The sequence below is a fragment of the Nerophis lumbriciformis genome, linkage group LG13, assembly GCF_033978685.3.
Source record: "Nerophis lumbriciformis linkage group LG13, RoL_Nlum_v2.1, whole genome shotgun sequence".
Lineage (NCBI taxonomy): Eukaryota > Metazoa > Chordata > Actinopteri > Syngnathiformes > Syngnathidae > Nerophis > Nerophis lumbriciformis.
Window position 1 is genome coordinate 25,842,578 of NC_084560.2, and position 260,343 is coordinate 26,102,920.

At 39.9% G+C, this 260,343-nt stretch overlaps 4 protein-coding genes across 7 annotated transcripts; 3 read left to right on the plus strand and 1 right to left on the minus strand.

The window, feature by feature from the left end:
• Positions 1-27,964: 27,964 nt before the first annotated feature.
• On the minus strand, positions 27,965-58,477 carry LOC133613576 (rho GTPase-activating protein 6-like). Of its 2 annotated transcripts, none has more exons than XM_061971215.2 (13): positions 58,303-58,477; positions 41,769-41,928; positions 41,573-41,644; positions 38,662-38,924; positions 37,949-38,147; positions 36,797-36,852; positions 36,533-36,683; positions 36,297-36,445; positions 34,062-34,241; positions 33,548-33,645; positions 33,222-33,454; positions 32,899-32,973; positions 27,965-28,853 (listed from the first exon to the last, which is right to left on the minus strand). In XM_061971215.2, the coding sequence occupies exons 1-13, from the start codon at positions 58,441-58,443 to the stop codon at positions 28,348-28,350; spliced, it is 2,283 nt and encodes a 760-aa protein (XP_061827199.1). In that variant the 5' UTR covers positions 58,444-58,477; the 3' UTR covers positions 27,965-28,347. The 2 variants fall into 2 exon arrangements, with proteins under 2 accessions (XP_061827199.1, XP_061827201.1); XM_061971217.2 differs by lacking the exon at positions 58,303-58,477 and adding an exon at positions 50,203-50,433 and having other exon boundaries at positions 27,966-28,853.
• Positions 58,478-73,651: 15,174 nt separating this feature from the next.
• frmpd4 (FERM and PDZ domain containing 4) lies at positions 73,652-198,019 on the plus strand. 3 transcript variants are annotated; one of them, XM_061971212.2, is made up of 17 exons: positions 73,652-73,727; positions 152,500-152,616; positions 165,562-165,722; positions 168,161-168,263; positions 171,324-171,369; positions 175,572-175,676; positions 181,504-181,611; positions 183,221-183,352; positions 184,579-184,698; positions 184,855-184,991; positions 186,721-186,847; positions 187,020-187,109; positions 187,234-187,416; positions 187,495-187,615; positions 187,691-188,644; positions 189,006-190,172; positions 195,312-198,019. In XM_061971212.2, exons 1-17 carry the CDS (start codon positions 73,660-73,662, stop codon positions 196,442-196,444), a joined length of 4,872 nt encoding a protein of 1,623 aa, XP_061827196.1. In that variant the 5' UTR covers positions 73,652-73,659; the 3' UTR covers positions 196,445-198,019. The 3 variants fall into 3 exon arrangements, with proteins under 3 accessions (XP_061827196.1, XP_061827197.1, XP_061827198.1); XM_061971213.2 differs by lacking the exons at positions 73,652-73,727; positions 152,500-152,616 and adding an exon at positions 109,373-109,726; XM_061971214.2 differs by lacking the exons at positions 73,652-73,727; positions 152,500-152,616 and adding an exon at positions 152,847-152,978.
• A 7,703-nt stretch (positions 198,020-205,722) lies between these two features.
• Positions 205,723-214,807, plus strand: tlr7 (toll-like receptor 7). Its single transcript, XM_061970611.2, has 2 exons — positions 205,723-205,921; positions 211,410-214,807. Exons 1-2 carry the CDS (start codon positions 205,907-205,909, stop codon positions 214,554-214,556), a joined length of 3,162 nt encoding a protein of 1,053 aa, XP_061826595.2. The 5' UTR covers positions 205,723-205,906; the 3' UTR covers positions 214,557-214,807.
• Positions 214,808-215,986: 1,179 nt separating this feature from the next.
• LOC133613981 (toll-like receptor 8) lies at positions 215,987-236,716 on the plus strand. The gene is made up of 5 exons (XM_061971912.1): positions 215,987-216,095; positions 226,040-229,086; positions 234,210-234,238; positions 236,215-236,325; positions 236,403-236,716. Exons 1-5 carry the CDS (start codon positions 216,093-216,095, stop codon positions 236,432-236,434), a joined length of 3,222 nt encoding a protein of 1,073 aa, XP_061827896.1. The 5' UTR covers positions 215,987-216,092; the 3' UTR covers positions 236,435-236,716.
• The last annotated feature ends 23,627 nt before the right edge of the window (positions 236,717-260,343 follow it).

The window sequence follows — 260,343 nt, forward strand, 5'->3', positions numbered from 1 at the left end:
AGCATCCCAGACAAGGTTGTAGAAACTAGACTTACACCGTATTGCCAAAAGTATTTGGCCACCTGCCTTGACTCACATATGAACTTAAAGTGCCATCCCATTCCTAACCCATAAGGTTCAATATGATGTCGGTCCACCTTTTGCAGCTATTACAGCTACAACTCTTCTGGGAAGGCTGTACACAAGGTTGCGGAGTGTGTTGATAGGAATTTTCCACCATTCTTACAAAAGCGCATTGGTGAGGTCACACACTGATGTTGGTCGAGAAGGCCTGGCTGTCAGTCTCCGTCCTAATTAATCCCAAAGGTGTTCTATCGGGTTCAGGTCAGGACTCTGTGCAGGCCAGTCAAGTTCATCCACACCAGACTCTGTCATCCATGTCTTTATGGACCTTGCTTTGTGCACTGGTGCACAGTCATGTTGGAAGAGGAAAGGGCCCGCTCCGAACTGTTCCCACAAGATTGGGAGCATGGAATTGTCCAAAATGTTTTGGTATCCTGGAGCATTCAAAGTTCCTTTCACTGGAACTAAGGGGCCAATCCCAACTCCTGAAAAACAACCCCACACCATAATTCCTCCTCCATCAAATTTCACACTCGGTACAATCATATGTACTGTTCTCCTGGCAACAGTCTCCATGCCTAAGTGCTTGATTGTATACACCTGTGACCGGGCCAAGTGATTAGGACACCTGATTCTGATCATTTGGATGGGTGGCCAAATATTTTTGGCAATATAGTATATTTAGGGCCTGATTTACCAAAGGTTTGTATGTACTAAAACATGTGCTAACCTGATAGCACACGCTATGCTGATCTACTAAATGTGTGCAAAGTGAATTGCGTCTGTTAAGTGAGCAGAATAAAGCGTGCAATCCCATTTTGTATCTCTGTCTTCATTAATATGCAAAGTATATGTTGATCATCAAAACAGCCACAATAATGGGAGGAGAAAATACAGATTTAATTATTTTGCACACGCAATTACCAGCTCAGTGGCCTTGTGGTTAAAGTGTCCACCCTGAGACTGGAAGGTTCAATCCCCGGCCGAGTCATACCAAAGACTATAAAAACGGGACCCATTGCCTCCCTGCTTGGCACTCAAGCATCAAGGGTTGGAATTGGGGGTTAAATCACCAAATGATTCCCAAGAGCGGACATAGCTGCTGCTCACTGCTCCCCTCACCTCCCAGGAGGTGAACATGGGGATGGGTCAAATTCAGGGGACACATTTCACCACACCCAGTGTGTGTGTGACGATCATTGGGACTTTAACTTTAACAATGTGTTTTATCAACACTCATCACCATTTTGCGAGCACGAGTTAGCAATTTATTTAGCACGTGTCAGAAGGACGTGCAAACGGACAGTTTTACGCATGACTGCACGATCAGTGCTCACGCTGCACAGACAGACGATGGACAGAGAATGCGTGCGTGTGTCAATATTTTGGACTGCCAAAAATAAAAATTATTAGACATATGGTCTATTCAGCAACATCATTTTATAGTTTAATAGCTGCTGGTTGTATTACGGGGCTGATTTAAACTAATTCAATTGATGCGTCGTTGTGTCCTTTCGTATTTTTTTACATGACGTTTGCTTTTTTCACATAGAATATTTATTGGTAAAATATTTGTTTAAGAAACACTTCTTTAAGTATGCATCTTATTGCGTCTTGAGCGGTGTAAAGTACAGCCTCTCTCCATTGAGCGGACTTTCAGCTGTAAAAAAAAGAAAAAAAATGTACTTTCATTGTAGATGCACTGCAGGATTGTGTCTAAAGTGCCTATACAAAGTGGTACATGTCTCTTGCATGTTTGAAAACATTTAGCTAAACGCCACATAACATAAATGTGCAGTAAATGAGTGTCTCTGGCTGGAAAAATGCAATGTCTCTCAAAGATTGTCAGCCAGTTAACAAACAGAGGAGTTATGCTGCTAATTTAAAATCTTTATTTTGTGCCTGATTTATCTACCGTATTTTTCGGACTATAAGTCGCAGTTTTTTTTCATAGTTTGGCCGGGCTCCAGTGCGACTTATATATGTTTTTTTCCTTTTTTATTATGCATTTTCGGCAGGTGCGACTTATACTCCGGTGCGACTTATGCTCCGAAAAATACGGCATTTATTTTTTTAAATATGACTTTTGAAAAAGGTGTGACAACACAAACATGTTAAATTCAAATTTGTCTTAAATTTAGGTTAACATGATAGTTAAGGGGACATATTTTCTTCAAGGGGAGAGGGAGGGCCTCTGAAGCAACACAATAAAAGCATGTGTGTGTGTGTGTGTGTGTGTTCTTGTACTTCTACTCTTCTTGAGACATCAACAAGGAAAAGTACATTCCATATGAGGACCGGTGAACAAGTTAGGACCGAAATCATGGTCTCAATATACGGAAAACCATTGCATCTAATAGAGAGCCAAATACTACAGTCCGTGAACATTGCTCCAAAGTCAGGATTTTTGTGTTGACTTAATGTGCATACAAAAATAAACAAAGGCAGCAATATATGATAAAACAAGATGGCAGTTAAAGAAGGACTTCCTTATTCATCCCCGAAAAAACCCGCCAGGTGAACAGCTGATTTTACGACTTCCGGCGCTGACGTAAGACAGCCAGTGTCCCATATGTCAATCAATCAATCATCAATCAATCAATCAATCTTTATTTATATAGCCCTAAATCACAAGTGTCTCAAAGGGCTGCACAAGCCACAACGACATCCTCGGTACAGCCCACATACGGGCAAGGAAAAACTCACCCCAGTGGGACGTCGATGTGAATGACTATGAGAAACCTTGGAGAGGACCGCATATGTGGGTAACCCCCCCCCTCTAGGGGAGACCGAAAGCAATGGATGTCGAGTGGGTCTGACATAATATTGTGAGAGTCCAGTCCATAGTGGATCCAACATAATAGTAAGAGTCCAGTCCATAGTGGGGCCAGCAGGACACCATCCCGAGCGGAGACGGGTCAGCAGCGCAGAGATGTTCCCAGCCGATGCACAGGCGAGCGGTCCACCCCGGGTCCCGACTCTGGACAGCCAGCACTTCATCCATGGCCACCGGACCTGTGCCCCCCCCCGTCAAGGAAAAGGGGAGCAGAGGAGAAAAGAAAAGAAACGGCAGATCAACTGGTCTAACATGGGGGCTATTTAAAGGCTAGAGTATACAAATGAGTTTTAAGATGGGACTTAAATGCTTCTACTGAGGTAGCATCTCTAATTGTTACCGGGAGGGCATTCCATAGTACTGGAGCCCGAATAGAAAACGCTCTATAGCCCGCAGACTTTTTTTGGGCTCTGGGAATCACTAATAAGCCGGAGTTCTTTGAACGCAGATTTCTTGCCGGGACATATGGTACAATGCAATCGACAAGATAGGACGGAGCTAGACCGTGTAGTATTTTATACGTAAGTAGTAAAACCTTAAAGTCACATCTTAAGTGCACAGGAAGCCAGTGCAGGTGAGCCAGTATAGGCGTAATATGATCAAACTTTCTTGTTCTTGTCAAAAGTCTAGCAGCCGCATTTTGTACCAACTGTAATTTTTTAATGCTAGACATAGGGAGACCCGAAAATAATACGTTACAGTAGTCGAGACGAGACGTAACGAACGCATGAATAATGATCTCAGCGTCGCTAGTGGATAAAATAGAACGAATTTTAGCGATATTACAGAGATGAAAGAAGGCCGTTTTAGTAACACTCTTAATGTGTGATTCAAACGAGAGAGTTGGTTCGAAGATAATACCCAGATTCTTTACTGATTCGCCTTGTGTAATTGTTTGGTTGTCAAATGTTAAGGTGGTATTATTAAATAAATGTCGGTGTTTAGCAGGACCGATAATCAGCATTTCCGTTTTCTTGGCGTTGAGTTGCAAGAAGTTAGCGGACATCCATTGTTTAATTTCATTAAGACACGCCTCCAGCTGACTACAATCCGGCGTGTTGGTCAGCTTTAGGGGCATGTAGAGTTGGGTGTCATCAGCATAACAATGAAAGCTAACACCGTATTTGCGTATGATGTCGCCTAGCGGCAACATGTAAATACTAAAGAGTGCAGGGCCAAGAACCGAACCCCGAGGAACTCCGCACGTTACCTTAACATAGTCCGAGGTCACATTATTATGGGAGACGCATTGCATCCTGTCAGTAAGATAAGAGTTAAACCACGACAAAGCTAAGTCTGACATACCAATACGTGTTTTGATACGCTCTAATAAAATATTATGATCGACGGTATCGAAAGCAGCGCTAAGATCAAGAAGCAGCAACATAGATGACGCATCAGAATCCATCGTTAGCAGTAGATCATTAGTCATTTTTGCGAGGGCTGTCTCCGTAGAGTGATTTGCCCTGAAACCGGATTGAAAAGGTTCACAGAGATTGTTCGACACTAAGTGTTCATTTAGCTGCTGTGCGACAATTTTTTCGAGGATTTTCGAAATAAAGGGAAGGTGGGACACCGGTCGGTAGTTTACCATGAGGTCAGGATCAAGGTTAGGTCTTTTGAGCAGAGGATGAATAACCGCTTTCTTGAATGCTAGGGGAACAGTGCCAGAGGAAAGTGATAAGTTTATAATATTTAGCACTGATGGACCTAATAATACAAAAAGCTCCTTGATAAGTTTCCCAGGAAGTGGGTCAAGTAAACATGTTGTTTGTTTTATCCCACTTACACGCTGTAATAGTTCCTCTAATGTTATTTCATCAAAAAGAGAGAGACTATTTTGTATTGCAGTATCCGTCGTAGATACAGTTGTATCTGTGTTCATAGAACCCAGTTGTAGCTGGGATGCGTTATCTTTAATCTCCTTTCTAATGAGTTCAATTTTCTTATTAAAGAAATTCATAAAGTCATCTGCCGAGTGGGTGGAGCTATTGGGAGGAGTCCCTTGTTGGGTTAGCGATGCTACTGTACTAAACAAAAATTTAGGGTCGTTTTTGTTGAGGCGGATGAGATTTGAGTAATATTTAGCTTTAGCTAAGGTAAGCATGCGTTTATACGATATTAAACTATCACTCCATGCTTGATGGAAAACCTCAAGCTTGGTCGCGCGACATTTGCGTTCCAACTTTCTACATGATAATTTATGAGCTCTGGTTTCCTCTGTAAACCATGGGGTGCGCCTTTTAGGGGCCCTTTTTTGTTTTAGCGGTGCTATACTAGCAATGGTTTTGCGCAGGGCATTGTCAAAGTTGTTAGTGAGGTTATCAATAGAGCCGACATAATTTGGGAATGGTGCCATTACCGAAGGCAGTAGGTCAGCAAGAGTCATCGTTGTGGCGGCATTAATGTTGCGGCTGCTATAGCAGTTATTATTATTATTAGTTTGTTGACAATGAGTCAGAACTTCGAATTTTATAAGGTAATGATCGGACATTACTTTAGTATACGGGAGTACCATAACTTTGGAGGTGGTGACACCCCTGACCAGCACTAGATCTATGGTATTGCCGTTGCGATGCGTAGGTTCATTTATTATTTGTGTAAGACCACAGCTATCAATTATAGTCTGGAGCGCCACGCACTGAGGGTCCGATGGGTTATTCATATGGATATTAAAGTCCCCCATTATGATTATATTGTCTGCGTGCGTCACTAGATCAGCAACGAACTCTGAGAATTCATTAATAAAGTCCGAGTAGGGCCCTGGGGGGCGGTAGATAACAGCCATATCGAGAGGCAGCGGTGCGACAGACCTCATAGTAAGCACCTCAAACGATTTGTATTTATTATTTAGGTTGGGGTTAAGGTTAAAGTTTTCATTGTATATTAGTGCGACCCCCCCACCCCTTTTAAGGGGACGGGCAATATGCGCATTCGTATAGTTAGGAGGAGATGCCTCATTTAGCGCAAAAAATTCGTCTGGTTTGAGCCAGGTTTCGCTAAGACCAATGATGTTAAGATTGTTGTCTCTAATGACCTCATTAACTAATAATGTTTTGGGAGACAATGATCTTATGTTTAAAAAGCCCATATTATAAGTATTGGGCTGTTTTGACGAGTTTTTGTTTAAATTATCCGTAGTAGAAATATTAATAATGTTGCGTTTATTATACGTAGTGCACTTTAAATAGTTTCGACCATATCTAGGAATTGATACGACGGGAATTTTCAGATTGTTTACTTGATGCTGCGATCGACTGAACGCATCATGATTTGCCACCTCAGTAGAATGCATATCTACCCCGGACACATTCACAACAGAAAACACATTATGTGAGTTGTGTGTTATTCTAAGAAAATTGCTATGCGTACAGGAATTATCCAGCCTGGTGCTGGCTAGTTCTAGCTTAACTGACTCCTCACCCGGACTAGCAGGCTCTGTAATTGCCTGTGACCGGGCTTGCTCTAGTGTAGTTAGTCAAATGTGACTTAAACAGTAGTCTATATTCTTAGACAGGATGATGGCGCCTTCCTGGTTAGGGTGAAGGCCGTCCCTCATCAGCAAGCCTGGTTTGCCCCAGAAAGAGGGCCAATTATCAATAAACGTTAGTCTCTGTTGTCTACAGAAGCTAGCCAGCCACTTGTTAAGCGAGACTAATCTGCTATATCTCTCATCATTGCCTCTCGCAGGCAGGGGGCCAGAGACAATTACTCGATGCCTGGACATCTTTCTAGCGAGATCACAAGTCCTGGCTATGTTTCTCTTTGTAATCTCTGACTGTCTCATTCTAGTGTCATTGGAGCCAACGTGTACAACTATATTCGCATAACTAGTGGTGCGATTAGCCTGTCGTACTTGTTTACTAGGCCTGTTGCGAGTTAGCTCCCTAAGATTAGCCTCAATGTCAGGTGCTCGGGCCCCCGGGATGCACTTAATTGTGGCTGGTTTGCTAAGCTTTATGTTTCGGGTGATGGAGTCCCCTATGACTAAGGTGTGGTGCCCGGTAGACTGGGGTGTAGGACTAGCTAAAGAGCTAAATCTATTATGCGTCTCAACCGGTACACCGTAGCTTGTAGGCCGCTTAGGACTGCTACAGGCTGGGCTAGTTAGCTCGCTACAGCTAACGCTAGCAGATGTGTCCGCAACATCTAAAGTTACGAGATTACTCTGCTCTAACTGGCGGACACGGCCCTCTAGCAGAGCCAGCCTCTCCGTGAGTAAGGTGCAAGACGCGCAGGAAGCCATACTCACGGTGTTTTCTGTCACCGAGTGAAGTTCCTGCTGTCTTCCGAGAAGTCCTGGTCACGGTGTGCAGGAGTAGACTCCTTCTGACCGGCGCCCATATGTGACCATAGGATGAACAAATACACTACGGTACTAAGACTATAGTGGCCATTAACAGTTAACTTCTACAGCTGGGTTGCCCAAAATGCGGCACAGGGGCCGTCTGTGGTTCATGACTCGTTTGTCATCGGCCTTAAGCACATTGCAAAAAACAAAATATATTTACATAGTATGTATATATTATTAATGTTGTAAATACAAATCTTTATATATAGAAAGGGTGGTCCTACAGAGGTAGGCATTTTGTGGAGGTCTCAAGAAGGTATTAAATACAAGAATGTGTGTGTGTTTTCTTGTATTTCTACCCTTCTTGAGACATCAACAAGGAAAATTGCTTTCCATATGAGGAGCGGTGAACAAGTTAGGACATAAATCATGGTCCCAATGCGGAAAACCATTGCATTTAATAGAGAATGTCTCATTTGCACACCTGGTAGTGAAATCTATCAAAATTAGTGTGGTCCCAAAAAGGAGGGATTTTTCAAATTGACTGTGTGTCGGTTTTAAAAGTGCTCCCCCTCTGGTCAACATATGAAATAACAAGTGTGTGTAAAAATTTGAAGTGCTCCCCCTCTGGCCAACAGATGTAACAAGTGTGTGTAAGAAATTGAAATGCGCCCCCTTTGCCCAAAGTTAATAAAATAAAATAAAAGTAAAAAAATACAAATACAATTATATGGAAACATAATGTAATAACTTAAAGTAAATAATGAAGACAGTCCTTAAGAGGTAGGCCTTTTTTGTAGGTCTCAAGAAGGTAACAAATACAAGACTTTGTGTGTGTGTGTGTGTGTGTGTGTGTGTGTGTGTGTGTGTGTGTGTGTGTGTGTGTGTTTGTGTCCATGTGTATCATCAAATCACTACGACGACAATCTGCTCGACCTGTGGTTTTTGTTACCTATATACATTGTATCGACTAGACATATTTTTTCTCTGATTTTGTCACAAAACCATTTTCAAAAAGACAGGTCATTGTCTCAAAGTAAATCAAGGTCAATATAGTCTGTTGCAGCGTCAAACTATCTCCATCATTAAATATTTATCAAAGTTTTAACATTCTTAATCACAATTGACGTCTTACTTTTGTGTAAAAAGACAAACCTCCTTAAAAAAACGCATTTATAAACCTATAAAATGGTATCCAGTACTAATTTGTTAACTTGTGTGTCCGATACTGAAGGAAATGTCTTAAACACCACAGGAAACGTTCTCAGTGGCGTCAACTAAAACTCCAGCTGGGTCGTCTTCAGTAGCCAACAGGCCGGAAGCTTAAGGGAGCAAATGTTTTTGGTTTTGGTTTTCTCCACCCTTAATGATCATTCATCCTGTGAGATGGCTGAGTCACACACACACACACGCACACACGCGCACACACACACACACACACACACACACACACACACACACACACACACACACACACACACACACACACACACACACACACACACACACACACACACACACACACACACACACACACACACACACACATTAAATTCCACCCTTGCAAAAATGATTTCATACATGAGGAATTTGGTGTGCATACTTCAAGTAGAGAAAGTCAAAAGGCAGAAGAAAGTGTGCCACAAACCATAATATGTAGTCCCAAATTCTGCCAGCCAATCACCAATTGGTAAGTTTGGAAGCCATATTGTTGTTAATTAGTAGGGTTCTGACACTAAAGCAAAACATATGACAAATAAAACTATATTTGTCCACCAGGGTGGGAATTCAAAGTTGCTTTCCCACAGGATCCTGTGAACATAATGTAGTAATCCCTGCTTGACATTCAGCATCAAGGGTTGGAATTGGGGGTTGAATCACCAAAATGATTCCCGGGTGCGGCCACCGCTGCTGCTCACTGCTCCCCTCACCTCCCAGGGGGTGATCAAGGGTGATGGGTCAAATGTAGAGGATAATTTCACCACACCTAGTGTGTGTGTGTGTGTGTGTGACAATCATTGCTACTTTAACTTTTAACTTGAATGTTAAAGTTGGGCTGTTGGTCATTTTTCCCTTTTAAATAGTTGTTTACGACTTGGTGGAGTGGATGTGGGGTAGGTGGGATCTATGGGGCATGCTTAGGGACGGTCGGACTGCTGGGGGTTGGCTTGGGTGCCTGCTGGGTTGCAGGTCATTTCCTCCCTTTCCGGGGCGTTCACTCTTTTGTGGCGATCCCAGGCGCGGTCTGCGGCTGTATGGGGCTGTGACGCTGGGTGTGGTAGTCTGTTTGGTTGGCCAGGGCGGATGTCCGATGGCTAGATTGGCTGGGCTGTGGATGGTGTTGGGGTCAGTGGGTTGGCGGGTGTGTGCGTCGTTGCGGTTTGTGGGATCGGCTACTCTTTTGCTTCGGTTTTGACGCCTGCGGGCATTTGGGCGGTGGAGGTTGCTGTGGAGCTACCGGCGTTTGGTGTTGCAGTGTTGGGTTGGAGTGGTCGGGGGGGGCCGTGGTTGGTGGTCGTACGCTGATGGAATTGTCGTTGGCTTTGGTGCCAACATGTGGGCGGAATACGTTGGCTTCTTTCCCCGTTGAGAGGCGTTGTTCCCTGGTTAGGACTTGCTGTTTGGGCAGCTTGGATGAGGTGTTCACGTTGAGAATGGTGGCTGGGCAGTTTTATTGTGTGGGGTTGTTGGTGTGGAGTCCGCAGAGCGGGCGGGCGCGGGCTCTGTTTGGCAGGATGCGGACTCGCGTGGCGTCGTATCGGCCGCGTGTTGAGCAGCTGCTCGACGGTTTTTATTGTTTGCAGATTTAAGTGGGAAAGGATAGACACTGATGGGGATGATGTGGCTCTTGTGGGACTGGGATGGTGTTTCCTCTGCCGGGACAGTGTGTTGTGTGGCTGTTTGTTTTGGCTATTGGGAGAGGTGCAGCTTGGTTAGGGGATTTTGGTTTGTGTATGTCTGCTTTTTGGTGCATTGAGCGATGCCACGGTGATGGTCATGACTGTTCGGTCACGATGACTTTGTTTGGTCGTTTTGCATTTGTTTTAGTTGTGTTTATATATACACATATATATATATACACACATATATATACACACACACACACACACACACACACACACACGTGTATATAGGTATATATAAATGTATATATATATACACACACACACATATATATATATATATATATATGTATGCATTTATGTGTTAATGTGTGTATTTATGTCTATATGTATGTATGTATGTATGTATATATATATATATATATATATATATATATATATATATATATATATAAATATATGTGTATATGCACATGTGTGTACATATATATATATATATATATATACATAAATACATACATACATATAGACATAAATACACACATTAACACATAAATGCATACATATATATATGTGTGTATATAAATATATACACACACACACACACACACACACACACACACACACACACACACACACACACACATACATACATATATATATATATATATACATATATATGCACACACACATGTGCATATACACATAAATGCATATATATACATATATATATATATATATATATGGCTATGCTAACAGGAGAGTCACATGACTAGTTGTGTTTGGTGGCCATGTTGGCAGGAGAGTCACATGACTAGTTGTGATTATATAATTATTTAACACCTGCAATGTGATTTATCAAGACTCATCCCCTTTTTGGGAGCTCTGTTTTGCATGAACACATTATAGCCTCTACACCCGTGCCATCTAACGTCATGGAATTGCAACCGCATGCAAAGTCTACGATACAATACATGCAAATGAGACACGGAAGTGTAAGAAAACAAGACAACTGAACAGCACAATTTTTTAAATGTAAAATTAAAACAATGTATTTCTTAAAACAATTACCATTTATTTTACACATTTGAACATACACGAAAGTACCAAAATTTAATAACGGTATCGATTCCCAAGTAATAACATTTTTACGATGGTGACAATTTGACACCGGAACACATTATTTGCCTCCGTTCTCTCCGATGGGAAAATTTTTCTGACATTCCAGAAGGGTTGTGGTCTGTCCAATGTGTAAGAGTTGACACAAATATGATCATCTAGTGAGAATATTGTCTTATTATGTGGTTTAGCAGCTCTTTTGGGGGGGAAAAGCCCTCCTAGTGCGCGGCTCTTCTCGGTGAGTCGGCTGGATCCATGTTAGTTTTGGACAAAGACATTATAAAGCAACGGAGCAGGCATGAAAGTGGGTAACCACACGCCATGAAATGTGAAACTGGCAGTTTAGCTTCACATGTCTCAACTGCTGCCACTTGGGGGTGGGGGGGGGGGGGGGGGGGTTATTCTGCAGACATGCAGTTCCAGAAGGGGCATACCAGGGAATATACACTCACTGGATGAGTGTGCATGATCTGATGTTGCATAAACAACAAGAAAATGAAGCTGAGTCACAAGTGAAACTAAAGAGATATTGATTAAAGGTGACAAACTATCATCTGCGTAATCTTTGACAACTTCCAGAGGAAATCACACCGATTCGACAAAATAGCAACAGGGGAATGTTTCACATTTACAAAGCCGTCAAATTGAATATGAATATCTATATCGTGGTACAGAAAAATCGCTATAAAAGAGAGCACCGAGGCACATCCGTCAGGTAATAGCAGTGGTCGCCTGGAGATACGGCGAGTGTGATGAGCGCTTCCTAAACGTGATTACACCTGGCATGACGGCGCTCTCGCCGGCTTGTGCTGACTGCGCCTCTGACACGGCGTGGGCGGGCGAATGGAGACGGTGGGCGGCGTAACCGGAGATGGCCCGGCGCAGTTTGCCGCCGAAGGTGGACGATTATGATTCACGGGGTACATGTTTACACGACCTGCCGGGGTTCTTGTGATGATGAAGTAAATGGATGGAGAACAGGAAACAGTGGCAGGAGAGGCGGTGTGTGTGTGTTGACTTACTTTGAGAGTATATTATACTGCGGAAAATGTGAGTGGTGCACTTACTTTTGTGAAATTCTGTCGTGTGGACTACATGGATGTCTCAAGTTAATTAGTGATTAAAGGGGACTTTTGCAACCTTTTTAGGCGGCTGCTGGTAAGGGAGCTAACTTTCCAAATGTTGCAAGCATTATACACTATATTGCCAAAAGTATTTGGCCACCCATCCAAATGATCAGAATCAGGTGTCCTAATCACTTGGCCTGGCCACAGGTGTATAAAATCAAGCACTTAGGCATGGAGACTGTTTCTACAAACATTTGTGAAAGAATGGGCCGCTCAAAGGCGCTCAGTGATTTCCAGCGTGGAACTGTCATAGGATGCCACCTGTGCAACAGATCCAGTAGTCAAATTTCCTCGCTCAAAAATATTCCAAAGTCAACTGTCGGCTTTATTATAAGAAAATGGAAGAGTTTGGGAACAACAGCAACTCAGCCACAAAGTAGTAGGAGGGTGAAATTTGGTGGAGGAGGAATTATGGTGTGGGGTTGTTTTTCAGGAGTTGGGCTTGGCCCCTTAGTTCCAATGAAAGGAACTTTAAATGCTCCAGGATATCAAAATATTGTGGACATTTGCATGCTCCCAACCTTGTGGGAATAGTTTGGAGCGGGCCCCTTCCTTTTCCAACATGTGCACCAGTGCACAAATCAAGGTCCATAAAGACATGGATGACAGAGTCTGGTGTGGATGAACTTGACTGGCCTGCACAGAGTCCTGACCTGAACCCGATAGAACACCTTTAGGATGAATTAGAACGGAGACTGAGAGCCAGGCCTTCTCGACCAACATCAGTATGTGACCTCACCAACGCACTTTTGAAAGAATGGTCGAAAATTCCTATGAACACACTCCGCAACCTTGTGGACAGCCTTCCCAGAAGAGTTGAAGCTGTAATAGCTGCAAAAGGTGGGCCGACATCATATTGAACCTTATGGAAGGGATTAAGCGGTAGAAAATGGATGGATGGATGGAAGGGTTAGGAATGGGATGGCACTTCAAATTCATATGTGAGTCAAGGTGGCCAAATACTTTTGGCAATATAATGTATCCTGCCATTTTCTGACTTTGAGCACCTAACTACGCTCCATGTAACACACACACAATCAGCTAATGATAGCGATTTAGCAAAATTTAGCTACTAACATTAGCTATTATCGAAAGTATAGCCTATCGCAGGGGTAGGGAACATATGGCTCGCGAGCCAGATGTGGCTCTTTTGATGACTGCATTACTTATACTAGCCAATATGAGGTAGCCCAGGGGTCAGCAACCCGTGGCTCCCTGGAGCATTTTTAAAAAAGGATTGAAAATGGAAAATGATGGGGGAAAAATAATTTTTCTGTTTTAGCATGTTTTTTTGTTTGGGGACAAACATGACACAAACTTTCCCAATTGTTAGAAACCCCACTGTTTCATATGTTGGTGTGTATGCTTCACTGATGAGAGTGTTTGGTTAACATTGTTTTGTCCTACTAATTTCGGCGGTTCTTTTGTTTACTTTTAAAATCTTCCACTCTTTCTTTGTCTCGTTTTGTCCACCAAAGGTTTTATACTGTGCGTGAATGCACAAAAGGTGTGCTTTGTTGATGTTATTGACTTGTTGGAGTGCTAATCAGGCATATTTGGTCAGTGCATGACTGCAAGCTAATCAATGCTAACATGCTATTTAGGCTAACTGTATGTACATATTGCATCATTATGCCTCATGTGTAGGTATATTTGAGCTCAGTTAATATCCTCTACATTTATCCTCTTTGTATATAATTTTGTTTTACATGTCTCATGACACATTATCTGTATGTAAGATTGGCTGCATTTCCGATGTTTCTGTGCCATGTTGTTCCAGACCACAGCAAACATTACCGAGCTTGCCAAAGATTGTTATAAATCTATTAAAAGAAGACAGCCTGCCATTTCCTTCAACTAGGACACACACATCTATACCTTTGGCCATTAAAAGCCAGTAATTTCCAGGAGTTATCTCACCTTCTGAGTAGCCTCTGATTTACGAATGGTTTCTAATATTGTAAAAATGTGTAGAATAAATATTACATTTCAACATTTCTGTCAACGAAGATTTGCTTCAGCCTGCGACACGTAGTCATTTTGATAGCTAACAGACACTTACACCATGTGTTGCCTTCATTAAAAGACGTATATACGGCTTTTAATTTTTTGCGGCTCCAGACAGAGGAAGCCAAACAACAGAATAATACGTGCCAAGTACATTTCAACAAAAGTAACAAAATATTAACATTAAATTACCATGTAGATCAGAGGTCCCCAACCACCGGTCCGGGTACCGGTACCAGTCCGTGACGCATTTGGTACTGGGCCGCAGAGTAACATTAAATAACCTATAAACGACTGCAATTTCCCCAATTTAACTTTCGCCTGTCCCACGAGACACACCAATAAGTTTGTTGTCATAGGAAATTGCCATTTGTTATAAATTTGTGACATGATACAAAGCACATTAATGGACATATAAAATATAAATGTGACAGATTGTAGCCAAAGGCTGATTTCCATCTGCAGTCCCCAGCAGGTTGATGGTAAACTGCTGGGGATCTCATTGCAAAGAAACAGGCCCAGGTCTCCCACTAATTCAGCATTATAGTGAGTTGTATTTGTCATGCACTTATTTTTGCAGTATTTATCTGGCACAAGTGGAAAGCAAGTCCCTGAAAATAATGCCTACATTAAACCGGTGCGTGGTGCTAAAAAGGTTGGGGCCCCCTGATGTAGATTATAAATAATACAACTGGAAATGTCACTAAAGCCATGCAGCTACATTAGAAGCCTTTGTAACCTGTTTTGAAATAGTTATATTATCATTTATAGGAGGGGGCAAAAAGGTTGGGATCAGTGTTTGCTGGGCGGCAGCCGATTGCATGACTCTTGGCAGTCCGATCCTCGGCTACAGAAACTTGATGGTCCCGGGGACCCCATCAAGTCATACAATTGGGGTCACACAGTAAATTTTTGGGGTCCCACTTTTTTTTAAACCTTTTTGAAAACAAATGATAAATGTATGCATTATCATGTTATATCTCACATTCTATATTGTGTCTTGGAAAAGGTTGTCACAAACGTTACATAAAAAAAAAATAAAAAAAAAAAATGTTTATGCATATGTAAATTTATCCAGTTATACACATTCATTCACTTTCTTCTTTCCTTCATGGATCTAAACTTTACCGCTGCCGGTATTTTTTTTCTATATTTTTATTGTAATATTTTCAGAATGGGTTTGTTCTATTTTTTGCCAAAGTAAGACAAATAAAACAATCTGAAGTTGTCTTTATTTTTTATTTTTAATGCCATAACATTTATAGTCCGGCCCACGTGTGCACAAATTTTCCTCCATGCGGTCCCTGAGCTAAAATGAGTTTGACACCCCTGGTCTAGGCACATTATCTTAAAGTAGACATTAATGCAGATGCATCAACATGCGTTGGTTAATTTCCAGTATTTTGTCTCTGTACAAAAGAGTACATATTCTAATTAAACCTCACATTCTCCTGGGTTAAGAAGTGTTCTTTTTAGCCACTGAGAACCTTTTTTGGAGGTCTAAGGGCTAGAAATATGCTTTGTTTGGAAGGACTGATGTGTTCGAACACAATCAGTTAGCATCTCCAGTAACAACAAGCAGTGTTCCAGTAATAACCATCAAGATAGATCGACAAGCTCCCTTTCCAACTCTAACTGAACACTGGATTGTTCTTTTTGCTTTTTGTGGAACAAAAATGAACGTTTTGGGGGAATTGGAGGGACTTCTTCACAGTTCTGTCTTTGTATTCCTCTCAGGGTGAAAGTAGGTTTGGTTTCTTTCAGTGCAGCAGTCTTTGGTGAAATCAACACCATTCCAATGCTCGTATGTTCAGATGATGATGTTCTTACTTCGGTCACTCAGGGGATTTTAATACACGCACACTCGCACACACACAACACATGTTCACTCAATCTGCCTGAACTTGTGCTCACTTTAAAATGTGCAGGTGGTGTTGGCAGGGAATTTATTTTTTGCTGAATCACTAAATTCCTAAATGCCTAGCGGAATAGAAGAGGTGGGAGTATAATTTAGTTCATCCGTCATCTGTCCTAAACAACAACAGGAGCAGCTTTTTACTTTCTAACGGGAACGCAGTCAACTGTAATAATTTCCAAAGGAAGCTCGTTTATCGAATTCAGGAACTTTTGTTTGGAAGTTTCTTCTTCTTATTATTATTATTATTATTCTCGGACCACAAAGCGCACCGGATTATAAGGCGCATTGTCGATGGACAGATCTATTTGGGTCTATTTTCATACAAAAGGCGCACTGAATTATAAGGCACATTAAAAGGGGTCAAATCATGATTTTTTTTTTTACATATATTTAAAAAAACCACTGTGCCGCGGCACACTAGTGTGCCAAGAAATACAATCCGGTGTGCCGTGGGAGATCATCTAATGTCACCTATTTGGGTGAAAAATATTTTTTGCAAACCAGTAATTATAGTCTGCAAATGATGTGTTGTTGTTGAGTGGTCGGTGCTGTCTAGAGCTCGGCAGAGTAACCGTGTAATACTCTTCCATATCAGTAGGTGGCAGCCGGTAGCTAATTGCTTTGTAAATGTCGGAAACAGCGGGAGGCAGTGTGCAGGTAAAAAGGTGTCTAATGCTTAAACCAAAAATAAACAAAAGGTGAGTGCCCCTAAGAAAAGGCATTGAAAGTTAGGGAAGGCTATGCAGAACAAAACTAAAATTGAACTGGCTACAAAGTAAACAAAAACAGAATGCTGGACGACAGCAAAGACTTACTGTGGAGCAAAGACGGCATCCACAATGTACATCCGAACATGACATGACAATCAACAATGTCCCCACAAAGAAGGATAAAAACAACTGAAATATTCTTGATTGCTAAAACAAAGTAAATGCGGGAAATATCGCTCAAAGTAAGACATGAAACTGCTACAGATAAACACCAAAAAAAGAGAAAAAGCCACCAAAATAGGAGCGCAAGACAAAAACTAAAATCTTACACACAAGAAAACAGCAAAAAAACTCAAAATAAGTCAGGGCGTGATGTGACAGGTCGTGACAGTACACCTCCTTTGAGACAAGAGCTATAGTGATGCATGCTTGGTTATGGTTTAAAGTCATATGCAACAATTGCGACGACGACTTTTTACCGTCAACTGAGTTTAGTTTTGTAATGATTTCTGTTGGTGGTGTGCCTCCGGATTTTTTCAATGCAAAAAAAATACGCCTTGGCTCAAAAAAGGTTGAAAAACACTGCACTAGAGATGTACTGCATGAAATTGCATATATTTTAAACCTTAATATGAACTGATCGTGGAATAAATATATTATAATTGTAGCTGAGATAGGCTCCAGTGCCCCCTACGACCCCAAAGGGAATAAGCGGTAGGAAATGGATGGATGGAATTTACTGTATTACAATTTTTTTTGTAAAAATAAAAATCAATACCGTACGTAGATATCTGCTTGTCAACTTGACTTATGATTTCAAAGCAAGTTATCCATCAATTTGTATGTAATAAAAATCTAATAATGAATTGCTTAGGCCAGTGTTTCTTGTACATGTACCACTAGTAGTACGCAGGCTCCATCTAGTCCTACGTCAAATAATCACTTGATTAAAGTACAGTGTTTTATATTCCTATATTCAAACACAGTGTTACTGTTTAAACTGTGTTTTGATTGATTGATTGATTGAGACTTTTATTAGTAGGTTGCACAGTGAAGTACATATTCGGTACAATTGACCAGTAAATGGTAACACCCGAATAAGTTTTTCAACTTGTTTAAGTCGGGGTCCACTTAAATTGATTCATGATACATATATATACTATCAGTGTGTAATGTTACAGTGGCCAAAAATATTAAAAATACTTGTTGAATAAAACTACTGCCTTGTTTTAATGAATATTGAGGCCTACTACGCTACTGTATTTTAATATTTGTCATTACGGTGGTACTTGGAGGGCCAAGTGTTTTATGAGGTGGTGCTTAGTGAAACAAGTTTAGGAATTACTGGCTTAGGCCAATGTGTAATAATATCATGAGGTGATAATACATTTATATTCATATACTGTTACAAGCCGTCCTCTTAAGGCAGCCATAACTGCAATGTGGCCTTCTATGAAAACATGAAACGCCTAGTTCAGTGGTCGGCAACCCAAAATGTTGAAAGAGCCCTATTGGACCAAAAATACAAAAAAATAAATCTGTCTCCAGCCTCACAAAATGAAATGCTGTATATAAGTCTTATAATGAAGGCAACACATGATATACCGGTAAGTGTCTATATTAGCCATAACTGCTTACTATCAAAATGACTATGTGTCGCAGGCTGAAGCAAATCTTTGTTCACAGATATGTTGAAATTGTATATGTATTCTATACATTTTTACAACATTGGAAAACATTAGTAAATCAGAGGCTACTCAGAAGGTGAGATAACTCCTGGAAATTACTGGCTTTTAATGGCCAAAAGTATAGATGTGTGTCCAAGTTAAAGGAAACGGCAGACTGTCTTCTTTTAATAGATTTACTACAATCTTTGGCAAGCTAGGTAATGTTTGCTGTGGTCTGGAACAACATGGCACACAAACAACTATCTGAAATGCAGCCAATATTACATATAGATAATGTGTCATGAGACATGCAAAACTAAATTATATACAAAGAGGATAAAAGTAAAGGATATTAGCATTGATTAGCTTGCAGTCATGCACTGATCAAACAAGTCAATAACATCAACAAAGCGCACCGTTGTGCATTCGCGCACAGTATAAACTTTTGGTGGACAAAATGAGACAAAGAAAAAGTGGAAGATTTTACATGTAAACAAACTGTTGCGTCACAGACCACACTATGGTGCGTTCAAGAACCGCCGAAATTAGTAGGACAAAACGATGTTCACCGAATACTCTCATCAGTGAAGCATACACACAAACATGTTAAACAGTGGGCTGTCTAACAATTGGCAAGGTTTGTGTCATGTTTGTCCTCAAACAAAAAACATACTAAAACCCCAAAAATATTTCCCCCCCATTTTTGTCCCATTTTCAAGCCTTTTTTAAAAATGCTCCAGGGAGCCACTAGGGCGGCACTAAAGAGCCGCATGCGTTTAAGGGGTAATAACAAATGAATACTCCATACTCTAATTCAATTGGTTTGCGTTTCTGCATTCACTGTAAGAATTCATTTAGACTGCGACTGAGTTTATTAATCAAAATGACGCCTGTGAATATGAGTGCATGTATTCAGACAAAATGCTAATTGGCTGCGACAAAATATTGAACCTAATCCGTGAAGCCGCCCCGTAAAGTAATATCTGAATGCTGTGTTACACGAGGACTCTCAAGTCTGACAAGAGAGGAAAAACAACTGTTTGTGACTGTGCTGCTAATATAATTTGAAGCGGTGAATCATTCGATATGCATCCTGCCAAAGAAGTGACATACTGGGATGGAGCCACATTGATCTCCTGCCCCTCCCCCACACGGACTCTTCCCCTCTAAACACACGGCACATCTGCACTGTGTTATATGCGTGTCATGGGAATAAGAAATATATAAAAAAAATGTTTTGAAAAAGAGTCTTGGCACAAAGCAGACAACGCTGCTTGTGTGTTTGGAACAACAAAACCATGTGTGCTTCTCACACTGAAACTCGATAATGATTACGCTCAATGAGGTAAAAGATGACTTCAGAGAGAAGCTTGGGAATTTGTGCTGCTTTTAAGATGATGAATTAATAAATCAGGGTGTCGCGATAATCAAGTGCTGGACTATAAATGACATGTGCTATCAGTGACGCAGTTGCTCAAATGTTTAGTTTTTTTATAACAACTAGAAGGGGTCGCGCTTTAGAGGGTAGGGAACCATATGTGGTACCACACTAGGGCGGGGGTCTGCAACCCGTGGCTCTGGAGCCGCATGTGGCTCTTTAGCGCCGCCCTAATGGCTCCAAGGAGCAATTTTTAAAAAGGATTGAAAATGGAAAAAGATGGGGGAACATTTTTTTTGTTTGTTTTAGTATGTTTTTTGTTTGAGGACAAACATGACACAAACCTTCCCAATTGTTAGAAAGAAAGCCCACTGTTTAACATGTTTGTGTGTATGCTTCACTGATGAGAGTATTTTGTGAACATCGTTTTGTCCTCATTTCGGCGGTTATTTTTTTTAACATGTAAAATCTTCCACTCCTGCTTAGTCTCATTTTGTCCACCAAATGTTTTATACTGTGTGTGAATGCACAAAGGTGCGCTTTGTTGATGTTATTGATTTGTTGGAGTGCTAACCAGGCATATTTGGTCAGTGCATGACTGCAAGCTAATCCATGCTAACATGCTATTTAGGCTAGCTGTATGTGCATATTGCATCATTGTGCCTAATTTGTAGGTATATTTGAACTCATTTAATATCCTTTACTTTTATCCTCTTTGTATAAAAATTAGTTTTGCATGTCTCATGACACATTATCTGTATGTAATATTGGCTGCATTTCTGATAGTTGTTCCAGACCACAGCAAACATTACCTAGCTTGCCAAAGATTGTAATAAATCTATTTTAAAGAACACAGCCTGCCGTATCCTTTAGCTTGGACACACACATCTATACCTTTGGCCCTTAAAAGCCAGTAATTTCCAGGAGTTATCTCACCTTCTGAGTAGCCTCGGATTTACTAATGTTTTCTAATGTTGTAAAAATGTGTAGAACAAATATTACATTTCAACATTTCTGTCAACGAAGATTTGCTTCAGCCTACGACACAGTCATTTTGATAGTAGGCTATTATAGCTAATATAGACACTTATATCACGTGTTGCCTTCATTAAAAGACTTACGTATATACGGCTTTGCAGCTACTGAGAGATTTGTTTGTTGTATTGTTGCTCTTTCAACGTTTTTGGTTGCCGACCCCTGCACTAGGGTAATTTGAGGGCATTTAAAAATATTGTTTAAATACAATTCCATGTGTCATACCATTTGGTCATTGTTATAAAGTAGGGCTGTCAACCTTAAATATGAAAGTCCTGAGTTCAATCCTGGGCTCCGGATCTTTCCATGTGGAGTTTGCATGTTCTCCCCGTGACTGGGTGGGTTCCCTCCGGCTTCCTCTCATCTCCAAAGACATGCACCTGGGGATAGGTTGATTGGCAACACTAAATTGGCCCTAGTGTGTGAATGTGAGTGTGAATGTTGTCTGTCTATCTGTGTTGGCCCTGCGATGAGGTGGGGACTTGTCCAGGGTGTACCCCGCCTTCCGCCCGAATGCAGCTGAGATAGGCTCCAGCACCCCCCCGCGACCCCGAAAGGGACAAGCGGTAAAAAATGGATGGATGGATGAACCTTAAATACGAGTTTAAAACGCTATTCTTCTGGATTTTTGAAGCACTACAATGATTGTTATAAGATAAATAGCTATAAATTAATAAAACCAAATTAGTCACTAGTTAAATTTGAGAAATGTTTGTTTTATAAATGAATCAATTATTAGTTAAGTACAAAAAAGAGAAAGAAAAATATATAAATAAGTGCTGTCAAAGTATTTAAAAAAAAAAATCAGATTAATCACACTTTTCGATTAATCAAGATTAATCACTGGTTATTACTTGAATGCATAATTTAAGTTAACTTAAAAAGACACCATTTGGACACAAATGCAATTTTATTGTCAGAATGTCATTCAGGAATTAAACAAATATTTAAATTGAATGCACATCATGTATTTGCTTAAAACGTGCTAATGGTTTAATCTAAACTCCAGTAAATTGAAGTGAAGTTTGCTAGTCGGAGTCTTATCACTAATTTTTGCACTGACACATTCGAACATAACCCACGACGCCTTTCAGGTAACCATCTGTGGGCAATGTAGAGTAGAATGTCGAAATAAATTGCGTGATTATTCTGCATATATACATTAATAATGCAATTTTTTTTTTAGATTAATCACATGAGTTAACCCTTTTTATTTTTGCAAGCCCTAATACAAATCAGTTAAATAATGCTGTAGTATGCATGCCAGGTCTTTAGAGGGCAGCCATGCATCATGCAGGTCATGAATGTATGCATCAAATGCCACTCCATCTCCTGGCAGCAGCGTCGAAGTGGATGGTCGAAGGGGGGAACCTTGGCTTTTTTTTTTTTTTTTTTTTTTTTTTTTTTTTTTAAATCCGAAGATTTCTCTCTGCCATTTGAATATGTATTTTATGAAAAAATAAGTAATATAAGGGTGAACGTTTTATTTATTTTTTGCTAGAATCAGATAAAAAATGTCGGACTACCTACAACACCCGCTATCAAGAATACAACATGGTTCCTTTTACCTGGATCGCGGCAAACCCAGCATAGAACACTTCACTCATCACAGACGTCATAACTTCATCAAAGGTCACCTTTAAGCATTTACACAAAGCGCCAACATTTTGGAACAGGGATGACGGGATTTGCACTTAACTGCGATGCGTTCAAAGACCCTCGATTCAGGATTCAAACAGACGTGTCACTAGGTTTTAAAGACCGGGGGATATTAACTCCCAGGAGATGCACTAATACTACCATATTTTCCGGACTATAAGGCACACTTAAAATAAAAACATTTTCTCAAAACTCGACAGTGCGCCTTATAACCCGTTGCGCCTAATGTACGGAATCATTTTGGTTTTGCTTACCGACCTCGAAGCAATTGTATTTGGTACATGGTGTAATGATAAATGTGACCAGTCGATGGCAGTCAAACATAAGAGATATGTGAAGGCTGCACTATTATGGCAATATGACTCTAGTAAACAACACCACCATTTTATATGTTCCATTGAAAATATAGAACATTACACACTGCGCTCAAAAATCGCTCAAAATGTTTTAGTACATTTGGTAAGGTATGAAGCCGCACCGCTTGATGTATTATTATGGTGTGTGTAGACAATATATGGCGTTTTGTTTTGCAATATTATGCAAAAGCAACTTTTCTTACTTTCTGGTACCTGCTGATCTGTATTTGGGCTCTGCATAAATCCAGAAAAATTGCACGCCTCCGCCTTTGTAGTCCGTGCAGACACGGTAGTCGATAAGCTTCTTCCTTTTATCTACCTTCTGTCAAGACTAGGACCATGGCTTGGTTTGTTCTCCCGAGGTGCAAGTGAATTGGACCAGATGTGGCGTGAAGGTGAATACATGATTTATTTAAACACTATAACTACAAAAAAAAGTACAAACGAAAAGCGCGCACAGTGGCGGAGAAACAACTTGGCTATGAAAACAAATACTTGCACAAAGGCAGAAACTATGAACAACAAAAAACACTAACTGTGGCAATAATAAACAAAAACTTACTTGGCATGGAACCGGCATGAAAAAAGAGCAGCAAGGGTCATAAGGGTGTGTGGAGAGTGTGCAGAAGCATAAATGCGGGATGTCGTCAGCACGACAAACTGAAAACAATGAACTTAAATACTATAGACATGATTAGTGAAACAGGTGCGTGACGTGACAGGTGAAAACTAATGGTTGCTATGGTGACAAAACAAAACAAAAGTGCACAAAAAGTCCAAAAACAAAACCGAACATGACTAAAACAAAACATGATCACACAGACATGACACCTTCTTGTTATGTGACATTCATCCTCCGCTGTTGCCATTTCTAATATAAAGTAGTGTAAAGTTCTTACTTATATCTGTCAGTAAACTCGCCATGAAAGCGCTAAAACATACCGGTGTAATGAGTATACATTATTCACCCAAAGAACTTTAGTTATTAGAGAGTTCCGGTGGGACGTTTTTTTCACGGGACACATTTCCTGTGTTGTTTTTGGATGAGGAGATGCTGCTCTGTTATTGATTGAAGTAAAGTCTGAATGTCATTAAAACAGTTAGCTCCACCTTTTGACACTTCTTCCACTCCCGTCCTTGCACGCTACACCGCTACAACAAAGATGACGGGGAGAAGACGCTGCCGAAGGTGAGCCACATAAATAAGACCGCTCACAAAACGGCGCATCCGGAAGAGAACCACCACTACATGTTATGTAGACCACAAAGAACGGTTTTCAATTTAGAAAAAAAATAATAATAATATGACTCCTTTAATGCGCCTTATAATGAATCCGGTGCGCCTTATGTATGAAAAAATATCAACAATAGACCATTCACCGGCAGTGCGCCTTATAATTCGGTGTGCCCTATGGTCCGGAAAATACGGTAAAATAATCACAATAATAGAGATAATTATTAGGATTTGTATCATCCACTATGTCTCTCATATAGTTTCTACTTTTCACTCTGAAGTAAAGGAAAACTTAACAGATTAATAATCATATTTAAGTGAATAATTGTAGGTAATTTGATTATTTCATTTGATATTCTGGCCACTTTATATTTAATTTGTTGTTTTTTTTGGTTAAAATCAAACAAATGATTTTGTCAAAACAAAACCACATTTTTTATGGGGGTTTATATATGTGTGTATAGGGAGGTGACGTTGGGTTTACAGTGGGATGGGGGGCCTTTAGGAGACTTGTGCATGGGGGCCAATAATTTGGTGCTACGCCCCTGCCTACTGGTGTGCACATTACAGCATTTTCACAAATTTTGGAGCAAATTTTTGACTAATCAGCAAAATGTACTGAATGTCATCATATTAACAGCTTTAGGCTTTGGGTATGGGTACAAACATGTAACGGGACCCAAAATGTGTAAGGATGTAGCGTCGTGGTCAAAAGTTTACGTACACTTGTAAAGAACATAATGTCATGGCTGTCTTGAGTTTCCAATAATTTCTACAACTCTTACTTTTTTGTGATAGAGTGATTGGAGCACATACTTGTTGGTCACAAAACACATACATGAAGTTTGGTTCTTTTATGAATTTATTATGGGTCTACTGAAAATGTGACCAAATCTGCTGGGTCAAAAGTATAAATACAGCACTGTTAATATTTGGTTACATGTCCCTTGGCAAGTATAAGGCACTTTTGGTAGCCATCCACAAGCTTCTGGTTGAATTTTTGACCACTCCTCTTGACAAAATTGATGCAGTTCATTTGTTGGTTTTCTGACATGCACTTGTTTCTTCAGCATTCTTCACATTTTCTCCTCCAAACATATTGCTGGGTATTGTCACCAAACAGCTAAATTTGTGTTTCATCTGACCACAGAACTTTCCTCCAGAAGGTCTTATCTTTGTCCATGTGATGTCAAATTTATTTTTATTTGCATTTAATCCAAGGAACACCATTCCTACCGTCAAGTATGTTCTGGGCCTGTTTTGCTGCCAATAGAACTGGTGCTTTACAGAGAGTAAATAGGAAAATGAAAAAAGAGGATTACCTCCAAATTCTTCAGGACAACCTAAACCCATTAGGAGGTTGGGTCTTGTGCGCAGTTGGGTGTTCCAACAGGACAATGACCCCAAACACACATCAAAAGTGGTAAAGGAATGGCTAAATCAGGCTAGAATTAAGGTTTTAGACTGGCCTTCTTAAAGTTCTGACTTAAACTTGTGGACAATGCTGAAGAAACAAGTCCATGTCAGAAAACCAACAAATGAACTGCATCAATTTTGTCAAAAGGAGTGGTCAAAAATTCTACCAGAAGCTTGCCAGAAGTTTGTGGATGGCTACCAAAAGCGCCTTATTGCAGTGAAACTTGCCAAGGGACATGTAACTAAATATTAACATTTCTGCATGTATACTTTTCACCCAGCAGATTTGGTCACATTTTCAGTAGACCCATAATAAATTAATAAAAGAACCAAACTTCATGAATGTTTTTTGTGACCAACATGTATGTGCTCCAATCACTCTATCACAAAACAATAAGAGTTGTAGAAATTATTGGAAACTCAAGACAGCCATGACATTATGTTCTTTACTTACTTACTTTTGACCACAACTGTATATCGTAGGATTTTATATCAATAACAGTATATGGCGTGGCTCGGGTGGTACAGCGACCATGCTAGCAACTTGAGGGTTCCAGATTCGATCACAGCTTCCGCCATCCTAGTCACGTCTGTTGAGACCTTGGGCAAGACACTTCACCCTTGCTCCCGATGGCTCGTGGTTAGCGCCTTGCATGGCAGCTCCCGCCATCAGTGTGTGAATGGGTGATTGTGAAAATAGTGCCTAAGTGCTTCGAGTACCTTGAAGGTAGAAAAGCACTATTCAAGTACAATCCATTTACCATTTATGGGTACTCTATGTAATTGTTGTACATAAAGATGTGAGAAAATGCACTGTTATTAGCACATGGGGTTGTACACCGCCAACATCATGTAACACCTCACAGCAGGGAAGTCTTTTATCAACACCTGCTTTTTAAGTCTTGAGTTGATTGGTCATCATCTTGTATGCGTTTTTTTTTATTGACACTTACACTCTCCTGGGAATAATGAGTAAAGTTATATTGCAGATACTCATAATAAAATGTTGTAAGCTATTTTACTTCATTTTCTTGGCAAAGGTCTTTTTGACTCATATTTGTTGCAATAAGTCTGTTTGTTGTGTTCTATTAGCATTATTGTATGCACATTGTTGTGTAAGTTAATGCTATATTGCAGTACATGATGTATTTTGGTACCTCTGGGAGGTGCTGCATATTCAATCTGAGTCTTGAGATGAAAACATTTGGGAAACGATGCTTGGAATGTAAATTTGCACTTAGAATGTGAATAACACTGAGGCAACAAGGGAGTTGATGGTTACAAAACATACCAAAGCTCTGCAGACAGAAGCGATGCACAAGACCTCACTGTCTGTCTTGGCCTTGAGACGGGACTGAAGGACTCCACTCACCCATCGTTTTTAGGCGGTGACCTTGGTCTTCTCCTTCTTGCACCTTCCTGTTGCCAGCCAGACAATGAAGGACCGCCTGCTGGGAACAGTTGCAGCTTTCAGGCCAAGGGATCAGCTCCTTACGATCCATTCTAGGCACTACAATTATAAGCTGAAAAAAAAAAAGAAAGATCAGATGTTTAATGACAGCCTGTTAGATCATTGAATGGCATCAAAGCAAGCTGTGAGAAGGTTGTTAAAAGAGCCCTGAGACTGGGATTATTATCAGTAATAACTCATGTCTCTGCTCACTAGTGATGGTCACATAAAGGCGGAGGAGTCACACATAAGTAAAAGTTTGGCTTTAAAAAATGTATTTAGTGCATTTTTTTTCACAGACATTTTAAAATGTCAAACACAAACCAGGGTGCAAAATATTTATTGGCCTTAAGCAATAACAATGAATATATTTAATGCTCTGAGCTTGAGGTAACAATTTGAAACCAATGTTGTCTTATGCTGCCATCATGTGGTCATCATGGGTATAAGTCTCCTCGGGTGTCATTGTCACGTGCCTGCAATTAAACAAGCAATTGAATTCAATTTCATGCATAATTTCCACTCACAATGAGTTATGAATTAATTCAACATGGACGACGGGGCAACTTCCATTGCCGCGTGATATTTAAAGTCATTATCACAGCATAATTGAGCTAAACTGGTAGCCGATGGCTTATTTGTGAAAAGAGAATTCAAGTAATTTAATTAAAAAAAATTCCATTTAAAAAATTCATAAAGAGTTTACCCAACTCTTCTAGCCAGCCGGAGAGTCGCATATTAACTGGATAAATGGAATTTTGGTATTTTGACAGAATTGGTGCAGGATACTGTTTGATATAAATGAACAGATATGCTGTGAAATATCAATTAAATGAAAAGTGTGTACTCACATGAATTTAGATGTTTTTATTTTGATGAAGACAGTAAAGCACTGCACTTGTTTCACTTTTTAATGCAATGCTAAACGGTATTGTTTGTAAAGCTCTTGTATATATATATATAACAGCATTAAAAAAAAAAGATGTGTATACATGTGCTTACATTCAGCATTCAAACCTCTGCGGCGGCTAATTAAGTTAAACCTTAAAATATAAAATATGTTTACATGTTTTTGTATGGCTGAGCTGCATTCTTTTTCAATGTCTGATATCTCGAAAATAAAATCTGCCATAAATCACAATAATTGCATGAATATAAACACATAGTACAACAGTCTTGACAATATCCTGTAGTGCTACGACTGAGAGCTTCACAGCATCTCATCAGAAAGTTGTGTGTCACACCAGTGTTTCAGGAAGTGTGTCTCCATTGTTTTTTGACAAAATTTGCCATATGTGACACTTGTCTGTCGGACTCTTTGCGTTCCTAGAGGCCTGTTCTGGTCCACATCTCGGGGTTGTGTTCTGTGTTTGTGCGTCAGACTGATCCGTGATGAAAGATGGCGCGGAATGAGAGACGTGTATCTTCCTGACAGGTCGAAACAAACAATCCCCATCAACAGGGCGTCCTGTCCTGCCCGCCACGTTGTCCGAGCTGATGGCTCCCGATTGGCTGATGGGTACCTGATGTAACGATGGTTCTGGTTGCCTCGGTTCCATCTGGTCCCCAGGGCTGTCGTCGCCACCGTGTCTACTGCGAGCCACCGGGAGGTGTGGCCTGCATTCTAATGCATCCAATGAGATCTGTGTTGTAGGCCTGATGGGGAGCTTGTTGTTACCTTGGCGACCGTTCAGCCCCTCCAGTGATCCAAATGACTTCCATTCAGAAGCGTCTTCAAGGCAGCCTGAAAGAGAGCAGCATTGGGCATTTGAAGAATGCACTGGATCTTCTACATTATTTGTACTTTCATTATGAATGCATACAGAGTAGAACCCTGAAGGCCAAACACAATGTCACGTGGCACACCAAAATAGAAATAATCTCTTCCAAGGTCAAACCGCCACCATCATAAAACCTCTAATAAGTTAACATTCTTAACTACAATGTATTACTATGAATACAACATTGTAATTGTTCCCAGAAAAAAAATAGATAAAATGTCTTATATTCAGGGTGTATAGATTTATACATGCAAACAAGCGCTCAGACACAACTCTATTTTTCACCTAAAAATATGTTTTAGCCTGGAAGATGAGGTGTTGTCGTGTGTTCAGGTGAATGCAGGGACTTAGCCAGTGATATCATGAAAAATTTACATTTTTAAATTAGGGATGTTCCGGGCCAACATTTTTGGCCCTTGATCTGATCCGATTTTGAGTCCTGATCGGATACTTTGACAATAGATTATACAAACCCCGTTTCCATATGAGTTGGGAAATTGTGTTAGATGTAAATATAAATGGAATACAATGATTTGCAAATCCTCTTCAACCCATATTCAGTTGAATGCACGACAAAGACAAGATATTTTATGTTCAAACTCAAACTTTATTTTTTTTTGTGCAAATAATAATTAACTTCATGGCTGCAACACGTGCCAAAGTAGTTGGGAAAGGGCATGTTCACCACTGTGTTACATGGCCTTTCCTTTTAACAACACTCAGTAAACGTTTGGGAACTGAGGAGACACATTTTTTAAGCTTCTCAGGTGGAATTCTTTCCCATTCTTGCTTGATGTACAGCTTAAGTTGTTCAACAGTCCGGGGGTCTCCGTTGTGGTATTTTAGGCTTCATAATGCGCCACACATTTTCAATGGGAGACCGGTCTGTACTACAGGCAGGCCAGTCTAGTACCCGCACTCTTTTACTATGAAGCCACGTTGATGTAACACGTGGCTTGGCATTGTCTTGCTGAAATAAGTAGGGGCGTCCATGGTAACGTTGCTTGGATGGCAACATATGTTGCTCCAAAACCTGTATGTACCTTTCAGCAGTAATGGTGTCTTCACAGATGTGTAAGTTACCCATGTCTTGGGCACTAATACACCCCCATACCATCACAGATGCTGGCTTTTCAACTTTGCGCCTATAACAATCCGGATGGTTCTTTTCCTCTTTGGTCCGGACGACACGACGTCCACAGTTTCCAAAAGCAATTTGAAATGTGGACTCGTCAGACCACAGAACACTTTTCCACTTTGTATCAGTCCATCTTAGATGAGCTCAGGCCCAGCGAAGCCGACGGCGTTTCTGGGTGTTGTTGATAAACGGTTTTCGCCTTGCATAGGAGAGTTTTACCTTGCACTTACAGATGTAGTGACCAACTGTAGTTACTGACAGTGGGTTTCTGAAGTGTTCCTGAGCCCCATGTGGTGATATCCTTTACACACTGATGTCGCTTGTTGATGCAGTACAGCCTGAGGGATCGAAGGTCACGGGCTTCGCTGCTTACGTGCAGTGATTTCTCCAGATTCTCTGAACCCTTTGATGATATTACGGACCGTAGATGGTGAAATCCCTAAATTCCTTGCAATAGCTGGTTGAGAAAGGTTTTTCTTAAACTGTTCAACAATTTGCTCACGCATTTGTTGACAAAATGGTGACCCTCGCCCCATCCTTGTTTGTGAATGACTGAGCATTTCATGGAATCTACTTTTATACCCAATCATGGCACCCACCTGTTCCAAATTAGCCTGTTCACCTGTGGGATGTTCCAAATAAGTGTTTGATGAGCATTCCTCAACTTTATCAGTATTTATTGCCACCTTTCCAAAACTTCTTTGTCATGTGTTGCTGGCATCAAATTCTAAAGTTAATGATTATTTGCAAAAAAAAAAAGTTTATCAGTTTGAACATCAAATATGTTGTCTTTGTAGCATATTCAACTGAATATGGTTTGAAAATGATTTGCAAATCATTGTATTCCGTTTATATTTACATCTAACACAATTTCCCAACTCATATGGAAACGGGGTTTGTAAATGGAAAAACTACCGGTATTTTTTAAAGGCAGTATAGTACCGTTTTGAATTCATTAGTACCGTGGTACTTTATTAGCATCGGTATATCGTACAACCCTCGTGTGTAGCATGCTTAGCCATTCCTTTTCCTCTCGTCCTCCAATGACAATACTACTTGGAAGAAACTTGGTTTATTTCCCGCCATGGTGGTAAGGATTAGTATCTTTGAAGCGTCTTGTCACTGTGGATAGACGATGCGTTCGTCGCAGCTTGCCCTTGAATTCGAGTCGGTGTTCTAGCAATTCATGCACACCTTGCATGTGCGTAAAAAGGAATATAGAAATGTAGTTGTGCCTCCCCGAGCATCCATCCCTTTTGAAGGAATCTTTCACGTGATTACAGTTTTTAGTCACTGGTACACAGCTGTGGTAACCAATCACAGATTAGGTAAAAAAGGCAAATATCGGCCCCGATTCGATCCCGTTATCAAAATCGGGACATCTTGATTTTAAAGTTGTAATGACGCGTAACGAAGGGGTTGCACGTATTACTTGTAATTGAAGTGTAAACATTTCAGGTTAATACAACTATGCTGTACACACATGCAAACACTATTCTCATAAATTATACCTGCAGTGAATTATTTGTAGAAGCGTTTCGCCCCGGTGTCTTACCACTATTCCTCCCACAATCATCCGTGTACGACGGTCATGCAAATTAGATCATGAATATGGCGATGAGTTATAGGATGTTGGACTAGCAATGAAATAAGTTGGACTTGGTGACTACAAGAAGCTGATCATGCTTATTTTTGGAGGGCTATGTAACATCATATTTAATAAAAACAAAAACTTAATTGGAATGTCAATATTTGACAGATCATAACGTCAGCTCCCTCGTGACTGAAAACTGTTTCTGAGATGAAGAAAAACATGTTCACCTTTTAGCTTTCTGTTCACCAAGTCGTTGTCCAAATGATGTATTAATTATTCATATACCGGTATATTTATTTTGTCAAGTAATGCAAAGCATACATTCTGTAACATGACTCAAGACTAAGTCGTCGTCATGAGCAATATTTAAACCTTTTGTGGACAATTGGCATACATATGAGATGATTTCAATATATCACTGGCACAATATATGTGTTTTTTGCACAGCTATTTATGTCATAAAAATATTTGAGGTGTGATACGCATCATGAGAATACGTAGTCAATGTGTATATGCGTAAGAGTCAATCATTTGCACCCCAACAGTATTATAAACTCCCAAAATCTAAATTTGTTAAAAAAACCAAAAAACAAATGTAAGCATAACTTAAATTCATAAGATGATTTTATCTAAGGAATTAACATGCTGCAATAAATATTTTTTCGTCTTTAGTCTTAGAAAAATACTTTTTACTCTACCAAAAACAAATTTAAATACACCTCCTGATCGATTTATGCATTGTTATAATGAAATTAAATGAACAAAATAAATGACCAATCACAATTTAAATGCATGCACAATATAACTACATTAATACAGCTTTATATATTTTGATATTCAGTCTCTAACAAATAAATAAACAGTACATCCAGAATTAGACCTAGTGCAATATACTGTATGAGTTGTTGTGTATTTTATAGTGCATACCGGTATGTGTTTTTTCATGTGAGTAGAGGCTTTATTTTGTGGTGCCATGATCGGACGTCGCTGATTCCCCTTGGTCGAAAGAGTGCATTGTACTATTTTTTCTATAAATACCAGCGTTTACGGTGAAAGTTACTTGCACACATTTCACCCGTTTTTTGTGCACAGCAACCTTTATACATAAGGCCGCAGGTGTGTTTGTGTGAGTGCCAGGAAGAAAAGCTGTTTGTTGCCAACAGTTTGTTTGCATGTATAAATCTCCGGATATAAGGGAGACGCTTTCTTGACACACAGTCCTATATTCAAATCAATCTGATAATTTTGGTACATTAAAGCCTAATTCGTACATTACCTTTGAGATCAATGACGTTCTTGCTGAAGAATTGATGCCAGGTGTCCCAGAACTGATCGTCTTCTAAGGCCTCCTCTAACACAGAAAAGAGGAAATGATTGGAAAAAATTAATAATTAAACTGTGCCCTTTAATTACTTTACAAAAGGGTGTCATTACAGTTTACTTCACGGCACGACGGGAGCACAGTAACTCTAAATGAAGCAGGCTTTTGCTGACAACGCCATTAATCTCAGTTACACATGTGTCAGAGCCTAATGAGAGCTGCTGTTTTGCTTTTATGAACATCTATTTCCATTTCAGAGCTTACAATGAAGAATTTACCGATTGTAAAGGTTGGCGGCGTGCCTCTAGATGCGTCTGCTGACCCACTACTGAGCTCGGAAGCAGTTTTGGTGCCGCCGTTTGAGAGCGTCCCATCGTCCTCCAGCAGAGGCCGCTCATACAGGACAGGAGAGCTGTTTTCATAGGGAGACGCCTCTCCGCTGGACATAGACTCGTTGGAGGAGCACCTTTCCATCAACGTGGGCGCACATGGTCCAACTACACCTGGGACGCTAATGGATACAAACCATTAAAGTGTGTAAGATGGTCGATAGGTAACGGTGTGTCAGTGATTAGCTCAAACTAGTACACTTTTCAAAACTCACCAGTACGGAGTCTCTTTCCGCCGCAGTAAGTAATCTACAACATCAGGATCCGTTTCTAACAGACTCAGCAGAACTTCATTCTGGAGCTCGGCAGGAACCTGGAGGTTTATGTTTTGTTATATTTTGTACTATACAAAAAGTGTGTACGTTTTCTGTTAGTCATAGGCATTACAAAGTTCTCCTGTGCTTTGGGCCCCGGTACAACATCCCCACTTATGGTCTTAGTCCAGTAGTTGCATATAGTAGTAGTTATATGAATGATAATGTTTTTCTGAACAAGTAATAGCATGTCTGTGTAGCAGGTTTTCTTATTTGCAATGCAATTCCTGTTTAAAGTTTAAACAGTTCAGGATTAAATTCCTGCCGTAAGGTACTGCTTTGTTTATCCACGACCATAAAAGCGCACTTGCGAAAACTAATAAAGTTAATGTTTACAGTTTATTAGGCTTCTCTGTGCTACAATAAAACATTCCACTCTCATGATAGTAAACAGTTTATAGTGAGGAGGACTTACCAAAAACAGAGATTCACATGCATCAATCATGGTTTGGACCACTCTGATGATGGCGCTGCTCTCCTCGGCGCGGGCTAGACTCTGGACCGCAAACTCTTTGTCTGGGTTTTTTTGCTTGTGCAAGAGGTTGGGCCCAAGGATGGTGGCTAAATTTAATGAGGTCATCTTGTTTCCTGGTTTCTGAACAAAATCAACAACAGTGTTTTACTAAGCTTTATTCCGGTGCATTTAAACATTATGTATTCACTAGTTAATGTTTGTGCTAGCTAAAATGCTCCTTAGTCACTGACTGGTGCAAAAAAAATAAAACAGCCAAGATCCTCTATTCAAACACTTCACTCTGACATCTTACATAGAGAGGTTAATTACAGACATTGTAGGTGCTGTGCACCGCTCTGCCACCTTTAATTTATCACTAATCACTAGGGGGGTTGACAACGACCTTTTTGTAGGGTAATAAGCTGAAGCACACTTTTCGTATGCCCTTTTCATTTTACTTAATAAGGTCACCTAAATATTAGACGCGTGTCCCACCATGACACTGTTGAGCTCTATACCACTGCAATGACTACAATGAATACAAAAAATATAGCATAATGTCCAGTTACTGTAATCCCCATGTAGTGTAACCAAGAGTGTTTGTTTACTCAGCTGCAGACAGTATCAGGATACAATCTGGGGTGACACCTTTTAGGGCAGAGGCCCTTTTTGTACCATGCATTTGAATAATATTTAATAATAAATGTTGATATTCCAATCATTGTGCCCCGTGTCCATATTGCCACACTATCACATGTCACTTTTTCGGACACATACGGAATCAATTTCTTCTATCTCTTGCTAGGGATGTCTCGATCCAATATTGATATTGGTTTAATAGCAGCAAAACAACAAGTATCTAATTATATCGACTTTCACCAAAAATCTCCAATAGAAGCTCCGATACAAACAGTCGTGCAGCGTGTTTCCTTGTGCAAAGCTGGAATGCCAATTAATATCTAAATATTATCCAATAAGCACACAAGGTTGGTCTTTTTTTGTATTTCAGTCAAGTCATTTACACAAGGTAAACATGCTAGGCTTAGGCTACAAGGAGATGGCAAATACACAACAGCTCAGCACACAAGCTAGCCCTAAATGTCCTTCATTCAACAATATTGCAGTCTAAAACACAAATATAAACAAATACACATACGGTACAAAGTCTCCAAGGCAGAAATGTATTAGAAAGTATCCAGTAACAAAACGTACCCGCATCATTTAACTTAGTGTAATTAGCTTCACTTTTTGTGGCCATTATTTGTCTCCAAAGAACAAATTACCACTCCACTTCAACTTAAAGATAGCATACATCTGTAAATGGGTTTGTGTTCTTCATACCTTCCATTATTCACTGGGTAATTTCACTTAATCAAATTAAATTACCCAGATATCACTATCCTTATTCAGTGATATCCTTGGATATCACTGTCTTATCTACAAAATAATAAGTATGTACTAGGATTTGTATTGAATTAATATCAGTATCGGCAAATTATCAACGCTCCAATATCGGTAACGTATGGAAATGAAAACATGATTTTTATTGAATATAAATATACATCCATCCATGTTCTTCACAGGGCCAACACAGATAGACAAACAACATTCACACTCACATTCACACACTAGGGCCAATTTAGTGTTGCCAATCAACCTAACCCCAGATGCATGTCTTTGGAGGTGGAAGGAAGCCGGAGTACCCGGAGGGAACCCACGCAGTCACGGGGAGAACATGCAAACTCCAAATATACATATATTTTTAATTTAATGTATTCCTTTACTTTTAAATAAAAACTAAAATAAATAAAACATTTTAAAAAAGGAAGTGAAAAGTTGTATCGGGACACCCATAGCTCTTACAGTACAAACGTCAGCTTTACAGATGCCCCGTCTGTGCTGCAGGTTGTGTGTGTTGTTGGTCTGACATCCACAGTGAAACATGTTGGTATAAGTCGTAGTAAATGTAATTATAGACACTTCTTTTCCTGAAGGGACCAGGTGTTATAATAATTTGTGCAAATGGGTGGTGCACCCAGTGACTACGTGGGGCAGGCCATCTATTAGAGCTGAGGCTAATACTTGTCAAATCAATTGTCATTATCTTGGATCTCATTACATTGTAATGAAGTTACCGGTGGAGTTAAACGACCATGTATGGCGGAGTCAAATTTAAAGTCAGGTGCGAGTGGTCACCTTGTGTCCTGACTCATCCAGCATGCCGTCAGCATGTGCAGCCACAGAGGACAGCAAACATAGAAGCCGCTGCAGCGTGTCGCAGTTGCACGGAGGAAGCAAGAACACCAAGAGCTGGATGGCCTTCTTTTGCTCCACCTGGTCCAACACTGATCATCATCATCATAGAAAAAGATTTAATGACTTTAACTGGCAGATTTATGGTACATTTGTTGATGTTTGCAGTAGGGCCTCACATGTTGTGTTAATGAATGCAGTATAGAGCTCTCTTGTCAACAGTGGGTCGGGCATGTCTCTGAGAAATCCTTTCAGCAAAGCCGCCACATCGTGAACGCTGTGCTGCTCGTCCAAATGGAGCTCCCATCCCTGATCGAGCTCTTCGCGCAGCTGGAGCAAGGGGCGGGCGGGGAGGGGCATAATACAGAAATTGCTGTAAGAGTGGTGATGTAATCCATCCCCCAACTCGCATTGAAAAAGTTCAAAGATAGCCGTTATCATACCTGCCTCAGCCTCTTCTTGGAACTTCCCACACGGAAAATTCCAACAGTCTGCAAACCTATACAGAAAGGACAAAAAGTCACTATTTGATGTCCAAAGTGTACATATATGGACTATACCAGGAGTGTCCATAGCAGCTCAAGTTTTGTAGGCCCAACCGTAAAAATGTAAGAAAATAACAGCAAAAAGACGTAATAAAATGACAAATGTATACAATACACAGTACAGGCCAAAAGTTTGGACACACCTTCTCATTCAATGTGTTTTCTTTATTTTCATGACTATTGTTCTTCAAAAGTTGCTCCAATTACTTTTTCGCACACTCTTGGCATTCTCTCGATGAGCTTCAAGAGGTAGCCGCCTGAAATGGTTTTCACTTCACAGGTGTGCTTGAAGCTCATCGAGAGAATGCCAAGAGTGTGCAAAGCAATAATCCGAGCAAAGGGTGGCTATTTTGAAGAAACTAGAATATAAAACATGTTTTCAGTTATTTCATCATTTTTTGTTAAGTAAAAAACTCCACATGTGTTCATTCATAGTTTTGATGCCTTCAGTGACAATCTACAATGTAAATAGTCATGAAAATAAAGAAAACACATTGAATGAGCAGAAGGTGTGTCCAAAGCTTTTGGCCTGCACTGCATATACAAAATAAAAAACTTAATACGAATTATACAAAATAATCCAAAGTCTGTAGGGAACATTTAAATTTTTTTTGATTTAGTAAAAAGAAGGCTTCAAACAGACATTATATATTAAAACTTAGTGCCAGCTGTGTGTTATAAGTGACAAATTGTATTATTAAGAGTTATTAGTATCCATATTGAATTTTTTTGTCATTACATTATGTCTCTTCAGCTTTGGTCCGCAGATGGCCCCTTTGCTACACTTTGGACACCCATGTAATAACTAATGACAATAAATGTTGTCACCTACAAAACAAAGTTGTGTCTTTAAATTTATGCAATCTGTCTGTATGTGATATATGTCTGTTTAAGCATTTTTGTTTACAAAGTAAAAAAACCCCACAAAAAACGTACACTTTGACATTTCGTTATGCGGCCCTTGGTGTGAAAAGTTTGGACACCCCTGGACTATACCATGCTGTGTTGCAGCAGATAGAGGGTGCAGAAAACATTTTTCAGTATGAGTACCATGACTTTCCATGTGCTGGCAGCAGAGCTCCACTACCCGGGGCACCTGAGGGTACATGGGGTTGAGACTCAGCTTTTTGTTGTGTCGCTTCTTCCTGCTGTCCACCGCATTTTCCACTGGCAGAGACAGCTGGAGGGCCTCCAAGAGCTGAGACTGGTTGTCGTCTAAGTCAGTGATGCAGTCCACGGACACGCCACCCTTTATTGAGGATGGATGACAACCAGAGTGTTTGGTGCATGAAAAGTATGGCATTTATCAGAGACACCTTTATGTGTTTGGTATGGTATATATTTGTGTCATAAAATAACTGAATTTGCAAAAAGGTGTTTTTATATATAAAGTCGCATTTGTTTCAAATAACATATTTTCAAAGTAGCGTACAATTCTAATAGTATAATAAAATAACTGCTTTTATATTTAACATTGAATATATTTTACGAATCTTTTTTGAAAACATAACATCACAACATTCTTCACTATAATACAATTAGTTATTTTAGATAGAATTACAAATGGTATAATAATTACATACATACACTATTACTTAGAAGTACTTTATTTCAGAGGGATTTATTTGAGCTAAGGCATTTATTTATTCCAGTGAATGCATCAGGCAATAAAGTGCAATGTGGCATCATTAGAGTGGGCGACATTATTTGAGGTATAAAGCTGTGGTAAATAAAGTACGTACTAGTAACAACTGTATTTTTACCCTTCTGCGTGTCCGTGGGGCTGTGTCGGCCGCATGCACAAAAGGTGACTTATGAGAACTTTCTGAATTGGAGCTCAGGGACGAGTTGCTACTGGACAGCTCCTTGTTGGCTTTCTTAAAGGTGGAGGTGAAGTGAAGAAAGGACAGCACCAGTTCAGTTGGGTCACAGTGCTGCTCCTGTGGAGCATCATTTCGCTGCTTGTGTGTGCGGTCGTTGGAGATGACCTGTGCCAGCGGGATGCTAAACACCTGAGGTGGCACCTCTGTGGAAGAATCAACAGCCAAAGTTTAATAAGTGCTGATACCCTCACCATGTTATGAATCATCACCATTTGTTTGTTAGCAGCAACGCAATAAATTGTAATGGTATCCATGAACCTTCATGTAGAGGTGAGCAATCCAGATGCTTAACAGAGCAGCATACGCAAATACATTGTATCTTTACCTTACATTCTATATTTTCCATACAAAATCAAGCGGAACTCTTAAGAAGTTGGGGAGTCACAGCGAGGTGGACATACTTATTTGGACTATAAGTCAAGCTATCAGCCAGAAAGGTATAATTTTCATCTAATCTTGGCATACGCATAATCATTTATGTCACGACATGCGGTGACATAAATGCTGCTAAAATCAGCTTTAATTTTTTTCCCCGATTGGTGAGTGTGCAGGTGTACCTAATGTTGTGACAGGGTGATTCTATATAATGTTAATCCGTTTTTTTTTCAGCCGTGTCTTGAAAAAAAATTGTGGCGACAACTTCAAGGTATATATTTAAACAGTGTACATTTTTAAAATATGAAGAATACTTTTGGAGAGAATAGGGCGTGGTTTCATTTGCAATCTGGGAACGCCCCCAGAAATGGACATTTTGCAGACAAACTGTTTGCAAAATTTACACCAGAGCATATCCAATAGTGGTTCTCAACCTTTTTTCAGTGATGTACCCCTGTGAATTTTTTTTAAATTCAAGTACCCCCTAATCAGAGCAAAGCATTTCTGGGTGAAAAAAAAGAGATAAAGAAGTAAAATACAGCACTATGTCATCAGTTTCTGATTTATTAAATTGTATAACAGTGCAAAATATTGCTCATTTGTAGTGGTCTTTCTTGAACTATTTGGAAAAAAAGATAAGTTTTTATTTATATTTATAAAGGATTTTTGAATTGTTGCTATTTTTAGAATATTTAAAAAAAATCTCACGTACCCCTTGGCATACCTTCAAGTACCCCCATTTGAGAACCACTGATCTAGACAACAAGAAAGTGCTTTAAATGTAGATTAAAATCATGATATGTCCCCTTTAGATAAATGAACAATTAACATGTTAGCATGTTAACTGTTAGCATGTTAGTAAATTTTGTTTGTGTAAAACTAAGTCATGGATATTGTTACTTAGCACGATATTGCTAGCAAGCTAAGTGTTAGGTAACAAGTAAGCATGCTATCATTTTAGCCAATTATGTCATAAATAGTTATATAAAATTTAGCAAATTTGTGGTTAATTTTAGTGTTTGTAAAGCATTTAGGCCAAAACTTTTGGTAAACGTGATAAATTATTCCTATACCTATAAAAAGTTTGCAATTAATTCAATTCCACTTCCTGTAATTCCAATTTAACATTCTGTTGACTGTTTTCGCCAGCTACCACCTCAGAAACACAAATACCACCATAATGATTAGAATACAGTAGGCTAGTAGGACAAAGTATTCATTAAAAACAAAGCAAAGGTTTTATTCAACAATTATATTTAATATTTTGGACTATTTTGGATAGTATTTCATGTTTTTATTTTTGTGTAATTGTACTTATATTGTAAGGGACTGGATGCTATGTTATGTTTCAATATAGTTTACTCAATGATTAATAGATGTTGTGGTTTTCCCATGGCCTTGAAGGCATCATTGTTACATGCAGCTTTTTCTGCTAATGTTTGTATGTTTATTCTACATGTTGATTGGCTGGGGAAGCTGTAAAGGGGTGTAAGTAAGTGGAGAATGTGGCAAACATTTGGTTCTCACGTGTGTTGAATAATCATAATGACAGACTAAGATGGGTCTGTTAGTGTCTTAAAGGTTTATTTTGGCGTCTACTACGGCCTATCCCCGAGGGGAAATTGAGATTTTCAGCACAATCCCATTCAAGAAAAGGATAGCTAACGGGTCTGCCAACTTCCGGCGCCCCTTATTATTAACGCCCCTTATTAACCTTTGATAAGGGATTCTTTGGCGTACCACTAGATATAGCCCGCGTACCCTTACTACAGTTTGAGAATCACTGGTATAGAACAAATAAATTCCAATTCCAATTTTTTGAATAAATTGAATTAAATTCAAAATTAAATTTTGCACAAGCCTGCTTTCAATCAGTGGGGATCTGGAGTCTGGACTGTGCGGGATGACAATTGTTACACATGCAACAAAAGCTGACGAAGACTTAACTACTTTCATGTTATCAAATAGACTGATTGCTTTGCAGTGGCGTTATAAACAGAAAGGATAAAAAGGGAATGAGGGTGTGTCTATGTCGCAGGATACACGGAAACCAACAAGCTGCCATTGAAGACTGTTTTTGTTTATCTTCCATAATAACCCTTCTGTTCTTTTATAGATTCTTTTCAAGTGTCAGAGGAAGTGGAAGAGGGAGGAGGAGCTTACAGTAAATACATTCCTTCAGATAGAACATGCTTCAACATCACCGTGACATAAAAAGGCTGAAAACATGGCAATCAGGATACAACTTCTCTATTTCTGACTGTGTGTTTTGGAGCTATAACACTAATACTTTATTAGGCTGGTTATTGATCTCTATTCTTTGTACCTCCAGGAATAAAAGGGTACCAAAGTGCCTATAGCACAAAGCTTTTGGCAAGCCACTGTACCCTTATATTAAGTACTTCACACACATTACCTTTGTCTTTACTCTTCTCCTTAGATAGTGAATCCAGCTTCCGCCTCAGGGACTTTTTATGTTTGTGAACGTCTAAAAAAAGAGGCAGGAATAAACAAAAGATTTTGTAAGGTCTTTAGCACAACACTAACATGTAAACAGGATGAAGAAATACACAATTGTGGGCGTGCGCATGTGTGTGTGCGTGTGTGTGTACATTTAGGGATGGTAATGTGGCAGCCCAAGTTACGATCCCGAAGAAGTCTCCTGAAGGCAACATCCTGGAGACGAACTCTCTCCAGCTCAGAGAGGCTTTGCAGAGGGACAGGCTTCAGACCCACAGAGCGTCCCGACACGCTGTTCCAAGTGAAGCCTCCCTGAGAACACACACACACACACACACACACACACACACACACACACACACACACACACACACACACACACACACACACACACACATTAGAGGATATTAAAATGAACGGAAAATAATTTCCTGAAGACTCAATTATACAATTTGTACGGGGATCATTTTAGCTTAAGGAGATGGAGGCATAGTTCCGTGACATTGCTCGGCTCTTCAAGGGACTCTGCAAACGTACCAGAGGGCTGTGCCTTAACTAATAGACTTAAATGATCCACTGAGCAAAATGGTTAAATATGGACTTAAGTATTTGGACAAAATAAATTACAAAAAAAGGACTTATTCAGTTAGTCATATTTTATAGCTGCCATATTTTATAGCTTTATTTGATGACTCTGCTTCATCAGTCACCTTTATCTCAGAATTAGCATCATAAATCCTCCTCTTTTTATTTGCTAATCTTTAAGATGCCGTTACTGATACTGATACTGTACGCGAAAGTTAGAAATCCTTCAGGCCCTCTGCAAACAGCTCTGCAGGCTGTAGGACAGACGAAGGAGGCTCAATCCCCAAACTTTTCCCTCCGATTAAAATGACTAAATCGACTTTGCCTGTCGTAAAAACACAGACAGCCACGGTGAAGGAAGATTGCACAACGTGCAACAGAAAGAAAAAGGCAACACAATCGAACAGGATAGTGCATGAATAATAACTTACACCAGGGGTGCTCACACTTTTTCTGCAGGCGAGCTACTTTTCAATTGATCAAGTCGTGGGGATCTACCTCATTCATATATATAATTTATATTTACTTATTTATGAAATATATGTTTTTGTTAGCAAGTTAAGGGTGTTTAATGATAATGCAAGGAGGAGAAAAAAAGTCCTCCTTTCTGTCCAATACCACATGCAAGTGGTTGGTTTTTGGCATCTTATTTGTCCAGCTTCTGTACTCCTCTGTATACACTTTACAAAAAATACATTGTCGGCAAACTCCGTAGCTTGCTAGCTTGTTTGCGCTGGCTTTCTGAGACTCTTATTTTGTTAGCACAACTGTGCAACTGTGCAGTCGGTCTTTGGAGTTTTGACGACAGGTACGGCGCCAGAGTCTGTTGAAATAAAGTGTTTCTCGCCTTCTAATCGGTAATTTTAATGATCTGGCAGCAGCCAGCGTCATCTCAGAAGACTCTCGGGTGCCGTGAATGTCAATCAAGTGACGAAAGTGACGTCATAGTGAAAATTTATGATCGCTCATTTTTAGGACTATTTTTTTAATGCCTGGCTGGTGATCGACTGACACACCCTCCGAGATCGACCGGTAGCTCGCGATCGACGTAATGAGCACCCCTGACTTACACAGTTTGTTCAGATTGTTACTGTTGCACTTTCTCTAAAAGGAAACTGCCGGCCATTTTCAGCTCGCTGTGCGATTGTAGCTGAGATAGGCTCCAGCGCCCCCCCGCGACCCCGAAGGGAATAAGCGGTAGAAAATGGATGGATGGATGTTTCACATTTTGCATGTTGTTTCCTGACTGTACCCAAAATGAACCAAACTGTGACATTAAACCGAGGTACGTACCACACTGTGATTATGGCGTATTGTTACACCCTTACCTTCTTATAATTAGAGAGATGGATGACAACCCCCAAAATATAGGGCCCGATCTACTAAAAGAGCAAGAGCAAACTTGATAGCACACACAAAACTGATCGCCTACATTTGTGCGAAGAGGATTGCGTTTCTTAAGTCGGCAAAATATAGCGCACAATCCATTTAGCGTGTCCGTCTTCATGAATATTCAAAATATATGCTGATTGTCAGAATGCCCACAGTACTGGGAGGAGAAAATGCAAATATAATCATTCAGCACTGTTCTGCGGGCGCTATTTTGCATCTTTATTTAGCACGTCTGAAAAGTACGTACAAATAGACAGTTCTGCGCCCTACATGTGTGTCAACATATTTGGACTGCCATAAATAAAAAATTGGCAACTCTATGTTGTAGCCACCCCCCCTCGGATAATATACTTGGTGTTGTGACCTTTGTTTACAATCAGTCACGTCAAAAATATACCTTCTCGCCGGCAACTAATAAATACTCGAGAACTACAACTTGTTCGGACCTAACAGTGTTCGGATTGTAATCATCTGAAAAGGATTAGCAGCTAAGTAAACAGCCGTCCACGTTGTGGCCCAGAGAGCGAACGCAGGCGACAACTAGTAAGTTAGCTAAACAGTTTGCTAACAAACAAGCTTGTTTTGGTACTCTTGATCGTCTCCCTGGCCTGCAACTCAGTGCGGCGTTTAGGCAAGAGGATGTTCAAAAATCTCTGTTTAGATTTAATTGTTATTGATACTTCATTACAAAAAAAACGCTGAAGTGGTATTATGATGCGCAAATTAAAGTTTGAAAATGCAGATTTTTGCGAAAATTTCACATGCCTGATGTCTCACAATAAGAAAGTCCGAGGTTTGATCCCCGGGCTCCGGGTCTTTCTGTGTGGAGTTTGCTTGTTCTCCCCGTGACTGAGTGGGTTCCCTCCGGGTACTGCGGCTTCCTCCTACCTCCAAAGACATGCACCTGGGGATAGGTTGATTGGCAACACTAAATTGGCGCTAAATTGGGAGTGTGAATGTTGTATGCCTATCTATCTGTTTGTCCAGGGTGCCTTCTGCCCGAATGCATCTGGGATAGACTCCAGCGACCAGGAGAGGGACAAGCGGTAGCTAATGAATGGATGGATGGATGGATGGATAAATCTTCTCAATGAAAAAAATCTGTTTTACAGTAGTTCTTTTAGTTGTACATAACTTCCTCATCAAAGCACATATTACATCGGTTTTGCTCTCGTTGCAAATTTGAACTAATCCCTTTTAAATTGGGATTTTTGCACTGCTTATTAGCTTACTTTTTTTTTTTTTATTGTTGTTTTAGTGTCTGTTTTTTTTATCAATCGAGTGAAGTTTAGCAAGATATTTACATATTATACATGGGGCAGGCCACATACACATATACACACATATACATATACATATATATATATACACACACATTGTGTATGTATATACATATATATATATATATACACACATTGTGTATGTATATATATATATATATATATATATATATATATATATATATATATATATATATATATATATATACACACACATATACATACTGTACATACATATATACATACATATATATATATATATATATACATACATACATACATACATACATATACACACATACATATATATATATATATATATGTATGTATACACACACACATACATAAAAATACATACATACATACATACATACCCTTTGTCACCGATTCTGTTCATAACATTTATGGACAGAATTTCTAGGCGCATTGAGGGTATCTGGTTTGGTGGCTGCAGGATTAGGTCTCTGCTTTTTGCAGATGATGTGGTCCTGATGGCTTCATCTGGCCAAGATCTTCAGCTCTCACTGGATCGGTTCGCAGCAGAGTGTGAAGCGACTGGGATGAGAATCAGCACCTCCAGGTCCGAGTCCATGGTTCTCGCCCGGAAAAGGGTGGAGTGCCATCTCCGGGTTGGGGAGGAGATCTTGCCCCAAGTGGAGGAGTTCAAGTACCTCGGAGTCTTGTTCACGAGTGAGGGAAGAGTGGATGGTGAGATCGACAGGCGGATCGGTGCGGCGTCTTCAGTAATGCGGACGCTGTATCGATCCGTTGTGGTGAAGAAGGAACTGAGCCGGAAGGCAAAGCTCTCGATTTACCGGTCGATCTACGTTCCCATCCTCACCTATGGTCATGAGCTTTGGGTCATGACCGAAAGGACAAGATCACGGGTACAAGCGGCCGAAATGAGTTTCCTCCGCCGGGTGGCGGGGCTCTCCCTTAGAGATAGGGTGAGAAGCTCTGTCATCCGGGAGAAGCTCAAAGTAAAGCCGCTGCTCCTCCCCATCGAGAGGAGCCAGATGAGGTGGTTCGGGCATCTGGTCAGGATGCCACCCGAACGCCTCCCTAGGGAGGTGTTTAGGGCACGTCCGACCGGTAGGAGGCCACGGGGAAGACCCAGGACACGTTGGGAAGACTATATATCCCGGCTGGCCTGGGAACGCCTCGGGATCCCCCGGGAGGAGCTGGACGAAGTGGCTGGGGAGAGGGAAGTCTGGGCTTCCCTGTTTAGGCTGCTGCCCCCGCGACCCAACCTCGGATAAGCGGAAGAAGATGGATGGATGGATGGATATATTATCCATCCATTTTCTACCGCTTATTCCCTTTTGGGGTCGCGGGGGGCACTGGAGCCTATCTCAGCTACATATATTTAATTGTCTTTTAACCCTTTTAACCTTTTTCCACAAGGAACGGGAGGAGTCCGCATGATTTAATTTAACATTTGTAGATGACAATAAAGATGACTGATTCTAAAATGTCTTTAAAATAAGCATTTTCCTGTATTTGGATCATTCCAGGTGCTGTTGTGATGATCCACCATCAGTGTGCAAAAAATGGTTTCTGTTGTCTAGAGATTGCGATTCTATATTGCAGAAAAGGTGGCACATAATGACAGTGCGATCTGCACCACTTGTCAATTGTACACGCAGTCATAGTAGATCACATGCAACACGGCCGCTAATATAGTTTGCACATGCTGTTAAGCGTGTGTTATTTATATCTTAGTCAATCATGTCCTTACTATGCAAGCAACTCCATAAATGAGTGGCATGTGAAGGTGAAAGTACTGTAATTCTAAAATTGTAAATTTCATAATTTTGTAAAACCTTTTAAATTCAAGCTAATATCTCCACTTTAAGTTTTAAATTAATAAAAAATGGCGTTGTAACAAGGGGCAGCCATAAAAACGTACTTGTTCTGATCCTTATCACAACATTAACCACCAATTGCCTGAAGCTAACCTTCAACGCATTACAGGAAATTGTCACCCTCTGAAACTAAATCATCTAATCGCACGCTATGAGGACGCTTGTGACGCATCATGCAGGAACATGACCACATCGTTACTCATTTGCCGTTTCCCACAACGGATGAAAATTGACAGCTCACTCCAAAATAGTTCACAGAAGCAGAAATTGTGACTTCAAACATAAACTGTCAATGTAATGAATCACATGATATTGATGACGACTATTAATCTGATGCAAAATCCTCAACCTTGTTGAGCATCGCCGTGCTGCGGATTACTGCTGCCTTGATCCATCCAGTGCAGTAAAGATAATCGTATGAGCCGTGTACAAAAGAGGCTCAGCTGCTCATTATCAGGATTACTCCTACAGTACATTAAAGTGGCTCGCATTAAATGAGCATTATAAGCCCATGCTATACAGTAGGATATTTTCTTTTACGTTCAACTGTACCACAACCTAGTAGAATATCATTATGGGTATGGTACAAGTAGTGTTGAGCTATATCGACGATGGACGATACAAGTTATATGGAGCTTTTAATACTATTGTATCAGGATAATGCATGTTGATGACACATTCTAGCTAGTACTGTGAATCTTTGGGCAAAATTTAATTGATGTATTTGTAGATATTACTTTGTTTTTTTTGTTGTTTCTTTCTTTTTTTGGGGGGGGGGGGGGGGGGTGAGTGGTATGGGTGGGATATAAACAAAAATATTTTGACATTTAGGGCAGACAATAGATATATGATTAAAGTGCATATGATGTAATGGATAGGAATGTCTGATGCTGGATGTCAATAAAAAATAAATAAATAAAATAAAAATACTTTTTTAATGCCGGTTTTATGATTTACTACATTCCTCCATAAAATATATAAACAGCTCTGATAAATGTTTATATAACTTAAACTAAACTGGATTTTGTTTAATAAAATTCTACCCAAACATTTAATAAAGTGTGGCCCCTGTACAGTGTGTGAATGTGAGTGTGAATGTTGTCTGTCTGTACGTGTTGACCCTGCGATGAGGTGGCGACTTGTCCAGGGTGTTCCCCGCCTTCCGCCCGAATGCAGCTGAGGTATAATGATGTAAACAAAAAACCAGCGGTAGAAAATGGATGGATGGATGGATTTCAACTTTTAGTAAATGTGTTATTTGTTCTGTTTTAAAATACAAAAGTAATTTGCTTCATATCAATATTCTAGCACAAATACCATGTGGCTATATTTCATGTACCGTATTTGCAAATTATATACCAAAAACTCTGTAAACGCCAATGAGTCATCTTCAGCTTAGGAACCTTACACAACATTGAAAATAAGTAGCCAGGCATAGGCTAATTGTATAAAATCACAAATAAATATATTTGGCAGCAATGATCTCAGGGCTTATTTTTTTTAACAAATCGTCCAAAAAACATAACTGACATGCTGTCACTCACAACTGCTGCAAGTCAGCACACAGTATAGTATAGTCCAGCTATTCTCAAACTGTGGTGTGCAGGTGTCTTCTAGTGCAGGGTCTAGCAAACCAAAATGTTGAAAGAGCCATATTGGACCAAAAATACAAAAATCTGTCTGGAGCTACAAAAAATGAAAAGCTGTATATAAGGCTTATAATGAAGGCAACACATGACATAAGTGTCTATATTAGCTATAATGGCCTACTATCAAAATGACTATGTGTCACAGGCTGAAGCAAATCTTCGTTGACAAAAATGTTTAATATTTATTCTACACATTTTTACAACATTAGAAACCATTAGAAGCTAAGATAACTCCTGGAAATGACTGGCTTTTAATGGCCAAAAGTATAGATGTGTGTGTCCATGCTAAAGGATACGGCAGACTGTCTTCTTCTAATGGATTTATGACAATATTTGGAAAGCTAGGTAATGTTTGCTGTGGCCTGGAACAACATGGCACACAAACAACTATCACAAATGCAGCCAATGTTACATACAGATAATGTGTCATGAGACATGCACCTATAAATCATATACAAAGAGGATAAAAGCAAAGGATATTAAATGAGCTCAAATATACCTACAAATGAGGCATAATGATGCAATGTGTACATACAGCTAGCCTAAATAGCATGTTAGCATTTATTAACTTGCAGTCATGCACTGACCAAATATGCCTGATTAGCACTCCAACAAGTAAATGACATCAACAAAGCGCACCTTTGTCCATTCACAGTATAAAACAGTTGTTGGACAAAATGAGAAAAAGAAGGAGTGGAAGATTGTAGCTGTAAACAAACTGTTGCGTCACAGTCCACACTATGGTGAGTTCAAGAACTGCCAAAATTAGTAGGACAAACTGATGTTCACCAAATGCTCTCATCAGTGAAGCATACACACAAACATATTAAACAGTGGGCTTTCTAACAATTGGGAATGTTTGTGTCATGTTGGTCCTCAAACAAAAAACAAACCAATTATGTTTCCATTTTTTAAAAATGCTCCAGGGAGCCACTAGGGTGGCACTAAATGGTAAATGGGCTATACTTGTATTGCGCTTTTCTACCTTCAAGGTACTCAAAGCGCTTTGACACTATTTCCACATTCACCCATTCACACACTGACGGCAGGAGCTGCCATGCAAGGCACTAACCACGACCCATCAGGAGCAAGGGTGAAGTGTCTTGCTCAAGGACACAACGGATGTGACAAGGTTGGTAGAAGGTGGAGATTGAACCAGGAACCCTCAGGTTGCTGGCATGGCCACTCTCCCAACCTCGCTGCGCCGTCTACTAAAGAGCCACATGCGGCGCGAGAGCCGCGGGTTGCTGTCCCCGATCTAGTGGTATATCAAATAATCACTTAATTAAATACTTAATAAACACAGTGCTACTATTCAAACTTCAGTTGTGGTTCAGTGGCCAATAATGTTAAATATACTTGTTAAATAAAACACCTGTCTTGTTTTTAATGAACACCTGGGCCTACTACGCTACTGTATTTTGACGTTGGTCATTGTGGAGCCAAAGTTTGAGAACCACTCAGAGTGCATTATTTTTCTATTCCAAGACACACTAACTGCTGCACTTTTCCTTGACTTACAGAACACTTAACCCCAATTAAAAGCTTTGTTGAGAAGCAAAGCCTTTGTTGGCACTTCTGAGGAACACAAAGACAGGAAAGCTTCGAGGTAGTTGAGACAATATGGAGAAGATGGAAACATGAGATAACACTAAAGAAACCACACTTGAAATGGGTGGGGAATGCAATTCAACAGACCGTATCCTAGTTGCATATCCCTGCACTATAAATACATTTTTATTATTTTTCAGAAATTTAGGTAGTAGAGTTTAAAATGACTATTGACGAGCTAGATTACTTACTGTAAGTACTTACACGTGTGATGCTCCGTTTCAAATGAGGGTCCCCCATTGTGATGGCTCTAGTCGCATCTTAAACATCTGTTAATAATAAATACATCACATCCTAACGTTTGATTGTAATTAAAATGCATTTTACAAAAAGGAAAGCAGTCGCTATACTCCTGACTGGACAACTTATGTCCAACTCATCTAAAGAACGGAATAAGTAGAAGATGTGGTGCGTTCAATAACCAATAGAAAAAGTAAACCACAGTAGGACATTTCGGATGACACGCAGGACCAGCAATAAATATACAAGTAACAACTATGTATATTGATCTTTCATTACTCTTAGCTTTTCTTAATATGCGTTTTGATGCGCTGTATTTGGACATGTGCATTTTTCATCTAGCATTTCCAAAAGTTACGCTAGTTTGAACGGACCCCAAACACACCAACACCCATGAGTCTTTGCTACTGTTGCTATGGAGAATATCCGGAAGTCCTTTTGCCCACTAACAAAGAGGCACCAACATGCAGCATTGTTCTTTGTTGCATACAAATTAAACAATTACTTATTTTTATTTTTAAGATTGATGAATTGCAGGATTGTACTTTTGAAAAAAAAAAAAAAAAGTTTTGTAAGCTATGTTTGCATTTCCTATTCATTAGAATACATAAGCACACATGTATAAACAATATTTTATTATACATTACCATTAAAAAATACATTATTATTGTTATTTTTTATTATCATATTTTTTATAATAATTTATTTTACAATATCTTATTTTTATAATATTATTTTTTTACATTATTGTATAATATTTTATTTCATGTTATGTTATGTTTATGGGAGCAGCTCGGACTTCATGAAAAGTATTGATATATCAACTATAGTTGAGAAATATATAATATCAAAAAATTTAAAACGTTTTTTATCAAAAAGAATACATGAAAAGTATTAACTAGATATGTTAATTATTGTGGTTTATAATGGCGTATAAGTGCACTGGGTTATACTAAATGCTATTTGTCAATATTTTGGTATTTCTTTACTGTAAAATCTAGAAAATAGTAAATCAGCAAATAACATGACAAATATTAAAAAATTATCTCAAGATTATTGGCTGTAAAATGTATAGGTAATATAATGGAAATATGTAATATGCAATAATATGTGTAAACAAATTATAGGGTTAATAACTAGGGTTATTGGCTGTAAAATGTCGAATAATCACCTAGAATATAAAGTATTTGTATATTGAAGTATACTGAAAAAATATCTATCAGCAGAGATTTGGCAGCAAAATTTAGAATACATGTTAAAAATTCATCTTTTGAGAGGGTATTGGTTGTTAATTGTGGAACAATAATATCTAAAACGTCTATAGAAAATGTATTTGCTGTCAAAATTTGAATGAACTATATCAAGAAATCCCCATGAAATGAGAGATTCTAATGGGAAGTAACTGGTGCCCTGCAAACCTGGCAAGAACTCTGTTAAATCCTAAAAAATGCAAAAATTGTGCTTTCACTTACATAACTGTATCTTATTATTTGCTGACGACTTTGGAACAAATGTGAGATATGAATAAATTGATCATGACCCCTGTGCTTACATCCACCCATCAGTGTACATGTTACTCTTTTACTCAGTCTAAAAAGTATAGTTGCCATAGTGATACGTTGGCAAGTCAAGGATGGGCTTGATTCCAATGTGATGCAAAAAAGGACAATCCACTGTGGGAAGAAATGCGAGCCCGGAGGAGAGCAAAGCCTGCGCAGATCAAGACGTGCTGCCCCACGATGAGAAGTCAAAGTTGAGGCTTTCCTCATGTAAACCAGATGACTCAAACTCGGGCTATGAAGCCTCAAGCTGGAGCACACTTAAACACGGACAGAAACTTGTGCAGAGCAAATGATTACCCATTACATGCAATTTACTGCAAACCATGTGGTGTTCTATTATAAACAAATAACATGATTTGTTCCGTAACAACCGTCAATAGGATGGCTGCCATATTTTAGAAGTTATTAATATAATTAAAATACAATAGAATAGTCTGTATTGTCATTGATCAGCAGGTGAACAACAAAATTATAACAGATTACTCTCTCCCCAGTTCATAAAACAATAGTGCAATAGTGCAATATTAAATATAAAAAAGAAACCCCCCTCCCATATCTAAATTCAAATACAGTACTTGGATAATGACCAAAAATTCAGGGCATCCACGCTCATAACCCATGAGAATGTAAATGTTTGCAAGTAGTGTTGTCCTGATACCAATATTTTAGTACCGGTACCGGTACCAAAATGTATTTCGATACTTTTCGGTACTTTTATAAATAAGGGGGACCACAAAAAATGCCATTATTGACTTTATTTTAACAAAAAATCTTACGCTATATTAAATATATGTTTCTTATTGTAAACGAAGAACAAGTTTGTCCTTAAATAAAATAGTGAACATACAAGAAAACTTGTCTTTTAGTAGTAAGTAAGCAAACAAAGGCTCCTAATTTAGCTGCTGACATATGCAGTGACATATTGTGTCATTTCTCATTCTATTTTGTCAAAATTATGAGGGACAAGCTGTAAAAATTGATTATTAATCCACTTGTTCATTTACTGTTTATATCTGGTAACTTTCTCTTTTAACATGTTCTATCTTATGTTAAATTAATATTATGTAACACTACTAACATTACCTTGCAGAAATGCAAAACGCTTCATTCTGTTCAACCAACCCAGACGTCATAACGTCTTCAAAGCTCACCTTTAAATTTCACTTTTGCATCTCATTGCACATAACTGTGGTGCATTCAAGGAACAGTGGTTAAAGTTTGAAACAGAGGCATCACTAGTTTTAAAGAGGTTTAACTTGGATGCACTAATAATAATAAACATGGTAATGATGTATTATTATGATTATTATTAGCCACTAATGATAACCTTACATACATTAGATAAGGTCTACCTTACACTGACATCATTTTAATCATATTTAATTGATTAATGACAGGTTGTGTGATTATTAAAATGACCATTGTGGCTACTTTGTATTAAATTTGTCGACACTATTTTGTAAAAAAAATAACACAACCTTGCCTGAATTTTTTTTTTTTTTAAACATAAAATAATTAGGGGGGGTCAAGGAAATTTTAGAGAGCCTTTAGCCCCCTAAAAAGACCTACTGGCTGGTTTGAACACTTGATGAATAACATTATTGATGAAACTAGGGTATAAACATGTAAACATTGTGGGCTTTCTGATCATTGAGTGCGCCATTCACGGTGTTGGGGCCCATCAGGGGTCTAATGATAATAATAAATAAGCAATATTAAAAACCAAAATGGAGCCACAAACTAATCTTGTTTAGGGCCACACAATGTACACTATATTGCCAAAGGTACTTGGCCGACCTGCCTTGACTCACATCCCATTCCTATCCTAGAGCATCCAAAGTTCCTTTCACTGGAACTAAGGGGCCAAGCCCATCTCCTGAAAAACAATCCCACACCATAATTCCTCCTCCACCAAATTTCACACTCGGCACAATGCAGTCCGAAATTTACCGTTCTCCTGGCAACCTCCAAACCCAGACTCGTCCATCAGATTGCCAGATGGAAAAGCGTGATTCATCACTCCAGAGAAGGCGTCTCCGCTGCTCTAGAGTCCAGTGGTGACGTGCTTTACACCACTGCATCCCACGCTTTGCATTGGACTTGGTGATGTATGGCTTAGATACAACTGCTCGGCCATGGAAACCCATTCCATGAAGCTCTCTGCGTACTGTACGTGGGCTAATTGGAAGGTGACATGAAGTTTGGAGCTCTGTAGCAACTGACTGTGCAGAAAGTCGGCGACCTCTTTGCACTATGCGCTTCAGCATCCGCTGACCCCTCTCTGTCAGTTTACGTGGCCTACCACTTGGTGGCTGAGTTGCTGTTGTTCCCAAACTCTTCCATTTTCTTATAATAAAGCCGACAAATGACTTTGGAATATTTAGGAGCGAGGACATTTCACGACTGGGTTTGTTGCACAGGTGGCATCCTATGACAGTTCCACGCTGGAAATCACTGAGAGCGGCCCATTCTTTCACAAATGTTTGTAGAAACAGTCTCCATGCCTAAGTGCTTGATTGTATACACCTGTGGCTGGGCCAAGTGATTAGGACACCTGATTCTGATCATTTGGATGGGTGGTCAAAGAATATTGGCAATATAGTGTGTGTGAAACATGCATGTATAGTCTAAAAGATTTTATGATGGCCATTGCTTCACCCTGGAACGGAGGAATTAAACTTCCATTCCAACTGACTTTTCCATGTCGAATATCACGTGAAAAAGCTCGTTGTTTTCTCCGCTATGAATCCATTTCATGAACATTACATAAGAGCTCTGACTGCAGGATCTGGGCATTCGTTGACGATCATAAGACTCTCCAGATATCTGCTTTTCATTACTAGCCTATTTATAATGTCAAGGTTCCCTTGCACAAAATAAACAGTGTTACCATGAGGACCTGACGGCGCAGAACAAACAGTCTTAAATTAGACATGCGTTACTGCCACAGCAGATTTAGCGCTAATGAAAAAAGACGCCTACGGTATCATAAATCAGGAACATGTTGTTTTTCATTTTCATTCTGGTAAATAAATTACACTGGAGGTGGGGGGGGGGAGTCATGCAGAGATATTTGTCTGACATTCTAATTGACTTTAATGAACTGCACCAACAATTAAAGTTAATTTTGAACTTGCTTGAAAAGGTGTATTGAAGTGCATCACATGTTTACACATGCACAATTATACATGTCTGAAAAAGAGTCGAAAGAAGCAGAACTTATACCGCCTCTTCTCCACGTGTCTCAGCATTTACTGATGAGCACTTCATATGGTTAAAGGTAATAACTAGGTAAAGAAAAGAATAGAAAATGTGTGGCAATAAATAGATCAGTGGTGTCCAACGTTTACGGCCCACAACTCGGGTTTTGTTGGCCTACTGTTGAAATAAAATAAGTGAAGTGAATTATATTTATATAGCGCTTTTCTCTAGTGACTCAAAGCGCCTTACATAGTGAAACCCAATATCTAAGTTACATTTAAACCAGTGTGGGTGGCACTGGGAGCAGGTGGGTAAAGTGTCTTGCCCAAGGACACAACAGCAGTGACTAGGATGGCGGAAGCGGGGATCGAACCTGCAACCCTCAAGTTGCTGGCACGGCCGCTCTACCAACCGAACTATACCGCCCCACATACAACAATAAAAATGTAAAAAAAAAAAAGTTGAAATTGTGATACTTATAACTAATTTGTCATTCAAAAAATGTTTTATTAAAATCTATATCATGTGTGTTTTGTATCAGAATGACAGGTATATTGTTTGACTGGAAAAAATGTGGACACCCTAGGACTAGATTAAGTGAAGAAAGAAAACAGAAAGAAGATTAACAAATTAGTGAATGAATAAATATATTAATTAATCAATTTCATTAAATTAACAAAAATGTTATTAAATGTGGTTTTATTAAAAAGAAAGTAGTATTGACATGTGTTTATTATTGTAGTTTATATCGGTGTATGAATAGGTGCACTGGATTATACTAAATGCTTTTCTTGTAAAATTTAGAAAAAATAAAAAAAATAAATATATATTTTTTAAATCTAAAGAATATTTGCTCTAAAAGGTAGAATATATATTAAGAATAAAATGTCAAAAAACATTCTGCGAGGGTTTTTGACTGTAAAATGTTGAAGAAATGCCTAAAAATATATTCAGAAAGAGTAATTGCTGTAAAATATAGGGCGGTGGTTCTCAAACTTTTTTCACCAAGTGGCAAGTACTACCTCCAAAAAAACTTGGCTCTTCAAGTGCCACCATAATGACCAACATTAAAACACAGTAGCGCAGTATGCCTAAGTATTAATTAAAAACAAGGCAAACATTTTTACAAAAATATTTCATATTTTTGGCCACTGTAACATTAGGCACAGTTTGAACAGGAACATTGTGTTTCAATATAGGAAAATAAAAACAATGTACTTTAATCAAATTATTCTTTGGCGTACCACTAGATGAAGCCCGCGTTCCGCCACAGTTTGAGAATCACTGATGTAGAAGATGATGCTTGAAAAAAAATCTATAAGCAGAGTTTTGGTAGTAAAATTTAAAACAGAAAAAAAGTATTTTGAAAGGGTATTGGCTGTAAAATGTAAAAAAAAATACATCTAAAACTTATTTACAAAATGTACAGTTGTGGTCAAAAGTTTACATACACTTGTAAAGAACATTATGTCATAGCAGTCTTGAGTTTCCAATCATTTCTACAACTCTCTTTTTTTTGTGATAGAGTGATTGGAGCACATACTTGTTGGTCACAAAAACATTCATGAAGTTTGGTTCTTTTATGCATTTATTATGGGTCTACAGAAAATGTGACCAAGTCTGCTGGGTCAAAAGTATACATACATACAAAATGTTAATATTTGGTTACATGTCCCTTGGCAAGTTTCACCGCAATAAGGCGCTTTTGGTAGCCATCCACAAGCTTTTGGCAAGCATCTGGTTGAATTTTTGACCACTCCTCTTGACAAAATTGGTGCAGTTCAGCTAAATGTGTTGGTTTTCTGACATGGACTTGTTTCTTCAGCATTGTCCACACGTTTAAGTCAGGACTTTGCCAGAAGCTTGTGGATGGCTACCAAAAGCGCCTTATTGCAGTGAAACTTGCCAATGGGACATGTAACCAAATATTAACATTGCTGTATGTATACTTTTGACCCAGCAGATTTGGTCACATTTTCAGTAGACCCATAATACATTCATAAAACAACCAAACTTCATGAATGTTATTTGTGACCAACAAGTATGTGCTCCAATCACTGTGCTCGCCCCATCCTTTCTTGTGAAAGACTGAGCTTTTTTTGGGGAAGCTGTTTTTATACCCAATCATGGCACCCACCTGTTCTCAATTAGCCTGCACACCTGTGGGATGTTCCAAATAAGTGTTTGATGAGCATTCCTCAACTTTATCAGTATTTATTGCTACCTTTCCCAACTTCTTTGTCATGTGTTGCTGGCATCAAATTCTAAAGTTAATGATTATTTGCAAAAAAAAAAAAAATGTTTATCAGTTTGAACATCAAATATGTTGTCTTTGTAGCATATTCAACTGAATATGGGTTGAAAATGGTTTGCAAATCATTGTATTCCGTTTATATTTACATCTAACACAATTTCCCAACTCATATGGAAACGGGGTTTGTAAATGGAAAAACTACCGGTATTTTTTATGTGTGTATATATACATATATGTATATATATATATATATATATATATATATATATATATATATATATATATATATATATATATATATATATATATATATATATATATATATATATTCCCCGTGCACTAATTGACTGAAAGAGCTTGCACTTGCCGCGAGATGATGTCAAAAAAAATATATTTTTTTAAAACCCGGGACTTCCCGCCGGCCATAGTTTTGGGACCACTGCTTTAAAAACTTTAATATATTCAATATATAGTACATGGATACATATAAACAAAAGTAAAAACAGACATAAACATTGTATAATGTATAAATGAATGGGTGATAAAGACAATGACAAAGACAATAACTTGTTATCAATATACTAATAAAGAACAGGTTTCTTATCATTTGCGTGTGTAAATACACAAAATACAAACAAGGTTAACTTTCAATGAAACTTTTTCCATGTTTCCCTCATTAAGTATTGCAACAGGAGATGACTTTTTGCAAAGTTGGATGTAAACTAAACAGTTGCTCAGTATGTCAGCGTGTTTGTAGGCGGCCACACCCCTTTTGACCGTCACACATGGTTGACTGCCATGTCTGCTGACGTAAAAGTCCTCTCTATTGTGACATTTAGTCGCAGACTCAGTGATGTTGCAAGGGGAAGATTCCCACGAGGAGAAGATTGCATGGATATTGTGTTGATTTTGCCTCCCACTAAAGAGTTATTGTGCTCCCTAAGGGAGTGTCACACACTTCTGGAATGCTGATATGTCATGTTTTTTATTCATTAGTGGAATAAACCTATCTTGACTTAAAGACAATGCATCAATGAAGCGTCTGACCTGGTAGGACGTGTTCTCCGCTCCGTAGTGCCTCATCAGTACCGGGTCCAAGCTCCTGGTTTGCCTCAGCCCACGCTTGGAGATGGCCCTGGGACTGAGCGAGCAGGAGAAAACGCTGCTCAGCAGTCCCTGAGCGGACATGTTTGTCTTCAAACGCCAGTGGAGAAGATGTGGGCTTCACATCCCGCTGCATAACACAAGTCTGAACGGAGCCGGGGAGAGAGACGATCCCAAACTCATCACCGTGAAGGGGATTATGAAAGAGTTCCCCCCTCCTCCCCAACACATACACACACGAACCTGCAACCCCCAGAGTCTGACTCAGGACCCGAGGCGGAACAGTTCCCCCCCCCCGGAAGATCTGCAGATAGACAAAGCACATCCATCATTTTTTTCATCCCCCACAAACTGCTGTGACAAACTGGAACGGTTGAGACACGTACTGCCATTTTTCACTTTGTGTAAGTGTAGTGGACTTCTACCTACATTTAGTATGTAGTTCATTAACAAGGGCACCGCTAGGGATTTTGGGTCCCATGAAAAGAATCTTTACAGGGCCCCCAACACAGTGTCATAATTTTTTCTGTATTATAATTTCATATTCATTAGGGGCCTCTCTGGGCCCCCCTCCATCATGGGCCCCTAAAATCCGTCTCCTTTACCCCCCCCTTTTCGGCGCCCCTGAGTTCATAGGTCAAATACCCCTAAAGTCGTACATTTAAAAAAACAAAAAAAACAAAGACGGTGCATGAAATTGTTTACACATTACCAGGACCAGCACCTAAACCGGGGGTCCGTAACCCGTGGCTCTCGAGCCGCATGCGGCTCTTTAGTGGCTCCCTGGAGCATTTTAAAAAAGGATTGAAAATGGAAAAAAATGGGGGGGGGAAATAATTGTTTTGTTTTAGTATGTTTTTTGTTTGAGGACAAACATGACACAAACCTTACCAATTCTTAGAAAGCCCACTGTTTAGTATGTTTGTGTATATGCTTCACTGATTTGGTGAACATCGTTTTGTCCGACTAATTTCGGCGGTTCTTGAACTCACCATAGTGTGGACTGTGACGCAACAGTTTGTTGACGTGTAAAATCTTCCACTCCTTCGTTGTCTTATTTTGTCCACCAAAAGGTGTATGCTGTGCATGAATGCACAAATGGTGAGCTTTGTTGATGTTATTGACTTGTTGGAGTGCTCATCAGGCATATTTGGTCAGTGCATGACTGCAAGCTAATCAAATGCGAACATGCTATTTAGGCTATGTACGTATTGCATCATTATGCCTCATTTGTAGGTATATTTGAGCTTGTTTAATATCCTTTACTTTTATCCTCTTTGTATATAAATTAGTTTTGCATGTCTCATGACACATTCATTATCTGTATGTAATATAGGCTCCAAATACAAACAGAATACAATAATTTGAAAATCCTTTTCAACTTATATTCAATTGAATAGACTGCAAAGACAAGATATTTATTGCTCGAACTGAGAAACGTATTTATTTTTTGCAAATAAATATTAACTTAGAATTTAATGGCAGCTACACGTTGCAAAAAAGTTGGCGCAGGGGCATTTTTACCACTGTGTTACATGGCCTTTCCTTTTAACAACACTCAGTAAACGTTTGGGAATGAGGAAACCAATTTTTTGAACTTATCATGTGGAATTATTTCCCATTCTGGCTTGATGTACAGCTTAAGTTGTTCAACAGTCCAGGGTCTCTGTTGTGGTATTTTAGGCTTCATAATGCGCCACACAGTTTCAATGGGAGTCAGGTCTAGACTACAGGCAGGCCAGTCTAGTACCCGCACTCTTTTACTATGACGCCACGCTGTTGTAACACGTGGCTTGGCATTGTCTTGCTGAAATAAGCAGGGGCGTCCATGATAACGTTGCTTGGATGGCAACATATGTTACTCCAAAACCTGTACGTACCTTTTAGCATTAATGATGCCTTCACAGATTGGTAAGTTACCCATGCCTTGGGCGCGAATACACCCCTATGCCATCACAGATGCTGGCTTTTGAACTTTGTGCCTATATCAATCCGGATGGTTCTTTTCCTCTTTGGTCCGGAGGACACGACGTCCACAGTTTCCAAAAACAATTTGAAATGTGGACTCGTCAGACCACAAAACACTTTTCCACTTTGCATCAGTTCATCTTAGATGACCTCTGGCCCAGCGAAGCCGGCTGGCGTTTCTGGGTGTTGTTGATAAATGGCTTTTGATTTGCACAGTAGAGTTTTAACTTGCACTTACAGATGTAGCGACCAACTGTAGATACTGACAGTGGTTTTCTGAAGTGTTCCTGAGCCCATGTGGTGATAACCTTTACACACTAATCTTGTTTTTTGATGCAGTACTGCCTGAGGGATCCAAGGTCACGGGCTTACGTGCAGTGATTTCTCCAGATTCTCTGAACCTTTTGATGATGTTACGGACCGTAGATGGTGAAATCCCTAAATTCCTTGCAAGAGCTCGTTGAGAAATGTTGGTCTTAAACTCTTCGACAATTTGCTCACGCGTTTGTTCACAAAGTGGTGACCCTCGCCCCATTTTTGTTTGTGAATGACTGACCATTTCATGGAAGCTGCTTTTATACCCAATCATGGCACCCACCTGTTCCCAATTAGCCTGTTCACCTGTGGAATGTTCCAAATAAGTGTTTGATGAGCATTCCTCAACTTTTTCAGTCTTTTTTTGCCAGTTGTGCCAGCTTTTTTGAAACATGTCGCAGGCATCAAATTCCAAATGAGCTAGTATTTGCAAAAAAATTACAGTTTTCCAGTTCGAATGTTAAGTATCTTTTCTTTGCAGTCTATTCAACTGAATATAGGTTGAAAAGGATTTGCAAATCATTGTATTCTGTTTTTATTTACGATTTACACGACGTGCCAACTTCACTGGTTTTAAGTGAATCCTAGTTATTGTACGTGTGTTAAAAGTTGGATTGTTAAATTAGTTTGAATCCATTCTTTGTCCTTTTCATTTAGTCCTTGTCTTATAAAAGTACAACATTTCTATTTCCATCATTTCTCTTGGGAAAATAAATCAGAGCTCTGTAAGCATCCTAGAATAGATTGGGTTTGACTGTATTTATTTGTTTTTTTGGTATATTAATAACTATTGTCCATATTCGTAATGCGTATTACTTCTGTCATTCATGAGAACAATAAGTACACATGAGCTCATGGCTCTTTTACAGTGTGCACTTAAGCGGTCTGCCTTTCTCCTAATTAGGCCTGAGTGTTATTAGCCTCTCAACATGGCAGGAATGTTAGACAGACTTCCACTGGTATACATTCCCAGTCCACTTTGGGCTGCACTGCATCAAGCCTCACACCCCATCATCCAACCCCCCTCCTCCTCGTTACAGGGCGCTTGAGATCCTTGGCATGCGGTGCCCAGGGAACCGAGTCTTCCTGTGGGAGCCCCGGGGAAAGGACCTGTGTGATAACGTGACATGTGAACCGGCGCTGTATGGCCACGATAAGACCCCATCAGATAGCCGAGTCTACCAAACAGACAGGGGAAGTGGTGATAAGAGGTCGGTTTTGTGTTTGATCCACTTACTGGGCCACGCTGGTCATGTGGAGGATTCTCACCATGTCATTTATCCATACAGTTTTGACTCTCATACACTCAAAACTTATGTATAAAATTCACTACTCATCCTATATCATGGTTATTTTTAAATTAATGTGCAGCAAAACCACAAGATGGCGCTAATGCACAATCAGAAGGTCTTTAGAGTCAACCTCAAATATACAAGTCCCAATTCGCACTGGAGAAGGCAGGAGTAAGAGTGCACATTTAAAAGGGAACTGCAATTTTTGGGGAATTTTGCCTTCCTTTCACAATCCTTACGTCAGACAAGCACACATATGGTTTTTCTTTTTTTATGCATTCTAGTAAATAAATGTGAGCAAACGTTTGCTTACAATGGAGCCTATGGGAATCGCCTATAGAGCACTTAAAAAAATACATCCAAACACTTCCACCAAGGCTTTATATACACGCTAAAAATATAAAAGTAATGTAACAACAGGCACATTTATAATAAAATGTAATACACTACATTGTCAAAAATATTTGGCCACCTGCCTTGACTCACATATGAACTTAAAGTGCCATCCCATTCCTAACCCATAGGGTTCAATATGATGTCGGTCCACCTTTTGCAGCTATTACAGCTTCAACTCTTCTGGGAAGGCTGTCCACAAGGTTGCGGAGTGTGATTATAGGAATTTTCCACCATTCTTCTGAAAGTGCATTGGTGAGGTCACACACTGATGTTGGTCGAGAAGGCCTGGCTCTCAGTCTCCGTTCTAATTCATCCCAAAGGTGTTCTTTTGGGTTCAGGTCAGGACTCTGTGCAGGCCAGTCAAGTTCATCCACACCAGACTCTGTCATCCATGTCTTAATGGACCTTGCTTTTTGCACTGGTGCACAGTCATGTTGGAAGAGGAAGGGGGCCCGCTCCAAACTGTTCCCACAAGGTTGGAAGCATGGATTTGTCCAAAATATTTTGGTATCCTGGAGCATTCAAAAGTTCCTTTCACTGGAACTAAGGGTTCAGGCCCAACTCCTGAAAAACAACTCCACACCATAATTCCTCCTCCACCAAATTTCACACTTGGCACATTGCAGTCCGAAATGTACTATTCTCCTGGCAACCTCCAAACCCAGACTCGTCCATCAGAAATTTCCCGACTGGATTTGTTGCACAGGTGGCATCCTATGACAGTTCCACACTGGAAATCCCTGAGAGCGGCCCATTCTTTCACAAATGTTTGTAGAAACAGTCTCCATGCCTAAGTGCTTGATTTTATACACCTGTGGCCGGGGCAAGTGATTTATTTATTTACTTACATTTATTGATTAGGACACCTGATTGTGATCATGTGGTTGAGTGACCAAATACTTTTGGCAATATAGTGTATTTACATATTTTGCTAATTGTCCTTCAAACAACATCACTGATTACGTACTCACTGCAAACTTCATGAGCGCCAACACACATAATAAAACATCCTTTACTGTACAATGTCTGCTGTGAATGGGATGTCGACTGATGGGATGTTGATATATACCCGTTTAGATGAGGAATGACTCATAATCCTTGTGAACAAAAAAAGACGGGTGGAACCAAGCAACTTTTTGTGTATTTCTCGCCATTTCGGGTCTAAATTTTGGCATATACACATACAGTACAGGCCAAAAGTTTGGACACACCTTCTCATTCAATGCATTTTCTTTATTTTCATGACTATTTACATTGTAGAAGGCATCAAAACTATGAATGAACACATGTGGAATGTATTTAACAGAAAAAGGTGAATTAACATGTTTTCTATTCTATTCTATTCAAAATAGCCACCCTTTGCTCTGATTACTGCTTTGCACACTCTTGGCATTCCCTCGATGAGCTTCAAGCACACCCGTGAAGTGAAAACCATTTCAGGTGACTATCTCTTGAAGCTCATCGAGAGCATGCCAAGAGTGTGCGAAAAAGTAATCAGAGCAAAGGGTGGCTATTTTGAAGAAACAAGAATATAAAACATGTTTTAAATTATTTCACCTTTTTTTGTTAAGTGCACAATTCCACATGTGTTCATTCATAGTTTTCCTTCAGTGACAATCTACAATGTAAATAGTCATGGAAATAAAGAAAACGCATTAAATGAGGAGAAGGTGTAAACCGACTACGGTGAGTTCAAGGACCACCAAAATTAGTAGGACAAAACGGCGCTGGCCAAATACTGTCATCAGTGAAGCATAAACACAAACATATTATACTGTGGGCTTTCTAACAATAAGGAAGGTTTGTGTTATGTTTGTCCTCCTGGAGAAACTGTTATGGTTAACTGAGGGGAGGTAACGACAACTGACACTAGGGGGCAGTAATGTTTGATAATTTATTATATATATATATATATATATATATATATATATATATATATATATATATAATAATAATAATAACAAACAATACAACTAAACTATATAAATGGAGTGTGTGACCAGAATACAAGAGTGTGTGGTGTAAGACTATGTGTGTAAATATCTGAAGCGTGTGTTACCAAGTGTTGATGAGAAAGCAGATAAGTCCAAAGAGGGCAAGGCAAAAGGGGTCCAAGATCCGCGAGGGGTATGCGGGGCAGAGAGAGACGTCAGAGTCCAGGGGCGAGCGAGGAGTCGGGAAACGAGGAAGGCAGTCCAAAACACCGGGGAAACAACGGGAGATCTCGAAGAGGGAAGACAGGTACACAAAGAGGTAACTAAGTTCCCGCGTCGATCCTTGGGTCCACTGGTCCTTTATACAGCTCGCCCTCATCATTCCCAGGTGTGTAGATTGGAGATTGTGTGCGCGCGCGCCGTAACAGAAACATTATCAAAACATTTCTGAAAAAGCTCCAGGGAGCCACCAGGGCGGTGCTAAAGAGCCGCATTGGCCCGAGAGCCGCGGGTTACTGACCACCGGGCTAGCTTGATGCTAATTTCATTGATTGCATTAGCAATTTTACGTGGCGATTTGGATTCAATTAAACAGACTGAATTAGGATGTACGTTCTACTTCAACGGCTGATAAATTAAAGCATACAATACTTATTTAACACTTATATAACACTTTCTAAGGATCAACAAGAGACACGTTCAACATCTTACCGGCAGTAGACTTCTCAAAACTTAGTTTATTAGTTTATTATTATTCTTCGGTCAATCGTCTACAAAATAAACAAACAGTTGTACATTCATAGATTGAAAATGACAATGTTGCAGACCGAAAGGTTTTAGGCTGAAGTTGAACACTTATTGCGCCTAACCCTATAAACAATGTCAAGTACAAGATGAACTTCCGAAAATTATTAAATGTCCTTTGTACAACATATTATAAATACATATTATACACAACATAAACACAGTTCAATTATATACACATTAAAGGCATGTGAAATATCCTTGTACACGTGTTAAACCTTTGTACCAATTTATATACTATATACAAACAATTATACTTCCACTATTATTTATATCCCACATTTAGTATTTTAATTAACATTGATCATAGTATTAACTACAGTGTTGATTCAAGAGTGATATATGTTTTCAAGACATTGGTCTTAAAGTGTTTCTAAATGTGTGAATGGAACTGAAACATTTTAAGGAATCATCAACTTAGTTGATTTTTTTTCTATGACAGCGGGTTTTAGAACATTGTCGCCACCTTCAGGAGTTTTAAAAGAGCATTAAGCAGTCCCTTCTGATAAGAAGTGCAAAATTATATCCTGTAAATCATAGACCTGCAACCCACTAATCACTAGTATAGAGGATCTTTGACTAGCAATGACTTATTGCTTCACTTTTTATTATGACTTTATGACTCGATTTCGGACTACAGTTTAAACAATATTTAGTTTAGTAACGCTTTTAAAAGGTATGACAGAGACACAAAATAAAAACAATGTAAAAAGAAATCTGGTAAACCCAATCCATATATTTTAAAACATAAGGCCCCAGAACAATTAAGCATAGCAAAGCCTTATTATATAGGGCTTGCCGTGTCACCATTGGCCACTTGGATGCGCTATAAATCCTCCATGCACAGATTTGAGGTAGCCTAGAGCATGTTACTGCTGTGAAGCATCACTAACAAGAATGCCCAATGACCTCATGGAACACCGTCCATGCAGAAGGGAGTAGAAGTGTTGGGAGATGTTGTGTTCAGGATACATGTTTGACCTTTAAAATAATATCTGCTCAACTCAATGAATCATTAGCAGCTCTATGCTTGTTTGGGCCCCTTATTAAGATTTTGTTGGTGGTCCCATTTCAGTCTTTAATGTTAGTATGGCTTGATTGTATACGTTGCTAATCAGATGAAATGGACGTATGGAATTGTCACTGGTTGTTAAAAGATAAAAGTCTGAATCATCTAAATTGATTTGAATGTGTATGGTTAGGTACAAGCTGTAGAAAATGGATGGAAGGGTGGTTAGAGCCTTTCTAGTGGCCCGAAACAACTGTATGGAGCAGGGATGGGCAGTTATGTTGTATCAGGGGCCACATTGGTCAGTAAAAATGTATATATATACATACATTATATATATATACACATATATATATATATAAATGATAAATGATAAATGGGTTGTACTTGTATAGCGCTTTTCTACCTTCAAGGTACTCAAAGCGCTTTGACACTACTTCCACATTTACCCATTCACACACACATTCACACACTGATGGAGGGAGCTGCCATGCAAGGCGCTAACCAGCACCCATCAGGAGCAAGGGTGAAGTGTCTTGCTCAGGACACAACGGACATGAGGAGGTTGGTACTAGGTGGGGATTGAACCAGGGACCCTTGGGTTGCGCACGGCCACTCTCCCACTGCGCCACGCCGTATATATATATATATATATATATATATATATATATATATATATATATATATATATATACATACAGATATGTATATATATATATATATATATATGTATATATATATATATATATATATATATATATATATATATTGTGCTCGTGGCGTGAAAGCAAGACAACTTTAAGTATAGTTGACACACAAAAACGTGTGCGTCGTTTATTCTTCCAAGCACAAGCAAGAATGAATGATATCACAACAAAAAACTCAAATCTCGCGGGAACAACAAACCCCCACCTTTGCGAGAATCTACTGACGGCCACTTAAAGGGGCCACGCCGAATTACTCGCTCTTAACTGCACACAAAGAACAACATTGTCATATGCACAATAGTACAGTACAGTGAATGATGACAAACTCAAATAACAGGTGTGGTGAATTATGTCCTTAAATCAACTGCTACACACGTCCCCCCAGAATTCGCCACCACAAAGAAAACAAACCGTCAATGGACAGGGGCACGGACGGGCCGACCAGACCGGGTGCGCCGGACCGGTACCAACGCCGGGGAGTCAGCAGGGGGGACCGGAAGGGCACCTGCACTGTCCAAGGTCCCGGGGGCCTGCGTAGAAGGATGCATAACATTATCATGAGGCCTAGGTAGAGCGGGCGGACGACCCCGGCGCGGGGGTACGGCCGTGGTAACCGGCTGACTAAGATCCAAGTGGGCCGCTTTCAGCCGGTCCACCGTGATCTTTTCAGACCGACCCCCGATGTCCAACAGAAAATGCTTGTCACCGCTCTCTAGGACGCGAAATGGCCCATCGTAAGGAGGCTGAAGGGGGCCGCGGTGGGCGTCGTGTCAGACAAAAACAAACGCTGCTCCCTTTAAGGAAGCGGAAACATGAGGCGGCGTAAGGCCGTGTTGAGAAGTGGGGATGGGGGCAAAACTCTTGGCGGCATCGAGGAGAGCAGCTCGCTGCTTACCGGCGGACCAAGGTGTCGTCGTGCTAGGAATAAAGTCGCCTGGCACTCGCAGGGGCTGGCCATACACCAACTCTGCCGAGGAAGATTGCAAGTCTTCCTTGGGGGCAGTCCGAAGCCCCACCATCACCCAAGGGAGCTTGTCTACCCAAGCGCTGTCCTTCAGGGACGCCCTAAGTGCTGCCTTCATGGACCTGTGAAATCGCTCACACATACCATTGGCCTGCGGGTGATACGCCGTCGTGTGGTGGAGTTTCACACCCAAGCTCTCGGCCACAGCGGCCCAGAGCTCAGAAGTGAACTGAGAGCCCCGGTCGGATGATAGGTCCGATGGGGTACCGAAACGGGCAACCCACATACCAATGAACGCGCGCGTCAGAGGTACTGCCTCCGGCCAGCGGGTGGTCCTGTCGACCATCGTGAGGAGGTATGTGCAGCCGCGTGAGGATGGGAGAGGTCCGACCAGGTCCACATTGACATGGTCAAAACGGCGCTCCGGAACCGTAAACGGTGCCAGTGGGGCCCGCGTGTGGCAGTGCACTTTTGAGCGCTGGCATACCACACATGTGGAAGCCCAGTCCCTAACGTCTTTTTTCAGTCCACGCCAGACAAATTTTGCAGCAACCAGCCGCTGGGAAGGTTTCCTCCCAGGGTGGGAAAGGCCGTGGATGGAGTCGAACACGCGCCGCCTCCAAATGGCGGGCACGAGGGGCCGTGGCCGACCGGTAGCGACGTCACAAAGGAGTGTAACCCCGGTGTCCTCAAATGGGACCTCAGACAACCGAAGCCCTGTGGCTGCAGCCTTCAGAGCTTGGATGTCTGGGTCGTCGGCCTGGTCAACTGCCATTTGTGCAAAATCGAGTCCCACATGGACAGCGCTCGCGACGGCTCGGGAAAGGCAATCAGCCACGACATTGCTCTTACCAGCAAGGTGCTGGATGTCCGTCGTGAACTCTGAGACGTAGGAGAGGTGCCTCTGTTGCCGAGCCGACCACGGTTCAGCCGTCTTGGCCATCGCGAAAGTGAGGGGTTTGTGGTCCACAAAAGCCGTGAAAGGCCGGCCTTCAAGCAACGAACGGAAATGGCGTATGGCCAGATAGAGGCCAAGGAGCTCACGGTCAAATGTGCTATATTTCCGCTCGCAGGGACGCAACTGCCTGCTAAAGAAAGCCAAAGGCTGCCAAGTGCCACCCGCCCACTGCTCATGCACTGCACCTACAGCATAGTCTGACGCGTCCGTGGTGATTGCAATAGGAGCATCAGGTAATGGGTGTGCCAGCAGGGTAGCGTTAGCGAGAGCAGACTTGACCCCCAAAAAAGCAGTGTGCCGTGCGTCAGACCAGTCCACCATGTGCTTGGGAGCAGCTCCTTTAAGAGCATCATACAGCGGCCGCATGAGGTCAGCTGCTCGGGGAATGAAACGATGGTAAAAATTTACCATGCCAAGGAACTCCTGAAGAGCCTTAACCGTGAGTGGGCGGGGGAAGTTTGCGATGGCAGCAACCTTCGCTGGGAGGGGAACTGCCCCGCACTCAGTGACCCGATGTCCGAGGAAGTCGATTACAGACAACCCGAACTGGCACTTAGCTGGGTTAACAATGAGCCCATGTTGGCTAAGGCGCTGAAAAAGGGACCTGAGGTGGGTCACATGCTCGGCCTGAGAGGTGATTGCGACCAGGATATCATCCAAATAGACAAATAGAAACGGCAAGTCACGTAAAACAGAGTCCATTAACCGCTGGAAAGTCTGTGCGGCACTCTTAAGGCCAAAAGGCATCAGGTAATGGGTGTGCCAGCAGGGTAGCGTTAGCGAGAGCAGACTTGACCCCCAAAAAAGCAGTGTGCCGTGCGTCAGACCAGTCCACCATGTGCTTTGGAGCAGCTCCTTTAAGAGCATCATACAGCGGCCGCATGAGGTCAGCTGCTCGGGGAATGAAACGATGGTAAAAATTTACCATGCCAAGGAACTCCTGAAGAGCCTTAACCGTGAGTGGGCGGGGGAAGTTTGCGATGGCAGCAACCTTCGCTGGGAGGGGAACTGCCCCGCACTCAGTGACACGATGTCCGAGGAAGTCGATTACAGACAACCCGAACTGGCACTTAGCTGGGTTAACAATGAGCCCATGTTGGCTAAGGCGCTGAAAAAGGGACCTGAGGTGGGTCACATGCTCGGCCTGAGAGGTGATTGCGACCAGGATATCATCCAAATAGACAAATAGAAACGGCAAGTCACGTAAAACAGACTCCATTAACCGCTGGAAAGTCTGTGCGGCACTCTTAAGGCCAAAAGGCATACGTAAAAATTCAAACAGTCCAAATGGGGTGATGACCGCTGTCTTCGGGATATCAGAGGGGTGGACCGGCACCTGATGATAGCCCCGGACGAGATCCACCTTAGAAAACACAGATTTTCCAGCGAGGTTGGCGGAAAAATCTTGTATGTGGGGTACCGGATAACGGTCCGGGGTAGTCGCCTCGTTGAGTCTGCGGTAATCACCGCATGGCCGCCAACCACCCCCGGGCTTCTCCACCATGTGGAGGGGTGACGACCACGGGCAGTCTGAGCGGCGAATGATCCCGAGGCGTTCCATGGTCTCGAATTCAGCTCTAGCGATGGAGAGCTTAGCAGGGTCCAAGCGCCGGGCTCGTGCATGCACAGGGGGGCCCGCGGTGGCAATGTGGTGTTCCACACCATGCTTGGCGGTAGATGATGAGAACGTGGGCTGCGCCAGGGTGGGGAACTCGGCGAGGAGGCGCAGAAAAACGTCTGCGATGGGTAGCATGCTGGAAAGCCTGATGGAGTCTGTCGCGCTGAGACTGCACTTGTACGAGCAGAACGTAATCGCATCCACCAAACGCCTGTTTTTAACATCCACAAGGAGGCCGAAAGCACAGAGAAAATCTGCACCGATGAGCGGCACCGTCACTTTAGCAGTCACAAAGTCCCAACTGAAACGCTGTCCACCAAAACACAGTTCCACATACCGTATTCCGTAAGTGCGGATAGGGCTGCCATTGGCCGCTTCCATGGGGGGGCCATGCGACTCAGACAGCATGTCCAACCTTGATGCTGGTAGGACGCTCCTCTGCGCGCCGGTGTCACACAGGAACCGTCGCCCAGAGAGGGAGTCCTGGATGAAGAGCAGCCTGCCCGCACTGCCGACGCTCATGGCCACTGCTGAACGCCGGCCCCGGCGTTTCCCGGCGGCGGTCCACGAAAACTGCACGGGGTACGGCACCGCCTAGCTTTGGTCCCAAACTTTGCGTGGAAAAAACATAGTCCAGAATCCGGTTGCCGCCTGGGGGGCGCAGCAGCAGCAGCGAGAGTGGGAGAATCTGCCATGGGTCTTTCTGTCTCAGCCGGAAGGAAAGCAGCCACAAAGCTAGGTTGGGAAGCTAAAAAGAACTTATCAGCTTCAGCAGCTAGTTCGCGGCAGTCCAAAATGGCGGTGTTGGCTAAAGAAGCCCGCACCTGAGAAGGCAGGAGCCTCAGGAAAAACTGCACGAAGAGGAATCCTGGTCTGTGCTCACCTAAGAGACCCAGCATTTTGTCCATTAGTTCAGAGGGCTTGTAATCGCCAAGCCCCTGCAACGAAAAAAGGCGGCTAGCTCGCTCCGCGTCAGAAAGTTGAAATGTCTGTAAGAGGTGAGCCTTCAATGTGAGGTACTTGTTCCTCTCCGGTGGGTGCGTGAGGATGCCAACCACTCTGTCCGCCGTCGCGCTCCCAAGGGAGGACACGACATAATAAAACTTAGTGTCGTCCTCGGTGATACCACGCAGGGCGAACTGTGCCTCGGCCTGGGCAAACCATGTGGTCGCGGAAGTTTCCCAGAACTCGGGCAGCTTAAGAGAAACCGCATTCGCCGTCATGGTCGCTAATATTCACCGAATCCGTTCAGTGAAGCGTCGGGGTCACCAGTGTTGTGCTCGTGGCGTGAAAGCAAGACAACTTTAAGTATAGTTGACACACAAAAACGTGAGCGTCGTTTATTCCTCCAAGCACAAGCAAGAATGAATGATATCACAACAAAAAACTCAAATCTCGCGGGAACAACAAACCCCCACCTTTGCGAGAATCTACTGACGGCCACTTAAAGGGGCCGCGCCGAATTACTCGCTCTTAACTGCACACAAAGAACAACATTGTCATATGCACAATAGAACAGTACAGTGAATGATGACAAACTCAAATAACAGGTGTGGTGAATTATGTCCTTAAATCAACCGCTACAATATATATATATATATATATATATATATATATATATATATATATATATATATATATATATATATATATATATATATATATATAAAGTTAAAGTTAAAGTTAAAGTACCAATGATTGTCACACACACACTAGGTGTGGCGAGATTATTCTCTGCATTTGACCCATCACCCTTGATCACCCCCTGGGAGGTGAGGGGAGCAGTGGGCAGCAGCGGTGGCCGCGCCCGGGAATCATTTTGGTGATTTAACCCCCAATTCCAACCCTTGATGCTGAGTGCCAAGCAGGGAGGTAATGGGTCCCATTTTTTTTTATAGTCTTTGGTATGACTCGGCCGGGGTTTGAACTCACAACCTACCGATCTCAGGGCGGACACTCTAACCACTAGGCCACTGAGTAGGTATATGTATATATGTATATATATATATGTATATATAGGTATATGTATATATATATATATATATATATATATATATGTGTTGAATCAGGGGCCACATAGGTCTGTAAAAATGCATCTTCTGGGGGCCGTAGTGTGTGTGTTATTATATTTTAAATGAATGTACTGTTTTAATAAATCATAACTGATGGTAATAATTATAACTACAGAAAGAAAAAAACACCAACAACTTAGTTATTGTCCGCTGCCTGTATGCTACTCCAAGTGTTTGCTGCAAAACGATGTGTAGAATTAACAATGTAAATGTTACCAGGGTTTGTTGTAAGTGTGTGTTGGATGATTCTTTCATCTGTCCAGAGGGGCAAGGCAAGGAGGTAGTCCGTGGGCAAGCAAGCGGTCGGGGGCTAGAGAGAAGCTACGAGGTCCGTGTCCAAGCAGGGGTCGAGGATCGAGGGAGGCAGTCCAAAATCCAGAGCGGAGTCGAGGCTCACAGCTCGATCACGGGGAACAGGAAGGACACTGCGGGGGAGCACAAAGGACATGAGACACAGGAACAAGGAAGTAACAAGGAGGGCAAGTTCACGGGATAATTACTACTGAGAGTGAACTATGTTCCGGCATAGGCTCCTCGGGTCCGCTGGCCTCTATACTGCTTATCATGATTAGTCCCAGGTGCTCTGATTGTAGATTGCTTGCAGCTTTGCCGGTGCGTGGGCGTGATGCGCTCAGCGCAAGCAGGGGCGTGTCCTAGCGTGCTGCCAACGGAGGTGCTGGCAGAACTTGCTGCCGATGAAAAGCGGGTTTGAGCCCGCGCCGTGACAGTTTGGTTGAATTTGCGTAAATTGATGCAATCGGTGCATTGCGAAATCTTGGAGGGACTGATAAGTATGCTGTCCATAAGGAGATGAGGTTGAACACCATCATTGGTCTTTAGCGAACTACAACTCATTGGAAGAATGCTGCTATTTCCCCTTGGTGCTTGCTGTATCTCATCTCCTATATTTGTTAGCACATCATCTCTCCTGTAATGGGGGGAATATGTGTGTAATGGAGGAAGGAAAATGCAATCTAGCTGCCAGACAAACACTTGATTAAACCACTTTTTCAGCGCATCGGCGCAAGTCTGCGCCGTCTTGAATTTCACCTCAGCCCCAACGCCTCAAACGAGACCGTCCCACGAGGTATTGATTTCTCATTTTTTTCGCCTCCATATCCCCTTGCTGTTGATAAAATTTACACCGGGCCATGTTTCAAGGAGAGGCCTCCGCCCTCCCCTCCCTTTGCGGCGCTGCTTGGATCAAACACACGGAGAGTGGTCGCCTTGTGCTACAGTAGCTGTGGTGGTGAGGGACCAGACATGGATGATGATCACAGAGAGGCAAATGACAAGAGTGGCAGTTCGGAGGACAACCAGGAGAAGACGAGGTAGGTCTAATTTGCACTCCTGATATAGATTTCTCTTTCAAAATACTGTCATCTTTCCACCTGTTTTTACTCGTATGGAGTGGAATCAAAACTAGGGTGGAACACAACACCACGCTCTGTGTTCCAAGTTCAAAGCCATTTTTACTGTTAAAAATAGGTTCACCACTGAAGGAATACAATGAAAGAAGCCTGACAGACACATCATTGGGAACAGATATGTGGTTTCACCTAGTGGTGTTTTAGAGGTATTAGGGTTGTATGATATACCGGTATTAGTATAGTACCGCGATACTAATGAATCACATTCGGTACTATGCCGCTTCTGAAAAGTACCGGTCTGTGCCCCCGTTGTCGTCACGCCGTGTCATTGCTGGTTTACGAGCAGAGGAGCATGTTCGGCAGCGCACAATCACGGAGTACTTACAAGCAGACACAGTGTTTAGACAGAAAAGGGAGAACGGACGCATTTTGTCTTAAAAACTAACAATAAAGGTGAAGTAATAAGACAGAAACGCCCTCAGGAAGAGGTGCTTTAAGACGTGGCTAGATAGCTAGCGGCTAAAGTCCAGCCGCAGTCGGCAGTGTTTTAGCAACTTCTAAATCACTAATCCTCGCCTCCATGGTGACAAATAAAGTATGTTTCTTACAAGTAGCATTATCACTGCAGGATGAGGAATAGCTAAACATGCTTCACTACACACCGTAGCTCACCCGCGCTCACAATGTAAACAAACGCCATTGGTGGATCTACACCTAACATCCACTATAATGATACCAAGTACAGGAACAATACTACTATGACTATGTCGATATTTTTTGGCATCACAACATCTTATTTAGTTTAAAAAAAATGTATATTATGTTTATAAACTCAGGAATGATGTCCCTGGACACATAAGAACTTTGAATATGACCAATGTATGATCCTGTAACTACTTGGTATCGGATTGATACCCAAATTTGTGGTCTCATCCAAAACTAATGCAAAGCATCCAAACACTAGAAGAATAAGTGATTATTACATTTTAACAGAAGTGTAGATAGAACATGTTAAAAGAGAAAGTAAGCAGATATTAACAGTAAATGAACAAGTAGATTAATAATTCATTTCCTACCACTTGTCCTTAATAATGTTGACAAAATAATAGAATGATAAATGACACAATATGTTACTGCATATGTCAGCAGACTAATTGGGAGCCTTTGTTTGCTTATTTACTAATTAATTAAAAACAAGTTGTCTTGTATGTTCACTATTTTATTTAAGGACAAACTTGCACTAAGAAACATATGTTTAATCTACTCTAAGATTTTTTGTTAAAATAAAGCCAATATTGTATTGTGGTCCCCTTTATTTAGAAAAGTACCGAAAAGTATCGAAAAAATATTGGTATCGGGACAACACTAATAGGTACTGTATTGCTGGACTTATGTTAGTTTTGTGTACATGCAACATACAATACATAAAAAGTACCTTCTTTATAAAGGTAATTTGTATATTAATATTGAATTACTGTATGAACTCAAATATAAGATGGTCCTGTGTTTTGATGGTTAATTACTTAATGGACTGAAAATATTGTGTATTGATATTTAATTACTGTTTGGACCCAAATGTAGGTATTTAATTTAATGTAATATATAAATACAATACAAACTTGTATATTAATATTGAATCACTGTATGGATCTAAATTTAAGACAATCTTGTGTATTGATATTTAATTACTGTATGGACCCAAAAATAAAGTAATCTTCTGTATTGATATAGTCACGAAAACGCATTGCTGCGAATGTTGCGACCTCAGTATGTAGGTGAGAGGTTTTTTTTTTTAAATATTCACCAATAGCAAAAGGACGTGCAGCAGGGAAGTGCACAAAAGCGTACGCAGGCTTGACATAAGCAAAGAAGGCAAATGCAAAGCAGCCTCACAAATGCCTTGCCGGTTGGCAATGACAAACAAAACCGGACAGTAACCTTTGTCTTAGCTCGCATAATATGGCGCTCTGATTAACGATCAGAAACAGGTGTGTCTCCTGATCGCTAATCAGAGGCAGGCGAGGGAATCAGCGCTCAGGGAGCCAGGCATTTAGTAGGAACAGAAAGTAAGAGCGCTGGAAAGGAAACAACAGTATACTAAGGAAGAGAATGCAAAGCTAGGAAACACAAGGCAATGTCAGACCTGCAGTGGCAGGTCATGACAGATATAGACCTAAATATAACACAACCCTATGTATTGATATTTAACTGTATGGACCCTAATATAAGACAATCTCATGCTTTGGTGTATGATTACTGTATAGACCTAAATAAAAGACAAATCCAGCATATTGATATGTAATTACTGAATGGACTCAAAAATAAGACAAGGTTCTGATATAGAATTACTATATGGACTATATGAAACAATCCAGTTTTGATTTTTTATTTACTGCATGATAGTGTTTTTCCTATACCAATATTTTAGTACCGTACCGGTACCAAAATGTATTTCGATACATTTCTGTACTTTTCTAAATAAAGGGGACCACAACAAATTACAATATTGGCTTTTAACAAAAAATCTTACGGTACATGAAACATATGTTTCTTATTGCAATGGAAGAACAATTTTGTCCTTAATTAAAATAGTGAACATACGCGATAACTTGTCTTTAATTAGTAAGTAAACAAACATAGTCTCCTAATTTGTCTGCCGATGTATGCAGCAACATATTGTGTCATTTATCATTAAATTTTGTCAAAATTATGAGGGACAAGCTGTAAAAATGTATTATTAAGCCACTTGTTCATTTACTGTTAATTTCTTTTAACATGTTCTATCTACACTTCTGTTACAATCTAATAATCACTTATTCTTCTGTTGTTGGGCAACTGATTGGCTCAGCCTCAGACAGCTATAACTACATTGGATTTAAAGGGATGAAAATAGTGTAAAAGTGACTATCCATCCATCCATTTATTTTCTACCGCTTGTCCCTTTTGGGGTCACGTGGGGTGCCGTAGCCTATCTCATCTGCATTCGGGCGGAAGGCGGTGTACACCCTTGACAAGTTATTTCATATATAGTGGGGTCATATAATGGTAAAATTGTATTTAGAAGGTCGAAAATAAGTTGTTTTTTGTATACTCTAGCTATGCAAATATTCAATTTATAATTATTTCCTTCTTCGCAGAAATTAATTCACCACGGTCAGGCCCGAAACCAATTCATTAACAATGATAAAAAGAGCTTACTGTATTGCTATTGAATATCTATATGGAATTGAAAATAAATTGACCCTGAAAATAAGACGACCCCACTGTCAATACCTGTTTAAAAACATTTTAGGATAAAATCAAAGGCAAAAATGTATGTTTTCAATATCAGTGATATGACAACCGGTAGATTTGTCTAAGTCAGTGTTTTTCAACCACTGTGCCGCAGCACACTAGTTTACTGTGAGATACAGTCTAGTGTACCGTGGGAGACTATCTAATTTCACCTATGTGGGTTAAAGATATATTTTGCAAACCAGTAATTATAGTCTGCAAATGATGTGTTGTTGTTGAGTGTCGGTGCTGTCTAGAGCTCGGCAGAGTAACCGTGTAATACTCTTCCATATCAGTAGGTGGCAGCCGGTAGAAAATTGCTTTGTGGATGTCGGAAACAGCGGGAGGTAGTGTGCAGGCAAAAAGGTATCTAATGCTTAAACCAAAAATAAACAAAAGGTAAGTGCCCCTAAGAAAAGGCATTGAAGCTTAGGGAAGGCTATGCAGAACAAAACTAAAACTGAACTGGCTACCAAGTAAACAAAAACAGAATGCTGGACGACAGCAAAGACTTACTGTGGAGCAAAGAGGGCGTCCACAAAGTACATTCGAACATGACATGACAATCAACAATGTCCCCACAAAGAAGGATAAAAAAAACCCTGAAATATTCTTGATTGCTAAAACAAAGTAGATGCGGGAAATATCGCTCAAAGGAAGACATGAAACTGCTACATTAAAATACCCCCAAAAAAAGAGAAAAAGCCACCAAAATAGGAGGGCGAGACAAGAAGTAAAACACTACACACAGGAAAACAGCAAAAAAATCAAAATAAGTCACGGCGTGATGTGAATGGTCGTGACACCTACTTTGAGACAAGAGCTATATTGATGCATGCTTGGTTATGGTTTAAAGTCATATCCAACAATTGCGACAACGACTTTTTACTGTCAACTGAGTTTCGTTTTTTTAATGATTTCTGCTAATGGTGTGCCTCCGAATTTTTTCAACGCATATAAATGTGCCTTGGCTCAAAAAAAGTTGAAACTTTTGTTTCCTAACACCCTCAGTTCACATTTGTGTGAGTGACAGGAAGAAAAGCTCAGACTTCATAGGGAGAAGTTGAATCTCTAAAAAAATAAATAAAAATAGTATCTATATGAAAACTATATTGATTATATTGTACAGAATGCATTATGTCACAGTTCTATTTGTAGTTGAATGGATTTCGAGCACAACTGCGAAAAAAGAACGTAGGTTTATACTGACCCATTTCATATTGATTGATTGGCAACCGTTTCCCCCTTCATCATAGTGTAAAATAAACCCAATTATCCTCCACATCGCCAATAATTATCCCTATCTGTGACGTTACAAAACGAAGCTTAACCGACTCGCTGGGAGCTCAGCCTGAAGCTGACGGGCGCGCCAACATTGGCCCGATGACCTTCGTAAACCTTCCACGGACACATCGATTTTTGTTCTCCCACATTACAGCTAATGGCTGGATGCTGTGAATCCTATCCTCCCATGGTCGCACTGGGGGGGGGGGGCTTGTGCAGCATGTTGATTTGAGGAATGTGATATCCTGTGCTCTCATTGACTGAAAATGACCGACTTCTGTGCACTTCCTGTGCACGGAACGAGCTTAGTTAACAGGCATGGTTTTTTTTATGCCTTTCGGGCTTAGTCGTTTCCTGTCTGGCACAAAGAAATATTATGATTGATGCGTTTGCGAGAGTGGCTTTTTTAAAATTAGTGCTCTGTAAGATGTATTAATTGATTTCTGACTAATTCATGTTGATTAATGACCTATTTAGCATTCTTCTTTGGTTGCAAAACCAACAAAAAAAACCAAGAGGATTTCAGTCCGGGAGCTGCAGCCAAACAATGTAAATCACATTACCGGAATGTCTGGAGACAGATTTAAAAAATGCGCCTCCAGCCTTAAGTGGGAGCCAAACAAAAACGCTTACTGCATTAATATGTGTTTTTCCTGCTATGCACGCAGTGACTCTCATCATTTTATGCAAATGAGTGCATCTACTTTTTGTTGCACATCATTAAGTAATAGGGAAAATAAACACTTTTTGTTGCAGAAATATTTGCTGATAGACTTAAAAAATCAATTTGTATGCCTTTTCTCCGCTTGGTCTCCCACATTGGGAATTAATTGCACATTTCGTTTGTTTGCTTTAGCTGCTACGCATTGTTATGCTATAATTCGGCACAGGGAACTTATATAGATACGTTTCCCATAGAAAAGAAATAATCTGTTCCAGTGTCAAACTGTCACCATCATAAAATAAACATTTTAATATCCGGGAATCCTGAAGCTGTACAAGTACAAAAAGAAGCTAAACCATACAAAAATAAAATAAAACCATACAAAACTATAATAGAAGGGGAATTGTTGTGTACAGGGGCGTAGTATTAAGCGCTATTTATTTATTTATATGCTCTATATATACAAATAACAAATAATAATATTAAATAAACTAGAGAATGGCGTGTGACTATATCCGACAGTCTATGGTGTGTGACTATGTGTGGGAATTACTTTACTGAGTGTTACCGTGAGTGTTGAGCGAGAGGCAAGTCCAAAAGGGCAGGGCAGGCTCGTAGATACGAGAGACAGGCAGGAAGTCGGGGGCGATAGAGAGGCGTCAAAAAGGTCCGTGTCCAGGCGGGAGGTCGAGATCCAAGAGGCAGCCAGAGAACCAGAGGGGAACACAGGGGAAGACGAGACACACAGCTCGTCCCGCGGGAACGAAGGGTTGCTGCAAGATACAACAAGGGGGACACGGGACCAATCAAACACGAAGAGGGAGAAACACAGAGAGAGAATATATCATAGAGCTACACAGGTTTGGCTTACTGTACAGGACAGGTAGCTACGCTTATGAAGGCGGTTCTCTGATCAGCCACAAGTGCGCTGATTGCTGGTGATTGCTTTCAGCCACTTGCTGCAGCAGGACTCACACGCGCCTGGCGCGCTCCCGGAAGTGCGCTCTTGGAGGTGCGCTCATCAGAACGCACAAATGAGTAGGCGTTGGCATGCGCCCTGGCCGTGAGAGGAACTCCATTTTTTGGGGATAATGTCTATGGTTCACATTCCTAATGAGGACAAAGACACAAAAGTGTATGTAGTTGTATTAACAAGCATAATGTGTTGCATGTCATAATCAATATTAAAAGGACTCACTCGATGGACAGTTGTCTGTTTGGTCCAGCTGGCCAGGGACATTTTTTTCCGGTTTAGTTTGGGTAAGCACGCCATTTATGTCGGCATAGCTCGGCTCCAAGTTCCACATTTGCAGTGTGACGTCGACCTCACCTTTCAGCGTCTCTTCGGGCTATAAGTAGCAGTTCATCCTCAGTATATTCAGCTTAAAAAAAATAAGGTTGTGAATCTTCATTTGTCCAAAAATAGTCATCTTTGTTTGTCTGTTACCAAGTCTGCCATGATTAGAACACCCTCGCGTTTGTTTCCGAAACTCAGAACACACATTTGTTGCCGGAAATCGGAAGTGCGTTGCTATGGAAATGGAAATAAGGGAGCCTGAGGAAATATGTTCTGGTAATGCATAAAATGACCAAAATATTGGTAATTGTTGCACATACTACATATTGTTTTGAACGTGTTTGTTACCACATATTTACTTGCAGTGTGTATATAAAATGTTGATGGAGGGTTTTGAAGTTGTTTTGGAGGGCTTTGAAGGCTACAATGTATTTTGCAAGCGTTTTTTTGTTATCGTCTTTAGATACGTATAAAAAAAAAAGACATGTTCTTGTCTCTCATAATGATTGTAAACGTGTGTTGTTGATAAATGGCTTTGGCTTTGCATAGTAGAGTTTTAACTTGCACTTACAGATGTAACTGTAGTTACTGACAGTGGTTTTCTGAAGTGTTCCTGAGCCCATGTGGTGATATCCTTTACACAATGATGTCGCTTTTTAATGCAGTACAGCCTGAGGGATCCAAAGTCACAGGCATTCAATGTTACGTGCAGTGATTTCTCCAGATTCTCTAAACCTTTTGATGATATTACGGACCGTAAATGGTGAAATCCCTAAACTCCTTGCAATAGCCAGTCTTTTTTGCCACTTGTGCCAGCTACAAATGAGATAATATTTGCAAAACATAATGTTTACCAGTTTGAGCGTTAAGTATCTTGTCTTTGCAGTCTATTCAATTGAATATAGGTTAAAAATGATTTGCAAATCATTGTATTCTGTTTTTATTTACGATTTACACAACGTGCCAATTTCACTGGTTTTGGGTTTTGTATAATTAGTGCTGTTAAAGGATTGAAATTGTAATCAGATTAATGAAAAAGACGGCGCTTAGATGGCAGCATATGTTATTCCAAAACCTGTATGTACCTTTCAGCATTAATGGTGCCTTCACAGATGTGTAAGTTACCCATGCCTTGGGCACTAATACACCCCCATACCATCACAGATGCTGGCTTTTGAACTTTGCGTCGATAACAGTCTGGATGGTTCGCTTCCCCTTTGGTCCGGATGACACGATGTTGAATATTTCCTAAAACAATTTGAAATGTGGACTCGTCAGACCACAGAACACTTTTCCACTTTGCATGAGTCCATCTTAGATGATCTCGGGCCCAGAGAAGCCGGCGGCGTTTCTGGATGTTGTTGATAAATGGCTTTCGCTTTGCATAGTAGAGCTTTAACTTGCACTTACAGATGTAGCGACAAACTGTATTTTGTGACAGTGGTTTTCTGAAGTGTTACTGAGCCCATGTGGTGATATCCTTTAGAGATTGATGTCGGATTTTGATACAGTGCCGTCTGAGGGATCGAAGGTCACGGTCATTCAATGTTGGCTTCCGGCCATGCCGCTTACGTGGAGTGATTTATCCAGATTCTCTGAACCTTTTGATGATATTATGGACCATAGATGTTGAAATCCCTAAATTTCTTGCAATTGCACTTTGAAAAACGTTGTTCTTAAACTGTTTGACTATTTGCTCACGCAGTTGTGGACAAAGGGGTGTACCTCGCCCCATCCTTTCTTGTGAAAGACTGAGCATTTTTTGGGAAGCTGTTTTTATACCCAATCATAGCACCCACCTGTTCCCAATTAGCCTGCACACCTGTGGGATGTTCCAAATAAGTGTTTGATGAGCATTCCTCAACTTTATCAGTATGTATTGCCACCTTTCCCAACTTCTTTGTCACGTGTTGCTGGCATCAAATTCTAAAGTTAATGATTATTTGCAAAAAAAAAAAAAATGTTTATCAGTTTGAACACCAAATATGTTGTCTTTGTAGCATATTCAACTGAATATGGGTTGAAAATGATTTGCAAATCATTGTATTCCGTTTATATTTACATCTAACACAATTTCCCAACTCATATGGAAACGGGGTTTGTACACAAGAGGTAATCAAGATAAAACGAATTGAATTGAAGAATTGAAATAAACAGACTACTATCCAATAAAAATAATAAGCAATCCTGTACAATATACAAAACACTATACAAAATACAAAATACAGTACAATATACAGAACAAGACAAGAGTACCGGAGTAATAAATAACAATCATACAATATATAGGAATATACATCTAATAACAAGTTATTGGGGTGTTTAGTGGGACAGGCCAAAGTTAAGTTGTCAAAAATGGTAGCAAATGCGTCACGGACCGCTACCGGTCCCCGGACCGGTGGTTGAGGACCACCGATATAGACCACAAGGAAGTGCTTTCAATTTAGAAAAACAATTATAATAATATGACTCCTTTAATGCGCCCTATATATGAAAAAAAGATAAAAAATAGACCATTCATCGGCAGTGTGTCCTATGGTCCGGAAAATACGGTAGTTGAAAAATCCCTGTTCTATGGTTATCATCACACTTTTCCAGCTTGTACATGACTTCACTGAGCTTAAGCAATCAAACTGTGAGGGTCCGATTAAAGTGAACAGCCCGTTAAATCAGATAAGTCTCATAACACACTCTGGCCTATTGACCTTGTCGTAAATACTCGCTGTTATGACTCCGGGAAAAACAAGCTAAATGCAGTTCTTAGTCATGTACTATTGGCACAAGGGTTAGTGCACAGCCGCTGCTTTTACTCCAACTGCTGCGACCCGTGTGTCACACAAAAGCAGGCCACTGATGCAAGTGTGTTGTGGCCAAGGGGCGAGAGCTGCACCGCCGCTATGATTGGATGGATTCATATGCAATGTTTTAGCCCAACGGAAAAGGCTTTACACTCATGACCATGTGCCTCTGCTCGGTTCCTGCATGTGAAAAGCAGTATCATACTCTATTCATGTCATATTATGCTCCTTCCAGCGCTGTTTTTAGGTTAGAGTTTGTATCCAATCAGAATTCAGATAGCTTATGTTGCCATGCTGTACCAAATCTGCCCGGTGCCTTCAGAATCAATAATGAAGGCGTCCGTGCACTGTAAGTGAACGGGCACATACAGTTGATAGACAGTTGCGATAGCCAATCAGATCACAAGTTGTTGTCAGTAAGGCCTTCTAGATGGCCTAAGGTTGAACGTGACATTTACGCGTCCTGTGATTGGACACTCACCGGGACCGTTAGTGGGTCAATTTGAGAACACATACAGTTGATAGACAGTTGCGATAGCCAATTAGATCACAAGTTGTTGACAGTAGCCCATACTTGCCAACCTTGAGACCTCTGAATTCGGGAGATGGGGGGGGGGGATGACATGGCACCCCAAACCATCACTGATGGTGGAAACTTTACACTAGACTTCAGGCAACGTGGATCCTGTGCCTCTCCTGTCTTCCTCCAGACTCTGGGACCTCGATTTTCAAAGGAAATGCAAAATTTGCTTTCGTCAGAAAACATGACTTTGGACCACTCAGCAGCAGTCCAGCTGGTGTCGGTCCACTCTGTTTCCTGAGATCCAGGGTCAACGCAGCCGTCTACCAGCAAGTTTTAGAGCACTTCATGCTTCCTGCTGCTGACCTGCTCTATGGAGATGGAGATTTCAAGTTCCAACAGGACTTGGCGCCTGCACACAGCGCAAAATCTACCCGTGCCTGGTTTACGGACCATGGTATTTCTGTTCTAAATTGGCCCGCCAACTCCCCTGACCTTAGCCCCATAGAAAATCTGTGGAGTATTGTGAAAAGGAAGATGCAGAATGCCAGACCCAAAAACGCAGAAGAGTTGAAGGCCACTATCAGAGCAACCTGGGCTCTCATAACACCTGAGCAGTGCCAGAAACTCATCGACTCCATGCCACGCCGCATTAACGCAGTAATTGAGGCAAAAGGAGCTCCAACCAAGTATTGAGTATTGTACATGCTCATATTTTTCATTTTCATACTTTTCAGTTGGCCAACATTTCTAAAAATCCCTTTTTTGTATTAGCCTTACACAATATTCTAATTTTGTGACACACGGAATTTTGGATTTTCATTTGTTGCCACTTCAAATCATCAAAATTAAATGAAATAAACATTTGAATGCATCAGTCTGTGTGCAATGAATAAATATAATGTACAAGTTACACCTTTTGAATGCAATTACTGAAATAAATCAAGTTTTTCAAAATATTCTAATTTACTGGCTTTTACCTGTATATCCATTCGACCACCGTGTTCAATGGAGAAGTCTGATTTACAAAATGTGCAGGCAGCATACCACTTCCCCTTCGAGCTGTCCTGTATGAACTGAAATTATTTTTTCCAGTCATTTTGGAACTTGCAAGCGTACTTCTTCTTCTTACTCGTCGTCGCCATGTCTCTTCTTCGTTCTTCTGCTTCGTCTCTGTTATGTTTTTAGACATTACTACTTGCCGTAGTTTTGAAGCAATGCATGATGGGAATCCGGATGTTGTGTGTCAGTGTATTAACGTGCCGGCTGGAATAAACACACGCTGAGAAATAGCTCCGTACCTGCCTACTTTATGGGTTATAGATAAACCTATGGATAACGGAGACATATATAATAGTCTCCTTTCAGGTGAGAAAAATGCTAAAGGCAATATTGTTGTCCGGGTGGAAATCGGGACAAATTCGGGAGAATGGTTGCCCCGGGAGATTTTCGGGAGGGGCACTGAAATTCGGGAGTCTCCCGGGAAAACCGGGAGGGTTGGCAAGTATGCAGTAGCCTATCTAAGTAGCCTGATGTTAACGAGACTGTGATTGGATACTCACTTGTCATTCCAAAGTGAGTATCCAATCACAAGTTGCAACTTAGCAGGAAGCAGGAAGTGTTGACCCACAAAGAAGGAGAACGCAACGTTGATTAGGTGGCAGATATACAGTACAGTTTGCGCACACCTTCTCATTTCAATGCGTTTTAATTTTATTTTCATGACTATTTACATTGTAGATTGTCACTGAAGGCATCAAAACTATGACACCTGTGAAGTGAAATCCATTTCAGGTGACTAAATCTTGAAGCTCAACGAGAGAATGCCAAGAGTGTGCAAAACAGTAATCAGAGCAAAGGGTGGCTATTTTGAAGAAACTAGAATATAAAACATGTTTTCAGTTATTTCACCTTTTTTTGTTAAGTACATAACTCCACATGTGTTCGTTCATGGTGTTGAAGCCTTCAGTGACAATCTTCAATGTAAATAGTCATGAAAATAAAAAAAACACATTAAATGAGTAGGTATGTCCAAACTTTTGAGCTAGGTAACATAAGACTTCCATTACCCAGCATGCCACAGGCAGTAGCCCCGTTTCAGGTTGTTGAATGTAGCCATAGCTGGATGTTTTTGATGAGCACACTGTGGAGTAAACTTTAGGAACTCAGCCAACACGCCTCGTCTGCAAGACAACACATGTATTTGCAAGGCCATTTTCAAGAAGGATATTTAAAGAGAAACTACATCTTGTGGTCATGTGGTGACATCAATGATGGTATTTTGAGAGGTAATCATTGAAGTCGGACATCACTGAAGGCCTAGGTGGGAAACGCACGGCCCGCCACTGTCTATTTGTATATATACATGAGGTGACCAGAATAATGTTGGATTGTTGCCAGAATACGCTTATACAGAATTATTACCTATAAAAAAGGAATTGTGGTATGAGAATTAAGTTATTAATTAAATTGTTTCAATTTTATTCTCAAAAAAAGTTTTGTTTTTTTATATGCTGACATAATTCTTGTAATACTACGATTTTACACGAAGAAAATTACAACTTAAATCTTGAAAAATATTTTTATATACTATTTTTTTCATATTATTTCAACTTTACCCACGGAAAGTGATGACGTTTCACTTGTCGTATCTGAACTTGTGGTTTTGTACATGTTATCTTTTTTACAAGTTTTTCCTTGTAAACTTCCAACTTATTATTGTAAAATACTTTTTCTCTTGTAAAATTGAAACAAATAAGACCGTTTTGGTAAAATTACAATTTTGTTCTCCACCAAACACCATTTTTGGCTGGTAACTCGAGCACTTTGTTCCTCATTAAATGAAAATTATCTTCTTAAATATTTTAACATAATTCTAGAATTACAAAAAATATATTTTTTTTCAAACTTTTTTTTTTACAAACATGTTTCTCATAATATTCTGACTTAATTATTTAAATATTACAATTGTATTCCCTTAAACGCTAAAATATTTTTTACTTTAACACTAATAGTTAATTAATTATATTAAATGTATAACTTGTCTTCACAAAAGTATGCCTTTATTCTGGTCAAATTAAAACCCCTTTCTCAAAAAAAATCACAAAAAAAATGTTTTAGTTCTACTACTTCTTGTTTCTAAATAAGAAAACATTGTATTTTTGTAATAAAATCTGACACAGTTCAAGTAATGTTACAATTATATCCTCAGAAAATTACAACCTTTTTTTTCTCCCAAAGCTAGACTATTACTTTTTTCAATATTCCAAACTAGTTCTTAGAAAATAAAAAATTGGGTAGATTTGCAAAATTATGACTATAATTTGAGAAAAGTTTTATTATTTTTACCTTTTTAAAAAATATTTTTTTTCTTGATACACTATACACTTTTTTTTCTAAACTGACCTCTTCTGAATTGTAGTATTCTGATGTAATCATTGTAATCATTTTCTCATTTGTAAAAAAAACAAAAACTTCTGGTGTTCTAAATTATTTCAAAACAGTTTCCCGCAAAAAGTTTTTTTGACTAAATATTTTTTTACTTGTAAAAAAAAATCTGACATATATACAAATATATTCACAGAAAATGACAACATGTTTTCTCCCAAAACTAGAGTACTACTTTTTTCAACATTCCAAACTAGTTCTTAGAAAATAACAATTTTATTATTGTAGATTATAAACTAATTGCAAAATTATGACTATATTTTAAGAAAATTGTAATTACTACGTTTCCTTTGTTCTCGGAAATGTTTTTTTTCTTGATACGCTAAACACTTTTTTCTCAAAATGTATTGTATAAAATGTAATTTATACAATATAAAACTTTTATTTTTTGAAAAATTCTAACTTTTTTCTTGTTGTATTTCAAATTAATTTGGAAACATTTTCTCACAAAAAATGTTCTGAAAAAAAAAATAGTTTCTTCTAAAAAATATATGATATAGTTGAGTTATGTTACAAATAGATACACATTTTTTCCCCCAAAACGAGAGTATTACTTTTTTCAACATTCCAAACTAGTTCTTAGAAATTAACAATTTTATTCTTGTAGATTATACAATTTGCAAAAATATCACCATATTTTGAGAAAATGTACATTTGTCACAACCTTTGTGTCAGGTCTGACATGTTCTTGTGTTTCCCTATTTTCTGTATTTGTTTCCTTTCCGGTGCTTTGATTTCTGTTCACTTCCGGTGTGGTTTCACCACTGTGGCTTGAGTGCTATTTCCCCCATCTGTCCCTGATTGGCAACCTGAGCACACCTGTTCGAGGTTGCCAATCAGGCTGCTTTATAAGCCAGCCTGCCACACAGTAACGCGTGAGCTTGAAACAAATTATCATTTTTAACTTTGTTTTCCAAAAATGTTTTTGTTAATAAGCTGCTTTAAATCTGATGGAATTCTTACAATATTTGTAAAAAAAATGAACTTATTTTCTTGTTAGTGCAAAATAGTTAAAAAAAACTTTGCTCACAAACATTTTTCTTGAGATAACATTTTTTTCTTGTAAAACTAAATCTGACAGTTTGAGTTATGATGATCCAATTAAATCCCCAGAAAATTACAACTTTTTTCTGCCAAAACTACAGTATTACTTTTTTTTTCAACATTCCAAAGTAAGTCCAAAGTTTGCAAAATGATGGCTATATTTTAACTAAATTATTATAATTTTTGTCTCAAATATTTTTGTCCTAATGTGCTTAATTTTTCCTCATAAATAACTGCTTCTGTATCACCATTTTCTGATGTAATTCTTGCAGTATTGCAAAAAAAATTGTAATTTGTGAAAAATATTTCTTTGTTATATTCCAAATAATTTTAAAGACATTTTCTCACAAAAAAAAAATCTCAAAAAAACATAATACTAGAAAATATAAATTTACGACTTTGTTAAAGCAAAATTACTACTTTTTACATTTTTATATTCCGATCTAATTCTCTCAAGATCAAGACATTAATCCTGTTGTATTATCATTTCTTATCTTCGGTGAAGCCCCAATATTATTCCTTAACATACACTATATTGCCAAAAGTATTTGGCCACCTATCCAAATGATCAGAATCAGGTGTCAATTATTACTATCACTTGGCCCAGCCACAGGTGTAAAAAATCAAGCACTTAGGCATGGAAACTGTTTCTACAAACATTTGTGAAAGAATGGGCCGCTCTCAGTGATTTCCAGCGTGGAACTGTCATAGGATGCCACCTGTGCAACAAATCCAGTCGTGAAATTTCCTCGCTCCTAAATATTTCAAAGTCAACTGTCTGCTTTATTTTAAGAAAATGGAAGAGTTTGGGAACAACAGCAACTCAGCCACGAAGTAAACTGACAGAGAGGGGTCAGCGGATGCTGAAGCATAGTGCAAAGAGGTCGCCGGCTTTCTGCACAGTCAGTTGCTACAGATCTCCAAATGTCATGTGGCCTTCCAATTAGCCCACATACAGTAGGCAGAGAGCTTCATGAAATGGGTTTCCATGGCCGAGCAGCTACATCTAAGCCATACATCACCAAGTCCAATGCAAAGCGTGGAATGTAGTGGTGTAAAGCACGTCGCCACTGGACTCTAGAGCAGTGGAGACGTGTTCTCTGGAGTGATGAATCACGCTTTTTCATCTGGCAATCTGATGGATGAGTCTGGGTTTGGAGGTTGCCAGGAGAACGGTACATTCCAGACTGCATTGTGCCGAGTGTGAAATTTGGTGGAGGAGGAATTATGGTGTGGGGTTGTTTTTCAGGAGTTGGGCTTGGCCCCTTAGTTCCAGTGAAAGGATCTTTGAATGCTCCAAGATACCAAAAATATTTTGGACAATTCCATGCTCCCAACCTTGTGGGAACAGTTTGGAGCGGGCCCCTTCCTCTTCCTACATGACTGTGCACCAGTGCACAAAGCAAGATCCGTAAAGACATGGATGACAGAGTCTGGTGTGGATGAACTTGACTGGCCTGCACAGAGTCCTGGCCTGAATCCGATAGAACACCTTTGGGATGAATTAGAATGGAGGCCTTCTCGACCAACATCAGTGTGTGACCTCACCATTGCGCTTTTGGAAGAGTGGTGGAAAATTCCTATAAACACACTCCGCAACCTTGTGGACAGCCTTCCCAGAAGAATTGAAGCTGTAATAGCTGCAAAAGGTGGACCGACATCATATTGAACCCTATGTGTTAGGAATGGGATGGCACTTTCAAGTTCATATGCGAGTCAAGCCAGGTGGCCAAATACTTTTGTCAATATAGTGTATATTGATAATATTTCTTTGGAGCTTATTAAAATGCATGTCTTAGTGATCTTTGCATGGGAACTTTGAGTGCTGAAAGGCTGCTGCGTGCACAAGCACGGGCAGTGTTATGCAAGAGCCTCCATTTGCTTGCAGAGGCAAAGACACGTGCCTTCGCTCATAACTAATGGAAGACTGTGTATGCCATTCATGCATGGGTGACTCGGCATGGCATAACACAGCGTGGAGCGTTACAGGAGAATGCCGTTTAAAATGCATATCTATAAAGCACATCTGATCACATCTTGCATGCTGCAAAAAGTCAGTGTTCAAAAACAAGAAAAAAAAAAATAAAATTAGGGGTATTTTATTTGAACTAAGCAAAATTATCTGCCAATAGAACAAGAAATTAAATTAGCTAACTTCAATTAACCCAAAAATACCTTAAAATAAGTATATTCTCACTAATATCAAATGCACTTTTCTCGGTAGAAAAAAAAGAGACCTTTTTGCTCAATATGTTAAAAAATATTCTTAAATTAACTAAATGCTAGTGCCAATATTTTGACATAATGATATTTCTTGAAACCAGCAAACTTATACTAAAAACTAATTTATTGTTCTTAATGGAAAGGCAACAAGGCAAGCGCTTGTTACTCTCGGGGTCTCCTAGCCGCTCGGGCATACCATAAGGTCTAAAAATGCATTTTTCCATCGATAACATGACATCATCGCGCCAAGTGCGTGCTCTTTCAGTCAATTAGTGCGCATACATACGGCCCGGCCCCCGGCCAAATATTTTTTAATTGTAATTTTGAGGAATTTATCTGAATGTGCATGAACTATTTCTGTTCAAAATTGTTTGAAATGTTAAATGTTAAATGTTTAAATGTTAACTGTCAGTTTACTGTACTGTGCCAACTGTACTACTATATGAGTACGTATTTTCTATTGTTTCATTAAAAATAAAACAGCAACGTCAATTTGGCTGTCATCCGTTTTAATTATGAGACACAATTGTGTCAAAATCATGTTTTTTTTTCATGCTTGAAATAAGAAATTATTACTTTAAAAAAGTAGTTTTATACTTGTGAGTGTTGATGACACAGCTTTGCAACACTTGATATTCAAGCATGTTTTACTCAATAAAGGTCATAAAATCTCAGCAACAAGCTGTAATATCTTACTGAGATCATTTAGGACCAAAACCCTTAAAACAAGTAAAACACCAACATAAAATCTGCTTAGTTAGAAGAATTATCTTATCAGACAGACAATAAGCAAATATCAGCCTTATTTGAGATATTTAATCTTACTTAGATTTCAGTTTTTGCAGTGCAGGGATCAATTATTTCCCATTGCTACATTTAGGTCAAGATCTAGTGCCACGGTTTATAAAGGAATTAGGTTTGGCTCATTTAAGGTTGACAGTTGGCAGGCAAATAAAGATAGAGTTGGATTATGTTGACAGCTTAATGTTAAGCTCTCCTGCCCGAAACACATGCCATCTTTAAAACCCTCATACCGGGGATCAGATTATTATGTCAGCCCGTGCAAATTGGCGTGCCGGAATAATGTAAATACCGCAGTCACTTCGCTGAAACGTGTTGGGCCCCCGGTGGAGCGTAGGTGAGGCGTTCATGGAGGCGGCCTCATTGATCCCTCTGTTTTCTGACGCACTGGCCCGGAATGTGATGTTATTTCATTACTGAGGCAGAAGCGACGAGCTGGTTCTCCACCCCGGAGGGCGCTGCCGGCCAGTCAACTCGGACGGACGGACGGGGGACGGGGGGGTGCGTGCAGTACGTGATCGTGGCTCAGTCTGACGGCTTCACTTGTCGACGGAAAGTCCGAATAAAAGCCAACTTTGCCGAGTCGGGGGCAAGCGGAGTGCATTTCAGTGTAAAAAGGGGGGCTCTAAATGCCTTGACGGGAAACGAAGCGCCGCTCCCGAGAACCCGTCAGCCGCGATGAACCCGGACGACAACGAACTGGGCATCTTCACTGTCATCCAGTGAGTAGCGCTCCGTGGGCTTTGTTGTTGTGCTGTGATGTAACTCAGTCAGAGATGATCACGCTCAGGCGTGACATGCTCGCTGTTGGGGATTCCAACTTTACTGCAGAAGATTTCATTGCAAGTTGATTTTTCTTTAGACAAAGTTCTCTTTGATGCAAACATTGCAGGACTCGCCTCGTTGATGGTAATTATTGGCGTGGGATCAAATATTGATGCACCAGATTTAGATATCAAAACTGTCGCTGTCTGCTGTGCAATGACAAAATCATAGCGTGGCGCAACCGTTATTTTTTGGAATCTCATCATCTTTTCTCGCTGACGGTCCTGATTCGCCTCTTTCAATTTTTGCAATGTTTTTTCCAGCCGATTAATCAACTAATCGCAAGTAGTCGCATTTGGATTGGAGTTGACGAATTAATCAATTTTATTGTCATGTGGACAAGAGAACATTTATGTTTGGTGGGGTAGCTCAGTTCCTGGTTCGATCCCCGCTTCAGCCATCCTAGTCACGGCCGTTGTGTCCTTGGGCAAGACACTTTACCCACCTGCTCCCAGTGCCACCCACACTGGATTAAAGAAATTAAAAAAAATAAAGTAAAAAAAAGTAACTTAGATATTGGGTTTCACAATGTAAATGGTTATACTTGTATAGCACTTTTCTACCTTTTTAAGGAACTCAAAGCGCTTTGACACTATTTCCACATTCACCCATTCACACACACATTCACACACTGATGGCGGGAGCTGCCATACAAGGCGCTAACCAGGACCCATCAGGACATACTTGCCAACCCTCCCGGATTTTCCGGGAGACTCCCGAAATTCAGCGCCTCTCCCGAAAACCTCCCGGGACAAATTTTCTCCCGAAAATCTCCTGAAATTCAGGCGGAGCTGGAAGCCACGCTCCCTCCAGCTCCATGCGGACCTGAGTGACGTGTTGACAGCCTGTTCACACGTCCGCTTTCCCACAATATAAACAGCTAATGATCGAGGGCGAGTTCTTGGTTTCTTATGTGGGTTTATTGTTAGGCAGTTTCATTAACGTCCTCCCAGCGCGGTAACAACACACAACAACAGCAGTCAAGTTTTCGTCTACCGTAAAGCAGTTCGTCTGCCGTAAACAGCAATGTTGTGACACTTTTAAACAGGACAATACTGCCATCCACTGTACATGCATATGTGACCCACCCATAATGTGTCACATTTTTGTGTTGATTTATTTATTTTATTTTGTGGTTTGAATTCGTTTTTGGAGCTGTCATTACATATTTATCACTATTCACATTGGTCAGTAGGGGGCAGGAGGGCGTTTCTTCCCAATTGAATGCTATCACCAGCAGACCGTAAGTGTCTTGTCATTCTGATGAGCGCGACCAGTCTGTGAACAATTGAAACGTCCTGTGTGCTTTTTCCTCCTGTATAACAGGTTAGTTTTGGTGAATCAACTCACTGAATAATATCCATGTGATCTTTTATAAGTTTAATTACACATTCTGATGGTGGAGCCTAACTCTAAAGTGTTTGTGAGTTGTAGTTTATATTTGTGAATGAATCCAGTGCACAGCTGCAGTAATCAATACAAAAAGGCGACGTGAGTGCGCAATGTTTATATAGGAACTTCTGATCCTATTTCAGACGCCCAAATTAGAGCTCCTGTTTTCTTATTGATTTTATAATGTATATTTGTATAATGTGTGTTTTCTGAAATAGTGACAGAGAATAGAACAAGGATGGACAATTCAACCCTTAACTCAACAATGAGTAGATGAGTGTTATGTGTGTGTATATGTGTAAAGAAATGAAGACTGAAATTCAAGTATTTCTTTTATTTATTTATGTATATATATGTATATGTAATAAAAAAAAAAATATATATATATATAGCTAGAATTCACTGAAAGTCAAGTATTTCTTATATATATATATATATATATATATATATATATATGTATATATATATATATATATATATATATATATATCTTAACCACGCCCCCAACGACGCCCCCCGCCCCACCCCCGACTACGCCCCTACCCCCCACCCCCCACCTCCCAAAATCGGAGGTCTCAAGGTTGGCAAGTATGCATCAGGAGCAAGGGTGAAGTGTCTTGCTCAAGGACACAACGAACGTGACTAGGATGGTAGAAGGTGGGGATTGTAAAAGCGCTTTGAGTCCAAGTCACAAGTCACAGTCCAAGGCACAGGTGGCATCCTATGACAGTTCCACGCTGGAAATCACTGAGAGTGGCCCATTCTTTCACAAACGTTTGTAGAAACAGTCGCCATGCCTAAGTGCTTGATTTTATACACCTGTGATTATTACACCTGATTCTCATCATTTGTATGGGTGGCCAAATACTTTTGGCAATATAGTGTATATTAAGGAATAATATTGGGGCTTCACCGAAGATAAGAAATGATAATACAACAGGATTAATGTCTTGATCTTTAGAGAATCAGGTCAGAATATAAAAATGTAAAAAGTAGTAATTTTGCTATAACAAAGTTGTAAATTTATATTTTCTAATATTATGGGATTTTTTTTAGATTTTTTTGGTGAGAAAATGTCTTTAAAATTATTTGGAAACTAAAAATAAAATAATTTTCACAAATTAAAAAAAATGTTTGCAATACTGCAAGAACTACATCAGAAAATTGTGATGTACTGATGCAAAGTGGAAAAGTAAAATACGACAACGGAGACCCCCGGACTGTTGAACGACTTAAGCTGTATATCAAGCAAGAATGGGAAAGAATTCCACCTGAAAAGCTTCAAAAATTGGTCTCCTCAGTTCCCAAATGTTTACTGAATGAAGTGAATTGAAGTGAATTATATTTATGTAGCGCTTTTCTCTAGTGACTCAAAGCGCTTTACATAGTGAAACCCATTATTTAAGTTGAATTTAAACCAGTGTGGATGGCACTGGGAGCAGGTGGGCGAAGTGTCTTGGCCAAGGACACAACGGCAGTGAATCGGATGGTGGGAGCGGGGATCGAACCTAGAACCCTCAAGTTCAATGTTCCCTCTAATTTTTCATGTGTGTGAGCAAACACACAAACTCCCTGAGCATTCAGTGGAGCACATGTGAGCAACATCAGACGTGCACACTGTGACTACACCAGCAGCACACCTGTCCCAAAACTGACATCATAACAATTTAAATGTTTTATTAAAACAATTTTCTGATATAAGGGATTTTGCCCTCTTTCAATGACAATAACAAAAAAACATGTTTTTCATGACCTATGTGCTAGTAATGTATGTCTGGCTGCGGGTCCTGCCTTTAAAAGAAATGTTACCCCTTTCAGAGATTACATTTAGTTCCTGTAACTTTCTGTCTGTAAAATACATCTTTTTATTAGCATTTATGAAATCTAGTGACAATATTTCATGAATAATATCCTTAGATTAACATTCTTAATAAATGGCAGTAAAATAAGCACACATCTGATTGACCTGGCATTTACACATTGTGTGGCATTGGGGTTGTCCGACTTTTGTGCGGCCATAAACGCAGCACTGGCTAAGTGCCATGAGTGCGTGTGTTGGTGCAGGTGAGAGAGCGAGCGGCTTCTGTTGAAACGACGGATGATAACGTTGGTTTAAGCCTGGTTTATATGGCAGAAAATTACCAGTTTTTATAGATACAAGTTTTTTTTACTCATGTTTTTGGTGTGGTTACAAACAGTTTTGCTCAATAAAGTGATTGATGGAATTCCTGTCCGTAAAGTGTCTCGACAGACGATAACTGAACTGTGTTGACAAAGATTGTTTTATTCATTGGGGCCACTCTTGTTGTCACTTGTCACTCACAGAGTTGCATTGCAAAATCATACAGAATAAATTGTAATGTGTTTATTTTGTGTAAAGTTCAGATGGGATTTTTGATTTCCTGCGCGGCATTAATTTGCTGTGCGCAGAGGACGCGTGAGCGGTGCGCAATTGCGCAGGCGCGCACCTTAGAGGGAACGTCAAGTTGCTGGCACGGCCACTCTACCAACCGAGCTATGCCGCCCCGAGTGTTGTTAGAAGGAAAGGCCATGTAACACAGTGGTAAAAATGCCCCTGTGCCAACTTTTTTGCTGCCATTAAATTCTAAGTTAACCTCTTAAGGCCCAAGCTGTTTGCTTACATGCTTTTTTTATTTCTCTTTGCTATTTGGGCTTATTGGACCCTAATTAGAATAAAAACTAAGAATCATCTTTTTATATGATGTACTTAGTCCATGAGTAACAAACATGTACTTCATGTTTAGTGACATGCTAATTCTTATTTTTACACTTTTTTTTTTTTTTTACCAAATTCCATTGTATGTTATAGTCTTCTGACACCACCAGATGGCAGTATAAGTGTCCACATAAGGGCCATAAAACCCCAATTCAGTAGTGTACACCATTTTGGAAATAAGAGCTAAAAGGTGCTGTCCACGTATGTGGCCAACTAAGCCTTTTGATTATTTGCAAAAAAACAACAACACGTTTCTCAGTTCAAACATTAAATATCTTGTCTTTTCAGTCTGTTCAATTGAATATAAGTTGAAAAGGATTTCCAAATCATTGTATTCTGTTTTATTCAGGGGCGTCACTAGCTTTTAAGGACAGGGGGGGCTTAGCCCCCAGGAGAGCGAACATAGCGCACGAGCACAAAACTTCACAAACGGCTAACAAAGACTTAGAAATTATTCATTGTTATTATTATTTAAAAAATGCACGGGACGAAATGAAATGCTCCCCGGGACGATGGCTTTTAACCATTTTTTCGCTTTTTATTTTTATTTATTTATTCATTTTACATTTTATATTAAATGTCTTGGTTTTTCCTCCCTCTGAAAATCCTATGAAATGTTTAACAAGCCATCCTATAATAATACAACAGCTATTAATGTAACAATACAATAAAACAAATCTATTTAATTATGTTTTTTTCATTATTTTAACATTAGGCTAATGTATATTACTTTATATAGATTCTACAAGAGTGATGTGGGCGTTTTCTATATGAACAAGTCCAAGGACCGCAAGCAAGGTCGCAGAGAAAATGCGGACTGGATTTTGAGTGATGTGGGCATTTTCTATATGAACAAGTGGAATGGATTAGATACCGACACACTAAAGGGTCTCTCTACCTTAAAGTACCAATGATTGTCACACACACACACACACACTAGGTGTGGTGAAATGTGTCCTCTGCATTTGACCCATCCCCTTGTTCACCCCCTGGGAGGTGAGGGGAGCAGTGGGCAGCAGCGGTGCCGCGCCCGGGAATAATTTTTGGTGATTTACGCTATGAAGTGAGGGGAAACTGAGTGAATAATGACAGTTATATGATTATTTATTTAAACTCATATTCGGGCCACTTTATAATGAATATGTCGGCATGTATTTGTAAAAAAAAAAAAATATATATATATATATATATATATATATATATATATATATATATATATATATATATATATATATATATATATATATATATATATAAATAACACCAAATTATTTAGGGGGGCTTTAGAATATTTTAGGGGGGCTTGAGCCCCCCTAAATTAGGCCTAACAACGCCAATGGTTTTATTGATGATTTACACAATGTGACAACTTCACTGGTTTTGGGTTTTGTATTATATTTGATTATAGGTGCCTACAACCGACCTTTAATTGGTCACTTTTGGGTCCCGATCCACCGGTTGAGTTTCTCTAGAGTGGCACTAACACACATTTTGTTGAAATTAGTCTAGCGGCAATAAAGTATGAAACATTAAGGAAATGCACGCAGTCCAAGGCCGTGGCTGTTTTCCCAATGCTGCTTTTAAGGCAACATTTATGCCTCTGTTTCGCGTGCTTAGCAATTCAAGCAGAATGGCAGCGCTCTACTTATTTTCTGCTTTCTAGAGGCGAGCAGCCTTCCAATGGCATGGCTTGCAAAATTTAGGCACTGCTGGGTTTTAAGTGACCGTGTGTGCCCAGATGAGTGGATTCAGCTGATTCAAAAGGGACACTGAGGGGAAGGGCAGCATGATTGGGTGGTGTTAAGCTTCGACCATATTCTCCTAAGATCACGCTGCCGTCTGACCTTAATATCTGCTGCCACTCACGTTGGCTTCGGGCCCGCATGCCCGAATGGGCAAACACAACTGTCCAGAATCCGCTGAGTCTCTCAAAAGCTCTCGCCAAAGGACACTGTTGCTATATTTAAAGCAAATCAGTCGGCAACTATTCATCAGTCGGCTTTGTCCTTTTTGTCAAATCTCCTTTCTGCTCTATCAAAGACGGAGCATATTTGCCCTTTTTGTCCCTCGACAATGGTCTGGAACATCAGATGAAAAAAAACGAAAAAAAACAGTGGTCTTCATCTTGCTCATCATCATTGAAAAAAGACCTGCGTGTGCCTGACCCTGAGTCAGAGAGACAACATTTTTATTGCTGAGGCAGGTTGAGTCACAATGGAGGAGCTAACACGTTGTGGCGTTATAAAAGAGGATGGTTGCATCACGACTGTGGCTGGAGCTTGAGAATTGCCCATAATATACACCCCTCACATTTCGCCAAACTATTTTTACGCCAGTATATCTTCTCAAGGGAAATACTATACCTTTAAGTAGTCGGTGTACAGCAGGCGACCATACCATGTGACACCATACCTTGGGAGAACATTTTTTTTGGCAGAAAATTACTAAAAACAATAAAGTGCTGCTAGAGGAACTTGGACCACTGTTAACGCATTAGAAGATTGTTGTATTGGCATTTTAACCTTGCAAGCAAACCTACAACACAGGGGTGCAAACGAGTGATTTACATGAGTAAGATGTTCCTCTAGGCACCCCTTCAAGTCCCCTCCTTTTTGTCAGTTAAAAATGTTTTTTTCATAATATGATTTACAGCAGAGTTTCTTAACTATTGTTGGGCTGCGAGCGCCTCCTATCTCCTATTTAGAGAAAAAAATGTGTCTGGGGGCCGATATTTCGATCTATCATGTGTGTGTATATATATATACATATATATATATATATATATATATATATATATATATATATATATATATATATAGTACAGGCCAAACGTTTGGACACACGTTCTCATTTCAATACGTTTTCTTTATTTTCATGACTATTTACATTGTAGATTGTCACCGAAGGCATCAAAATTATGACACCTGTGAAGTGAAAACCCTTTCAGGTGACTACCTCTTGAAGCTCATCGAGAGAATGCCAAGAGTGTGCAAAACAGTAATCAGAGCAAAGGGTGGCTATTTTGAAGAAACTAGAATATAAAACATATTTTCAGTTATTTCACCTTTTTTTGTTAAGTACAAAACTCCACATGTGTCCGTTCATAGTGTTGATGCCTTCAGTGACAATCTACAATGTAAATACTCATGAAAATAAAGAAAACACATTGAATGAGGAGAAGGTGTGTCCAAACTTTTGGCCTGTACTGTATATACATGCATACATATACACACATATGTATACATATATATATATATATATATACATATATATATATATATGTATGTGTGGGGAAAAAAATCACAAGACTACTTCATCTCAGATGAAGTAGTCTTGTGATTTTTTTTCCCACACATACATATATTGCGCTCTACTACGGTATCGGTATATATATATATATATATATATATTTATATAGATTTGGGGCGGCATGGCGTAGTGGGTAGAGCAACCGTGCCAGAAACCTGAGGGTTGCAGGTTCGCTCCCCACCTCTTACCATCCAAAAATCGCTGCCGTTGTGTCCTTGGGCGGGACACTTCACCCTTTGCCCCCGGTGCCACTCACACCGGTGAATTGAATGATGAATGATAGGTGGTGGTCGGAGGGGCCGTTGGCGCAAATTGCAGCCACGCTTCCGTCAGTCTACCCCAGGGCAGCTGTGGCTATGAAAGTAGCTTACCACCACCAGGTGTGAATGATTGATGGGTTCTACATGTAAAGCGACTTTGGGTACTTAGAAAAGTGCTATATAAATCTCAGTTATTATTATTATTATTATTATATATATATATATATATATATATATATATATTTTTTTTTTTTTTTTCCGCCCGATTGTAGCTGAGATAGGCTCCAGCGCCCCCCGCGACCCCGAAGGGAATAAGCGGTAGAAAATGGATGGATGGATATATACATATATACACACACACACATACATACATATACACATAAATGTGTACACACACACACGCACACACACGCACGCTCACATCAACTACAACTGTAGTCCAAGAACCATTAAAAAGTAGCAATTAAATAAATCAGAAGTTATTATCACAAGTTACTCAACACTTCAATAGTTTTTTTCACGGAAGACTTACTTACTCTTGGTGATGTTCACATGGGTCAAAGGCCAAAAACTAAGCATCAACACTTCAATTGTGCCTTACGGGAATAAAAAAATGTTATGTAAATTAAGTGCAATAACTTGATGCGAAATTCTAATAGTAGCCGACTTTACAGTATTGTATGTAATGAAGCAGATTTAAAAAAAATGTTTTTAATAGCATACTTTTGTTGTTGTAAAGTACTTTAAAAGTACTTGGGGGGAATTTTGGCCATCGTTCACAATCATTAAGAAAAGACAAGAACACACATGAGGTTTTTTTTTAGTAATATTTTAAAGATGATAAAAAACGCTTGGAAAACGTGGCTAATGGAAGTCCCTATTGTAGCCTTCAAAGCCCTCTAAAACCACTTCAAAACCCTCCATCAACATGTTGTATACACCTTGCAAGTGTATATATAATGTAGTACCAGTTCACCATTACTGCACTGAGGGGAATATAGTTGTTGTGATGTTGTGTTTTCAGACCCACAGTATTTGCAAACTGCAATAATTCCACCAAAATGTAACCAAGATTCTGGGTGTAACTAAAAATCACCAAATTATGCATAGTTTATATAGTCGTATCACAGAAGGAATTTTATACAAAATATAGATTGTTATGACTTGTCAGGTTAGACGTTGTTTATTATATGTTTTGCCTCTATTTCTGTTCCTGCGCTTCCTCCTCCATGTTTTCAACTTCTGCCCCTGATTGACAATCAGCAGACACACCTGTCACTGGTTGTCAATCAAGAGACTTCTGAGTCCATTAAAAATTGCTCCTTGTGTATTGCTATTAGGTTTATTTGTTTTACTGCATTTTTTTTTTTACACCCTTGGTGGACTTCCTTATTCCATGCTGGGATTAACTGCTGATGTTGTGGTTAAATCACCTTATACCTGCACATCGCCTCCTCTCTCTGCATTCCGGGGTCACGGCAACAGCCACCATGCAATCTAAATGACGTAGAAAGACGTACTCTCTCTTACCTCACTCCGTAGCGTCCAGTCAAAATATTGTAAAACTGAGTCCAGTTGATGTAAACTGTGTCTGACCTATTTATCATGACAGGATCTACAGTATTAAATTAAATTAATATTAAATTACAGTCTTAAATACCTATGCCCCGAAACTGACAGGTAGTCAGACATTGATTTTGGTCATTTTGGCCTTTTTTACGAATTGTTTAAAAACAAACTCTTCCTCATCAATTGATAGGATTGATACCAAATGATACCAGATGGATAAAGCTAAATTGTGAAGCATTTTATTCTCTTAATTGTTTGTATGAGGAGCATGGCGATAAAGTTTGCATCACAAGGTTTAAATAACTTAGCACCACAAGATCGAATCTTGACCGTACCCCGAAGATATTGATATGCTATTATTAGGCATTGAATACTATAATCCAATTTTGAGTGCTTAACAGAATAACATGTATACATATGATAAATATGTATATTCAGTTAACATGTTGAAAAACTACTAACTAAAACTAAGGGAGGGGATCAGGCTTTGCTTCAGATTGACAGTTGTAATCATATTTTTGCACAAGGAACTGTAGCTCCCTAGATCTGGCAGCACTCATGCAGCCCCAGACCTTGATGCTACTACCGCCATACAGGCAAGACACAATAATTTTGCAACTCATTTGTGTAGCCAGCTATTTAGACAGTAATGGCTGTGTGTTGACTTTAATGGGTAGTAACTATATAATGCTATGCAAGATGTACACCAGAGATAATTAACTAAATAATTTTGGGGGCCACATTTCCAAAAAGCTTAAACAGGAGTGGTTACACAGAGGTGGGTAAACTACCCCAAAATTTTACTCCAGTAAAAATACTGTAACTTTAGAACAGTGCTTCTCAACGATTTTCTGTTGCCCCTGCATAGGAGAAGAACACAGAAGAACCTCCCTGTGACTATATATAGTATAAATTGTCTATAAAATAGTTATAACTATACCTCTGCATAACATTGTAAGCTTATTAACATCGAAGGAAACAACACACCGGTGTTTTCTACTCCTGGCATCACATCGCACCCCTCCAGGGGGGCCCGCCCCACTATTTGAGAAGGACTGCTTAAGAATAATATTACTCTAGAAAAAGTAAAAAGTAGTCATCAATTAACTACCGTATTTTTCGGACTATAAGTCGCAGTTTTTTTCATAGTTTGGCCGGGCTCTAGTGTGACTTATATATGTTTTTTTCCTTCTTTATTATGCATTTTTGCCAAGTGCGACTTATACTCCAGTGCGACTTATACTTCGAAAAATACGGTACTCTAGTAAGAGTAAGTAAGTAGTCCATGAAAAAAACTACTGAAGTATTGAGTCACTTGTGAGTATAACTTCTGATTCATTTAGTTGCTACTTTTTAATGGTTCTTGGACTACAATTGTAGAGTGTGTGTGTGTGTGTGTGTGTGTGTGTGTGTGTGTGTGTGTGTGTGTGTGTGTGTGTGTGTGTGTGTGTGTGTGTGTGTGTGTGTGTGTGTGTGTGTGTAAAACTTAAAAATCATATACAATTTGTTGCAGCACGTTTTCTTCAGTTAAAAGCGGAATTCTTGTTGCCTGAAATGTGAACATTTCCACTGACACAGATGACAGCACATAATATAAGTGTTCTTTTTACCAGTTTGAAAGTAATCGTTGAAGATTTGTCACTTTTTACCGTCAGTACGTTTCTATGCACTAAATGAGTCTTATTTTTTTCAAATAATTCAGTTTCTTCTATTTTTACATCTACATGTGACATTCTAGTTTCCATGCCCGTATCTCTAATGTGACTGATACGCAGTGTGCCTCTCGTGCACTAGGGGGCGATTGTGGTCATTTCAGCTTGTTTAGCTCTGTGGGAATGTAAATACAACAGAAGAGGAGAATGCTACATGCCAATAAGCTAGCGATAGTAACTTTGAAGCTCCGGATCTAACAGATAACTACAAATTCCACTCGGCTATTTAGTGTTTTGGTAATGTTTTAATGTGTTTAAATGGCACTTGTGGTGAGTAGCATCCTCAAAAACATACAAAAAGATCGTCAACTCTTTTTGGAGGTTTCTGTTCACCAATTGTCTCAAACAGCCGGGATGTGCTGGTGTCATGTCACGTAACTAACGTGTCTTCTTTTGGGAACATTCTATAAAGTCACTATTTTAGCCTTTGTACAACAGCTGTTACTTGTCTACATATGGAAAAGTTTCTTTGGTAGAAGATATTAGCAATATTAATTAGCTGCCTTAGATGCACTGATGCTGTGGATTGACGATATTTGATGTTAGCGCTTTTAAGCAAAGTGCTTCTTTTTCATCCCTGTTGCTTTTATCGAGAGAAAAAAAATCACATGAAGAAGAATTATCAGCCCTGCTTGGCTCACAGACAAAGCTAATTGGCTCTCGGTGGGTTTTGACAGAGGTGTCCTCGTCCGTTGGCTTTGATTCATGAGGGCGAGGGTTTTCGTCTTTTAGATAACACAGGCACTGTGATTCTTCATCTGTCATCGAGGTGTAATGTGCTCGTTTGGTGATTGTGTCTAACAAAAAAAGAATAGCATATTTTTGCCTTGAAGAAACCATAGCGTCCAGATGACCACATTTTAACTAACAAGTTCTCTTTATGTATGTTTTGCCCCTGAAAATAAATCTGGCAGTCGTTCCCAAAATATCAATTATTTTTTGAGTAATGGGTAAATAACTAACTGTACCCGATATGCCGCCCCCTTTTGGTGGGACGTCTACAGAACTGGAGCCCATTCCCCCGCATAGATAGTGCGAATAAACGAATGTAAAACGAACATTTTGATCACTTAATTGCATGTTTTTGACACTCTGGTCCATGATTACTTCAAAACTGATGCGGTAACATTATGAACAAAAAATAGATCTAAAAGAATCGGCATTTTCGGACTTCCCTGCTCTTCCGTGGACACCATAGCCTCTGTTTCCTCATGCTCTTTCAGTATTTCTTCATGACAACAGTGACGTGCGGTGAGGTTGATGACTGGTGAGGCACTGACTTCATCACAGTCAGATTTACAAACATAACCCTAAAGAGTATCTTATTCACCATTTGATTGGCAGCAGTTAACAGGTTATGTTTAAAAGCTCATACCAGCATTCTTCCCTGCTTGGCACTCAGCATCAAGGGTTGGAATTGGGGGTTAAATCACCAAAAATGATTCCCAGGCGCGGCGCCGCTGCTGCCCACTGCTCCCCTCACCTCCCAGGGGGTGATCAAGGGGATGGGTCAAATGCAGACGACAAATTTCATTACACCAATGTGTGTGTGACAATCATTGGTACTTTAACTTAACTTTAACTTTACACATACAAACTGTAGCACACAAAAAAGCACATTTAATTAAAAAAAACGTTATTATGGTCTTACCTTTACTTAGAAATTAAGTCCATGCACCGCAACTAAAGCCCTCACTTAAACTTTCCACGTGCAAGATTGAATTTATTTAAAAAAGTGTAACCGAGGGTTTATAAATGTTGCCTATACTGTATGAAACTACAAAATAACAAACACGGAGGCTCCAGTTTACACGAGGACCACTTTATTTACCGTCTTTCAAAAACCTCCGCAACGTGACATCACTTCCGCTCTTAGCGCCTTCAAAATAAGAGCTCAAGGCATATACTGTATAACAGCACATAACAGGAACTTAACATCACAAAGAGGAAAGCCCATGAAAATAGGTTACAAAAGTTATTTAATAAGAAGCCAAAAAGTGCAAAAACAATAATGTTCGTGTTGGAGGAGTTGTGAATTAGATATACCTGCAGTCTGCAGGTGTACCTAATGTTGTGTCCCTGCAGTCATTCACAACTCCTCCAACACGAACATTATTGTTTTTGCACTTTTTGGCTTCTTATGAAATAATTGTTTTAAATAGATTCAATCTTGCACGTGGAAAGTTTAAGTGTGGGCTTTAGTTGATATAACAATTCTACGGCGGGGGTGCAGGAGGCGAGCCTCAGCCAGTGCGTCTTTTGCAGCCGTTTTATGATCGCTCAGCACAAGAAATACGTTACACACATACAGTTGTTGACAAAATACACTGTACATTATATACCTCAGCTAACTAAACTATGGAAATGTATAATATAGTTCATATAGCAATACAGTCCCACTGCACAGCAGGCCAGCAGTTAGCCGAGTCCGGAATCCATGTTGCGGCACTGAGTGACGTGCCTCAACTGGCTGCTGATCACCGCACCGTCTCTTCTCAGTATTTGAACGGCAAATGTGAAAATTCAGCGATTTTGAATAAAAATAATCTAAAACTGGTGAAGTTAAATGGAAAATAACTTTATAGTATAATCACTGGATACATATAACAATTTAATTTAATTTTTTTCTTTTTACATTTTTTTTCTTTCCATGATGGCAGGTGAGGCCCCGCCTCACCTGCCTCTAGTGACTGCACGTCACTGCATGACAATGGTAGGGTTTCCCAAGGCAAACTGGTCCGAGGTGATGGGTCAGACTAAGAGCGGTTCAAAAGACTCTTATGAAGAAAAGACGACCCAGGAACTGCACCTCGCCCAGGCAAGTGATACCGGGGCTCCACTCTGGAGCCAGGCCCAGGGCAGGGGTTTGATTGATTGATTGAAACTTTTATTAGTAGATTGCACAGTACAGTACATATTCCGTACAATTGACCACTAAGTGGTAACACCCGAATAAGTTTTTCAACTTGTTTAAGTCGAGGTCATGGTAAAGGGATCGCCAGCAAGTCGGGATTTCCTTCTTTCATTCGCTATAGATAGCTCAAAAAGTTACAGGCGGATTTTCATCTAACTTTCCGAAAATGTCTAAAATGGAATAAGGAACAAGTCATTACATTTTAGGGTTTATCCCTACCTTACGTTTACGTTACGAGTTTGACCTTCAGTGTGTGTACTGTATCCTTGCGGCCCTGCCTCCACTCACATATTCAAAGGCAGTGGATGACTAACAAGAGGGTTCACTTTATTTCTTTCATTCCGCTATATCCATCCATTTTCTACCGCTTGTTCCTTTCGGGGTCGCGTGGGGTGCAGGAGCCTATCTCAGCTGCATTCGGGCAGAAGGCGGGGTACACCCTGGGCAAGTCGCCACTTCATCACAGGGCCAACACAGATAGACAGACCTATCCCCAGGTGCATGTCTTTGGAGGTGGGAAGAAGCCGGAGTACCCGGAGGGACCCCACGCAGTCTCTGGGAGAACATGCTAACTCCACACAAAAAGACCCCGAGCCCGGGGGATCGAACCCAGGACCTTCGTATTGTGAGGCAAACGCTATAGATAGCTCAAAATGTTATGGGCTCATTTTGATTAAACTTTGAGAACATTTCAGAAATAGAATAAGAAACAAGTAATTATATTTTGGGACCCGGGCCACTGTCTGGATTCAGGACTTGTTTTAATATCGGGAAATAGGGCCTGGCAGCAATCTGCGCTCTCCGCATAGGCGCCGATCTCGTGGGTGCTTCGGGGCCCGAATCCATGTGGGATTGATGGCAAATTATTTCTCACCACCAAGCAAAAAACGCGCATGCTCAGGCCCCTTCTACACTAAGCCGGCCGGCTAAGGTTATCCAGGGTAAATCCCACCTAACCTTATCCTTGTCCACACACACACACAATTGTCATTTAAGACGCCCTCCTCCCCTCCGTCAGCCGGCGCAACGCAACCTAATATGCATAACAATATCCAGTGTTGTGGTATTTCGATTAACTGGAATCCAGTGTGCTGTGGGGCCCTATTGTAGTGAATCACACCTGAGCCATCATACATTAATCAAATCTTAATTGGACACGTGAAAATACACAATCTGATAAAGAACATTTTACAACAATCAATCTCGGGATGTAGATATCTGGTCAGGACACTCCTCACTCTTTTGCCTTCACCTTCATTGTCCATTCCTTTTTGGTGACTTTATATACTCTGGACCTAAACGTTGAGTCCGCGACATACATGGCGGACAATAACTGATACAGTCTGCTTTGCCAGTTCGCCGTTTTCCATAGTCTTCCCTCGACAGCCAGGTAATACAAAGCACACGCTACTTTTTTTATCACATCCACGGGAGCTCGCATTCTCGTTGACTCTCCTTCGACAAATGGACAAAGTTTTTTGGTAAGTAGAATCACAGCTGACCCGGACATTTGAAAGTTCTCTTGCCATCTGAGAAGTGTTGTATCCGAAATAGCTGCAATCGCTTTCTCTTAAGGTATTCATATGTGATTTCCACAAGCGTCTGTACAGACGGAAAGAGAAACACGAGTATGTCGACTGGACTGGACTCTCACAATATTATGCTAGATCCACTAGACGGATCTGAGCCGAGGATGTCATGTGGCTTGTGCAGCCGTTTGAGGCACTCGTGATTTAGGGCTTTATAAGAAAACTTTGATTGATTGATTGACTGATGTCTGGATGGCTCGCCTCCATATTTCCAGTGTTTACCTCCGAGTTATGAAAACATTTTATTATGAAGCTGGCTCCGGCACGTTCTTTCTGACGTCAATTTCTGTGTGGGGCGCGGTCTTTCTGACATCACTTCCTCTCCGAACTCAGTTTGTAAACGACCAATGAGTCCATACAAAGCTAAGAGCCAAAGAATCAAGAAATACACGGCGCACTTACCCGTGTAAAAAAATGTTCGAGGAGGGGGACCTTAAATGATAGTTCAGTGTGGCTGAAACGGGGCTGAGGCTAAATAATTATTCGTTTAAGGGGTTATCTGGCTTAGTGTAGACATAGCCTCAGAAAAGTAGCGTCGGATTTACCGCCCGTCCGAGCACCCACTGGCAGAAATGTAGATCGGCACTGTCGGAGGTAGATATTTACATATATCCGTATTTAAGTGTTACTTCTTTATTTTCATAACCATAATACAAAACAGCTAGTGTTTTTCTTCCAATTGTGGTCTTTTGGTTGTCTGCAAATACTGTGTGCTAACCTTAACTATGGAATGTAAGGAGGAGAGATACTCCTTCTTTTATCTCTTCTTGTGTCCAGCTGCGGAGGACAATGGGCATGTGTTTGGGCTGGAATGACAAGACAGCGAGGGAGGGAGAGAGACTTTATAGAATAGAAGGTTTCCATATTTTAGGGCAGACCATCTTAGCTGCGCGATTGAATGTTATATGCTGGACTGGTCTCATTATATTTACAAAGCTTTGCAAATGTATTACAAAATACCTATTCTGTCTCTGGTGGTTCTTCTACTCAGCTTTAAGTGTCGTAAAGAGCTTGGGAGCGACCAGAAACTTGAATTCCCTGGGAGGAACAACTGGTCCAAACGCAACAGCGCCTATGGCTCTCCGAGTGCTTTTTCGAGTTTTAAGGTGTTTTTTTTATTTTTACAAAGCTGCCATGTGGGCGCATAATGTATACCGGGCGGATTCATCTACATAGGGGCGGTTAGGATGAGAATTTTCCTTCATGGTGTCATGAAAACCCGAAACTTCAAAAGCAAGCGTTTGCCGTCCCTTCTCTCCAAAGTGGAGCAAACAAAGATATCGGTCATAAACACATTTTATTGCTAAAACATCATTAAAAACATCAATTTTGTATAACCCTGGTTTAATTTTAAACTGTTCAATAACTGGGGTAATTGGTTTCTGGTTCAACTCCGCCAGTCCGCGATAGCATCATCTCCTTTAGAAGCCGGCGACAATTGTGTTTGCTTGGGATGTATATTCGGAGGCCTCTCGTAGTGATTGGCATCACGGAGAGGAAGCTTTTAACAGTTTCGAAAAGGTCAAAATCATAAATGCATCATTCACTTCTCAATGCGCAGCTGTGAGCTCGGCTGGGGATGGGGAGTGGTAGTGGCACATCAGGTCCTGCTCCACTCTCCACTCTGTTGCTTCCCCCCCCCCTTCGACAATATCTTGCACAGCACGCTGCAAGCTCTCCACGGCTGCACAACCTGTCCTGCTCTCTGGCAACAACAGCTGATTGATAACACCCAAGGCGTTAGGGACTTCTAGGTACAACCAGCTGCATTCTTTAGGTGCAGTTCTTCACATTCCCACATCCCTTCCTCCCTCCCTTATATCCATCCATCCATCCTCCTTCCGCTCTCTCTCTCTCCCGTTCTCTCTCTCTCTCTTACCCTGCTTCTGTCCAAAGCTGTTGTTCCTGTGCGACTCCCGCACATAATTCCGCCGCGATGGAAATTAAATGAAGGTGGCTTAACGCAGCTGACACAGGCATGCTTTGAAGGGTGGAATCAGGCAAGGGGTGGGAGGAGGCTCTTACACCGCCAGATCCTTTTCCACGGGCTGTAGTGGATTTGCGAGGCGAGGACACAGCAATCACTCAGCCATGCAGAAGCCCAGACAACAGGAATAATCTCTCCCCCTGACTTGTGGGAGCTACACTTTTTTTCCCCCCTGAGTTCATTCCTGAATTATTTATATAGACGGTGTCGGACAATGCAGCCGGAGTGAGACGGCAGGCGAGATTTGTTGCCTTGACTGCGACCTGCAGCGCGCATGGACGTGTTCAGCTTTGTGAAGATGCCAAAGCTGACGGGGTGAGTCCGGCGTCGGTTTTAACACGGAACGACGACAAAAATGGTTGCAAGTTTATGACCTGATGCTCGAGGGTGCGGGAAAAGTGATGTGATGAACTCGGAGATGTGCCGTCAGTGGGGGATGCGGATGCAGGACCCGATGTAGCGCAGGTGTCTCGGCATGCAAGTTTTACAAAAAGACATTCAAGATGACCATGTAGAGTGGGGATCTTACTTCAAACTAGGGTTGTACGGTATACCGGTATTGGTATAGTACCGCGATACTAATGAATCATATTCGTTACTATACCACCTGACATCCACTGTAATGATACCAAGTACAATAGCGTATCTTGTCCATACTACTATGATTACATCGAGAATTTTAAGCATCACAAATTGTTTTTATTTATATTATGTTTATAAACTCAGGAAATATGTCCCTGGACACATGAGGACTTTGAATATGACCAACGACTTGGTATCGGATTGATACCTAAATTTGTGGTGCCATCCAAAACTAATGTAAAGTAGATTAATAATTAATTTTCTACCACATGTCCTTCATAACGTTGACAAAATAATAGAAGGATAAATGACACAATATGTTACTGCATACGTCAGCAGACTAAATTAAGAGCCTTTGTTTGTTTACTTACTATTAAAAGGCAAGTTGTCTTGTATGTTCACTATTTTATTCAAGGACAAACTTGCAATAAAAAACATATGTTTAATGTACCCTAAGATTTTTTTTTTGTTAAAATAAAGCCAATAATGCAATTTTTTGTGGTCCCCTTTATTTAGAAAAGTACCGAAAAGTATGGAAATACATTTTGGTACCGGTGCCGGCCCCAAAATATTGGTATCGGGACAACACTACTCCAAACCAACACACACTTTCAAACTAGAGCAGTGATTTTCAACCTTTTTTGAGCGAAGGCACATTTTTTGTGTTGACAAAATCCGGGGGCACACCACCAGCAGAAATCATTAAACAACGAAACTTAGTTGACAGTAAAAAGTCGTCGCAATTGTTGGATATGAAATTAAACCATAACCAACCATGCATCAATATAGCTCTTGTGTCAAAGTAGGTGTACTGTCACCACCTGTCACATCACGCCGTGACTTATTTGGAGTTTTTTGCTGTTTTCCTGTGTGTAGTGTTTTAGTTCTTGTCTTGCGCTCCAATTTTGGTGGCTTTTTCTCTTTTTTTGGTATTTTCCTGGAGCAGTTTCAAGTCTTCCTTTGAGCGATATTTCCCGCATCTACTTTGTTTTTATCCTTCTTCGTGGGGACATTGTCGATTGCCATGTCATGTTCGGATGTACATTGTGGACGCCATCTTTGCTCCACAGTAAGTCTTTGCTGTCGTCCAGCATTCTGTTTTTGTTTACTTTGTAGCCAGTTCAGATTTAGTTTCGTTCTGCATAGCCTTCCCTAAGCTTCAATGCCTTTTCTTAGGGGCACTCACCTTTTGTTTATTTTTAGTTTAAGCATTAGACACCCTTTTACCTGCACACTGCTGTTTCTGACATCTACAAAGCAATTAGCTACCTGCTGCCACCTACTGATATGGAAGAGTATTACACGTTTACTCTGCCGAGCTCTAGACAGTACCAACACTTAACAACAACACATCATTTACAGACTATAATTAATTACTGGTTTGCAAAAAATATTTTTTGCCCCAAATCGGTGAAATTAGATAATCTCCCACGGCACACCAGACTGTATCTCACGGCACACTAGTGTGCCGCGGCACAGTGGTTGAAAAACACTGAACTAGAGAACTCCAGTCAAATGTCGAAGGAGGACATATAGGACGTTATATGTGGCACATGGGCCTTAGGTTTCCCATCCTCTGGTTTAGTTTGTGATTAGTGGCGATGGGAAGTATACTGTATGCGACTAATCACAAACAATATCATCCTTGTCATGTATAGACGCAGATTAACCACACAATTTAGATGCTGATTTACCTTAACCGCGGATGGTTACCTGAAAGGCGGCGTGGGTTGTTTTACGGTCGGTGATCAGGTCGATGCCTACGCCAGTGTAAAGATGAGTGAGGAGCCTTTTTAGTCAGTTAATCTCGGCCTTTCCTCTTGTTAGGTGTCTTATGTTATTTTCTATATATTATTCATTACTGTTTTTCCCTTATTGCCTATTTACTTCTGTTTCTCAAAATACTCCCTGATGGGACTTTTGTTTGTTTTGTTTCGTCTTTACTTGAAGGGACAATGCACAGCAACATTAAGCTCAAAGACAGATATGTTCTGCACCAGATCATTGCTAAATAGCTCATTTCCATCTGCAGTCCCTGGCTACCTAAATTAAAGGGATACAAAAAACAAGCAATACAATTATACTATAGCATGTACAAACGTAATCAAGTTCAGAAAAGTCATAAAATGCCCTTTCATTGACTCATACTTATACATTACAACCACCTCTCATTTACATCATAACACATAGACAATACATGCTCATGGTCACATCTGTCATAATTTGTAAAAACAACCATAACTTTAACAGACACACCTCACAGTTTTCATGCATAATTATAATACACATTAAGTTGTCATGTCAGACATCGTGCCCACCTCAGTGACCGTGTGAGCAGCTTTGATTGCTCCAAAGCCACTGTAGAGGTTGCCCTCTAGTGGGTTCTCCTGACCACCACACACTGGCACGAGAGCCCGGTATTCTGGATTCAATAATGTTTTATTAAGTATACTCTGCGGCAAGCGCACTCGACTTTTCAGCCTCAGTCTCTCTTGCTGCTCTGTTCTGCTCTCCAGCTTGTGTCTCTCTCTCTCTCTCCAACTCCAACCACGTGTCTCGGACCTGCTGCTGCTAATAAGGGCGACAGGTGATTAGATAGCCAGCCCCAGCTGGGCAATCTACTCACCTGCCGCTGGCTTCGAGGCCGGTCCTTACACACCCCGCTCTGCGGCAGGCCCGCGGCCACTTTTTTAACTTCAATTGTGAATGAAGAATAATCCGTTAGACTTTTCAAGTCTGTTGCGTTCCATTCCTTTAGCGCTTTATATGAAAAGGCTGATTGTGCAAAAGAGGTTTTACATCTGGGTATGCTACACTGCCCCCTGGTAGAGGCTCGTGCGTTTCTAGTTGTCACAGCAGATGTAAACTGGACAAAGTGCTTAAGTGGCGCTGGTGCACGGTTATTTAGGATTCGATTGGGCCATTCGTATTGATGCAAATATTTGAATGTTAGCAAAATTTAACAATCTATATTTTTGGAGAACTAAACAGTGATAGTGGTGTTGTGGTTTTCGGTGAAGGATTATGAGCGATTGTTTGAGCAAGGTTTCCAATGGCCTCAGTGTCATTTTGCCTGCCCGGGACCAACACGTTATACTGTAATAAAAACGAGACATAATCATTGCATTAAAATACGTTTGATCTGCCTCCAGTGTTAATGAATTCCTGATACATTTGAACATTTTTATGTTGTACTCAAGACACCGGCACATCTGTTTGATATGTTTTTTTTAAAACCAAGTGTTGGGTCTAAAATGACACCCAGGTAACTTTAGCTAAAACTGAAAAAAAGTTTTGAACAAATAAATGTAGTGCATTTAAGTAATACGTTTAAAAACCTTTGTGGGTGGTATTCTGACAAAAAAACTAAATTTGTATTAAAATATTGGTGTCGTTTTTAAAGTTATTTTCATTCATACAAGCAAGTCATTTGCTGCGATTAATCAGAATTCGAAGCATTAATCCAAACAAAAGGCAGAGGAATTCACACAGTGAAAGTGTGGATGCACTCTGTTTGCTCTGAGTGGATATTAATCCTCCTATGGGATTTATCTCCATTAGAAACCCCTCTGATGTAATTTGAATGAAGTTACATACTCTGTAATATGCAAATTGAATAACAGTGCAATCTGCTGGTGACTCAATTGTGCTGAAAATGCAGTCCAGATTCTAATATGTCGCTATGTGTTACCGACAGTAGGCACAGAAAAGTACATCCAGTAGCTGCAACCCAGGCCTTTATCCCATTGCGCACGTCTGCAGGAGAGGCAAGTGTGCTGACCACCGAGCTAAGCCCGGGCTGGCTAACCCAGCGGCCAGAGTGAGGTTTACTAACGTGGTCCAGCCACACTGGCTGGCCTCCGTTACATAAAAACACCTCTAATCAGTTAGTCAATAACAATTTTTCATGGAGGACATTAACCAGTTTTGTACCTTGAAACCCCTAAACCAGGCGTGTCAAACTCATTTTAGATCGGGGGCCACATGGAGAAAAATCTACTCCCTAAGTGGGCCGGACTGGTAAAATTACGGCACGATAACTTAAAAATAAAGACAGCTTCAGATTGTTTTCTTTGTTTAAAAATAGAACAAGCACATTGTGAAATTGTACAAATCATAATGTTGTTGTTGTTGTTTTTTTTACACTTACATGTTGTGGTTAATAGTATTTTATCTTTATTTGTCGTTATTTATACTTTCTGCATAAATGATGTGATAATGTTCATCAGTCAACTCATTGGTGTTCATTTTCCATCTATCAAGATAACAACATATCAAAATCAAATTACAGGATGTTATTTATGTAGTTTGCTCATTTTCCTCGACTGGTGCACTAACATGTGGTTTATTTTTTTCATTTTTTTACATATGTAGCATAATCCCAGCTCAGAGGCCTTGTGGTCAGAGTGTCCGCCCTGAGACTGGGCGATTGTTGTCAAATCTTGGTCCTTGGGTTTTGTTTTTCCGGAAGGCAACGGAAAGTTGGCTCGGGCGAGACGGGAATGTAAGTACATGATTTAATATTAACACTCAAAAAAAGGGAACAAACAAAAGGCGCTCACAGTGGAGGTACAAAACTTGGCTATAAACACAAAACTTGCACAAAGGCAGAAACTATGAACAACAAAAAACACTAACTGTGGCATTAATAAACAAAAACTTGCTTGGCATGGACTAAAGGAGCAGCATGAACGATGGACATGAAACCAAGTGTCAGGAATGTGCAGAGCATAAATGTGGTGTTGCCAGAAAGACAAACTGAAAACAATTAACTTAAATACTACAGACATGATTAGTGAAAACAGGTGCTTGACTCAAAACGTGAAACAGGTGCGTGACGTGACAGGTGAAAACTAATGGTTGCTATGGTGACAAAACAAACAAAAGTGCACAAAAAGTCCAAAAACAAAACCGAACATGACTAAAACAAAACATGATCACACAGACATGACAGTTGTGAGTTCAAACCCCGGCCGAGTCATACCAAAGACTACAAAAAATGGGACCCATTGCCTCCCTGCTTGGCACTCAGCATCAAGGATTGGAATTGGAGGTTAAATCGCCAAATGATTCCGAGCGTGGCACACGCTGCTACTCACTGCTCCCCTCACCTCCCTGGGGGTGAACATGGGGATGGGTCAAATGCCGAGGACACATTTCACCACACCCAGTGGGTGTGTGAAAATCGTTGGGACTTTAACTTTAATTTACAAAGATACAAAGAATTGCTATTGCGACATCTAGTGGACACATTTAGAACAGCAGTTTCTTTCATTCCAAAATTACGGCTCATTTTTTATACTTAGCAAACTCATCCCCGCGGGCCGGATAAAACCAAACGTATGTTTGACACCCCTGCCCTAAATATAAATTGTTTTATTGAGGTGACAAGTCACCTTATTAATATTGAATGCATTATAGTTTCAGAATATGCCAATAAAAAAATGCACTTTGGACTTTGGCTAGGTCTCTTTGTTGTCTCTGAACGAAGATTCAATTCTGTAGGAACAGTTCGGAAATTATAGTCCAGCTCCTTGGATGACTGTGATGTAGAAGAATTGAGAGCCCTCATTTTGAGCCTACAATGACCAACTACCTTACAGATGTCCTTCCTCCTTACTCTCATGGCCGGTTGTCCCCATGCTTTTGTCCACCCTGTGCACCAGAAGCTGCAGCGTGCATTGCATGGCGCTTAAGAGGCAGCTCCCACTGGGCCTCTGACATCACTGCATGCTGTCAGCGTTCATAAGAGCCAGGCGGACTCTCTCCCTGCTACACCGGCACATTTGTTTTTGTTTAACCCCCACCCCCTTTTGAGTTGCCAACGTCAATTGAAGTCAGCAGAAAGCGCTTTTGATCAAGTTGATGGAGCATTTTATTGGAGAAACTCTGCATTTACTTCAGACATCTACATCTAAGGAACACAGCGTGTTGTTTGTTTTACATGCAATAAATCGAAATGATTCCAAATCTGTTTGTTTGGTCTTTGAATGGAATAAAATATGCTCGGCTCATACTTTTTCTATGCAGAAGTGGTAAATAATGTCAGTATAACAAGCTGCAGGAGTCATGGATTTATTGCAATGTATTTTTGCAGCATGAATTCACACTAAATGGATGCTAATGTTTCTCAGTGGATGAAGTCGATAAGTCAAACAATGAGCATGTTAAAGAAACAGCTTCAACAACTTTTCTTTATAAAGTATAAGGAAGAAGAAACCTGATACCGTATTTTTCAGACTATAAGTCGCAGTTTTTTTCATAGTTTGGCCGGGGGTGCGACCATACTTGCCAACCCTCCCGGATTTTCCGGTAGACTCCCGAAATTCAGCGCCTCTCCCTAAAACCTCCCGGGACAAATTTTCTCCCGAAAATCTCCCGAAATTCAGGGGGAGCTGGAGGCCACGAGCCCTCCAGCTCCATGCGGACCTGAGTGACGTGTCGACAGCCTGTTTTCACGTCCGCTTTCCCACAATATAAACAGCGTGCCTTCCCAATCACATTATAACTGTAGAATGATCGAGGGCGAGTTCTTGGTTTCTTATGTGGGTTTATTGTTAGGCAGTTTCATTAACGTCCTCCCAGCGCGGCAACAACACACAACAGCAGCAGTCACGTTTTCGTCTACCGTAAAGCAGTTCATCTGCCGTAAACAGCAATGTTGTGACACTCTTAAACAGGACAATACTGCCATCTACTGTACATGCATATGTGACAATAACATCTATGGCTTTTAGAGAGTGCAGTGCACAACTGCGCACACAACAAGGAGACGAAGCAGAATGCATCATCAGAAAGGGTGTTCAGCATGGTTAGAAAAATAGTGACAGAGAATAGAACAAGGATGGACTTAACTCAACAATGAGTAGATGAGTGTTATGTGTGTGTATATGTGTAAATAAATGAACACTGAAATTCAAGTATTTCTCTTATTAATATATATATATATATATATATATATATATATATATATATATATATATATATATATATATATATATATATATATATATATATATAGCTAGAATTCACTGAAAGTCAAGTATTTCTTATATATACTTGGTGAATTCTAGCTGTAAATATACTCCTCCCCTCTTAACCACGCCCCCCCCCCAGACCCCCCCCCCTCCCCCACCCCCCCACCTACTGAAATCGGAGGTCTCAAGGTTGGCAAGTATGGGTGTGACTTATACTCAGGAGCGACTTATGTGTGACATTATTAACACATTACCGTAAAATATCAAATAATATTATTTAGCTCATTCACGTAAGAGACTAGACGTATAAAATTCATGGGATTTAGCGATTAGGAGTGACAGATTGTTTGGTAAACGTATAGCATGTTCTATATGTTATAGTTATTTGAATGGCTCTTACCATAATATGTTATGTTAACATACCAGGCACGTTCTCAGTTGGTTATTTATGCGTCATATAACGTACACTTATTCAGCCTGTTGTTCACTATTCTATATTTATTTTAAATTGCCTTTCAAATGTCTATTCTTGGTGTTGGGTTTTATCAAATACATTTCCCCCAAAAATGAGACTTATACTCCAGTGCGACTTATGTATGTTTTTTTCCTTCTTTATTATGCATTTTCGGCCGGTGCGACTTATACTCCGGAGCGACTAATACTCCGAAAAATATGGTATACTGAACCTTATTAACAAACTAGATGAAGCAATTCTTGAAGGAATTGCGCGTGAATGCTCCAATGCTGAAGTTGAACTGAAATCCTGGAATTTTTTGGGGAATTGTTGAAGTAGAGCACACAATTCCCAAACAGGCTGAATATTTTGAAGTTGGAACAGTTTGAATCAGATGAAAAATGTGGGAGTTGTGGAACTTTGAACAATGTCCCATTGATTTCAATTAGAATTTTCAAAACATTTGGGAATTTCGGGAAAAGCGGGAATTTTTTTGAAAATGGTAAAAAAAAAACTTGAATGAGTTGAAATGGTTGGTGTTGACATTTTTCAAATGTGTCGATAAATGTTGAAGTAGTAACATGTTGAATTGAGAAATGGTATTACGGAATCCCTGGAATTTGGGGAAAACTGGGAATTGTTCCAGTTCAAAAAACTACTTTGTTTGTTGTCCTAATTAAGAGAAATGTTTTTACGGTAAAATGGTTGAAGTGGGTTGAAAAATGTGGGAGGAGTAGTCCCCAGAAAAAAGGGTGGAAATAGGGCTTTGGAAAACCAGGAATTCTGGAAAATCCTGGAATGTTTTTGAACTTGAAAAAAAAGTAGTTTGAATTTCCAGGATGGTGGGATGTGTTAAAGGTAAAATGGTATGAATGGGTTGAAAAATTTTGAAATGGTGAAATTTTGAAAAATAGCCAATTCATTTTAAATGGTAAAAATGTCCCGGAAAACCTGGAACTCTGGGAAATCTGGCAATTTTTAAAATTTGTCAAGGGAAACCCCGCGATTCCCGAATAGGCTGAACAGTTTGAAGTTGGAACGGTTTGAATCGGATGAAAAATGTGGAAGGTAGAGTGTGCCAAAATCTGGAGAAGAAGAATAAGTTGAAGAAGAACTAGATGAAGCAATTCCTGAAGGAAGTGCGTGTGAATGCTCCAATGCTGAAATTGAACTGAAATCCTGGAATTTTGGGGGGAATTGTTGAAGTAAAGCACACAATTCCCAAACAGGCTGAATATTTTGAAGTTAGAACACTTTGAATAGGATGAAAAATGTGGGAGTTGTGGAACTTTGAAGAATGTCCCATTGATTTCAATGGCAATTTCACCCAAAATTTGGGAATTTCGGGGAAAGCGGGAATTTTTTTGAAAATGTTAAAAAACTTGAATGGTCTGAATAAGTTGAAATGTTTTGACGGTGGAACGGTTGAAGTGGTTTGAAAAAGGTTGGAGGAGTATTTGTCAGGATAAAGGGTGGAAATAGGGCTTTGTAAAACCAAGAATTCTGGAAAATCCTGGAATGTTTTTGAACTTGGAAAAAGAGTAGTTTGCATGTGTTGAAGGTAGAATGGTATGAATAGGTTGAAAAATGTGGAAATGGTGAAAGTTTGAAAAATGGCCAATTCATTTTAAATGGGAAAAATGTCCCGGAAAACCGGGAATTCTGGGAAATCTGGGAATTTTGGGGATTTTTCAAGGGAAAGCCTGCGATTCTCGAATAGGCTGAACAGTGTGAAGTTGGAACGATTTGAATCGAATGAAAAGTGTGGAAAGTAGAGCGCGCCAAATTCTGGAGAACAAGAAGAACAAGTTGAAGAAAAATAAATACATTAATTTCGGTGTAGAAAACCATATGTGTGAATGCTTTGGAGCATTCACACAATAAGGCTCATCCTTTGGCTACTGATGTATGCAGTATTGGATATTTCCGTTTTTTGTATTTAGTGTGCACAGCATAGAAATATATATATATATATATATATATATATATATATATATATATATATATATATATATATATATATATATATATATATATATGTATGTATATATATATATATATATATATATATATATATATATATATATATATATATATATATATATATATATATATATATATATATGTGTATATATATATATATGTATATATGTGTGTGTGCATGTATGTATATATATATATATATATATGTTTATATATATATATATATATATATATATATATATATATATATATATATATATATATATATGTTTATATATGTGTTTATATATATGTTTATATATGTATATATATATATATATATATATATATATATATATATATATATATATATATATATATATATATATATATATATATATATGTGTATATACTGTATGTCATATATAAATATATATATATATATATATGTTTATATATATGGAACTATATAATACTAGATAAGTGCTGCCTGTTAAGTAATATAATAATTAAATGTCCCTTCTTGACGAGTAAGCATTCATTGATTTAATTTTTGTGCCTTCCAAAACCACAGAATGTTCAAACACTTTGGCCCCAGTCGCCATAAAATTTTGTGGCTCAAAATTGTGTGTCATCTATCCCATTCATTTCCATTGCTGAGAGACGTTTTGCCCTACTGTATGCATATTATTGTCCCTCCATTATTGCCCTAATTGCATATTTCTTCTTTTTAGCTGGTTACTCTTTGCTGTAAAGCGGTTCCTGTTAGCGTTCTGTTGAAATGTGCAAAGCATTTATTATTTTCTTGTTTCCTTACTCCCCTTTCAAGTTAGGTTAGCGCTGCGGCGAGCGTGTGTTCGCGCTAAATCCAGCTAACACATAATGTTAAAATAATGTTGGCTAACAGTTCTCCCATCTTTAGTTAGAACCAAACCTAGAACTAACTTTTAGAGAACATTAGCATTAAGGCAGCATTTTTGAACTGCCTGTATTACTTTATTTAACATATACTTTATTATACAAATAATCGATGTTAAGGCATTTTCCCTTCAATTCATGAATCATCCAAATTTCTAATCGTGATGCATTCGAGAATCAATAATTTTTCCCACCTCTATCTGATACTATCAATATTGGAGCCTTGAGTTTTGACTGATACCAATATTATTGCGATGCAAAATCGACACAAATTGTAGTCTATACTTTTATTTTGTAGTGTGGAATGCTAGAAAAAAGGCTTGATCAAGTGAAATTACTCAGAACAATCGTAGGTGTGGAAAACACGAACCTTATAAAAGATTTATGTATCAAGTACGGTAGAGTGAAATTCGTTTTTTTGCGACACCTAGCAGTCACAATAATTCATTGAATTAGGCTCATTACACAGTACATTGAGTAATGCGGACACGTTTGTTACTGGGTATGTTCCAATACACTTCTCCCTCGGAGACTTTGCATATGTAAGTATTATGCAACTTTAATTATTTGGCACTTATTTTTATGAACAAAAGTCGTGTTTTAGACTGCAATATTGTTCAGTTATGTACACTTATTACGTATGTCTAGCTAGTGTGCTGTTGTGTGCTTAGCTGTTGTGTATCTGCTAGCTCCTAGCTCGCCTACCATGTTTACCCTTTGTAAATGACTTGACTAAAATACAAGAAAAGACAACCCTTTTGTGTTTATTGGACGCATTTAAATGTTAACTGCCTTTCCAGCTTTGCAAGAATAAACAAGACTGCTTGTACTGGAGCTTATGACGGAGAGTTTACATGCAAGTCGATATCCTTCGATACTTGTTTTTTTGGGGTTTTTTTTTACTAAAAGAGGACCAATATCTGACACATCCATGAATAAAAGTCACCTATGTGAAACGGAGAAGGGTTAGGATTAAATAGGCTTTGGTTCTTCCTATTTCTTTTCGAATACATTGAAGTGTAAAAGTGCAAATATAGGTTGTACCACAATGTATCACTGTTTCAAAATAAAAGTCAAACATTACCAGAGTGCACTCCAACTTGCAATGCATGCATGTGTGTGTCTGCCCTGGTATAGAGGCGCTGGTCATAATAGCATAGGCGCAGATGTGATTCAACGTGGAGGGAGGAAGGGCTGATATTATGCCTTTTATCACACTTGTATCAGTATCATCAGCTTGTCAGTCATCATTCCATATACTGTCTAATTGCTGTTGTATCTGAGCATCATTATTATTGAATCCACTACAAAACACTTTATGTCTGTTAAAGGCAGGGCAGCTGTGGCCACAAATGTAGCTTACCACCATTGAATGTGGAGCAAATTAATGATGGGTTCTCCATGTAATCCATTATTATTATTATTAAAGCTCATCATCAACACAAAAAGGCCCATTCCAACCGTCCAAATCACCAATGGAGGAGTAAAGGTTGCCACAATTACAAATGCGTGCGTGATCCATTTATTTTCAACTGTAAACCGCTGTGGCGTGGACACAAGCTGATTAGCCTAAATGTTCGTCAGAGTAAAAAAGGATTGAACGATCGGCCTGAGCTGTACAAAGTAGAAGTTCGGAGGAAGACGAGGAGATGAGAAATTGGTGCCAGCTGGCTGATGGATGAAGTCTCAGGCAACCGTTTCGCTTGTCCTGTGCGTGTGAAGAGCACAGAGATGCAGCCATGAGGAGTAAATAAATAACAAATATAAATGCAAAGCTGTGTACCAACTTCCTCAGGGAACGGAAATTTAAAAGAAAAAAATAAGCGGGGTTCGCTTTTCAGGGTTGCGATGATGTCGCCTTCTACGAGGCCCTGTTTGTCGTCAGAGGTGTGTCCATACATCGATTCATCCATGCATCGCAGTGTGACACGATCAATATCGACTAAGAAATGTTCAAAAAGAAAGCGACGTAACACAAACACAACCACAACACCTGGACGTTGGCCTTAGCGGAAACAAAACGCCAGACCGTTTTAAGCAGGGATGTCAAAAATGAGTTCAATCCGGCCTGTGAGATGACTTAGACTAAGATTTAGACTTCCTTTTATTGTCATTCAAATTTGAACTTTACAGTACAGATAAGAACACAATTTTGTTGCATTAGCTAGTTGTAGTGCAAGATAAAAGACCAATAAGGTGAAGATATAATTAAATAGATTACTGTACAGATAAATATATTGCACTTTTGCATATGCATCCACGTTTATGGATGTATGTTATATTGTCTTTATATTCCAGCGAGTTAATACGTTTTTGCGGGGGAATTGAGGGGATTATTATGATGCGTTCAAGAGTCTGATGGCCTGAGGGAAGAAGCTGTTACAGAACCTGGAGGTTCCGCTACGGTGGCTGCGGAACCTCTTTTTAGAGTCCAGCAGTGAAAACAGTCCTTGGTGGAGGTGGGAGGAGTCTCTGCAGATTTTCTGAGCCCTGGTCAGGCAGCGGCTTTTTGCGATTTCCTGGATAGGAGGAAGAGGAGTCCTGATGATCTTTTCCGCCGTACTCGCCACTCTTTGCAGAGACTTTCAGTCTGAGGCACTGCAGGCTCCAGTCCAGACAGAGATGCAGTTGGTCAGTTGGCTCTCTATAGTGCCTCTGTAGAATGTGGTGAGAATGGGGAGATGGAGCTGTGCTCTTTTCATCCGACGCAAAAAAGTGCGTGCGCTGTTGAGCTCTTTTTACAAGAGCTCCTGTGTGTAGGGACCAGGTCATACTGTCAGTTATCTGCACCCCCAGGAACTTGGTGCTGCTTACGATCTCCACTGCTGCGCCGTTGACGAAGAGTGGAGTGTGGCTGGACTGGTGCCTCCTGAAGTCGACGATGATCTCCTTGGTTTTGTTGACGTTCAGGACCAGGTTGTTGGTTCTGCACCAGTCAACCAGATGTTTCAGCTCCTCCCTGTAGTCCATGTCGTTGTTGATGATGAGTTTGCTAAGTGTAAAATTGAGCTGCATTTTTTAATTAAAGAAACCGCTGTTCTAAATATGTCCACTGGATGTCGCAATAGCAGTTCTGTTAGGCAAGCAGAGTGTTTATACCGGGCCTGCGACTCCTCCCCCTTTACCCAACCTAAAATAAACAGGAGTAAAATAAACAATTGGTAACCCCACTTAAAATGCTGCATGAGAGACTGCACATTGACATAGTTCTGTGAAAATGATTGTCTTCTGTGCAAAGTTAAAGAAAGAGTAGTTGATACATAGAGTTTTTATTTATGCTTTATTTTGTTTTTTTCATTAATCCTAGATGGGCTGTGACTTCAAGTATATTAGCTTTGTAGATAAACTGAGATTAAGTCTAAGTTCATTGTGTTCTTCATGGTGTTTTTGGAACGGCACCAATTTTTTCCTCAGAATTTTCAACTAACTTGAAGTGTTTTGTCAAAAAGGATTGTTTGTGATATGTAAATTTTCAGAATGTGCTTTTTCTATTTTGGGCCGAAGTAAAACAAAGAAAACAATTTGAAGTTGTCGTAGTTGTATTTTTAAAGTTATCAGGCCGTGATTTTATCCGTCTAGCCAAAATGAGTTCGACACCCCTGGTTTTAAGGGACGGACTGTTTTGTATCGTCTACCATGTAGTTAATGATGACGAGGGCGTGGAAGATCAACAGTTACTTCATTGCAAAACTGGCTATTGTCGGCGGTATTTAACCCAAAGCAACAACAGCAACAAAAACTATTTTTTCTCTGCACACTCAACTCAATCTCGCCAACACACACACAGTGGTGGCTGAGCTACTGTTGTGTTCAAAGCAGCAGAAATAGTCAGACACTTCCAACACTACACATAACTGACCGTATTAACCCTACACAGTGTAAAAAGCCCAAGGAATTTAGGTAAAATACAGTTTTTGCAAAGGATTTTGTTAAGTCTTTACTGTGTATTTGTTTTGTATTGGAGAAGCTTTTTGTCGTGGACAATTGAATAGTGATGATAGGTTTGGACTGTATTTGTCATGATCCATTGCCCGGATCATGTTTTGTTTAGTCTTTGACTCCCTCAGTTCCAGTTTTGAGCACCCCTGGGTCTGTGTTTTGGTTGCCATGGGTGCAGATTGGTTTCACCTGCTTCTGATTAGTGTTCGGCAAGCTCACCAGCTGCCGGCACTAATCAGAGAGCTACTTAAAGGGTTGGAATTGGGGCTTAAATCACCAAAAATGATTCCCGGGTGCGGCCATCACTGCTGCCCACTGCTCCCCTAACCTCCCAGGAGGTAAACAAGGGGGGATGGGTCAAATGCAGAGGACAAATTTCACCACACTTAGTGTGTGTGTGTGACAATCATTGGTACTTTAACTTTAACTTATTACGTTTTTTCGTCACACACTGTCTGGCTTTCTTCTGTCACGCATGGTGATACGTGGATCGTTCTCCCAAGATGCAGACGGAACTCCGGAGGCAAGGTGCAGGTAAGGAAATTATTTGTAGTCCACAAAACGCGCAGGACACAAACAAAAGAGCACCACCGTGCCGATAGCATGGGAAGCTAACGAAATAGAAAACAAGAAAAGCTTAGCATGTAAATAGGCAAAGCTTAGCTTAGGAATCAAATTAGTAGCCGTCATAACTGTTGCGCGGAAGCAAATAAGAACGCCAGACAGTGTGTGGCAAAAAGCAGGAATAAGTAGCTCTATGATTAGTGCCCGGCAGCAGGTGAGCGTGTCGAACACTAATCAGAGGCAGGTGAAACCAATCTGCACCCGTGGCAACCAAAACACAAACCCAGGGGTGCTCAAAACAGGCACTGAGGGAGTCAAAAACTAAACAAAACATGATCCGGGCAACGGATCATGACAGTATTTATGTTCAGTGTTTTGTATGATTTCCTATTCAGCACTCTTAATTTGTTTTCACTTCCTGCCTACATTTGCCACCACTTCTCTAGTCTGATCGCTGGCTCCTCACCTGTCCCCGATTGGCAATCAGGACACACCTGTCCCTAGTTGCCAATCTGGATGCTTCTTAAGGATCATTTAGCTTTGTACCTTTAAGCGTTCCATTGCGTTCCCTGTGCTTCATGTGTCTGTTTTGCCTTGTGTGTCCTTCCTTGCTGCACAATTTGTGTTATGTCTTCCCTAATAAAAGGGCTGTTACCTGCACAACGTTTTCAGTCTCTGCATCTTGGGGTCCAGACCAATATGAAACGTAACAACATGTGTTGGATCGTTCTGTCTGATATTTGTTTACTATATTTAATGGCTGCTGACAAAGACACCTTGTACAACAAAATCCTGTATGGGGAGATGATGATGATGGGAAATACGCATCCATAATCATGATAATCCTTTAAAAATCAATCGTAATGTGAGGCTTCCACGATTGCACTTCCATATTTATCATGGATACCTTTGATGTCTCAACAGTCATTTTCTGTGCCTTTTGTGCCTTCCAAACTGATGTTTACAGCGTGGAGGTGTAAATGATAAATGATAAATGATAAATGGGTTGTACTTGTATAGTGCTTTTCTACCTTCAAGGTACTCAAAGCGCTTTGACACTACTTCCACATTTACCCATTCACACACACATTCACACACTGATGGAGGGAGCTGCCATGCAAGGCGCTAACCAGCACCCATCAGGAGCAAGGGTGAAGTGTCTTGCTCAGGACACAACGGACATGACGAGGTTGGTACGAGGTTGGTACTAGGTGGGGATTGAACCAGGGACCCTCGGGTCGCGCACGGCCACTCTTCCACTGCGCCACGCCGTAGATAGAATTGTTGGTACATTTCAGTGACGGAAAAAAAAATCCCACAATAGTCACTGAAATAACTTAAAACATGACAAAGGGAATGATTATAAAAAATAAAAAAAAATAAAAAAAATACTGGAATTGGCAGAAATGCATATTGACAAGCAAGCTACATCAGCTTGATGAAAAAAGAAAATGGTCGGGTCAGGAAGAAGGTGAAGAAGAGGATGGATGTGCTTGGCCAAAACAGACGAGTGGCTTGAAAATAATGTAGTGCTGCATCCCATTTAAAAAGCGAGTCGCTGCAATATGATATGTAAAACTTTAGCAGATGTGGGTGACTCTGATTACCCAGGTTACTGTTTGCAGACAGATTAGTGAGAAAAAAGCTTCATGTAAAAAAATGTGATATTTGGTTTTCATTCTTTTTACATTTCAACATGCCAACATATCAACAAGTCAGGGCCAGCAAGGTCTTCTCTGCTGGCCTAACATAACCAGAAACCATGATCATAATTAAAGATAACATTATGTTTTAATTGACTTTCCCTAAATATCTAAAAGTATTCATATGCTCTTCATGACATATTATGCTCCTTCCAGTGCTGTTGTTTTTAGTTTTAGTTCGTATCCAATCAGAATTCAGCTAACTTATGTTGCCATGCTGTACCAAATCTGCCCGAGGCCTTCAGAATTAACAATGAAGGCGTCTGTGTACTGTAAGTGAACGGCCACATACAGTTGATGGATAATTGCGATAACCAATCAGATCACGAGTTGTTGTCAGTAAAGCCTTCTAGTTGGCCTCACGTTGAACGTGACATTTACTCGTCCTGTGATTGGATACTCACCAGGACCGTTAACGGATGAATTTGAGAACACATACAGTTGATAGACAGTTGTGATAGCCCATCAGAACAAAAGTTGTTGACAGTAGCCTATTTACTGTATGTAGTCTGATGTTAACGAGACTGTGATAGGATACTCATTTGTCATTCCAAAGAGAGCATCCATTCACAAGTTTCAATTTAGCAGGAAGCGGGAAGTGTAGCCAGACTGGGATAGCAGAGAAGGAGAACAAAACGTTGATTACATTTGCAAGGCCAATTTCAAGAAGGATATTTAAAGACAAACTACATCTTGTGAGACCATGTCGGCCAACCCCGGAAGCTAGCTCAGCTGTTCTGATGATAAAATGGGGAAATGCTAGCCATTTCCACTCGAATAAGCTGACGACGAGGGTTACCACTGGCTTATACGGCGTCGAATAGGTCCTACGAATTGTGAGTTCAATTATGTTATTTTTTCTCTTTTATAATATTTTTTGGGCAATTTTAACTTTGACAGTACCATTTAATATATGTTTTAATTGCTGATGCGTTTTAATTGATTTTTAAATGCACCAGAAAATAAAACAATTTTGTACACCGTTGAGGTGATTCAATGGCCAGAAGGGCGTAAATGTGTTCCTGTATAGTATTTCTCCAGCAATGGTCATGAGGTGACATCAATTATGGTATTTTGAGAGGTAATCATTGAATTCGGACATCACTGAAGGCCTAGGTGGGAAACTGCAAAAAGGATACAAAAGACGTTGACACTTGTTTGATTACTCAATGTATTATTACATCACAGGAGAGCTACAGTATTTGTGGTATAAAGTCACAAAGTCGGCCCTTTCTCCACTGTCTACGGTGCCATTGTGTCGCTACCACAGGCTGCTGCAACTGTCCGACTGGTACTGGAGTCACAGGAACACCTTGTGACATCAATAGATAGCAAAATTAACCCCTAGATAAATTAATGCCTGTTACACATATTAATATGAATATGAAGAATTAAAGGTATTGGCAAAAATTTGAATTTTGTGTCCTTGCCTCGATCTTTTTTACATTGTTGAAATCGAATGTTGGCAAAGCCCCAACGGCCGCCTCTGTGTGTCGCCAAAGTATCCACAGCCTGTGGAAATGTGCGTGCATGAAGCATGAAGTTGGCGTGAGGCACTGCACATTTCCACGTCCGGTACGCTCTTGATAAATCTCACGTTTGCCGTGAAAAGGGGCGTAGGGCAGTTTTTTAATGCATGCGTGCGCAAGTTCGATACAAGGGGCCCCAGTCCTCTCATATTCAGGGTGTCCTATACCAGGGGTCGGCAACCCAAAACGTTGAAAGAGCCATATTGGACCAAAAATACAAAAAAACTCATCTTTCTGGAGCCGCAAAAAAAGAAAAGTTGTATAAAAGTCTATATAATGAAGGCAACACATGATGTAAATGTCTATATTAGCTATAATAGCCTACTATCAAAATGACTATGTGTCGGAGGCTGATGCAAATCTTCGTTGACAGAAATTTTGAAATGTAATATTTATTCTACACATTTGTACAACATTAGAAACCATTAGTAAATCAGAGGCTACACAGAACGTGAGATAACTCCTGGAAATTACTGGCTTTTAATGGCCAAAGGTATAGATGTGTGTGTCCAAGTTAAAGGAAACGGCAGGCTGTCTTCTTCTAATAGATTTATTAAAATTTTTGGCAAGCTAGGTAATGTTTGCTGTGGTCTGGAACAATATAGCACACAAACAACTATCTGAAATGTAGCCAATATTACATACAGATGATGTGTCATGAGACATGCACCTATAAATTATATACAAAGAGGATAAAAATAAAGGATATTAAATTAGCTCAAATATACCTACAAAGCAGGCATAATGATGCAATATGTACATACAGCTAGCCTAAATAGCATGTTCGCATTGATCAGCTTGCAGTCATGCACTGACCAAATATGCCTAATTAGCACTCCAATAAGTCAATAACATCAACAAAACGCACCTTTGTGCATTCACGCACAGCATGAAACTTTTGGTGGACAAAATGAGAAAAAGAAGGAGTGGAAGATTTTACATGTAAACAAACTGTTGCATCACAGTCCACACTATGGTGAGTTCAAGAAGCGCCGAAATTAGCAGGACAAAACATCATCATCGGCGGTCACTCGAACGAGTATGACAATCCTCCTGGTAGGAGTGTATTCCTTTATGGAGGATGCCTGTGCGTGACTTTGTTTTACGTGGGGAGACTGGTGCACAGACAGTCACCACACGATCCTTGACAGAATCGGGTCAGGGTCCAGTGGCATGGAGTCCAAGACGACTGGGGACCCTTTTCTGCTGCAGCCTTCTTCCGCCATCGCAGCCGTTGAGGTCTTCACCGTATCCCTTATACACATACATATATACCTATGTACAATATACGGTACATGCATGTATTATTATATACGTATACATACATATACACACATACACATACATATATACTTATGTACACTGTACATACATACATACATATATATATATATATATACACACATACAAAACAATGTTCACCAAACACTCTCATCAGTGAAGCATACACACAAACATATTAAACAGTGGGCTTTCTAACAATTGGGAAGGTTTGTGTCGTGTTTGTCCTCAAATAAAAAACATACTAAAACAGAAAAATTATTTTTTTCCCCCATCTTTTTCCATTTTCAATCCTTTTTTAAAAAATGCTTCAGGTAGCCACCAGGGTAGCACTAAAGAACCGCATGCGGCTCGAGAACCGTGGGTTGCTGACCCCCGTCCTATACTATTATTTTCTAATAGGAATTTACAAACGTATTTAGTAGGCACACCTAAACCTCATGTGTCATTATTATATGACCGTGCTGTAATTAACGAGGAGTACAATGTGCAATGTTTTATTCATCATCTTGACATCATCATCTTAATTTTGAAAGTCATTTTTCTTGACATCGAATGCGTCGACGTTCATTCTCGATACTTTGAGGCGGGAGGATGTTCTCACAGTTAAACATCGTGGTGCTCATAGTGGGTGGGAGGCTTCCCAAATACAGTTTTATTCCCACACAGAGGAGATTAGCTAACAAAAACAACAAAAAACGACAACCTCAGTCTGTACAGAGAGCTGCTGAGGACATCCTGGTTGCCAATAGCAACAATACGAGCACTATTGAAGACAAACACAGAGAAACACTGACACGACTCGCACAGGCTGGGACTTATTGCGGCATGATAGGTGTTGCTTTTGCTGTAGATAGTCAATACGACGCAGTGATGACTGAAAGAGGTGGTATCGTCACCTGTATCCATGGACTGTATACAAGTGATGCTGTCTGATTCCTGGTTCAAAGATGAACGTTTCGAAGCTTCAACGGTGACATTGTGGTTGCTGCCATCGTGAAATGAGGTGATCATATTACAGGGAAGAGGGCGGCGCGGCATAGGATCACAGAGTGACAGGTTGCCGCCATGAAGCCTTGAAGTCAATAACGTAATGAATCAAGCGAGAAGACAGCTCATTTTCTCTATGGCCAAGAATGCTGGGTTTTTTAAAAGCTGAAGCTACAAGTTTACAATGTCTTTTAGTCCCCTGACTGACTGAGCAGAGAATAAACGCGGTCTGAACAAGCCCTGATCCTGACTGAGGGATTACATCCAAGATGGGTACGATGGAAGAAACAAAAACAAAAAATGTGTGTTTTTTTTTTTTTGCTATTGAAAACCTAAAAGGAGTCTTCGAGGAATAAAGCCTTTAATCGTCAGGGTTCCTCTCTGTCTGAGACACTTCTCCACGGGCCTTTTCACGGGAGGTGCTTTTCTTATCTGCCGTCGTCCCGAAGCTTTCACAAGCAAACGGAATCACATTAGAGTCTATTCTGCACTTACGCATGTCACTCATACATAGGGATGATACTCGAAACCGGTTTTCCCGGTTGTTCGATAAGAAAAGAACCGAGTCCTCGGATTCGAATCCCTTTTTGAGAACCGGTACCCGTTATCGAGACCACTATAGTAAAGAAAAAGAGTTGGTTCTTTATTCGAATCCCTGGGAACAAATCCCATCCCGACCAGAAATGCCCCGTAGGACATCACAAGAAATGGCGTCACGTAGCTCAGTCATTAGGCGCAGATAGCGAAAGCAGAAAAAACAATGGACCGGAAAAAGCGCTCCAAGGTGTAATAAAGTTCAAAACAAAAGGTATAATCCAATGAATAACTTTACTGAGAGATTTGAGCAGGGTACAAACACATGACGAACACTTTTACGACCAACCGGAAACATAGCAACCAGGCTAGCAACGCATCTCCTTTACGGCAGCTGTCGCAACGCTCTTAAAGCAACCGCAGCACATACATATATATACAACATATATCTCCCTTTTTAAACTTTTGTTTTTCTTTCCTTGTAAACAAAACAAAATCACACTGTATATGTGTTGTCTGTCTAATTATAAATAATGCAGACGAGGCGTGTTGGCTGAGTTCTTGACGTTTACTTTCACAGCGTGCTCATAACCTCATTCTTAGCTGCCGGGTGGCGACATGCAACAACACTTTTCGGGGCTACCGCGCATGCTCGTCACTCCCGTTGCATGCTGGGTAGTGTAGTTGTTATATTCCTTAGCTCATAACATCACATATTTCCCCCTATAAAGAAATAATGTTAACTCAATAAAGTGTATTTCTTTTTTTAGCTTTAACTTTTCATTTTTTAGCATTGTAACCACATTTGCAAACAACTTTTCTCTTCATAGAATTTTCTATCAATAAAGAAATAAAGTGCAAAAATGTCAAAGCATCAAAACAAACAGTTATGTCAAATAGCAGCAGAAGTGCACTTTTTGGAGAGCTGTATTATTTTCAGTTTTGTGCCCAAGGGACTGATTTTATTTAACACTACCGGTATATTATTATTTATACACCTATAGTGATCACAGAGACAGGTTGATTTTGTGTTGCTGTATATATTTGTTTTTCTGAAAAATCCCACTTAATATACTTTGGGTAACAACAGTCAATATTTATTTATTTTATTTTATTTTTTTTAGGGGGGTAACAGTCAATATTTATTTATTTATTAGATTTTATTTTTTTCTTATATAATAAAAGTGAGCTTTTGTTAAACCAAATATTGTGTTTTTTTTCCATATACAACAACCTATCTGGACCCGATAAGAGAATCGATAAGGAATCGGTTCGATAAGAGGATTCGATAATAGGCCCGAACTCGATAATTTCTTATCAAACATCATCCCTACTCATACGTACACACTGTATGAAGAGAATGCATACGGAAAACACCTAGAGCCTATCCTATGGCGTCAGAACAGTGGCAACATAATAATAATAATAATAATAATAATAATAATAATAATAATTAGCTTTATTGTCTCCGAGGAGAAATTTGTCTCGGACATCAAGACACAGCGTTTTACATACAGTACATACATACATACATACATACATACATACAGTTCATCCGATAATACGGTGACGACAGTGAACAGTGCGCAGGTACATTAGTTAGTTAGTTATGAGATCACACATTACACTCCCCCCGTATTGCACTATCCTTGTCATTACTGTAGTTTTCTGTTTTTAAGTGCTTTGATTGCCAGTGGGACAAAGGAAAATCTATACCTGTTGAGTTTGTATGTTGCTGTTCTGTACCATTTACCATTTGGTATCAACACAATTTCACTATGAATTATGTGGTGTGGGTCATGGGTGATTTTAGGACCCTGCTTCCTCACGGTCTTGTCGAATATTTCTTGAAGGGAACACGGGGGCTGCATGCCAATTATTTTAACAGCCCTCTTGATAAGGTTTTGAAGTTGGCTTTTGAGTTTGACAGACAGATTTCCAAACTATGTGGAGATGCCATAACGGATGACAGATTCAATGTTTGCCTTATATAACAGCATCATGATATTGCTTGCCACACCGTGGACCCTGAGCCTCCTTAGAAAGTGCAGGCGCTGGTTAATACGGGAGAAAACAGAGTCAACTTGGTTGGCCCAAGTTAAGTGGGAATCAAAAAAAATACCCAAGTACTTATAATAATGGATTATTGTGCATAGTTGATTTATAGCTCTTCCGTGGGGACTCACGTGTGAATTGCAATTTCCTTCCAAACCACTAAGGGGCAGTGTCTCCGGTAGGAGCGACCACAGCTCTCGTTGACTCGATAGTTAGCTTTTTGTGAGGAGTGGTAACAACCGCAATATTGACATCTTTGTAGACCCTGGAACGAATCATTCCGAAACATTGTTTTACTTTTAATGGACGTTTTAGTCATTAACTAGAGAAAAATATATTTGTGAAGATTGACTGTGCAACCCCTGAACGAGTCGCGGCATATGAAGGGCGATTTTGCAACGCAATTCTATCGTTTAAGACATGGGACAAAAGAGAGTTATGTCGTCGAAAAAAAATACAACTGTTAAATAACTATTACAACGGCATTCTGGTGTTCATGTGTATGGTCATGTGTTATTGATGTTCAGAGCTCCCATGTTTGTTTAGCCATATGTATATTTATATATTAGGGTTGTACCGATACCAATGTTTTGGTACCGGTACCAAAATTTATTTTGATACTTTTCGATAGTTTTGTAAATAAAGGGTACCACAAAAAATTGCATTATTGTCTTTATTTTAACAAAAAAATATTACGATACATTAAACATATGTTTCTTACTGCAAGTTTGTCCTTAAATAAAATAGTGAACATACAAGACAACTTGTCTTTTAGTTGTAAGTAAGCAAACAAAGGCTCTTAATTTAGTCTGCTGACATATGCAGTAACATATTGTGAAACTCTGCACTTACCTGAACACTCACCACTTTATTAACTTGCTTAACTCTGAGAGAGATCTGCCTGTGTAATATGTTTTTAAAATTTGTAGTATGTTTTTAAAATGTGTTATTATTGTTTGTTGTCTTAGAGTATTTTATGTAGGTTGTTTTAAAAGCACTGAGCTGGATTGCTGTTCAATTTCGTTTTTTCCATGCAATGACAATTAAGGTATTCTGATTCTGATTCTGATTTATTATTCTATTAGTTTGTCAAAATTATTAAGGACAAGTGGTAGAAAATGAATTATTAATCTACTTGTTCATTTACTGTTAATATCTGCTTACTTTCTGTTTTAACATGTTCTATCTACACTTCTGTTAAAATTTAAAAAAATCACTTATCCTTCTGTTGTTTGGATGCTTTACATTAGTTTTGGATGATACCACAAATTTAGGTATCAATCCGATACCAAGTAGTTACAGGATCATACATTGGTCATATTCAAAGTCCTCATGTGTCCAGGGACATATTTACTGAGATTATAAACATAATATAAATTTAAAAAAAATATATATATATATTTTGTGATGCTAAAAAACATTGATGTAATCATAGTAGTATCGACTAGATACGCTCCTGTACTTGGTATCATTACAGTGGATGTTAGGTGTAGATCCACCAATGGTGTTTGTTTACATTTTGACGCCGGTGAGCTACGGTCATACTTGCCAACCCTCCCGATTTTCCCAGGAGTCTCCCGAACTTCAGTGCCCCTCCCGAAAATCTCCCGGGGGAACCATTCTCCCGAATTTTTCCCGATTTCCACCAGGACAACAATATTGGGGGCGTGCCTTAAAGACACTGCCTTTAACGTCCTCTCTCACCTGAAACCTTCACCCCAACAGCCGCATGCTGTCCAGGCGTCCGCTTCTCCCCCATATAAACAGCGTACCGGCCCAGTCACACAATAATGCAGTGTTGGACGGGTTTAACAATGGTCTTTACTCGAAGATGTCAGGAAATGCTGACACGTTGTATGATCTTTTAACTGGTTTAATGATAACGCAAGGCGTACTTGGTCATCAGCCATACAGGTCACACTGAGGGTGGCCGTATAAACAACTTTAACACTGTTACTAATATGTGCCACACTGTCAACCCACACCAAACAAGAATGACAAACACATTTCCGGAGAAAATCCACACTGTAGCACAACATAAACACAACAGAACAAATACCCAGAATCCCTTGCAGCACTAACTCTTCCGAGACGCTACAATAACATCTACGGCTTTTGGAGCTCAAGAAGGAGACGAAGCAGAAGAACGAAGAAGGAGACAAAGCAGAAGAACGAAGAAGAAACATGGCGACGACGAGTAAGAAGAAGAAATACGCTTGCAAGTTCCAAAATGATTGGAAAAAAGAATTTCATTTCATCCAGAAAAGCTCGAAGGGGAAGGGGTATGCTGCCTGCACCTCAACCCCGCCCCCGCAACTTTTTTGTGTGAATCTGGTTGAATCAGGAATCGATTCTGAATCAATTTCTCGCCCCAAGAATCGGAATTCAATTGAGCCGTGAGCTGTTTGAAGAGTCATATCTTTACTATTTGCCGTATTTAGACAAATATACGATATATACAATGCCTCTTCTTTAACAAAATAAATGTCTTTATTGAAAAAGTGTTTTCAATATCCCCAAAAAAGCTGTTACCCACTCTGGTTTGTATTTATAAGTCTCCAGTTCACCAATTATAAGAATGCCCGATTTTGTTTTCGAAAGTTAAAAAATACCTTAGTCTTACGGGGGAGATTAGATGCATGTTTTGGAGTAATATGAGTGTACGGCCCGGAATTACAAACAGTTAAGATATAATTTGCATTCTCATTCCATTAGCGCAAGTCTAGGTTAGTATCATAACTACATTTGAGTGGAGCACGAGACGCCTCCTTTTTATTTGTCTCACTTGTTTGTGATTCATATTCCCGTGTGGGTGCCAATTCAGTCTTATCTTGCATCTGACCGCTGATTGGTCAGTGGCTGCATGCCGTCGATCATTGCCACGTTAGCAGCCCCAGAAAGACAATCAATGACCTTTGTTGGCGGTCTAAAGGGACAAACTTCAGCTTGAGCGGGCGTTTTCCACTTGGCACTCGTGTTTGACTTGTTTCCATTGAATAGCATACCATTATGTCCGCCCTACACCCCTTAAATTATGTCGATGGGTAGGGCACCATCTGCGTCTAAGAGTATTCAGTTGTTAGAACTGGAGACTCGCTTTCCTTGCTCTGTTTGGTTGAAAGCGAATGTCACATGTCTGACAAGTATTTTATGCATCCCATCACACACTGGAGCGGACTAAGCACTTCATTTTCTGATTGTTTTGCTGTGTGAAAGCACAAAGTTAAGGTTATAAAAGGCAGATTTTGCGGGGTGTCTTTCCGCGTTCTTCTCTCAACACAACCTTGCTGAGAATGGTCCGCATTTGGGAGGATAGCTCTATCATGCAAAACACAAATGTCCACTGCAGAGGACGCCGGTTCCCTGGATGATATGCTGACCACTGGTGTGATGACATACATGACAGTGGTTTGAACTCCATCTTTCTGTGTGACTTTAGGCCTATTTCATATCTTCCATTGCCTATGACTTCTTTTGAAATACTGTAGCACAGGATCAAACACAGACTAGATTAACACAGCTCTGGGGCTGTTTCCCAGCCTTCGTTGCAATGCATGCTGGGGAAGCCACATGAGCCAGAGGTAGAGTTCTGACACAGCACACGAAAATATGACAAAGTGGTTCCGCGCAAAAAGGAGTCACAGGGTTGCACTTTAAAAACGGTTGCAAAAACTAAAATGTACAATTGGGCTGCAGGTGTTTGCTTTGGTTTCATATAACTAATGGACATAATTAGCGTGAATTATTCAAGCCAGCTGGAGAGTGTGTGCATTGGGATGTGCTTGTCATGGCTGTGGCTAGTCCATAATGCATAGTTACCCCACACATTAACAGGATTACCACGTTTCATAACACACTGGCAAGCCTTCATCCCGACTTATTCAAAAGAGATGAAAGGGAAAGTGAACTACAGTGATAAAAGCAAGGATCACGTAGTTCATGTATTTTTGATGAACGACTGAAAAGTGATCCGTCCACGTCTCTCACAAAGTACAATTAAAACGAATTCCCTCCAAATAGTAGTTACTGATAACTTTGGACCGGACTTTGCCGTTTGTCATGCTTATATCATTGTGATCTGAAGTTCACAATTAATCTTACTTAAGTCTTGTCTTTGGAGGACCTGATAGCATTTGTATTTTGTACGAGTCAGCTCTTTTAATAATCGTTTTTGTATGGAAAGCAGTTAGTAAAAGATGACGCACACAGCTTAAACACGTGTTTGAAAGTGCTTATTGATCGCCTTGACGGACCTACTTTTTTTTAATTGTCCACACTGTGACTCTTGGGTAACATGTTCATGAATTGTGCAACAAGGTTTACCCACTTGGCCACTCCATTAGTTAGTCCGATGCGACTGTGCAGCCATCATTTATTGATGCGAGCTGAGGGAAGATCATTTTCACCGTCCACCGGAGGGTGAACCCTTATTTAGCGTCTCTGCAAGCCTCCGGCTCGACGCCATAACGCTCGGTGGAAGCTTGCAGAAACAAGAAATCAAAGATCAACACATCGATGGCGCATGTGATACTACACGGAACGAAATATGATGGAGCTAAAAAGACAGTTTGTCAATTGGGAGTGTAATTTTGAAGGCCGAGCTTCTGAAACTGTAAGTACAGTGTAACGTACTTTCTTACCTCTGAGACCAGGGATTATTTAACCAACCAAAAGTGGTCCACAGACAGACAGCTTGTCAAAATATACAAATATTTCATATACAGTTGGTGTGGGACTTAAAATATATTTGTGGTTGGTATATCTTCTCTTATGGTATTCACTAGTTTTGTCAAATTATTTTTCTTTTTTTTGTTCTGATTAATCACTTTTTAATTTTGATTAATCACGATTAATCACAGTTGTTTGCATTATTTCAATGAAAGAACCTCTGACTTAGACTTAGACTTAGACTTCCTTTTATTGTCATTCAAATTTGAACTTTGCAGTACAGATAAGAACAACATTTAATTACATTAGCTCATGGTAGTGCAGGATAAAAAAAAAGCAATAAGGTGCAGATATAAATAAATAGATTACTGTACAGATAAATATATTGCACTTTTTTCATAAGCATCCACGTTTATGGATGTATGTTATATTGTCTTTATATTCCAGCCAGTTAATCCATTTTTGGGGGGAATTGAGGGGATTATTATGATGCGTTCAAAAGTCTTACGGCCTGAGGGAAGAAGCTGTTACAGAACCTGGAGGTTCTGCTAAGGAGGCTGCGGAACCTCTTTCTAGAGTCCAGCAGTGAAAACAGTCCTTGGTGGGGGTGGGCACATTTTATACTGTACATGTACTTGTGTGCGTAAAAAATATGTTTTCTGTAGGCTAATCATGAATACAAATTACTTTGATTGTTTTCACTCATACTATATGGGAAAAAGTGAGTACGAAGATCAAACAAGTAGAGAACCCCTGTCCTCCTAAAACTTTTTTTGTTTCCAATTCTTGCTACAAACAGTTTTTATTATTTTATATTGATATATATATGTATATAAATATATATATATATATATATATATATATATATATATATATATATATATATATATATATATATACATATATATATATATATATATATATACAGGTAAAAGCCAGTAAATTAGAATATTTTGAAAAACTTGATTTATTTCAGTAATTGCATTCAAAAGGTGTAACTTGTACATTATATTTATTCATTGCACACAGACTGATGCATTCAAATGTTTATTTCATTTAATTTTGATGATTTGAAGTGGCAACAAATGAAAATCCAAAATTCCGTGTGTCACAAAATTAGAATATTACTTAAGGCTAATACAAAAAAGGGATTTTTAGAAATGTTGGCCAACTGAAAAGTATGAAAATGAAAAATATGAGCATGTACAATACTCAATACTTGGTTGGAGCTCCTTTTGCCTCAATTACTGCGTTAATGCGGCGTGGCATGGAGTCGATGAGTTTCTGGCACTGCTCAGGTGTTATGAGAGCCCAGGTTGCTCTGATAGTGGCCTTCAACTCTTCTGCCTTTTTGGGTCTGGCATTCTGCATCTTCCTTTTCACAATACCCCACAGATTTTCTATGGGGCTAAGGTCAGGGGAGTTGGCGGGCCAATTTAGAACAGAAATACCATGGTCCGTAAACCAGGCACGGGTAGATTTTGCGCTGTGTGCAGGCGCCAAGTCCTGTTGGAACTTGAAATCTCCATCTCCATAGAGCAGGTCAGCAGCAGGAAGCATGAAGTGCTCTAAAACTTGCTGGTAGACGGCTGCGTTGACCCTGGATCTCAGGAAACAGAGTGGACCGACACCAGCAGATGACATGGCACCCCAAACCATCACTGATGGTGGAAACTTTACACTAGACTTCAGGCAACGTGGATCCTGTGCCTCTCTTGTCTTCCTCCAGACTCTGGGACCTCGATTTCCAAAGGAAATGCAAAATTTGCATGGTTGGGTGATGGTTTGGGGTGCCATGTCATCTAATTTTTTTGTGATAGAGTGGTTGGAGCACATACTTGTTGGTCACAAAAAAACATTCATGAAGTTTGGTTCTGTTATGAATTTATTATGGGTCTTCTGAAAATGTGACCAAATCTGCTGGGTCAAAAGTATACATACAGCAATGTTAATATTTGGTTACATAACCCTTGGCAAGTTTCACTGCAATAAGGCGCTTTTAGTAGCCATCCACAAGCTTCTGGTTGAATTGTTGACCACTCCTCTTGACAAAATTGGTACAGTTCAGCTAAATTTGATGGTTTTCTGACATGGACTTGTTTCTTCAGCATTGTCTACACGTTTAAGTCAGGACTTTGGGAAGGCCATTCTAAAACCTTAATTCTAGCCTGATTTAGCTATTCCTTTACCACTTTTGACGTGTGTTTGGGGTCATTGTCCTGTTGGAACACCCAACTGCGCCCAAGACCCAACCTCCGGGCTGTTGATTTTAGGTTGTCCTGAAGAATTTGGAGGTAATCCTCCTTTGTCATTGTCACATTTACTCTCTGTAAAGCACCAGTTGCATTGGCAGCAAAACAGACCCGGAGCATAATACTACCACCACCATGCTTGACGGTAGGGATGGTGTTCCTTTTCTTCTCCAAACATATTGCCGGGTATTGTGGCCAAACAGCTAATTTTTTGTTTCATCTGACATCACATGGACAAAGATATGACCTTCTGGAGAAAAGTTATGTGGTCAGATATTAAAATATTAAATATACTTGATAAATAAAACCTCTGCCTTGTTTTTAATGAATATTTGGGCCTACTACGCTACTGTGTGTTAATGTTGGTCATTATGGTGGTACAGAGTTGTTTTCTGAGGTGGTACTTGGTGAAAAACGTTTGAGAACCACTGATAATAATAATGTAAAACTAACTGTATTATAATGACTTTAATGTTTTAGATGCGACAACAATGCAACGATATGACGTCATTTTAAAGGAACAATGTTGTTTTTTTGTATGAACAAAAGATAAATAGGACAAGTTCTGTATATTTTGTTGTGTTTTGTTGTGCAATGGGACGGCGTGGCGCAGTGGGAGAGTGGCCGTGCGCGACCCGAGGGTCCCTGGTTCAATCCCCACCTAGTACCAACCTCGTCATGTCCGTTGTGTCCTGAGCAAGACACTTCACCCTTGCTCCTGATGGGTGCTGGTTAGCGCCTTGCATGGCAGCTCCCTCCATCAGTGTGTGAATGTGTGTGTGAATGGGTAAATGTGGAAGTAGTGTCAAAGCGCTTTGAGTACCTTGAAGGTAGAAAAGCGCTATACAAGTACAACCCATTTATCATTATCATTTAATTAAAAATCACCCTGAAAAGGGACAAGCGGTAAAAAAATGGATGGATGGATGGCTGATTCAAGCATAATTCACAAATAAACCTTTTTATTAGTACTACTAAATTTACTCTCATTAATTCTAATGGAAAATGTCCAACTTTGAATATTCCCTGCAAAACTGTGTAAAATTACAAATATCTTGGCATAGTTTATTCATTTGACCGATGCGCCTCGTTTTTTTGACTCTCCCACAGTGTAAAGGCTGTGTGCTCTCGTGTCAACACACATCATATGAGCTGCAGGAAATGTGTGCTAAATATACACCGCGCAACTTTCTCCTAGCAAATGTGCTGTGTGTCAAGTAAATCCACGCATCGGGAAACTCAGACACACTGTTGTTTTGGGAAAAGAAACACACAACCTCACATGAACTACATCAGTGTGCAGTGACGCAAAAAAAAAAAGCCCTATTTTTAACACGTCATGTATTTTGAGGCCATGCTCTCTTGCTGATGATAGGATGGTGAACTATTATTCACATCTCATGTCGCAGGCACGTGCACACATGAGAGCAGGAGGGCACGCCGGCGGGCGCGGGCCGCGTTAACATACGCAGCCATGCGGACGCAGAGTGCACTGCACACAACTTATTATGGCCGCTGCAATAACCGAGGAAGTATTTAGAGGGAGAGACAGGGAGGCTTTGAATAATGGATGCCAAGAGCTGGGCCTGTTAGACGGGAGACAAGTCCTTGAAGTGACATAACTTACTGCCATTGCTTTCATAGCAGTGCCCGCGTGTGCACACGCAAAGATGTGGGAAAGACGAGGAGAAATCGCTTCTGTCTTAATTTACCGGAAGTGGGTCTTGATTTTAAAGCAACATATATTTCTGCAACTGAATTTTTAGACATTACATTTTTGTAGACTATTTTAACAATTTAAACACACACATTTTTATTCAAATACATTTTCAGCATATTTGGTTTAAAAAAAATTCAGTGAACAAAATTTAAAGGAAAAAATTCAGTGTCAAATCCAAATTCCGTGTCAAAAAAAGCTTTGTATTAAGGACACATATAAAATGGAGAAGATAACTGCTTTTATTAATGGAGAAATTTACTTCATGCTGGGAAAAGTGGGTCAATTATGTCATGCCCCATAAGCTTGATTTTAAATTCTCGAATTAGTGATTGTAAAAAATAAAATAAAAAAAGGATTACTCCCTATATGTCTATATATATATATATATATATATATGTATATATATATATATATATATATATATATATATATATATATATATATATATATATATATACATTTATATGTGTATGTATATATATATATGTGTGTTTATATTATTTTATTTTATTTCTGATTATGATTATTAATAACATATTATTGTTATAATTTGTTTTCTTTATTTAATTGATGTATTTATATATATATATATATATATATATATATATATATATATATATATATATATATATATATATATATATGTTTTTCTTTTTTTCTTTTTTTTTAAAATCAACATAAAAAAACACAAGAAACACTTACAATTAGTGCACCAACCCAAAAAACCTCCTTCCCGCACTCATTCACACAAAATGGTTGTTTGTTTCTGTTGTTAATATTCTGTTTCCTACAATATATCTATATATATCAATACAGTCTGCAAGGGATACAGTCCGTGAAGCACACATGATTGGTCCATTAATAGTACTAACCTTTAACAGTTAATTTGACTCATTTTCATTAATTACTAGTTTCTATGTAACTGTTTTTATATTGTTTTACTTTCTTTTTTATTCAAGAATTGTTTTTATTTTTTTATTTTTTTATTTTAAAAAAAGGACCTTATCTTCACCAGACCAGGTTGTCAATGAAATTAGATTGTTTAAAGGGTTCTTAAAACCAGGTCCAGTCCAGATTATGTCCAGGTCGCACTCTGCAACACACACCTTAATTTATATACACTCAAAATTAGGGAACACAACAACAGTAAATATTGTTTAGTTTTCCTGCTGTTTCTTTTTTTTTTTTGGGGCGGGGGGGGGTCACCGTTGGGATATAAACAAAAAAATATGTTGACATTTAGGGTAGACGACAGATATATGATGTATGTAAATATGATTAAATGGATAGGAATGTCTGATGCTGGATGTCAATAAATTATAAATGAAAAAAAAAAAGTAAAGGACACAATAAAGCCCCCCCACTACCTAAAAAAACATTTATCTCATTACATATACCAACATTTTTCTGCAACTTCGGAAAAACAAGGCCACACTAATCCATCTATTCTAGGTATAGCTTTAGTTTAGAGTAGTCACTGTACGAATTATAGACTATTTATTTCACAGAATCAGTGCCGTTAGCTAAAAAGTTAAAGTTAAAGTACCACTGATAGTCACACACACACTAGGTGTGGTGAAACTACTCTCTGCATTTGACCGATCCCCAGCAGTCGAGTGTTGACTATCTTAAAATGTGTTATGTGGCAATTCCAACTTTGATCATAGCATCAGTTGTTATGTAGAGTGACAATTTCCATCATTTTCAGCAGACTGCATTGCAAAATGATTAACCCACCCACATCCACCTTCCTCTCACGCAAGATCCACCCAGGAATGGAGCCATATATATATATATATATCCATCCATTTTCTACCGCTTGTCCCTTTTGGGGTCGCGGGGGGTCGTTGGAGCCTATCTCAGCTGCATTCGGGCGGAGCCATATATATATATATATATATATATATATATATATATATATATATATATATACATATATATACAAACCCCGTTTCCATATAAGTTGGGAAAATGTGTTGGATGTAAATATAAACGGAATACAATGATTTGCAAATTCTTTTCAACCCATATTCAATTGAATGCACTACAAAGACAAGATATTTGATGTTCAAACTCATAAACTTTATCTTTTATTTTTGCTAATAATAATTAACTTAGAATTTCATGGCTGCAACACGTGCCAAAGTAGTTGGGAAAGGGCATGTTCACCACTGTGTTACATGGCCTTTCCTTTTAACAACACTCAGTAAACGTTTGGGAACTGAGGAGACACATTTTTTAAGCTTCTCAGGTGGAATTCATTCCCATTCTTGCTTGATGTACAGCTTAAGTTGTTCAGCAGTCCGGGGGTCTCCGTTGTGGTATTTTAGGCTTCAAAATGCACCACACATTTTCAATGGGAGACAGGTCTGGACTACAGGCAGGCCAGTCTAGTAATCGCACTCTTTTACTATGAAGCCACGTTGATGTAACACGTGGCTTGGCATTGTCTTGCTGAAATAAGCAGGGGCGTCCATGAAAACTAAATTGCTTGGATGGCAACATATGTTGTTCCAAAACCTGTATGTACCTTTCAGCATTAATGGCGCCTTCACAGATGTGTAAGTTACCCATGTTTTGGGCACTAATACACCCCCATACCATCACACATGCTGCCTTTTCCACTTTGCGCCTATAACAATCCGGATGGTTCTTTTCCTCTTTGGTCCGGAGGACACGACGTCCACAGTTTCCAAAAACAATTTGAATTGGGGACTCGTCAGACCACAGAACACTTTTCCACTTTGTATCAGTCCATCTTAGATGAGCTCAGGCCCAGCGAAGCCGACGGTGTTTCTGGGTGTTGTTGATAAACGGTTTTCGCCTTGCATAGGAGAGTTTTAACTTGCACTTACAGATGTAGGGACCAACTGTAGTTACTGACAGTGGGTTTCTGAAGTGTTCCTGAGCCCATGTGGTGATATCCTTTACACACTGATGTCGCTTGTTGATGCAGTACAGCCTGAGGGATCGAAGGTCACGGGCTTAGCTGCTTACGTGCAGTGATTTCTCCAGATTCTCTGAACCCTTTGATGATATTACGGACCGTAGATGGTGAAATCCCTAAATTCCTTGCAATAACTGGTTGAGAAAGGTTTTTCTTTAACTGTTCAACAATTTGCTCACGCATTTGTTGACAAAAGGGTGACCCTCACCCCATCCTTGTTTGTGAATGACTGAGCATTTTATGGAATCTACTTTTATACCCAATCATGGCACCCACCTGTTCCCAATTTGCCAGTTCACCTGTGGGATGTTCCAAATAAGTGTTTGATGAGCATTCCTCAACTTTATCAGTATTCATTGCCACTTTTCCCAACTTCTTTGTCACGTGTTGCTGGCATCAAATTCTCAAGTTAATGATTATTTGCAAAAAAAAAAAGTTTATCAGTTTGAACATTAAATATGTTGTCTTTGTAGCATATTCAACTGAATATGGCTTGAAAATGATTTGCAAATCATTGTATTCCGTTTATATTTACATCTAACACAATTTCCCAACTCATATGGAAATGGGGTTTGTATATGTATGTGTGTGTATGTGTATATATGTATATATATGTGTATATATATACAGTCCGGCCCCTGGCCAAATTTTTTTAACCCAATGCGGCCCCCTAGCTCTACTGCTCTAAACAATGCACTGGCCCAGTTGCCAAGGACCCCGCCTGAACCCCTAGCGGTGGTCACGGTGCTGCCTGATCAAAAATGGCACATTAACATTACAACATTCAGGCTCACAGCCAACATACTGTATGTCCGTTCCCACGCTTCTGTCTTCACACTGTTTTTGCTGGCAAGAAGTGCTGCGTGTGTTGATGACTAACATGCGCCGCGGCTTGTATGCCAGCACTGTCACCACCGCGCACATCATGTCCATCAAAAAAAATAAAAGTATCGGTATTTTTCAAAAGCAGCATGACACCATTGTTAATTCATTGGTACCGCGGTACTTTATTAGCACCAGTATACCGTACAAACCTACATTGGCCTGATCACTGACCGTAAAGCACCTTTCTACTTTCATGGTAGAGGAGCATGTGCAGTCAAAATAAATTGCGCAATCAATCTGCATTTATATAAGATTATTGCAATGTTTTGTGACTAATTGCATGAGTTATTGGTTGTTAAAATGTGACGGGGGAAGCCAGAAATTCAGCTTATAAGGCCTTGAATATTGCATTATTTACACAGCCAGCATCCTTCATAGACTCTTACAGGGCTTGTTGTTTTGTGGGAGATAAACTCAAGAAAATCCACTTGAGTTTTGCTCAAGTGTGCCATCAGGGGAAGGCCTTCTCTGCTGGCCTAACATAACCAGAAATCATGATCATAATTAAGGATACAATTATTTTTTTATTTACTTTCCCTAAATATCAAAAATTATTCATATTCTCTTCATGTCATATTATGCTCCTTCCAGTGATGTTGTTTTTAGGTTATAGTTTGTATCCAATCAGAATTCGGCTAGCATATGTTGCTATGCTGTACCAAATCTGCCCGGTGCCTTCAGATTTATCATTGCAGGCGTCTATGCACTGTAAGTGAACAGGGACATACAGTTGATAGACAGTTGCGATAGCCAATCAGATCACGAATTGTTGTCAGTAAGGCCTTCTAGCTGGCCTAAGGTTAAACGTGACATTTATGCGGCCTGTGATTGGATACTCACCGGGACCGTTAGCGGATGAATTTGAGAACACATACAGTTGATAGACAGTTGCGATAGCCAATTAGATCACAAGTTGTTGACAGTAGCCTATCTAAGTAGCGTGATGTTAACGAGACTGTGATTGGATACTCACTTGTCATTCCAAAGTGAGTATCCATTCACAAGTTTCAATTTAGCAGGAAGCCGGAAGGGTTGACCCACAAAGAAGGAGAACAAAATGTTGATTGGGTGGCAGATATATATTTGCAAGGCCATTTTCAAGAAGGATATTTAAAGAGAAACTACATCTTGTGAGACTATGTCGCCGATGAAATGGGGAAATGCCCGCCATTTCCACTCAAATCTACGAGGGGCACCACTGGTTTATGCGGCGTCGAATGGGTGCTACAAGTTGTTAGTTCAAATATTAAATTTTTCATGTTTAATGTTTTTGCAATTTTTATTTTGACAGTACCACATAAGATATGTTTTAATTGCTGATGTGGGCTTATTGATTTTAAATGCGCCAGAAAATAACCCGTTTTGTACACTGTTGATGTGTTTCAATACGAGGTAGGGTGTAAATGTGTTCCTGTATAGTATTTCTCCAGCAATGGTCATGTGGTGACATCAATTATGGTATTTTGAGAGGTAATCATTGAAGTCAAGCATCACTGAAGGCCTAGGTGGGAAACACACGGCCCACCACTGCTTTCAGGTGTGTCAAATCGAGGACAGTTTTGTCCCAGGCATCTTTCGTAAGAAATGTGCTAAATTTCTAGAAATAAAACCCAATTTCATGCCTGTCCCAACTAGCGCAGTTGTGAGGCATGTGCGTGTCGCTTATGTAATTAATTGGTGTTCTTGTTCTCAACTGTGTCTGGTTGATTACACTCGAATCTCTTATCATTTGGTCTTCAGCTCCACAGCTCATTTATTTCCATTATGATTCAGATATGCCAATGTGATGTTTTTTTGTTTTTTTTGCATTGCCCCCAACTATTTCCATTATGTTAACTGGCTAGAAGAAATAAAGATAGCACCAGCCCTCCCTTTGAGCTCATTTCAGCTCATATCAACTTCAGGCGGGTAATCGTAATGATGGCCGTTAGGTCCTCCAGGTCTAAAACATATCAAGAGTCCTCCCCCAATGTATTAAAAAAAAACCAAATTGTTTCAATTGAATCATTTTATTATTAGGAAAGATACAAAATGTCCATAACGTGAGATAAAATACATATACCTGATCATAGACCAGGGGTCGGCAACCCAACATGTTGAAAGAGCCATATTGGACTAAAAATCTGTCTGTAGACGCAAAAAAGTTCAAAGTCTTGTATAGGTGTTATAATGAAGACAACACATTAAGTAAGTGTCTCAGAGGGCTAAATAACTCCTGGAAATTACTGATGTAAAACTGCCAAAGGTATAGATGCATGTGCCCAAGTTAAAGGAAAGAACAGGCTGTCTTCTTCTAATGGATTTATTACAATCTTTGCAAGCTGGGTAACATTTGCTGTGGTCTGGAACAACATGGTAATGTTTGCTGTGGTCTGGAACAACATGGCACAGAAATGCAGCCAATATTACACACAGCTAATGTGTCATGAAACATGCAAATATAAATTAAATACACAGAGTACATAAGTAAAGGAAATTAAATGAGCTCAAATATACCGACAAAAGAGGCAATATGATGCAATATGTACACACAGCTAGCCTAAATAGCATGTTAGCATGGATTATTAGCACTCCACGCAAGTCAATAACATCAACAAAGCTCACCTTTGTGCATTCACGCACCGCATAAAATGTTTGGTGGACAAAATGAGACAAATAAGGAGTGGCATAAAATATGTCTTTCTGTGGCAGCGACGGAGAAAGTTGTACATGTAAACAAACTACGGTGAGTTCCAGGACCACCAAAATTAGTAGGACAAAACGGCGCTGGCCAAATACTGTCATCAGTGAAGCATGAGCACAAACATATCAAACGGTGGGATTTCTATCAATTAGGCAGATTTGTGTTATGTTTCTCCTCCTACAGAAACATTATTAAAACAAAAAATATATTTTTCCCCCCATCTTTTTCCATTTTTGAAAAAGCTCCAGGGAGCCACTAGGGCGGTGCTAATGAGCCGCATGCGGGTTGCTGACCCCTGTAAAAGATCTACTAACCAGAGAGTTACAACCCAAAAGTGCTAAAATTACCATGTTGATGGGATATAAGATGGTGTTTTTTTTTACAGGAAAAGACTCTAAAAAACACTACCGGTACTTTTTTTCTGGAGATTTTCATCCAACCATTTTCTATCCTGTATGTCCTAATTTGGGTCAATCTGGATTAAGCTGGGACCTATCCTGGCTAACTTTGTGTCAGCCATTCACACCCACATTCACACTTACGGACAGTGCGGAGTTTCAAACTCACCCAACATGCATTTTTTGGGATGTGGGAGGAAGCTATAGAACAGGGAAAACGTGCAAACACCTGACTGTGAGGCTACCACGCTAGCCACCGTGCACCAGACTGGAGGGTCCAGTGAGTTATTCTGTACATGCAAAAACAGCAGGTGGCACCAAATAACAGACCAGATGAGAGAAAAGTGTCTCAAATGTTGTTAGCAAGTTAGCGAACAACAAAGGAGACATTGTTTGAAAATGTTTAAGATATGTTGTAATATTTTTTTTTTGCCACAGTAGTTATGTGGACTCTAAAATGTTTTTATTTTTATTTATTTTTTATTTTTAATCTAACAGTGTAAAACTAATGCATGGAAATAAGTGTTGCTGCCTTCATTAACAAACCTCAGGGCATAATACATTTAAAAAAAAAGCTAATTTTCTTGAAATGTAATTTATGGAAAATATTTTAAGGTTTTTGTAGTAAAAAATATATGTATAAATGCATAATGACCTATAAAGAAGGTGTTCTTAACCCTTTTGACCTCGGGCCCCAACTTTTCCCACTACAGAGATGCCTGGGGCCCACTCAAAAAATTAACACAGAATTAGTCATCTTACTCTTGATTTTTACTTCTTGCAGTTTACAACCTTTTTAAAATGATATGAAATCATGTGTTTAAATCACAACTATTGTTTATTTAACTTAATCAGGCTTCGGTCAGGCTGATTAAGAAAAACAAGTACTAACTAAATACACTGCATTAGAAGGGACTCATAAATAACTGAAGAAAAATACATTTTCAAACCAATATGTTGCGCTTACATAAATGAAATCATTTAATAATGAATATGTTTCTTACCTAACCTGTCATTAAAATTAAAGTGCAAAAGAAAATACAGCTTCAACACTTTAGTCATAATTTTTGTGCTTAATCCATCCATCCATCCATTTTCTACCGCTTATTCCCTTCGGGGTCGCGGGGGGTGCTGGAGCCTATCTCAGCTACAATCGGGCGGAAGGCGGGGCACACCCTGGACAAGTTGCCAACTCATCGCAGGGCCTTTTTGTGCTTAAGAAACTTCTCAATTACTTTAGCTGCAGACTTCTTTGTTTCCTTGTTTGTTTGATATTGTCATTGCTGCCACAAATGGTGTAAAAGTGTATTATATTTTCGGGCCTCCCTTTGTCTAGCATTAAAAGATTACAATTGGTACAAAATGCGGCTGCTAGACTTTTGACAAGAACAAGAAAGTTTGATCATATTACGCCTATACTGGCTCACCTGCACTGGCTTCCTGTGCACTTAAGATGTGACTTTAAGGTTTTACTACTTACGTATAAAATACTACACGGTCTAGCTCCGTCCTATCTTGTCGATTGCATTGTACCATATGTCCCGGCAAGAAATTTGCGTTCAAAGAACTCCGGCTTATTAGTGATTCCCAGAGCCCAAAAAAAGTCTGCGGGCTATAGAGCGTTTTCTATTCGGGCTCCAGTACTATGGAATGCCCTCCCGGTAACAATTAGAGATGCTACCTCAGTAGAAGCATTTAAGTCCCATCTTAAAACTCATTTGTATACTCTAGCCTTTAAATAGCCCCCCTGTTAGACCAGTTGATCTGCCGTTTCTTTTCTTTTCTCCTCTGCTCCCCTTCATATTAATATGAGTATCAGCCAACACTCAAGGCTCCAACATCACATTAAATTTATTGTCTGATTGCCAAGAATACTGATGTCACCAGACATAACACATGCTTAGACTTAGAAAACGGTATTGATCCACAAGGGAAATTGTTCAAAATGCTGGCATGGTGTATAGAAAATGTTTCTGCAAACATATTGGCGACATGCTTGTGGACAAAAAAAAACGGTACGGGCCATCTAGTGACTCTCCCTCAGTGTCGGGAAAAACGAGCGGCAAGTTTCTGCCTTGGAAAATGTGCAATATCAGCCATTTTTACTTGAGAAATTGTCAAAAAGGATTGGGAAAATACACTTGTAATACAATTTAATTGCTAAATATCGTTATTTTACGTTACCATGATAGCCTCACATTCTTTATGTCAGCCCTGTAACTGACAGGCTTCATCCCATCTGACTCAGATGGGATGAGATCTTGAACAGGATAAGCAGCATAAACAATGTATGAATGGATGGATAGAAATATCATGTGAGAAAGTCAAAGTCTGAAGGGAAAAAATGTAATTAAAACCATTACTGCTTATGCCTCAGGACTTCCCTTAAAATCAATCAATTAATCAATCAAAGTTTATTTATATAGCTTTTAATCACAAGTGTCTCAAAGGGCTGCACAAGCCACAACGACATCCTCGGCTCAGATCCCACATCAGGGCAAGAAAAAACTCAACCCAATGGGATACAATGAAAGACCTTGGAGGGGACCCCCACCTGGGAGACCGGTGCAATGGACGTCGAGTGGATCTAGTTAATAGAGTGAGAGTCCAGTCCATAGTGGGGCCAGCAGGGGATCATCTCGAGTGGAGACACGTCAGCAGCGCAGAGACGTCACCAACTGATGCACATGTGGTCACCTAATAACCTCTCCACGCAGAGCAGAAAAGAGACGGCAGATCAACTGGTCTAAAAGGGGGATCTATTTAAAGGCTAGCGTATACAAATTAGTTTTAAGATGGGACTTAAATGCTTCTACTGAGGTAGCATCTCTAACTGTTACCGGTAGGGCATTCCAGAGTACTGGAGCCCGAATAGAAAACGCTCTATAGCCCGCAGACTGTTTTTGGGCTCTGGGAATCACTAATAAGCCGGAGTACTTAGAACGTAGATTTCTTGCCGGGACATATGGTACAATACAATCAGCAAGATAGGATGGAGCTAGACCCTTTAGTATAGGTCGGGGGTCGGCAACCCGCGGCTCTAGAGCCACATGCGGTTCTTTAGCGCCGCCCTAGTGGCTCTCTGGAGCTTTTTCGAAAATGTATGAAAAAGATGAGGGGAAAAAAAATATTTTTTGTGTTAATATGGTTTCTGTAGGAGGACAAACATGACACAAACCTCCCCAATTGTTATAAAGCACACTGTTTGTATTAAACATGCTTCACTGATTCGAGTATTTGGCGAGCGCCGTTTTGTCCCACTAATTTTGGCAGTCCTTGAACTCACAGTAGTTTGTTTACATGTATAACTTTCTAGGACGTGTTTTTATGCCACTTATTTTTCTGTCTCATTTTGTCCACCAAACTTTTAACGTTGTGCATGAATGCACAAAGGTGAGTTTTGTTGATGTTATTGACTTGTGTGGAGTGCTAATCGGGCATATTTGGTCAGAGCATGACTGCAAGCTAATCGATGCTAACATGCTATTTAGGCTAGCTATATGTACATATTGCATCATTATGCCTCATTTGTAGGTATATTTGAGGTCATTTAGTTTCCTTTAAGTCCTCCTAATTCAATTTATATCTCATGACACACTATCTGTATGTAATATGGCTTTTAATTTTTTTTGCGGCTCCAGACAGATTTGTTTTTGTATTTTTGGTCCAATATGGCTCTTTGAACATTTTGGGTTGCCGACCCCTGGTATAGGCGTAATATTATATAATATTATATAATTATATAATATTATATAATATAGCGTAATACCTGCTCAGTGGCCTTGTGGTTAGAGTGTCCGCCCTGAGACTGGAAGGTTGTGAGTTCAAACCCCGACCGAGTCATACCAAAGACTATAAAAATGCGACCCATTACATCCCAGGGGGTGAACATGGGAATGGGTCGAATGCAGAGGATCATTTGCACCACACCTAGTGTGTGTGTGACTATCGTTTAATAAGATCAAACTTTCTAGTGACGCCTCCGGCTACTACTCTTGTGTTGCCCGATCCCTACTTGATCCCTCTCCACCTTTTCATCCTCTGCAGCCACAGGACCAAAGCCTCCGGCTGGCCGCCCCCTTCAGGGACGTGGTCCGCCTCGCAGGGAGCCCCCAATGGATGGGACACGGGCGCCAATAGAGAGGGGCGTGACTGCTACTTCAAGTGAGTGTTTAAAAGGAGCTCCAAGCCCCAGTTGTTTGGAAAAACCCACTTGGCGGAGCTATGATTATTCCAGCCGAGTCACCGCCTCCACGTCGTCTCCATCTGTGCGTTCGGAATACTGATTCGCTTTTGCCTACCCTGTTGTGCACGTTCTCTCTCTCTCTCTCTCTCTTTCGCTCTCTCGTTGCCGCTTTCTCTTTTCTCTGTGCCGTGCACTCCACACTCTCGCACAAACCCACCACACTCCTCACGCAGTCCCCCGAATGCAGAAGAGGACTTTTTTCTTACCACAGTCGGGAATTAGCTTTTTGCTCATTTTTCTAAGGACGCCGGCTTAACCCTTGACCCTTTGCAACCGTCAGGTAAAGAGATGCTACGCCTGTGTGTACAGTATGTCCTCTACTGTCATGCAAGTGATGATCTCTACTCTACGGAGCACATTGAAGCTTTCTGGTTTACCGCTGCACGTGCACAGTCTGGGCTATTATCGCGATGCACCAAACTGGAGGTGGTGGCTCGTGTAGCCCGGCAAGTGCGTGATGTTGTGAGGTGTTATGTAAGAAGCAGCGTGAAAGTCGGGAGAGTGCATCTGCATGAGGCTGCTCTGGCGTCGGTCTGTCAAAAAACTGTGGGAGACTCATGAATAATCAAATGTCCATTTGCGTGTCCGTCACTGGAGGCCGATACGACATGGTGACATTCCTTAAAGGAAGGCGCGCCTGCGTGACAGCGCGGGCACATAAATAAACCACTGGGGGCCTTTCAATATTAACAGTGTGACACGCGGCATTGACGAGACAGGATGCGGTCTGGGGAGCGATTCTGGGCGAGTGTTGAACGTCGTCAGGAAAATGGTTTTGACAAAGACTCGCTTGTCAGATGGCCTTGATTAAGTACTGTCGAGTACAATGAATGCAAGGATGTCTCGGCTCAATAAGTAATTGAATAAAGATTAAATTCAGTCGGTCTGGACAGCGAAATTAGTGCAGTGGCTATACAGTGACACTCAGTGACACTTAGTAATAAAAAAAAGTATATCCTTATTAATACTGTTTATTACAGGGAAGGTGCAAAATTTCTACAAGAATACAGCAGAAGGAGTAGTAATCGTTAGAACAGTCATGATATTTGATTAACAAATGACTTGATCCGTAAGAATGGGTTAAATTTAGAATTGGACAATATCGCGGTTAGTGTTGTACCGGTACCAATATTTTGATACTTTTCGGTACTTTTCGATACTTTTCTAAATTAAGGGGACCACAAAAAATGGCATTATTGAATTTATTTTAACAAAAAATCTTTGCAAGTTTGTCCTTAAATAAAATAGTGAACTTACTAGACAACTTGTATTTTATTAGTAAGTAAACAAACAAAGGTTCCTAATTAGTCTGCTGACATATGCAGTAACATATTGTGTCATTTATCATTCTATTATTTTGTCAAAATTACTAAAGACAAGTGGTAGAAAATGAATTATTAATCTACTTGTTCATTTACTGTTAATATCTGCTTACTTTCTCTTTTAACATGTTCTATATACACTTCTGTTAAAATGTAATAATCACTTATTCTTCTATTGTTTGGATGCTTTACATCAGTTTTGGATGATACCACAAATTTGGGTATCAATCCGATACCAAGTAGTTACAGGATCATACATTGGTCATATTCAAAGTCCTCATGTGTCCAGGGTCGTATTTCCTGAGTTTATAAACATAATATATATTTACAAAAAAAACGAAAGAAGATGTTGTGATGCCAAAAAATATCGATGTAATCATAGTAAAATCACCTAGATACGCTCCTGCACTTGGTATCATTACAGTGGATGTCAGGTGTAGATCCACCAATGGCGTTTGTTTACATTTTGACGCCCGTGAGCTACGGTGTGTAGTGAAGCATGTTTAGCTATTCCTCGTCCTGCAGGGATGATACTTGTAAGAAACTTACTTTATTTGTTGCCATGGAGGCGAGGATTAGTGATTTAGAAGTAGCTAAAACACTGCCGACTGCAGCTGGTCTTTAACCGCTAGCTAGCTAGCCATGTCTTAAAAGCACCTCTTCCTGAGGGTGTTTCAGTGTTATAACTTCACCTTTATCGTTAGTTTTTAAGCCAAAATGCATCTGTTCTCCCTTTTCTGTCTACACACTGTGTCTGCTTGTAAGTACTCCGTGATTGTGCGCTACCGAACATGCTCGTCTGATCGTAAACCAGCAATGACACAACCTGACGACGACGGGGGCGGGTGTATTGTACCGAATATGATTCATTAGTATCGTGCCACTATACTAATACCGGTATCCCGTACAACCCTAATCGCGGTACTAATGTTTCAAAAACGGTACTATACTCCGTTTGAAAAGTACCGGTTCCCGAAGCACCATCATGACATTGCTGGTCATCGCAGTCTGCAGTGTTTTAGCTACTTCTAAATCACTAATCCTCGCCTCCATGGTGACAAATAAAGTACGTTTCTTACAAGTATCATCCCTGCAGGACGAGGAATAGCTAAACATGCTTTACTACACACCTTAGTAGGATACGACAGCTAACCGCTAACAGCAAGCTAGCACCCTGAACAAACGTCATGGGTGGATCTACACTTGACATCTATCTAGTGGTCGATACTACTATGATTACATCACAAAATCTTTTTTCCTTTTTTTTTAATTTATATTATTTTTATAAACTCAGGAATATGTCCCTGTACACATGAGAACTTTGAATATGTATATATATATATATATATATATATATATATATATATATATATATATAGATAGATAGATAGATAGATAGATAGATAGATAGAGAGAGAGAGATGTGCTTAAATTTCATCGAGAGAATGCCGAGAGTGTGCAAAACAGTAATCCGAGCAAAGGGTGGCTATTTTGAAGAAACTAGAATATAAAACATGTTTTCAGTTTTTTCATCTTTTTTTGTTAAGTACATAACTCCACGTGTGTTCATTCATAGTTGTGATGCCTTCAGTGACAATCTACAATGTAAATAGTCATGAAAATAAAGAAAACCCATTGAATGAGGTGTGTCCAAACTTTTGGCCTGTACTGTACATATATATATATATATATATATATATATATATATATGTATATATATATATATATATATATATATATATATATATATATATATATATATATATATATATGTATATATATATATATATATATATATACTGTATACACACACACACACACACACATACACACCCACACACACACACACACACACACACATATATATATATATATATATATATATATATATATATATATATATATATATATATAACATTTATATATTTATATATATATAACATTTATATTAATAAATTATTCAAATTATTCAATGTTACACGTGGCCCTCTGAGGGCAGCCATAATTGCGATGTGGCCCCTTTAGAGAAAACGAGTTTGACACCCCGACACAAAATGTCAAAAAGGAGACTGATTCTTCTGCTTTTAATAAGGGTATCAGAAATGTAATTGTTCAAATTGAAACATTTTGTTATGTTCTAAATTCTGACAAATGGAGCCTCAAACTTGTAAGGAAATGCAAATAGACATGACTTATTATTTGTTTACGTGGCAAAAACATTTACTAGCAGGTGTGAGATAAGACTGAAGACAGCTCACTCCTTTTCAAATTGGTAATTGTTCTTAGCCATTTGGCATTTTGTTCATCATTCTTGGCATTTTGCTTTTTAGCTACCATCTATTGAAGCTCGAGATCGATGCTCTCATGATGTATAATGCTGTTGTTAGCATACTAGCTGTTAGCATTGTTGCTATCAACATTATTAGCTCTATCTGCCTTTAAAATGCCAAAAGTTGGTCATAAACCCAGGTTTCACAACACAGGGAGCAAGCACATTCAACATTTCCACAGGAACGTTCTAGTTGTTTTTGTGTGTGATGCCTGAAAGATTGTCAGGGAATTATGCTAGTCGCTAATGAATATGATTATTGGCCGTCACACACACGGCCGTGTGCAAAATAGGAAACAATTGCAATCTGTTGACTTCCTCACTTGGGAGGACACAAAAACAAGTGTCTTGAATGTCTTTAGACATGTAAAACACTTCCTTGTGGTCTACATAACACGTAATGATGGTTCTTTGGTCAAAATGTTGCATAGATTATGTTTTACAGACCATCTACAAGCCGCTTTCTGACCTTCTGGCCGGTCTTATTTACATGGCTCCATTTCGACAGCGTCTTCTCCCTGCTGTCTTTGTTTTGGTTTTTGCCGCTTCCACAGCGAGTCTACTGACTGATATAAGTTAGAACTATACGCTACCTTTGACTAAAAAAAGATGATAGAGAAAAATAATATGCTTATTGACTACAATGCGGACTACAATGTTGGACTCGCGCAAAGCACTTTGGGTAAATTCCTACCATATATGGACAATCTGCTGACGTCACATTCGGGGAAAAATTCCATACAGCTGGTGTCAGGTTCAAACACTGATGACATCTATTAAAAAAAGAAAAGAAGCAAGGAATCAAACAGAGACAGAATTAAATTTGGCTCAATTGAGGAGAGACGTTTGGACTGTAGTCTTTGTACAGTCTCACCACGCTCTGACAAAAGATTGTACGCTTCCTCTTTTATTTGGGCATTCCTTCATTACATGGCAACAGCTGTTTCTAAAGAACAGGGTCATAAACAGCCATCGCCTTTGATTACAAAACAGTTCAAAGAAAATGTCGTAAAACAGTTCAAAGAAAAGGTGTTTTGAGGAGAGTCAGGTCCTGCTTCCTCTCCGCTTTGTAGTTTTTGGGTTAAGACACAATCTTTCTGTGGATTACAATACATCAAAGAAACAGAACACCTTCATGTTGCTTCCCATCCTACACAGTGGAGTTTTACAAGCCTTCTTCTTGATAGGATCAAAGACAGCTTTTGTCTGCTCGCCGAGAACTCATTGAAACACAAAGTTTTGTGATAACTTAGATACAATTATTCTGACAGCTTGTTTGGAAGAAGAAAGAAGGAAGGCAAGATTGTATGGAAGTTGTTACGTCGCGGTCGCATGGTGATGCGCGGATTGTTCTCCCAAGATGCAGACGGAACTCCGGATGCAGAGTGCAGGTAACAAAATTATTTTAATCTTCATAAATCAGGCAGGAACAAACAAACAAACACAAAAAGAGTGTGCCGATAGCACGGGGAATGCCTATAGCATGGGGAGCTAACGGAATAGCTAACAAGGAAACTTGTCCTATCTCAGAAAAAGTCACTTTTATGGAGGTCACGTGTGCCATTTTGCTTCTGTTGGCCCTCAAAGCCAAAAAAGTCAGTTAAATCTCTCATTGACTCCTATGTTAACTGTCGGCTCTAAAAAACCCCATAACATCCATCCATCCATTTACTACCGTGTGTCCCTTTTTGGGGTCGCGGAGGGTGCTGGAGCCTATCTCAGCTGCATTCGGGCGGAAGGCGGGGTACACCCTGGACATGTCGCCACCTCAACATAACAATTCAAATTTTTGAACTTGAGGCGCTCGCGGTGTGTTCGAAAAGTCCACATCTTGAAGCGTTTGGCCACAATCAGACTTTGTTCGGCATGAAGTTTTTCAACAAATCATACAGAAAACGCTGTGCCATTGTGTAATGGCCGCTGCATTTAAATACATGAAGTTCTTTGAAGTCACGTGACAGCCCCTCCACTCAGGTGTCTGAGTCTGGTATCTGTACAGTGGCGTAGCTAAAAGTTCAATGGGCACACAACCTAGACAGACAACAGGGTCACCCCCAATAGAAAAATCCTAATTTTTTCAATATGCAGTGGTGTTAGCATACTTAGCATGCTAACGTTGTATGCGAGCTGTTAAGCTATTTTTGTATGTTTAAACTTAATCATTCATGGACTTTTCTACTAGTTAACGTGCGTTCTGAGAACGCTAGCATGCTAATGTTTTTTTTGGTAGCTTTTGTGTAAATTTCTATGTTTACACCAATAAATACGGCATTTTGGTATTTCTTATCACCCAGCAAGCTAACTTTTTCAGCTAATTTTACACTTTGCTCTCTAATTCCGCAGCCATACAACTTATTGTCATATAACTTGGTGTACATACTTGCCAACCCTCACGAATTTTCCGGGAGACTGCCGAATTTCAGTGCCTCTCCCGAAAATCTCCCGGGACAACCATTCTCCCGAATTCCTCCTGATTTACAGCCGGACTTAAGGCACGCCCCCTCCAGGTCCGTGCGGACCTGAGTGAGGACAGCCTGTCGTCACGTCCGCTTGGCCAACCAAAAAGTAACCACAGAACACTATACCGTATAGTGTTCTGTGGTTAATTTTTTGGTTGGCCAACGGTTTACGTTGTATTGCTGCAACCTGACGGCAAGTGTGGGAGTCGGTTCTGAAGTATGAAGTAAAGAGACTCCAACCCAGAATATTACGCCGCCCATACCTACGCTCCTTCAAAGGCTGTGCTACTGGCTGCAAAGCATTGCACTTTCAAATACAGCAATGAGTAGAGAGGAGTGTTATGTGTGTATATGTGTAAATAAATGAACACTGAAATTAAAGTATTTATTTTATTTATATGTACATATATATAATAAAATACATATATATATATATATATATATATATATATATATATATATATATATATATATATATATATATATATATATATAGCTAGAATTCACTGAAAGTCAAGTATTTATTTTATTTATATATATATATATATATATATATATATATATATATATATATATATATATATATATAAGAAATACTTAAATTTCAGTGAATTCTAGTTATAAATATACTCCCCCCCATCTCCCGAATTTGGAGGTCTCAAGGTTGGCAAGTATGTTGTTATATGACACATGCTAGCTGTTAGCATTTTAATGTTAGCATGCCAACATGCTAACAGTAGCATGCTAACTTTTTCGGCAAATTTTACACATGGTAAAATTTCATATAACATGGTATGTGACACATGCTAACTTTTTTTTTAGCTGATTTTACATTTTTTTCTCTAATTCCACACCTTAAAGTCATATAACTTGGTATGTGACACATGTTAACTGTTAAAATGTTAACCACGCTAACTAACTTTTATAGCTAATTTTACACTTTTTTTTCCTCTAATTCCACTGCCATATACCTTAGAGTCATATAACTTGGTATGTGACACATGTTAACTGTTCAAATGTTAACCATGCTAACTAACTTTTTTAGCTAATTTTACACTTTTTTTTCTCTAATTCCACTGCCATATACCTTAGAGCAGTGGTTCTTAACCTTGTTGGAGGTACCGAACCCCACCAATTTCATATGCGCATTCACCGAACCCTTCTTTAGTGAAAAATAAAATGTTTTTTTTTTTTTCAAATTAAAGACAAAGTTATGTTTTTGGAAACACATTAGTATAGGGAACATATTCTAAGTAACAAAGACTTAATTTAGAGTTTTTTGGACACTAGGGGAACATATTCTAAGTAACAAAGACTTAATTTAGAGTTATTTGGTTAGGGTTAGGGTTAGGGTTAGGGTTAGGGTTAGAGGGTTAGGGCCAGGGTTTGAGGGTTAGGGTTATAATAAGGCCATGCCAAATAAGGCATTAATAAGTACTTAATAATGACTAGTTAAGAGCCAATATGTTACTAATTTGCATGTTAATAAGCAACTAATTAATGGTGAATATGTTTCCCATACTAAAGTGTTACCATGTTTTTTTACTGGTGCACAAAATGAACCGTGCATGAACATCACCTTGTTCAAACAATAAAACCAACACAGTGCATACATTCACAACAAATTACACACCTGCAAATCAGTCTGACTTCTGCTGTTGCCGTATCCGTAATACGCCGATAGGGACAAGTTTTTATTTACACGATGAGTCGGGTGTGTTTTGACCTCCGCCGAACCCCCGAGCCCGACTCACCGAACCCCTAGGGTTTGATCGAACCCAGGTTAAGAACCACTGCCTCAGAGTCATATAACTTGGTATGCAACACATGCTAATTGTTTACATGCTAACGCTAGCATGCTAACATTCCACCAGATGCACGGGCCATTGATACGTAGTATAGTGAAAGGCTGCAGAACCGAACAAGTCAATATGTTTGTTCTTGCGATGACAATTTTGAGTACAAAAAAAAAATGATGGAACAGTTGATCACTCTGCACCAAGGAGTTTTCTTTTAACTGAAACACTTCCCTTTTAAAATAGCACATTAATAACACAAAAGTGTGGATAAATGTTTGTTTATAAAAACATTTGTTTATTACATGACCATGGTGTTAACGATAATAGACACGTTATGTGCATGAATATTTCCTTCTTCTTTTATTGCTCATGCTAATTGAGTCGATAATATACATTAAAAATGAATGACATTTGTGGAAGTTGCTTCCTAGCGGTCCCACTGACAGACCCTTCACAGGAGCCAAGCGTGCCGTTTTAACAAAGTTTTAATGCACATGTGTTTTTATCAAAGTCTTTTTGGTTCACAGAATGTGACCTTTCAGTCGCGTCCGTATCCTCTCTCTCTCTCTGCTCCCGGCTGCTCACTGTTAAAGACAACAGATGATTAGATTACCACGTACCACCTGTGAAATCTAATCAATTGCCAGCTGTGTCTCGCCGTCAGCACATGCCTCGCCCCTATCCGATGGTGCTCCGCCCTCAACACCATCGGCATAGCGGGCGCGCTGGTCACACTCTCCCTCCACAACATTTAATCAAGATTTATCGGAATTAATCACAACAAGTTAATCCAAATCATTTGACAGCACAGAAGCAATGTTCTCTAAAATGTTTTTTTCCCTCATGGTGTGCAGCTCTAAGAATGAAATTAAGTGTTGACAGGCGCAAAGCTTTTCTGAACCCCCCCCCCCCTCTGTTTTTTGTTGGCGAGTGGCAGATTTCCCTGCGCTTTTGTGCCGTGACCGGTTAATTGTTAGTATTTAGTGTTGAGCAGCAGATGTGTCAAGAATAACTGTGAATTACACACTGTCTGCCTCGACTCAGGGCTTTAATTAACCAGCATGGCGGGCACCATCTGATTGTGCACTGAAAAACTGAAAATATTACTGCTGGTTGGAACTTAAATAATAAAACGGTTTCAGTGAAGAATGCAGTGATTGTCATGGAGTGAGCAAGGACATATTGTTTTTAATAGCGAGCAAAGGATACAGATTCTACTTACTAAAGCTTGCAAAGCGAGAGGACAAACATTGGAAACTGATTAACCACATCGCCCACGTGTTCTTTTTTAGCAGCACTGCGCTAGTTTCCTTAAAAACTCTACTGCCATAAAACATATCAGTAATCAAGTTTCTGAACATGTAATTGTAATCATTTGTATTCATTCATTTTGTACCTGTTTATCCTTTTCATGGTCACGTGTGAGCTGAAGACTAAATCAGCCGACTTTTGGCCGGAGACATTAAACAAAGTAATAATGGAGGAAAGACTCAAGATGTGCAAAACCCAAGACCGGTGAAGTTGGCACGTTGTGTAATTCGTAAATAAAAACAGAATACAATGATTTGCAAATCCTTTTCAACTAATATTCAATTTAATAGACTGCAAAGACAAGATATCTAATGTTTAAACTGAGAAACTAAATTTTTTTAGGCAAATAATCATTAACTTAGAATTTAAAGGCAGCAACACATTGCAAATACCTTCGCACAGAGGCATTTTTACCACTGTGTTACATGGCCTTTCCTTTTAACAACACTCAGTAAATGTTTGGAAACTGAGGAGACCAATTTTTGAAGCTTTTCAGGTGGAGTTCTTTCCCATTCTTGCTAATTGGAAGGTCACATGAAGTTTGGAGCTCTGTAGCAACTGACTGTGCAGAAAGTCAGCGACCTCTTTGCACTATGCGCTTCAGCATCCGCTGACCCCTCTCTGTCAGTTTACGTGGCCTACCACTTGGTGGCTGAGTTGCTGTTGTTCCCAAACTCTTCCATTTTCTTATAATAACACAGACAGTTGACTTTGGAATATTTAGGAGCGAGGACATTTCACGACTGGATTTGTTGCACAGGTGGCATCCTATGACAGTTCCACGTTGGAAATCACTGAGCTCCTGAGAGCGGCCCATTCTTTCACAAATGTTTGTAGAAACAGTCTCCATGACTAAGTGCTTGATTTTATACACCTGTGGCCGGGCCAAGTGATTAGGACACCTGATTCTGATCATTTGGATAGGTGGCCAAATACTTTTGGCAATATAGTGTATGTTAGAGTGGATAGCGTTGTGGTTAGTGGCATACTCTTGTGACGAAAAGGACATACAGTGCATCCGCACGTTACTCTAAGAAATGGCTTCTCTACCATTTAGGTCTGATTGGTGGTATGAAGGTTCTCCCGAGGAATGATGTAGCTCTGAAAAAATGGCCATCGGGTTCTTGGTCACCTCCCTGACTACACTAAGATGAATGCAGCAATGTATAGAGACATTCTGGATGAAAACCAACACTTCCCATTCAACTTGATGGAGCTTGAGAGGTTCTACAAAGAGGAATGGATGAAAACTGCCCAAAGATAGGTGTGCCAAGCTTGTGGCATCGTATTCAAAAAGACTTCAGGCCGAAATTGCTGCCAAAGGTGCATCAACAGAGTACTGGTATTTCACGAATGCTTATGTACACGTGATTTCTTAGTTTAAAATTTTTAACAAATTTGTAAATTTAAAAAATAAAACTTTTCACATTGCCATTATAGGGTATTGCATGTAGAATGTTAAGGACACAACTTTATTTAATCCATTTTGGAATAACGCTTTAACACAGAGGTGTCAAACGTATGGCCCGAGGGCCGGAACAAGCTCGCAAACAAGTTTTATCCGGCCCGCGGGATGAGTTTGCTAAGTATAAAAATGTACCTGAATTTTTTTAATCAAAGAAACTGCTGTTCTAAATGTGTCCACTGGATGTCGCAATAGCAATTATTTGTATCTTTGTAGATGATGCTACATATGTACAAAATAAACCACATGATGTTAGTACATCAGTCGAGGAAAATGATCAAACTACATAAATAACATACTGTAATTTGATTTTGATAAAACATTTTTATCTTGATAAATTGAAAATGACTACCAATGAGTTGACTGATGAACATTATCACATAATGTATTCATAAAATATAAACAACGACAAATAAAGATAGAATACTATTAACCGCAACATGTAAACGTAAAAAAAACCCCAACAACATTATGATTTGTACATTTTCAGAATGCTATTTTTAAACAAAGAAGACAATCTGAAGTTGTCTTTACTTTTAAGTTATCGTGGCATGATTTTTACCAGTCCAGCTCACTCGGGAGTAGATTTTTCTCCATGCAGCCCCCGATCTAAAATGAGTTTGACACCCCTGGTTTTAACGTAACAAAATGTTTAAAAAGTGAACCGCTGTGAATACTTTCCGGATGCAGTGGAGGCTTAAGTCCAGGCCATTTTTTATTGTTTTAACAGCATTTTTTTTTAAAGAAAATACCTTAGTTTTACCCACATTCTTGGGAGATTTCCCATATTTTGAATTCCAAATGTGTGGAAATGCAAATGCATTAGTCATGCCAACGTAACGACCAATAGGTCACCCAGACTCAAAGCTAAAATGAAAAGAACAGCTTCAAATTAGACAAACAAACAAAATGTACTTCATGACATCACGAAAACCTGGAAATTAAGTAAGCTATCCATGCTAATTTAGTTCTCTAAACACAAACCGTTTTAGCTCCAATTGTGTGTTTTTCTCGTATGAAAACATGGACGATTGATGCGCGTTATATCAACACATTGCACTGCCTGCATTTTGATCACTTCAACCTTTTATTTCCCCTCTAATCGTCCTTTGTTATTGGTAAGTTTCGAGGCAAAAGATCTTGCGAGAAACTGTATGAAGGACAGCAAATGACAATACAAATATTTTGAATCGAGGCAAACAGTCTACCTCAAAAGAGGATTATTATTGACTTTTTATTTTATTTTATTTTTTAATTTGATAAACCTTTATTTATAAACTGCAACATTTACAAACAATCAAGAAATAATAATAATCAAAAACAGTACAAAACAGCGCCAGGGGGTGGTAAACTCAATTAAGTAACTAAAATAGAATGCTATATATATATATATATATATTGAGACTTTTATTAGTAGGTTGCACAGTGAAGTATTATTATGTTAGACCCACTTGACATCCATTGCATTCGGTCTCCCCTAGAGGGGGGGGTTACCCACATATGCGGTCCTCTCCAAGGTTTCTCATAGTCATTCACATCGATGTCCCACTGGGGTGAGTTTTTCCTTGCCCTTATGTGGGCTCTGTACCGAGGATGTCGTTGTGGCTTGTGCAGCCCTTTGAGACACTTGTGATTTAGGGCTATATAAATAAACATTGATTGATTGATTGATTGAAGTACATATTCCGTACAATTGACCACTAAATGGTGACACCCGAATAAGTTTTTCAACTTGTTTAAGTCGGGGTCCACTTAAATTGATTCATGATATATATGATATCTATATATATATATATATACGCCGCGGCGCAGTGGAAGAATGGCCGTGTGCGACCTGAGGGTCCCTGGTTCAATCCCCACCTAGTACCAACCTCATCATGTCCGTTGTGTCCTGAGCAAGACACTTCACCCTTGCTCCTGATGGGTGCTGGTTAGCGCCTCCTTGCATGGCAGCTCCCTCCATCAGTGTGTGAATGTGTGTGTGAATGGGTAAATGTGGAAGTAGGGTCAAAGCGCTTTGAGTACCTTGAAGGTAGAAAAGCGCTATACAAATACAACCCATTTATTTATTTATTTATTAAAAAAAAAAAATCAATATGATATTAAACAGGGAAGGGGGAACATTTTAAATGTCAACTTTTACAGACGATGTAATAATCGTTGTTTGATTTTCTACAGCCAATTCAGCCAAAGCATCTCCCTGGAAGAGGTCCGCCTAGATGGAGACAAGTTTGTGCCGCCAGCACCCCGGAAGGTGGAGATGAGACGCGACCCAGTACTCGGCTTTGGCTTTGTGGCGGGCAGTGAGAAACCTGTGGTGGTCCGCTCAGTCACACCAGGTAAAGTGACTCATCGGCTATTTGGCTGTTATCAGCGACGTTTAAGTACAGCCTGAAGGCAGGCTAATACACCGTTAGATGGTAACGAAACGGGAAATCCACTGCTATGGTTTGAACGGATGAATCATCGATTTTAACAAGACCCGATGAGTAAGCAAGCGCTCATTAAAGTTGTCACACAGGAAGTGTGTGAGGAAAAGATATCTGTCGAGTGTGTATAATTAAATGTAGTTGGTGAGTGTGTTTGTGTGTGTGTGTGTGTGTGTGTGTGTGTGTGTGTGTGTGTTCTGGCAATGCTTACTTAATGGGGACATCGCTCTGTTTACACAGTCACCTTTAGGGGACCTCTGACGGTATGAGGACAAAAAAACAGGTCCTCTAAAGGGAAACCTTTTTAAATGATAGTCAGATCCATTCTGAAGATGCCTAAGGGATTTTTAAGCTTTGGCCCATAAAACATGTTTACTGAAAAGTAAACATGTTTAACATCTACAAACCCCGTTTCCATATGAGTTGGGAAATTGTGTTAGATGTAAATATAAACGGAATACAATGATTTGCAAATCCTTTTCAACCCATATTCAATTGAATGCACTACAAAGACAAGATATTTGATGTTCAAACTCATAAACTTTATTTTTTTTTTTGCAAATAATAATTAACTTAGAATTTCATGGCTGCAACACGTGCCAAAGTAGTTGGGAAAAGACATGTTCACCACTATGTTACATCACCTTTTCTTTTAACAACACTCAATAAATGATTGGGAACTGAGGAAACTAATTGTTGAAGCTTTGAAAGTGGAATTCTTTCCCATTCTTGTTTTATGTAGAGTTTCAGTCGTTCAACAGTCCGGGATCTCTGCTGTCGTATTTTACGCTTCATAATGCGCCACACATTTTCGATGGGAGACAGGTCTGGACTGCAGGCGGGCCAGGAAAGTACCGGCACTCTTTTTTTTATGAAGCCACGCTGTTGTAACACGTGCTGAATGTGGCTTGGCATTGTCTTGCTGAAATAAGCAGGGGCGTCCATGAAAAAGACGGCGCTTAGATGGCAGCATATGTTGTTCCAAAACCTGTATATACCTTTCAGCATTAATGGTGCCTTCACAGATGTGTAAGTTACCCATGCTTTGGGCACTAATGCACCCCCATACCATCACAGATGCTGGCTTTTGAACTCTGCGTCGATAACAGTCTGGATGGTTCGTTTCCCCTTTGGTCTGGATGACACAATGTCGAATATTTCCAAAAACAATTTGAAATGTGGACTCGTCAGGCAACAGAACACTTTTCCACTTTGCCTCAGTCCATCTTAGATGATCTCGGGCCCAGAGAAGCCGGCAGCGTTTCTGGATGTTGTTGATAAATGGCTTTTGCTTTGCATAGTAGGGCTTTAACTTGCACTTACAGATGTAGCGACAAACTGTATTTAGTGACAGTGGTTTTCTGAAGTGTTCCTGAGCCCATGTGGTGATATCCTTTAGAGATTGATGTCGGTTTTTGATACAGTGCCGTCTGAGGGATCGAAGGTCACGGTCATTCAATGTTGGTTTCCGGCTATGCCGCTTGCGTGGAGTGATTTTCTCCAGATTCTCTGAACCTTTTGATGATATTACGGACCGTAGATGTTGAAATCCCTAAATTTCTTGCAATTGCACTTTGAGAAACGTTGTTCTTAAACTGTTTGACTATTTGCTCACGCAATTGTGGACAAAGGGGTGTACCTCGCCCCATCCTTTCTTGTGAAAGACTGAGCATTTTTTGGGAAGCTGTTTTTATACCCAATCATGGCACCCACCTGTTCCCAACTAGCCTGCACACCAGTGAGATGTTCCAAGTAAGTGTTTGATGAGCATTCCTCAACTTTATCAGTATTTATTGCCACCTTTCCCAACTTCTTTGTCACGTGTTGCTGGCATCAAATTCTAAAGTTAATGATTATTTGCAGAAAAAAAAAAGTTTATCAGTTTGAACATCAAATATGTTGTCTTTGTAGCATATTCAACTGAATATGGGTTGAAAATGATTTGCACATCACTGTATTCCGTTTATATTTACATCTAACACAATTTCCCAACTCATATGGAAACGGGGTTTGTAATTTGAACTTTTTGTTTTTTTAAATGGTCCTCAGTAGTCACGTACACATTTGTGTGAATTATGCAAAATGATTTAAATTTGGTCCCCATGAACCATATTAACTCTTTTTCCCCAGGGTCCCCAGTAGGAATGATCAGCACATTACTTCATCAATCCAGAGATTTAAAGACGTGTATGAGCTAACTGGGCAGTGGCCATTTTACCTCATTTTTTTCATGCCTCCACAACCTGTAGAAAGGGTGGTCCCCACAAGTGATGATCAAAAACTTGGTCCCCATTCCAAATGATAACCAGTGTGTGTGTGTGTGTGTGTGTGTGTGTGTGTGTTAACAGGGGGCCCATCAGAAGGCAAGTTAATCCCAGGGGACGAGATCATCATGATCAATGATGAGCCTGTCAGTTCTGCACCCAGGGAGAGGGTTATTGACCTCGTCAGGTACAGTAAGACTATGACATCATAAGGCCTTTTAAGAACATGTTTACTGTTCACTGTCGGTAGAAGTGTGACATTTTTCAATCAACCTAACAAGTACTGATGTCAATACAACAACAACAACGCACGATTCGATTCCCATTCTTGAGGCGACGAATTAATTAAAAATCAACTCTTAATTTAAACCGATTCGCACAATAGTTTATTTTGTAAAAAAAAAAAAAAAAAAAAAAAAAATTAATAAAACCTTTTTTAAAACAGGTTACAGCTGGGGTGTCAAACGTACGGCCCGGTATCAGTTTGCTAAGTATAAAAATGAGCAGACATTTTTGAATGAAAGAAACTGCTGCTCCAAATGTGTCCACTAGATGTCGCAATAGCAATTATTTGTATCTTTGTAGATGATGCTGCATATGTAAAAAAAAATAACCACATGATGTTAGTGCACCAGTTGAGGAAAATGAGCAAACTACATAAATAACATCCTGTAATTTGATTTTGATATTATTTGTTTATCTTGATAGATTGAAAATTAACACCAATGAATTGACTGATGAATATATATATAAAAAAAAATATATATATATATATATATATATATATATATATTTATATATTTATATATATATATATATATATATATATATTTTTTTTTATTTATTTATTTTTTCCCCGCATTGATTCTTGAAAACTATAGATCGATTTAGAATCACAATAAATAAAAAACGCTACTTGCATTTGAATCAATTTTTTTTTTAGCACCTACTAACATTAATACCTGGGTCATCAACCTACCGGTATTCACCAGAAGAGTGCAATACTACCTTAATTTACGGGCTTAATTTGGTCTGTGTCGGAGTTCTTAACTCAAAACACTTGTATCTCAAATCATTGTCTCCCACTGACATTAATTCAAATCAATGTAAGCGGTAGCATGTGTTTTTTAAAAAGACAGTTCAGACACATTTGTTTAAGTGTGCATTCCTGTAATATTAGATTTTATTTTTCAATTGTATTTTATATATTATTTATTATTATTTTGATTATCATATTTCGCAATGTTTCCGTTTCATCATGCTGTATGCTCTTTTTGATTGTACTATTTATATTTACCACGTGAAGCATTTTGTGAGCTCTCTCTGTAAGAAGTGCTATCTGAGTAAAATGTACTTATTTACTTACTTTTAAAAGGAAAAAAAATGTTTGATCAGAACAATTGTATGCAAACAATACAATTGAAATGTACTACTAAGAACTACATACTGAAGTATTGTGATAAAAAATAAGCAACATTCACCATGGAGAGTGGACTTCTACAGTACCTCCCTGTCTGTCAAACACACCATCAGAAGCTTTTCTATATTTTTAAGAATACATGTCAACCATTTAGATATTATTTTAACATTCTTGGCTGGCATTGAACTCCATCTGCTTCAGTATAGTGCAGACTAGCAGTGATAGGCTCAAATTGCTTCACCAAACTGACGACATGGACAATTCCATGCTCCCAACCTTGTGGGAACAGTTTGGAGCGGGCCTCTTTCTCTTCCACCATGACTGTGCACCAGTGCACAAAGCAAGGTCCATAAAGACATGGATGACAGAGTCTGGTGTGGATGAAATGAACCTGCACAGAGTCCTGGCCTGAACCCAATAGAGGGATAAATTAGAACGGAGACTGAGAGCCAGGCCATCTCGACCAACATCAATGTGTGACCTTACCAATGCGCTTTTGTAAGAATGGTCGAAAATTCCTATAAACACACTCCGCAACCTTGTGGACAGCCTTCCCAGAAGACTTGAATCTGTAATAGCTGCAAAAGGTGGACCGACATCATATTGAACCCTATGGGTTAGGAATGGGATGGCACTTCAAGTTCATATGTGAGTCAAGGCAGGTGGCCAAATACTTTTGGCAATGTAGTGTGTATATTATTAGATATTACACTAATTTGCGTGATAAGGTATAACACAAAGCTAAGTTTGCGATATTTCATTCCGATAGATATACCAAGACACCCCTGAAGGAGGCCACAATTCCCTACAAAGTTTACACTGCACCCTTGAAGCAAACACCCTTAACTAGAGATGTCCGATAATATCGGCCTGCCGATATTATCGGACGATAAATGCGTTAAAATGTAATATCGGAAATTATCGGTATCGGTTTTTTTTTGTATTTGTTTTTTTTGTGTTTTTTTTATTAAATCAACATAAAAAACACAAGATACACTTACAATTAGTGCACCAACCCAAAAAACCTCCCTCCCCCATTTACACTCATTCACACTCATTCACACAAAAGGGTTGTTTCTTTCTGTTATTAATATTCTGGTTCCTACATTATATATCAATATATATCAATACAGTCTGCAAGAGATACAGTCCGTAAGCACACATGATTGTGCGTGCTGCTGGTCCACTAACAGTACTAACCTTTAACAGTTAATTTTACTCATTTTAATTAATTACTAGTTTCTATGTAACTGTTTTTATATTGTTTTACTTTCTTTTTTATTCAAGAAAATGTTTTTAATGTATTTATCTTATTTTATTACTTTTTTTAAAAAGTACCTTATCTTCACCATACCTGGTTGTCCAAATTAGGCATAATAATGTGTTAATTCCACGACTGCATATATCGGTTGATATCGGTATCGGTAGTTAAAGAGTTGGACAATATCGGAATATCGGATATCTGCAAAAAGCCATTATCGGACATCCCTACCCTTAACTGTGGGGCCTAGATGTTACTGGCAACACAATAGGGAGTACTGTGGTGAAGTAACAGCATACACCATGAGACATCAGCGTGCATCACTAGATGACAAATTAGAAGATCATTGGGCGATTCTGTAGTGCGAGCATGTGGTCTCTGTACAACAATTCAAGGAACATTGCCCAGAATGGCTGCTCCTTCGCAGCTTCTGTTGTCTTCAATGAACACCACAGAGAACTGCCAAGAGCCTAACCGCTGCCAAAAAAAAACACATTTGCTTGCGTTGGTCAGTCCACATCAAGAGTTTTACAATCTAATCTAGTTATTGTGCTTGATTTTTACAGGAGCTGCAAAGAGTCCATTTTGTTGACCGTCGTTCAGCCATACCCAGTAAGTGTCTTCCAGTTCCTCACCTATATAACCAAAAGCCCTACCTCTGTAACCACAATGTAGAATGTGTAATTAGTGCCAATGCTTGGCTGTCATGGTTCGTTTCACCAAGTGTCTGCAAGTATCAACAGTAGGGCTATCTTCAAATAGTCGGATATTCAACGATTCGATTCGGAGGAGTCTGATCCAACTATCAAACTCACAGTCAAATTTTCTGAAATAAATAGACGGTGAGTTAATACCTTCTAGTGCTGTTCATGCAGCAAGTGTGTTGGGAGGCTAAATTGATTGCGTTCATTACTGTTACATGCGGTGGAGACGGGGACGTTGCTTAGCCTTAGGCGTGTTTATTAAAATAATAGAATGACGTGTGCAAGTAATCCAAATACGTGTGGTGTGGCTACGTGAAGCGATTATATGTTGAGTGTTACCGGGAGGTGTTGAAGTTGTGTGTTGAGGTAGGTGTGGAAGTCCAGAAGGAGCAAGGTCCGTGGGCAAGCAGGAGGTCAGGGGCAGGAGCGAGGCGTCAGAGTCCGTGTCCAGGCGAGAGGTCGAGATCCAGGAAGGCAGCAAGAAGACAGGAGGGAATCCGTGGAGACGAGACACACGGCTCGAATCCAGGGAACAAAGAGGAGATGCAGGGTGACGACACAGGACAGGACACAATGAGCGCCAAGGAGGGGAAACACAGAGAGCAAGGAAGCACGTAGGCGAGGAGAGCTAGAGACGTGTAGGGCTTACTGTATGAGACAAGGAGCTACGTTCTGGCACTGCAACGCAGGATCCGATGGCTTTTGGAAGCCGTGGAGCTCACATCAGCGAGAGGAACGCCCGTGGGCTTGTCCAGAGGCGCGCTCAGAGGAGTGCACAGCAGGCTGTGGGGCGGCAGGAGCCCGAGCCGTAACAATTACGTTTTCTTTAAATATTAGTCAAATAATATTGTGTGTAGACAAATACTTTTCAGAGAGTAACTGTCATGACCTGTTCATGTCTGACTTTATGTTTAGTATTACTCCTCCTTTAATTAAGTCTAGTTTTGTTCCTAGCTCTTTTTTGTTTACATTCCAATGATAGGAGCCTTAAGCTCACACCTGTCCCTCATCATGATTAGCGTCCCCACTTGCTGATGCCAATTATCGTTTCACTTTATATTCCGTGTCATCCAACCTACATTTGACAGGTACGTTAAGTGTCGAGCTATGCAAAGATAGCGCTCCCTTGTTTGCTTTTTAGTTTGTGTCATTGGTATGTGCTACTTAGACTTAGACTTAGACAAACTTTATTGATCCACAAGGGAAATTGTTCCACACAGTAGCTCAGTTTCAAAGGATGGAAAGGGTAAGGATAATGCAGGTATTAAGTAGACTAAAAATGTACCTTTGTAGCAATGTGCCAAATGTGATAAACAAACCTCGAGCTTAAATGTTCCTTCCTAGCAGCACGACATATTTTGTATTTTTGCCTTTGTCATTGGAAATAAAACATCATTCTTACCTGCAACTTGCTTCCTGCAGTCTTTTGCATCCTAGGAGACACAAAAGTCGCAACAATGCGCCCACAACGTAACAGTAAAAAATAAATCTTAGTTTGGCTGTCAATTTAGCCTTCCTTTAGATCGGCAGTTGCTTCCCGGTGTAACGCCTCCGGAATCAGTTGCCGTGTTTTGGCCTCCTGCATCTGTTATTATAAAACATCTATTTGTCTGTACTAGGGTTGTATGGTATACCTGTATTAGTATAATACCATGATACTAATGAATCATATTCGGTACTATACCGCCTCTAAAAAACACTGGTTTCCCACCCCCCGCCGTCGTCAAGTCGTGTCATTGCTGGTTTACGAGCAGACGAGCATGTTCGGCAGCACACAATCACAGAGTACTTACAAACAGACAATGTGTGTAGATGGAAAAGGGAGAACGGACGCATTTTTGGCTTAAAAACTAACGATAAAGGTGAAGTTATAAGACTGAAACGCCCTCAGGAAGAGGTGCTTTAAGAAATGGCTAGCGAGCTAGCGGCTAAAGTCCAGCCGGGGTCGGCAGTGTTTTAGCTACTTCTAAATCACTAATCCTCGCCTCTATGGCGACAAATAAAGTACGTTTCTTACAAGTATCATCCCTGTAGGACGAGGGATAGCTAAACATGCTTCACTACACACCGTAGCTCACCAGCGTCAAAATGTAAACAAACGCCATTGGTGGATCTACACCTAACATCCACTGTAATGATTACAAGTACAGGAGCGTATCTAGTCGATACCACTATGATAACGTTGATATTTTTTGGCATCACAACATCTTCTTTCTTTTTAAAAAATGTATATTATGTTTATAAACTCAGGAAATACGACCCTTGTCACATGAGGACTTTGAATATGACCAACGACTTGGTATCGGAGTGATACCCGAATTTGTGGTATCATCCAAAACTAAAGTAAAGTATCACACAACGGAAGAATAAATGATTATTACATTTTAACAGAAGTGTAGATAGAACATGTTAAAAGAAAAAGTAAGCAGATATTAACAGTAAATGAACAAATAGATTAATAATTAATTTTCTACCACTTGTCCTTAATAATTTTGACAAAATAATAGAATGGAAAATGACACAATATGTTACTGCATATGTCAGCAGACTAAATTAGGAGCCTTTGTTTGCTTACTTACTACTAAAAGACAAGTTGTGTTGTATGTTCACTATTTTATTTAAGAACAAACTTGCAATAAGAAACATATGTTTAAAGTACCCTAGGATGTTTTTGTTAAAATAAAGCCAATAATGCAATTTTTTGTGGTCCCCTTTATTTAGAAAAGTATCGAAAAGTACCGAAAAGTATCGAAATAATATTGGTATCGGGACAACACAAGTTTGTACACAAGAATATTTTACAAATAGTGTTTTATGTTCACTATTTTGTTTAAGAACAAACTTGCAATAAGAAACATGTTTAATGTACCCGAAGATTTTTTTGTTAAAATAAAGCCAATAATGCAATTTTTTGTGGTCGCCTTTATTTAGAAAAGTATCGAAAAGTACCGAAAAGTATAAAAATAATATTGGTATCGGGACAACACTAGTCTGTACACAAGAATATTTTACAAATAGTGTTTTGAGGATGTTTTTACATTGGGAACATGATTAAGGCTCATCAGGACGCTACGCTGTCACACATGGAGCTTGCTGCGCAATTGCGTGCCTCTGGCCGGCAGAATCCCGCAGTCGGTGCCAGAGGTGTAACTTTCCTCTCTAAAAAGATAACAATCCTTGCGGATGTTCACATATGAAAACATTGTTACGACCTTTACTTGCTCTATTTAGTCAAGTTTGATGTCCTCTTGGCGCTGTGTGCCAGAGCAGACCAGATCTTTATTTTGTTCGCTTTAACGAAAGTCTATATTTTTTTCATAGGTACCTTTAATTATCTTTGGAAAAATGTGTGTAATGTACAGAAGCACATCCATGTGACGTTACTGACACCTAGTGACCAGTCAGTATAAACTACTCCATATAAGCATCTGTTTATTTCTCTCCCAAAAATCATAAATTCAACTGATCCTCGCCGATGGGCAAAATCTAACAAATCAGATTTGACTATGAAAATTGCTTAATTGAAGACAGCCGTAGTCAACACTATCGTCCAAAACCTGGTGCTCTGTACCAAACATGCCAAATGTCAATGCATCCAAAGCATTGGGACATGATTACACAAAAATTTGTTGCGCTGGACCAGTCTTCTCATGTATTGAACCTGACCTAAGATAACCTGTACAAGTGAACATTTCCCAACCACTGAGCACCAGATGGCGACCATAACTGAGCCAAGTGCATAGTCACTCGCTGTTTTTAGGTCACACGACCAGTCGGTTGAATCGTGGGTTGACTTTACAACAATTACAGCACAGCCGGGCTGAAATATTGCAATACTTTCTAATCAGTTGACATTAATCAGAGGTGTTTTGTACCATGAACCATTTTGTTGGCTTTAGAATAAAATAAACTTGAATAAGGATTTTATTTGCAGAAAAAAATGTGTAGTGTTCATAATACTAAGAAGGACTAATCAGCTCTTCTGTAACGACACCCATTTCCAGACTATTCCTTTCAGTCTTACTTAAAAAATGAGTTTGATTCATGGACCGAAAGAACTAAATGTTCTTTAAAATGTCTCATGTCGCTTTCTTCTTCTCTCTCCCAAAGTCACCCAAGTCGGCGTTCATCAGCGCAGCCAAGAAGGCCAAGTTAAAGACCAACCCTGTTAAAGTCCGCTTTGCCGAAGAGGTCATCATCAATGGCCAGCTCCCTGTAAGTCGCTCCGAGCAACGCTTTTGCCTCGTCAAAGCCGACACACTGGGGCAGTGAAGCCGATATTTCTTCCGCATGTTAACTAAGGGAGCTGATTTTTAAAAGGAAAATCACAAAAGCTTGACAGAACATATAATGGGTAAGTCACAAAGAGTCTGCTAGTGTGAAGTCAGCAGATGGTACAGTGAAGAGAAAAAGGGGACTGCTATAGACTATGTACAGTATGGGACTTGCACAAACCAGTGATGTATTTGGTTTTCATTGGTGATTTGGTGGCGTTAGTAGAAAACAACATTCAAAATCATTAGTAAAATACTAACTCATGGAAATTACTGGCTTAGAAGTGCCAAAGGTATAGATGTGTGTGTCCAAGTTAAAGGAAACGGCAAGCTGTCTTCTTCTAATGGATTTATTACAATCTTTGCAAACTGGGTAACGTTTGCTGTGGTCTGTAACAACATGGCACACAAACAACTATCAGAAATGCAACCAACAATACATACAGATAATGTGTCATGAGAAATGCAAATACAAATGGAATTAAGAGGATTTAAAGGAAATTAAATACGCTCAAATATACCTACACATGAGGCATAATGATGCAATATGTACATACAGCTAGCCTAAATAGCATGTTAGCATCGATTAGCAGTGACCAAATATGCCTGATTAGCACTCCACACAAGTCAATACCATCAACAAAACTCACCTTTGTGCATTCACGCACAACAATAAAAGTTTGGTGGACAAAATGAGACAAAAAAGGAGTGGCATAAAACTGAGTATTGTTAGAGGTTAGCTGTTTCCTGTCTCGAGTTCTCCTGTATCCTGTTCCTGTTAACCTGGTTCCAAATCATAACAGAATACTCAAGCCGTGACTTGAGGACGAGGCAGGCATAAATAGTAGCCGGCTGATTGACACCAGGTGTGGCCTGGCTGGCTGCCAATCAGCCGCAGGTGAGGGGAAACAGTGCTCAGACAAAGATCTGTGAAGCGGTCACGAAAAAACCCCAACACAACAGGAAGAGTCACCAAAATAAAAGTGCAGGACAGGAACTAACCCAAAACACCGCAGAACATCAATAAAAGGGCACGGCTTGGTATGACCAGCCGTGACAAAAACATGATTTTAACGTCCAAAAAAAATGCAGGAAAACAGGAACCAGGAACCAGGCAAACTGGAGACAGCAAACAGGAACCGGCAAACAGGAAACAGGATACAAAATACGAGGAACCAGGAGACAGCAAACCGCATACAGGATACAGCAAACAGGAACCAGGAAACAGCTAAAAATACTTCAGCCCTGACTGGAGGGCGAGGCAGGTATAAATAGTAGCCTGATTGGCAATTGCCACCAGGTGTGTCAAACTGCCAATCAGGGACAGGTGAGGGAAACAAGCGTTCAGGGAGATGTGCAGGAAAAGGAACCAAAACAAGAGCGCTGGCAGGAAATAAAACACAAACACAGAAAAACCCGAACATAACCAAACTGTCAGTGACAAGCCTGACAGGAATAAGCATTCCTCTAAAAAAAAATAAAAAAAAATCGGTTTTCACAAATTTTAGGGCCAGGCTGGCACCGTACAGGTTGTTTTTGAAAAAAAATAATGTTTGTGTTTAGGCTTTTGCTGCAAAATTTGTACAACATTATCAAAATGTCATGTTTGTATTAAATGTGTGACGATCTGTCACTTAATTTCTGTTTGTGTTTCCTTGTTTTTAAGTTTATATCCTGTCAGCGCTCTTATTTTGTTGCATTTCCTGCATGTCTCCCCGAGCGCTCGTTTCCGCTCACCTGTCCCTGATTGGCAGCCAGGCTCACCTGATTGCAGTTGCCAATCAGGCTGCTATTTAAGCCTGCCTCACCTGCTCCTCAGTGCTCAAAGATTGTGATTATGTTTGAGAACCTTTGTATGCATGACTGCTTCTCCTCTGTTTAAGTGTGTTAAAATCCTGTTTCCTGCATCTTGGGGTCACAACCGCTGCAGCCATGCGGGTTCCTGACAAAATGTGCATTTTTCAAATTGGGAGTTTTTATTTATTTATTATCACAATAGTAAGATGTGGAGATGCAAATATAATCACTTAGCACTCGCAATGTAATTCATCAAGCCGGAACCTGTTGTACCGCCACTATATTCTTCTTCTATTATATTCTTTGTAGCACGTCTGGAATGTGTGGCTTTGCTGCGGTCAGAAGCAGGCGATTGCTGCAATATGACAGATGATGGAGAGAAAGTATATTCCGTGTATTCTTGTCGACAATCTACAAAACTCAAAACGAGTGATGTTGGCACTTTGTGTAATTTGTAAATAAAAACAGAATACAATGATTTGCAAATCCTTTTCAACTTATATTCAATTGAATAGACGGCAAAGACAAGATATTTAATGTTCGAACCGAGAAACTTAATTTTTTTTGCAAATAATCATTAACTTAGAATTTAATGGCAACAACACATTGCAAAAACGTTGGCACAGGGGCATTTTTACCACTGCGTTACATGGCCTTTCCTTTTAACAACACTCAGTAAACGTTTGGGAACTGAGGAGACCAATTTTTGAAGCTTTTCAGGTGGGATTTTTTCCCATTCTTGCTTGATGTACAGCTTAAGTTGTTCAACAGTCCAGGGTCTCCGTTGTGGTATGTTAGGCTTCATAATGTGCCACACATTTTCAATGGGAGACAGGTCTGGACTACAGGCAGGCCAGTCTAGTACCCACACTCTTTTACTATGAAGCCACACTGTAACACGTGGCTTGGCATTGTCTTGCTGAAATAAGCAGGGGCGTCCATGATAACATTGCTTGGATGGCAACATATGTTGCTCCAAAACCTGTATGTACCTTTCAGCATTAATGGTGCCTTCACAGATATGTAAGTTACCCATGCCATGGGCACTAATACACCCCCATACCATCACACATGCTGGCCTTGCCGCTTACGTGCAGTGATTTCTCCAGATTCTCTGTCTTTTTTGCCACTTGGGCCAGCTTTTTTGAAACACGTTGCAGGCTTTAAATTCCAAATGAGCGAATATTTGCAAAAAATAACAAAGTTTACCAGTTCGAACGTTAAGTATCTTGTCTTTGCAGTCTATTTAATTGAATATAGGTTGAAAAGGATTTGCAAATCATTGTATACTGTTTTTATTTACGATTTACACAACGTGCCATCTTCACTGGTTTGGGGTTTTGTATTGTATTTCTGTCAGAAATAAAGATTATTTGACATATTGTCTATTCAGCAAGTCCATCTTTGAGCTGATGAATGACTTATGTCTGCTGGTGTTTTTTAGTGGTGTTTGTTTTTATATATGCTGTTAGTATATCTCCTATTTCGAAAAAAAACGTCCACTGCAGTTATTGCTAGTGTTTTGCCAAAAACACCGGTCGTCTCCTAGAACGCACCATCGACCTGTTAAAAATAGGTTATGTTATAGCAGCAATCATGGAGAGGAAATGTAAAAAATCATAGTATATTTTGGCCCTGTGACGAGGTGGCGACTTGTCCAGGGTGTACTCTGCCGTCCGCCCGAATGCAACTGGGATAGGCTCCAGCAACCCCCGCGACCCAGAGAGGGACAAGCGGTAAAAATTGGATGGATGGATAAATGGTGACACTGTAGCATACAGTCAGTCTCCTTTTGGAGCAGTTCCATGATATTGTTAATGTCAAAAATATATATTTCTACAACTCTTATTTTTTGTGATAGAGTGATTGGAGCACATACTTGTTGGCCACAAAAAAACATTCATGAAGTAAGGCTCGTAAAACTCCACTGTGTAGAGGGGGGGAAGCAAAATTAAGGTGTTCTGTTTTCTTTCATGTATGGTAATCAACAGAAAGGTATTGTTCTTACCCAAGGACTTCAAAGCGGAGAGGAAGCAGGACCAGACTCCCCTCCAGGCGACCTCTTTTAGAACCTCCTTTTTGAACTGTTTTACGAACGTCTTTTTGAACTATTTTACGACCTCTTCTTTTGAACTGTTTGGTAACCAAAGGCAACGCTGTTTACGACCCACTTCCCTCTGGAAGCAGCTGTGGTCATGTGGCCGGAGAAAGTCAAATGAAGAAGGAGGAGTACAATCTTTCGCCAGAGCGTGCTGAGATACTGTAAAAGGGTATAGTGTACAGGCGACTCTCCTCAATTGAGTCCAAATTGAATTCTGTCTCTGTTTAATTATTTGCCTCTTGTCTTGTTTAATATATGTCATCAGTGTTTGAACCTGACATGAAGTTTGGTTATTTTATGAATTTATTATAGGTCTACTGAAAAAGTGACCAAATCTGCTGGGTCAAAAGTATACATACAGCAATATTGGCCGAACAGCTCAATTTGTGTTTCATCTAACATCACATGGACAAAGATAAGACCTTCTGGAAGAAAGTTCTGTGGTCAGATGAAACAAAAATTGAGCTGTTTGGCCACAATACCCAGCAATATGTTTGGAGGAGAAAAGGTGAGGCCTTTAATCCCAGGAACACCATCCCTACCGTCAAGCATGGTGGTGGTAGTATTATGCTCTGGGCCTGTTTTGTCAGAATCCTATTATGGAAATATGTGATGTGATGTCCCTTACATAGATATTGTGATGTATCGTAGATTTTTTTTTTTCCAATATGTCGCTCATATGGTTGTGACACTATGATTAGAAAACTGTTCGCAGGTTACTCTGCAATTCCCCTCCCGATTCCCTGCACCATGCAATAAAAATATGTGATATACTGTATGTCTTAGGGATGCAGCTATCAATTATTCTTGGATTAATCAAGTGATCTATTGATTAGTTTGTTTGATTAATCGAGTAATCGGATAAAGGCCTCAATGTGTAGTTTACTATTGGAAAAATTGTTGAAGCAAACAAAAATATTTCTGCTTATGTTAACCTTCATTCTTTTTTGTAAAAAATACACATCAACATTGATTTATTTTTATTCGTACACTCATTAAATGATTAATCCAAGCAACATAATATATATCAAAGCTTTTTTGTAATCAAATTAATCGATTTAATCGTTGCAGCCCTAATAATTACAATATTAAGATATCTTATTAGAAATGAAAGCATGTTTTCTTGATATGTAAAAGTGTATCTTGTTTAGGAGCACTATTGTCAGGTTCAAACACTGATGACATTTATTAAACAAGACAAGAAGCAAGGAATCAGAGACAGAATTAAATTTGGCTCAATTGAGGAGAGACGTCTGGACTGTACTCTTTGTATAGTCTCACCACGCTCTGACGAAAGATTGTACGCCTCCTCTTTTATTTGGACTTTCCCTGATTTACATGGCAACAGCTGTTTCTAAGGGAGGGGGTCGTAAACAGCTATCGCCTTTGGCTACAGAACAGTTCACAGAAAAGGTCGTAAAACAGTTCAAAGAAGAGGTCCCTGTAGGGGAGTCAGGTCCTGCTTCCTCTTCGCTTTGTAGATCTCGGGTCAAGACAATATCTTTCTGTTGATTACAATACATCTAAGAAACAGAACACCTTCATGTTGCTTCCCATCCTACACAGTGGAGTTTTACAAGCCTTCTTCTTGGTAGGATCAAAGACAGCTTTTGTCTTATCGCCAGGAACTCATGGCAACACAAAGTTTTGTGATAACTTAGATACAATTATTCTAACAACTATGTTCAAGATCTCCAGGGACATTATTTTTTGCATAATGAGCTCTACTCATGTTCAGAGGTGAAAAAGGTCATGAGTCAAAGTAAGATGCATATGCATATGCAATAAAACAGTTCCTCTTTTTTTTCTTTTGAATGTTTTCCCCTGAGGACTCTTTTGTTCATCTGTTTTATTTTCATTCCACTCTCAGGAAACTGTGAAGGACAACTCTCTTCTTTTTATGCCAAATGTTCTGAAGGTCTACCTGGAGAACGGCCAGACTAAATCGTTTAAATTTGACAGCAACACTTCTATTAAGGTAGGTGGCAAATGTCTAAAGTAGCGTTCACTCTATAGCAGGGGTGTCAAACTCCTTTTCATTAAGGGCCACATCAGAGTTATGGCTGCCCTCAGAGGGCCGCATGTAATGGTGAATAATATGTGAATATAAAGGATTTGCTTCATGATATTAATACTATGCACTTGATTGTTATATTTGTTTGTTGACACACAACATAAAAACAACATACAAACAGAAAAAACACTGGCAGTCGCCATAATTTTAGCGCAAAATTTACAGTGGTTTTTACTGTAAATGGAAAGCTGTTTTTTTTACAGTAAAATATATTTTTACCAAACATTTTACTGTCATGTTCACAGTGTACAATTAGATAAATGGCTTGTTTTGAGTTCATAAGTTAAGCAGATACACTATATTGCAAAAAGTATTTGGCCACCTGCCTTTACTCACATATGAACTGGAAGTGCCATCCCAAGGAATTGTCCAAAATGTTTTGGTATCCTGGAGCATTCAAAGTTAATTTCACTGGAACTAAAGGACCAAAGAAAAACAACCCCACACCATAATTCCTCCTCCACCAGATTTCACACTCGGCACAATGCAGTCGCAAATGTAGTGTTCTCCTGGCAACCTCCAAACTCAGACTCGTCCATCAGATTGCCAGATGGAAAAGCGTGATCCATCACTCCAGAGAACGCATCTCCACTGCTCTAGAGTCCAGTGGCGACGTGCTTTACAGCACTGCATCCCACGCTTTGCATTGGACTTGGTGACGTATGGCTTAGATGCAGCTGCACGGCCATGGAAACCCATTCCATGAAGCTCTCTGCATACTGTACGTGGGCTAATTGGAAGGTCACATGAAGTTTGGAGCTCTGTAGCAACTCACTGTGCAGAAAGTCTTTGCACTATGCGCTTCAGCATCCGCTGACCCCTCTCTGTCAGTTTATATGGCCTACCACTTGGTGGCTGACTTGCTGTTGTTCCCAAACTCTTCACTTTTCTTATAATAAAGTTGACTTGGGAATATTTAGGAGCGAGGAAATTTCACGTCTGGATTTGTTGCACAGGTGGCATCCTATGACAGTTCCACGCTGGAAATCACTGAGAGCGGCCCATTCTTTCACAAATGTTTGTAGAAACAGTCTCCATGCCTAAGTGCTTGATTTTATATACCGGGCCAAGTGACTAGGGCACCTGATTCTCATCATTTGGATGGGTGACCAAATAGTTTTGGCAATATAGTGTATTTAAGTATTTATTTATAATGTAATTTGTATGTGTTGTGTCATTAGGTAATAATAAGATTTAAAATACACGCAATTTCTTTTTTTTGCTAAAATGGAAAGAATTAATACATTAAAAAAAAGATAAAGTACTTTATTAATGCATATTATTTCTAGGCTTTTGCGAGCCACATGCCAGATCTGGCCCTCGGGCCTTGAGTTTGAAACCTGTGCTCTATAGGCTGAACTTATGTAACCACTTGACCTTGGGGCTCTTATTTGAAGTCAAATTATCGGTTAAACTTTGACAAAACAAGTGACTGTATTGAGAGCATTCTTTGCGGTGGCGTTTGACCTTTCCACCTTTTTTTTAAGTAGTTTTTTCTATGTCTCTTTGAAAGGATGTCATCTTGACCCTGCAAGAGAAGCTTTCCATTAAGAGCATCGAACACTTCTCTCTGATTCTGGAGCAGCGAGCCGAAGGATCAGCCAGCAGGCTCATGCTCCTGCATGAGCAAGAGATGCTAACTCAGGTGGGATATTGTAGCACACAGATACTGTACATACACCATTTTTATTACAGTATGTCTTCTTACGCGACAGTAGCATAGGAAGTACAGCTGGAAATATTTTAGTCACTGAAGATCTTGAATACATATCCACTCAAAATAAGTCAATACAATTTCAAATAGTTGCTAACACAGGTGGGTACACCTCACAGTGGACATGCCAAAATAGTGTCTAATGTGTGAATATTGCAAGCATTATTGTTGAAGATCCAGAATAGCCCTAATATTGTGGCCAAACAGCTAAATTTGTGTTTCAGCTGACATCACATGGACAAAGATAAGACCTTCTGGAGGAAAGTTCTGTGGTCAGATGAAACTAAAATTGAGCTGTTTGGCCACAATACCCAGCAATATGTTTGGAGGAGAGAAGGTGAGGCCTTTAATCCCAAGAACACCATGCCTACCGTCAAGCATGGTGGTGGTAGTAATATGCTCTGGGCCTGTCTTGCTGCCAATGGAACTGGTGCTTTACAGAGAGTAAATGGGACAATGAAAAAGGAGGATTACCTCCAAATTCTTCAGGACAACCTAAAATCATCAGGTCGGAGGTTGGGTCTTGGGCGCAGTTGGGTGTTCCAATGGCTAAATCAGGCTAGAATTAAGGTTTTAGAATGGCCTTCCCAAAGTCCTGAAGTGGACAATGATGAAGAAACAAGTCCATTTCAGAAAAACAACACATTTAGCTGAACTGAGGAGTGGTCAAAAATTCAAGCAGAAGCTTGCCAGAAGCTTGTGGATGGCTACCAAAAGCGCCTTATTGCAGTGAAACTTGCCAAGGGACATGTAACCAAATATTAACATTGCTGTATGTATACTTTTGACCCAGCAGATTTGGTCACATTTTCAGTAGACCCATAACAAATTCATAAAAGAACCAAACTTCATGAATTTTTTTTGGGACCAACAAGTATGTGCTCCAATCACTCTATCACAAAAAATAAGAGTTGTAGAAATGATTGGAAACTCAAGACAGCCATGACATTATGTTCTTCACAAGTGTATGTTAACTTTTGACCACGACTGTATATAATACTTCCCTTTCCCCTTTAAATGAAAGAGTTTCAGACACCAGGCATAGGTATAGGGTACAAATTGACCCACGAGGTCTACAAGATGCTAAGTTGCAACACACTCTTCCAATTCAGAATGTTTTGCTTTTTCTGATTTAATGACACACTCCTCTGCTCTAGGTGACAAAGAGGCCAGGGTCAAACAAGATGAAGTGTTTTTTTCGCATCACTTTTGTCCCAAAGGACCCCCTCGAGCTGCTTAGAAGAGATGCAATAGCATTTGAGTACCTCTATGTCCAGGTGAGTAACGATGCTTAAATATTACAGCTACTTCATGGTTGACATGTTTAGTTACAGCAATCCGTGCTTGTAATCATAATGTAGACTTTTGTAAGGTGTCACTGAAATGTAACCTTTTATCCTCCCCCGCTCCCTCTCTCTCTCTGACTTCTCCAGAGCTGTAATGATGTTGTACTGGAGAGATTCGGGTCGGAGCTAAAATATGACACTGCTCTCCGTCTTGCTGCACTGCAAATGTATATTCTAACCATCAATACCAAGCAGTCGCAAAAAGTGTCCCTCAAGTACATCGAGTAAGTAGAATTGGTTTTACATACTGTACTGCAGCAGTTCTCACAGCTTTCTATCACTAAGATCCTTTGGAATACCTAGAGCGGGGGTCGGCAACCCAAAATGTTGAAAGAGCCATATTGGACCAAAAATACAAAAAACTAATCTGTCTGGAGCCGCAAAAATTGAAAAGCCGTATATAAGTCTTACAATGAAGGCAACACATGATGTAAGTGTCTATATTAACTATACTAGCCTACTATCAAAAATGACTATGTGTCGCAGGCTGAAGCAAATCTTCGTTGACAGAAATGTTGAAATGTAATATTTATTCTACACTTTTTAGCAACATTAGAAACCATTAGTAAATCAGAGACTACACAGAACGTGAGATAACTCCTGGAAATGACTGGCTTTTAATGGCCCAAGGTATAGATGTGTGTCTCCAAGTTAAAGGAAACGGCAGGCTGTCTTCTTCTAATGGATTTATTACAATCTTTGGCAAGATAGGTAATGTTTGCTGTGGTCTGGAACAACATGGCACACAAACGAAATGCAGCCAATATTACATACAGATAATGTATCATGAGACATGCAAAACTAAATTATATACAAAGAGGATAAAAGTAAAGGATACCATCATTTATGTCCCCACATGACCATTGCTGGAGAAATACTATACAGAAACACATTGACGCACTACTGGGCATTGTACAAAACGGGTTATTTTCTGGCGCATTTAAAAATCAATAAACCCGCATCAGCAATTAAAACATATCTTATGTGGTACTGTCAAGATTAAAATTGCAAAAAACATGATAAACCTGAAAAAATAAAGAAATAAAATATTTGAACTCACATTTCATCGCCGGGACAACTGAGCTAGCTTCCGGGGTTGGCCGACATCTTCTCACAAGTTGTAGTTTCTCTTTAAATATCCTTCTTGAAAATGACCTTGCAAATATATGTGTTGTCTTGTCTAATCATAAACGATGCAGACGAGGTGTGTTGGCTGAGTTCTTAAAGTTTACTCCACAGCCTGCCGGCATGTCTACATTCAACAACCTAAATGGGGCTACTGCGCATGCTCTTCACTACTGTGGCATGCTGGGTAATGTAGTTCTTATGTTACCTCGATCATAACATCACAATATATATCTGCCTTAGGCCAGCTAGAAGGCCTTACAGACAACTCGTGATCTGATTGGCTATTGCAACTGTCTGTCAAATGTTTGCGTCCGTTCACTTAGATTCGTACAGAATGGCAACATAAGCTAGCAGAATTCTGATTGGATAAGAACTCTATAACCTAAAAGCAACAGCGCTGGAAGGAGCATAATATAACATGAAGAGAATATGAATACTTTCAGATATTTAGGGAAAGTAAATTAAAAAATATTTGTATCTTTAATCATGATCATGATTTCTGGTTATGTTAGACCAGCAGTGAAGGCATTGCTGACCCTGACGGCACACCACTCTGTTCTAGTAATACCATCCATAATTTCTCCCTGGAAAAAATCAGTCACCTTGTAAATATTGTGGGATTTCCACTGTTTTCCACAATACTAATTTGAAGTAATAAAAATGAGAACCAAGTTGTTACTGTACAGTGGAAAAGCAACATGAGCTGCTGGTGGGTAACCCAGATATTGAGCTGTTAGGGCAACATCCACTGATCCAACATGAGGAGTATTTTGCCATTAGAATTGATTGACCTTCTGTAATGTTCATGAGTTGTTTGTCCCTCAGGAAGGAATGGGGTCTAGGCTTGTTCCTGCCCCCTGCAGTGCTGTCAAGCATGAAAGAGAAGAACATCAAAAAAGCCCTTACTCACATCCTCAAAACCAACCAGAACCTGGTTCCACCTGGTAAAAAGGTAACTGCTCTCTGTTATTGCCATGAAAAATATTGCTTTCACTTACTGTAACATTTCAAAACTATTCTGTGTGATTGTTGTTAACAAGACATTGTATTGTTTTCAAAAAAAATAAATATGAGAAAAATTTGCGTCAATCATTGCTGACTATATCTAATGTTGTGCATTGTAGCTAACTGCCTTGCAGGCTAAGGTCCATTATCTGAAGTATCTCAGTGACTTGAGGCTCTATGGAGGCCGAGTGTTTAAGTCTACACTTATTGTGAGTGAAACCATCAGTTATATTTCATTTTAGGAACAGGCATGCAAGCATAATCAGATAAACGTGTCAGTTAATTTCGCATGTGGAAGTGATAGCAGTGATGACTTGGTCTTTCTTTTCACAGCAAGGCGAGAAGCACACAGATGTGACTTTGCTGGTCGGGCCCAGATATGGCATTAGCCATGTGATTAACACCAAAACCAACCTGGTGGCACTTCTGGCTGATTTCAGCCATGTCAATCGCATTGAGATGTATGCAGAAGATGAAAACAAAGTCCGAGTGGAGCTCCATGTTCTGGACGTTAAGGTTGCACTTTGTTCTATTAACTTAACCCAAAGCATTTTTTTTAGCTTAATGTCACTTCCTTATCTGCCACTCACACAGCCCATTACTCTGTTAATGGAATCTACTGACGCAATGAATTTGGCCTGCCTGACTGCTGGCTACTACAGATTACTGGTGGACTCTCGGCGTTCTATCTTCAATGTGGCCAAGAACACTGACAGTATGGGAACATATTTAATAAAAGACAAATGGGTTTATTCCTTTCAATTTTTTTGACTTGTATTCCTCTTTGCAGATCATGCAGCCAGGATAAAGCAGAACTACCAGCCCATTGAATGCACGTACAGCACGCCCCAAAAGGGATATGAAGACAGGAACAACCAGAGGTGCAGCCAAGACTTTTCAGACCCGGAGTTTGAATACTTGGAACGTGGCAAATGTGAAGGCCCACCAGCCTACATGGCAGAGCTCCACCAGGCTCAGCACTCAATACATATGGCAGAAAGAGCAGAGTTCTGCCGGTTACCATGCTCCCAAACATACCTTAATGTCCCAAGAACCAAAGACCAAGAACCCTCTAGGAGTGCAAAAGTATCTTTCATATTTGGAGATCCTCCCTTAGACACTGTTAACCCCCAAAATCTCGGCTACCAGAGACTGATGGACGAAAGTTCAGAAATAATAGACAATCACAGCCCCGTGTACAGGCGTCTTGATGAGGACTACAAGATGATGGACGCCCTTGAAGACGGCGATGGGTATCAATATTCAACCAAAATGTTCGAGGAGCCACTGCTGCACGATATCTGCTATGCAGAAACAACAGATGATGCTGAGGACGAGGATGACATCAGCTGCGAAGAGGACATAATGATGAGTGACATTGACAAACCTGCATTGCTCTCCCTCTCAGAGTCCAGTGATGACATCATTGACTTGACCTCCCTTCCACCGCCACCAGAGGGCAACGATGAGGAGGATAATGACGTACTGCTGCACTCTCTTAATCTGGCCATCGCTGCTCCTCCTCCTGGCTTCAGGGACAGCTCAGATGAGGAGGAGCACCAGGAGGCTGGGAATCAGGCCCAGGGGGGCCGCAATGATATCCCAGTGTCCCTCATAGATTCAGTGCCCGTCCGTAGAGCACAGAACCAGGGGGAGCCCTTCGACGAGGCTGTTGTGTCTACTTTGCAGGCACTTGAAGCCCTTGCTGCATCTGAGGAACCCGCACAATCTGAGAACAACACAGGTTCCCCTTTCACTATTGTAACATTCATTCATTAACACACACCTCAGCCTTTCACTTCACTCGTTTATTGCTGTTCTTTTTTCCAATAAAACCCATTTTGTTCTATATTTCCATTTGTGTGAGTTTCTTCATTCATTTGTGCATCCTCATTAATGTTTATTACTGTAGTATTAATTTGTGCATATTTCTTGATTTTTCTTCCTTTGAACCTAAACCTAAAACGTTAGTGATCATTCCAAAATAATTGTTGTCACAGAGAGTTCAACTACCATCTTTCCCATTCACTCATCCCATTATAAATATTTTCTTGATTCCTAAAATGAATTAGTTAATGAGGTATTTGTCTTTCTCTGGCACACAGGTGTACAAATGTTACGAGCGTTTAGTCCCGAGTCATCAGATTCTGGCAATGAGACCAACTCGTCCGAGATGACGGAAAGCTCCGAGCTGGCCATCGCACAGAGGCACTCGGACAACCACCTGAGGATGCATGTAGGTGTGACGGATGTTTACCACACCACCAATGATGAAAAGACAGAGGCACTTGGCGATGGCGGAGCCGGGACTGTGCAGGAACAACAGGTTGAAGAGCTCAAATCTGCTGCCACTGCTTCCTCCCAGCTTTTCCACTCAGATGGTGGAGAGATGGAGCCAGAGACAATGGAAATCAAATCGGTCAGTGACTACTTCACTAAGATGCACATTGGCTCACTTATGAGCAGGCACGGAGGAAAACAGCGGGAGCCAGAGAACCGAATCCAAAGAGAGATGTGTAATTCTTCTGAAAGATGTCAGGTGACCTCCCAAGAGCTAGCTAAAGAAGAGGAGACGCATCTTGTTGGAAAGTACAACACGTTCACTGTGAGAGATTCCTATTATGTGAATCAGCTCGATCTGGGACGAACTCCACTCCAAGACCAGCATCGAAAATGGCTGCACAGAGCGCCCGGAAACAAAATGGACGAGACTATCTCTCCAGAATATGTGAATGAGTCAGAGGCCTCCCACACAGACAGGTTGACAGTGAAGGGAGGGAAACAGGATTCAGATGAAAGAAGCCAACCGTCAAATGTCCAACTCCGCTCTCCCTCTAAAGAACCGGAGGTGGCTGATACTTCACGGGACGGTGATCAGCAGATTAAGAATGCGCCGTCGGATCAAGATGTCACAAGACTGTACGAATACCACTTGAGCAAGCGCATGTCATCCTTGCAGAGTGAGGGGGCTCATTCTCTTCAAAGTTCACAATGTTCCTCCATAGACGCCGGCTGTAGCACGGGCAGCAGCAGTTGTGTCACTCCAATGGATTCCCCTCTCTGTGCTACAGACAACACACACATACTGTCCGAGTCCTCGCTAAAGGGGCTGAGTTATGTAACCTCTGCTGAGGAAAAGGCCTATGTTCCCATAGGCCAAAATAAGGAGCACACGCAACTGAGGAAGAACCATGTACCCAACAGTGCAGAGGGCGGGTTTGGAAATAGCCGGGACAGCGGTCACAGATTGTCTAAGATCAAGGAAACCACAGGTAAACCTAAGCAATATGTTGTGTACAAAATACAATTAATTTCGAATGTGACCCCGAAAGGGACAAGCGGTAGAAAACGGATGGATGAATTATATAATAGGATAAACTCTAAAAGTATGACAGATTTAATTATTTGCAATTTTCTCAATCCTCTGTATACATGTTAGCTCCTCCCACAAGACAATCATTTAAGGCAGTGGTCCCCAACCACTGGTCCAGGGACCGGCACCGGTCCGTGACGCATTTGCTAAGGGGCCGCACAGAGACCGGGCTGCATTTTCTCCTACTTAACTTTCGCCAGTCCCACCAGATACAACAATAAGCTTGTTCATAAATGTTTTGTAAAACTCCTGATAGGAAGTTGCCATTTGCTATATCTGTTACATCTTTGTTATATGAATACTTGCCAACACTCCCGAATTTTCCGGGAGACTCCCGAAATTCAGCGCCTCTCCCGAAAACCTCCCGGGACAAATATTCTCCCGAAAATCTCCCGATTTTCAGCCGGAGCTGAAGGCCACGCCCCCTCCAGCTCCATGCGGACCTGAGTGAGGACAGCCTTTTTTCACGACGGGAGGACAACAGGGTGACAAGAAATAAATCATCCAGCCTAGAGATAAATTGTAATTATGTTTATCTTACCTAAAAATAAATATATTTATTAATTTAAAAAAAAAAAACTAAATAAAATGTTACTATATTTTGCTAAAAACATCAACATTTATTGTATTTTTATTTGTATTTTTTCTGACTCCTTATTACATCCAGCCATAGAATTATACATTAAAATAAACATATTTGAAATAATTAATTTTAAATTATCATACTAATTCATTTAAAATGACCATATTTAATTATTAAAATAATTGCTTGTTTATCAACAACTTTAGCATTTTATTCATTATATTTTGAAGCTCTCAGAAACCAAGTTATGTTATATTCCTTAATATTTATTTATGCAAGTTTGAAGTATCAATTATCTAAACACAGTTTTGTTTGCATATTTTCAGGATACATATATATATATGAAATTCTTGACTTGGTGAATTCTAGTTGTCAATATACTCCTCCCCTCTTAACCACGCCGCCAACCTGATTTAAGGGATTACGTAAGTCCTACCAAGTTGTAAGCGAAGGGCAATACTTTTGAAATATAATCTACTTAACAGTAGTCAGTGTACAGCTCGTATAGCAGTATAGACAGGCTGACAGTGACAGTGATAATGGCAGGGTGCAAAGTCATTTTCAGTGGATAGTACATCTATTCTATACTGCTGTACATGCTGTACTACTCTATGTTTACTTTCCTATAGTAGTTTCCATTATGAAAATATTCTGTAATGAAACTGTTTGCTGAAATGTAGGGTGTGTAACAGTGACGTGCGGTGAGGTTCATGACTGGTGAGGCACTGACTTCATCACAGTCAGATTTACAAACATATGAACCCTAAAGAGTATCTTATTCACCATTTGATTGGCAGCAGTTAACGGGTTATGTTTAAAAGCTCATACCAGCATTCTTCCCTGCTTGGCACTCAGCATCAAAGCTTGGAATTGGGGGTTAAATCACCAAAAATTATTCCCGGGCACGGCGCCGCTGCTGCCCACTGCTCCCCTCACATCCGAGGGGGTGAACAAGGGCATGGGTCAAATGCAGGGGACAAATTTCACCACACCTAGTGTGTGTGTGACAATCATTGGTACTTTAACTTAACTTTAACTTTACACATACAAACTGTAGCACACAAAAAAAGCACATTTAATAAAAAAAAACGTTATTATGGTCTTACCTTTACTTATAAGTGCGGGAACAGTGGTGTTGGTGTTGAAGGAGTTGTGAATGAATGAAATATGAAATCCGTGCTGCAGTCTGCAGGTGTACCTAATGTTGTGTCCCTGCAGTCGTTCACGGCTCCTCCGGCGCGAGCATTGTTGTTTTTGCACTTTTTGGCTTCTTGTTAAGTGACTTTTTTTGGGTGGATTCGGTTTTGGCTGGTGTGGCGCTCCCGTCGGGGGGTGCATTCTGCGGCGGGGGTGCATTAACCGGAACCAGGAGGCGGGATTACTGCGAGCCTCAGCCAGTCCGTCTTTGCAGCAGTTTTATGATTGCTCAGCACAAGAAATACTTTACACACATACAGTTGTTGACAAAATACACTGTACATTATATACCTCAGCTATCAGTGACGTGCGGTCACTGGAGGCAGGTGAGGCGGGGCCTCACCTGCCATCATGGAAAGAAAAAAAATGTAAAAAGAAAAAATATATACTAAATTGTTATATGTATCCAGTGATTATACTATAAAGTTATTTTCCATTTAACTTCACCAGTTTTAGATTATTTTTATTCAAAATCGCTGAATTTTCACATATACCGTTCAAATACTGAGAAGAGACGGTGCGGTGATCAGCAGCCAGTTGAGGCACGTCACTCATTTGTGCCTCCACATGGATTGCGGACTCGGCTAACTGCTGGCCTGCTGTGCAGTGAGACCGTATTGCTATATGAACTATATTATACATTTCCATAGTTTAGTTAGCTGAGGTATTTAATGTACAATGTATTTTGTCAACAACTGTATGTGTGTAACGTATTTCTTGTGCTGAGCAATCATAAAACTGCTGCGAAGACGCACTGGCTGATGCTCGCAGTAATCCCGCCTCCTGGTGCCGGTTAATGCACCCCCCGACGAGAGCGCCACACCAACCAAAGCCACACCCAAACCCTCCACGTGCAAGACCGAATCCACCCAAAAAAACTTAACAAGAAGCCAAAAAGTGCAAAAACAACAATGCTCGCGCCGGAGGAGCCGTGAACGACTGCAGGGACACAACATTAGGTACACCTGCAGACTGCAGCACGGATTTCATATTTCATTCATTCACAACTCCTCCAACACCAACACCACTGTTCCCGCACTTATAAGTAAAGGTAAGACCATAATAACCTTTTTTTAATTAAATGTGCTTTTTTGTGTGCTACAGTTTGTATGTGTAAAGTTAAAGTACCAATGATTGTCACACACACACTAGGTGTGGTGAAATGTGTCCTCTGCATTTGACCCATCCCCTTGATCACCCCCTGGGAGGTGAGGGGAGCAGTAGGCAGCAGCGGCGCCGCGCCCGGGAATAATTTTTGGTGATTTAAACCCCAATTCCAACCCTTGATGCTGAGTGCCAAGCAGGGAAGAATGCTGGTATGAGCTTTTAAACATAACCTGTTAACTGCTGCCAATCAAATGGTGAATAAGATACTCTTTAGGGTTCATATGTTTGTAAATCTGACTGTGATGAAGTCAGTGCCTCACCAGTCATGAACCTCACCGCACGTCACTGTCAGCTATATAATATAGCAATACGGTCTCACTGCACAGCAGGCCAGCAGTTAGCCGAGTCCGCAATCCATGTTGAGGCACAACTGAGTGACGTGCCTCAACTGGCTGCTGATCACAGCACCGTCTCTTTCTCAGTATTTGAACGGCAAATGTGAAAATTCAGCGATTTTGAATAAAAATAATCTAAAACTGGTGAAGTTAAATGGAAAATAACTTTATAGTATAATCACTGAATACATATAACGATTCAATTAATTTTTTTTCTTTTTAGGTGAGGCCCCGCCACTTTTTCTATTCATATATATATATATATATATATATATATATATATATATATATATATATATAGTCAAGGTTTCTGTGGTAGAGATGCGCGGATAGGCAATTATTTCATCCGCAACCGCATCAGAAAGTCGTCAACCATCCGCAATCCACCCGATCTAACATTTGATCAGAACCGCATCCGCCCGCCATCCGCCCGCACCCGCCCATTGTTATATATCTAATATAGACGATGCAAGGCATTAGTGAGGTTATAAAGCTTTTGCCTGTTAAAGAAAGGAGACTGATCCAATGCAGCACAGACATTCGCGTGCCACGCTGTCACGACCCAGACGCACACCAGTGCGCAATCATATGGGAGCTGCGCTGAGCGCACCTCCAAGCGCGTCTCGCTGCCGGGTATGGGCCCAACGCTCCAGCGCCATCCATTTTCAGGGCTAGTTGATTCGGCAGGTGGGTTGTTACACACTCCTTAGCGGGTTCCGACGTCCATGGCCACCGTCCTAGCTGCTGTCTATATCAACCAGGGTGAGCCCCACCCCTTTCGTGAGCGCACTGCGCGCGGAGTGACCCCTGTTACGCGCCCCCGGCAACAGGGGTGGCGGGCAGGTAAGCTGCGCGGGCGGAGCGCGCGGAGTGAACCCTGTTACGAGCCCCCGGCCCCGGGGGTGGCGGGCAGGTAAGCTGCTTACCTGCTGCGCGTGACGCCGGCCGCGGCGAAGGCGGACGAGGCGGGGTGTCGGTGCGGTGGGCGCGGTGGTGACCCTGGACGTGCGTCGGGCCCTTCTCGCGGATCGCCTCAGCTACGGCTCCCGGTGGGGTCCTCTCGGGGGAAGGGGCCTCGGTCCCGGACCCCGGCGAGGCGTCGGGGGCCTTCTCCGCTCCGTAAAAGTGTCCATCTCTTTTTTTTTTTTTCTTCTGTTGTGGCATATGCAGCAGGTGCCTGCTCTTTTTTCATATGTGGGTAACAACATTTAACTATGTATATATATTTCCGAATTGGTTTAACTGCCACCCGCCTGAATCTATTTAAAATCTAATTTTTTTTATTTCAAACGCCCGACCCGACCCGCGGATAAAATCTAATTTTTTTAAATGTCATCCGCCCGATCCGCAGATAATCCGCGGACTCCGCGGTTGTGCCCGCAAACCGCGCATCTCTATTCTGTGGTTTATCCGTCATACAGAGCTCAATATCGGGGTGGAGAGTAATATACATTAGGTCAGGAAAAAACACAGAGGCTATATCATCCCTACAAGCCTGTTTTGCAGGTTTCCCTGCTCGTCTGGGGATTTTATTAAAATCCCCATATTTTTCAGCTGTTTCTACAGGTACATGCAAACACTTTTTGCATGTAAGGAATGTGTTTTTCTAAAATTATAATCACCACCAAAATGTAAACATATTTCTGTTTCCATTAATTGTGCAATGGAAACGTTCCCTAGACATTGACCGTAATTGCCTCAAATTTCAGGTGGCTGCTTAACGGTTCTTTTTGTTCTCCTCCTCCCCCTAGTGTAGCCTGCGCACAGCAGTGGACGGGTGGAGAAGAGTCATCTTTAAGTCTCTGTCACGAGAGCAGCAACACCACTACAGCCATGTCACCATCGTTATTAAAAAGCTGCACACAGCACAGTGGGCTAGTTTGCGCCCGACCAGAGTCCGACCCACATGCCTTGCTTTACCCCTCGAGCGCATCCTCCTGTGACATTCTCAAAGGTAGCCTCAGGAAGCCACGCAAGGTTCACATGCACAGGAGAAGCTGGAGCACCCTAATGCAAGGCTCCAGGAGCTTCGAGGCATTGTTGGAGAGGACCAAAGCCACGTTTACGGGGAAGAGTGGTGGCCAGAGTCCAGAGTCCCAACATGGAGCAAAAGTCCAGCGCGTATCTTATGCCAAAACCGTCCCCAAAAGTTTCTCCCATGGTTCAGTTGCCTCTAATTCAGCATGTGGAAGACTGCCACGGTCGCCGACAACGCGGCTGGATGCAGGTGCACTGAGATGCCACGGGCCGGTCACTTGCTGCTTCATTCGTAGACCGAAGAACACAGAGCATGCTGACAGGGAGCCCTCCCAGCTCGTGTTCTCTGACAAGAGCGTCGCAGTGAAAGGCATGAACCTGGACGCGAGGTTGGCTCGTGTAAATTCAATGAAGGGCAAGACCTACAGCCTTCGCACAGGGTTTGCACTCGCACGGACGGACGCCTTGGAGATTGTCGGCTTGCTGCGTTCCAGCCACACATCTAGAGGCGGCAACGCGCCGGCCGGCGACGCTGACATGGCGACATTCTCCCAACTGCTCGTCACGCAGGCCAAAGTGCTGAGCGGCGCCTGCGGTCAGATGGCTGCGGAGTACGGCAGCCCGGAAGAGCTGTTGCTCACTCTGACCCACAGCTTTCACACACTCTGCTGCCTAACGCAGGCCTGCATGTCCTTAGCGGAAGGCCTGTGTGGCGACACGGAGCGGTGCGAAGTGGTCGCCAAGGTGGACGAGGTTGTCATCAACTACGTGTGTCTGCTAAAAACCGCAGAGGCAGCCATGGCGAGCGCCCTCGGCGATCCAAGCGTGGAAGCGTTGACGTATCAGTCTGCCAACATGTCGGCTATCATAAACACACTAATTCATTTCATGACCACACTGAGCATCAAATAACCTATTGATTTTAAAGCCATACAAACGTACGGAGCCCCTACAGCAGGGGTGTCGAACTCAAATACAGAGTGGGCCAAAATTTAAAAGTGAACAAAGCCGCGGGCCAAGGTTGAACAAATTAACCTTTTAATAGGGACCCAAACAAGTTTTGCATTGAATATTGAACAAGCAAGGCTTATATAACTTTATAATGACATGCAAAATCCAGTTTCAAATAATAATAATAATTATTAAAAAATATCAATGGCATATCAAATACAATTTAAAAAAAAATGGAATGCCTCTTTTTTATTTGCAGCCTTCTGAGGTAAATTTCAACATTAACTTTTTCCACAGGACTTTAAACTGCTCAGTTTGCAACACACTGATCTAATCTGATGTGCCCAAGCCAGATACCTGCCATCTTTTCTTGGATGCTAGTTCATTAATGTCGGGGCTCAGGCTTTGAGCTGAGGCAACCTTCATTATTGAACGAAGGTGTTCATCAGTCATTATATCTCGTCCACCCGGACCACAGTCTTGGGGGCGTGCTTTAAAGGCACTGTGTTTATCGTCCTCTACGAGCTGTTGTCACGTCTGCTTTTCATCCATTCCAACATCGTGCCGGCCCGTCTGGGCCAGCATTCGCTGGACTGGGTGAAAAGCGGACGTGACGATTTTTGGGAGGGGCACTGAAATTTGAAAGTCTCCCGGGAGGGTTGGCAAGTATGAGAATTAGCGGTGAATGCGGTGTTATCGCGGCACCGCCGCTGAATATGATCGGCGGGCCAGCTCTAGTGTTAATTTGATATCGCCTCAAGGGCCAAGTGAAATTACACGGCGGGCCATATTTGGCCCGCGGGCCAGAGTTTGACACCCATGCCCTAGAGGGACATGGAGGGAAAAAATGTTTTACGAGATCTTGCAAAAGGTTTTTTCCTATGAACCGGAAGTACAACATACACAGCGATGGTGAACCGGAAGTGAAACAGACACAGCGATGGAGGAGCCTACCCATCATCCGTGGGAGAAGTTTATTGATTTCTATTTTGTCTGTCTGTTTCACTTCCGGTTCACTGACATAGGCAAAAATGTATTGCGAGATCTCGCCAAACATTTTCTTCCCTCCATGTCCCTTTAGGGGCTCCGTACAAACGAGACATGGGTGTGACCACAATGTGAAGTGCTGTGAACAAAAGAAATATATTGCCTTGTGTACACACTATTTTATTAAAAAAATTTAGAAATTCAATATATGATTCACAGAATTTTAAAAAGATTTAAGCCTTCTAAGATGCATATCCACCCAAGTATTTAAGAGTATATACTAATAATTATTACAATTATTTTAAATTTCATTACAGACTTCTAGATCATAAACAAATCATCACAATATTCTGTTTATAAAATGGAAAAATATATATTATGTTGGAGAAATACTGTGTACAGCTCTTGACAAATCATTGCACAGGACATCATCAAATTAAAAGAATGCACTTTTTCATGTTCTGGGTACTTACTTACAAGGACACTGTGTACATTTTCCTGTTATTTTTTGGACGCATTAAAGAGATAGCAAAATTATAAAACTTCAAACGAGTCTACTTTCTTATGTTCATCCCATTGCACTTTTGTGTGTTTGCAAACCACGTTATTACATTTTTGTTGGTAAATGTGCATTATTCACAGACAAAGTTGCTGTGTGATTTCATAACTGTGCCCATTCTGCGTTTACCTATTACCCCGGCCTGAGTGGTGGTGACGCCTTTTGGAATTAGTTATGCTGAGGGGCTCTTTTAGCATAAGTGTGCAGAGTTAAGTGTCAGAGCAGACAAGCACATTATGTAATGATAATGGGTCTGGATGGGGGAGGGGAGGGGCAGCTGGGTGGATTGTTTTTATTGTAATTGTACAGTGGTACCCCATTTTACGAGTAATTTGAGTTGAGAGCTTACTCACAGCTTTTTGTTATGCTTTAAACTGCAAACATACCTTGAATTATGAATATTTTCTCTCTTGGTTGAAGTAATACTTGTAACATGATGTGCCCTTACAGCAATAAAGAGTTAATATATTGGCACACGTTGTTTTTGCTTAAAGGGGAACATTATCACAATTTCAGAATGGTTAAAACCATTAAAAATCAGTTCCCAGTGGCTTATTTTATTTTTCGAAGTTTTTTTCAAAATTTTACCCATCACGCAATATCCCTAAAAAAAGCTTCAAAGTGCCTGATTTTAACCATCGTTATAAACACCCGTCCATTTTCCTGTGACGTCACATAGTGATGCCAATACAAACAAACATGGCTCATAGAACAGCAAGCTATAGCGACATTAGCTCGGATTCAGGCTCGGATTTCAGCGGCTTAAGCGATTCAACAGATTACGCATGTATTGAAACGGATGGTTGTAGTGTGGAGGCAGGTAGCGAAAACGAAATTGAAGAAGAAACTGAAGCTATTGAGCCATATCGGTTTGAACCGTATGCAAGCGAAACCGACGAAAACGACACGACAGCCAGCGACACGGGAGAAAGCGAGGACGAATTCGGCGATCGCCTTCTAACCGACGATTGGTATGTGTTTGTTTGGTATTAAATGAAACTAACAACTATGAACTAGGTTTACAGCATATGAAATACATTTGGCAACAACATACACTTTGAGAGTGCAGACAGCCCATATCAGGCGCGCTAAGAACATATATTTTTTCACGATTTCAGCACTCAGGTTAACCCTAACCCTAAATAGACACAAAATACTGCATTACACAAGACTACCCGAATGTACTCGAATGATTGAAAAAAATAAATGTTTTTAAGCTAAATTATTGGTAAACACAGTTTATGTATAATAATTTACGTAAAACCGCGAGTAATGAATAAAGTTTTCATCAATTAATATATTCTGTAGACATACCCTTTTCCTGAAAGCTGATCTGTCCAGTTTTGGAGTTGATGTCAGCAGGCCAGGGAAGCTAGGGTCGATATTCTTCTCTTGATCATCCAAGACATCCAGGGGGTTTAGCTCGCTCGTCTGCGGGAACAAACTGCCGCCATTGCTTGCCGTGCTACCGAGGTCCTTTGTCCCTGAATTGCTCACACACTCCGGCAGATTCAATGGGGGTCTGGCGGCAGATTTCTTTGACTTTATCGTTGGAAATGCATCTGCTTTGAGTGTCGCAGGATATCCACACATTCTTGCCATCTCTGTCGTAGCATAGCTTTCGTCGGTAAAGTGTGTGGAACAAACGACTGACCATTTTGTCGGCTTTCCCCACACCCTCTCGTATTTTGAACAAATTCCGTCTAATTTCTTGCCACTTTTGCATCTTTGGGCCACTGGTGCAACTTGAATCCGTCCCTGTTCGTGTTGTTACACCCTCCGACAACACACCGACGAAAGTGAGAAAATGGCGGATTGCTTCCTGATGTGACGTCACGTTGTAACGTCATCGCTCCGAGAGCGAATAATAGAAAGGCGTTTAATTCGCCAAAATTCACCCATTTAGAGTTCGGAAATCGGTTAAAAAAATATATGGTCTTTTTTCTGCAACATCAAGGTATATATTGACGCTTACATAGGTCTGGTGATAATGTTCCCCTTTAATCTACGCAATAAATAAGCATAAGTATTGATTAGCCAGTTGATGTGCGCGTTTGAGTGCCACTCAGAGATTGACATTCTGCCTTTTGTGGAGAATGCATACTATTTTAAGAGTGCTTTCTTTATTCATAGTCATGTTTAAAGCAGCTAATATTTTCCCATGTGTACACTTTGTGTTTTTTTCTTTTGTTCGCTAGTTTCACCTTGAAGGCGCTGAAATGTATATTGGGAGTATAATGTACTCCCTTTTTACCTTATCAGTTTAGAACAATAAAGCTGTATTTCTTTCTGGGCGGGAGGGGGCTGTTTTCGTACTAAATAAGCTGACTCTTTCCGTTTGATTTTTAGACCGCTTCTTGATGCTGCTATTACCGCATTGTAAGGGCTGGTCTCCTAAAGCTTTAGTAAAACTTGTTATTATTGCTATTCTGTCTTGGTGGTCCTTCTTACTCAACATATATGTCATCTGAAAGAATTTGGGATTGACCAGTGTCTTTTATTCCCGAAGAGGAAGACTGGTCCGACGCAACACCTTCAACCCTTGGTACTAAGAAAGTTAGTGTGAAGAGGATAAACGGACATCCAAATCAGAGAGAGAAACTATTAAATCCATGTCCTACCTGTTAGCAGCCTTACCTGGTGGCACAAACCCCGCTGCAGAGTCAGTCAGCGTCACACAAGCTGCAACAAGCCTGCGCACACCGCAAATGACAAACATTTATCCATTAAAGTATTAAGAAGCTGGTGAAGCTGTATGTCAATTTGCTGTGTCTAGTCCTTACTCAAACAAGCTTAGGTTGACAGACAAACACGTCGCTTGTTGTAGTGTCACCTAGAAGTGACTTCAATGGGCCTTCTTTCAAAGACGTGGAAAATAGTATTGCCAGATGCCACGGGAGAAACACAAAACCAGCCCCATGAAAACAAGTAACTCATGATACGGAGATAGTGCGCGGATTTGACAACACTGGACTGAGCGAAGGAGACACTGCACATTAGTCCGCTCCTCAAAGTAAATACTGTCCAATATTAATACAGTCTTACAAAAAACTACTGTGGTTGTTTGTCATACATGCAATAGTAATTATTTTCTAACAGTTTTTATTGTGTAAAAGTTAGTTTCCTAATTAAAAGTAATTTTACATGTTGAAATTATGGTGTTTTAGGAGGACCAAGCACGGACTACAGGGATTTCAATTCAATTCAACGGGACACGAGTTACGAGCTTGATTGATGAATGACATTTGCTCGTACATACTGATGTACTTATTTTGCTCCGGTGTTGCGCTGTGGTAGAAGATCTCTATTTTGTTTCTTCACCCCAGCAGGAGGCTCCGCCGGGTCAATTGCTGGATGTTCCATCTCCATCGTAGAGATCCCTGCAAGGGTGGGGCGGGTGGTTCCCTTGGCCCAGTCAGTGCTGGGCCGTGCTCTCCTGGGGGGTTTGGGCTCATGGGGCTCCAGTTGCTTGTGGGGCGGGGATGGTTTTGGAGTCTCTGGCCCCCTCGGGTTGGGTAGCCTTGTCTTCCTGTCCACGTGGGGTGTGGTCTCTCGCTGGCTTGGGGAATGGTTGTCTCCTGCTTCTCTTGTGCCTTGTCCTCGGCTGGCATGGCAGGCCCAGTTCTGGGGGTCCTGCCGCTGGCCGGCCTGCCTGCGTGGGGCCGGTGGTCCCTTGTTTCCTGGATACTGCACCTGCTGTTTTGCGTTGGGCTTTCTGGGTGACTGGAACCGTACTTTGGCTCCCGCATATACTGGGAGACAATAATATTGTACCTGCAAACATACATACACACTTTTATACATACACCCATACATAGGTACATACGAGCACGCATAGGTACTGTTACAGCACAGCGGGGGAAGAAGACGGCACAGAGGCAAGGACGTCGTTTATCTCTATTTATTTATCAATACAATATGAAATGAGGTGTGTAACTAAACCAAAATGAGTATGGTGTGCGACTATGTGAAGTGAATATATGTTGTGTTATCGGGAGGTGTTGAAGGTGCGTGTAAAGGAAGTCCAGGGAGGGCAAGGCAAGCTTGGAGGACATAGAGCTTGACACTCATAGGCTTACTGTACAGAACAGGTAGCTATGTTCTGGCCCAGAACGCAGGTTTGTGCTGGCTTAAGAAGCGCAGGGGACTCATCAGTGTCAGGTGTGTTAATTGCTGATGGAATGCAACTGCGCACTGCAGAAGTGGTGCACGCAGGAGCGCGCTTGGAGGTGCGCTCAGCGGAGCGCACAGATGAATGCACATTGGAATGCGCCCGGGCCGTGACAGGTACATATGTATGCACATAAATACACAAATACATACATCCACACACACATTTACTGTACAAACATACATACTGTACATACACATTCACATATACATACATACGCCCATGTATATAATCACCTTTCATCAAACATATATTAACGATGTCCTCACCAGGGGAAACTGAGTAGAAACACGACACACTGCTAAAGCTAAACCTACTGGATGTTTACTATAACAATCTATAAGGTTAATAAAGCCCACCCTTATCTGCTTTTTTGTAATTCAAGTATTCATCACGTTTATGTATAGTTGAATTTGAAGCAATTGTAATGTTGATGATAAATATATATTATTATTATTATTCATTATCAATAGTGTTATTTCTATTAGTATGTGTAGTGTAATAATGTTCATTGTCATTTCTGTGTTATTACCAGAGGTGGGTAGAGTAGCCAGAAATTGTACTCAAGTAAGAGTACTGTTACTTTAGAGATGTATTACTCAAGTAAAAGTAAGGAGTAGTCACCCAAATATTTACTTGAGTAAAAGTAAAATGTATGTTGTGAAAAAACTACTCAAGTACTGAGTAACTGATGAGTAACATACACACACATATCATATATATATATATATATATATATATATATATATATATATATATATATATATATATATATATATATATACATACAGGTAAAAGCCAGTAAATTAGAATATTTTGAAAAACTTGATTTATTTCAGTAATTGCATTCAAAAGGTGTAACTTGTACATTATATTTATTCATTGCACACAGACTGATGCATTCAAATGTTTATTTCATTTAATTTTGATGATTTGAAGTGGCAACAAATGAAAATCCAAAATTCCGTGTGTCACAAAATTAGAATATTGTGTAAGGCTAATACAAAAAAGGGATTTTTAGAAATGTTGGCCAACTGAAAAGTATGAAATGAAAAATATGAGCATGTACAATACTCACTGATGGTGGAAACTTTACACTAGACTTCAGGCAACGTGGATCCTGTGCCTCTCCTGTCTTCCTCCAGACTCTGGGACCTCGATTTCCAAAGGAAATGCAAAATTTGCATGGTTGGGTGATGGTTTGGGGTGCCATGTCATCTGCTGGTGTCGGTCCACTCTGTTTCCTGAGATCCAGGGTCAACGCAGCCGTCTACCAGCAAGTTTTAGAGCACTTCATGCTTCCTGCTGCTGACCTGCTCTATGGAGATGGAGATTTCAAGTTCCAACAGGACTTGGCGCCTGCACACAGCGCAAAATCTACCCGTGCCTGGTTTACGGACCATGGTATTTCTGTTCTAAATTGGCCCGCCAACTCCCCTGACCTTAGCCCCATAGAAAATCTGTGGGGTATTGTGAAAAAGAAGATGCAGAATGCCAGACCCAAAAACGCAGAAGAGTTGAAGGCCACTATCAGAGCAACCTGGGCTCTCATAACACCTGAGCAGTGCCAGAAACTCATCGACTCCATGCCACGCCGCATTAACGCAGTAATTGAGGCAAAAGGAGCTCCAACCAAGTATTGAGTATTGTACATGCTCATATTTTTCATTTTCATACTTTTCAGTTGGCCAACATTTCTAAAAATCCCTTTTTTGTATTAGCCTTAAGTAATATTCTAATTTTGTGACACACGGAATTTTGGATTTTCATTTGTTGCCACTTCAAATCATCAAAATTAAATGAAATAAACATTTGAATGCATCAGTCTGTGTGCAATGAATAAATATAATGTACAAGTTACACCTTTTGAATGCAATTACTGAAATAAATCAAGTTTTTCAAAATATTCTAATTTACTGGCTTTTACCTGTATATATACACACACATATATATATATATATATATATATATATATATATATATATATATATATATATATATATATATATATATATATATATATATATAGTATATAATTTATATTTATTTATTTTGCCGTTTTTGTTTACATGTTAAAGGTGTTTTAATGAATATACATGCATGTTTAACACATATAGATTCCTTTCTTTCATGAAGACAAGAATATAAGTTGGTGTATTACCTGATTCTGATGACTTGCATTGATTGTAATCAGACCGTAGTGCTGATAGCGTCCACGTTTTCAAATGGAGGAGAAAAAAGTTCCTCCTTTCTGTCTAATACCACATGAAAGTGGTTGATTTTTGGCATCTTATTTGTCCAGCTTCCATATTCGTTTTTATACATTTTACAAGAAATACATTGGCGGCAAACTCCGTAGCTTGCTAGCTTGTTTGCGCTGGCTTTCGGAGACTCTTGTTTTGAAAGCGCAGGCGCGATGGAGCGGCACTTTTATTTTGAAGACAGGAACTGTGCAGTCAGTCTTTAGGCTTTTGACGGGATGTACGGTTGAAATAAAAGGGTCTTTTTTCCTTCACACTTTTGATTGATTGATTGAAACTTTTATTAGTAGATTGCACAGTACAGTATATATTCCGTACAATTGACCACTAAATGGTAACACCCCAATAAGTTTTTCAACTTGTTTAAGTCAGGTCATGTGACCGCCTGGCTCTGTTTGATTGGTCCAACGTCACCAGTGACTGCATCTGATTGGTGGAACGGAGTGAACGTCACCAGTGACTGTATTTGTTGAAACGCAGGCACTATGAAGGTCTGTCTGACAGACCAAAACAAACAAAGCGTGCATTAACAGATCGATAAAAAATAGTAGCGAGTAGCGAGCTGAATGTAGATAAAAGTAGCGGAGTAAAAGTAGCGGAGTAAAAGTAGCGTTTCTTCTCTATAAATATACTCAAGTAAAAGTAAAAGTATGTTGCAATAAAACTACTCTTAGAAGTACAATTTATCCCAAAAGTTACTCAAGTAGATGTAACGGAGTAAATGTAGCGCGTTACTACCCACCTCTGGTTATTACTAACTACTTAACTAACTGGTTCTCTGCTAAAATGTCCGGTATCATATTTTTACATATTGTAGTTGCTGCTATTGTTGTTGTTGTTGTCTCTCCATCTTATCCTCCTCTTATCCCCACAGTTTCCCCCTTTGTCTACGGTAGCGCTTTTAATAACAATATTTGGTTAATATTGAAGTCACGAAATGTAAATGGAGTATTGTTGGTCGTTTTTGAATGGTTATTTATTGGATTTTATGGGCGAAATAGTGCAGCTCCCACTGGCTCATCTGTAAGCGGACTTTTATTTACAATTATTTAATATTTAGAATGCAGTAAATAAAAATCCACTTGTCGTCATATCTTTGATAATGATTGTGAATAATACACAAAATAAAAAATAAAAAAGTGCAGTTCCACTTTAACATTTGAGTGGGCCTTGGGCCCTTCTGTAGTGGAAAAGTTTAAGAACCCCTGATGTTCATGTTATGTAAAAAAAAAAAAAAAAAACAGCTTCAAGATGAAATGGTGAGAATGTTTGTACATGTGCTAGATAAAAGTGAAGTGATACTAGGAAAATGTAGACCCAACTGGCGCACCTGTGACTTTCATCTCTTCACCAAAATACATTCAGCTATTGCAGTGCTCAGTCAGTTTATGGTGTGAGCTGAACTAACTGCAATTTGCAACTCCGGAAAATCTCTTGTGGGAATTATGTTGTTTCATCTGGTGAGTAACAAGTATTCTTCTCGCTAAACTGTAAAAAACAAAACAAAACAAAAACGTAGTGGCAGGGCATGTGGGTCAGCAGTATGAAAAATGTAAAATATATGTGATGACTGTGTATCCTCACAGTACGTGACATTAAATACATTCGCATTACAAAATGAGATTCGTTACAGGAGTGACATTAACAAATCTTCATCTGCAAGAATAAGAATGTTCTGTTTGGATCGACACTGTCAGGTAAGTATTGATTTAACAAGGCAACAGCTGTTACGGCTACTTGGGCTGCTCAATTAGTTGATTTTTAATCATGATTTTGGCTGCCATGTTTTTTTTGTTGTTTTTTTCATTTAATTTTTATTGATATCCAGCATCAGACATTCCTATCCATTACATCATAATTCTTATTTGGCCTAAATGTCAAAATATTTTTTGTTTATATCCCAACCACCCCACCACAGCCCTATGGGAAACTGACATGTTTTACATGACATAATAAATAGTTGTGATTGATACGCTATATTGCCAAAAGTATTTGTCCACCTGCCTTTACTCACATATGAACTTGAAGTGCCATACCATGGAATTGTCCAAAATGTTTTGGTATCCTGGAGCATTCAAAGTTCCTTTCACTGGAACTAAGGGGCCAAGCCCAACTCCTGAAAAACAACCCCACACCATAATTCCTCCTCCACCAAATTTCACACTCGGCACAATGCAGTCCGAAATGTAGCGTTCTCTTAGCAACCTCCAAAAACCAGACTCGTCCATCAGATTGCCAGATGGAAAAGCGTGAATCATCACTCCAGAGAAGGCGTCTCCACTGCTCTAGAGTCCAGTGGCGACGTGCTTTACACCACTGCATCCCACGCTTTGCATTGGACTTGGTTATGTATGGCTTAGATGCAGCTGCTCGGCCATGAAAACCCATTCCATGAAGCTCTCTGCGTACTGTACGTGGGCTAATTGGAAGGTCACATGAAGTTTGGTGCTTTGTAGCAACTGACTGTGCAGAAAGTCTTTGCACTATGCGCTTCAGCATCCGCTGACCCCTTTCTGTCAGTCTACGTGGCCTACCACTTGGTGGCTGAGTTACTGTTGTTCCCGAACTCTTCACTTTTCTTCTAATAAAGTTGACTTTGGAATATTTAGGAGCGAGGAAATTTCACAACTGGATTTGTTGCACAGGTAGCACCGTATGACAGTTCCATGCTGGAAATCACGGAGAGCAGTCCATTCTTTCACAAATGTTTGTAGAAACAAACTCCATGCCTAAGAGCTTGATTTTATACACCGGGCCAAGTGATTAGGGCACCTGATTCTCATCATTTGGATGGGTGTCCAAATACTTTTGGCAATATAGTGGAATTGGGATTTCAATATTGATGAAAACATGTGATTATTATTTTGGTAGGTCAATCCTGCAGCCCTGGTTGTAGCTATAGTTTAATTCCCTTCTCAGTAACAATAGATATAGAGTACAGTCATCTCTCACCACATCTTGCTTGAAATATTGTGGCTGCACTGCATCGCATATTTTCTTTTTTTAAAGCATATTCTACCATTGCATATTTTTGGCCTAATATATTATTAGTCTTATATGCATTACAGCAGTGGTCATGCATCACCGGAACCGGACCGGTCCGTGATCCATTTGCTACCGGGCCGCACAGAAATATTAATTAATTTATAAACTACCACATTTTCTCCGCCTTAACTTTCACCTGTCAAAAAAAAAAAAAGAATTAAAAAAAATTAAATTAAAATTAAAAATTAAAAAATTAAAAAATAAAAACTTTCTCCTGTCCCACTAAACACATAAGCTTATGCACATAAATGGACGTATAAAATGTTAATGTGCCAGATTGTAGCCAAAGGTTAATTTCCATCTGCAGTGGTCATTGTATATAGCATTGTTCTTGACGCTTTTGACTTGGGGACCCAACTTTTCCATTACAGATGAGCCCAGGGACCACTCCAATATTAACACTGAATTAGTAATCGTATTCTTGTTTTTGATCATATTCAATAATTATATCCAAACTACTTACAGCTTACTACCTTGTCAAATGATATAATAGCATGTGTTAATCACAAAGATTATATTACTAATTTAGCAAATAAACCTTAGGGTCAGGTCAGGCTGATTAGAAGAATAAGTACTAACCAAATAAACAATACATTGACAAGAATATGCATTGTGTTGTGCTAAAATAAATAAACAAAATGAATAATAAATATGTTTCTTAACTAAACTGTCAATAAAATAAAGTGCAAATGAAAATACAGCTTCACCACTTTAGTCATAATTTCTGCGCTTAAGAAATTTCTCTATGACATTAGCACCAGACTTATTTTGTTTGTTTTATATTGTCATTACTGCCACAAGTGTTGGAAAGATGTATTACGACTGAGTACCGCTGCTGCCTATGCACCCCACAGCTGAAAAACACATACATTCTAGGGGGCGCTCGCGGCCCAACACTGGTCGAAACAAGAAACACTGGTATATAATATATGCCATCAACATGCCGGGGACCATCTCTTCGCAGAGAAACACGCCCAGGGCTCCCACTACTTCAGCATTATAGTGAATCGATTTTTCATGCTCATTGTTTTGCTGTTTTTATCTGCCACACATGGAAAGCTGGTCCGTGAAAATAATGCATACATTAAACCGGTTCCTGGTGGGAAAAAGGTTGGGGACCCCTGCATTACAGTACAATCGAAAAGGGTACTGTCTCTATGTAAAGGGGGACAACTGTATAATGCATATGTTCCTTTTTGACTGTACTTGAATGTATAATAGACTGCATTTATATTCTTCACATGTGAATAATGCTGTATAATAGACTGTATTTATATTATTCACATGTGAATAATGCTGTATAATAGACTGTATTTATATTATTCACATGTGAATAATGCTGTATAATAGACTATTTATATTATTCACATGTGAATAATGCTGTATAATAGACTGTATTTATATTATTCACATGTGAATAATGATGTATACTAGACTGCATTTATATTATTCACATGTGAATAATGTTGTATAATAGACTGTATTTATAATATTCACATGTGAATAATGCTGTATAATAGACTGTATTTATACTATTCACATGTGAATAATGCTGTATAATAGACTGTATTTATATTATTCACATGTGAATAATGCTGTATACTAGACTGTATTTATATTATTCACATGTAAATAATGCTGTATAATAGACAGTATTTATATTATTCACATGTGAATAATGCTGTATAATAGACTGTATTTATATTCGAAATAAACTCAAACTCAAACTCAAACTCAAACATGTGAATAATGCTGTATAATAGACTGTATTTATATTATTCACATGTGAATAATGCTGTATAATAGACTGTATTTATATTATTCACATGTGAATAATGCTGTATAATAGACTGTATGTATATAATTCACATGTGAATAATGCTGTATACTAGACTGCATTTATATTATTCACATGTGAATAATGCTGTATAATAGACTGTATGTATATTATTCACATGTAAAAAATACTTAAGTGTTTATTGTTTATTGTGAGCGAACTGTGGGACTGAATTTCCCCCAGGGATCAATAGAGTACTTTCTATTCTATTCTACAACAACAGGCTGAACATTGGTGCTATCTTCACAGCGAAAGTCTATTTGCAACTTTTTGATTTTCAACTCGTGCCTCATCAATAACACATCTTGAAATTGGTGAGCTTTTGGCATGAACCATGTCAAAAGGCAACAGACAACTTAAGAATAACTCTCAGTGGTCCCACAATATGTGTTCATAAAAACTATGTTGGCCAAAATCTAGCATTAGTGCGGAAATGTAGAAATGTTTTAACTTGATGCTGGAATTTAGGCAGCCTACTACTATAATGCATATACTGTATATTGTTTTGTACTAAGCCCTACAATGTACAATACTCTATTTTTATATACAGAAGTATTTTAGTCAAGACAGAAGTTTTAAGTTTGCACATTATTGATCTGATGGATTATTTATTATTACTATTTATTGATTATTGGTATTCTTACTGATTTGTTGAAGTTTATTTATTTGCATACAATGTGCAATATATTTTTTTTTACAGAAGTATTTTACTCAAGACAGAAGTATTGCTTCCAAAAATGAAGCTTTAAATTGAGTTCTTTGAAAATTAATATTTTAAAAAAAAGTACAATGTACATGTGGTTTAAAAAGACCATTATACAAATTTGAATTTTGCCAAGAGTAAGATGTCATTTAAAACTACTCGTATTTTTAACAAATAAAAGTAAAACTTGTGTTTGAATGATCTCTGTCATTTGTATTCATTAGTGTCTTTAAAAAGTAGGTGGGAAAAAATCTTAAATGATTGTAAATCAAATTATTTGTGAAAAAATCTAAGATTTTATTTTAAAGCCATATCCCCCAGGCCTACCTTGTAGTGGAGATGATGTTATCTTCAGTAATTGTAGAGTTTCTTGATGCCTTTGAAAAGTACTTTGGCTTCTTCCGGTCCCCGATTTGACTTGTAGATTTTACGGTTAGCGCTACTGGTGCCTTGAATCTTCCGGTGTCTCCAAAACTCACATGTTTTTTGGCGATGTCAGCATTGCGTTTTGTCAGATGTCCAAAGCTATGTAGCTGTCCTCCAAAAATTGGTGGGCGTATACTAACCTTTCTAGTAACCGGTCAGGGTATCTCTTTATCCACAAATGGGTCATATAGTTTACAACGGTCAATGCTACTACAGACACTGACTGTTGGGATGATTTTCATAAAACGTCCCAAGGTGCATTCACGGAACATCAACACAAAACCGGCGTTTACAGGGCAAAAGTACAGGCACTAGTTCAACGTCATAGCTAGAACATAGAATATAGATGTGAGGCATACATTGTGTCCCATGTCCACGTCCATAATGAGCAACTAATCTCATTCAACATCTCTCAACGGCATATTTAAAGGTGACACTATAGTTACTTTTTCTGGTACATAAATACTTTCATGAAGGAGTAATTATGTAACTAATTCAACTACTTTTTGGGGGAAAGTAACTTGGGTAACGCTTTAGTACGGAGAAAGTATTCACCATTAATGAGTTGATTATTAACATGCAAATTAGTATTATAATTACTCATTATTAAGTACTTATTAATGCCTTTTCTGCATAGCCTTATTATACAACAACCCTGACCCCAAACCCTCTAACCCTGACCCTAATCCTGTAACCCTAACCCTAACACTAACCAAATAACTCTAAATTAAGTCTTTGTTACTTAAAATATTCCCCATACTAAAGTGTTACCGTAACTTGTAACTACAACTATTTACATTGTAAAGTAGTTTTCACAACAATGGTAGAGTAAACATACACAACATGCACTGTAGTGTGACAGCTCCTCACAGCAACTTCAGTTTTTCCTCTCACGTAAAGTATTTTTCTGACAACATCCTATGCCTTTTCTTTACAGGTGTTTGTGGCGCTGCTAGACCTTTGGTGGTGTCCCTTCAAATCGCCAGCTATCATTTTATACCCCAAAACTTTGCCTTGTGATGTGAGCGAGACCGACAACGGGAGTATGGTGATGGTGGACTGCACTGACAGACGCCTCATAGACATCCCTCGCGGCATTCCGAGAGACACCACTAATCTGACGCTTACCATCAACCACATTCCAAAGTTAAACTCCTCCTCTTTTGGCAGTTTGGAGAACCTGGCTGAGCTTGATTTTCGGTGCAACTGCCTCCCCATTAAAATCGGCCCGAAAGACCACATTTGCACTGGGAGTGTGATGATTGAGGACGATGCCTTTGCCAGCTTAATGAAACTGCAAGCACTGTATTTAGACGGAAACCAACTAAGTGATATACCCAAAGGACTGCCTCCTGATCTTCTCTTGTTGAGCTTAGAAGTGAATCACATCTATGAAATTTCTCATGCAAAACTATCCACAATCAAAAATGTTGAGAAGCTCTATCTTGGTCAAAATTGCTACTATCGAAATCCATGCAACTTTTCCTACCAAATTGAGGATGGGGCCTTTTTACTGCTCACCAATTTAACACTTTTATCTCTGAAGTCAAATAACTTGTCTTTCATTCCACATCAACTACCTACAAGCCTGAAGGAGTTGTATCTCTACAATAACAACATTGAACAGGTCACAGAGAATGATTTAAAAAACCTAACAAACCTGGAGATACTGGACATTAGTGGAAACTGTCCCCGGTGTTACAATGCTCCTTTCCCATGCACACCTTGCCGAAACGATTCCCCTCTTCAAATCAGCAAATCAGCTTTTAAAACGCTGGTGAAACTGAAGACACTCCGTCTGCACAGTAACTCTTTAAAACATGTGCTACCCGATTGGTTCAACAGTACAACAGAGCTGAGAATCCTTGATTTATCATCAAACTTTTTAGCTTTGGATATAGTAGATACCAGCTTCCCACAATTTCTGAGTAAACTGGAAGAACTGGACTTGTCATTTAACTTTGAGCTAATGCGGTACCCCAAAACTCTAAGGTTGAGCAAACATTTTTCCCAACTCAAGTCTCTTAAAATCCTCAGAATACAAGGTTATGTCTTTCAACAGCTAAAACAAGACAGCATTGATCCTTTAAAAGCACTGCCAAACTTAGAAGTCATAGACCTGGGTACGAACTTCATAAAGATTACAAACCTTAGTATTCTGATGGACTTGCCAAGTTTTAAAATGATCAGTCTCTCTGAAAACAAAATATCGTCCCCATCTGACAAGGAGAATGCTGTTGGTTTCTCTGAAGGAGAGGAAGAACCCTTACTCTGGTCTCCCATGTTGGCTGACTACAAAAATACGGAAGTACGAGAGATGCACTACTTCCGATATGATGAATACGCGCGTAGCTGCAAATACAAGGATAAAGAACTTGCAATTATAAAGACATTTGCCAAAAGTGAATGCACAAAATTCGGCAAAACCCTAGATGTAAGCAGGAATAACATTTTCTTTCTGCATTCACGGTTTTTAAATCTCTCTGAGCTGCGTTGCCTTAATCTGTCTGGCAATGCAATGAGCCAAAGTCTAAATGGCTCTGAATTTACCTACCTGACTAATTTAAAATATCTAGACTTCTCAGTGAACCGTCTGGACCTACGCTACGCTACTGCCTTTCAAGGGCTGAAAAATCTGGTGATACTTGATATTAGTAAAAACAACCATTATTTTGAATCCGAGGGCATCACTCACATGCTTAATTTCACAAAAAGCCTGAAAAAACTCAAGACGCTGCGGATGAACCACAACAAGATCTCAATTTCGACAAACACTGAGATGGAAAGTGATTCTTTGGAGAGGCTTGAGTTCATAGATAACCGACTGGATATGTTGTGGCGAGACGGTGACACCAGATTTGTCAATTACTTCAAGAAACTACTTAATCTGAAGATACTCGACATTTCTCATAACAACCTCAATTTCATCCCGCATCAAGTGTTCTCGGGCCTGCCAAAGAAGCTGTCTAAGCTCTACATGAAGAAAAACAGATTAAAATCATTTGCATGGGAAAAACTACATCTTCTACAATCACTGCAGGTCTTAGATCTCAGTGACAACAGCTTATCGACTGTTCCAAGCATGCTCTCAAACTGCACCAAAACGCTCAATAAGCTCATTTTGAAAGGAAACCAAATCAGAACCCTCACACCCAATTTTCTCTGGTATGCACATAACTTTACATATTTAGACATCAGTTATAATCGCATACAACACATTGGGGAATCGAGCTTCCCCGATGACATCGTCCGTCAGATGGAAATGCTGCTTTTGCACAACAACGATTTTGTGTGCTCGTGCAACGTCACTTCTTTTGTCACATGGCTCAACAGAACCACAGTGCCCATCCCCAAACTGGCCACGGATGTGACCTGTGCCACTCCAGAGGCACAAAGAGGTATACCCGTGATCTCGGTTGACCTGCTGGCCTGTCAACACAATAATATGTCAATCATTCTCTACATGCTCAACGCTTCCCTCGTTCTTTGCTTCCTCATCCTGTTCATCTCCAGCCATCTCTTCCTATGGGACGTCTGGTACATCTACCATTTCTGCCTGGCCAAGTTCAAGGGCTATAGGCGCTTATACTCCCAGAGTGCCCTCTATGACGCCTTTGTGATTTATGACAAAGAAGACCCGGCCGTATTGGAATGGGTGACAAAGGAAATGTGCATCCACTTGGAGGAACGAGGAGACCGTCGACTGACTTTGTGTCTGGAGGAGCGAGACTGGATTCCTGGCTGTCCACTGATCGACAATCTCTTACAGAGCATTCACAAGAGCAAGAGGACGGTGTTTGTTCTCACCAATAGATACATCAAAAGCGGAAACTTCAAGACAGCTTTCTACATGGCCCAGCAAAGGTTAATGGACGAGAAAAATGACGTTATTGTCATTATCCTTTTGGAGGAAGTGCCATGCAATTCCAAGTACTTAAGATTGAGGAAAAGGCTGTACAAACGCTCGGTTCTCAAGTGGCCGACAAACCCTCGAGCTCAGCTATACTTCTGGTTCAACTTGAGAAGCGTTTTAGCCAACGAAAGCCACAAGCAATACAACAACCTCTTCAAGGAGACACTGTAAAACAGACCAATATGGCCAGTAAAGTTCTGCATGTTGTATATCTATTATAAGGTGCGAGCACTGTGTAAATAATTTTACTCCATTATTGTGACACCATCCTGGTAAAATAAAAAAGATTTTATTTCACCAAACTGTCATCTTTGAAGGCCTACTGAAACCCACTACTACCGACCACGCAGTCTGATAGTTTATACATCAATGATGAAATCTTAACATTGCAACACATGCCAATACGGCCGTGTTAACTTATAAAGTGCAATTTTAAATTTCCCGGGAAATATCCGGCTGAAAACGTCTCGGTATGATGACGTTTGCGCGTGACGTCACGGATTGTGCGGAAGTATTGGGACACCATTGTGTCCCAATACAAACAGCTCTGTTTTCATCGCAAAATTCCACAGTATTCTGGACATCTGTGTTGGTGAATCTTTTGCAATTTGTTTAATGGACAATGAAGACAGCAAAGAAGAAAGCTGTAGGTGGCATCGGTGTATTAGCGGCTGGCTACAGCAACACAACCAGGAGGACTTTGAGTTGGATAGCAGACGCGCTACCGTAAGTACGCAGCTTTCTTCCAAACATTGGATCGCTTGCCCGTCCGTGCGTGCCGCTATGTGCATGTCACGTACGTAACTTTGGGGAAATATATGTGCTGTATGGATTGAGTGTGTTGTGCAGGTGTTTGAGTTGTATTGGCGGGTTATATGGACGGGAGGGGGGAGGTGTTTGTTATGCGGGATTCATTTGTGGCATATTAAATATAAGCCTGGTTGTGTTGTGGCTAATAGAGTCTTGTGTTTATTTACTGTTTTAGTCATTCCCAGCTGAATATCAGGTCCTACCCGCCTCTCACAGCATCTTCCCTATCTGAATCGCTTCCACTGCCCTCTAGTCCTTCACTCTCACTTTCCTCATCCACGAATCTTTCATCTTCACTCAAATTAATGGGGTAATCGTCGCTTTCTCGATCCGAATCGCTCACCCTGCTGGCGTCCATGATTGAAAACAATGTGCAGATGTGAGGAGCTCTTCAAGCTGTGACGTCACGCTACTTCCGGTACAGGCAAGGCTTTTTTTTATCAGCGACCAAAAGTTGCGAAGTTTATCGTCGATGTTCTCTACTAAATCCTTTCAGCAAAAATATGGCAATATCGCGAAATGATCAAGTATGACACATAGAATGGACCTGCTATCCCCGTTTAAATAAGAAAATCTCATTTCAGTAGGCCTTTAAATAACTCTTTGTCTGCTTAGATTAAAAAGGGAAAAGCTACATTGTAAATACTATGGGCACAGCTCAAATGAACATTTGTTTAACATTGTATGAAACATGGAAGTAGTGCACTTCTGCAATTCTTAATACAGGAAGCGATACTGCCTTTGCCTGCCTCTGTGGGAGTTTATAGACATAACATATTAAAGACGTTGAAGATGGAGATAAGTTGAGCAGTTGTTTTTATGTTGTTTGTCCTTTTGTTTCACTTGTGGTTATTATAAAGCATTGACGAATCCCAAGGAATCAATAAAACCTTCAGAATGGTAAGTGTCACAAATGCATAGTTTTTTTTTATATGCCTTTAAAATATAACTAATTTGTTTTTCATTTATTTTGTTCATAATATCATTTTTGATTGTTGCTTAAGGTGTAAGGCGTACTTTTGACTCTGCGATGACAACCGTGGCCTAATTTAACTTGAGTTATTATGCAATCCCAAACATACCAAACACCATTTGCACAAACTGCAAAATGTGGAAAGGGTTAATAGAGGGAGACAGACAGAGAGAGGGGGGAACAAAACAATGCTTTAATGCAAAATTGTTCATAATAGTTTTTGGTAACACTTTAGTATGGGGAACACATATTCACCATTAATTAGTTGCTTATTAACATGCAAATTAGTAACATATTGGCTCTTAATTACTCATTATTAAGTACTTATTAATGCCTTATTCTGCATGGCCTTATTATACAACCAGTAAGCCATTAACTAAGAGTCTTCCCTCAATAACCTCAGAATGATTGCTTATTAGAAACCCTAACCCTAACCCTTATATGTTCCCCTAGTGTCCAAATAACTCTAAATTAAGTCTTTGTTACTTTAATAAGCAACTAATTAATGGTGAATATGTGCCCCATACTAAAGTGTGACCTAGTTTTTGACTGGATCCCATTACTTTGTGTACTAAATGATGTGATAGTGCAGCTAACTTCGCAATACAACAAACACAATATAAATACTGTACTCCTGTCATTTGCTGGACATAGGTGGCCCTATTGAAACATTCAATTATGACTGGAAACTCTTAAAGGGGACCTATGATGATGTTCCTCCTTTCTGACTTATAAATGTTGTTACAAAGTTAGATAGTCCTTCAACAATGATAAAACGTCAACTCATTAGATTTGTGCAATTGGGAATTGTTTTGCTTTTTTTATTTATACCAGTGGATAGGGATGATGTTTGAAACCGGTTCTCCCGGTTGTTCGATAAGAAAAGAACCGATTCCATGGACTCGAACCCCTTTTTGAGAACCGGTTCCCGTTATCGAGGCCACTATAGTAAATAAAAAGAGTTGGGTCTTTATTCAAATCCCTGGGAACGAATCCCAAATGGGCAATGTTATGCCCATTTGATTGTAGACTCTTACTGACACCTTGTGGCGATGTGAAAATACTACGCGTCAATAGTTTGGGCACTTTCGGGTTGGCGACGTCAGTTCAGTTCATGAGACAATTGAGAAGTAGACAAGTTGTGTTAGCTCTTACAAGCCTTGGAAAAGATAAGTCTGTAAGTAAACTGTTTAACTTGTTTATGTAACTCAATTTTAAGGTGGAAAGTGGTTAAATTTGATACTAAGATGTTTATTGAAAAACGATTTTTGTGCACTGTTTCAATGGATGTTTTGAGGACTTAAAATGGCTGCCAGTCATGTATTTCCACCATCGAAATAGTTTCAACACTTAGAAGTATTTGTTTGATGATAGTACTGTATATTTGTGTGAAGCTAATATTTACATATTGTGTATTACATTTCAGTAGGTTAATTGAATCACATAGCTTATACATTTGTCATTGTGTGTATTTCAGTTTAAAAAAATAAAAAATAACAGTCCAGTGCAAGACAAAAGTAAAGATAGGAAAAGACAAAGCAAGATCAACAACAATAAAGAGCCTAAATGGATTAATCTGCTTTGGAACTTTATTCGACGTCTTGGATTGTTTGTTAACTGTTTGCCTGTGTGTGTAGTTAGTATGTTCCAATAGCAGCAGAAGTGCACTTTTTGGAGAGCTGTATTATTTTCAGTTTTGTGCCCAAGGCACTGATTTTATTTAACACTATATTATTATTTATACACCTATAGTGATCACAGAGACAGGTTGTTTTTGTGTTACTGTATATATTTGTTTTTCTGAAAAATCCCACTTAATATACTTTGGGTAACAACAGTCAATATTTATTTATTTTATTTTTTTAGGGGGGTAACAGTCAATACTTATTTATTTATTTTATTTTTTTCTTATAAAATAAAAGTGAGCTTTTGTTAAACCAAACATTGTGTTTTTTTCCATATACAACAACCTATCTGGATTCGATAAGAGAATCGATAAGGAATCGGTTCGATAAGAGGATTCGATAATGGGCTCGAACTCGATAATTTCTTATCAAACATCATCCCTACCAGTTTCCGTCACTAATGTACAGACAAGCCTCCTCCCTCTCTGCTGTGCCAAAATTGCTGCCTGCAGCCTCCCGTGTTATACATTCTCGTCTCATGCAACCCCCTCTCTTTTTTTTTTTTTTTTTGTCCTGTCCAGCTTCTCAGGCAAATCATATAGTTGATGTAGATGCCCATATCGGCTGTTCAGATTTACTTTACAAAAGAGACGTGTAGGATACTTCTCTTGTTGCCTTATTTGTATTTGACTTTATTAAATGTATTTATATTATCATTTGGTGCATGGGATAGAAAGAGAAAAAAAATAAGACCGAGGGGGAAATTGTGGGGACAAGAAGGGGATTAGACAGAGAGACAAAAACAACAACAGCAAACACAACAACAACAATAGAGCAACATCAGCAAATACGACATGTACAAATATGATGGTAAAAGTGATAGCAAATAAGCAGTTAGCGAAAATAAAAAATAATACAGAAATGACAATGAGCATTATTACACTACAAATGGAGCAATACAAATACCAATAGAAATAGCGCTATTGATAATGAACAATACCAATAATTTACCTCTATTATCAACAATACAGTTGTTCAAATGCAACAATACATATATGTAATGATAACTTGAGATACGAAAGAATGCAGAAAAATGGAGGGGAAGAAAGAGAATCAACCTACATTAACCTTGCAGATTGTTATAGTAACAATAGGTTAAGCTTTGTCAGTGTGTCATGTGTTATACCCAGTTTACTCTAGGGCAACAACGTTAATATATGTTTGATGAAACGTGATTATGTGCATGAGTGTACATATGCATATGTACTTGTATATGTACAGAATGTGTATATGTGTTTGTACGGCATACTTGCCAACCCTCCCGGATTTTCCGGGAGACTCCCGAAATTCAGCGCCTCTCCCGAAAACCTCCCGGGACAAATTTTCTCCCGAAAATCTCCCGAAATTCAGGCGGAGCTGGAGGCCATGCCCCCTCCACCTCCATGCGGACCTGAGTCCGCTTTTCCACATTATAAACAGCGTGCCTGCCCAATCACGTTATAACTGTAGAATGATCGAGGGCGAGTTCTTGGTTTCTTATGTGGGTTTACTGTTAGGCAGTTTCATTAACGTCCTCCCAGCGCGGTAACAACACACACCAACAGCAGTCACGTTTTTGTCTACCGTAAAGCAGTTCGTCTGCCGTAAACAGCAATGTTGTGACACCCTTAAACAGGACAATACTGCCATCTATAATATCAATAACATCTAGGGCTTTTAGAGAGTGCAGTGCACAACTGCGCACACAACAAGGAGACGAAGCAGAAGAACGAGGAAGATACAGCCGTGGCGACGCCGACGACGAGTAAGATGAAGAAATACGCTTTGTTGCACCTTTCCTGCTTCCTGCTCCCAGAAGAGCGCAGGGGAGACACTTCTCCAGGGCCGATGTATGCTCGGGGCAACACCCTTCACTTTATCTGGCAGTGGGTCTCCACAGCGGACGACTTTAGGGTGAATGATGAGTCCGGCGATTAGTTGCAAATCTTGCTTTATTGATTGCAAGCTCAACTCCTGAAAAACCACCCCACACCATAATTCCTCCTCCACCAAATTTCACATTCGGCCCAATGCAGTCTGAAATGTACCGTTCTCCTGGCAACCTCCAAACCCAGAACATTTAGGAGCGAGGAAATTTCACGACTGGATTTGTTGCACAGGTGGCATCCTATGACAGTTCCATGCTGGAAATCACTGAGAGCGGCCCATTCTTTCACAAATGTTTGTAGAAACAGTCTCCATGACTAAGTGCTTGATTTTATACACCTGTGGCCGGGCCAAGTGATTAGGATACCTGATTCTCATCATTTGGATGGGTGGCCAAATACTTTTGGCAATATAGTGTAGGTTTAGTATACTTCTATCACCTCATCCTGCTTCTTAATTGTTGGACTGTGTGTGAATGCATGAATGCGAGCTTTGAAGATGTTAGAATGTCTGTGTTGAGTGAAGAGTGAAGTGTTCCATGCTGGGTTTGCCTATGAGAAAGAATGAACCATTTTGCATGTTGGCAAGGGGGTATAAGTTGTAAATTGTGTTACACATTCCTAATTTGATTTAAACAACCTTATTATTGAAATTTGACAGCAAAATGTATTTTATCTGAATCTTTGATGTCATATTTTATTACTGACTAATTTAAAATAAAGAAGTATATATATATATATATATATGTATACTCTCTCTATATATATGTGTATATATATATATATATACACACATTTATATATATTTATGTGTGTATATATATATATATACACACATATATATATATATATATATATATATATATATATATATATATATATATATATATATATATATATATATATACATATGTCTTAATAAGGTTATCCAAAAAATAGTGCTCGATACCGTAGTAGAGCGCAATATATGTATGTGTGGGAAAAAAATCACAAGACTATTTCATCTCTACAGGCCTGTTTCATGAGGGGGGGTACCCTCAATCATCAGGAGATTTTAATGGGAGCATTCGCATACCATGGTTTATATAGGGCACAGAGTGGGTGGGTACAGGCTGGCCTAGGGGCGTGGTGATTGGCTCATGTGTTACCTAGGAGGTGTTTCCGTCTATGGCGGCATGTTGTTACAATTTCGCTGCGCTTGTTGAGGGATGACAGGTCTGGACGGTAAATAATAAACAGTTTCTCTTTCAAGCATAGGTTGCATCTTTTATTACCACTATTGTAAGGTGTGCTGGATGCAAGAATTTGCCATGTTATTGAATATTCAACATTATTGTCTTTGAGGTCCCAAATGTGTTTGCTGAGTTCTGTGGTATTTCGCAGGTTTTTGTTCCTGAAAGAAGCCTTGTGATTGTTCCATCTGGTTTTGAATTCGTCACTTTCAACCTGAGAAATAACAGCTACCAACCATTCACGAAACCCAACACAACACTCCAATACGTGCACCATGACAGCAACCACCCACCCACCACCACGAAAAGAATACCTACCGGAATCAATAAAAGGCTATCGATGCTGTCATCTAGCAAAGCTGAATTTGACCAAGCAACCCCCCCGTACCAAAAAGCCCTTGATGAAAGCGGATACAATTTCACCCTCACCTATGAACCCACGCCAGGAAACCAGCCAAAAAAGAACAGAAAACGAAACGACATCATCTGGTACAACCCCCCATACAGCAAAAACGTCTCAACGAACATTGGACACAAATTCCTCAATCTGATTGACAAACACTTTCCCAAAGACAACACCCTAAGAAAAGTATTCAACAAGAACAACATTAAATTGAGCTACAGCTGCATGAACAATATACGACAAATCATCTCAAACCACAACAAAACAATTGCAAATGAGCCGTCGACCCCCAGACAGAGCGACTCCAAAACCAACAAAGGATGTAACTGTCGAAAGAAACCTGATTGCCCTCTCAACGGGGGGTGCTTACAAACATCAGTTGTCTACCAATCTAAGGTAATACGCAAGGACATTAACACATCCGACACATATGTAGGATTAACCGAGGGAGAATTCAAAACCAGATGGAACAATCACAAGGCTTCTTTCAGGAACAAAAACCTGCGAAATACCACAGAACTCAGCAAACACATTTGGGACCTCAAAGACAATAATGTTGAATATTCAATAACATGGCAAATTCTTGCATCCAGCACACCTTACAATAGTGGTAATAAAAGATGCAACCTATGCTTGAAAGAGAAACTGTTTATTATTTACCGTCCAGACCTGTCATCCCTCAACAAGCGCAGCGAAATTGTAACAACATGCCGCCATAGACGGAAACACCTCCTAGGTAACACATGAGCCAATCACCACGCCCCTAGGCCAGCCTGTACCCACCCACTCTGTGCCCTATATAAACCATGGTATGCGAATGCTCCCATTAAAATCTCCTGATGATTGAGGGTACCCCCCCTCATGAAACAGGCCTGTAGAGATGAAATAGTCTTGTGATTTTTTTCCCACACATACATATATATATATATATATATATATATATATATATATATATATATATATATATATATATATATATACAGTATATATATGGGTTGATAGGCAACGGTGTGAGTGTGAATGTTGTCTGTCTATCTGTGTTGGTCCTGCGATGAGGTCGCTCGCGACTCGTCTAGGGACCAGTGGTAAAAAATGGATGGCTGGATGCCATGATCATGGGGCCCCCTAGTGGTTGAGACCCTAAACAACTGCATAGAGTGTTTATGTGATGGGATGACCCTAGAATTAAGTAATATGTTCATCTAATTAAGACATGCGCACAATAACACCGACATGTGACGTGCACTGAGATAAATGCTGGTAAAAGCAGCTTTCTTTGATACCTAATGTTATGACCGGTGAATCTATATTCTGTTTGCGAAGTTTATTTTTGACAGTATCTGAAAAAAAAATGTATTAATGTTGTTTGTCTTCAAAAAAATAATTATGACACCTCGACACACATACACGGAAAGCTGGTTATAAATGTGACTGTGAAACAAAATTTACGCCAAATTTACACCAAAGCATATCCAATACATACAGTAATAATAAGACCTAAAGGAAGTGTGTTAAATGTAGATCAGAATCATCATAGGTGCCTTTTAAGGTCCGATGTCTTTCAAGTTTCAAGTTTATTCACAATACCATATTACGATTACAACAGTAGTGAATATCCATTTAAAGATGGTGGTAAGTGAAAGGGTCCCCCAGATAAGCTAGAAGAAGCTTTTGACAGGGGGTCCAGAGATCAGTATGTGCATGGAATGCTGAAACATGGTGGCAAGCACAAAAACGCGATATGATAAACACAAAATAGGAGCACAAAAGCAAACATACACATACATACATACATTCAACCACGCACAACCCAAAAGTAGTCTACCCCGAAGCCACATGTGACAATGCTAATCCTCTCAAGGAGCACTAGCCATTCACATGAGGCATTAGAGATAGGTGGTTAGTAAGTATGATTTCAGTTTCTTTTTGAAGTTGGAGAATGAATACAGCATCCTGAGGCTCTCATCAAGCCGGTTCCATATCTTTTGGTCATACAACACTTCGAGCAGTACAAGCCAGTAGATGATGTCTACCTGATATCAGGTCAAAGTTACGAGTGTTGTGGGCATGCCGGGCACGATAGATAGGAACCAAGCTTACAGAGCCTGAGATTCAGCCTGTGGATGACTTGATAGGTTAGACGAGCATCCATCCATCCATCCATTTTCTACCGCTTATTCCCTTTTGGGGTCGCGGGGGGCGCTGGAGCCTATCTCAGCTACAATCGGGCGGAAGGCGGTGTACACCATGGACAAGTCGCTACCTCATCGCAGGGCCAACACAGATAGACAGACAACATTCACACTCACATCCACACACTAGGGCCAATTTAGTGTTGTCAATCAACTTGTGATAAATATTGAACTCTGTCAGTCTTAAGAGATGATAATTATGGAATAGATGTCGAGTTGGGGCATTAAACTTGGACCATGACAGGGCCCGTATGATTTTTTGCATGGATTCTAATTTGTGAAGGTTGCTAGGGAAGGTGTTACACCAGATGACATTACAGTAGTTTAGATGTGGTTCAAAGAGAGTTTTGTATAGAGTAAGTAGAGCATAAAGAGGAAGGTAATGACGAAGGTGAAAGAACAGGCCAACATTTGGATAATTTGTTTAGCAGATGGCTAATGTGACAAAACCCAAAACCAGTGAAGTTGGCACATCGTGTAATTTGTAAATAAAAACAGAATACAATGATTTGCAAAACCTTTTCAACTTATATTCAATTGAATAGACTGCAAAGACAAGAAATTTAATGTTCGAACTGAGAAACTTATTTTTTGTTTTTTGCAAATAATCATTACTTTAAAATTGAATGGCAGCAACACATTGCAAAAAAGTTGGCACAGGGGCATTTTTACTAATGCGTTACATGGCCTTTCCTTTTAACAACACTCAGTTAACGTTTGGGAACTGAGGAGACCAATTTTTTCAGCTTTTCAGGTAGAATTATTTCCCATTCTTGCTTGATGTACAACTGTGTGAAAATAATTGGTACTTTAACTTTTTTTTAACTTTAAGTTGTTCAACAGTCCGTTGTCATATTTTAGGCTTCAGAATGCGCCACACATTTTCAATGGGAGACAGGTCTGTACTACAGACAAGCCAGTCTAGTACCCGCACTCTTTTACTATGAAGCTACACTGTTGTAACACGTGGCTTGGCATTGTCTTGCTGAAATAAGCAGGGGCGTCCATGATAACGTTGCTTGGATGGCAACATATGTTGCTCCAAAACCTGTATGTACCTTTCAGCAATAATGGTGAATCCACAGATGTGTAAGTTACCCATGCCTTGGGCACTAATACACCCCCATACCATCACAGATGCTGGCTTTTCAACTTTGCGCCTATAACAATCCGGATGGTTCTTTTCCTCTTTGGTCCGGAAGACACAACCTCCACAGTTTCCAAAAACAGTTTGAAATGTGGACTCGACAGAACCCTTTTCCACTTTGCATCAGTCCATCTTAGATGAGCTTTGGCCCAGCGGAGCCGGCAGCGTTTCTGGGTGTTGTTGATAAATGGCTTTCGCTTTGCATAGTAGAGTTATAACTTGCACTTACAGAAGTAGCGACAAACTGTAGTTACTGACAGTGGTTTTCTGAAGTATTCCTGAGCCCATGTGGTGATATCCTTTACACACTGATGTCTGTTTTTGATGCGGTACCGTCTGAGGGATCCAAGGTCACGGACAGTCAATGTTACGTGAAGTAATTTCTCCAGATTCTCCAAACCTTTTGATAGCATTACAGACCTTAGATAGTGAAATCTCTAAATTCCTTGCAATAGCTCATTGAGAAATGTTGTTCTTAAACTGTTCGACAATTTTGTCACGCATTTGTTCACAAAGTGGTGACCCTCGCCTCATCCTTGTTTGTGAATGACTGAGCATTTCATGGAAGCTGCTTTTATACCCAATCATGGCACCCACCTGTTCCCAATTAGCCTGTTCACCTGTGGGATTTTCCAAATAAGTGTTTGATGAGCATTCCTCAACTTTCTTAGTCTTTTTTGCCACTTGTGACAGCTTTTTTGAAGCATGTTGCAGGCATCAAATTCCAAATGAGCCAATATTTGCAAAAAATAACAAAGTTTTCCAGTTCGAACGTAAAGTATCTTGTCTTTGCAGTCTATCCATCCATCCATCCATCCATCCATTTTCTACCGCTTATTCCCTTTGGGGTCGCGGGGGGCGCTGGAGCCTATCTCAGCTACAATCGGGCGGAAGGCAGGGTACACCCTGGACAAGTCGCCCCCTCATCGGAGGGCCTCTTTGCAGTCTATTCAATTGAATATAGGTTGAAAAGGATTTGCAAATCATTGTATTCTGTTTTTATGTACAATTTACACAACGTGCCAACTTCACTGGTTTTGGGGTTTGTATATCATATACAGTGTGTGTGTGTGTGTGTGTGTGTGTGTGTGTGTGTGTGTGTGTGTGTGTGTGTGCGTGTGCGTGTGCTTGTTGTTTAAAAAACATTTCAGGACATGCTGATGCAAATGCCCTAAAGACACAGTTAAGTAAAGACATAGTTTAAAGTGTGCTAAAAAAAAATGTTAATGGTACATTTCCAATACAGTTTTACAGAAAGTCTTTAAGATGGTAACAGTCTGAGCTTTGAATAAATTCCCAAGTTTTACAAAGTTATACCTTGCTGACTTATTTTTTGTTCATCTACAGACTCCTATGTGTTGGATGCAATTGCTGCTGCTTTGCATGTGTTGCTGGCCTGCTGCGACTAAACCCAAATGGATGCGTCCCCAGTTCCCTTGTGATGTCACGGCCAAGACTATCTCAGAGGTTATGTTTGACTGCAAAGGGCGTAAACTGAAGGATATACCAGAAGGGATAACAAGTAATGCAACAGCGCTGAACTTATCGGAAAATAACATCAATCATATCGGTCTTAATTCTTTTTCTAACCTAATGAATCTCACCCTACTCGACCTGAGCTTTGCAAACAACAAACAGTTAGTGAATATTGACCACGATACTTTCAAAAAACTGACCAAGCTGCAAACATTGTATCTGAGCTTCAACCGCCTGAATGCAATACCTGCCAAGCTCCCGCCTAGTTTGACATTCCTTGAGATACACAATAACAATATTACATCCCTGGATAAGAGCAGCTTTAATGGATTGATGAACATGACAACACTATGGCTATACAAAAACTGCTTCTACTGGAACCCATGTGGGAGGTATATGAACATTGCAGATGGCAGTTTAGCAGTGATGACCCAACTTCAGTGTTTGGACTTGTCCTTTAACAACCTAACCAAAGTCCCCAAAGGATTGCCCTTGTCGTTGCAACATCTAAATCTGGCGGCCAATCAAATCGAGTACATATCGGAAAAGGATTTCCGTGGCATGAACCAACTGAAAGTCCTGAAAATACACGGGAATTGTCCAAGATGTCAAAATGCTCCTTATCCGTGTGTTCCCTGCAAAAACGGCGCACTTGCCATCGACCAAAACGCATTCGATGATTTAACAGATCTTGAAACACTCCACTTGGGAGGAAACTCGATGACATACATGGATCCACGCTGGTTCCTGAACCTAAAGAAACTCAAAGAACTGTATGTCGCGTTTAATTTCTTACATGCCACAATATCTGGGGAGGCTACATTTCTGTCATACCTTCCAAAACTTGAAAAAATTGATCTGTCATTCAACTTTGACATGAAGTCCTACCCCTCAAAACTGAATCTATCCAAGAATTTTACACGTCTAGAGGCGCTTAAAACTTTGCATTTGGAGGGGTTGGTCTTCCAGGAAATAGGAGCCGACACACTCAGACCTCTATACGAGCTCAAAAACTTGTCGACACTGAACTTAGGAACAAACTTTGTCTTGCAGCTAGACTGTGCCATATTAAGCAAACTATCACACTTGAGGCTGATATACCTAGCAGAAAACCGTCTCTATCCAAATTCGGTGAAAACTCTGGTGTATTCAAGCGATGGATACAACGAGAGGCAGGACTTTACGGTTTCAACATTAGCAATACGTCATCCACAGGAGTTTGAGATCACACATAGCTTAATCAAACAGGAGTGTTTCGACTCCGGGCCAGTGCTAAGCCTCGCCTCGAATAATCTGTTCTTCATTTCACCACAGCAGTTCATTGGTTACAGCAATATCACATGTCTCAACCTCTCGAAGAACGGATTTTCAGCAGCGCTGAATGGCACAGAGTTCTCCTCCATCACTACGCTGACATATCTAGACCTGTCCTTCAATAAGATTGATTTAGTCTACGACTACGCCTTCAGTGAACTAAAGAACCTCCAAGTACTGGACATCAGTCACAATTCTCACTACTTCCAGGCCTTTGGCATCACACACAACTTACACTTCATAAAAAACCTGCCTGTCCTGAGGGTGCTGAATATGAGTCATAACTCTATTTCCACATTGACAACAAAACATATGCACAGCAAATCATTAACAGAGCTACAATTCAGACACAACTATTTAGGGACTCTTTGGAAAGACGCCTCATATCTTAAACTTTTCACCAATCTCACTAATTTGACCATATTAGACATTTCTGAAAACAACATCAAGAACTTACCCGACGAAGTTTATCAGTTCTTGCCACGAAACCTTACAACACTACGTATTAGTAAAAATGTTCTCAAGCATTTCAAATGGGACGAGCTAAGTTATTTCCCTAAACTTCATACTCTGGACCTGAGCCACAATTCCATATCTGATGTGATAGGCATAGACTCCAATGCCACCAACAATTTGACCGACCTTGACTTGAGTAACAATGACATTTTCCATTTGGATGACGGGTTTTTGAGAGGCGCAAAAAGCCTTAGGACTCTTTCACTTAGCCACAACAAACTTAACCTAATCAATCAATCAACATTCCAGCACAGACCTGAAATATTGTTACTGCATGGTAACCCGTTTCAGTGTACCTGTGACATGCTAGATTTTATTCTGTGGATTGAAAACAGTGGTGTGCACATCCCAGGACTGTTTGCTCATGTGACATGTGAAGGACCACAAAAACAGAAGGATCATCCACTCATCCTCTTCGATATTAACCAGTGTGTAAATGACAGTCTGGCGTTCTTGCTCTACACAGTCACTTTTTCCTTCATTATTGTTTTTATGGTTGTGGTGACGGTTTCCCACTTGTTTTACTGGGACGCTTCCTACATCCTACACTATTTGAAAGCAAAAATGATAGGGTACCACTCTTTGAACTCGTGCTGTGGCATTTATGAAGTCTTTGTGATTTACGACACCAAAGACCCACACGTTTCCGAGTGGGTGATGAAGAATCTGCGTGTGAAGCTGGAGGAGGAGGGGGAAATACGTCTCCCTCTGTGTCTTGAGCAGAGGGACTGGATTCCTGGAGTCCCCCTAATGGACAACCTAATTCAGAGCATCCGAAACAGCCGCAAGACAATGTTTGTTCTCACAGAGGGGTCTGTCAAGACAGGCATGTTCAGGCTGGCCATGTACCTAGCACATCAACGATTGCTCGATGAAAACATAGACGTTATTGTGCTGCTCATGCTGGAGCCCGTGCTCCAGCACTCCCACTTCCTGCGTCTCCGTCAGAGACTGTGCGGGAAAAGTGTGGTGGAGTGGCCCAAAACAGCGGCCGCCGAGCCTTGGTTTTGGCAAAACCTGCGGAATGTCATCCGAGTAGACAATCAGGTCATGTACAACAAGACCTACTCCATGTACTTTAACAGTAGGTGATGACCGTTAATATTTTGTTTGAGATGACAGCGAAGGAATGATATTTGGCCATTGTCACACATGTTTAGCATTTGTATTGTTTTTGTTTTGTTTTACAATGACAACTAAATACAAGAATTGTAGGAAAACATATGTAAAATGTGTGCTTTTGTCTACATGACTGCATACCATTTAAGGTCGTAAACCCAACTGAATAGATTTTTGCTGATGATGGTCGTGTTTTTCACCCAATCTTGCTCAGATTTTACAAACATGTGAAGTTCCCTAAATGTGTGTGCCAAATATTGTGGAGACTCGGCTAAATGCCTAAAAGTTACAGTCGGTGTTTTGTTAAGTGCATTGAGCTCTTGTTTTCATGTGGGGTTTTTTGCCTTTTGGTTCGGGACCCATTGGGACTGTCTGACAAGGGGTGGCACTTTCGTGACTTCTGCGGTGCTTTTTTTGTGAACTTCTGGATCTGCCTCCCGGCCATGGAGACCAGCTGCTGGGTCTCTGCCACACCAGAGTCCGTTTGGAGAGACTGGAGGAGATGCGGATGAAGACACAGGGCTGCGGAGCTGGAGCTGAGCGCCGGGACGGACAAGTTTCACAGTGTCTTGGCTGAATGAGCAGGTGTCGGACACCTCGGTCTCCTTGGACGCATCCTCACTCATCCATGCGGACTGGACACTGGCTGAGAGTTGGTGGGTGGCCGAGGGTGGAGTCGGCTCTCTTGGTTGCTTTGTTGGGTCTGCTCCTGTCTCTGGCCATGCTCAACCCACCCCAGCAGACGATGGCGTGGAACACCACAGAGGCCACCACAGTGGATATATTTTTTTGTTTTTTTTATTGTTTTACTTTTGTGACTGTGTGTAGAAGTGGCTGGTTGCATCAGCTCTGCTCTTTTAATGTATTTGAATGTCCTTTGTGTTCTTTGATGAATTCCCTCTTACACACATGTTTATGGTGTGCTATGGATATGAGGTTTTATTTTTCCTTGGCCTCAGTCTGGACCCCCTCTCCAGGGGCCAAGGCTTAGACTGAATTGCCCCCCCAGAACCGTCAGCGATACTGTTCTGTGTCCCTGTAATGTTCATCTGCTCTTGAATGGTATTGTGCTGAAAATCTTAATTTCCCATCGGGGATTATTAAAGTATTTCTGATTCTGATTCTGGTATCAAGTCATATAATCCACAAAGGTTGAATGGAGTCAACTCTGAAACATCTTCAACAAGGAAAAAAGTTGCCTTCATTCAACCCTGTGTGGATAATATAAAACTAATTTCACACATATAAAAAAAACAAAAAAAATAAGGTGTAAGGACCAGCCCTGCAAGGGGTCCTTTTTTGGGGGGGGTTCAGGAAGTTGGCAACTATGTGTCATAAGAACAATATTTACAGCATAAACACTTTAAACCTCAGACGTAAAAGGCACAGAGAGTGTATATAAATAAATCTAAATATTTTAATAACAAGACAGCAGAAAATAAAAATAACCTTGAAAGCCAAACGGTCTTTGATGTTGAAAACGCTGGCATTACTTTATTTGTCCGCATAGTGTCACTACCATAGGCGCCAATCCCAATGCCGATGGCAACTTTTGATCTTTAAAATAATTTTTAATAACTCAATTTTGTTGTTGTTAATTTTGTGGTGAGTTTGGTCAGTTTTACATAATTAGAAAGTTACAATTCATATAATCTAGAGATGTCCGATAATATCGGCAGCCGATAAATGCTTTAAAATGTGATATCGGAAATTATCGGTATCGGTTTCGAAAAAAGTAAAATGTATGACTTTTTAAAACGCCGCTGTACGGAGTGGTACACGGACGTAGGAAGAAGTACCGAGCACCAATAAACCTTAAAGGCACTGCCTTTGCGTGCCGGCCCAGTCACATTATATCTAAGGCTTTTCACACACACAAGTGAATGCCACGCATATTTGGTCAACAGCCATACAGGTCACACTGAGGGTGGCCGTATATAAACTTTAACACTGTTACAAATATGCGCCACACTGTGAACCCACACCAAACAAGAATGACAAACACATTTCGGGAGAACATCCACACCGTAACACAACATAAACACAACAGTACAAATACCCAGAACCCCTTGCAGCACTAACTCTTCCGGTACGCTACAATATACACCCCCCCTCTACCCCCTGCCCCCTACCCCCCACCTCAACCCCGCCCACCTCAACCTCCTCATGCTCTCCCTGAGAGAGTATGTCCCAAATTCCAAGCTGCTGTTTTGAGGCATGTTAAAAAAAATAATGCACTTTGTGACTTTAATAATAAATATGGCAGTGCCATGTTCGCATTTTTTTTCATAACTTGAGTTGATTTATTTTGGAAAACCTTGTTACATTGTTTAATGCATCCAGCGGGGCATCACAACAAAATTAGGCATAATAATGTGTTAATTCCACGACTGTATGCATCGGTATCGGTTGATATCGGAATCTGTAATTAAGAGTTGGACAATATCGGAATATCGGATATCGGCAAGAAAGCCATTATCGGACATCTCTAATACAATCTATAATTAATAAAGCCTAACCAAGATTTCACTATGCCCGATAGTAAACTAATGACATAATTATCTTGCCTTCGAACACACTACACAACGAAGGGCATACTCACTCAACAACCATACATAATGGTGGCAGTATGAACAACACCAACACTGTCATAACCATGTGCCATATAGTGGAACAACAATAAACAACAACGACAAACACCTTTTGGAAGAATATTTGCACCGCAACACAACATAAACACTACAGAACAAATTCCCAGAATACCCTGCAGCACCAACTCTTCCGGGACGCTACAATATAAACAAACGCCATTGGTGGATCTACACCTGACATCCACTGTAATGATACCACATACAATTGCGTATCTAGTTGACTACTATGATTACATCGATATTTTTTTAACATCACAAAATCCATTCATCCATCCATTTCCTATTGCTTGTCCCTTATGGGGTCGCGGGGGGTGCTGGAGCCTATCCCAGCTCCACATGGGCGAAATCTTCTTTCGTTTTTTTTTTAAATTTATATTATGTTTATAAACTCAGGAAATATGTCCCTGGACACATGAGGACTTCGAATATGACCAATGTATGATCCTGTAACGACTTGGTATCGGATTGATACCCAAATTTGTGATATCATCCAGAACTAATGTAAAGTATCAAACAACAGAAGAATAAGTGATTATTACATGTTAACAGAAGTGTATATAGAACATGTTAAAAGACAAAGTAAGCAGATATTAACAGAAAATGAACAATGAGATTAATAATTCATTTTCTACCACTTGTACTTAATAATTTTGACAAAATAATAGAATGATAAATGACACGATATGTTACTGCATATGTCAGCAGACTAAATTAAGAGCCTTTGTTTGTTTACTTACTACTAAAAGACAAGTTGTCTTGTATGTTCACTATTTTATTTAAGGACAAAATTGCAATAAGAAACATATGGTCACTACTGATGTATTTGGATTTCCACTGGGACGCTGCAAGCTAGTGTGAGAAAAGGTAATCAGCAGCCATGCTAGTCACATTACAATAAAAAATAAATAAACCACATTAAACCAATTAAACTGTCACTGTATCAAAATGATGTTTTGTGTCATAAGTTACCTTACCTCGCCAAACTTGCGCTGAGTTTTCTTCTTCTATTGTCTATTGACGATTGGCAAGCAATCAATTCATTTAACGGGGGTTGAAATTGGGGTTTTTTTAGTACGTCATTAAAAAAGTTAAAATGGTTTGAATTATAAAACATATTGACCTAAGTTAAATAAAAATAAGCGTTTTTTGTTTTTTTTTAATGTTAGTCGTGACGTCTATTGTTTATTGACGATTGGCCAGCAACTTATTTTTGGTGTTCATTACCGCCATCTTCTGGAATGGAGTGTGGCTCCAGACGCCACCCTTGTCTAAATTATTCCATTTAACGAAGTATTTCCTAAAATGTATCTAATTCTCTTTGTGATAACAAAATATCCTCTATTGCAATACCAATCTTCTCTGCCTCTAATGTCTTTTATGATTTTTTTATTATTTATTAAGGATCCCCATTAGCTGGTTGCCTCAACAACCCACTAGTCTTCCTGGGGTCCACAATTCAATACAATTACAAATAAAAGCATATAATTATAACTACACAATACAGAAAAAAATAAAAAATAAAAGCATCAATAAAAAAACAAGCAAAAAATGTACAGTCACAGAATAATAATTACCATATAAAAATAACTACACAATATAAAACCAAACAAATCATCAACGAGCAAACCAATTAAAAGACTCAGATAAAATATTACTTTCTATTTAAAAACCTGTTTACTTTCAATGCCGGTGAGAATTTGAGGCAGGTTATTCCAGAGCGATAAAGATCTATAAATAAAAGATTTCCGCAAAGCATTCTTCCTGGGACGAGGGAGTACAAAATGCCCCTCACTGGACGCCCTGGTATTATGATTATGTATAGTGCTACTGTGAACTACTGTATTTGGGCCATGAGAAAAGCAGGAGTTTTACTACCGGTTACTGATTTGAACAATATAGCTGACAACCTGTTCTGCACTGTCAGCCAGGAAAGAGAAGCATGCATTATGTTCACATTGGTTCTTAGCGAACAACCAAGAACCAGCCTTGCTTCCCTATTCTGGACAATCTGAAGCTTACTGATCTCACCACTTGCAGCAGACGCCCAGATGACACAGGACTAAACTCTTAACAATCTGACAAAGAAGAGGTGGATCAACAAAAGCAGCACATTTCTTGGAAACACCAACAGCCCTTCCCATCTTTGTAACTATATCACTGATATGATTTGACCAGGATAGAGTGCAGTCCAGCATCACTCCAGGGAGCTTGGCACTTCTGACCTGTTGAACTGTTGAAATACATAGTCTCAGATCCAACTTTGGGTCACAAGATAACCCTTGCTGAGTCCCCAATATAATACTTTTTGTTTTTGAGATGTTAAGGACAAGTCTGTTACATACTGTCCAGTCATGCACAGTTTTTAGTTCCTCACTCAATACTAAATTAAATACACTGCATGATGGTGCAGCATGATAAAAGGTTGCATCATCAGCATAAAGAACCAATCTTGCACACCCAGTAGCCCAAGGTAAGTCATTGGTGAATATAGAAAAAAGTAAAGGTCCCAGGCAACTTCCCTGATGAACACCACAATCCAAACTTCTGCTATCAGACAAGCTGCCATTAAGATACACCTGTTGTGATCTTGAGGACAAATAACGCTGTATTCACATTAAAGCCGAAGTATTAAAACCATAACATTTAAGTTTCTCAATTAAAAGAGAGTGGTCAATCACGTCAAATGCAGCACTAAAATCTAACAGCACAGCTCCAACCAACATAGAATTATCTATAGCAGGGGTCGGGAACCTTTTTGGCTGAGAGAGCCATAAAAGTCAAATATTTTAAAATATATTTACGTGAGAGCCATATAATATTTTTTAACCCTGAATACAACTAAATGCGTGCATTTTTAAGTAAGACCAACATTTTTAGAGTATAATAAGTCTCTTATTCTTTTTAATAACATTGCTATTCTGAAGCTAACCAATAATAAATAAAATACTTCTTACCATTAATGCGACTTCTTGAACAGGTGTGGTAGAAAACGGATGGATGGATGAAAATGCATGAGAATGTTTTATATTTTGTAGGTTATTTTTAACACTGTGATTACCAGCGGAATTATTCATTACTTATCACGTTAAGCAATGTCAGCTAAGATTTATCTGAGGGCCAGATGCAGTCATCAAAAGAGCCACATCTGGCTCTAGAGCCATAGGTTCCCTACCCCTGATCTGTAGCATTAAGCCAATCGTCGGTCATTTGTATAAGAGCAGTGGACGTAGAGTGGCCCGTTCTCTATGCATGTTGAGAATCAGTTGCTAGCCCATTTGATTGAAATTAAGTAAGTCTTTTTCATTTCTGTCTAATGTCGTCCATCAACTGGAGTCAAATTAACTTCCCGTACGAGTCGGAAATATATCTCATACCTAGTATTTAACGTGGGTTGAAATAGTTTTTTTTTCTAGGTCATTAAAAAGGTTAAAATGGTTTGAATTATAAAACATATTGACTTAATTTAAATAAAAAATAAAAAAAAACGTTTTTTAAAAGGTTAGTCATGACGTCTATTGTTTATTGACGATTGGCCAGCAACTTTTTTTTTTGGTGTGCATTACCGCCATCTTCTGGAATGGAGTGTGGCTTCAGACGCCACCCTGGTCTAAATTACTCCATTTAACGCAGTCTTTCCTAAAAATGTATCTAATGCTCTTTGTGATAACAAAATATTCTCTATTGCAATACCAATCTTCTTTGCCTCTAATGTCTTTTTCATTTCTGTCTAATGTCGTCCATCAACAGGAGACATATTAACTTCCGGTTCGAGTCGGAAATATCTCATACCTCGTATTTAACAGGGGTTTAATTTTTTTTTTCCAGGTCATTAAAAATGTTAAAAATGGTTTGAATTATAAAACATATTAAAATAAGTTAAATTAAAAAAACATGTTTTTAAAAGGTTAGTCATGACGTCACTGCTCATTTACATACCAAGCCTTATTTAAACCGGACTCGCGGAAGTACACGTCACTCTGCTACCCACTACGCCTTGTGTCCTACATCGCTGCTTAACTTCAACCTGGTAAGTCCTTGTTTTCGGTATTAATCTGTTAAAAAAAAAAAAAAAATGTGCTGAGTTGGCTTCATTTTGTTTGCTCTCGCTTTAAAATTGCTGCAGCGATTGTTAATGTTAACCCCCTCAAACCCCTAAAAATGAGGGCTTTCTGATAGCTACATGCTTGACAGGGTCTTTATAATAGTCATTGGCGTTTTATCTGTTTTACTATCGGACTGTGAAGGTGTTGCTTTAATGCTCCGCATCAAAGGGCGTTGGTCCTGCATGCATGCACATCTTCAACTCTGCCATCATGCTGTGTGCTTTCTGCACGCCTTCCTTTTGTTGCAATGCACTGTTAGTTAGCTGCATGTTGCTAAACTGCTATGTTGCATTCCATTTATTTTTTTAAACCAAATGCTTCATTTCTTTTTCTTTTTTTTTAGTCTCTGCAAGCATGTCTGACAAACCCGACATCACAGAAGTCACAACCTTTGACAAGTCCAAGCTGAAGAAGACTGAGACCACTGAGAAAAACCCACTGCCCACCAAAGAAAGTAAGATTTTCACTCCCATTGGCTTTTATTTGAAGTGCATCTCCTTTTTAAAAAAACACAAATGTCTTGTCTTGCAGTCATCGAGCAGGAAAAAGCAGAGTCTTCATGAAAACCGACCCACAATGTGCTGCAAGCCTCCCTTTTTTTTGTCAACTGAATATCACTGCATTTACCTTTTTTTGGGGGAGGGTGTAGTAAAGAATGGCTTGCACACGGCAGGTTCATTGGGTTTCTTGGGCGTTTCATCTCCGGTGGGAGGAGTGGGTGAGGCCACACTTCATGATATGCAGCCCCCCACACTAGTCTACCTGCAACATCCTCAGTTTGTCTTTGTAAATCTGGAATGCACATGGTTGTTTAATATGCAAAATAATAAAAACCTGTAAATGGCTTTTTGCAGTATTCTTGGATTCTTTAACGCAGTGTTTTTAAACAGTGAGCTACAATCTGGTGAGATTATGTAATTTCACCAAATTGGGTTAAAATAATTTTTCCAAAACCAGTAATTGTAATCCGCAAACGTGCTGTCTAGAGCTCGGCAGAGTAACCTGTGTTATACTCTTCCTTATTAGGTAGAAGCCGGTAGCTAATTGCTTTGTAGATGTCGGGAACAGGTTGTGTGAGACGACGATGGTTTGTCGTGATCACAATATGCAGATCGCAGGTAAAGTATCTAATGCTTAAACTAAAAATAAAAGGTGTGTGTGCCCCTAAGAAAAGGCATTGAAGCTTAGGGATGACTATGTAGAGCGAAACTAGAACTGGCTACAAAGTAAACAAAACCAGAATGCTGGACGACCGCAAAGACTTCCAGAGACTGCATCCGAACATGACAATGTCAACAAAAAAAAGCAACTTTAAATATTGATTGCTTAAACAAAAGCAGGTGCGGGGAAGATCGCTCAAAGGAAGACATGAAACTGCAACAGGAAAACAAGCCACCAAAATAGTAGTGCAAGACAAGAACTAAAACACATGCAGGAAAACACCCAAAAAAATCAAAATTAGTCAGGGTGTGATGTGACGTACACCTACTTTGAGACAAGAGCTATAGTGATGCGTGGTTGGTTATGGTTTAAATTCATATCCAACAATTGCGACTTTTTGTCTACTGGGTTTCATTTTTCAATGATTTCTGCTGGTGTCGTGTTTTTCAATGGAAAAAAAAGCGCCTTGGCTCAAAGGTTGAAAAATACTGCTCTTAATGATCACACCCAACTAATTTGTACTGGGGTCTCAAGGGTAGAGAAAACTCGCTCGGTCCTGCAAAGTGATCGCATGCATAGGATTATGTAACTACCTAGGCCTGACACAGCTGGGCCTTTACAATGAGTTCAGCCCTGGGATTGACAACATCCCATTCATCCTTGATCCCATGAGCGCTGAATGTCTCAAATCTGCAAGACTTGGTGGTATAGGAAGTGACAAATTGGACAATTATACTCTTTATGGCCAGAGCAAACTGTATGATTAAAATGTACATGTGATAACATTCCCAACTCATGTGTTGCAAGTACAAATATGCCCAAGATCACAAATCGCAACACGCCTAATCTTTTTAAAGCAACCAATTTCTCTTTACAAGGGAAACGATACTACAGGAAAAACATGTAACTTGTACAGCCTTGGCGGTGAAACCCAAATTCAGTATTTTCATAAGTCACCGACCAAAGTGTCTACCTTGTATCAAGCCACGTAAAATCAATAAGTGCGGCTCAAACACTTGACGAGGTAACAAGCACTCAGGGCGGACTCGGACTGCCTCAAAATAATGGTGCAATTTTGAATGCCAAAGTATGCATGGTGGGGAAAATACTTGGATGCACAGTAAGGCTCCACTTTCAAAAATGGGCTAGCTTGATGCTAGTTTACGTTGGATAGGCCATATACATGCTACTGATTAGCATTAGCGATTTTACACAGCCATTTCAACCCCTCCAAATTTGGTAATGAAAACTACAACTAAGGTACACTTTCAGACCGACACCAGCAGATGACATGGCACCCCAAACCATCACTGATGGTGGAAACTTTACACTAGACTTCAGGCAACGTGGATCCTGTGCCTCTCCTGTCTTCCTCCAGACTCTGGGACCTCGATTTCCAAAGGAAATGCAAAATTTGCATGGTTGGGTGATGGTTTGGGGTGCCATGTCATCTGCTGGTGTCGGTCCACTCTGTTTCCTGAGATCCAGGGTCAACGCAGCCGTCTACCAGCAAGTTTTAGAGCACTTCATGCTTCCTGCTGCTGACCTGCTCTATGGAGATGGAGATTTCAAGTTCCAACAGGACTTGGCACCTGCACACAGCGCAAAATCTACCCGTGCCTGGTTTACGGACCATGGTATTTCTGTTCTAAATTGGCCCGCCAACTCCCCTGACCTTAGCCCCATAGAAAATCTGTGGGTTATTGTAAAAAGGAAGATGCAGAATGCCAGACCCAAAAACGCAGAAGAGTTGAAGGCCACTATCAGAGCAACCTGGGCTCTCATAACACCTGAGCAGTGCCAGAAACTCATCGACTCCATGCCACGCCGCATTAACGCAGTAATTGAGGCAAAAGGAGCTCCAACCAAGTATTGAGTATTGTACATGCTCATATTTTTCATTTTCATACTTTTCAGTTGGCCAACATTTCTAAAAATCCCTTTTTTGTATTAGCCTTAAGTAATATTCTAATTTTGTGACACACAGAATTTTGGATTTTCATTTGTTGCCACTTCAAATCATCAAAATTAAATGAAATAAACATTTGAATGCATCAGTCTGTGTGCAATGAATAAATATAATGTACAAGTTACACCTTTTGAATGCAATTACTGAAATAAATCAAGTTTTTCAAAATATTCTAATTTACTGGCTTTTACCTGTATATAGTATTCAACAGTATATACGTGTGAATGTATATGTATATATATAGTATTCAGTAGTATATATATATATATATATATAGTATTCAGCAGTATATACCTGTATTCAGTAGTATATATATATATATATATATATATATATATATATATATATATATATATATATATATATATATATATATATATATATAGTATTCAGTAGTATATATATATATATACTTCTGAATACTATATATATATATACTACTGAATACAGGTATATACTGCAGCAGTATATACCTGTATTCAGTAGTATATATATATATATATATATATATATATATATATATATATATATATATATATATATAAAACAGTAGAAACCACATAGCCGAAGCTAAATCGTGATGGCAAGCAGCGGTACAAAAAAAAAAAAACAACGGTACCTGCAAACGAAACATTTTTAAGTATATTGTGGGAAATGTAATCAACTCTGCAGGGCTCTCTGCAATATTGGGTCTGAGAAGTCAACAGTATTCCGTAGTTTTGTGGTGTGCGGGTCAGCTGATGAGAAACTATCCCTTTGTGGGGCGGGGGATGACAGCTAAAGAATGCCTTTCGTGTTCAGGCACGGTTTTGACTTTTGGTGGGCGCGCTTCACTGCACAAGTGGGAACAATATGCATGTCTGTGCCGTGTCCCTCAAGGCTCAGGTATTAAAGGTGTGGACCTCGTCATTTTAAAATCACAAACTGTGGGTAAGTATCATTGGCGTTGTTAGGCCTATTTTAGGGGGGCTCAAGCCACCCCTAAACTATTCTTAAGCCCCCCTAAATAATTTGGTGTTATATATATTTTTATTTTTTATTTTTTTATTTTAGAAATACATGCCGACATATTCATTATAAAGTGGCCCGCATATGAGTTTAAATAAATAATCATATAACCTGTCATTATTCACTCAGTTTCCCCTCACTTCATAGCGTAAGGTAGAGAACCCCTTTAGTGCGTCTGTATCCAATCCATTCCACTTGTTCATATAGAAAATGCCCACATCACTCAAAATACAGTCCGCATTTTCTCTGCGACCTTGCTTGAGGAGTTGCGGTCAGGTGTACGAAGCACATTAGCACACAGCACTGCAGATTGCAGAACAAGAACGTGAACGAATGCAAAATGGACATAAGAAACGTTTTCAAGAAAGTATTCATCACTGCTTGTAGTGAAATGTATTAGCTCCACTTTACACCTGGTCTGTGTTTGACAAAAAGTTACATTCCCGCTCTAAATACACCATCTTTGTAGTCGTTTTTCTCCTGCGTGGACTTCAGTCTTCCTTTACAATGAGTGAAGCTGCTCGAAACCTTGTGTCTGCAATTGTAAATAATTAGCTTTTTAAGTTTTGTGTTTCTTGTAGAATCTATATAAAGTAATATACATTAGCCTATTGTTAAAATAATGGAAAAAGCATCATTAAATATATTTGTTTTATTGTATTGTTACATTAAAGGGGAACATTATCACAATTTCAGAATGATTAAAACCATTAAAAATCAGTTCCCAGTGGCTTATTATATTTTTCGAAGTTTTTTTCAAAATTTTACCCATCACGCAATATCCCTAAAAAAATCTTCAAAGTGCCTGATTTTAACCATCGTTATAACCACCCGTCCATTTTCCTGTGACGTCACATAGTGAAGCCAACACAAACAAACATGGCGGAAAGAACAGCAAGCTATAGCGACATTAGCTCGGATTCAGACTCGGATTTCAGCGGCTTAAGCGATTCAACAGATTACGAATGTATTGAAACGAATGGTTGTAGTGTGGAGGCAGGTAGCGAAAACGAAATTGAAGAAGAAACTGAAGCTATTGAGCCATATCGGTTTGAACCGTATGCAAGCGAAACCGACGAAAACGACACGACAGCCAGCGACACGGGAGAAAGCGAGGACGAATTCGGCGATCGCCTTCTAACCAACGATTGGTATGTGTTTGTTTGGCATTAAAGGAAACTAACAACTATGAACTAGGTTTAAGCATATGAATTTCATTTGGCAACAACATGCACTTTGAGAGTGCAGACAGCCCAATTTTCATCAATTAATATATTCTGTAGACATACCCTCATCCGCGCTCTTTTCCTGAAAGCTGATCTGTCCAGTTTTGGAGTTGATGTCAGCAGGCCAGGGAAGCTAGGGTCGATAGGGGGTTTAGCTTGCTCGTCTGTGGGAACAAATTGCCGCTATCGCTTGCCGTGCTACGGAGGTCCTTTGTCCCTGAATTGCTCACACACTCCGGCGGATTCACTGGGGGTCTGGCGGCAGATTTCTTTGACTTTATCGTTGGAAATGCATCTGCTTTGAGTGTCGCAGGATATCCACACATTTTTGCCATCTCTGTCGTAGCATAGCTTTCGTCAGTAAAGTGTGCGGAACAAACGTCCAATTTCTTGCCACTTTCGCATCTTTGGGCCACTGGTGCAACTTGAATCCGTCCCTGTTCGTGTTGTTACACCCTCCGACAACACACCGACGAGGCATGATGTCTCCAAGGTACGGAAAACAGTCGAAAAAACGGAAAATAACAGAGCTGATTTGACTCGGTGTTTGTAATGTGTTTGAGAAAATGGCGGATTGCTTCCTGATGCGACGTCACATTGTGACGTCATCGCTCCGAGAGCGAATATTAGAAAGACGTTTAATTCGCCAAAATTCACCCATTTAGAGTTCGGAAATCGGTTAAAAAAATATATGGTCTTTTTTCTGCAACATCAAGGTACGGTATATATTGACGCTTACATAGGTCTGGTGATAATGTTCCCCTTCAAACATTTCATAGGATTTTCAGAGGGAGGAAAAACCAAGACATTTAATATAAAATGTAAAATGAATAAATACATAAAAAGAAAAAGAAAAAAAATGGTTAAAAGCCATTGTCCCGGGTAGCATTTCATTTCGTCCCGTGCATTTTTTTTTACCGTCCCCGGGACGACGGGACTACGTTAATCTCAAGCCCTGGAAGTTACATTTTATTGTTTGCATTATTTGTTTCAGCATTGCACTTTGAAGACGGTCCCTCAGCTCTTTGACAGCTTTGGCTCTTTTTCAGATCAGCAGACTTTCTTTCTTATTTACAGTATATATAAACGTCTCTCATTTCTATTCAGACTTCCATATATATTTAATTTCCTTAACGGCTTGCCATAATATATATATATATATATATATATATATATATATATATATATATATATATATATATATATATATATATATATATATATATATACAGGAAAAAGCCAGTAAATTAGAATATTTTGAAAAACTTGATTTATTTCAGTAATTGCATTCAAAAGGTGTAACTTGTACATTATATTTATTCATTGCACACAGACTGATGCATTCAAATGTTTATTTCATTTAATTTTGATGATTTGAAGTGGCAACAAATGAAAATCCAAAATTCCGTGTGTCACAAAATTAGAATATTACTTAAGGCTAATACAAAAAAGGGATTTTTAGAAATGTTGGCCAACTGAAAAGTATGAAAATGAAAAATATGAGCATGTACAATACTCAATACTTGGTTGGAGCTCCTTTTGCCTCAATTACTGCGTTAATGCGGCGTGGCATGGAGTCGATGAGTTTCTGGCACTGCTCAGGTGTTATGAGAGCCCAGGTTGCTCTGATAGTGGCCTTCAACTCTTCTGCGTTTTTGGGTCTGGCATTCTGCATCTTCCTTTTCACAATACCCCACAGATTTTCTATGGGGCTAAGGTCAGGGGAGTTGGCGGGCCAATTTAGAACAGAAGTACCATGGTCCGTAAACCAGGCACGGGTAGATTTTGCGCTGTGTGCAGGCGCCAAGTCCTGTTGGAACTTGAAATCTCCATCTCCATAGAGCAGGTCAGCAGCAGGAAGTATGAAGTGCTCTAAAACTTGCTGGTAGACGGCTGCGTTGACCCTGGATCTCAGGAAACAGAGTGGACCGACACCAGCAGATGACATGGCACCCCAAACCATCACCCAACCATGCAAATTTTGCATTTCCTTTGGAAATCGAGGTCCCAGAGTCTGGAGGAAGACAGGAGAGGCACAGGATCCACGTTGCCTGAAGTCTAGTGTAAAGTTTCCACCATCAGTGATGGTTTGGGGTGCCATGTCATCTGCTGGTGTCGGTCCACTCTGTATCAGTACGTCTATATATATACATATATATGTACATCAGTAAATGCATACACATTTATGTCTATCAGCACATCTATATATGTATATATGTCTGTATCAGTACATTTGTATCTATATATGTACAGTATATCAGTACATTTGTATATATGTATATCAGTACATCTATATATCTATATCAGTACATCTATATATCTACAGTATATATGGATATCAGTAAATCTATATATCTATATATTTACATCAGTACATCTGTATTTCTATATATGTATATCAGTACATCTATATATATATACAGTATGTATATATATGTATATGAGTACATATATATACACACAGTATATATATATATATATATATATATATATATATATATATATATATATATATATATATATATATATATATACTGTATATGTATATGAGTAGATCTATATATATATATACACAGTATGTATATATGTATATAAGTACATCTATATACATACACACTATGTATATATGTACATGAGTACATCAATATATATACAGTATGTATATATATATATATATATATATGTATATGAGTACATCTATATATACACTATGTATATATATATATATATATATATATATGTATATGAGTACATCTATATGTATACATATATAGTATATATATGTATATGAGTGCATGTATATATATATATATATATATATATATATATATATATATATATATATATATATATATATATATATATATATATATCCATCCATTTTCTACCGCTTATTCCCTTCGGGGTCGCGGGGGGCGCTGGAGCCTATCTCAGCTACAATCGGGCTATATACAGTATGTATATATATGTATATGAGTACATCTATATATATATATATATAAAGTATGTATATGTATATGTAGACATGTGTCAGAAGTGCTACGGACAGTTTGGTTATGTTTGGGTTTTCCTGTGTTTGAAATCACTTCCTGTTCTGGTGCTCTTATTTTGTCACTGTTTCCTGTTTGGTCTCTGTCATTTGCGGCACCTTTACTTTCTGCTCCAAGTCCCGTCAGCACACCTGTTCCCGGTTTAATTAGTTCTATTTAGTTCCACCTGAGTCCCTCCTTCAGTGCTTCATCATTATTCTTTTGACACTGAGACGGACTGGGCCGTTTTTGTTCACAGTGAGTAATAATTTTGTCTTTTTCACTTGCTATCTGCTGCTTTCTATTGTGTGCTTTTTCTGCTTTTCAATTGTGTGCTTTTGCTGCTTTGCTGTGACGGTTTGACCCGCACTGCACATGTGTCAGGAACACAACATGAACACACTACACACAAAACCCATGCAATCACTTGAGTCAGTGACAAACATGCAGTTAACAAACTATTGACAAGCTGTCACTCACCATGGCTCTCTACTGCTGGCTAAGAGAGTCAAGGTGGGGCTGAGTGTTTGATGCAGGTGAACACGCCTGCCCTTGCTGATTAGGCCCAAGTTGGGCCGAACTATGCTTGTCAAAAGCTGGGTGTTAGAAGTACTATGTGAATACTTCTAGACTTGTGGTTTATTTAAGGTATATTTACAAAAAGATTTCTGTCTTGACCAGGAGCTCAGGTCTCCGTGCATCACCTAACATCAGCGGAGATGTTGGTGCTTGGGTTGTTGTTGTTGACCTTTTTGACACTTTGGGGTTTAAATAAATGCAGTGTTTACAACTGTGTGATTTGCCTTCCTTGGTTTGGAAGTCCGGTTTACAATGGTTACATTACCTTCACCTAAGGCAGGGTGTGATAGTTGCTTATTATATATTGTGGGGATGTGTGTTGCTGCTTTATAGATTTCAATATTTTTGTCTTTGTCCTCTACAAAATCAGTGTTTGGTTTTTGTCATTTTGGGGATGGCGTGGCGCCGTTGGGTGAGCAACCTCAGGATTCGTGGTTCGATCCCCACCTTCTACCAACCGCGTTGTGTCCTTGAGCAAGACACTTCACCCTTGCTCCTGATGGGTCGCGGTTAGGGCCTTGCATGGCAGCTCCCGCCATCAGTGTGAATGTGGAAATGGTGTCAAAGCACTTTGAGTTCCTTGAAGGTAGAAAAGCACTGATTCCCCGTTCCTAACCGGATCCACTTTAAAATCTTCCTAACCGGATCCACTTTAAAATCCTCCTTCCCCCGTTCCTAACCGGATCCACTTTAAAATCCTCCTCCCCCGTTCCTAACCGGATCCACTTTAAAATCCTCCTCCCCCGTTCCTAACCGGATCCACTTTAAAATCCTCCTCCCCCGTTCCTAACCGGATCCACTTCAAAATCCTCCTCCTCACCCATAAAGCCCTCCACAACCAGATCCCCTGCTACCTCACCAACCACACCCCTTCACGCAGCCTACGCTCCTCTGATGCCAACCTCCTCTCCCCACCACTCAGAACCAAGCTCCCACCCTCTGGAACACTCTTCCTAAACCCATCCGTGACTGCCCAAACCTTCCCACCTTCAAAAGCCTTCTCAAAACACACCTGTTCAGATCTGCTTTTAACCAATGATTAGTGTTCTGTGTCTTGTAATTGTGCTGTATTATGTATTTTACAATGTATTGCTTTTATATTTACTGTATTTTATATTATTTCTTTAAACTGTTTTCAGATTAATTTTTTCTCCTGTAAAGCGTCTGAGTACTTTGAAAAGCGCTATACTAAATCAAATGTATTATTATTAAAGCACTATAAAAGTATAACCCACTTATCTACAAGGTCAATGTGTTTGGGGTCTGGTCATTTACAAAGTCAATATGCAGTGGTTCCCCCAGAAAGTTTGTTAGCTAAGGTGTTGTCTCTATAGGGGGAGGGAGCGTTTCCCGGGACAGGCGGCAGGACGGGGAAGTGGGTGGGTGGGTGTAAAGAACAGTGTAACTAGGCCTGTCTCCACCGCATCGCTTGATGTTAGTCTAAATTGTCAGACAACGGTCAACTACAAGGTCAATATGTATTTAATTTGTCCTCATGGTTTTGGTCAACTACAAGGTCAACATGTATTTAATTTGTCCTCATGGTTTTGGTCAACTACAAGGTCAGTATGTATTTTGGTCAACATTATGTATTTTGTGTCCTCATGGTTTTGGTCAACATGTATTTTGTGTCATGGTTTTGATCAACTAAAAGGTCAGTATGTATGTATTTTGTGTCCTCATGGTTTTGGTCAACATGTATTTTGTGTCATGGTTTTGATCAACTAAAAGGTCAGTATGTATGTATTTTGTGTCCTCATGGTTTTGGTCAACATTTATGTATGTATGTATATGTATTTTGTGTCAGTTTTGGTCAACTACAAGGTCAACATGTATGTGGGGTTTGGTCAACTACAAGGTCGACATGTATTTGATTTGTGTCCTCATGGTCTTGGTCAACTACAAGCTCCTCTTTCACATCAGCTCAATTGTAGGTTCTCTTTTGGTCTCATCCCAGAAAACCTGATGGTCCTCCATTAGCTGGATGAGCTTGCGCATCTTCCTCCGACATCTCATCTATTACTTTTGGTCTCCAAACCTCCAACAAGTTGCTCTGATAGTTTTAGTTGCTGGGTTGTGTGTTTTGACTCATGTGCGTCCAGTATGTCCTTCACAAAGCTATGGCTGATTTCAGTAGGTGGTTCTTCATCCTCAAGAATAGGTATTTAGTGTGTATCCTCAAAACAAGTTTTCAGAAGATTAGGACCATTGGGGTCTTGGGGATTTCTAACTCCACTGACAGTTGGTCCTCTTGGTCTCCTACGGGCGTTCCCTCTCCGCTGCGGGCGTGCCCCCGCAAGAGATCTGCAAACAACACACCTGCCCGTGATGAGCGACCAGCGTGTCTTAAGATCCGGTGCCAGAACGTAGCTTCTCATACCCAGAACAGTAAGCCAACACGTCTTCAGCCTTCTCTCTCCCTGTGTTCCCTTCCCGTTGTGTTTACCATCTCTCGTGTCTTCCTCCAGCTTCCCGTCGTCCTTCCTCGTCCTCGAGCTGTGTCTCGTCTACCTGGACCCCCTTTGGATTCCCCCTTTTCTTCCTGGATTTCGACCTCACGCCTGACCACGACGCCTCACTCCTGTCCTCGACCATCCACCTGCCCTCTGACGTCCGAGCCTGTGTTTTCCCCTTTTGGACTTCCGCCTCAATCTCAACACGCACACTCAACTCCCTCTGGTGACCACGCTCAGATAATACTTACACATAGTCACACTACATCTCTTTAAGCTAATCACACTGCATTTACATACTGAGCTGTCAAACACGCTGACTGCTAAAGACATCATCGCCTCTCTGCCGTCTTCTTGTCCCGTCATACAATGTTATATATTCATTCATTCATGTGTTATTTGTCATCATTCTTACACCATGAACTGCAACATCACTACACAATGTTTTCCATTTATTCGTTAATTAATTCATGTGTTACTAATTTATCATTCTTACACCATGCAACACTAACCAACTCTCACACAATGTTCTCCCTTCATTCATTACTTTATTCATTAATAATCAATCAAAGTTTACTTATATAGCCCTAAATCACGAGTGTCTCAAAGGGCTGCACAAGCCACAACGACATCCTCTGCTCAGATCCCACATCTAAAGTAATCGAGACGTAACTAAGGCATGAATAATGATCTCAGCGTCGCTAGTGGATAAAATGGAACGAATTTTAGCGATATTACGGAAATGAAAGAAGGCCGTTATAGTAACACACAATGTGTGACAAGAGTTGGGTCGAAGATAATACCCAAATTCTTTATCGAGTCGCCTTGTGTAATAGTTTAATTGTCAAATGTTAAGGTAGTATTATACGTAGGTGTCGGTGTCTAGCAAGACCGATAATCAGCATTTCAGTTTTCTTAGCGTTGACATGCAAAAAGTTAGCAGGCATCCATTTAATTTTATTAAAACACGCCTCCAGCTGACTACAATCTGGCATGTTGGTCAGCTTTAGGGGCATGTAGAGTTGGGTGTCATCAGCATAACAGTGAAAGCTAACACCGTATGTGCGTATGTTGTTACCTAGCGGCAGCATGTAGGTACTGAAGAGTGCAGGGCCAAGAACTGAACCCTGGGAACTCCACACGTTTAACATAGTCCGAGGTCACATTGTTAGGGGAGACGCACTGCATCCTGTCAGTAAGATAAGAGTTAAACCACGACAAGGCTAAGTCTGACATACCAATACGTGTTTTGATACGCTCTCGCAAAATATTATGATCGACGGTATCGAAAGTAGCGCTAAGATCAAGAAGCAGCAACATAGAGGACGCATCAGCATCCATCGTTAACAATAGACCATTAGTCATTTTTGCGAGGGCTGTCTCCGTAGAGTGATTTGCCTGAAACCAAATTGAAAGGGTTTACAGAGATTGTTAGACACTAAGTGTTCATTTAGCTGCTGTGCGACAATTTTTTTTTTTTTAGAGGATTTTCGAAATAAATGGAAGTTGGGACACCGTCCGGTAGTTTACCATGAGGTAGGCCATTGGCGTTATTAGGCCTATTTTAGGGGGGGCTCAAGCACCCCTAAAATATTCTTAAGCCCCCTAAATAATTTGGTTATATATATTTTTTTATTTTTTTTTATTTTACAAATACATGCCGACATATTCATTATAAAGTGGCCCGAATAGGAGTTTAAATAAATCATATAACCTGTCATTATTCACTCAGTTTCCCCTCACTTCATAGCGTAAGGTAGAGAACCCCTTTAGTGCGTCTGTATCCAATCAATTCCACTTGTTCATATAGAAAATGCCCACATCACTCAAAATCCAGTCCGCATTTTCTCTGCAACCTTGCTTGCGGAGTTACATTGCAGAACAAGAACGTGAACGGATGCAAAATGGACAAACGTTTTCAAGAAAGTAGGTATTCATCACTGCTTGTAGTAAAATGTATTAGCTCCACTTTACCCCTGGTCTGTGTTTGACAAGTTACTTTCCCGCTCTAAATACACCATCTTTGTAGTCATTTTTCTCCTGCGTGGACTTCAGTCTTCCTTTACAATGAGTGAAGCTGCTCGAAACCTTGTCTGCAATTGTAAATTTAGTTTTTAAGTTTTGTTTCTTGTAGAATCTATATAAAGTAATATACATTAGCCCAGTGGTTCTCAACCTTTTTTCAGTGATGTACCCCCTGTGAATTTTTTTTTAATTCAAGTGCCCCCTAATCAGAGCAAAGCATTTTTGGTTGAAAAAAATAAAGAAGTAAAATACAGCACTGTCATCAGTTTCTGATTTATTAAATTGTATAACAGTGCAAAATATTGCTCATTTGTAGTGGTCTTTCTTGAACTATTTGGAAAAAAAGATAGGTTTTTATTTATATTTATAAAGGATTTTTGAATTGTTGCTATTTTTAGAATATTTTGAAAAAATCTCACGTACTCCTTGGCATACCTTCAAGTACCCCCAGGGGTACGCGTACCCCCATTTGAGAACCACTGCATTAGCCTATTGTTAAAATAATGGAAAAACCATTAAATATATTTGTTTTATTGTATTGTTACATTAGTAGCTGTTGTATTATTATAGCATGGCTTGTTAAACATCTCATAGGATTTTCAGAGGGAGGAAAAAGCCAAGACATTTAATACAAAATGTAAAATGAATAAATACATAAAAAGAAAAAAAAATGGTTAAAAGCCATCGTCCCGGGGAGCATTTCATTTCGTCCCGTGCATTTTTATTTTTTTTACCGACGATGGGAGGACGGGACTGTTAATCTCAAGCTCTGCAAGTTACATTTTATTGTTTGCATTATTTGATTTAGCATTGCACTTTGAAGATGGTCCCTCAGCTCTTTGACAGCTTTGGCTCTTTTTCAGATCAGCAGACGGACTCTAAGTCTTTCTTATTTACAGTATATATAAACGTTTCTCATTTCTATTCAGACTTCCATATATATTTAATTTCCTTAACGGCTTGCCATAATATATATATATATATATATATATATATATATATATATATATATATATGTATATGTATATGTATATGTATGTATATATATATATATATGTATGTATGCCAAATTATCCTGATCCAGATATTACTTTAATTCAAGTAATTAAGTAATATTTCCAGGGCTTTAATTTACAACCATTTTAGTCACATATGTGCCCAAAATGTAATCTGTGCAACTTCAAAATATTTGGGAACAAACAATTATTGTATTGTGAGCAAAGGTTGTGACATTAGCCTCTATGTTAACATAGAGGCTAATGCCATGACTTTCATTGTGTTTCAGTGTATCTTGAAGGATCATGCAAGTAATGGTTTCTTGTTGATGCTGTAAACAAAATATCACTGTGCAAAGCCATGTTTGTTGTTGTACTGAACACAGATTGAAAATAAACCGACAAATAATTCATTGTTTTTATTTCAAAGTCTTTGTTAGCCGTTTGAAGTGTTGTGCGCCACGTTCGCTCGCATCCTGTGCATCTCCTGGGGTGCTAAACCCCCCCTGTCCTTAAAAGCTAGTGACGCCCCTGGTATATTAAATATATAATAGACAATAGAAATATCTAATAGTCATTTCGAAGTTTGGAATAAAATGGGAATATTTTACCGATACGTTTTTTGCCCTGCTCACATCACATATTTGCATGGCCACTTGTTAGTGGGCAGGATGCATAGAGCTTAATCGTAAATGCCCCATCGGCCATAAAAACTCGCCTGAAAATGCAGTTTACATATGATAGCATTGTAGTCGAGTGCAGTGGTGTAGCACCATGAATTGATTAACGTAGACTTAAACAAGTTGAAAAACTTATTCGGGTGTTACCATTTAGTGGTCAATTGTACGGAATATGTACTGTACTGTGCAATCTACTAATAAACGTCTCAATCAATCAAACCAAATTCTGGGCCCCCATACCACCCTGAACTCTACAGAGCTGAAAATATTTTGTGGCGTACCCCAGGGATCAATACTTGGACCAAAATGTTTCAATCTCTATACAAATGGCATTTGTAAAGTTACAAAGGACTTAAAGTTAGTACTATTTGCAGATGATACAACTGTTTTGTTCAAGAGAGAACACACAGAAGCTAACACAATAACAGAAGAAATGAATGAATGGTTTGACAAAAACAGAATTTGAATCTCAGTAAAACTAGAATAATGATATTTGGTAACAGTAGAAGAGAAAGTCAAAAACAAATTACAAATAGACGGAGTAGATATTGAACGTGTAAAAGAAAAACATTATTGGGTATAACAATAGATGATCAAATGACTTGGAAATCTCATGTAAAAAAATATACAACATAAAGTAGTAAGAAACACGTCAATAATGAATAAAGCAAAACATGTTCTAGACACAAAATCACTGCATATTCTCTACTGCTCACTAGTGTTACCATATCTCAGTTATTGTGCAGAAATAATGAGGAAACAACTACAAATGTGAGCTTCATTTACTACACTACATGGGCTCAGGAACACTTCAGAAAACCACTGTCAGTAACTGCAGTCCGTCGCTACATCTGTAAGTGCAAGTTAAAACTCTACTATGCAAAGCGAAAGCCATTTATCAACAACACCCGGAAACACCGCCGGCTTCGCTGGGCCCGAGTTCATCTAAGATGGACTGATGCAAAGTGTTCTGTGGTCTGACAAGTCCACATATCAAATTGTTTTTGGAAACTGTAGACGTCGTGACCTCCGGAACAAAGAGGAAAATAACCATCCGGATTGTTGTAGGCGCAAAGTTTAAAAGCCGGCATCTGTGATGGTACGGGGGTGTATTAGTGCCCAAAGCATGGGTAACTTACACATCTGTGAAGGCACCATTAATGCTGAAAGGTACATACGGGTTTTGGAGCAACATATGTTGTCATCCAAGCAACGTCTTTTTCATGGACGCTCCTGCTTATTTCAGCAAGACAATGTCAAGCCAAGGTATTAAAGGTGTGGATGTCGTCATTTTAAAATCACAAACTATGGGTAAGTATGATAAATATATAATAGACAATAGAAATATCTGATAGTCATTATGAAATTGGAATAAAATGTTGCTGGTGGGGCGGGGGCGGTCTTCCCGTCCCGTTGCGGGGAGTCTCTGGGCCCCTAGGGCGGGGCGTGCTGCCTTTCTGCCCGTGTGGGGTGTGGTCTCTCGCTGTCTTGAGGGCTGGCTGTGCCCTGCTTCTCCCGTGCCTTGTCGTCTGCCGGGCGCGTCTGTCTGCGGCCTGCTGCTGGCTCTTCCGGGCGGCACGGTGGGCTGGGCTCTGGGGTTCCTGTCGCTGGCCGGCCTGGCTGCGTGGGGACGGTGGTCCCTTGTTCCCTGGGCGCCACACCTGCTGTTTGTGGGTTGGGCTCTCTGGGTGGCTGGGATCGTACTCTGGCTCCCACACACACAGAGTCAAATATATTGTACATACAAATACACATATATACTCATATACACACCGTTATTCATACATACATACATACATACATACATACATACATACATACATAGGTACCTACGCTCCCACATACATACACAAATACAGTACATACCTACATAAAGTTTGTACATCCACACACACACTCACTGTACAAACATACATATACACATACTGTACATATACATTCACTGTACAAACATACATACAAGTACTTACACTCATACATATAATCACATTTTATCAAACATAAATTAACGTTGTTACCCTAGGGGAAACTGGGTAACACATGGCACACTGACAAAGCTTGACCTATTGTTACTATAACAATCTACAAGGTTAATATAGCTGGCTTCTCTTTCTTCCCCTCCATTTTTCTGCTTTCTTTTGTATCTGTAGTTATCATTACGTATATATATTGTTGCATTTGAACAACTGTATTGTTGATAATAGAGGTAAATTACTGGTGTTATTCATTATCAATAGCGCTATTTCTATTGGTATTTGTAATGCTCCATTTGTAGTGTAATAATGCTCATTGTCATTTCTGTATTATTTATTTCACTAACTGCTTCTTTGCTATCACTTTTACCATCATATTTGTACATATCATATTTGCTGATGTTGTTCTATTGACCAGTGACGTGCAGTCACTAGAGGCAGGTGAGGCGGGGCCTCACCTGCCATCATGGAAAGAAAAAAATGTAAAAAGAAAAAAATATATATTAAATTGTTAAATGTATCCAGTGATTATACTATAAAGTTATTTTCCATTTAACTTCACCAGTTTTAGATTATTTTTATTCAAAATCGCTGAATTTTCACATTTGCCGTTCAAATACTGAGAAGAGACGGTGCGGTGAACAGCAGCCAGTCGAGGCACGTCACTCAGTGCCTCAACATGGTACACCTGCAGACTGCAGGTGTACCTAATTCACAACTCCTCCAACACGAACATTATTGTTTTTGCACTTTTTGGCTTCTTAAGTAACTTTTGTAACCTATTTTTATGGGCTTTCCTCTTTGTGATGTTAAGTTCCTGTTATGCGCTGTTATACAGTATATGCCTTGAGCTCTTATTTTGAAGGCGCTAAGAGCGGAATTTTGACACGTTGGAGTGGAGCGGAAGTTTTTGAAAGAATGTAAATAAAGTGGTCCTCGTGTAAACTGGAGCCTCCATGTTTGTTATTTTGTAGTTTCATACAGTATAGGCGACATTTATAAACCCTCGGTTACACTTTTTTAAATAGATTCAATCTTGCACGTGGAAAGTTGAAGTGAGGGCTTTAGTTGATATAACACTCCCATCAGGGGGTTCATTAATCCAGCACAACAGCGGCGCATTTATAAGTAAAGGTAAGACCATAATAACGTTTTTTTATTAAATGTGCTTTTTTGTGTGCTACAGTTTGTATGTGTAAAGTTAAACTTAAGTTAAAGTACCAATGATTGTCACAAACACACTAGGTGTGGTGAAATTTGTCCTCTGCATTTGACCCATCCCCTTGTTCACCCCCTGGGAGGTGAGGGGAGCAGTGGGCAGCAGCAGCGGCGCCGCGCCCGGGAATCATTTTTGGTGATTTAACCCCCAATTCCAACCCTTGATGCTGAGTGCCAAGCAGGGAAGAATGCAGGTATGAGCTTTTAAACATAACCCGTTAACTGCTGCCAATCAAATGGTGAATAAGATACTCTTTAGGGTTCATATGTTTGTAAATCTGACTGTGATGAAGTCAGTGCCTCACCAGCCATCAACCTCACCGCACGTCACTGCTATTGACGTTTTTGTTGTTTTTGTTGTGTTTGCCGTTGTTTTTGTCTCTCTGTCTTATCCCTTCTTGTCCCCACAATTTCCGCCTCTGTCTTCCTTTTCTCTCTTTCTATCCCCTCCTGCTCCGGCCCGGCTGCACCAAATGATAATATAAATACATTTAATAAAGTCAAATACAAATAAGGCAACACGAGAAGTATCCCACACTTCTCTTTTGTAAAGTAAATTTGTACAGCCGATATTGGCATCTACATCAACTATATGATTTGCCTGAGAAAAAAAAAAGAAGAAAAGTATCGAAATAATTGGTATCAGGACAACACTAATACATATACATATATACATATATGTCATTTTCACAAAACAATAGAACGACACAATATGTTACTGCATAAGTCAGCAGCCATATTGCCATACTTACTACTAAAAGAGTGGTTGTCTAGAATGTTTAATCTTATTTTATGACAAAATCCTAATTCTAAGAAACAATCGAAAAACATTATTTGCCCACTTGTCAAATTAGTGAGAGCGTAGAACTGTTCAACTTGTACCATACTGACACCGATATAGTCGATAATGTCATGACTCGGTCTTGATTTATGTTTAGTAGCTTTTTTTCCTATGGTTAAGTCTGTTTCTGTTCTCTACCCTATTTGCTTGTGTTTACTTTCGGTTGTTAGGGACACTAATTGTTTGCACTTGCCTTCGGTTTATTGATTAGCTTCCTCCCCTGGTTCTGCGCCTAATCACTCCTTTTTATTCTGCTGTCTACCAGCCTTTACTTGCTGCATCAATCTTCACTCTATGCGGCAATTGCGTTTTTCTTGTTTTCGCCACTGTTGACTGTTTTTTCATCGTCTAAGACACAGGTGTCAAACTCAAGGACCGGGGGCCAGATGTGGCCCGCCACTTCATTTTATTTGGCCTGGAAATAATATGTATCAAAGTACTATAACTTTTCTTACTAAATGTATTCTTTCTTTCTATTTTAGGAGAAAAAAATAAATGTACTTGCAAATTATGTTAACTTAAATATTGTGTAATTATGCAAAAATATACTATCAAACATTCAAACCATTTTTTACATAGAAATAAATACTAATAATAATGATTTAAAAGAAAGTTATCCATTAAATTCTAAAATGTAAAAGTAGCAATATATTTCATGGTAAAATTGTGAAATTGACTGTGGTTTTACAGCGTTTTTCTTTAAATAAAAAAAAAAAAATTACTTTTTTTTTACTGTAATAAACTGTGGTGCCGTTTTGGCATTTACAGTAATATACCGAAAAATTTACAGTTGATATGCGGTAAAAAAAACAACAACAAAAAACAGACAGCTCAGGTGCCCAAATTTTACTGTAAAATTGTATTTGTTTTAATTTACAGTAATAAAAAAAAAAGTAAATTTTACAGTAAAATTCTGGCAACTGGGCTGCATTTTTTCTTACCATAAAAACAGCAGTACTGTTTTCCCATTAACAGTAATATACACAAAGTTTTGAGGTGAAATTATTGCAACTTACCATATTTTTTTGACATTTTAGTTTTAAAAAAATCTACTAATAAAATGCATAAAAAATTGTGTAATAGTATTCACTGTTAGACGCGGCCCTCTGAGGCCAAACATAACTGCGATGTGGCCCTCAGTGGAAATGACTTTGACAACTCTGGTCTAAGACTTTTACGTTGTTGCCCCTTGCCGACGTTTTGGTTTATGCTATACTTGTTCCTGATTTTTTGTATGTTTTGCCCTGCCTGGATGAATTAAAATAGATTCTTACCTGCACTCTGCTTCTGACGCTTTCTTCCTTGTCCTTCTGCATCCGTGAGGACACAACTATCGCAGCAATGCGACCCGGACGTAACATATAAAAGCCTATCGTAACCCTCAGGAGGGCTAAACGATTTTTATACTATTCAACTCAAAATTTAATTTAATTAGAAGGATATCTTTTGGACCTATTTGCAAAATAATCAATTTAACATACAGTAATTCAAAGGGTCATATTATAAGGGGGTTTACGCCAAGGTACTGGAAATGAGAGTCCGACCAGTAGTCGAACCTCAGATTCAAGAGGAGCTATGTGGAACAACTGACCAGCTCTTTACTCTTGCAGGCCTGGGAGTATGCCTATCCAGTCTACAAACGGGTTTGTACATGTGCTTTGTGGATTTGGAGAAGGCTTATGATCGGGTCCCCCGGGAGATCCTGTGGGAGATGCTCAGAGAGTACATGGTGAGAGAGACCCTGCTGATGGCCATCCAATCTCTGTACAACCAAAGCGAGAGTTGTGTGCTTGGTCGGATCCATTTCCAATCAGGGTTGGTCTCCACCAGGGCTGCGCTTGGTCACCGAGCCGATTTGTGATTTTCATGGACAGGATTTCTAGGCAGAGTCATGACCAGCATCACTGCTGTTTGCAAATGATGTGGTCCTGATGGCACCATCCGTTCGTGACCTTCAGCTCTCACTGGATCGATTCGCAGCCGAGTGTTCAGCAGCTGGAATGAGGATCAGCATCTCTAAATCTGAGGCCATGGTTTTCAGCAGGAAACCGATGTTTTTTACAGTCCAGGTAGAGAACGAGACTCTGTCAGGCGGAGTGGTTTAAGTATCTCGGGGTCTTGTTCACGAGTGAGGGAAACTTGAACTACGCACTTAGGAAGGCCATCAATGGACGTGAGCAGGAGCTTAGCCTTACAATTACACCAAGAAGGTCAAGAAGACACCCTGCAGTAGTCTTGACAGACCTAGACTACGTGGACGACATCAGCTTGCTCTCCAACCACATGGAGCAAGCACAGGAGCTATTGAGCAGTCAGAGTGCGCCAAGGTTGGCCTTCGGCTGAATGCCAAGAAAACTGAGGTGATCACCTATAATATCCAAGCAGAACACCCACCTCTCACAACAACAGGAGGCACTGCTCTGAAGGAAGTCAATGACTTCAAGTACCTGGGCTCATGGGTCAACTTAACAGAGCAGGATCTAAAATTGAAGGCACTTGTAGGGAGAGCCCTGAACGACATGGCCAGTGTGTGGAACTACAATCTCCCCCGACAAATCAAACTCAGCTTATTCTACGCGACTGTGGAATTTGTTCTACTATATGGCAGTGAATGCTGGACCATGAAGCCAACTCTGCAGAAGTCTCTAGACGGGTGCTACACCAGAATGCTATGTGTAGTGCTCAACATCAGCAAGAATACACATTTTACTAACGAGAATCTGTATGCTGGAATACAAAGGGTGAGCGACAAAATAGCAGCCAGAAGAATGAGACTAGTAGGACTGCCAAAGACACCAGGAGCTGCCACCCAGAAAACTGGTAGTGTGGGAACCAACACATGGGGACCGGTCACGAGGACGTCCCACTGTAACATATGTGGATGTACTCAAGAATGATGCGGGAGCACAAAGCACCAACGAGCTGGCCAGATGTTTGGAGAACCAGGATGACTGGAGACAACGATGGAAGGCTCGTCTGAGGACGACCTAGAGAGAGCCGGAGAATCAAAGCAGCTGGGGCAGAATTGCAGTCTCTCTGCCACACTGTTGTGACAATACGAGCGCTGAGCCAGAAGGCAAAGCTTTCGGTCTACCTAGCTATCTTCTTTCCTACTCTCACCTATCTTCATTCCTACTCTCACCTACGGTCATGAAGTGTGGGTCATGACCGAAAGAATAAGATTGCAGATACAAGCGGCCAAAATGAGTTTCCTCCCTTAGAGTTAGGGTGAGAAGTTCAGTGACCCGAGAGAGACTCGGAGTAGAGCCGCTGCTGTTTCGCTTGGAAAGGAGCCAGCTTAGGTGGTTCGGACATCTCGTGCGGATGCCTCACGAGCGTCTCCCGAGGGAGGTCCTCATTGCACGTCCCACTGGAAGGAGACCCCGGGGCAAGCCAAGGACCAAATGGGGGGATTACATCTCCTCTCTGGCCTGGGAACGCTTCGGGATCCCCCAGGAGGAAGTTGCTAATGTTGCTCTGGATAGGGAAGTCTCGGGGTCTCTGCTGGAGCTGTTGTCCCCGCGACCCGATTCCGGATAAGCGGTTGAAGATGGATGGTTGGATATTATGATTTTTTTTTTTTTACAAATAAAACACTTATTTTGTGGTCTCAATCAGTGGTTCTCAAACTGTAGAACGTGTACCCCTCGTGAGAGTCGTGTCGTGAGTCGTGAGGTGCCATATTTGATACCAAGAACATGTGCGGCTGTTCCTGGAAGCATGCAATTGAGTTATTCTGTCATTAGTTTTCCTGGCAAAATAAACCAAAAAAATAAGTTTAGTGGTATGCCAAAGAATCCCTTGATTAAAGTACAGTGTTTTATTTTCCTATAATCAAACACAGTGTTACTGTTCAAACGGTGTGTAATGCTACAGTGGGTAAAAATATTTAATATACTTGTTAAATAAAGCCTCTGCCTTGTTTTTAATGATTTTTTAGGCCTATTACGCTGCTGTGTTTTAATGTTGGAGAGCCACATCTTTTTCAGGTGGCACTTGGTGAAAAAAGTTTAACAATCACTGCTCTATACTACACGTAATGGTGGTGTTTTGGTCACCATTTTGCAAAGGTCATGTTTTACAGATGGTCTTTAAGCTACTTTCTGACTGTTTCTTCAGAATGCGCCGTTTTATGGGTGGTCCTCTTTGCGTGCCAAAGTCCCACTCCAGACCAAGCTCCCTTCGACTGAGTCTCCACCTCATCAGCCATGTTGCAGTTTTTTAGCGCTGAGTCTATTGACGGATATACAGTCGTGGTCAAAAGTTTACATACACTTTTAAAGAACATAATGTCATGGCTGTCTTGAGTTTCAGAAAATTTCTACAACTCTTATTTTTTTGTGATAGAGTGATTGGAGCACATACTTGTTTGTCACAAAAAAACATTCATGAAGTTTGGTTCTTTTATGAATTTATTATGGATCTACTGAAAATGTGACCAAATCTGCTGAGTCAAAAGTATACATACAGCAATGTTAATATTTGGTTACATGTCCCTTGGCAAGTTTCACTGCAATAAGGCGCTTTTGGTAGCCATCCACAAGCTTCTATCAAGCTTCTGGTTGAATTTTTGACCACTCTTCTTGACAAAATTGGTGCAGTTCAGCTAAATGTGTTGGTTTTCTGACATGGGTCCTGCAATGTATTTATTTAATTTCAATTAATTTTAATGGGGAATATTGATTTGAAACTTGAGTATTTTAGATCAGGAACCAATCAATATGAGGTGGTGCTGTAAAATAAAATGTTAGTTTTCCACCAAATCAGGATTATTTTCCCTGGCAGGATTCATAGGGCTCAATCATAAATTACCTATTGGTTGATTTAAAAAAAAAAAAAAAAGGCAAACACCAGTCACGCCTATTCTATTTGTGTACATGTATGAAATTATGGTAAAATCCTCACGGAAAGAAAGAAAAACGGTGTAAACTAATTTTTTACGGTGTTAGTTTATGTTGAATATAAATACAGTTACAATATGGTATATCACATATTTCCACATTCTCTTTACAACTTATTGGAAAAAGAATAGAAAGAAGCAGAGTGTATTAACCCTAGCCCAACCCAAAATGTTGAAAACCATATTGGACCAAAAATACAAAAGAAAAATCTGTCTGTAGCCGCAAAAAAATTAAAAGCCTTTTATAAGTGCTATGATGAAGTCAACACATGATTTAAGTGTCTATATTAGCTATATTAGCCTACTATCAAAGGCTGACGCAAATCTTCGTTGACAGAAATGTTGTATCTTAATTCTTATTCTACACATTTTTGCAACATTGGAAATCATTAGTAAAATGCAGGCTTCTCACAGG

Excerpts from the sequence above, each read along its gene's own strand:
- LOC133613981 (XM_061971912.1), top strand. Across the intron at positions 229,087-234,209 it reads TCCATGTACTTTAACAGTAG|AACCAATCTTGCACACCCAG; the intron begins GTGATGACCGTT and ends ATCAGCATAAAG. Across the intron at positions 236,326-236,402 it reads CCCACTGCCCACCAAAGAAA|TCATCGAGCAGGAAAAAGCA; the intron begins GTAAGATTTTCA and ends CTTGTCTTGCAG.
- LOC133613576 (XM_061971215.2), bottom strand. The coding sequence starts at position 58,443 with ATGTCCGCTCAGGGACTGCTGAGCAGCGTTTTCTCCTGCTCGCTCAGT. Across the intron at positions 38,148-38,661 it reads CCCCACGGACACGCAGAAGG|GGTGGCGTGTCCGTGGACTG; the intron begins GTAAAAATACAG and ends TCCTCAATAAAG. Across the intron at positions 28,854-32,898 it reads GAACGTCATTGATCTCAAAG|GCTGCCTTGAAGACGCTTCT; the intron begins GTAATGTACGAA and ends GCTCTCTTTCAG.
- frmpd4 (XM_061971212.2), top strand. The coding sequence starts at position 73,660 with ATGGATGATGATCACAGAGAGGCAAATGACAAGAGTGGCAGTTCGGAG. Across the intron at positions 73,728-152,499 it reads GACAACCAGGAGAAGACGAG|CCACAGGACCAAAGCCTCCG; the intron begins GTAGGTCTAATT and ends CATCCTCTGCAG. Across the intron at positions 168,264-171,323 it reads AGGGTTATTGACCTCGTCAG|GAGCTGCAAAGAGTCCATTT; the intron begins GTACAGTAAGAC and ends TGATTTTTACAG.